The sequence below is a fragment of the Haliotis asinina genome, chromosome 15 (genome assembly GCF_037392515.1).
Source record: "Haliotis asinina isolate JCU_RB_2024 chromosome 15, JCU_Hal_asi_v2, whole genome shotgun sequence".
Classification (NCBI taxonomy): domain Eukaryota; kingdom Metazoa; phylum Mollusca; class Gastropoda; order Lepetellida; family Haliotidae; genus Haliotis; species Haliotis asinina.
The window spans coordinates 12048575-12336372 of record NC_090294.1 but is presented as its reverse complement, the minus strand read 5'-3'; the positions used below and the strand labels follow the sequence as shown (position 1 = coordinate 12336372).

At 40.8% G+C, this 287798-nt stretch overlaps 11 protein-coding genes across 19 annotated transcripts; 3 read left to right on the top strand and 8 right to left on the bottom strand.

The window, feature by feature from the left end:
* Positions 1 to 36851: 36851 nt before the first annotated feature.
* On the bottom strand, positions 36852 to 40868 carry LOC137265144 (tripartite motif-containing protein 2-like). The gene is made up of 2 exons (XM_067800463.1): positions 40486 to 40868; positions 36852 to 38799 (listed from the first exon to the last, which is right to left on the bottom strand). The coding sequence occupies exon 2, from the start codon at positions 38789 to 38791 to the stop codon at positions 36869 to 36871; it is 1923 nt and encodes a 640-aa protein (XP_067656564.1). The 5' UTR covers positions 38792 to 38799; positions 40486 to 40868; the 3' UTR covers positions 36852 to 36868.
* Positions 40869 to 52995: 12127 nt separating this feature from the next.
* LOC137266295 (cytochrome P450 26A1-like) lies at positions 52996 to 57409 on the top strand. The gene is made up of 5 exons (XM_067801781.1): positions 52996 to 53130; positions 53788 to 54282; positions 54849 to 55283; positions 56855 to 57161; positions 57372 to 57409. The coding sequence occupies exons 1-5, from the start codon at positions 52996 to 52998 to the stop codon at positions 57407 to 57409; spliced, it is 1410 nt and encodes a 469-aa protein (XP_067657882.1).
* Positions 57410 to 73744: 16335 nt separating this feature from the next.
* Positions 73745 to 94506, top strand: LOC137265898 (uncharacterized). The gene is made up of 4 exons (XM_067801362.1): positions 73745 to 74033; positions 88009 to 88220; positions 90650 to 92177; positions 93192 to 94506. The coding sequence occupies exons 1-4, from the start codon at positions 73805 to 73807 to the stop codon at positions 93443 to 93445; spliced, it is 2223 nt and encodes a 740-aa protein (XP_067657463.1). The 5' UTR covers positions 73745 to 73804; the 3' UTR covers positions 93446 to 94506.
* Positions 94507 to 98342: 3836 nt separating this feature from the next.
* On the bottom strand, positions 98343 to 129148 carry LOC137265140 (exocyst complex component 4-like). 5 transcript variants are annotated; one of them, XM_067800455.1, is made up of 30 exons: positions 129091 to 129133; positions 128747 to 128787; positions 126738 to 126826; positions 125782 to 125844; positions 124431 to 124569; positions 123874 to 123962; positions 123550 to 123626; positions 120679 to 120817; positions 120091 to 120239; positions 119118 to 119188; positions 118604 to 118733; positions 116914 to 116937; positions 113147 to 113218; positions 112851 to 112988; positions 112393 to 112473; positions 111418 to 111502; positions 110997 to 111066; positions 110243 to 110334; positions 108088 to 108150; positions 105298 to 105371; positions 104816 to 104954; positions 103847 to 103928; positions 103424 to 103634; positions 102709 to 102798; positions 102265 to 102296; positions 101578 to 101692; positions 101191 to 101309; positions 100457 to 100552; positions 100158 to 100269; positions 98343 to 100032 (listed from the first exon to the last, which is right to left on the bottom strand). In XM_067800455.1, exons 1-30 carry the CDS (start codon positions 129121 to 129123, stop codon positions 99856 to 99858), a joined length of 2892 nt encoding a protein of 963 aa, XP_067656556.1. In that variant the 5' UTR covers positions 129124 to 129133; the 3' UTR covers positions 98343 to 99855. The 5 variants fall into 5 exon arrangements, with proteins under 5 accessions (XP_067656556.1, XP_067656558.1, XP_067656559.1 ...); XM_067800457.1 differs by having other exon boundaries at positions 108088 to 108114; XM_067800458.1 differs by lacking the exon at positions 108088 to 108150.
* A 14782-nt stretch (positions 129149 to 143930) lies between these two features.
* On the bottom strand, positions 143931 to 145196 carry LOC137266294 (uncharacterized). Its single transcript, XM_067801780.1, has one exon. It carries the CDS (start codon positions 145194 to 145196, stop codon positions 143931 to 143933), a length of 1266 nt encoding a protein of 421 aa, XP_067657881.1.
* Positions 145197 to 150024: 4828 nt separating this feature from the next.
* On the bottom strand, positions 150025 to 162356 carry LOC137265145 (uncharacterized). The gene is made up of 9 exons (XM_067800464.1): positions 162234 to 162356; positions 161664 to 161851; positions 160655 to 160809; positions 157907 to 158031; positions 156883 to 156980; positions 155451 to 155612; positions 154067 to 154199; positions 153528 to 153572; positions 150025 to 151788 (listed from the first exon to the last, which is right to left on the bottom strand). The coding sequence occupies exons 1-9, from the start codon at positions 162307 to 162309 to the stop codon at positions 151241 to 151243; spliced, it is 1530 nt and encodes a 509-aa protein (XP_067656565.1). The 5' UTR covers positions 162310 to 162356; the 3' UTR covers positions 150025 to 151240.
* Positions 162357 to 168491: 6135 nt separating this feature from the next.
* LOC137265142 (uncharacterized) lies at positions 168492 to 183116 on the bottom strand. The gene is made up of 13 exons (XM_067800460.1): positions 183068 to 183116; positions 182133 to 182344; positions 181480 to 181621; positions 179510 to 180895; positions 178262 to 178380; positions 176457 to 176544; positions 174771 to 174856; positions 174078 to 174140; positions 173341 to 173432; positions 172097 to 172170; positions 171496 to 171730; positions 170629 to 170731; positions 168492 to 170251 (listed from the first exon to the last, which is right to left on the bottom strand). Exons 2-13 carry the CDS (start codon positions 182336 to 182338, stop codon positions 170047 to 170049), a joined length of 2799 nt encoding a protein of 932 aa, XP_067656561.1. The 5' UTR covers positions 182339 to 182344; positions 183068 to 183116; the 3' UTR covers positions 168492 to 170046.
* A 38-nt stretch (positions 183117 to 183154) lies between these two features.
* LOC137265154 (C-signal-like) lies at positions 183155 to 187341 on the top strand. 3 transcript variants are annotated; one of them, XM_067800477.1, is made up of 4 exons: positions 183155 to 183245; positions 184355 to 184706; positions 185424 to 185601; positions 186109 to 187341. In XM_067800477.1, the coding sequence occupies exons 2-4, from the start codon at positions 184383 to 184385 to the stop codon at positions 186387 to 186389; spliced, it is 783 nt and encodes a 260-aa protein (XP_067656578.1). In that variant the 5' UTR covers positions 183155 to 183245; positions 184355 to 184382; the 3' UTR covers positions 186390 to 187341. The 3 variants fall into 3 exon arrangements, with proteins under 3 accessions (XP_067656578.1, XP_067656579.1, XP_067656580.1); XM_067800478.1 differs by having other exon boundaries at positions 183165 to 183422; XM_067800479.1 differs by having other exon boundaries at positions 183166 to 183224.
* A 7811-nt stretch (positions 187342 to 195152) lies between these two features.
* On the bottom strand, positions 195153 to 212476 carry LOC137265150 (endoplasmic reticulum-Golgi intermediate compartment protein 1-like). The gene is made up of 9 exons (XM_067800473.1): positions 212333 to 212476; positions 204358 to 204492; positions 203877 to 203968; positions 202777 to 202904; positions 201631 to 201744; positions 200854 to 200908; positions 200357 to 200457; positions 198409 to 198531; positions 195153 to 196280 (listed from the first exon to the last, which is right to left on the bottom strand). The coding sequence occupies exons 1-9, from the start codon at positions 212350 to 212352 to the stop codon at positions 196173 to 196175; spliced, it is 876 nt and encodes a 291-aa protein (XP_067656574.1). The 5' UTR covers positions 212353 to 212476; the 3' UTR covers positions 195153 to 196172.
* A 2453-nt stretch (positions 212477 to 214929) lies between these two features.
* LOC137266293 (uncharacterized) lies at positions 214930 to 216176 on the bottom strand. The gene is made up of 2 exons (XM_067801779.1): positions 215982 to 216176; positions 214930 to 215354 (listed from the first exon to the last, which is right to left on the bottom strand). The coding sequence occupies exons 1-2, from the start codon at positions 216103 to 216105 to the stop codon at positions 215008 to 215010; spliced, it is 471 nt and encodes a 156-aa protein (XP_067657880.1). The 5' UTR covers positions 216106 to 216176; the 3' UTR covers positions 214930 to 215007.
* Positions 216177 to 219426: 3250 nt separating this feature from the next.
* On the bottom strand, positions 219427 to 285461 carry LOC137265448 (protein mono-ADP-ribosyltransferase PARP14-like). 3 transcript variants are annotated; one of them, XM_067800848.1, is made up of 22 exons: positions 285391 to 285461; positions 273406 to 274411; positions 268037 to 268222; positions 264506 to 264739; positions 262476 to 263753; positions 260995 to 261056; positions 260058 to 260279; positions 259150 to 259371; positions 256791 to 256842; positions 255172 to 255236; positions 254046 to 254279; positions 250932 to 251150; positions 249541 to 249775; positions 246650 to 246715; positions 236179 to 236352; positions 233330 to 233485; positions 231605 to 231759; positions 229959 to 230109; positions 229134 to 229796; positions 227908 to 228059; positions 226951 to 227116; positions 219427 to 224771 (listed from the first exon to the last, which is right to left on the bottom strand). In XM_067800848.1, the coding sequence occupies exons 2-22, from the start codon at positions 274379 to 274381 to the stop codon at positions 224497 to 224499; spliced, it is 5943 nt and encodes a 1980-aa protein (XP_067656949.1). In that variant the 5' UTR covers positions 274382 to 274411; positions 285391 to 285461; the 3' UTR covers positions 219427 to 224496. The 3 variants fall into 3 exon arrangements, with proteins under 3 accessions (XP_067656949.1, XP_067656948.1, XP_067656950.1); XM_067800847.1 differs by lacking the exon at positions 285391 to 285461 and adding an exon at positions 279817 to 279945; XM_067800849.1 differs by lacking the exon at positions 285391 to 285461 and adding an exon at positions 279817 to 279945 and having other exon boundaries at positions 227908 to 228047.
* Between the last annotated feature and the right edge of the window lie 2337 nt (positions 285462 to 287798).

Below are 287798 nucleotides of genomic sequence, written 5' to 3'. Positions count from 1 at the left end.
ACTGAAGGCATATCTGGTTTGTCACTACATTTTCACTCATAATCACTCAATTTCACCTTCAGGGCAGCTTTTTGCATTGACAGAGACTCGATGTGATGCATTAACGGTATACACATTTACAAATGCACATTAAGACCTTTCCAACATGGATTCTCTATACAGGAATATGAAATGTCAACACGAGACAACAATGTTGGTTTCGATTATCCGACGACACAAATTCCACGCGGCAAAATGGCAACGTAGCGGCGAAACCTATCTGAATGGAAACCCGTTTCCGTGAAGAAAAGGTAATGCACTACCGAGCGTGACATGTCCCGAGCGGTATCACCAGCCACTTACAGACAAAAAAAACCCTACATTTTCGATGTTGAAATATATATTTTTAAATTTTCTTTTACTTTAATATGCATACACGAAGAGCTGACTGGAAAGGCAAAATACACTTGTACGACCCACCTTTAGTATCATAAATAACTACTATCAGGGAAAAACCTCAGCTATCGAACCCCGTTTATCCGAACGTTTTGATTTCACTCGAAAATTGTCCGGATAGCGAGACGTCCGATTATCTAGATCAAACAAGAAAAACGTGAAAATTAAGTGAAAGCAAAAAAGTGACAAAAATGGTATGTACGTATAGCGTATATCAATACATCAACAATCAATAGTAATGACAATGAATCATGATAAGAAATAAGTGTACCGATTATACATGGAAGGCGGAACGCAGGTTATCGTCCAGATTTTCTCCAGAAAATGAAGAAAGTCAGTGGCCTCCTCTTTATTCATAATTATTTAATTATTTAATTATTAATTTAATTAATTTTAAAACCTTTATTTTCTGTAAAATATATCTATTTGAGGCTATCTGTTCGTCTATATAGACTCTTACATTAGTGTTTTTGATAAATAGGAACATATCTTTTGTCGTTTAAGAGACGAACGAATATACACAAAGACAATCCTCCGAACAGAGTGTACATTCAATTGTTCGTGGGGTGGTTTTGTCAGATATTGCCACAGCACTGTTCATTAGACCAATGTTCAGTTGTTCATAAGAAATGCAGATCATAAGGGACCCCCTATATGTGCTAGTATTACCGTGAACAATAGTTCGCCCAACCATTAACGCCAGCTCCACTCCTGTCGTTTAACAGCGGCTTTTGAATGTGCGTTGTTATTATTTATGCGATCTTTCTTTGACGATTCTGTGTGGAGAAATAAAGTTTAAGGTTGCATCAAGATTGTTACACTTCTAAGCACATGTATGCCTCTTTTAATGGATGAACACGTCTTCAAGGACATTACCAGGAAGTGCTTATGTAAGGTCAAGGTCAGCGTAAACTATATGCGTTTCGAAAATGACTTTCTTATGTCTTTATTCTAAGCATTAGTGAGAGAGTTTAGTTTTACGCCACACTCAGCAATATTCCAGCTAAAAGTCAACAAATAACCTACTCTAGACCAGCCAATCCACTGATCAACAGCATCAACATCGATCTGCGCTACTGGGATACAACGACATGTGTCAACCAAGTCACCGAACCTGACCACACGGTCCCGTTAGTCGCTTCTTACGACAAACATGGGTCACTTAAGATCAGTTCTAGTAACACGGGTCACCAGACATTAAAGGATATCACATCAAATGCATATCTCTTGTGGTAAAGACATACCTAGTTCTAAGGTTAAGGTCATTTTCGTTGTATAAGTCAAGGACGTCAGTGTCACTGTGAAAATCGTTAATATATTATGATGTGTTAGAGTTTAACTTTGCATTTAAATGCCGGAACAATGAGCCGCTATATGTGAAATAAATGGGCTAAAGTTATAAAATATTCACAGTAAACCTTATACATTTGATGTTGCCGTGTTCTTGTACCTTAGGTTAAACGTAGCATTAAGGTGGCTCAGACTCTCTACACTCCATTATTTGGCTAGTTTCAATTTGACAATTTAATGTTTAAAATCAGGCGTATTGTGTAGGCGAACAATAGATAACAAGTAATAAGAGTATGTGTGTCGTATTTGCTTATGTTGTATTTCTGTCATGTGACTGTGTTCTAACCGGTTTTATCATTTTCAAAATGTGTGGGGACGGTGGTTAAAGCGTTGGCTCGTCACGCCGAAGACCCGGGTTCGATTCCCCGTGGGTAGAATGTGTGAAGCACGTTATGGTGTCCCCGCCGTGATATTGCTGGAATAGAGTGCTAAAATGGCGTACAAACAAACTAACTCATTCAAATTGTGTACATAGTTCAGTGTTTCCTCTATACTACTAGTCATGATACAAAATACCGTTCTCTTTGTTCTATGGTCGTTTACAAACAGACGCAGAGTTCAAATATGAGGTCAAATTGCAAGTCAACAATTAGTGTGATAATGAAGGTAGCGACAAGTTTCAGATAGATCATGTTCGATAACAGCCACATCAGGCTATGTTAACGGGGCTGTCTTAATGGATAGAAGTGATCCCTACCTTCGATCACATAAATAACTGATGCTAATTCAGCCTGGAGCAAAACGTGACGGACCACCGGAATAAGGGTCAAACGTACAACTTATACATCTCTCAGGTGAGTGATTGAGTTTAGTTTTACGCCGCCTTTAGCAATATTCCAGCCATATCACGACGAGGGACACCAGAAAAGAAGTCTCGCGTATTGTAATCATATGTGGAATCAAACCCAGGTCTTCAGCGTGACGCGCGAACACCTTAACAACTAGACTCACCGCCCCACGCATCCGTCAGGAGGAGAATTGGGGTACCCTAGTGGATACAGCGTTCGTTCTTTACGTCCTGGGTTCAGTTCCCAATAGGTTTACAATGTGTGAAGCCTATTTCTGGCGTCTTCCACCTTTATATTGATGGAGTATTGCTAACAGTGGCGTAGAACCATACTCACTCACTCACTCACTGTATCGGGACTGAACTATTGGTGAACATTCTACTGACTGATTACGTCAACTGCAATGTTTATTACGGTTAGTAACTGGCTCTTCTTGATCAGATTGCATGGGTGATTTAGGTATTCCAGAGAGCAAACCGTGCGTTCATTATGCCGAAAGCCCGGTTCGATTCCACACATGCTTGCAGTGTATCAAGCACATTTTGTGTCACTGTGATACTGCTAAAACAATGTTAAATGTACAACCATATTCACTGACTTTTCTCATCTAATATGATTATCTCATCTTACGATATTCAAAGTTGGTGTTTGCATGCCAAACTATCACTTTTGTCAGGCCAGAAATGAGATAACACTGTTACTTGAAAATAAAAATATGATATCTCCAATTTAAGAAGTAAACGACAAGTTGGCGCGGTTTTAATAGTACAATAAATAACTGCAGGGGGTAAAACCCGATGAGGATATTGATAGCGGTGTAACCGTTCGCACAGACTGAGCTGCTTTACATAGTATTTATCTCGACATTAAATTGATGGTGTCAACGTGTTTTAGAATGCTATACAATTTTTATGATAACATGCGCGAAACAACAAGCTGACGTGAAAGAGATGATAGGGACACCTTACACGACTTGAAACAAACGTGAGTGACGTATATACGTTATCTTGCAGACAATTCGTGTGCTTATGCATGCCTAGGGCACCCTGGACAAGTCAGCTTTCATTTCGGGCAATCAAATAATGGTATTTCACTTGTCCGTGAACTACTAGATAATTTTGCTAACGGTTTCAAACTGCAAATAAACTTTCATTTCATATCTGCTCAAAATGTAGCTAATAAATTTTACAATAATGATAAAGCAGAGTTATCTTCCTTTGCTATTTCTTACTTCCCCATAAATAGTCCACTAAACATTAATATTAAATACCATGTTGATTTATTCTTTCATAATTACATCATCATGATTTTATTATAAAAATCAGGGTAAGTGGAAAATTAATCACGACAAGTTAATTTCTTAAAGTTATTTGCCCTATGGCGAGAGTCTTTGAAACAAATGAACCCCTGACAATACGTATCAAATATATGCATGTGTACGTATCAGACGTATGCATGCCTATGCATCAGTACAAGTCACACCCGGACGCAGGGCTGTTGGGTAGCCTAGTGGTTAAAGCGCCGCTCTTCACGGGTTCGATTGGTACAATGTGTGAAGCCCCTTTCTGATGTTCGACGCTGTTGTTGGAATATCGCTAAAACCGGCGTAAAACTATATTAACTTGCTCATATCCGGGCGCCCTCAAGCAGTGTAATATTATGTTTTCAATACCCAAAATAGGCCACCCCGAACTGTAATTATTCGTTTGCATGTAGCCCGTTTTAGATTTGAAATGATTTTTAATCCCAGCAGCGAACCCACCTTAATATGCACGGCGGGAGTGCAAACAACTGTATAGATCTTCCCTGAACATCTGTCTCACTTCACATCCTTCTGTATGCTGAGACAATAAATAGAATGAGTCACACCTTACATTAGGCCTTCAGCATCTACGAAGGACTGAGAGGTGCTACCGGTCGACTAGAAGGCCTTCTCCTATTTCGCGAACATCTGTGTTATAACTGCATGTTTACAATGAATCGCGAGTTTAGATGTTCGAATTTGTATCCCACACTGTTCATTGTTTTCGTGAGATTCGAGTTAAAATATCGTAGGCTTTTAATTTTTGTCGTTTCATCTTTTAACTAGAGGACACATCTTTGCCTTACACACAGTCGCCCCCCAGATGTTTAAGTCGCTGTTCATACGTAATAGATGTTGCGCCTCCTTGCTGTTACAGGTTTTGCTGATCAAAGTTCGAATCCACGTCTGACCCTTGTTATAAATAAGGTCCTGGCACTAAATCCCTGCTAGTATGTTTCGTCAAAATGGGAACAGCAGTCAACAACGTGGTGTAGCCCAGTGGCTAAAGCGTTAGCTCTTGACGTCGGGGTCGAATCCAACACGAGTAAAAAGTGTGAAGCTTTTCCCCCCGAGTCCATAGCTGTGAATTGTTGCTAAAATCATTCAGAATCGACTCTTTATGCTTTCAGTACACTGACGCTACGATTTATAACTGGAATACACTTATTCGTTGATGAGAGTTAGGGCGTGGGGTGGGGGGAGGTGATGTTGCCTGAGGCTCTCATCCTGCCAGTGCAACAATATTCTTCTCCACGCTCGTTCACTCGCACGCGGCGTTTGTTGGCAGAATTAAAACAGCCACCACCATTTGTACCCAATACAGCAGGCGTTCAATCCTAGTTACACGCTTTGTCCCTGGGGTCTGTCGGCTTAAGCTAATCGATCTTGTGTTAAGATCACACGTCTAGTTTGAATTTAAGAGTTACTATTGTTTGATGGTAAAATCGATTTTGGAACAGAAACAACCACTTCGAAAACATCGTGAATACAGCAGCACATAGCGATTATTGCCAGCCATGTAACGACCGTCTTGGAAACGTCCAATATATTGTGCTTGGCGTGGATTCAAATTTCAGATTCCACCCTACCCGGTCTAGCTATTTTTAAATTAAATATATTCTCGTCCTGTAAAGGGGTAAAGGACGACAATCACGTCATTTCTGGAATTCCTCCGACTCTTATTCGGGAACTTTAAAGTGAGGTGACATGAAATAGGTTTAATGTCGAATATTAAACGAAGTGCATGCTTGTGTATGCGTGGCTTTTCGTACTAGCCCGGACTTGAGCTGCTTGTTATAGTGCTAGCTCATGAGATAGCACACAATTAAGCATGAATACCAATTATATATACTCCGAGCCAACCGGTCTTTGTTGCACCCATTACTGTCGAGCGCCTGGCAAGGACAAACGATATATATGTTAACGTCTTTTGGTATGACATGGTCAGGGATCGCACCCCGACTATCCGCACTCCGGGAGGACGCTCTGACTACTGCACCACAAAGGCGGTCTCGGAAACGTTGAGATAAACTAGATAAATTATGATAATCAAATGCATGCAAATCCAGAAATACAATCATCCCAGATTTCCTGTATTCTGTCTTGAACACTAAGAACATCTTATAATGTTACATCTGACGGGTTCTGGTCTTCCGGGGGCTCCTTTTGAGTTTAAATGAGTGTGTTTGTTACTATCACAATAATATATAATAGAGACAAGGCGTTCGTCTTAGATCGTTGTTTTAGTGTAATTTTTACATCTTTTTACACGAATTTAACCTCAAATCGCACCCATTCATGACCAAGAGGCGTGTTTTATAGGTTTTCGTCTGTGAGTGACGTTCAGCCTTTGTAGCGAGAATTCCGACATGTGCTTTTGAGAATGGGGATTTGGGGTGAGCAAATGAGAAGTTAGTTGGCACCCTCTCACAACGCGACGGGCAACACGAAGAATGGCTTCGTAAATTGTATACGTCATGTACTTTGTGAAGGGAGTTATCGAGTAACAACAGAACACAATAACCTCTGGGAGATCTACCTCCCCTGTACAGTTTGTGAAACGGGCCTGGCAGAGACATGCAGTTAATTGACAAGTACATGTTGTCGGTATAGAAGTAGCAACATAATTGTCACGTTGAGGCAGCCAGAGCGTTAACGTTATAATATATCAGTGTTTTCGTAGTCCACGAAAGGAACAAACATCCATCATGGTAAACAGTCTTAGAAAATTGAAACATTGCTCTACGCAGCCTTCCACAGAACCCATTAAGTTTTGAATGACTCTAGGAATACTGAGTGAGTTTATTTTAACGTCTCTTTGAACAAAGTGTACGTTTGATGGAGGAGCATATCCTGAAGAGATGAGCGAGGGAGTGTTGTTTTATGCCGCTTTTAGCAATATTCCACGGGGGGGGGGGGGGGGGGGGGGAGGAGGGCACCAGAAATGGGCTTCACATATTGTGTCCGTGTGGGGAATCGAACCCAGGTCTTCGGCGTGACGACCGAACACTTTAACCACTAGGCTACTCCACCATCCTGATTACATGAAAAACCTCGGAGAAATCCTCTTCAACGGTGCTGACAAAAGTACAACTACAGCCGAACATGAGTTCGAATCCGCTATTATAGGTTTTTGACCTGCGCAAGGGACGCAACTCTGCACGGCGAACTGTGACGCATTAGACTCAATTAACCATAATTTCACCACATCTACAAGAACATAATCCGGGTTCTAATAGGTCTTCTGTAAACCATGCTTGTAAGAGGTGACCAATGGGATCGGGTGGTCAGACTTGCTAACTTGGTGGACACATTTCGTCGTATTCCAATTGTGTAGATCGATGCCCATGATGTCAGTCACTGGATTGTCTGGTCCAGACTCGATAAACTGGACGTTCTAACGTAGCTGAAACATTGCAGAGTTTAAGCGAAAAACAGCATATCAGAAACTAAGTAAATCTTAAGTCCATAGGTTCATCCACATCTTGATTCGATTTTCAACCAATTCTCCGTTAGCTTAAATTGTTAGCTCAAGGGAGATAACTTGATATACACGCTTGTTCGGCGCTGTGCTGTTCTCTCTCATGCTTGAATGGTTCGCTCTGCAAACGTAATGATATCGGAGACGTGATTCACGTAAGAAACCTGCTGGCAGGCTGGACGGGAATCTATAAACAGATGAACTTGACACCTTCTTTCTAATGCAACGTAGCTAAAAATACCCCCAGTTACAACGCGTTCACATAGTTCCTCATTATCAGGCAATCAGGTACTTTCAGGAATTTTTTTGAAGAGGTATCAGTTCACCCGTAGGGCGTGAATTCAACTCGGTGGATTTCTGACATGACATAAGACGGTTGAGCTGGCAATACTATAGATTTCAGAATGTACCTCCCGTGTCGAGTAACCATGTAACCAGTCCTGTAGCTTGAATTCTGTTGCTATGGTTGAGTGAGTGAGTTTGGTTTTGCGCCGTTTTCAAAGCCTCTCAGGGAGTGTCGAAAGGAAACGCGAAAATGGACGTCAGTGTTCAAATCACAGCTGGAATCGAACCCGACCCTTCGGCGTGAAGAGCCCTGTTTCCATTTTCATCCTTTACTGTCCACCGTTCATTAGAGCAGTGCACTGCTCGATGCTGATTTAGTGAACGTGTTAGCTTGGTCTTAGTTCGGTCTTAACTTTATTCCATTTATGTCACATAGGTGACAATCATGCTGGCCCATTGGATCCATGGGGCTTGAACATGAACCTCTGGCATGTATTAAGCACGAGATAACCCCCATTGTCGTTATAAACGGGAGAGGTTCCTGATCTTTGTCTATTTGTAACAGGAACGGCAAGACTCATGAACAATGTATGCTATTCAACTTTTCATAGGGATAATCAGTACATATACTAACGTGACCCCTTGAAAAAACTGACGATCTAAAGAAACGTTACCACTTTGAAATTGAAATTGCCCCAAATTCCAAATTCAGCTGCAATCACCATCACAAGAAAACATATAACCCAAACGTAACAATGAGTTTTCACCAAAAGAAAGACTCGGTTATGTTAGCGAACAACGAGAAGGGGTGATCGGAATGTTTGAGATGGGAGTCTCCAATACCCATGTTGCAAGAACGCTTGACCGTCATCGCGTCTCAGTCACCAGACATATTCAGAGATATCGTCAGACAGGTCTGACCTCAGACAGGCCGATACACACTAGCCAGACGACTGAAGTCATATGGAATCTGGGCTCGCATGCCTTCCGGGGACAGAAGTTTACAGACGAATATCGTCGAGGGAGACCTTGATGCTGACGGGCGGTCCCATAGTGGCGACCTGAGTGGCAGAGGGGGCTATTCTCGGATGAAAGTCGCTTCTCTCTGTTCATTTTGTTTTACGGATCTATCACATTTCGGATATTTCACAATAGAGTTTTAATTTATGGTAGCCTTTCTTTAGCACCTCGATATATGAAAATACGTTTTGTTCACCATTTGAGTATCGAAATACCCCCATCTAGTTTGGAATAGAATTTACAAGATAAACAAGAAGAGTTAAACGTTTTCAAGAAACGCCTTTATCCTTCATCACTTAAATGCAATAGTCGACGTTATCGACAGCCTTGGGGATGTGAATGTCATCAACTGATATACTGTCCAACACCAACCAACATATGTCAATCAATAGTTCGGTCAATCGTAGCGGCCCTTGTAATTATAGACTAAGATTCATAAAAGCCAGGCATTAGCGCCTTCGATATTCTACGGGTTCCTGAACTTCGACACATCCGGAGTGACTTGTTTGCCATTATGTTTCTCATACGTAGCGATCATGTTCCGACATCGATCAAATTCTTTTCTTCAAGGAACACAATATGCCGGCTTGTTAGAATGGTATGCGAGGCATTTATGAGCCTATTTCAAGTAACTCGTGTAATCCTATCTAGTCGTTGTTTTGGGAGGTAACCTTGGAATCGTAGGCAACACAGAACTGGTTATGCTGACACAAATATTCGTTGCTTTAAAACAAGTGCCCTTTTCCGTTTTATTTCACAAGTCCGTTTTCATATTGCAAGCACTGAGTCTCTTACATGGCACTCCCAGATTTGGTGTGGAAATATTTTCAAACAAATTGTGTTTTGTACCAAGAGCTGGTTTAAGTAGTACAGTGGTTGATATATCAACCTGAAAACCGGTTTCGATGCCCGGAAAGGATCAATGTGAATTATTGGTGACCCCTGTTAAGTTTATAATGGGATGTGGTGAAAGCGGCGTAAAACGCAACTCACTTGGCACAGGTATGTCAGTGTGTCCTGAAGGGGCATTAGGTTGATGTGAAAATGAGGATTGAAGTGTGGAATGAGATTAGTGATAACGGATGGCGTGTAATGTCACAGGATGTCTGTTTAACAGTGATTGTAGTGAAGGTTAGTGTAATCAACAGTGTCATGTTGATAAACATCTTGCACTGAATGTTTCTAGGCTGTTTAGGAAGCCAAATGGATACAACACTAGTTCTTCTCAAGGAAGACCTGATTACGGCGGTCCTCCACGTATCCATGGCTTGCGACCCTGTTCGTGATATCACTCAATGATTAACACAGTTTGCGATTGTGGCGGCGGTTTCAATCTCAGGTTCACCAAGAGGTTTGATCGTGCCGTGTCGGACGAGGAAGGCGGGTACCTGGTAACTACCTTTTCGTGGAGGGAAGTCTGCCCTGTGTTTGACGAGGACGAGTCCGTGTAGAGGTTGTTTAACTGTAAAGTTGACCAGGAGATGTTTGTGTAATTGAGTTTTTACCGTAAAACTGACCAGGACATGTGCGTGTAGAGGTTTTACTGTAAAGCTGAGCGGGATATGTTCTTGTAGAGGAGGTTTTACTGTAAAGGTGACCAGGGTATGTTCGTGTAGATGGAGTTTACTGTAAAGCTGCCCTCGACATGTTCGCGAAGGTGGGGTTTTACTGTAACGTACACCAGGATATGTTCTTGTAGGTGGGGTTTGACTGTAACGTTGATAAGAAAATGTTCGTTTTGGTGGGGTTTAAATGTAAAGTTTGACCAGGATATGTTCGTGTTGGTGAGGTTTTACTGTAAAGTACACCAGGACATGTTCGTGTTGATGGGGTTTGACTGTATGGCCGACCAGGATATGTTCGTGTAGGTGAGATTTCACTGTAAAGATGACCAGGATATGTCAGTGTAAGGAGGTTTTGCTGTAAAGGTGACTAGGAAATGTTAGTGTAGGTGTGTTTTCACTGTAAAGTTTACCAGGACATGTCCGTGTAGGTAAAATTTTACCGTAAAAGTGATCAGGACATTGTCGTGTGGAGGGGGTTTTACCTAAAGTTGGCCAGGACATGTTCGTATGGATGAGGTTTTACTGTCAAGTTGCCTAGAACATATTGGTGTAGGTGAGGTTTTATTGTAAAGTTGACCAGGACATGTACGTGTAGGTGAGGTTTACTCTAAAACTGTCTGGGACATGCAGGGGAGGTTTTACAAAGGGACTGACCAGGATATGTTCGTGTAGGTGAGTTTCAGTCCAAAGCTAATCCGAATGAGTGAGGTTCGGGTTTACTGTGAGGCATATCAGAACTTGTCACAATTTCTCGGCATGAACATTGGACAGTGACACCGTTCGACCTAGACACGATTTCACACAAATTAATGACAATATGCTATTCACAAATCTCCATCTGTACTGTTTACTCTTGCGGATGGTCCCCTGTGTTCAGTCATAGTCTACAGTCTGACTCTCTCTCCCTGGCTGCACTAATATTAGTGATAACACCGGTGGTGAAAAAGTCTGCTTACCTAGAGGCCTAGTCTGTAGTTCTGGTATCATGCACAGCGGCTGTCCAGGTGTTCTGAATACATTCCCGATTTGTCGGAAAAAGATAAATATATATAGATTTATTTCAGTGCTGAGGGCGTCGATGAAGTAGCTTAGTGACTGTCATGATGGCTCGTAACGCTTAAGACCCGGGTTCGATTCCCCAGATGGGTACAATATGTGAAGCCCATTTCTGGCGTCCCCCGCCGTGATACTGCTGGAATATCGCTGAGAGCGGCGTAAAACCATACTCACGCAACCACTACTACATAAATTGTAGTTTTGACAAAACTGTTCAGTTCGAACTGACTTTTTTGGGTTTTTTTCCTTGTCTTCATAACGTTGTGTTTGTCTTGATGATTTTCTACTTTCATTGATTTTGTGTTCGGACTGTGGTAAAAGCCGTCATATCAGGGAAACCGACGCTTATACGGAACAGGCATTACATGAATCAAAGTAAACATCAAGTTACTGCAGTGTGCGTCAAGCAGGATCCCGGTGCAACCGTTATCATAAACCACGTATGTGAAACAAGCGATGGTGTGACGGTGAAACAAACAAGCGAGTATGTCGTGTTGAAACAAACCGGTGTGGTGATGAATCAAGTAATAGTAATTGTGTGGTGCTAAATCAAGCCACAGTAGTGCTGAAACAAGCCAGAGTAGTGTTGATACCAGCCAGAGTAGTGTTGATACAAGCGGGAGTTTGGTGTTGGTTGATGTTGAAATAAACATGGATGTGGAGTGGAAACAAGAAGCAGAGAGAGCAGGGGTGTAATATTGAAACAAGCAGGGGATGCACGATCGAAACAAGTTGCGGTGTACGATTGAAACAAGCAGGCATGCAAGACTGTAGCAAGCAGGGGTGTAAGATAGAAACAAGCAAGGGTGTAAGATTGAAACTAGCAAGGGTGTAAGACTGATACAAGTAGGGGTGTAAGACTGATACAAGCAGGGGTGTAAGACTGATACAAGCAGGGGTGTAAGATTGAAACAGGCAGGGATGTAAGACCGAAACTAGCAAGGGTGTAAGACTGATACAAGCAGGGGAGTAAGACTGATACAAGCAGGGGTGTAAGACTGATACAAGCAGGGGTGTAAGATTGAAACAAGCAGGGATGTAAGATTGAAACTAGCAAGGGTGTAAGACAGATACAAGTAGGGGTGTAAGACTGATACAAGCAGGGGTGTAAGACTGATACAAGCAGGGGTGTAAGATTGAAACAAGCAGGGATGTAAGATTGAAACTAGCAAGGGTGTAAGACTGATACATGTAGGGGTGTAAGACTGATACAAGCAGGGGTGTAAGATTGAAACAAGCAGGGATGTAAGATTGAAACTAGCAAGGGTGTAAGACTGATACATGTAGGGGTGTAAGCATGAAACAAGCAGGGGTGTACGATGGAAACAGGGATCGATGTAAGATTGAAACAAGAAAGCGTGAATGGTAAAAATATTGAGTGGTCGAATGTAAAGGCTGGATATTTTGTCTCTGGCCCTTGCACTAGTAACCCAATATCCCTCTCTTTACCAAATATCTGATAAGGTTTGGGGGCTCAAGGCACTGGTGCCATGGGTCCCATAGCAACAGTTTTTTCAGCCAATCCCCAGGGGGTATGTTGTCGCGTGACAGGGGCGAGAGGGAGCGTGGGACCCCCAACCTCGAAATCTTCCTCTTTCTGCCTGTACTGTCTAGGTGACAACAAGCCCTCTGGATTGTGTTTTAGGTTTCACCTGGACTGTGCAGTCAGAATTTGCAGATCCGAGCCACGCCTTTTGTTTTAATACATGTTATTGCTGTCCTTTTGTGTTGTGTCATCTTTGACTGGAGGACTTAGCGCAGTAGGCACACTTGCCCATCCCTTTTCATCGTGAGACGTAATTGTTACGCAATCAGAGCAATTCACCATGTCTTACATTGGCGCCCAACGTGGGGCAAAGTGTCGCAAGCGCTCATAGTACTCCTCAGTGGTCAAAGATATACACTCACTGGCACATAGGACATCATTTTGTATCTATACTCCTACCCTTAGTTACCTCAGCCAACTAAGAATTCTCAATACCTCAACCTCATCTCCAGAGCTTCAGTCAACATGTCCTCACTCACAAACGCTGAGCTCGTGGAAACTATGTTGTCAATGAAAATTGACCCCAAGCGGTCAATTGGAATAATTGGGCTCCCGGAGGGAACCAAAGCGGAGTCGGTTGGGGATGAGTTGTCCCCTTGCTATGGGAAGGTGCGGGTTCTCCAGGTGCTTGATTCCATTTATCAGCTGCACCTAGTGGAGTTCACAAGCCCTCAAGTCCCTCTGAAGCTTGGGGACAGTATACTCATCAGAGAGGAGGAGTATCGTATTATGAAGGGTAACCTTGCTCAGGAAGAATCACCTCTAGAAGACGTTGTGGCCAGAGCAGTAGACCAGGCCCTGGACAAGAAGACAATCCTGATGATGGAGGTGATGAAGACTCAGATGCTGGAACAGTTCCAGCTATTACTTAAACAACTACCATCAGCTACAACCAGCATGGGGTCCAGACAACCGGACCCTTTAACTGCCTCACCTGTTCTGGCGGCAAACAAGGTTACTGCTACTCACTCAGAGCCCCCAGCCGCTAGCAACTCTAATGCTGCAAGCTCGGGTGCTGGGGTTGTGGGTAGCGGTAGCACTGTACGCCCAGACCCACAGCAGGTGCTGGTGAATTGGGACCGCCCCTCTTCAAGCTTCTTTAGACTAAAGACCTTCTCTGGTACAAGACCCATCAAAGCCGGAGAGGTATCCTTTGAAGAATGGGCCAAACAAGCCAAGATCATGACGGAAGATAATGCCCTCTCCGAGACTGGAAAGCGACAGAGACTCCTTGGCAGCCTCCAGTCTCCAGCCTTCGACATGGCTTTAGGAATAGGGGAGGACAAGACAGCAGTTGAACTTGTCACTTACTTAGGGAAGCTGTATCTAGGGTACAATGATGGAATGACAACACTGAAAGAGTTCTTTGCCATGACACCCAGGCCTGTAGAGAGACCATCGGAGTGTCTAATCCGCCTAGAGCTTGAGCTGCAGAAGGTTTTGGCCCATGGAGGGGTTAGAAGAGAGGATGCTAACAGCACACGCCTTCATCAGTTCCGCTCTACCAACAGGAACCAAAGCGTCTATGGCCTGCTGAACTTGAAGTTTCCGAAAGGATCATCCCCAGACCTCCCAGATCTCATCGATGCTGTCAAAGAGGTCGAGATGGATGATGCCATGTTCACGGCGAGTAAGGTTCGGAGTCATGTCCAGAATGCATCACCTGCTCTGGGCTCCTCAGAATATGAAAGCCTCAAAGGTGAACCCAAGGCATTACAATCCATGATGTCTAAGTCCTGCATGACATCTGACTCGAAGACTTCAAACGCTCCAACCTCAAATCCCAAGGACACACGTGCCAAGGGCGGTAGGAGAAATAAAGTCTGGCGTTTTTGCCATAATTGTGGGGACTACAATCATCAGAGACAGGAATGCCAAAATCCAGCGAACCCTGCTTTGGTTTGGGAACGAAAGAAGGTCAGGGACGAGGAGAGACACAAACGCTCATCCAGAAAGGGGGATTTAAACTCCACTGGGCCTCTGAAACAGTAAAGGGACCAGAGGCCCAAATGACACCAACTCGTCCCAAGACACCCAATGACCACAAGAGACTTGTTGGGCCTGTATGTCTGCGCCAGAATTGTAAGGTCGAGTTGCTGCCTGAGAAGACTATGGAGCTCAGGGGCAAAAATATTTCCCCATACCTAGGGGAAGTGGAGCTTCAAAAACCTGAACGCCATCAACTACCTGCAAAACTTGACATTATTTCAACAGGAGTGGACAATTCTGGCGGCGTAATTATCAAAATTCATAATCGTGGAAAGAAAATCATAACCATTGGATCAGATCAAGTACTAGCTAGGTGTTACACGCGGGTCAAATCCGACCTTCAGAGTGAAACATCGCATGACCTCATTGGCTCACTCGTTGGCCCCGCTTGTGAGTCAAGACTTAGGGTTGAACGAAAACCTTGTACTGGACTGCTGGACAGTGGGTCTCAAGTAACCACCATTTGCCGGTCCTTTTACAAGAAACATCTGTCCCATCTGCCAGTAGAAAGTTTAAAGGACATTCCACTGAAAGTAGATGGTGCCGGAGGCCAACCTGTTCCATATGATGGTTTTATTCGTCTTGCTATGTCACTGCCAAAGGAGGTCGCTGGTACGAATGAGGAGGTACATACCATCGCCTTGGTGTGTCCAGATACCCCCTTCTCCTCGGAAATCCCCATCGTGGTTGGCACCAACACGTTCCGGAGGATAGCGGAAAAATGCCAAAAGCGAAGAAATCAGCCCTATTTATGCACCCTGCCAATAAGGAGTGAAGTGGCACACATCTTCAGCAGTATTGTTTCTGATCCTTCCGGACGCCTAGGAACTGTCCGGCTAACTGGAAGGAAGATCATAAACATACCAGCAGGACAGACTATGGAGATTAATGGCATAGCAAGAAAGGTCAATATTCCAACTACTGCATAAACAGTTCTGATTCAGGAAGGCATCAATCATCAACAGCTGTATGGAGACAGTCTTCAAGTCATGAATGCGGTTGTGTCAGTCACAGGGAGTTCCCCAAGAATAAAAGTATTGGTTCACAATGTCTCACCCTGTGATGTATCCATCTCTCCTCGGAAAGCACTGGCTGACTTGTACCTCCCACATGATGTCACCCCCCTTGACTGGGTGTATAACAGCCTGAAGAAGGGAGACACAGCCACGTCGCCTGTTCACTGCAATGCTATCCAGATGTCCACAGAGAAGTCACCACCAGAACTGAACTTCGACTTTGGTGACTCACCTTTGCCAGAGGAAGACAAGCAAAGGATCATCAGGAGGCTACAGGCTATGAGAGATGTGTTTTCCACTCATGATTATGACATTGGGAAGACGGAGCAGGCTACTCATGCCATTAGACTGACGGACAACTCGCCGTTCAGGGAGAGAGCCCGCCCAATACGACCTCAGGACTTTGAAGATTGTCGCCGTCACATACAACAGTCAATAGATGCGGACATCATTCAGCCTTCATCAAGTCCCTTTGCGAGTCCGATAGTCCTCATTCGCAAGAAATCAGGAAAGCTAAGGCTATGTGTGGACTACCGGAAGTTGAATTCTAGGACAATTCGGGATTCATATCCTATTCCGAAAGTAGAAGATCTCTTCGCAGCTCTACATGGATCGGCATGGTTCACCCAGCTGGACGTTAAATCGGCCTTCTATGCTGTCCCGATGGATGAGGAATCAGCAAAGTACACTGCCTTTGTGTGCCCATTTGGTCTTTTTGAATACAAGAGAATGAGCATGGGTCTTGTGAACAGCCCCTTGACATTTCAACGCCTGATGGACCGGTGTGTAGGGGACATGAACCTAAAGGAGCTGGTTGTCTATATGGATGATCTCATTGTCTTCGCACAGGACATCCCCACTCATGAAGATCGACTGTTCCAGACTCTTGCTCGACTTCGTAAGTTTGGCCTCAAGCTGGACCCTGAAAAGTGCAAATTCTTCCAAACAACTGTCACCCACCTTGGCCATGTATGTTCCAAAGAAGGAATATCACCAGACCCTAACAAAATCAAAGCTGTAAGAGAATGGTCTGTCCCAACCAACATTGGTGAACTGAAAAGCTTCCTTGGATTCGCCGGGTACTACCGCCGCTTTGTTGAAGGATTCAGTCGTCTCTGCAAACCATTAAATGCACTGACAGCTGGCTACACTCCAAGGAAGACCATGCTCAAACTCGGAAGAATTCCTGGAAAAAACAACATCACCCTGAAGACTCCTTTCGGGGATAAGTGGACAGGGGAGTGCCAAACAGCTTTTGAGAAGATCAAGGAAAAACTAACCACTCCTCCTGTGTTGGGTTATGCTGACCTGTCTGCCCCTTTTGAACTCCACACTGATGCCAGTGGCACTGGACTTGGAGCTGTCCTCTACCAACAACAGGACGGGGGCCTGAAAGTCATTGCCTATGCAAGCCGAGGTCTTTCCAAAAGTGAGGCAAATTATCCAGCACACAAGCGTGAATTTCTAGCATTGAAGTGGGCCGTTACTGACAAGTTCCATGACTACCTCTATGGCACGGAATTCACAGTTGTAACAGACAATAATCCCCTTACATATGTCCTGAAGTCTGCCAAAGTAGATGCCATGGGATACCGATGGTTAGCATCCCTAGCAGCCTACAATTTTAACATCAAGTATCGGCCAGGAGCGCAGATGACTGATGCAGATGCTCTAAGCCGCATGCCACAGGAAGCTCAAGAAGAAGATCTGGAGTTTAAACAGGACACTGAAAGAATAGACTGGCTGATTGCTCGGAGCACACCCCTCGATGCTCCAGAACCTGGAGTGGTGGAGTGTTCCTCATGCTCAATCCGGGCCATTCTTCAGTGTCATGGCATTTACACCAATTCAGAGGGTAGGAAGCAAGGGAGTCTCAAGGAAATAACCAGGCAAGAAAAGAAGTGCATGGCATATTCTCAAAATGTTACTGTCTCCAGCACAGAAGAACCTGCTTTAGTGGAAGCACTGTCCTGTTGCAAGAAAGCAGTTCCTGACAGTTTGGCCGAGCCACCTACAGTCCTGGATCGTGCTCAGTCCACAGTGGATTGGAAAAAAGCACAAGGCCTGGATCCAGAAATCAGTCAAATCATATCAGTGATCAAATCAAAGCAGGTACCATGCAGAACAGAGACATCTAAAACCCATCCTGACATGCATGTCTACTTGCGAGAATTTGAGAAGCTCATCATTAAAGATAACATCCTCTATAGAATGGTCACTGATTCCAAAGGTATAGAACGACAACAACTGGTCATCCCCAAACAATATCGCAAAGAGGCAATTCATGGGGTTCATGATCAAGTTGGACATCCCTGCAGCAACAGCACCTTATCCCTTGCTCGCCAGAGGTTCTTCTGGCCATTCATGGCTACCTCCATTCAAACTTATTGTGCAAACTGTGAAAGATGCATCCGGAGGAAAGCCAGGAAGGAAACTGCACCACTGGAAGCCATCTTACCGTCTGTGCCGCTTGAACTAGTCTGCATTGACTACTTATCCATCGAACCAGACAAGGGTGGTTTTGAAAATGTACTGGTGATCACTGATCACTTCACAAAGTATGCGATGGCCATTCCAACAAAGGATCAGAAAGCTACTACTGTAGCCAAAGCTTTATGGGAAAACCTCATTTGTCACTATGGTTATCCCCAGCACTTGCTGTCTGATCAAGGAAGGGACTTTGAGTCGAGAGTCATCAAGAAGTTGTGTGATATGGCAGGCATCAAGAAAATAAGAACATCACCATATAACCCTCGCTGCAATGGTGTAACTGAGAGAATGAATCGTACTCTCGTGGATATGCTCGGCACCCTCAACCTCAGCCAAAAGAAAGACTGGAGAAAATATGTTGGACCTCTGGCCCATGCGTACAATTGCATTGTACACGACACAACAGGTTACTCACCATACTACCTCATGTTTGGCCGTCATGCACGCCTGCCAGTAGACATGGTGTTTGGAACAGATCCTGACAGAAGGACTTCAAAAGGACCTCAACAGTATGTCAAAGATCTGCGGGACCGACTCCAGTTCGCATTCCAAGTGGCCAGGGAAAATGCCCAAAAGTCAGCGATTCGTAACAAGGGCTACTACGATAGAAAGGCTCATGCAGCAGCATTGGAACCAGGTGACCGTGTGCTTGTCCGCAACATTGGGGTCAAAGGGAAACATAAGATTGCGGACAGATGGAAGTCAGGTGTCTTCATAGTGGAACGACAACAAAGTGAACTACCCGTCTATGTTGTTCGTCCAGAAAATGGAGATGGACCCTCAAAGACCTACCATCGGAACCTGTTACTTCCTGTTGGTTCATTGCCCCTAGACATGGATGAACCAGATAAAAACCAACGTCAGAGGCGGCCTGTCACCAGATCGAGAGCCCGAGATCAACCACCAGAGGATATCGTGGAATCCTCTGAAGATGAACTTCACGCAGTCAATGTATGGTATCCACAGTCTGAAACCATTAAAGCTGCACCCACAAGCAGCTTGAATCCTGAGGCTCAACCCTTCGAGCCACAAGAGCCGACTGTGCCATACACAAAGCCCATAGAGGACGAGGTCCCTGCTAGCCAAACGGTTCCTTGTGCGCAAAATGAGGTGACCACTGCAGAACCCCTACCCCGGGAAACGACTGCAGTGGAAGCTGAAGCTGCTCCATCACAGTCCATGGAAAGAGAGGGCTCCAGAGAACCACATCACAGAGAAGATGGACTGCCTGAAGATCCGGAAAATGAAGAGACGTCCTTCATCATTCCCTGTGATCTGGTAGAATCATCTGCTGGTGAGCCAAACTTACCTGTGACCTCCGTGAACACTGTGGAAGTAACTCCAACAAGCAGCCCAGTTGCCGCTGATGAGCCACTCCAGTCTCTCCCCAGTGAGGAGACTGTTACTACAACACAGGCAGAACCTCCTCGTCGATCCCAGCGCCAGCGACGAAGTACCAGGTTTTTCTCCTGGGATCCATGGGCGAAGAAATACAGTCAGGTCATACATGTGTAATCTAAACAGAAAAGTATCAATAAGTTTATGAATTAACTGTTTACATTAGTTGAGCATACCAAATCTTTCTCATTAATTATATGTGTTAATGCTTTGCCTCATGGGCCACCTGGTTGTTGTTGCTCTGGTTTCTCTCATTATGTGTTTTCAGTTATCATCATATCATCATGGAAGCCAGCCCATCTCTCCTTCAAGAACTTGAAATTGTACGGAGAGAAAGAGACCTCTTCCGCATGCAAAGAGACCAGGCCAGGGCAAGTCTCAAAATGACAGAGGACCTTCTCTCGGATGTCATGGCTTCCCTCAATCGGTCTAGTGCTCCAGACAGCAGCCGTTCACCCAGGGAGTTACCCTCCAATTCAGGCACCGTAGAAAGTGGCAGAATGACATCAGCACCTCGGGAAGACAAACCCCAAAACACAGGACCATTATCCTCAGGTCAACGTGTGGACCCGGAGATGGAACTGTTGTCCAAGGGACGTGTCAGACCCTCAAAGAGGATGCGGATTGTCTCCACAGCCCACCAAGACATAGGATCCCTGATGCAGCTGGGAAAAGAAGTGGGGCTGGATCCAGAACTCCTCATCATGGACCCAACTGATGAGCGTCCAAGAAGAGCGGACCAACGTGGCTGGTTAAATGTCCAGCTGCCCCAGACGTCACCACTTCTAATAGTATCCGACTCGGTATTGCGGATGATGGATCCTGATTTCCACCCAGGAATCAAGGCAGACATCAGGTGTTTTGGTGGGATGGCAACCCAAGACTTGATCCCGATCCTGTTCAAGGCAGCTGTGGAGGGCGTAAAGGTAGATAAGCTTGTCCTGTGTGTTGGCCTCAACAATATCCTGGGAGACCGCTCCAGTACAGAGGCCATCAGACAGGACGTCCAGAAAATTATTGCCCTTGCTCAGCGTCTTACGTCGTCGCTAATCATGACAACAGCCTATGAAGCGGGTTGGCGGCGACACTGTAAAGCCAAGCACAAGAAGTCGGCCATTGGCGAAAAGCGGCTCAAGTTCAACTGGGACCTCATGTGTCTTGCCACACAACACAAGTTCTCGGTGCTAGACATGACCAAGATCTTCTTGGACAGGAAGGGAGGAAAATCACCTGGCTGGTACTTGAAGGACACAGTGCATCCAACAGTGAACGGCATCATTGCAACTGAGATTTGCCTGTCTCAGCTGTTGTGTGGATACCCAGTCACACAGCCAGAGATATCTGATCCCAGGCTCTATCACCACAGATCAGATTCAGAAATGAACACTGAGATCAACCGCCGTAAGGAACTGTGTCAGCACCACCGTCCAGCAACACTAGGTCAGGGGACCGGTGCGTCCTTACGGATCACAGTGGACAATTCTGACTCTGAAAGAGAAGAGCCTGACACATGGGACGTAAAACGCAGACGCTTTTAACTGACTTGATAGGGTTTTTATATGCACAATACTTCATGGGTGCCCACTCGTATTCAGATTTTCTAAATTTCACTCCGGGTTACGAAATTTCCTTAAAGGGGGGGGGAGAGTGTAAAGGCTGGATATTTTGTCTCTGGCCCTTGCACTAGTAACCCAATATCCCTCTCTTTACCAAATATCTGATAAGGTTTGGGGGCTCAAGGCACTGGTGCCATGGGTCCCATAGCAACAGTTTTTTCAGCCAATCCCCAGGGGGTATGTTGTCGCGTGACAGGGGCGAGAGGGAGCGTGGGACCCCCAACCTCGAAATCTTCCTCTTTCTGCCTGTACTGTCTAGGTGACAACAAGCCCTCTGGATTGTGTTTTAGGTTTCACCTGGACTGTGCAGTCAGAATTTGCAGATCCGAGCCACGCCTTTTGTTTTAATACATGTTATTGCTGTCCTTTTGTGTTGTGTCATCTTTGACTGGAGGACTTAGCGCAGTAGGCACACTTGCCCATCCCTTTTCATCGTGAGACGTAATTGTTACGCAATCAGAGCAATTCACCAGGTCTTACACGAAGATCATAATCGAAGGTTATTCGAGCTTGATTAACAAATCCTAACAAGACTAAGGGATGCAACTCACGCAAATCGATGAAACGACTATTTGTCGCCCGTAATACGTGAACTACCCTTTGAAAGGCCAGCTATAGATTCCTTAGCTAAATGTTATTTACGTCACGTCCGAGGTAGTAGACTTTCTCTAAATAGACGTTGCGGTCGTATTTCGTCAGGACAGAATTCATTCTAAAATTCTTTTATCGCATTTCATGATTATTACCCACAGGAATAGTTATTTTCGGAACAGGTAACGGAAATACATTGCAGCCAAGTTTCAGATTTGGAGACAAGACGATAGAAATTGTAAACTGATAAGTCTTATCCCAGTATAAAATTACGTGGAAACAGGCGATTGATTGAAGACGATAATCAAGCTATGGTTGCCTTGTCTGCCAGGAAAGGAGAGAAGCGTTTATTTATTTATATAGAGGCTTGACGAGCGAGGTTTGAAGCAGTGATTATGAAGATATATAGTTCTTCGAGTTTGAGAACGTGAACCACTTGGGATTAAAGTCAGAGTTTCTCTGGGGGTTTCGGGGCAATAGATGGAGGAATCCTATCGCGGTCTTCATACTTTTTCTCCTGCAGGAATCGAATCAGACCGTATTATTCTTACAAATATTCAAACAGTAAGCAAAATTCGTTTTTCTAGGCAAACTAGAGTTTAAAACTGATAATTGTTTTAGAAATCTTCTATAGACCTCTTTGTAAAATGAACTATAAGTAATCTGTCTTGTACACAAATATTGACAAATATTTAAGAAGAATTAACTTTAGTGATCCTTATTCTGTACAGTAGATTGATGCTCATGCTCTTGATCACTGTATTGCCGGGTCCAGACTTCCTTGTTTTCTTGACTTTATTCCGCCATAAAGCTGGAATACTGCTCAGTGCGGAGTACAATTAAACTCACTCACTCACTCACCAACTGCTGGTCTCACCGACCAGTTCACTTTTACCTTCCAACCAATCCTATTACCTTCCAGCCAATCCTTTTACCTTCCGACCCATGCTTTTGCCTATCAGCCCTGTCTTCGATACAGAGTGCGGCCTTAAACAACAACCAAACCAAATCCGTTGACCAGATCTATGATAGTCATAGAACAAGACATACGTGGAGGTCATACGTGGTGTTGTGCTGGTTTTAGAGGCCACACCCTCAATTACCGAGCAATCGGGCTATCCCAAGTCCGTTAATTGCACTCGGAAACTTCAACAACAAAGATATATGTCGGGTCGAGTTTATCGGTTGAGCTACGTCCTTAGACCTTGTTGCAATTAGCGACGAAGAAAACAGTCCTTATTGACTGTTACTTACCTGGGAAATTTGTAACATACTTAATTAAGCAATTGCCTGTATTATTTACTTATAATAATAGGGCAGGGGGGAGAGGAATTAGAAATTTGTGATGCGCTCAAAGCCATCTGTGTGTCTCAATAAGTAATAATATACCAATCTGAGACAATCATGTTCAACAAAGTAGTCGATACCTCGTGATGACTGATTGTTTGGAAATATGAATAAAGTTTAAAATAGGATAAATAAGAAATCTGGAATAGATGGGATTTATTTACCATTATTATTATTATTATTGTTTGAGGCCGCTGTGAACAGTAGTTCAGTAACCTAGGTGATCAACTTCAACATAAATTCCCTGGAGACTCACAGACAATAATTACACTGTTGAAAACAATACGTCATGGGCTTCATACATTAAACAAAGATTCTTTATTATTATTCTTTTTTCATAAAAGAACCAACTGCCATATGTGTTTACATGTTTCATCGTGGAACCCTGACGAGCGATGCTGGCACAAACACAGTTGTTTAGAACTGTGTTTGGAATGCTCTTTGTTCCGAAGCTCACCAAAATATATGCACTTGATGTCACCCTGCGCGGAACAGGTTCAGTTCAGTTCATTTTACAGTGGAATCTAGTTAATTAACTTTCATTGCAGCTTTGTACGGTTCACTGGAATTCAGTTTAGTGGGGTCCAGCTGAACAAAATATTAGACTGTCCCTGACCTGATCTGATCATTGTGTGTCACTTCATGGTACTGTGTTTGTTATAGTGTGTGTTGAGTCATAGCGTAGGTGACATAGTGTATCTCACAGTGAGGAAATGCTATAAGTGACACTGTGTGGGCGTGTGTGTGTGTGTGTGTGGGGGGGGGGGGGGGGGGGGTAGAGGGGTTAGAGATTAGAGGATGGGTGTGTGGCAGTGTTTAGTGCCATGGGTCACTCTGAAAGTTATACTGTTGTGTGTATAAGTTTGTGGAGTATATTATACCAGGGTAGGTGTATGGTATTTTGTAGCTGTTCGTGTAGCCCTATGTGTACAAGTAGATGTGATATTGGGTTGATCTGCTTCTCCATGGCCAAAATGTTGGATGACACTTGGAAAACTAGTGGAGCCATTTTCCCCTTCCAACGTACCCTTAGTCTGTCTCACAGTCCCTGAACTACATTATTTCCCCTACAGCCTAGCCCTCCCTGTAATGCCCTAAATGAAGCAAGTCTAGATTTCCTCAGGTTCAGGATCGCTGGTCTCCTTTTCAATTCATAATAGGTTTGTTTGTTATTATCAAAATTATTTATTCAGAGACTAGGCATTTGTGTAGCGCACCCTCTTCCCTATCAAATCTTTTTTTCACTTCGATACAGGGTGGGACACCCATTTAGGGAGCAATGACTTCACAAACTGAATACAACAATCGGTGATACCTACGTGGGGTGTCAGCCAAGCAATGTGATGTCATTTACTATATCACATTGACCATGGTCGGTTTATTGATGAATATTAGCTGAAAACAGATGCGGGAGAACGGATGGGTGTCTCGTATCCCTTGTGATAAAATGTCAGCGAGTGAGTGTAGTTTAACACCGCCACCAGGAGCATTCCAGCAATATCATAGCGGGAGACACCCGAAATGGACTTCACATATTGTACCCATGTGGAAATTCGAACCCGGGTCTTCGGCATGACGAGTAAACGTCTCGACCACTTGACTACCCTAGTTGTTGAGGCATATGACTACAAGAACACTGCATTTGCAAGAGATTTGCTTTAGCAAGCTCTAAACTGAAACATATGTTATCCATATGAGCTGTCATCTGGTAATGAATTCCTTGAATGAAACTGACCTGTATCCTAAACTACTGGTATATGGTATCAGTCCACATGGACTGAAATGATGATTAAGGCCTAATTCGTTGAATTCGTCAGTCGACCCATGCTTGAGTGGTTCTATGCGAATCAAACGATTCTTGCTAACACACTGGGACAAGCTAATTACCAACAACTTCAACTTTATCACTCTGATCATGTCTATATGTACAGAAGTAGGATTTGACAAGGTAGGCAAAGTTCATTAGGCTATGCAGGCATTCATGGGGTTAGGGTGGATTATAGCTGGACAGGCCCGTTATTGACTACAAGAGGGTTGAATCATAAGAAACAATAAAACTTAAACATCTTGACTTATTCATTATGACGTTGACAATGAAATAGTGAAATTTACCAATGACCTACATTTTCAGAAACACCACATATGGACTCGCATTCGACCTTTTAAAATAAGTTAAAAATGCCAAAGGTGCGAGACCGAAATCACGAGATTTGGGCCAAAATCTTGCGTTCTCGCGATGTCGCATCCTCATGTTTTTTGGTACACTGCACTTTTTGTCAAGGTCGACAACGCCAGAAGGCGACATTTGTACATACTGTCAAATCTCACAATCTCGCAATCTCGACATGTCACATAAGGCCACAAAAACACGAAATCAGAAGGCATTATTATTTGACAAGTCGAGATTGCGACATTTGTACATGGTGTCAAATCTCGCATTCTCGCCTTATGGACTTTTTTTCGTTTGGTCTATTTTACAAGTCGTTTACAAATCACTAGTACACTGTCGGCAAGAACTGTATTCTCAATGCACGAATGGTCCAAGAAATCCTGTTGCTGTACGTAACGAGGAGCTGCACCAAACAACTTCCGGTTACACCGGAACAAGTGGGTGTCCGAGCGACAACCTTACTCCAGTTCTTTGCATGGGTGTTACATCAAGTCAAAGAAGGAGTTTTTAAGAGACATCGAAACGCAGAACCAGTCATAGGCAAGAACACATAATCCATCGTGGGTTTTCAACATTTTTTTTAACATATTACGCAATGACCAATGTTCTTTCATGTTGTAAGACAGAACCAAATGGCGCATGAGCGGTCACTTCTTAACCTGCAGTGTATGAAGTAGCTGAAAAGGCAGATGTGGCCTTTACAAACAAACACTGACACAAATGATTAAAAAAAACAAAAAGAGGGGAGCTTATCGAGAGTCACATCCGGGCCTTTGATATCGAACATGCTAAATGCCGAAGTGGCTCACAGTGTGTCTCGGCACCAGACCAGACCAAATATAACGAATTCTTCTGCTTATGTTTTTCATCCATGAAACTCGAACATTTCCTCATTAAATTTTCAAGATAAGACTACCTCAGCCCGCAGCGATACTGAAAATACCACTAGGTCTCACAAAGAAAAACATTTACCTCATGCGTGGGCACAGACACCAAGAGCTGTACAAAAATGGCTGGTAAGAATAACAAAAGAGTAATACATTAAGTATATATTGACCTCATGTCGCAACATCAAGCTTTTCTCGTCCATTTTCAATTGTCCCCTGTCTTGAGCCATACAAAGTCCCGTAGTAATTATCGTCTGCTTTGAGTGAAGAAGGCAAGATGAATCTTTTCATGGCTTTACATTTTTATGTACCAATGTATTGCAAAGTTACAAAAGAATTGATGTTGAGGCTGCCGTGGATACGCCATTATGCTCCGCCCGACGTCAACAAGGTGTAGACAATATATCAGCCCAGTGATGCTTAGTCGACGACTACGACAGCACAGTCGACATCAAAGGCGAACCGCTTTATCAACAACCGGAATTTGACTAATGAAAGTCGTAGGCACTACAGTTTGGTAACTGAATATATTCCTTAAAGGAATGCTTGTTGACTGATCTACTGTTCACATTTCATACCCGGAAATAAGGGTTTCGCTTTCTATACATCTATAACAAGCAGAAAAGCTGAAAGGTGTTTTATAACATGTAACCATGTCGATCGATACCAGATTCAGTAAAGGTCTCATGGATGGAAGAAAGTCGAAGATGGTACAGTGTTGGTAGTCAAGTCTAACTGCTTTCTTGACTGATGTTACTATGCCACCCTAGCTGATCCCTATGTCATCAATGAGACCACTGTACCATCTTCTGTATCATCACTGACAATACTATACCGTCCTTCCGTCTATATAATCACTGACACCTCTCTACCTTTCTCTACATCATCACTGACACAACTATATCATCCTTCCCTCTACATCATCACTGACACAACTATATCATCCTTATCTCTACATCATTACTGACACCTCTGTACCTTTCTCTACATCATCACTGACACAACTATATCATCCTTCCCTCTACATCATCACTGACACAACTATATCATCGTTCCCTCTACATCATCACTGACACAACTATATCATCCTTCCCTCTACATCATCACTGACAATACTATATCATCCTTCCCTCTATATCATTACTGACACCTCTGTACCTTTCTCTACATCATCACTGACACAACTATATCATCCTTCCCTCTACATCATCACTGACACAACTATGTCATCCTTCCCTCTATGTCATTACTTACACCTCTGTACCTTTCTCTACATCATCACTGACACAACTATATCATCCTTCCCTCTACATCATCACTGACACAACTATGTCATCCTTCCCTCTATATCATTACTGACACCTCTGTACCTTTCTCTACATCATCACTGACACAACTATATCATCTTTCCCTCTACATCATCACTGACACAACTATATCATCCTTCCCTCTACATCATCACTAACACAACTATATCATCGTTCCCTCTACATCATCACTGACACAACCATATCATCCTTCCCTCTACATCATCACTGACACAACTATGTCATCCTTCCCTCTATGTCATTACTTACACCTCTGTACCTTTCTCTACATCATCACTGACACAACTATGTCATCCTTCCCTCTATGTCATTACTTACACCTGTGTACCTTTCCCTATATCGTCACTGACACAACTATATCATCCTTCCCTCTACATCATCACTGACACAACTATGTCATCCTTCCCTCTATGTCATTACTTACACCTGTGTACCTTTCCCTATATCGTCACTGACACAACTATATCATCCTTCCCTCTACATCATCACTGACACAACTATGTCATCCTTCATTCTAAATCATCACCGACACCACCGTATCATCCTTCCCTCTATATCATCACTGGCACATCTGTTACATCCTTCCCTCTATATCATCACTGACGCCACTATATCATCCTTCCCTCTAGAACATCACTGACACCACTGTACTATCCTCTACATCATTACCGAATGATTCCATGGTCACAACTGTTCAGTTCCATATGTCTATATCGAATTGCATGCTACAGATCATTAACTTGCACGTTTGCCGTTTTACCCCTCTCTCCCTAGATGACAGAGACATTACTTGTGTGCAATATGAAATGCAAACATCTGTCAATGTTATGCCGGAGTGCTTTAGAACAAAACTGACCTTTTAAGCGTCGAACCTTCCATGGCGAGGAGCATGCGTCGTGCTGTATAGCGTCAAATGCTCTCTATATATGCCTTACACGAAAACTCATTCCCTTGTATTTCAAACAACTGAGACAGGACCAGAAATATATCAGTGAAAGCCAAACACGAATCCTGATAACAGGTAGTAGGTTTACTGTCGTTTGTTTGCTTGTTCCTAAGGTATTGTCAATAATCGCGTTTAGACCAGACAACCCTGAGATCAGCAGCATGAACATCAGTCTATACTATTCCACACGATGTCATGCAGAAACTACGGCCACCCGTGCCCATTAGGCAATACACACACACACCCTCCAACCCCAAACCCCCACCCCCAACCCCCCGACTCCCACGTCGAACGTGTATCTAACAACAAGGAGAAACCCTTCTATACCATGTCATTCTGATATGTCGAAGTTCAAATCCATACACCTCAACACGTAATTATATGACGGTCTCCCCAACCATTCCCGCCAATACAAGGCTAGGCGTCTGTTCTGAATGACCTGCTGATTTTTCCGGTGGACAGACGATGTAATTTAGGTACACTCCTTCAAATACATGTGTGTATCTTCTTACATATACAACTTTGGCATTTTCTAATACATAATACATACACTCTTGCTAGATTCATTTATTTCTTACCCCTATTTGTTTCGAGCATTTAGGGCAAAAAGGTAGAACCGGAAGCGACACCATTTTGCAGCAACGTGCGAAGAGCTGCGTTGATTGGCGAGTTTATTTATTTATCTGTTGCTGCTTTCATCAACAGGACGCAGAGGGCAGATGTCAGAATCTTCCTGGGACTCAGCTGGAATTAATGAAAACAAATACTACAGTGAATTTTTAATGTTTGTCGTGTACTTCCACTCCAATCCCCCATCGTCTTGTCGACAGGATTTAAAAGAAAACGATAAATCATTTTGAAGGATTCTGCAAGTCTATAGAAAAATCCGACTTGAAGAAAAATAAATAATTGAGACTGTGGTATTGATTAGAACAACACTACAAACAATATGATGTAAAATGTATGACAGTAGGTGTATCTCTTAGTTGCAATATTTCAGTGCTGACAAGTTTCTGTACATTGCAACATTGTTTCAAAAACTGGCCACGACTTCCCAACCCCTACAAACACACTTGTCCAGAGTATTTGGTGTAAATTTGCACACACTGAAAAGGAACCAATCTACATATTAAACACACGTCACAGCACGCTTTAAATGTCCACCGTTCTGTTCACGTGACCCTTCTGACGCTGTTCTCACTCTTTTCACCTCATGCATCAGTTCATACATCAACAGTCTCAAATAGATCTTCCTGTATTTATCTATCACCTCACACAGATCTTCCTGTACTTATCCATCACCTCACACAGATCTCCCAGTACTTTTCCATCACCTCACACAGATCTCCTATACTTATCCACCACTTCACACTGACCTCCCAGTACATATCCATCACCTCACACAGTTCTCCCTGTACTTTGCCATCACCTCACACAGATCTCCCAGTACTTATCCATCACCTCACACAGATCTCCCAGTACTTTCCCATCACCTCACACAGATCTCCTATACTTATAGACCACTTCACACTGACATGACATGACTCACTTCACACTGACATGACTCACACTTCAAAACAGTCTCAAATAGATCTTCCTGTACTTATCCATCACCTCACACAGATCTGTACTTTTCCATCACGTCACACAAATCTCCTGTGCTTATTCACATATCAACAATCTCAAATAGATCTCCCTGTACATATCTATCTATACTTCTAGACCACTTCACACTGACCTCCCATTACATATCCATCACCTCACACAGATCTCCCAGTACTTTTCCATCGCCTCTCACAGATCTCCTGTACTTATCCATCACTTCACACTGACCTCCCAGTACATATCCATCACCTCACACACATCTCCCTGTACTTATTCGTCACCTCACACAGATCTCCTATACTTATCCACCACTTCACACTGACCTCCCAGTACATGTCCATCACCTCACACAGATCTCCCAGTACTTTTCCATCGCCTCTCACAGATCTCCTGTACTTATCCATCACTTCACACTGATCTCCCAGTACGTATCCATCACCACATACAGATCTCATGTACTTTTCCATCACCTCACACAGATCTCCTGTATTTATACATCACCTCACACAGATCTCCTCAAATTGTTCCAACTGAAAGATTTTGCGATTGTATAGGTTATTCTATGTATGATTAGAGTTTCTACCAGCAGACACTGACTGAAATCTCAACAAGTAGGATCGGTGATTCTACCAGATCGCAATCTCTAGCCTGACATGTACATCAAACAAAGTGAGTGGGTGAGTTTAGTTTTACGCCACATTCAGCAATATTCCAGCCATATGCTAACAGTGTGTAAATAATAGAGTTGGGACCAGACAACCCAGTGATCAACAGCATCAGCATCGATCTGCGCAACTGGGAACAGACGACATGTGTCAACCAGGTCAGAGATCCTGACCACCCGATCCCGTTAGTCGCCTCTTATGACAAGCATGGGTTACTGAATGCCAATTCTCACACGGACCTTCGAGGTTAACGTCAAACTAACATAGTTTTCATGTGTACATGTAGCTGAACGAATCACTGCTTTAGATCAACTCACAGGTACAACACTAAGCGAAAAATATATCGTCAAACAAGATTTACCATCACATGTCACCTTTGTACTTTTTAAGAAACTATTTATGCCCCGTTTCATGGCATTCCCATGGTGACCAAACTCTCTGGTTCGTGATTAGTTCTGATATATTTCAAAGATCACAAGCAACTCGGGCTAACTTGCAGGGCCGTTTTTTTCAAAAGAACAGCATCTATTATAAAAGGTGTTCAAAGATCAATCCAGAACGTTCATATGTCGATATTTCTTATAAAAGATTGTCTGCTTAAGGAAAGCCAGGACGATGATTTTGATCCTATAACTTCACTTCATGAAAAACATTTTGTGTATGAAAAAGGTTGCTGTCTTACTAACTTATTATAACTCTGTAACGGTCATTTCCTGGAGAGCCGAGCTTCCATTTCTTCTTCGACAGGTAATGGTCCAGATCTAACCGGACGCCGGACGCCGGACGCCAGACACGTAACGCCCAGTGCTCGTCAGTGTGCATTGATTTCTGAACTTCACCGACATACCGCATGAAGAAGAATCCCACCCCACCTTATTCAATATCAGCGTTCGATGACAATCGATACGTGACCTGGGGCATGTATTTTTTCAGTAACGTTTTTGAATCAGATAGTTGAGGTATTAAACACAGATATTGTCAGAGAACGGGGCTTAAGTTTCAGCCAAGCACATACAGAGTAGACATACGAATACAGAAAGCAGGCCAAGAGTGAAAGAGTGTGTGAGCGAGTTAGTGTGGGTGAGTGAGTGTGTCTGTGTGAGTGAGTGGATTAGTTAGTGAGTATGACATATTGTGATTGAGCTTGTGTGTGAGCGAGTGAGCGTGTCTCAGTAAGTCGGTGAGTGGATGAGTGAACATGCGAGTGTGTGAGTGTGTGAGCGAGTGTGTGTGACTGGGCGAGTGGACTAGTGAATGAGTATGTGAGCGAGTGACTGTGTCTGTGTGAATGAGTGGATGAGTGAGTATATTAGTGTGTGAGCAAGTGTGTGTGTGAGTGGGTGACTGGATGGATGAGTTTGTGAGTGAGGGTATGAGTGTGAGCGAGTGAGTGAGACTGTGAGTGGGTGAGTATGTGTGTGTGAGAGTGAGTGTGAGTGGATGAATGAGTGAGTACATGAGAGCGTGGAAAGTGAGTGTGTCTGTGTGCTAGGTAGGTGGATGAGTGTGTATGTGAGTGAGCATGTCGATATATGGTGTCTGGTGTGACAGTGAATGTTAGAACGAGGGAGGGAGTGTGTGAGTGAGTATGCCGGTGTATGGTCTCTGGTGTGAGAGTGCATGTGTGAGCGAGGGAGGGAGTGTGTGAGTGAGTGTGTCGGTATATGGTGTCTGATGTGAGAGTGAATGTATGAACGAGGGAGGGAGTGTGTGAGTGAGTGAGTGAGTATGTCGGTATATGGTGTCTGGTGTGAGAGTGAATGTATGAACGAGGGAGGGAGTGTGTGAGTGAGTATGTCGGTGTATGGTCTCTGGTGTGAGAGTACATGTGTGAGCGAGGATAAGAGTGTGTGAGTGAGTGTGTCGGTATATTGTCTCTGGTGTGAGTGCATGTGTGAGCGAGGGAGGGAGTGCGTGAGTGAGTATGCCGGTATATGGTGTCTGGTGTGAGAGTACATGTCTGAGCGAGGGTGAGAGTGCTTGACGCCATGAGTAGCTAACGAAGTGTGGAGTCACGCATAGCGAAGCAAAGAAACGCTACAGCAATATCGAGACACTTATACAACTGGGCCTAGATTTTTCTAGATCTCTTACTTCTAAGATAGTCGTAAGTGTCATACACTAACAGTATCTTAATCTAAGAGCTAAAAGAGCTTCGAAAATCTAGGCCATGAACTGTAAGAACGTCTTTCACTCTTTGTGTCAATGTGTGGATTCGAACCCTGACTTCCAGTGAATGCTGTAACAAGTACGCTGCCCGACTGACTGAGGCCCGACTCAGTCACTGGTTTTGAATGTGCACTGATGTGTAAATATCTCGTTCAATAACGAGAGTGTAGTAACTGTGTCGCGTGCGACGACGAAGCACAACTAGATTCCACTGACACCTAGTTTACGGTTACAGGATTGATTTTATTATTCGTAGAGAGAATTCTTAATGCAATCATTGTTGATTAATCTATTATTAACCAATGTGCTGGACAGGGAATGAAGTGACAATACCTTTCAGCTGTCAAGCATAACATGAATAAAGACAATGAGGATGATGACAGCGACATCAAGAACGTTGTTGTCCCAACTTGTACTGCTACAGTAATATATAATTATTCTCCCACCCGTGAAGATTCCGGTCAGAATTCATAAACCCACGACTGTCGACTAACGGGATCGGGTGGTCAGGCTCGTTGACTTGGTTGGCACATGCCAGCGTATAACAGTTGCATGGACTGGTACTCACGCTGTTGATCACTGGATTGTCTGGCCCAGGTTCGATTATTTACAGATCGCCGTCATATAGATGGAATATTGCTGAGTGCGGCGTTAAACAAGTAATAGTTCTCCCACACGTATTGGCACTGGTCATATAATTATAACGCATCGGAATATGGTTTGGGGTTTTATTGGTCAAATTAGGGACATGAAGAATAGCTGGGAATTATTTGCAGGAATGATAATCATGAAGAAATGTTTCATGTTTATGTGTTCTAAAGTTTCTAAACCGGTACATAGTTTTCAGACCAACTCACTGACCAAGCAATCGTTCAAGGTTACAGAAGTTACCTCCCTTTGTGTACAAGACGGTCTAAAGAAGATAGGACTTGGGTTGAGGAGAGAGGGGAGGTTCTGTGTAATAGTTGGTTTGAACGACCTACTCAACAAGTTTACAAATATATGATAGTGATCTGTAAATAATCAAACATCAGCGTCAAGAGCTTCGATTTGTGCATTTGGGATGACATGTCAACCAAGACAGCGAGCCTGATCACCCGATCCCGTTAGTCGCCTCGTGCAAGCATGGTTGGAGAAGACTCATTCTAAGCCGATTTCAAAGGTCACAGAGCGAAGAAGAAAGACAGTTGGTGTTTTGTTAAAAAAATTTCGTATCTCGCCCAGGAACTTTACCCGAGTATAGTGTTGCATTTCTCACAAACCGGGATACCGTCACTTGCTAGAATTATTCTCGTTCCTGTCCTCTCTAGCGGAAGCCACTAGACCAAAGAGACCACAGTTCCCCATCTCACACGGGGGACCACCTTTCGCCTGTGAGAACACTGAGCTTCTGTAACACACGTCAGATCTATCTTCATCGTTATTACACACAGACAACTTCGCGTGAAACAATATGGACAATTTCACAGATGTGCAAGGAGCTCGTTCGTAACCAGTGCATTCAGTTGTTTCATAAACCAAAGTAGACATAAACATGAAAGTGACCTAACTACAAGACACTGCATGCACTCTCAGTCAGCGATATTATGCGACGACCGACACTTCCACTTCAGACACGTTATGCTTTTAGAAAACCCCATCTGGTTGTGAACAGAATCAGTAATACACGCTATACAAACAATTAGGCACAGGGATGTCTATACCGGAAGTAAGATCTGTCTCGTTCCGATTACTCCAGATCCAGCAACCGGTGTGTGGACATTTTGTTTGTAGTATTACCATGTCTAGATTCGATGTTGCGATGTCGACTAGGAACTGTTCAGAAAACTAAAATGATTTATGGTTTGGCTGTATTACACTCGTGGGTAACATAACACGGTAACGTGCAAAGGCGGGTACAATAACAGGTTGATCTGCTGTCAAGAATAAAGTGTACAAGCGCCGAATGAGTTCCCAACGTGGAAGCCCCCAGTAAGAAGACCCGTGATGATCCGGGTTAGAATCGGTGTTCAGTAACTCATGCTTGTCCTAAGAGGCGACTATGGGGATCTGTTGATTGGCTCACTGACTAGGATGACTCATCGGTTCCCAAATGTGTATAACGATGCTCATGTTGTTGATCACTGGGTTGTCTAGTCCAGACTCGAACATTTACAGACTAAGTGAGTGAATTTAGTTTTACACCGCAGTCAGCAATATTCCGGCTATATGGCGGCGGTCTGTAAATAATCGAGTCTGGACCAAACAATCCAGTAGTCAACAGTATGAGCATCGATCTGCACAACTGGAATCACGTTAGTCGCCTCTTACAACAAGCATACTCGCCTTTTATGGAAAGCATGATTTGCTGAAGACCTGTTCTACTTCGGTTCTTCACGGGTCCATTTACAGACTGTCGCCATATAGCTAGAACACTGTGCAGCGTTACACAACAAACCAACACGGTGAGAAGCGAGTCCAGCATCAGAGGCCTCATCGATGTGTTTAAGAAACCGACGTATCACATAGGCATCCCATCTCAGATAGACTCCAAGCAATCTTGATTGTATCCTGGACGCCGGACAGATGAGTGTATTTAATTATCTACGGCGCTTTAAAAAATATTCCAGGATAATATCACGGTAGGGAACACCTGAAATGGGCTTCATACATTGTTTACACGGGCGAGCGCGATAGCCATTACCACTAACAAAGAACGTTGCGCATCCTATCCAATACAACATTGCGTCTGAACCTTGAAACAACGTCTTGTACATATGTTGACAAAGTTCCACCGTTTAACTCTTCCTTATCAAGAACAAGACATTACAAAACTCCCCGTGTAGTACATCGAAATGAACACGTTTATTCAAACAGCTCTCATTGAAATCATATTCACAACTTCATAAAAAATAATTTTGAGAAAAATCCACGAACGTTGCATCCGTAAAATGTATTGCTGGTTGGGTTCTTCCTTATCTACTTTGTGCTGGGGCCATACATATTCAATACATTCTGTCCGGTCAGTCGTTTTTTAAGTTGACAGTCTTCATTCGCAATCAAATGGTTAGTATTAATGGCACCTGGCATAGTTGAAATACTAGACCATTACTATCCAGCGACTTACTCCTTTCGAGAGGAATGGGCTATTAAGTGTTCGACTCAGCTTTACAAAGTATCTCAGCTATAGCACGGTCTGCTAAATGAGGGATGAAAACCCGAAATGACGCCGGTCTCAGACGTTTACAGGTTGAGTAAATGTCACCAACAGGGATCGATAAGGTTCTGATACACCAAGGAACGTCAGGGCAACCTGAGATTGATCGTATGTTGTAACACACAAGGGGCGCAACTCTGCTCAGCCCTTGGACGACTGAGCCCCAGTGTACAATGTTAACCTTTTGTGTTTGTTGTTTATTTTTATATCATAAACAAGTGTAAAGCTGTCAGCCACGTAATATACATACACTGTCAGCCACATAATATATATGCAGCTTATTTAGTATGAATACACAATGCCATGTAGAAGGTGGTGATATGTAACATATGTTATATTTGGGGATAACATTACAGATTCCAGTAAATGTATGGGTTGAGTCGCATCTGGGATTCCTTTCGAACCCCACCATACAAACTCAGGTATCTAGCTGACTTTGCGTGCTGGCGATTAGGTGACTGACTCTGAGGGTGTGGGTTCGAATCCCGGATGGGACTTACCCACAAATAGTTATAGAATCTGTAATTTGCTAAGAAAGCGTTATCCAAAAAAACCATACATGTAATAGATTAATTAGTAATACGAGAGTTTTAATAACATTCAGTCATATTTTTCTGTGACGTTTATTAGACCCTGCCGATGTTGAAAACACAAATTTCATCTTGTTTGTGGGTGAGGTATATCGTCCCATCCACCCCACTGAACACACCCCGGGGAGTGTCCAACCCATCAGTCGACCTCAGGACCACTCCCTCATACTGCCCCCCGTCTAGCAAACTCAACACACCTCGACTCTCCGCGAACACAACCCGTCCCCGGGAGTCACAGTGCACTCCACCTGGGTTCTCGAGCTTCAGCGATCCCTGGGGGTGGAAGCACCACACTACCATCCCATCTCGTGACAAACATGTGAGCGTTCCCGCATCTCTGTCTGACACAAGAATATTGCCGCTGGGTGTGGAGCAGAGGTATGCTGGGTAAGTAAATAACGACCTCCCTGAAGAATCACGGCAAAAAGACTTCATCACCTCTCCGCTCACGTTGATGATGTCCACGGAAGGAGGAGTGCTGCCCCCACTGGCTACCAGAGTGTGGCGGTCTAAAGCGGCAAGAGCTGAGTATTTCTTCTCGGCTACGACAGATGACAGCAACATCATCGACGACCCTACTTTGAGAACACATATCTGCTGAGATAGGGGAATAGTCACTGCGACAGTTGTGTGCGACAGAGCTGCGATGGACCAGGGCTTCCCGCCAAGCAGAAGACGACTATCTCGATCACGTCTGCTGTAAAACGCCTTCACGCACTGGTTGTTCCAGTCTGTCACAATCACTATGTTGCTATGTGAACCTTCTCCTTGACTTAAAACAACGATGTCGTTAAGTTTGGGGGGCAGATCATCGTCTCTGAGTTTACCCGAAATGGTTCTCAACTTAGTTGGCTTGTTGGTTGGCTGTGATGTGACGGTGCCCGTGATAGTATGGGATCTACTCCTTCGGAACTGCGCAGTCCCACCCTGTTTTCGTCTCACATTTAGAGTAACTTCATTATCCAGGGACGGGCGGGGTGCCGTTATTGGCTTTTTTCTAAATGTTTCTTTCTTCCGTTGTTCCAGCACCACCTCGCCTATGTGGGATGCGTTGTGTCTCAGGTTCTTCAGATACGTCCCGGACACGAATCTGAGATCGACTCTTTGAAGTTGGCCACATAGGGAAGATATTGCCGACACATTAACAGGACCTACGTTTTTAAACCTGGAATGCTTGCTGAGGACTTCAGTGTCTGTCCCTTGAGCCACCAGCTCTGTCAACTGAACTAAAGCCTGGTGCGATGCCTTTTGTTCGTCACGGAATGTGTCTATCTTCAGGTCAACCGTTTCGCACAACGTATTATACTTCTCCTCCAAATCCTGCAAAAGTTCTGCTTCCCTGTTGCGTATCACAGCAACCATGGACTCTGTGAAGTTCTTTACATCACTCGCACACTCATCCTTCAAACCATGTATCCTCTCCAGTTGTTTCTTGACTGCAGCAACCTCATCTCGAGACGTAACGAGAGTCTCGTTCAGTTGTCTTCTTAACGTCTGAAGCTGTATCCGTCTGTCGTCTGCTGCTTCTTCTAACGTCACGACGAGGGAACAGCCACGATGTGCTATCCCGGCACACAAATGACATATCGCCTTAGCACACTGGACACAAAAGAGATCCAGCTCTTTCTGAGGATGTTCTGCACAAAATGGTCCTTCGACGGGTGGTGTTGATCCGGGTTTCTCTTCCAGGGTTTTCATCAGTTTGTTCAAATGAAAATTGGTCTTAAACAAGGTTGCCCATTCTTGAGGGCGTCGCTTTGGTTCTGGTGCATTGATAAACTCGCGGCACACAGGGCAGGAGAAGCCATTTTTCCTGGCGACCCCCTGAACTCCCTTGATATAATCGGCCAGACAGACCTCGCAGAAAGTATGGAGGCAGGGCAGGGTCTTGGGGGTCTTGTATGTGTCGTAGCATATTGTACATTGCAGTATCTCGTCTTGTATTCGGGACACCGCCATTGCACCACCTAGCGAAACATAAGACAAACAAGGGGTGTTAATATGTGTCCTTGATCATGAATTAACTTGGACTCTTTAAATCACAAGGCGTTTCGCTTTGATTTCATGCTCTACAGAACCGACGATGCAATTCGATAAAACAAATGTACACATTGCATGTATACATGTGTCCGATACGTCCTCCTACTTCATGAAAACAAACACTTCAAAACATATTTCTGTATAAATTATTAAATCAATTAATACTCTTTCATATAACCTACGAACTAAAATTGTTCATGTACCGTCGAGGACGGTACATGTTTCGTCCATAATTTAATTTGAATGAAACAAACAATTTGACGAAAGACGCGTGGCGCAATCGGGTCTCCAGCCCCGAAACCAGGCGTGAAGATCTGGACTAACCCATGCTTGTCGGAAGAGGCGACTAACAACATCAGGTGGTCAAGTGCTGACACATGTCATTGCATCCAACGTGTAGATCGATGCTCATGCTGTTGATCATTGGATTGTCTGGTTCAGACTCTATACATGTATTTAGATACCATCGCCATATAGCTGAAATATTGCTGCGTGCAGCGCTAAACAACAAACAGACCCACTATGAAAGATGTGAAGGATATCTTACAGATAATCGAATCAGTCAGAGACATGGTTGTGGTATTTCACCATCCTGTCACAATAAACGGCTTAGTATCTTTCGTGAAAGAAAGGCTTAAATAGGGGGAAAACAAAAACAATTTTGCTTGATCAACCAAGCTTCTGGTGAGAAGGCCAAATCTTCAGGGCAGAGTAATATTTCCTTGATCGGTAATCACACTTTCCACGAAGACAAACGTTTTAAGCTCGAGTTTCAAAAACACGAGACGCATATGCCAAAAGGTTCAAAGACTATATTTCACGTGCATAACGCTGGAGCGACTATCACAGTGCTCTCGCGCTGATAAAGACAGTCCTCGATGTTTTATATGTGCACGTGTATCCCAAGTAACGGTAAATAGTACATTAGAACAAGGCTACTGCAATTACAATGGCCATTTTCAGAGTAATATTATTGTATGTGCTCCTTCGTAGGACAAAGCCTTCGTTGACTTTATTAAGTCAAGGATATGGTTGAAATATTGTGACTTTTAACATATAATGTTGACAATAGTGTGTCCACATAACGCCCAAGTATACACATGGATACACCGTATGAAACCTGTCTCTGATTTTCAATGAGACCTTGCTGAAATAAGCACACGATTTGCGCTTACACTCAACTAACCTTTATCATCATATCTTGAACAACTCTCATTTGGTCATCGTTTTGTTAATATGAACTATTTATTTAATGTGAACAAAATTTGATACGATTTTCTATTATTTTTTTTAAATCTGCACGTTTCATCAAATCATCATTATGGCTTTTGTTAAACAGGTACACGTCTCGCCTTGAATATATCATATATGGTGAAATTTGGAGAATAAGACCAGGTTTGCGTTTTAGACTGATATATACGGTATATCTGGTCTGATTGACAACACGAACATTTGGCCTAATAGTTCACCTTGAATCGATGAAAATACGACAACAGCTTGCTTATCAAAGGACAGTCAACCGCAACGCAGCATCTCAATGCAATGCCAAAACACCGACAGGTCTGACATATTTATATACATGTAGCGTTTGTAAACATTATGTGACCCAATACCTTATATGCATGTCCATTCAGCACTTGGGGTTAATTGTACTGGGCAGTCTTGGCAGAGTGGTCAGTTGAAACAGTGTGTATGGACACCGGACCATCGTCCGAGGCACCGTTGTTGCCTATGATCGGTGTTACTGGCCAATGTCCAGCTGACGGTCAACTTGGCTGGTCGTGAACAGGAGGGCGTCATACCCGGAAGTGAACTTCGTCTTTCATCTGACGGCTGTTTCAAAGTATCATATTTCGCCAAAGTATCATATTTCTAGTTACGAGAGGTACCTGCAGTGTCAATTCCATTATATAACACCTGGTGACGATACACGTGATTCTAATTACGTTTGTGGGTGGTTTTGATGAAATATGATACACGAAGGGAGGTAACTTCTGTCGCCCTTTGGAAGTTGCGAAACAGCGAGAGTATACGATTTGAGGTATTGCAACGTGTGAGTTCAAATCTCATACAAACGGTTTTACGATGAAAACTTTAAAACTTTGTTTTGTTTCAAGGAGTGGGTTCCATTTTATGTTTGATGTGTTTCGGAGAAAATTAAATATGAAAATGTAATAGTTACATCTCTCAGACCGAAACATCCTCCACAAAGACCGTCAAACTCATTACCTAAGCGACCACTTTTCGAGAATTTTACGGTAGTTAGTTCATTAACTAACAAGTCAGGTAAATGCGGCCAGTCTAGATTACCACAGCTTGAGAAAAGTCTTAGGGCTCCTTGTCGTTATATTTATTTTTTTTCTTCAAAATATGTTTATTTCAGAGACTAGTTGTTATTCAACTACAATGCCACTTAGAACGTTTGGGTCTCGTGGAGTTATCTCCCTTGGATCTATGTAAGGACATTCGCCTCAGTCCTACTGTGACTGAAGGACGGGCTGATTTCCCCCGATCGATAATACGTTATTAATAACCCACTTTGTTGTATACATGGCCCAGCCTGCAATGGCCCAGCCTGCAGGGAGTGTCAGGGGCACTATTATCGTTCAACTCTCCTTCTGTTCCAAATATTTCACAAACGTCTGTCAACGAAAAGATTAATTGCAGAGCGGACATGACAGGACCTCTGTTTCGTATAGGTTTCGCTCAATTCGCGTGGGTCAAATTTTCGCGGTAGACGTTTTTATTTGCTGAAATCTATTGTAACCTGGATAAAACTGATGGTGCGTGTTTGAGTGTATACATGCTTTAGTCTCTCTCTCTCTCTCTCTCTCTCTCTCTCTCTCTGTCTGTCTCTCTTTCTCTCTCTCTCTCTCTATGAGATTCTACCAGTGGAGTCTCCGATCACAATCTCTACAGACCGCAATCCCAATCCTGACATTGACATATATGTGTTTATATATATAGGATGTCTTCCTATCACAAATGTATGTTGCAATAAATCTGCACAATCAGCACATCTTATCTCGGTATTCACCATCCCATTCCGATAATACAATGGCTGACGGTGGAGAGGGGTGTGGTACATGTACACAATAGATATACAGCCGTTAGTTGTTGAACTATCTTCTCCACGAGAAGTTCCAGAGACCGGGTATCCTTATTTACCATCAGGATAGCCCTTATCGGGATAAGTTGTCACAACACATAATATTGACACGGGAGGGTGTGGGTGGATACAGGCCCATAGGGGGTCGTGTGTGCGTCAGTGGAGGATATACAATAGCATCTGTTTAAGGTAACATGATCTCTATCAGCAATGTTTACCGACGTCGGAGCTGCTGTTTTAAAGGATAACATGAGTGGATCAACGTTGATGTGGCGACGTCCCCTTTTATTAATATCGCCACGGGTTGTATTATCATATATCCTTTACCCAACTTCGAACATTGATGTCTGTTTAAAACGACAGATCGATCATGCGTCATAGATGCATTATTTTAGCTTATTAAAGGGCTGATTATTTCTTAATTCAACTACATATTGAGGACGATTTATGCCAATTTATGCAGTATTCCAAGAATATCACGTCGGGGGTCACCTTAAATGGGATGACACAATATACCATATGAGGAATCGAACCCGGGCCTTAAGCGAGACGAGCGAACACTTTAACACACGGCTAAGACACCAACCCTATGGGGAAATAAACCCGTTAAATTACACATGACTCTGATTGTGCCTAATATCGCATAACCTATTGCATATGTTAAATGTAAGTTTTCCAAGTATTTTGAAATACTGGTTTTCGATGCCTGAGAGACAGTATACATTCTCTGTAATCAGTAGAATATAATTACGTGAATGCAAATACCCGTATAAACATTCAAAGAAACATATTGGTTGATATCATGAGCAAACAATGTGATGACACTGTGCCGTTAATAAAGTGAGATTAACTGACCTGAATGTTGATACTTGGGATTCATAGTGAAGGCAGGTTACCGAGAAAAAAACTAAAGTAAACAGAAAAACAGGTGATCATATCATTGGAATAGTCAGTACTGTTTGCATTATGGATAAAGATTACCACATCATACTGTGAAGTTTCAAACAAACCAAATAGTTTTTTGTGGAGAATATACTCCACATGCCAATACAATAAAACCACTGGCCATGGGAGGAATGTACAAAGAGGATATAAAACCAACAACGTGTGTGAAACCAACAATAAATATTAGAGATGCATCAGTTTATGGGATTTTTTGATTCATCTGTGAAAAGAGTTGTGTTAAAGTTTACCAAAACATTTTGTTGTGATTTTAGGAAACACTTATCCCCCGAAAACACGCATATTGTTCGTTTATTTGTTGTTGAATGCTCCACTCAGCATGTATGCCTGCTATATGGCGGTGGTCTGCAAACAGTCGTGTCTGGACCAAACAGTCCAGTGATCAACATGATGAACATCGATCTTCGCAACTGGGATGCGATGGCATGTGTCAACCAAGTGACCAAAGGGCCACCCGATACCGTTAGTCACCTCTTAATACTAACATGGGTTGCCGAAGATCAATTCTAATCCGGGCCTTCACAGGTACGCAACTTCTTGGCATGTCCCTTAATCAAGGACTAATGATAAGCTTAATTTTTCGAATTAAATTTTACGAGTGGACAATCCTATACAAACATTTCGACAATTTCTTTGTTTGGTAAAGGACTGCATTCATCACGAAGCCTCAAAGATTCGGTATTAAACTCTCTCAAGGCTTGTTTCCCTTAGGAGGCGTGGTTAGTTAGGGGCGGGGCTTGAGGGGGCGTGTCCCGAGACGTAATTTCATGCAATGTCACATCACAAAGCTGTAGAAGGGTCAAGCAGCGGGCAGTAGGTCGCTCACCTGGGTTCAACGATTCTCTCCACAATGATCTGATAATACCATGGCTAGAGGTACTACCGGTAGAAGGCATTAAACCCCTGTACTTGAGTCTGTCATGAAGCAGATCTATCACAGTGGTTTCAGTAATCACTCCTACGTTTAGCAGGAGTGAGTATAGTTTTACGCCGTTGTTATGGCAACATCCAAGCAATAACACGACGGGGACACCAGGAATATAGTCCACGTGTTATACATTTGTAGGAAATCAAATCTGGGTCTTTGGTGTGACGAGTGGACGCTTTAACCACTATACTACCAAGCGTCTACTACCTGTTGAATTTTCAGCGAAAAACATTAAAATACAATTACTAGAAAAATAAGAAATCCATATCGTGCCGTTGTCATCAGCACGTTGCTAGATAACTTTTATTTTGTTTTCCAGAACTCATATTCCTTTGCTCCTATCGATCCAAAAAAAGAATCAACCAAAACTTAAATTAATGTAGAAGTTATTATACCCAGTCAGAAAACAACAGCTAGATGTATGTACAGCTATGTGTAAAGTATTGTTCTTTCACTTTGCAAATTTGTGGAGTTGTGACCCATAGGAACTTATTGTTCACCTGCCTGATGCTCGGCATTGAGGGGATGAAACAAGGCTTGACCGGCTCGACCGGCTCGACGTCCGGGTGCTGTGCCTGAGAGTGGCAGCCATATTACACAACTGCTGGGTATCTCAGAGAGTTGGTACCATGTTCCGAAGAACACATGCGCAGACTGTTTAAACGCACTTTTTACAGTGTTTAATTTCCAAACACCCCCTGATCCACACATAGCCTGATTTCTATGAAAAACCAACAGGTGTGTCTAGCAAAACCTCATTCGAAAGACGACCCGTGGGTAGAATTGGTCTTCAGCAGCCCATGCTTGCCACAAAAGGCGACTACGCCTGTCGTAAGAGGCGACTAACGGGATCGGGTGGTCAGGATCGCTGACTTGGTTGACACCTGCCGTTTGCTCCCGATTGCGCAGATCGATGCTTATACTGTTGATCACTGGATTGTCTGGTCCAGTCGATTAATCGACTCGATTATTTGCAGACCGCCGCCATATAACTCTAATATTGCTGAGTGTGGCGTAAAACTAAACTCACTCTCTCATTCATTTGAAAGGTAACAGCGAACAACAATGCAAGTTAATGTGTAAAATGTAGGCGTCTAGCAAGGCTGCTACCTGACGGCGGGCCGCGCAAAGTAGTGATTGATATTGTGAGCAACACCCATGATTGCTGGACATGAAGAAAAATAATTCAACAAAGTCAATGATAGGATCATTCAAGGCATATCAATTTAAAATGTGATTTCTTTCAGTTCAATACAATCAACCCTACAGATGGAAAATACTGATATGAATATTATTCTCCTTCCTGTTTAGCCGAATCTCTAGTTCTTGTGCAACCGATTTTAAAGTTGAGTAAAAATTATTTTTGTAAGCTAAGAATATTTTTCTTTCATTCTGTGACGGGAATAGTCGAATTGGAAAAAAACTGCCTCACTCCTTTCAGTTGGATAAGTCATATAGAATCCTGGAATGGAAGCTAGCTAGATCGCTGAATCTAATCTTCAAAATTTTTTTTCTTATTTCCTTATCTTACACGGATGTCTTATCCCAGTTTGAGCTCCCTGCTACATATATGAAATAAAAAAATATAATTATAAACGAAATCGTTTGTACGCACATGCATGCTTCGGTGCGTGTGTGTGTGTGTTTACGTGTTTGCGCGCCTTTATGAGATGATAGGTGTGTACAGTAGTTTGATGGAGGATGGAATGTATTTGCGACTTTCCCACGTTCTCCATACACATCAGATAGGCATTAGACTTGTTAGGTCTTGGTTGGTTTAGTTCATTTAAGCCTGATAGTCATTGTATATCAGTTCATGTATATCATGTATATGAGATATACTCCCTGGTATAGTGGTAAAATCGCCTGCACAGAGAGTCGAAGATCACTGTTTCGTTCCTAAGGCCAAAATATGTTACTTGTTGTTACCTGGGGAATGACTTTAGGGGTATGAAACAAAGATCATAGTTCAGCGTAATGTGTCTTAGTCGTTAAGTACGATCATTATGATACTCTGGACGCATCGTTCAAACTCATCACACCTAACACCACTTCACATACCTCAATCTACCTCAAACTACCTTACCTCACCTTATCTCACACTACCTAAGTTCACCCTACCACACACTACTGCACCTCATCCCATCTCAAACAGCCTCACCGCACCCTATTTCACATTACCTTACTTCACACCACCTCACTTCGACCAATCTCATACTACCTTAATTCACATCACCTCACACCACCTCACTTCACTCCATATCACACTACCACTCTCCACCTTAAACTACCTCACCTCACTGTATCTCACACTACCTTACTTCATACCACTTCACCTCATCTCACACTACCCCACCCCTCCTCACACATCTCATCTCACTCCACCTTACACTACCTACATCACTCCATCTCACACTACCTCACCTCAGTCCACCTAACATTACCTTACTTCACCTCACCCAACACTACCTCATCCCACCTCACACCACCTCACCCCATCTCAAACAGCTTACTTAACCCACCTCACATGTACCTATTAAGTTCAACTGTTCTGACTACTGAATAAGACTCTGTACAGGTCAAGTTTGGAGGCTAAATGGGGTATTTACTACCGCGGCTAATTTCGTAATTTTCATGAATCAAACATATGATGAAGTCAGCTGCGGGGTAGAGTAATTCTGAAAGAAAATCTTGACTCTTGACATTCCTTCACTTGTGTTGTTAGTAATTAACATACCTTGTCATGCTGTTGATATCTGCATCAAGGTCACAATATAGTACAGTGACACTTAACTTAAGTACAGAATACTTATATTGCCAATGCACGTTCTATATACCTGTGTATACCTGAACATATTTGAACTGTACCCGACCCCTCATCGACCCCCGATCAGGTAGATACAACAACGACCTCGTCAACTCCCCGGTGTAGGTCGACACGACAACGACCGGTTACCTGAGGTTACCTGGTAGTAATTGACGCGTGCACGCAAGTCGGCGTAACGAGGGAAGCATTGTGTGGGGGTCAGGCGCCGGGCAGTAGCACAAGCCAGGGGTGGTGACCTAGGACCGCGGGGACATGTACTTGTACGTTTCGTTCAACACAAATGCTGGGTAGAACGTATGAGTACTTGACTACGCCATGACTTGACAGATTTTTCATGAAGGTACGGAGAAAGAAGGAACTGGGAGTAGCTGATTAATGGATTCATTTACATGAATGACTGTAGCAAGGAAGTCGCACTGAATGGATGTGTTAAATTCCTAGCTGTAAATATGCTTACGTCTTCAGCACAGAAACCAATAAAATGACAATAGTTTTATATCTAAACACAGTGACGGCTACAGGTCGAGAAAAAGTGATACAGCTTTTTAGGAAAGGGGATGGGATGGGATGGGGGTGCACAGTTCAGGGTATAGGAAGGTTTTTTGCGCACACAGTTCATTTTCACCTGTTTTCAAAAGAGATTCAATGGTCATTTAATAAACGTTCAGGACAACACGCACGCACGCACGCACGCACGCACGCACGCACGCACGCACGCACGCACGCACGCACGCACGCACGCACGCACGCACAGAGTAATCAGTCCTGCGTTTAACAGGAGTGAGTTTAGTGTCAAGCCGCTTTTAGCAATATGCCAGCAATATCCACGACGTGGTAACTGAACTGAACTTTATTTGCACTCAGGCCGCGATAGACGTCCAGCTTGATATACAGGTATCGGATGTGCATCAACATCGTCACCGAGCGTTCCTAGTTTTCGACAATTAAAAAGTAAATTCCTTTTACAGAAGTTTGCTTTAGTGAATATTAGTGAAATTAGCACTGTCAAACTATCAGTCCCTATTGTGAAAATGTCTGGAATCTGTATTCCTCTCAATATGTTGCTCTTTTTTAAGTGAAAATGTATATCTACTAGTAAACAATGAAATACATATGGAGCCCAGAATAATAATTTTTAATACAGACTTGCCATTCATTATTTTAGACTTGGAATAATTTGGAATAAATTTTAGCATTCTTTGAGTTAATTGAGACAGGTAATACTGAATAACCTGTTAACTAGATATTCAGCTTTCGTGTATATTAACAATATTTGACACATAACTATATATTATATATGACAGACATCTATATTTATAACCGTTTAATAATGGCATAGGTATAAAAAAAACTTCATATTTCTTTTGATGCTTCCGTGTACGGTATACAGTAATGTCAGCCATCTAAATATTTATTTATAAATGTCTAACAATGGCACTGATGTCAAAGCCTTCATATTTATTGGCCGCAATAAAACAGCGTAAACAATTTAAGGATCGTGAAATAGCTATTCCCCGACAGTTACAAATCAGTGGATAATCGGATTTGGTTTAGGTTTCTGAATCTTGATAAAACTGTAAATATCTCTTACTGGACGTCTCATGAAAAGTAAGCATCGTGTTCACCTCGTGTTACTCACATTACTTTATCTCCATGCTTTTTATTGTGAATTACACAGACGTGTGTTCGAAGACATGGCTGTACAAGTGAACCTACAGTCAGACGTAAGGTACAGCGATCAATAAAGTACACCCTTAAACATAGGGAGCACACTTCTGGCTATTAAGTGCGTAACAAATTCCTCAGTTAAGACTCACTTAAAACACTCACTGTATGTTATGTATGCATATTATGATTACATCGAAGATTTTTCCACTGACATGGGGGAACCACCTGCAAACTTCACACAGACTAAAGGCATGAGGATCAAGCATCAAATTCCTGATAAGCATGTGTAAATATCGTGCATGTGAATAGCTGCGTCTTAGTGTAAACTTTTGATAAGAATTCGCCATTTTTCAACGGGTTTCATAGTTTATTAAACGCATTACAATAATCTTTTCAACGTTACGAATCTGTTCCACGATTCATTAGTTCTTGTATAAACAATGCCTTTAAACAGAATGGATTACTTTGCATAATCTAGTTTAGAACACTTGGCTGAAGTAAACGTGTACAAGCACGCTAGTACAGTGAGACTAAACCTTTCATTGGCAGTATGTTACGACAATACATTATCATGCTGAGAGGGAGCATTTCACATATCACCATTTCTATTGATAACCCATTTCCGTGTCTCAGCATCTGCACTTAAAGTTTCCACCGCGCAAAGAGAGCCATAAACCAGTTTACATCCGCTTATATAAAGGCGGTAGCAAACCTTCCCCTGTTGTTCCTCTTCACGTCCCATTATTGTCTTTCATCAGTAGCCCATGTAGACTAATGCTTAGTTTCTAAATATATGTAATTTTGAGAGTAACAAACAAACCTATTTCAATTGAAAAGGAGCAGTAGGCAAAATAATGTGGTTCGCGGACTGTAAGGCAGACTAGACCTCATGCGGTATGGGTAGGGCCTGATAGTTAAGACTCTTCACACTGAAGACCCGGGTTCGATTCCGGTACAATATGAGAAACCTATTTCTGGTGTTCCCCAAAGTGATATTGCTAGAATATTACAAAAGGTGGCGTAAAAACTAAATTCGCACGCTGACATTTAACTGTTTGATACCTAATGGCACGAAATCCGATAACTGTTCCCGACGTTGTACACTTCGTCCGCATTTGCTCATTTAGGCAAAGTGTCGGTGTCAGAAGTGAAATTGCTTGCAAGGGCAGGAGTGACTGACTGAATGTGAGTGAGTGAGTGAATGAATATTGCTTTACGCTGCATCATCGATTTTGTAGCTATAACAGCCAAAGTAGCGTACCGTATAGATTAAATCAAATTTTGGAATTGTCCGAAGAACAAAGCGGTCAGTACAGCCAGACTGGTGTAACCCTTATTGAAGGGTTGCTTCAGTTAAAGCTTTAGCACTGTAGCGAAGCCTGGGCAGTAGACAAAATAATGTGGTTCAGGAACTATGAGACAGGCTATAAGTCCCTCTACCGACGCTAGTAACCACGTGTTAAGAAATATTTACTTTAGGTGAAATATTAGACTTAGAAGTGTGATCCATTTTGTATGTGGTTCATTGAACAGGAAGTGACGTCACATCAAATATTACAAAATACAATAAATCGAATTGTAACAAGGCCTTGCAGTTATTTGTTATTGTTACAAGATAGTTTGCTATTTTAAAGGGTGGCACGGGAATCTGTGTAAACGTTGTCGTTGATGAGCTGCTTCGATAGTGTAGCTTGGTGTTTCAGGTAGATTGGAGAATGGGTTTGCCCATATTCATCAAACTGTTCAACAATTACGATGGGCTATGTCCTGAAGGTACAGTCTCTGTAGTATATCTATTTTACATACATATCATACTGTTTTAATGTGTGTCTGATAATAGTTGCGAGAACTTAAGAAAGCACACGTCAGCAACAGTTTAATCTACCAACTTGCCATCAAGGCCTGCTGCTAATGTGCAGGCCCTGAATGAAATCTGCAGGCCCATTTGGTTAAACCGATAAAAGTAGTAGTCTACATTGTACACAGTTTTATACTGTTTCCACAAAATCAAGAAAAGTCTATGGCCCACAGGGGAAATTGTATATGTTAGACTGGTGTTCCTACTACAAAGCGCTGATCATGAAATACCAGGAGGTGAAACTGTAAGTTTTCGTAACACGATGGGTCGTGGTTGGATAAAAAAGGGGGGAAATCTATTTGAAAAAAAATTGACAGATAATTTACTGAAGGCCATAAGGGCCTGCTCATATTTGAAACTGCCGGCCTGATACAATAACAAGCAGCGCAGAGTCTCCGGATCAGCGGTTATTTTGAACGCTGCGTGAGCCCATCATACAATTTACCCTAGCCACGTCCCTTTTCTTGAGCCGTAGTTGCATATAGATGCTCGACCGGTATATTCTTTTGCAAGTAAAGTAAAAAAAAACAAAAAACGAACGGGAATAGTTTCTTAAAATGCAGTTCTTCAGAAATGTGCTTGGGCGGTGACGTTCATGTGTTGTGTCAATCGTTCACGCAGGAATATCACATGGGGTAAAACATTATTAATGTATTAAAGATACTCCAGTAGAGCACCTTAGAACGACCTCTCTCCTGCATTTGTTATCATACATCGAACATCAAAACAATTAATAAAGCATAATTACAAGACCGTTTGCATACAACAAATGCCTGATATATAATTATATATATATATATGTGTGTGTGTGTGTGTGTGTGCGTGTGTGCGTGTGTGTGACAAACAGACAAACAGATAGATAGATAGATAAACAGATAGATAGATGGGTAGGTAGGTAGGTGGGTTTGTGGGTGGGTGGGTAGATAGATAGAATAGAGCCAAGTTGAGCAATTGATCTGTCACAATAGGCTGTGCGGAGTTGCTTCCCTGAGTATGTTTCATGGCTCGTGGATTTCACATGCTGCAGTTATCACTATGGGCATCCTCGAATGCTCAGAAGCTCTGTGATATAAATGAAATATTTTTCAAAGCGGTCTTGCGTCAAAGACACTAGTCAACCATAAATTTACATCATTTAAGCCTTCGTGAGGATAGGAATTAGAAATCATCTTCAGCGAACATGTCTGTCGTAAGAGACAACGAAAGAGATCGAATGGTCAGACTTGCTTATTAGATTCATGCATTTCATCGTATCCCAGCTGCGGAGATCGACGCCGATATCATCAGTCACAGGAATGCCTGACCTCGGGTATCAAGAATTACAGACCGCGTCGTATAGCTTGAATAATACTGAATAATATCAAAAACATACAAATAAGCTTCCAATACTCAAAGATCTTATTCATGCATATGTATAAAAGTCAGGAACTCAGCACCGAACTGCACGAAGCCACAATCTTCATCTCTGAAAGAACTTCACTGCTGATTTCTTAAAACGTCACGTTCACCGTCGCATGATCATTTGCACTGTTTGAACCAACACATCACACAAAAACCTACGTCATAAAAATGGGTGGATCAAAAACCATGATAAAACTAGGTCAGAGTTACCTATTTAGTATTTACGTATATAAGCTTTGTTGTATCTAGGTCAGGGTGTCCTCTTCAGTTCAACGGACTTTCCACGTCCCTTCATCCCGATCTCTTGATATTAGTCGTGAATGTGGAAGGGAAATAGTACATTGCTTTAACTGGCACATCACAATGACTTGAGACGTTAATGTGTAATTTACTCTGAAAGACATGTCAACACATTCCCACCATCTAATGTGAATCACCAGCCTGACCGAATTATAGTTGGTGATCTCACCCTTTGAAACAAGCGGCATATAATTGTACTACTCGCCTAACCACAGTTCTTCATCATCAAACCATCTTCAAATGTAAATATACTTGGTAGATGCAGAATTTCATGACAAAATATAAAATCGAATGTGAAATAGCAGCGATTTTGTCTCATCCTCCAAATTGGAATTGAGCACTGGGACCCAATAGCATTTCATATCAGATTTTATTCAAATAATTATGATTTTAATATTTATTACACTACCAGCCGTTTATGTATTTTTCTGAAAAATAACCCTATTATGAACAAATTGCCAGTCGGATTTATTTCGTTTATTTAATTCTGAATACTTTTACCTACCAAAAGTTTTGCATATATTTGCTGCTAGTCTCATACTGGTCCATATTTTGACGAATTTCCCGATTCATTTATACGAGCATACTTGTACTAAGTATGACAGTGTTTCACTGATCTTTCATACAGCTTGTAAAACAGCTGTAAATAGAAATGTTCATAAATAAATCCCCAGTTTGTTTACAAATCAATAATCCATTATCAGTCGATATATCAACACGAAGTGGGAGGGGAAAGGCGGAGCTTATTTTAACTCCTCCCTTTTCTGACCGACTGAGGCTTTGGATGTACAAATCTGTAGGATTGCCATTGAAGAAGTGTATGACAGCTGGAACTATGTGTGGATAATGTATGCATATAGCACGTCGACGTGTGTAATGTCATGTGATTGATGACGGGAATACTGTCGGTATAAATATCGAGTATGAGCTAAAAAGTTTATAACACCTGTAACAGCATCAGTCGTTGTAAAAGTACTAGACTATGATGGAATCCGTGTTTCTTCGTGCCTGGTCAACCCATGTCGATGATGGTTTTGTGTCATTGTTCGTCACTTGTATTCTGTTTGTCATGTCTGTTTGCCTCCTGGCATACTGGCACCGAGGGTCTTTGACGTGTCACTCCCCACGGGATGGCAAATCTCTTCCCCCGGGGAATAGTGGCCTGCCGTTTCTTGGCGAGACCCATCTGCTTGCTTCACAGAAGGTTCGTCTGACTATTTTTATAGGTTTTGATGCGTTTAAATATTATATGGAACATATTGAATATTTTACTTCTATTTTACTTTACAATAATTGGTTAAGTTTAAATTAATGATACTTTCACTGCTTTGCGGAATTTGCATAGACTGACGAAAATTCCAAACTGGTTTCAGCTTTAATGCACTCCAAAAGACAACTCAAACCGATATCGGTCGCGGAGATGATATGGCGATTATCAGTCATGTATAGGGTATTGATAGCCTTGTGGAAAAGCCTACTTTCACTCAGTCCCAAAAGCGGGTTCGACTTTCTACGTGGATTCAATAGGGCCCGCAAGTAGGACCATAGAACTCCCAGTGACAAAACATGTACAAAACCATGTACACTTCGTCCGATCTAGTAAAATCATATTGGGCGGTCGTGCAATTTGGGACCAGAGCTGGTTCTTGAATATACCTTTGTCACCGGAAATCTGGTACCGGAACGAAGCTGAGAACCGTCTCAAGTCTCGCACACGCGCGCAAAGGGCAACGGGAGCCAGCTCAGTACCAGAAGTAGCGCCTCGCGAGATTTATATGCCCAGTGTGTTAAACCCGCTATATCTTTCTGGTTGGAATAATAACAATACTTTCAATAGAAAATTCACGTTCCATCTTTACAGGATGATTTCTTCCGGAAACGTCGCACGCAGTTTGGTGCCATTTTCCGCACGCACCTGTTCGGGTGTCCTGCTGTGCGAGTGACTGGTGAGGCAAACATCAAACAGCTGATACAGATGGAGGGTCGCCAGGTGAGGTCCTTCTACCCCGTGTCTGTCCGACGTCTCCTCGGTGACAGTGCCATTGCAACCACGTCTGGACCCCATCATCGTGAACGGAAGCGCCACCTCACTCAGTATCTGTCTCGCGACTTCTTCCAAAACTACGTACCACTATTCTCCAAGGTTGTCAGCCAGCACCTTCTGAAATGGGACAAACAGGAAGTGATCGATATCTACCCAGCGTGCAAAGCTCTCTCGGCGGAAGTTGCCTCACGCTTCCTGCTCGACATGGACTTATCACCGGATCAGCTCGACGAGATCCGAAGTCTGCTGTCGGAATTTACAGACAATTTGTTCTGTTTCCCTGTGTATTTCCCTGGCACAAGCTATTATAAGGTAACCCATCTTTATTCTGCAAAGATATGGGCATGAATGTTCTGATTGTCGCCCTTGTCCTTCAGTTGGTTTTGTTGTTTAACTCCGAACTCGGCAATATTCTCAATATTTGTCCCTAGAATAATCAACCAGTCAGTCCAATGATCAACAACATGAGCATCGATTAATTTTGATAAGATGATAGCACTGTGGCAAAGAGCCTGATCCCCCAATCGTTTCTTACGAAAAGAATGGGTTTTTGAAGATTAATGTTTAACCTGCACCATATTAATGCTTTATTTGCACACCAAATTGTCATTTTTATCATTGTGCATCAGCTTAATGTGAAACGAAGATCCCAGATGATCAGAATGATCTCCTGAATACCACGCAAAATCTACATTATACGGTTCCCAACCCAGTACTTCGAATAACGGCGCATTCGGGTTACAGTTTAAGTGCCCCCGCTCTATTATTGAAGTATATACGGTCTCATCAACAGTCGTTAAACATATGTCAAATATTAATGTTTTGTAGTCAATTTAAGTAGCAGCAATGTATTTGAGTTATTTTTCCTTTCTATTTAGGCCTACAACGCGAAGAGACGACTGTTGACAATTATGGAAAACATCTCCCAAACCGAGAACACATGCAATAAGCAGACATCCGTGCTGGCAGAGACGATGCAGCCCACATCAAACCTTCAGCGATCCCAGACCTCGGTGCAGATGCTGGAAACTCTCTTTGAACTGCTGTTTGTCGGAGCCGACAACAATGGCTCGGGGATGTTCGCCATCATCAACCTTCTTGCCAGGCACCCTGAGGTTGTCAACAAGATACACGTGGAACTTGAGGAGGCGGGACTGGTGGGAGGAACTGGTGGAGACCACGCCCCTGAAGATATCACTTTGGAGCAGGTGCGCGGTCTGCCCTACATCCGGGCAGTACTGAAGGAGTCTATGCGATTAATGCCCCCTGTTGGCGGCTTCTACAGAACTGTCACAGAAGCCTTTAGTATCAATGTGAGTGTTCCACTGTGTTACAATGATTCAAAAGCCCGAAATACCATAGCAAAATTACAGTTGCATAGGAAGTTTAAGTCACTAACACATATTCAAATAATATACACGGCGTTCCAGATAACTTAATTACTCAAACGGGGTTTCTTCTCCATTATATTGTAAACAGCTTTCTTATTAACTGTTAGGTAATCTTATGGTTAAAGCGTCCGCTCGTCAGACCCAGGTTTTGCCTCAACAGTCATCCGCATAGTCGCTGGCCGTGATATTGCTGGAATATTGCTAAGAGCGTCATAAAACTATATACTGACATATTAAAATCCCAGTTTTATGCTGACACATTAAGATCCTTTCAATATTCAAAATACGCTGGTAGTCTTCAAATCCCATATATATATATATATATATATATATATATATAGTGGTATCTCCTTAATCATGCTATTGTGTTTTCTTTAAAAAATAAATGAATAAACAAACAAAATCGCTTTTCTCTCAGATGAAATTGCATCTCAGATGAAATGGCGCGGCGTGAAAACAACTCACTCACTTTTCTGATGCGTTCCAATTGCAACGTGTTATACGATAGCCCTTAAAAACATTCGTGTTAAATATAGCTTTAAGGCAGTCACCCACCTTTATACGGTCACCATCACAAGTGACCCGAGGAGTGTCGACTTAACCCGATGTGCTCCAATATGACCCGAGGTGTTCCGACATGACCCGATATGACCTAGTGTGACCCCGTTACGACCTGACATAGCCTGATATCACCTGTCACCTCAACCTTTAGCCTCATGGGTGGTCTCGGCCAGAGCATCTTCTGCTTCGGATGATTCTGCACAGAGATCAGTATTTCTTCTCTGACATTATTCTCAGCGTAGCCTGACACCTTAACCTAGAGGGACGCGGTGGGGGGAAAATACAGCAACCAGTATGTAGAGCCCCATGTACTTTGCCGTAGCAGTAAAGTTGACTGACCAGTTTAAGAAAGGTGGTGGCCGGTGTAAGTCGACAGGACAAAGTGGGGATTTAGAATACGAGTGCATCTCAACTGGATGACTCTCTAGCTATAGTTATAAAGGATGTCATTCTGTGATTTTGAATTGCGTTTATTAACACGTGTAAACCAATAACTATTTTCCCTTGGGCGGTTTTTTTTCTGCACCACTTTCAGAACAGAGAAAGTAAGCTGTTCTGACTTGAATAGAACGTGCTTAAGCTGGTAGTTTTCTCACGCTTTGTGTCACGTGTCAGTGGACTGACATCTATTGTGATGCGCAAGTCTTCGTTTCGTTTCTTCTCTGTTGCTTATCTTAATGACATTTTCACTAACATTCTTTGTATTGTTTTTGTATTGTATTGTATTTATTGTATTGTATTTGATATCGTAAATGTAACTACACATCTGGCTGTTTTCCAGGCACGTAGAGACTGAGTGAATGAATATTATTTTACGCCGTCCCATTCTAGCTACATCAGGCACCATGTCCATATGAAAAAATACACAACTCGCACTCTATAATCTCTTACTATGATATATAATTTACTATCTCGAACCCCTCCTTTTTCAGAACTTCTACATACCTAAAGGTTGGCGAGTCATAGCCGGGATCAGAGAAACCCATGAGAATGACCCTGCTATCACAGACCCTCTGAGCTTCAACCCAGACCGGTGGCTCAGTAGAGATACCAAGCCTGCATTCCTCGCCTTCGGGGGTGGCTCCCGGGTCTGTCCGGGTAAAGAATACGCCGACATCTTGCTGCGCGTGTTCATCATTAATTTGATGAGGACGTGGAATGTTGAAATTGTGAAGGACTCTAGCATCACCATGTTTCCCAGTGTCAAACCCAAGGCTGAAATGATCGTTAGCATGACACGTAGGTAGCTGTTCCTTGGAGTCCCAACCGACCAGAGTACCGTAGGCGATCTTAGCGATAAGAGCGTCATAATCTTACGCAAATCATAAAGCTACGACTAATTGCAAAGCCTCGCTTATAGCCATTGTTTCAAGTTTAGCAAATATTTGTGTTCCGGCTATACAAAAGCTTATCTTAGCTCTGTCCAACTCTGTGAACCATTGTGTTCAGACCTGTACGCTACTCTACGCCTTGTGCTTCAGTCGTAGTAAATTAAGAAGTTTAGTGACACGTGTGTCGTAAAGATACGCCAATATCAACGTTACAATGTTTTTGATTGTCGTAAAGTTACGCAGATCAATACCCGGCGACAATGGTAAATCTACCACGTAGTGCTATGACTGTGCGAAACGGACGTACGAGTAGATGAATTTCTACCGCTGCATATAAATTAATATTTGTTCAGGCAGAGCTCTGTTGTATGCCCGACCCAGTGATCCACAACGGCAATATTAGTAGTAGTTCAATATTAGTAGTAGTTCATTGTAGATACCAATATACAAGGTCTGTTGGTTAAAGCTGTAGTTGACGATCGCAACCCTGCATGGTTGATGAGATACATAATGTAAGACCCACGTGCTATGGATGTGTTACACACTTACGGACATCTGTGTGATGTAATTTCTGTTTTTCTGTGATATCCGCGCAGCGGAAATGTGCCATATTTTTACCTTTTGTCTGATTGTTATTTAAGCCTTTGAAAACGTTATTGTATCGTCCCTGTGTGTTTTTTGTAAACGCGACAAACACCATGCGCTATTTCAATAAAAATACGTCTACTTAGCAGTTTTTATATTTGGTGTTTTGAGAGTGAATGAGTGTTATTTTTATCCGCAGACAGATAATACCAAATATCTCTGCGAGATGTTATGAAATGTAAACCAATGCAAAGGTTGAGCCAGAAAAACCAGAACGTGACGGCATGAGCAATGATCGGGGCGCAAAGGCTGGGCGCAGGGCGTACACGATCCAGCTAATTGCCGTGCCTTACAGCAGGATCCCCTTACAACCAGCTGGGTACTATGTGTTAAGCCTATTTCTGGTGTTCCCCATCGTGAATATAGGTCAGTCCATTTATTCTTGCAAACTTAAATTAAACAATATTGGTAATCTCATTCAGCAATTCCGATAGTTGCTACATGCGACCTTTTTCCCGCAACATAAAGTCCGATTGTGATCTTTATTCCGATTTCGTTTTAACGAGGAATATATATAAAACCCAACGTTTAGAAGTTCAGAAATAAGGTACCTTTAATCTTAGGGAAAACACACTATTAGACTGAGATACTCGTAATTAATCCGTAGAAGGTCGTGGAATCGCGTGTAAAATCCCCCTTACATACTTCCCAAGCACGAACACCACGCATTCAAAATGGATTAGCTGCCGACCATTCTTAATTTAGGAATATAGACATGATTAACATTTTTCAGCATTGCAAGAGGGGAAAGACCCCTTAGATAGGGCTCTGCTTCTCACAGCATATTTGAGCAATTTCATATTGTGACCACCATAGAGCAACCTAGGGCAAAGTGAGCGTGTAAGTGAGTGAGTCTGGTTTTAGGCCGCTTTTAGCAAGAACCCAGCAATATCACAGCGACGGACACCAGAAATGGGTTTCACACATTGTACTTGTACTCATACCTTTCCCCATGTAGGGAAGTGTGTTCGGGTCGACGAGCGAACGCTTTAATCACTATGCTAACTCACCGCATCCTATGGTAAACACTAAGTGAGTGAGTTAGTGGTTTTACACCACAACTCTACCAGTAATATAGTGGGGTAGCATGCCACAAGTGGTATCCACACACAATGCCCGTACCGGGACGAATCCGGACCTTCCTCCTGGCGAGCTAACGCTTTAACCACCGGGCTACACCATCGTGCCACTGTAGGAAGGATGAGGGAACGGGGTGTTCGACAAGCGTAAATGTACAATTATGTATCAAGAAATGAGAGCTCATGTGCGGATTCGAACCTGGCGAAGGTGATCACCTTTACCGCCAGGCCATCCAGCTACCTCCTTAGAATGTTTTTTTTCAAACACATGAGTCACAAGCACAGGCCAATGACCCAGACCAGTAATGACCCTCTCTCGTACTAACCGGTGCAGTCATATCTGTGTTTCCCCTGTAAACTACGATGTTGGGCGTTGCTGTGGACAACGTGTGTTTGAAGATGTAAATATTTTGGTGGTCTACATATTACAGCGGGTTCAACATAAATCCTTGACAGGTAACGGATCTAAAGTGTTAAGGTGTTTATAGCGTGATCAAGAGTGTTACGTCATCGCCTGCACGTGCTGCTGGGCTAGACTGTATGCAGTGCGGTGCACACTGCAGATGTTTCTGGGCATTAGTTGCACATACAGCCCGTGTCGTTCGACCGTCACTCAACTGACACGTATCCCACATGCTATGCCGGAGATTATGCTTGTAAATAATCGTCAGAAACAAGGAAAACAATGATTGAAAGTGTGAGCAATCCATGTATTCCGAATACACGAGTCCGGTAACTAGTCTGTGTCTTGTACCGCAGTCCATAATTATGATCACAAGGTGACATCACTACCCAGACTGCCGTAATACAGCACAACCCTAGTCCTCCGATTGTCATAAGCCTATGTAAAGATACCGTTCAAACTTAGGCAGGTATCGTGCAAGTCGGAAAACAAAACCATTATACCCATACAGTCTTAACGTTTGTTGTAAAAAACGATGACGAGGAATCGGCACATCACCATGGAAACCACATCAGTCATGGCAGACTGAAAGCTGATATTGTAGTGCCGTTCTAATGGAATCCATCGCTGCATCTCTGCCTACAATACAACGGATGTGGCCACGTCATTATAGAAACCATCATGACAGACAGAGATATGATGTTCTGGAAATATCCTACAGGAATCCATAGCTTCTTCTTCACCGGTTTGTGCATATCACATTCCTCCATGAATACACACAGCCGTTGTGCCTGCGGAGGAGTACACCAGAAATGGGTTTTACACATTGTACTCATGTGGCGAGTTCTTCGCCGGGCAGTGGTGAAGGAGTAGCAACGTCATTTCCTTGTTCACTCATCAAACTGACAAGCCGTTATATAACTGACATACTGTTCAGTGGGGCTTATGACAGTTATTTCCCCCAAGTTATCGCCACCAGCACTGATACAATTACAACAGACAAAAAACCAGGACTGTAAGTCAGAAGCCACACACAATAATTGCCTCAAGCATCCAGTTGTGAGGCGAATTGATGAGCTTTGATAACTGTTTAAAAACAAACACTTCCGATATCGCTGGCAGAAACACAAAGGAACCCACCGACGTCCAAATATACATCATACAACTCAGATTAAATGTCTAGACAAGGGCCTGTCAAGTAACGCATGCGTAGTTTCAAATACAATGACAGGTTTTGGCAGACATGTCTCTTTTGCCGTTAAACTTTCAAACAAGTAATCACATTTCTTTTGCTGCTCCGTTTTAACGTAGCCTACGTCTTCTGTGTATGTAATGTCAAGGTCGTTGGTTGTATAGCTGACGTTTTGACCTTATACATGCTATATTCATGATGAAGGATGAAATGCATGATCTTTTACAGGTGCGTGAAAACACCCCGTAAGATGCCATCTTACGACGATACAAAGTTCGCGGAAAATCAAGTACGCAGTCGTTTCCGCCCCCAGAGCATCGTAATGGGTACCTATAAACAACGCACCGGTCAGATGATAATTCGGTCCAATCTTTGTTTTGAGAACTTGATACACTACGGCGGGTTATTCAGTACAATGCGCAACAAATCTGAGCAATTTTACATTCCCTAGCTCCTATCTCATAGTCCCTGTACCTCATTATTTCCCTTGGCCCTGTGACCCATGAAGGTCCGGAGCAGAGTAGTTCCTCAACAACCCATGCTTGCCATAAAAGGCGACTATGCTTGTCGTAAGAAGCTACTAACGGGATCGGTTGGTCAGGCTCGCTGGCATGGTTGACACAAGTCATCGGTACCCAAATTGCGCAGATCGATGCTCATCAGAGCGTTTATCACTAGACTTTCTGGTCCAGATTGAATTATTTAAAGACCACAGTCATAAATCTGGAATACTGCTGAGTGTGGCGTAAACCTAACCCCACTCACTCACTCACTCACTCACTCACTCACTCACTCACTCACTCACCCTAGCACTAGTTGATTCTGTAAGTTAAACAACTACAGACTTCCCCAGGTTCAGGTTCATGAATCTCACATGTCGACGGGTCTCCTTTTCAGTTTACAGGAATTGTTGTGTCCTATCAAAACCACTCAGTATCAGTCTATATCGACCCCTAAACGTTTACTTTTTGGTAATTTCTAAAACAAAAACAAAGCGTTGGACAAACCCTGAAGAAATGGGTTGGAAGTTATCTTGAGTGAGTGAGTTAATATTTAACGTCACATCGGCAATATCTCAGTCATATGCCTGTTGTAAGAAGCGACTAACGGGATCGGATGGTCAAACTCGCTTACTTTATTTATGCAAGTAATCGCATTCAAATCGCGCAGATCAGTGCACAACCGTTCGAAACGTTCACTTTATCCAGTTACATTTTAAAGGGTTTTACAACACCCTAGAACCATTATATTAAGAAAAGAAATCAAGGCCGTTGCAAACGTTATCACTCAAAACTTCAAATTTTGTTGACGGACGAAAATGATAAACATACCATATAGTTATTTGTTTTAGATATGTGTTAGTTTAGAAAAGAATCACAATGACACTACCGGAAGCAAGACATGGAAAAAAAGAGGAATGGAAGAATGGGGTGGGGGTGTTAGCCTAGTTTTGTGCCCCCCGCCGTGATATTGATGTAATACTGCTGAGATCAGTGTAAACGCTCGTATGAGAGTGTGATCTACTTTGTTGTTAGATCGGTTCCAGCATTATCAAGGTTGGAGACAGTGCGAATACTGGTTAAAACTGCACACATGTAGAACTCAATATGTGTCTTTGGTGGGACGAGTAACCGCCTTAACCGCTGGGCTACTTTGCATTGCCCTTGTACAAACCCTGGGCTGAATCGTTTGTGTATCAACTCGTCGAATCTCGTGAGATCTCGCAAGAACACACAGAGGTCGTTCACTTGTTTTCCAGTCCAAGTCGTGATGTGTTTGCAATAACAGCACAGATAAAGGTCACTCAAGCACGCACGTTGAATAACATTACAGATTTGTTTTTGATAGCGCCGCTGATTGGTTACAGATGATCACGTGGTTTGTATTACGCCGTTGCACTGTGGACAATTCTTGGATGATCTGGGTGCATGTGAAGCATCGGAATAAACTTAAACGAAACATTAAACAGTAGTACCTAAGATATACCCTAGAGGCACTGAAATTATAAGTATAGATATCCAGTTACATTACTTATATTGTGTCCCGCGAGGTTTGTGTACTTTGTTCTAGTCTGCTGCTAAAACAGTTTGTTGGTTCTTGGCAGGTTGGTTTTTTGTTTAACGCAGCGCTTAGCAATATTCCAGCTATATGGCGGCGGTTAGAAAATAATCGAGTCGGGACCAGGCAATCCAGTGATCAACAGCATGAACATCAGTCTACGCATTACGCACCACTATGGCTGGTGTCAACCACGTCAGCGAGCCTGACCACCTGATCCTGTTAGTCTCCCCAAACGACAGATATCATGGGTTGTTGAAGATCAATTCTAACCCGGATCTTTGCTGAGACAGGCCTAACAGACTGGGGTTACGTATTTACGTTGAAAACGCGTTTTCTTGCATAAATGTGATAGTAAGCGTTTGTTATGGATGGTAGTACTTTTCAACTTTTACTTCACGTTTTGCAAACAAATTCGTGGGGAGTTGTATAGGCAGGCTGTTAAATTTTCACTGGCCACGCTGAAAATCCGGGTTTGATTCCCACCATCGGTAAACGTTTATACTGATGGAACGGTACTTAAAGCGGGCTAACACCTTACTCCCTCTCCCAACCCCATACGTAACTTGTATGGTGCAATGCGTGACTGAGGTGTATTGTCCTTGTCAAGTCTGGACCAGATAAACGGCAGTTTGATAGAATGTACAATGTTCATGCATTCCGGTTACGTTGAACATTCGACCATCTCTCAGTGGCGATATACCCTCATCACCGGTGACAGAACGGCGACATGGCATGCACACGCACCATCAACAACACCTACAAATACGGACACCAACATCAGCATCACCAAAACTTCCAAAACCAACACCAATATCAGCACCATTAACATCTAGAATATCAGCAGCAGCAACACGCGCGACATCGCCGACCCAGATCCTGGCATACTGGCTCGCTTGCCCTTGAACCCTGGAACTCATTACCTGTCTTCTCTGGGTACACTTGAGGTAAAACCAGGTGCACAGCAATATGTCATTACATGCACTACCGATGAAAAGCTTACACCCCTCGTGTTACAACGAACGGAAAAAAGCGAAGTAGCTCTTGACATTTAGAACCTGTTTTTCTCTCAGTAAACCGTCATGCAATATCCTATATGGTGAATATGATCTTTAATGCCACTCCACTGCTCACGTCGGCAGGAGTAATTAGAGCATAAATGTCAGTCACATGATCCTCACGCGAGATTGTACGTGACGTCATGTTACACGCCAGACATTTTACAATGAGGCTGCAAGTACTCTGCTCATGGCAGGTTATACCACAGAACACTTTATTCACCTTGGTCACTCTCGGTAATATATCCGATTGCTCTATCACAAGTTACCGTTCATGTGTCGTCAGTGACGTGGGTACACTATTAGCTGAGACGAACAGTCGTGTTTTTCAACACTAAAGGGAAAAAGACGTAAGTCATCAGTACAAGAAGCACCGAACTGGCATCCGTGAAACAAGACAGGAGTGGAACTGTTATTGTGTCTACTGAATTAATCTTTGTTGATGACGCACACAAAGGTTAATTACCACACACCAGACAACACAGGAAAACCTACGTGCCAAATGCATGCATTAGACGTGATTGCTACTTTTAAAAAATACACGGCACGACTGCATATGAAAAACATGTTCCCGTGTCTGGGATTAAAATTGAACTCACGTTCGTGCTAAACATATAAATTTAAGCTTTCATTCTCTAATGTGACCACCGAATCAAACAATAGCTCCTAACCCAACCTTCCGAGTGGGCGTGTAACTAACAGTTATTTAGACACATTTTATCAATATTGAAACATCTTAAAATGTTATTTCAAATAATACCAAAACTTCGCACTAGGTGGCGCTGTGGTGAGTAAGACCAGGTGAGAGAATGGTGGGCCGGTAAGTCAATGTTTGTTCATGCAGCAACCTTTATTGGACTGTAACACATTAGGCAATTGAAAATAAACTTGTTACATCGTGTGGTAATTCCCTGTCTGGGTCTATGTGCCATTAATCAGCACATGGGGTGGTGTCGGCACCGTGGTCTGAACTATCATCAACAAGGGTCGTATGTCAACAAATACAGTGGTTCAGATCCTGTCGCAAGGAAAGACAGGTGACAGGAAGAACTGTCCATGCTTTTCTCTTGTTTTCTTAATGGGAATAGTTTTTAAGGTGGAAATCTTGAAATAAACCATTGTTTGCAGCTTTGTAGTCAACCCAGTGCGGTCATGCAAAGGGAATGTTTTACTTCAGCTGGACTACTGAACCAGACACGTAACTAGGTTGCGGGAATCACATCCGGCGTTACGAGATGACGTTTTATCAGCTGAGCTACCCGATCACACCACAATTCAGATACAATTCAGACTTTCGCTATACCTGAGCTATTTCGCCTCTGAGAATAAAAAAAAACCCGACAAATTTGTTGGATGGTTTGTTATTTAATGCCGCACTCAGTGATATTCCAGTTATATATGGCGACTGGGATATTCTCCTAAGAAAATGATATTATTGTTTTCAGAATGGTTTTGACTTTGACATAATCATCAGTCTGTAAAGATATGGCTGTTGGACACAACTCGTTACGTCACTCGACAGTTTTATTATACATCAGTCATGGTCTGTTTGCAGTGGAAACTACAAACTTCAAACAAAAAAGCAAATAAAGAGGGGTAATTAAGATTGCGAATCCTCATGATTTTACCTTCCGTGCAACTGAACAGTTATGTCTTGGAATTTTATACAACTTAGGATAAAAGTTGTTTAACTAGCGATTATAGTAACTGTTTCAAATCGATGTAACTGGTTTGTATTACAAGGGCGTAAGCACAGTAGCTGGAACAGTGTAACAAATGCACGTGCGGTACGTGATGAGTGTTAGCTTAGACCAACCCCACTTGTTCTGGGTGTTTCATTTAATGCGTAAACACCCTCGCGACACGAAGTAATCATAGCGTACTTGTACTAATAATAGCCTCCATATTTTAGTACCTCCAAATAGGTCATACCGACCGCCCTGTTTCGTTGCGCGTGCGTACTTCTTGGCATATTCATGGTGTGTTTTTTGATGGGGTTACTGTATGCCTGGTCTGTCCAACATAGGTAGTCATACTAAAATCATATGCACATGCATATAGAACAACGTTTTTCACGATTCGGAAAACTCCTTTGTTTTCGGGAACATGTTGTGTTTGGCGAATGTTCTTTGCTTGGGTTCAAATCTTTTCGAGCGGTTTTGATTTTATACAATTACGTTAAAGGTAATAAACTTTGTCCGGCAGTGTACGTGGTAGCTGTTCTAGAACTATGGGTGGCCTCAAGACAGTGGCTGTGTTGAGAAAAAACCTTAGGTTGTATACGGATGTTTCTAAAGTCTCAAAGTGGAGAAAAATGTTTATGCCCAACATTATGGTATTGTCTAATAAATCATTAACCCTGGGTGCACAGTGCTTGAGTAACCCATGCATGTGGTAAGAGTGAGTGAGTGAATGATTTTAGTTTTACGCCGCTTTTAGCAATATCTTGACGGGGGATACCAGAAAATGGGTTTCACACATTGTACCCATATGGAGAATCGACCCAAGTCATCGACGTGCCGAGCAAACGCTTTAACCACTATTTTGGCTCTAAAATCGCTGAACCGGACCATGGTGACAGGTGTTTGCCATCTGATCCTCATTGCAGTTGGCTGTTACAGGGTACCGTTGTATTCTTCAAGTGTTGCTCCAGGGGCAAGACGCTGAATATAGACAGGTACTCAGTCTCAACATTTCACACCAGCATCTGGAAACGTGCACGTGAACGTGGTTCTTTTTTCAGTCAACAATAACAAATCTAAAAAGTAAGTGGTATTATTCTCCATGTAATATATATTTACTTTCTTTCAGAGGAAGCCATTTCTCGGTGACGTCATCAACTCCACCTCAAAGACCCTTTCAAAACCCCAGGTAGGAAAATAGACAAGTTACAACACATCCAGTGCGAAACCTTTCACTTGTTATCGAGAACTAAGAGGCAGATTTCAGGAAAAGGTTCCGTGATTGGCAAACACCATTGTCTACGTCGACTTGTTCTGTTTTTAGCGTTGTGTTTGTATACATAACGTCTTGGTTTATTGTGTTAGACTGAAGGGACACGACAGAGCCCTGTGTATGTCTGTTTTAGGAACACAGGTCTGGACCTATCCGCGAATGCGGAGCGACCGGGCGGTTATTTCCGGGTTTGTGTGGACGTAATGGGTGTAGCGGAGCACCACTTCCCTATCGAATCAAGCTCATTTCCGGTGAAACTATTCTAGAGCGCATGCCCCTGACCATATCAACATTTCCTCACGACTACGTCACACAGACAATGGCGATCGGCGTGACACAGTCACCTGATCGGTCGTCTTGGGTTATGTGTGTGTTACAGAGAGAGAAAGAATACTGAATACAATCTCATTTCAACACCTGTTGGTTCTCAATTACTTCCCTTGCCCGAAGGAAGGTCAGGGACAACAGGGATATGTCATCACCTGATCGTGTCAGTGTAGAGCCGATTTAGAATTGATATTCTTTATGAACAAAACCCGCCAAAAAACAAAACAAATTTATAGGTATCGTAACAGGAATCTGTGATCTGGGTCGGTGCGTTGGGCGTCATCGCACGGGAATTACGTGAATCGCTGCTTATGATACATCACTGGATTGTCTTGTCCAGACCTGAATATTTACTTTATTTATGACCACCGCCTTATTGCTGGAATATCGTTGAGTGCAGCGGTTAAACAACAAACAAACCTGGTCGTGTTTATTGCTGTTCCGCCTCGTGATCGCCAGACGTATACAGGTGTCTGACACTATTAGAAACAGTTGTCATCCAAGTAGCATGTGCACCAGAAGCATGTTATGTTCATTATGAGAATGTCTCATCGTCAGAATGTGCACAAAGAAAATATACAGTGAAGACGTGTTTTTGACAATTTACAATGACTTAAGTATGAGTCATGGAAGTCTGGTGTGAATTTGTCAACTTTGAGCTACCCACACACAGTTAATAAAGTTCTTCACCGGCGTCTGTTTTTGAAATTTTGAGTATCTGTCCTTGCTACTAACATTTGCTCGGACACCACGAAACCCGAATGTACTACTATAGCAGTAACCGTTTGTACAAAGACTCTTCATACAGAATGTCGGAGCGGGCACACGAGTTTCAAAGGTCATATAACATTTCTGGTTCCGCCTATACAAATACAGTGAAGCTTTGCTATTCGCAATCCCGATGGACACGTGAGGATCCGGGTTAGAATAAATGTTCAGTAAAGTTGCTTGTCGTACGAAGCCTTCAATGGGACCAGGTGGTCAGTCTCGTTGACCCTTTAACATGTCATCGTATCCCTTTGACGTAGATCGATGCTCATATTGTTGGTCATTGGATTGTCTGGTCCAGACTCTATTATTTCCAGAGCAGGAATATGGCTGAATGCGTCGTAAAACTAAACTCACTCACTCACTCACCCTATCCCGTTGGCCCCATGATGGTAATCCGGACCATGATAGTTTGAAAGTTTGAAAGTTTCAAGTCAAGGGCGCATTTGACTTAGTCGTCTGAGGCGCCGAATAATGTAGGTTCAGATGCGCGTCCCTTGGCCAAGCAGAAAACGGTAGAATCGTGTTTCCAGGTTTGTCAACAGTTTGCTGGGTTTCACCGACGCAGTGGTATAATTTGTGGTACTGACTTGATATAATGTTTATGATAATTAGTGTACAATGTAGTTAGTATATTGCTTTAATGTAAATGTCTTATTTTCCTTTTGTATATTCCTTTCTATCCCTGTACATATAGTTTGTTTCACTTTTGCATGTAAGAACTGTAAATAGAAGAGGGTTTCACTAAGTTGGAATAACTTGTACTGAAACCATTCCCATGAACAAATATGTTTAAATCAAAACCGATGTGGTGAACGTCTAACAACTACATCAATTACATACCAGGCCATGATGTAACACCTGTAACATCTGGAATGCTGTTGACGGCGTTGCGCCCATCACATTCACATCAGTTCGACAGCCTCGCGATGACATTGCCCCAAATCACTGTCGACGGTATCGTGACGAAGTTTCATTCTACGTCCTTTAACCAATTCCATTGACCTAAATAAAACTGAAAACTACATATTATAAGAGTGAGTGAGTGAGTGAGTGAGTGAGTGAGTGAGTATAGTTTTACTCAGCTTTGAGAAACATTGCAGCAATACACGGCAGGGGACACCAGAATTGGACTGCACACACTTTACTTATGTGGGAATCGAACCTAGATCTTCGGCGTAATATACGAACGTTTACTCACTAAGTTAGCCAACCGCCATCATTCTATTATAACCTGTTCTAACTCGTCAGTCAGTCAGATTCGTAAGGCTCACAACAGTAATTTAATCGTTTTACCCTCCATTTCGAAAACAATCCTGAGCGATGGAGCGATATATGCCATGAAGTCACTTCCGGAATTTGCTATGGCGTTTAATATGAAGGTGAAATGAGGTTTAAAGTCGTACTTGAGAATATTCCGCTCATATTACAACGTGCATGCGTGTGTATGTGTGGCTGCTTGTGCGAGCCCAGGTTGTTTTATAGCGCTAGCTCGCTGAGATACCATGCCGCAGCTAAATATAAATACTCCACTCGGACACACTGTAGTCACATCGAGTCGACCAGTTCTTGTTGTACCCATTAATGCCGAGTGGCAGGCAGGGACCAACAAGTACCATATTTTATCGTACTATATTGAGTAAAACAAGGACTGGTAATACTCCACTCGGACACACTGTAGTCACATCGAGTCGATCAGTTCTTGTTGTACCCATTAATGCCGAGTGGCAGGCAGGGACCAACAAGTACCATATTTTATCGTACTATATTGAGTAAAACAAGGACTGGTCGTCTCGGAGTCAGAATAATGTGTGTGGGGTATTCATGCTTAACTGCGACATGGTGTTTCAGTGAGCTAGCACTGTAAGACCTAAGACGTAAGTCTGGACTAGTACAATCAGCCACGCATATACATGCATGCACGTCGTTTTTGAACGAAATATAGTTCGACGCTAAACCCCATTTCACCTTACCTCACCTATTCATCGGATGACACGAAGGGTTCCTTTAGCTCCCTCCGACTTCGACGCAATGAAGTTTAACAGTATCTGTTTTCAAACACTGCTTAATGATACGCAACATTTTTCATCTTTGATAAAATCTCGGAGGAAAATATTTCGGAAAAGCAAATGGCCAATGTCATCAGCGACGTACACTAAGTTTGCTCTGACTGCTCGCTCACTCGACAAGAGTCCCCCTGTAAGAAGACAAACACAGGTATGACAAGCAATTGAAACAAAACAGGTGGATCTGGAAAGTTCACAATAGCGTACAAGCATACGTCCATCCTTTCGTCGGGAACGTGGAATTTGATAGCACTGCAAAAATATTGTTGAACATTGGCCAGAACATAGACAGGTTTTACCTGCGTTTCGGAAATGTATTGCTAACCAGCATTCTTTTGTGACCATACTTTTGTATTCACTTGGCAGGCATACAAGAAAATATTGATGTAAGGGAACAGTGGTTGATGAGGGGAGGGGCGGGGATTTTTCCACCATGAGTGTGCAAAAGTAGTGACCCTCCCACACTGTTATTTTTTCACGATCTTTCGCGAAATAGTGAAGGGCAGCATTTAACATAACATTTTCTGCCTTGGAAGCAATATATTGTATTGTTGGTATATTTGGACAATTTGATCAAATTATGTTGCATGAATGGTGATAGGAACTGCTGCATAGAAAACAAAATGTTTTGTGTTCTACATCTTGTTATTGAGGTAAACATCATTTGCGCGACCCTTTTATTGTTTACTATATAAGGACTGGCGCAATAAACTCCACCGATTGGACCAGTGGAAGCACATATGCACAATTAATTCTTTTGGTTTATTTTTGAGATCGAAAGCTGAGGTTTGGAAGTTGAACCTTATTTTACACCATGACGTTAGATTTGTGTCCACATTGTTAGCAAGCGATTGAGGTAGAGTTTGTTCAATGTAAGCAATGCGATTGTTAGTCGTACATATTCGCTACGCATGTCAATGGGTGCCTCTAATTCCGACGACAGTAAAGCAACGAGCTCCCCGCGCGTGGATGTTTTCTATGAAGCACACTTATCGTCATGAAACGAGCAAATATCGCGGCTTGTGCGGCACTCAGGAGGGTACACTTATGCTTGTAGAGACACTGGCGGTCTAGTGTTTTGTGTACAGAGCACGTCTAACGCTGCCCCAGTCTTTTGATGGCAGACACCATGGATATGACAATTCCCCCCGGGGGACACTGATGTTTGAACAAACTAATGTGTTGGGGGGTCAGGTCGTGGGGGTGAGATTTATCCGGGTATGCTGTTAATCGGGTACACTCGCAAAATTTCAAGACGTGCTATTTCGTTCATCGTTTCCTATAAACAACCCGATCTGCATTACAAGTACATGTGTTTTTGAAAACAGGTATCTGGAACACGAGGTTTAAGTAAATAATGAAATAATAATCAGACTCATTTGTGTGTTGAAGGCCAAAGTCAATCCCACACATTTTTTGTCTAATGATTGCTCTCGTTGCAGTATAATTTGCAATACTTCGTGATAAAAAGTCCACTATTGTCTCACACCCACGGAGAGATTAGCGTCTAAACCGGGGCAAGAAATGGTTCTCAGCAACATTTACTGGTCATCTAAGAGTGAGTGAATGAGTTTAGTTTTACACCACATCGCGGTGCCATTATAGATACCACTCCGGTGGAACTAGACAATGCTACGGTGGCACTACAAACAAACCTTCGGAGAAAGTGATTAGAAGACAACGTTACAGATGAACATTTGTTATAACACTACTGTTACATACGATGTCACAATGCTAGTACGACGGAATGAAATGAAAACCTTCTTCGCCGGTACACAAAGCATTTACTAGTATCAATAAAAGGTTCTTACAGTGAATGAGTTCAGTTTTACGCCGCACTCATCAATATTACAGCTATATGGCGGCGGTTTGTAAATCATCGAGTCTGGACCAGATAATCCAGTTGTCAACAGCATGAGCATCGATCTGTGCAATTGGGAACCGATCACATGTGTCAACCAAATCAGGGAGTCTGACCACCCGATCCCGTTAGTCGCCTCTTACGACAAGCATAGTCGCCTTTTACGGCAAACATGGGTTGCTGAAGGCCTATTCTACCCCGGGACCTTCAGGGGTGAGTGTAATGGGTGTGTGAGTGGGGATATTGTATTTCAGAAATGTCATGGCGTGAGACACCAGGAATTAACTTCACACATTGCACCCATGTGGGGAATCGAAACCCACTGTTTGCAATACATTAATTTGCCAGATGGCCATGAGGGCCTCCTGCCGTCTGAGGGCTTTAAAATCTGCAGACTCTGAATGAAATCTGCAGACCCATTTTGTTAAAGTCTAAGCGCAAACAAATAGAGTTCACTGTACATAGTCACACATTGTTTCTTCAAAATCGGCTCAAGAGACGTTTCGATTTGTTAAAGATTGGTGTTGTCATTCATATGTTCAAACCGCTGAAATACCAGGAAGAAAAAACAGCGGGAATGATTCCTGTAGAATAAAAAAACAAATAATGTACTCAAGGTCACAAGGGCAACCAGAAATTTGAAACTGCCGGCCTGATACAGTAACAACGTGTCTTCGGCGCGACGGGCGAACACTCAAACCACAACGCTACTACCGCCAGTGGGCAACTTAATTAATCGTGTGTTAGTGGCACTTTGTGGAAGCTGAGTGACCATAAGGACATGAATATTTTCTCATATCAAAAAGAGGCTGTCCACATTATCTATAGCGAACAGGCATAAATATATAATATTGCTTTTAGCGCCAATAACCAATAAACACAATCCCACAAATTTAATACTAATATTGCTATATGCACCTATCTGTGTCTGTCCCTTCTTGTACTTCCCTGGACAAATGCCGGACTTACAGCGCTAGCCAAACATCAGATCAACGCCCTAGTATGACATAGATGCCGGAAATCAGACACATGGACTCAGGGCCAACCAGTCTTTGTATCCCCATAAGGTCGAGTGCCAGGAAGTAACATATTTTAAGACGTTTGGGAAAGACGTGGTCGAGAACCTTGGACCGATGCCATTGGGACCAACATGACTTTGGGCCTCAGTCTTTGGCTTGAAACTCACACTTTGATTACTTATGGCATATTCTCGCGACAAAACTGATACATCTCTCGTCAAACATTGAACATAGACATTGTGATCACTTAAAATCACAATAAAATACGTCGGAAGATGAATTTGCAGTCATTCGTTGGCTTTAGGGGGCCCTTCCTCCTGGAATACCCCTCCAGGTACCACCCTGGACCCGGCCGGTGTCTGCCACCCCTGGTCCCCGACATCTCACCCACTTTGCTCTCTTGACTGGATTGTGTATTTAGTCTTATGCCGCTTTTTCCAGCAATATCATGGCGGTGGAGAACAGAAATATCTTCACACAATTTACCCATGAGAATCGAACCTGGGTTTTCGGTGTGACGAGCGAACGCTTTAACAACTAGGTTACCCCGCTGCCCTTTACATCAGTGTTTTGAAGCTCTGAGAATGCTACTCGAATACTGCCCAAAGTGTCCCAAACATCGTTCGCTGACTCTCTTCAGATATTGACTTGGTCGCCGTGCTCGAGGACGCTAGATGTTGCTGGAGATCCAGCGAAGGCAGCTGTCGACGATGCAGTTATACAGCGGTTCCACTGTATATGGTCATCGGGGTGCCTTTGCCTCAGCATCGAAAAACAACCAAATGCCCAAGCTGAGTCAAGACTCTCGTCTGCGCTAGAGCTGAGCAAGGTCAGGCTGACCACGTGATCAAAACACTCGGCACGAGATCACCTCTGCTTCCCGCGCTCGCTGGTCGTATCTACCTCATCACGTGACATTGATGTACCGTTTGTGAAAAATCAAACGCACACCTCCCGTGCAGCGAGTAAAAAACACGAAACTAGAACAGACCAATAGAATGGAGCCCGGCCGTTAAGTCCGCTCTATATAAACCACACGCCTGCAATTGTAGTCACATTGAACAGTGACCCAAGTGACGTAGTGTTACCTTATGGAGAAACCTGGAGAAAGTCACTGACGATGAAGTGTTCACTAGGTTTGGATTACTTGAAGACTCTAGTATGTGTGTGCGTGGTGTTGTCGGTAGTGGACTGTCGTCGAGGACGACGGGCGAAGCGCGGGAATGGCAAATGCAGTGGGGACTCCCTAGCCGAATACAACCTCTCCTTCTTCGGAGACTGGGCAAAAGAAGCGTTTCCCAGAATGTACCCAAAGTACAGACCCCACGCACAGTGGTCCAAACTGTATGGTAAGTCTTGTCAGTTTGATGTATTACGATATCCTTGAAACTAGGGTTGGCTGTCGATCTGTATCAATGAGACAGGTAATCGTTAACTAATATCGATGGATTATCGCTAAATAAGGGAGACGTAACTCTGAGCAAAAACATTTCACACCACTGGTGAATGGTGACGTGTGACATGAATTATTAACAAAACAGCGCCCTGATAATAATTTTAAGAAGACCGTGAATATAGTCTGTATATTGTGAGAGAAAATCAAATAAAAACTTTTTTTCGATCACAAAAGTTAATGTACGGTGTAATCGATAACAGAAATTTCATATCAATAATCATTGTCATATTTCCTATAGACGATATTTCCAATTATCAACCATTGTAGCCAGCCCTACTTGGAACATACCAAGTACAGTTTATGAATTATAAGTTCATTGTGATATCAAGATTATGGAATTTCACCAGAGTCAAATATGTTACTTATATCATTCCACATATACAACTTTCACAAAGTTGATACAGCTCCGAATTAATTGGTAATAAGTGTTTCAGCTTATAAATAAAAAGCTGGATCAAAGTTTGCTCCAACATACAATGCAAACCTTGCGATATGCACGTGCGCTTAAGGGATGTATACTTCCCAAGAAGCTGGGAATGCCGATCCAGCGTGCACAGATCCGATGCCTTAGGAAATAATGTAACACGTAACGCTTATGGGTTTGCTTGCATCGTGTGGATTTGGGGCATTTTAATAAGCAAAGTGCCAGTGGTAGTAGTAGTAGTAGCAGCAGCAGCAGTTGTGCAGATGTATTGCATCTCATAGTCTTCAAGATGCAGTCAGAACCGGGTTGAATTAATTTCGATTCATCTGAAGAAGGTTAACTAAAGATAATACAGAATCAGTGAAATTAATGTTGAGGTTGACTTGTTGCTCAGCTGAGACGCTGTGCCTGTGTAATAACTGGAATCATCAATTGTCACACTTCTTTAAATAAATCATTTAATAGTTTAATCCAAATTCAGGTCATGGTTTCTACAATACGCTTAAGTTGAAGCTACCAAATAGAAAATAGGTGGCCCATAAGATAAACCTAATAAAGCGACACCTTTGCTAATGGCATTCAAAACTGTACTCATCCATGAGTTGGCAGTGTTAAAGGGACCAGGCTCCGTCATTTGACGTTGGCAAAAGGAGAACATGTCACAGGACAACATGGTTCTGCTCAGTCGACGGTATTAAATTGGAATACAGTCCCTAGTCAGTCGGTGGTGTTAAAGGGGAATACAGACCCTAGTCAGTCGGCGGTTGTGTATGGGAATACGGACCCCAGTCAGTCGACGGTGGTAAACGGAGCCGAGTTCCAGACAATTGTCAGCGTTCAAAAGGAAACATGGATCTAAACAGTTGTCTGTGATAAGGGAGGATAGGGCTCCAATCACTCAGCAGTGTTAATGGGGGTCATGTGTGATGAGTACATCCAAGTACTTTGCGGTACCATGACACCAGATCATGGCCTCCATACTTGTGTAATCATGAACTGCATAAAACACTCGGAGGTACCTTCACCTCAGCTCCCGACAGACAGCTTCACCTCCTAGTGTTCACCTTCAGACATGTCGGCGGCAGATCTCGGCGTACCAATGATAATCGCTGCGGACTGTAAAGGACAGGAGGCGAAACTCGGTACAGAACCCAGTTGCACCAAACAGCGTTATTTCACACTTGGATCTCATTTGTCTGGGCCTGGTGACTGAGATGAGCAAAAACTGCAGTGTTGTCTGAGGACTACATGTCTCCTGGCGCTACCTGCATCATGTGATTGCATGTACCCACTATTCAACGTGAAATAACGCGTTTACCTTTAACAGCAACGCGTTATAAATTGAAAATGCACGGATTCAGTCTGCAGAGGACATCCTGCATACTTAAGAGGGGGGCCATGCATAGTGTACGTATTTGTGAAAAAAATGAATAACTAAACTTTCGTCCACGTTTTATTTATTTTTTTTTTGTTTTAGCTTTCATAAGAAAGCACCGTGTGTATACGTACTGAGTATTCATAAAATGCAGATTGTAAATACTTTTTTCTGATCGGTAGCGTTCCATCAACGCTGAGTGCACGTGACTGCTACACGTGATTCACAACATGACGGTAGTTTGACGATCAAGTGCGAACTCGGCACAGCATCATAGCGATTTTGAATAACACACCGTTGTACGCCCACTTATCTTGAAATCACAGAAAAAATGTTTAAATTTCAAGAATTCCATTTTTTATCGGATCCAGCCGCTTTTAGCGCTGTTTCAATTTCAACGTTTTTGCTGAAATGAAGGTGCACTGAAAACGTCACGTATGTTGATGCAGGTTTAGCAAATCAGCATAAGAATCAGACAATGAGAGGCTGTATTAGGCCGGTCTATGCACTCCATGTGAAGGGCAATGAACGCTCTGAGTGTTTGCAAACAGTCTGTTTTCATCCTCTGTGTGTGCATGTTAGTTACATGCGGTTGACCTATCACACCCAGACATCTGAGGGCTTCCCTCCTTGTCCTCTCAACTGAAGGTCGTTCCACCTTGCCGCGAAATTTGGTGTAGCTGAAACCATTGTAGTATTCACGTTGGGGTCAGTACGCCCGTTTCTCGCAGTTATCCCAGACGGATTTAGGTGTTTAGGACACCTCCCTCAAAATGCACTGTCGACATGACATGACCTTTAAAAGGCACTGTCGACATGACATGTCCTTTAAAATGCACTGTCGACATGAAATGTCCTTTAAAAGGCACTGTCGACATGGTATGTCCTGTAAAAGGCACTTTCGACAGTATGACAACGAGGCAGTGGAGTAGCTCTGTGATTAAAGCGTTCGATTCCTCACATGAATGCAATGTATGGTGTCTGGTGTCTCCGCCGTTGTATTGCTTGAATATTGCTAAAAGCGGCATAAAACCACATTCACCCACTCACTCATTATGACGTCTCTCTTGAAAGGTCAAGGTGCTTGCCATAAAAGGCGACTATGCTTGTCGTAAGAATCGACTAACGGGATCGGGTGGTCAGGCTCGCTAAATTAGTTGACACGTCATCGGTTCCCTTTTGCACAGATCGATGCCCATGCTGTTGATCACTGGATTGTCTGGTCCAGACTCTATTATTTACAGACCGACGTCATATTGCCTGAATATTGCTGAAACAACACAACCAACCAAAACTCGATTTGCTGGTTTTCCTGAGGTGACTCGATGTTTTGGTCGCCTTATCACACACTATTGTTAAATCCGACGTTTAACAAGTTTCAAATATTACAGGCACAACACATGAGACCACCATTACTTCGGGATCTCCGGAAGATCCGGATTAGAATCGATCATCCGTATTCCAGGTCTGTCGTAAGAGGTGACTGACGGGATAGACTGGTCAAGCTCGAAGACTTGGTTGACATATGTCATCGTGTCACTGGACTTCCTGGATCAGACTCGATTATTTACAGACCGCCGCCATATAGCTGGAATATTGCTGAGTGCGGCGTAAAACTAAATCCCACTCACCCGCTGTCGACTAGAAGCGCAGTAAACATTAAAGGTATTTCCGTAGTGCACTACAACAATAAGCATTTATACGTCAGTGTGTTCGCATACTCAAACGTGTTAATGCCTCAAGTCGAAACCTAACCTGATAGGGTGAAGATCCGTCACTTCACGCCAATCAATGTTTAAATACGCTGTTTACACAGCCCAGTTTACGGTATATAGAAATGTATGCACGAACACAATTTTAAAAGAAGTCAGTTTAACAATGTCTGTGTCGGCTATAAATGTCCGTACACCTGTAAATCACCTATAGCACACGTGCGAGATACGTGCCGTCGAGGACGCTTAGGGGATTATCCGATGCCTTTTCCCGCCCTGCCAACGTCATTGTCAACATTACTCGGCAGAGACCCACTGGCAACAGAAGTATTATAATAAGTGTTTAGGGGAATGCCATTCATAGGTGCACCACCTCGTGTTCATTCCAGGGCAGCCAATGACACTGCACGTTGCGAGACTACCTGGGCGAGGGGTTCGCGGTGCACCTGTATTCATTGTGCATAAAATGATGATAATAACAGCGCCAAAATGATCATGAAAGGGTTTATAAAATTCGTTTTTAAAGGCCGTCCTCAGTAACAACAAACGTGGAACTACTAACAGTATAGTTTTCGAATTAATATCTAGGGGCTCCGGGGTTATAAAAATCCCATCGTCCGACGCCCGGGACAAGTCAGTTTCATTTCGGGCAATCATATAATGGTATCTTACTTGTCCGTGAACTACTGGATAATTTCCACTTGTGGTTTCAAACTGCAAATAATCTTGGATATTTGTTTTATATCTGCTCATAATGAAGCTATTAAAGTTGGCAATAACAATAAAGTAGAGCTAGTAGAGAGTGAAATTATCACTCTTCGATAAACAGTCTAGTAACCATTAACATCACGCATTGTGTCATGAAATCAAGGCAAGTGGAAAATTAGTCAGAACAAGTAACTTTCTTGAAGTCACTTGCCCTGTGGCAAGTGGTTTTTCAACTTATTTTTAAATCCCTGGTGGCTGATAAAATCCAGTGGCAATACCGTGATTAAGCAAACACATTAATATCCATTAGGCTTTCCCATGCTCCCACCTAACGCAATAATGTATTTCCCCTATAGAATACTTTTGAAAAGAAGTTAAAGAACGCCCGATTCTTCATACTACTACAGACTGTACCCTTAATTTGTCAAGCCATGAAAAACGCGTGTGTTCGCTAACTTCCTTTGAGAAGGATATATGCTTGAGTAAGGTGCGAGTGAAGTTATTGGATAGTCAGACTTGCAGACTTGTTGGGCACATGCCATCTTATCCTAATTGCTTAGCTCGATATCCATGCCGTGTATATATCCGTAGCTTACCGCCCTTGTTAACAGATACATTTTCAAAAATGCGTGCACTTTATTCATAACCAAGCATGTCCTTCCTCAAATACGTTTAGCTTCATGTTTTCCACGCGATTTCCACGCGAGGACAAGCAATGTTTTCCACGTTAGGACTCGTTCACCCTAAGCCCATGATCGTCTCCGTAAAGTCCACCCAGTGAGTGTCCGAACGATAAACACGTTCACAGCCTCCAAATGGTAACCTTAGATTATACTGTCTGTTTTTAGGCTGACTTGAGGCTATTTCTGTTAAAGGTTGTAAAGGTATTAATCCGCGTGTAATCCGCATCGCGCCGAAGTACCTGCATGTAATCTTCCTCGTGTTGGCGTTAACCGCCTGGTCTGTTTGTCGCTCTCGTGTACGAGGCAGGTAGACACTGCCGCCCACTCAAATAAACTATAAGGTCTTCTTTCATAATTGTTTCATTTGGACAGTGTTTGAACTTTTTGTGAGTAGCCATGATGTCGCCTAGCAACATTGGTTTAGACAGTGAGTCATGAGACGATAGATTCGGGACTATTGTATCTCTCGTACATTGTCATGTCATCCTTGTTTGGGTAATGAATCATACAGAATCTCTAATACAAGACAGACATCGCTATGTTTTACCAAGACTGTTTGATCTGATTGTTAACTGCCCTTAGAAGGTACAGTGAATGAGTTGGCGTCACGTGTTGTACTCTCTGGGAAAGAAACGGACCTTAGTCGTGACAGGGGAACGACTTACCCCGTAGCCACCTTATTGCTGATAACGCTGTTCAATACCTGCGGCTTTTCACTAACCGGTGTGTTTGTTACGGATGTCGTTAGTCCACGACTGGTCCTTCATATGGTCGAATGCTAGCGCTAGGTCCATTGGTTTAACCCAGTTGGTGCGGCATCGGGCCTGTCTAAGGCGGCACCATTCCCTTGTTTATAATCAGGAACCGGTGATCGTGGATTCATATCAAATTCATATTGCATATCCTCTTTAGTCCGCACTGCACCGTGTTCACTGAATTATCTACGTGGTACGCGTCACTAAAGACCTTTCCTCTCGCTTGAATTTGACACATTTGATAACAATAAAAATTTCTTTAGAACGACGTAAAATCAAACTCACCAAAGGGGAAACGTTAACAACCTTTCCTGCCATCCTTATATTGTAACCCAGTTAAATGAAATGTTTTGTCAAAATGTCGTTAAACAAGATTCCATCGCCATTGCAACATCGATGGTGAAATAAGTGCGGCTTGTGTCGTATCGATCTCCTACAAGACAAACCTGTAAAACAAGCGTAATACACAATGGGTCACTGCTAATGATCCGTGTAAATGCTGCTTGGACCAAGTAAAATCAAACGATGGTAGTTCCGTTTGATAGACTTGAGTTGGACTTAAACTAAACTCACTTAGACGTAAACTAAACTCAGACATGCAGATTTGAAGACCTCATTTCTGAACCAGTCCTCGGGTTTTACATGTGGAAACTGTCAAACACTGATTAAAACTGAATACACGCGGTACACATGTCTATTTTGTTCATCAGGACTAGCCACAAACTAGTTAAATAAATCTTCCCCTATTCCAAAGGACTAGTCTTGAAAAAAAGTGTTGCTAAGGCCAAACAACTGATCTGAGAGCCCTCTCTTCACAAACTGGCTTACGTTATGGTGGAAATGTGTTTGTCATTGACGTCAGTCCAACGAATTATACTTTCTGATGAATTGAAAGAATAATACACATCAAATAAGTTCATTTACCTCTATCGAAGCCAGATAAGCAAACATTCTTGATTCGTGTATTTTCGTATTTGCTCAATCAGCGAAACCCAATTCCTCGTCGGCGGATGAGTGTACTGAAGGACACTTCAAGGTCACGGCCACACGTGTCGTCGCAAGCGTTAAAACCTGCTGAGGTCTGCAATGGGCTACAGCGACGTCATTATCTCCACGAGCCGCATTATTGAGAGCTCTTTAGAATTGTTGAAGAAACGGAGGCCATGTCCGGCATCGGGGAGATTAGTATTGTAATCCCCGTGGCATTCCTCAAGATCTCTGTTTTTTAGTAGTTTTGCAGTTTTCTCGAAACTCATAACGCCCTTTTAAAAACAAACATTTGGGCTCAGGATGGTGAAAATGATAGGTGCATATCAGCTGATTTGGCTTGATCTGGCCTATTTCCTTTTCGTGCATTATGACAGTTTATATTGTAATCACAGAAGCTTGTACAACAATACAACGCGACGGATGTCATCTGCGGTTGGGGCTATTTTTAGTCTCTCCTTTCCTGTCCGGAAACAAATCAAAACAGAAATATTGTTCTTCCACATGTAGCTCGTTTTTTGTGTTTGTGTCTGAACTAAGTATATGACCTTATTTCACCTCTGAGGTCAAACGGCGTCCTTTGTAACACGAGATGTAGGGTTTTGTTGCGCAGAGCCTTCTAACAATGAAACCAGTTTGCATCTATGATGAATCACTGGGGACTGAATGGTCGGATATTCTCGACAGCCGTACAGCTGCCCTCGCGGTTTTTACACTCACATGATTGTGGTTAAGAAAACGTGAATGTGTAATCATTTCTTACCGGTGTGAGTGTTCTGTTGGCGATTTGCTTATCTATAACAACATGCAACCACGTGCCAGAGTACATTTGTGTGCAGGACATTATATAACAAAATGATTATATGAACAATATGCTACATCACATTGTTCACGTTAAACCTTACTGGTTCACCCACTTAAAGGTAGGGGCCGTGGGGCAACCTAGTGGTTAAGGCGTTCGCTCGTCACGCTGAAGACCCGGGTTCGATTCCCCACATGGGTACAATGTGTGAGGCCCATTTGGGTTAAAAGCGGCGTAAAACCAAACTCACTCACTCACTCACGTAAAGGTAATGTACCACACCGAACTTCTCTAAAAACATAAATTATGCATTTCTCTTAATGATAAAAACTATCGCCCAACAGGGTAGCTACCACATTATTTATTTCTTTTTTAATACTTATTTTGTTACACTATTGAATTAAAAAGTTCGAATGAATTTAATGCCACGTTGCATTAAATCAGCTCTCGCTCCTCTACCGGTGGAACATAGTTTTCATCTCCCTAGAGTTATCTCCCATCTCCCTTTACGAATATCCTACATACAGTTTGTGATTGAAACCAGTTCGGCAAACACCGACAACCCCGCTTGCGACAGTTTTCGAAGTTTCAGTTATCCACTTCCGACAGGACGTAAAGGAAAAAAGTATATTATTGCATTGATAGGAAGCGAAATTGAATACATACGTCCCAACACACATGTATATATATTATAGACCAAAATATTGTCGAAAATGGGTGACATTGTGACGATGTATTAGATAATTGTCTTAAACTGTGGTGTGTTTGAATATTTACATTATGGTAGGTGTTGCAATAGTGTTTTATATTTGAAGGCAATGTTGGTATCAATGCGATACTGGTTTGTTTGTTGTCCAGTGCCTCACTTAGCAATATTACAGAACATTTACGCTTGTCCTTAAACCAAATCCGGACCAGACAATCCAGTGATTGATATCATAGGATACGATTACATGCATGAATTGTGTCACTGTGTCTGATCTTTCCCGTTAATGGCTTTTCGTGGCAAGTCGAAGGTTAACCGTGACGTAACTGGTATCATCTGTGGCGTTTATTGTGCGGGCCTAGATGTTACAGCTCACCTTACCTCGCGATAGAACATATTTAGATTTGTTTCGTTTAATACTGATTCATAGTTTTCACTGTGGTAGCACAATAGATAATGTTACGATGGCTTCGTATAACATTATGATGACACAGCGGTGGCAACATAGACAACGCTATCGTGACACTACAGATGTGGCAGTGCAGTCAACAACGATATGTCACTACACATAACGCTATGGCGGTACTACATGAACGCTTTTAGTAGCAGACAACACTGAAATGACACTACATATACCACTACGGTGGACAGACAACACCATCGATTGCCACATTTATGGTATAGCTGCGCATAACACTACAACGACACTACGATCGTACTATGTATAGCACTACGGTGCCATTATAGATACCACTCCGGTGGAACTAGATAATGTTACGGTAGCACTGCAAACAAACCTTCGGAGAAAGTGTTTAGAAGACAACGTTACGGATGAACATTTGTTATAACACTACTGTAACATAGGATGTCACAACGCTAGTACGACGGAATGAAATGAAAAGCTTCTTCGCTAGTACACAAAGCATTTATCAATAAAAGGTTCTTACAGTGAATGAGTTCAGTTTTACGCCGCACTCAGCAATATTACAGCTATATGGCGGCGGTTTGTAAATCATCGAGTCTGGACCAGACAATCCTGTGATCAACAGCATGAACATCGATCTGTGCAACTGAGAACCGAAGACACATGTCAGCCAAGTCATCGTGCCTGGCCACCCGATCCCGTTAGTCGCCTTTTACGACAAGCATAGGTTACTGAAGGCCAGTATTCCGACCCGGACCTTCAGGGGTATAAAGGTTCCTACAACATAAAACACTGTCAAGTTACAATAAACAACTGACCGCCTGCGCATATGTTCACAAACGACGATGTTGGGGAGATGTTTTACCGTGCCACGCGACCTCAGTCCGTCGGACTGTTGCCATCGTTCGACTGTTGTTGTTAATAAGATATTCGATTTCCCTCTGTATTTATCAGCAGCCCCATCAATCAGGTAACACTGACAGCTCCTATAATAGATGATACTGTTTGATGTTTTCACCTGGGGATGACCCCAACCTGTCCATTAGCCGCGTCTTGTCTGGTTTGTTCACTGAGCTGGTCAAGCAAAACGGTCGCCTGTTATCCGTGCGAAACCGAGTTTCTGACAAAGGGGGAAAAGCATGGATAAGAACGTATTTTTTTTAAATTTCAAAAACACAAAACCACTTGGCAGTTGTTAGAGAGTATGTTTTTTACTCAAAACTCTTTCTAAGTTTGCAGTTAATGAAAAGAACATGTGTTTTCAGGTGTCATGGTAAAAATCAACTCATGCCTTCTCATTCAGCGAAGATATAGCGTTAGTAGAATACCTCGGCTAAGGCTCACAAATGTCCCTGATTCAAAGCTCATGCATTTGTAATAGGGGTTCCAAATGTATGAACAGATATCATGAGGCGCAGTTAAACTACATTTAGCTCAATTCGGGTAAGTCAAAGCGTTGCTAAAATATCTCTCACACGGGCAATCATGTAGCAGAATGCCCCCAGTGTCAACTGAAGTAAAGAACGAATAGAAACCGGTATTTCATTTGCAGGATTTCTTTTCATCATATGCTTGTGAGTGAGAGAGTAGAGTTTTACGCCGCTTTTAGCAATACTCCAGCAATATCACGGCGGGGGACACCAGAAATGGGCTTCACACAAAGCACCCATGTTGGGAATCAAACCCGGTCTGCGGCGCGTGAGCGAACGCTTTAACCACGAGGCTATCCCACCGTTCTCATCATATAGTAAGGGTTGCATGATCTCAGTGGATATGTAAGTCGGAGTATAGGACTACTAGGTGTATATGTTGCCTGTGTGGACACCGAGGCCCATCAACTGTATTTACAGAAAAGGATAGGTATTGAATTATCTTCGTAAAATTTGTAAAAAAGATTCAAGATTCTCTCCATTTTTCCAAAACTACTAGTCCAGTCAACCATAAGAGTGGGTGAGTTTCAGTTTTAGCAATTTTGCAGCAACGTCATGGCTGTTGAGAAAAGAAATGGGCTCCACATATTGGAACCATGTGTAGAATCGAACCCGGTCCTTCGGCGTGACGAGCCGCGAATACTTTCAGAACGGTGCTACCGCACTGCCCCCATTGAATTCCAATGGTTGTATATAATTGTATGACAGACTGGGCTTCTGGGTGCATGAAGCCTCATTCTGAGTGGAATGAACTGGTGAGCTTGTCAAGATTTCTGTTTTAATTAATGAAATTGAGGGAACTTCAGACCTGTCTCCACGACGCTTTTACAAACTGCAATCTGGCGACATTTTACGGAGATACGATACCTTATTTCTAGGACATGTATTCAATGCGGAGAGCAGCTGGCTACCACCACCGATGATTCTGAGATGAACCAAGGTTCGCCTCGTGCCCGTGGTACTCTTTGAACACACATAAGGAAGATCTAGCGGTAACTCTGAACCAACAATCCAACAATGCAGCCCCACTAAGCTCGGTATCGGTCTTAAGTATGATATAAGAAGTTTCAAATCGCACCTGCTTTGATGTCTGCAGCCACGTGCAGCCAACAATGGCGGACCATGACAGCTGCCGAGATACCAAAGCAAGGACGAGCAGTTAATGTCGCAAGTCAACACCCGAGTAAACACACCCGGTTATGGGAAAAGTTCAGCGTTTGCAATGTCTTTGAATGCAAACGAGAATTGGATAGTTTTCTAAACAGCAAATACCGCTGGCTGCCCCGAGTGCAGGGAGACATGTAGTGTGGATGATCTGGCATGCATGACAAGGGGTTGTTTGGAAGAGTCCTTTGTGAGGAAGTCGCGTGAGGTATATTGCCACCTTATAACAGTATTTCAGAAACTCCTGGCTTGCATTTTTATGTCGGAAAAAGGAGACGTTTGTGCTGCAAGCTTTGCAAACTCCCAAGGCATAGTAAATGCTCCAGAGCCAAAGTTCAGAATCTGACATTAGATTTTACCACCTGAACTTAAGGCGAGTGTCCTCTTGCTTCAGATAACATGAAAGACACAATCACTGTTGTGTGGACCTATCCTTATGGCGTTTACGTAAAGTTCAAATATATGCGAGTCTGAATCTTAAAAAATCGGTTAACCAAACGCACCGGAATCTCTAACTGGGCATGGGGACTTAGATATTCTCTTTTTTTACTACTTAACAAAAGTGCCACGTATACAAGATGGTATTCGAAAAAGCCCCATATTGTAAAGTTACAAACTGCACTCCTGACTGGAGTCGAACCCTTGTCATGAGCACTTACGAGTGGATTCACCACCCTTTGGACCAATACCAAGAAAGTTAACATCCAAACCATCTGGATGAGATTGTCTCCTCTACATGGCCACCATATGTAGATTCATGAAAGTTCAGTTCCCCTCGATGTGAGTGAATCATACCCCAATGTCAAGGCCACGGTTACCAAATTAAGCCAATGCGTGATCGTGTCAGGGAAAGTAGGTACATCAAAAACAGACAGGTGGCGCAAACCCAGAAACTGATAATGTTTCCCCCACAACTGGTGCTCTGACATTTCCAAAAGATCGACTAGCGGACGCGAATGTTGCACAACACTTGTCCTAGACACCGTTTGCTCCCTGCTCTATATACCTGCATCCTGATCCTGTGTTCTCCAGCAGGCTCAATCTGCCTGATACATATCGTCTGTAGACAGCACCTGGGACAAGTTGTTGGGGAAATATCGCAGGAAGACTGATCTTTTACCAACGTCTGCTTGAAAGAGGTCATATCAACATGGCCGCCCCAGGTGCATGGCGGGACGTCTGGGTCGGCGTGTTCGTTACGATAAACCGGTATAGGGTTGTGTTGTTGAGTTTTCATCACAGTACACGATACATTGTTACATCTGGTCCAGAGACTGGGAGTCGAGATAATGGGAAAACATCCCCCAATTAACAATGTTTGTAAAGATTTCCACCACGTGCTCAGCCTCGTTTCTGTGTATGTAACACAACGCAGAACAGATTTACACCCAATCAGCTGCATTTCAGACGTGCCCAAAGAGCATCTGATTGTCATCTTACAACTGTTGATGGTGTTTTTCTTCTCTCTGTAACTGGCCCACCGAGATCTTCCCTTAGGTTGAAATACTGACCTAGTGAGAATAGAATGGAAGCAATGAGATAGCAGTGTTACAACAATACAGCAATGTCTCATCACTGTAGCTGACAACACTGAAGTAGCACATCAACCACGGACAAACAACACAGTATCAAATCACGTTAGCAACAACGCGACAATTACAATATGTCATCACTGTTTACAACACAGCAATATAGTATGAATCCAGGTGACATTCACGAAAGACCAACACAGTAATAGCTCATCACTTGAACAACACCTCGACAATAACAACACAGCAATATCTCATCACTTGAACAACACCTCGACAATAACAACACAGCAATATCTCATCACTTTAACAACAGCACGACAATAACAACACAGCAATAGCTCATCACTTTTACAACACCACGACATTAACAACACAGCAATATGTCATCACTTTAGCTTGAGACATAGCAATATCTCGTCAACCATTGGTCGGTGTTATTTAGTAGCAGTAATAGGAGACGCCGTGATTGGTATATGTAGAATAATCAACCAAGACAGGGGAGAAATTTGTATCATTTGTGCAGGATTTGCAATTTTACTCTAAATAAAAATGTAAGGCGAGCGGTGCTTCACGTGTTGCCTGGCCTAAAGTAAAGACATAGGATAGCGTATATTTGAACACTGGTGATATTAAGTAGTGTTGAAATATTTTATCACAAAAGGCCTGTGGTGGAGACTTGTTGATTTCGCTCTAAGCACTTTTCAAAAATACACTCCTCGTATAGGTAGTATCATGGCCCGTCTCTGGAAAACTAGGAGGTCATTGTTATATACAGTCTAAACATGAAAACCTGGAAATAATATCACGAGAGACATTTAAATGTGTACATTTCTCAATGTGTAAACAGGCGTTTACTGAGCATGACAACGCTGACGTGAGGCCCGCTGTTAATCATATTCTGTACTTTGTGCTAAATATGGGGGAATATATAGAATAACACATGCACGGCAGACATACATGAAGAACGGATGCACTTCTGATGCCGCGGGCGGTGGGTTCATTTTGTGGTTGAAGCGTTCGCTTGTCACGCCCAGTCGCAGGTTCGGATCCTCCAACATAAAAAAATAAACTCCCGTAGAATATACAGAATAAATACCGTTAAGTCCAGCTTGGTAGAAAGAAAATACCCTTTACATATTATACTAATTCATGGAACTTTTTTTCAGGTTTAACTCATGGGCGGACTTATACGATGTGGTCTGTGGGTGAACTGGCTTCTCATGCTGTTAAGAAATTTGTTGAAGAAAGAAGCACATTGTTACTAGACAGGCAGGCGCAAGGATACAACGACACATTTGATATATTCACCGCTGCCCCCCTCCGAGGTGGTGTTGGCCGTACGTCTTCGAGAATATTCGCTGATGGCAAACATTCAAAGGTATCACTATAATTATAAAAATAAGGTTATTCATTTGTAATGTGGCACATTCTTAGAAGCGTCGAACTATTACCGGATAACTCAAGCTAAGTGTGAGGCGATAGAAGGTTAATATTCATATGACTTATCCCACCAGGTACCCATTTCCTGTGGGATTTTTTAAATAACTCGCTTGCCAAAGGTGAGATCACATGTATCATATGTGCTTCGTTGTGGGGCGGCCTGAAGTGCTAGAAACTCTCAGGAGTCAAGCCGCCAAACACGGTCACCCATTGAATAGATTTCCAACTTTTCTTAACTTCAACTGATTCGTGATCTGGGGTCTATCCACAAGACCACGTGGCATCACTATGCTTCATGCCATCTTCTGTAACAAGCGATCATAGCGCTACATAATCTTAACTCTCATAATTTATCACAGACACGTGACAGCCTTCGTAATTCACGTTAGTCGGTTAGCAAGACTACTCTTAATGTGACTTCAGCGTTGACTTCAATCCTGCAGTGGGATCGTACAGGAAGCTGGAGCTGTAAGTCCCCATGATCCTCAGTAAGGTGGTTCAGCTTCAGTGACTAGTTGTCCATAGGTCGTGCTTCATTAGTATCAAATGTTCTATTGATCTCTCTGTTTAATAATGCATTTTGATAACGGAAATGGTTCGTTTACCTAAACCGTGCTTCTTACGTACTGTTTTACTATCCTCTGAGGCGATGTGAAACTTTAACTCCCTTATTTACTATTTCTTGCTAAAGACAAGTGAATATTCCGATGATGGTTCTCTTTGGGAAGACATTTTGAGGACTGTATATGATGCAAGTATTAATTTTGGTATAAAGGGTCCCAAGCCACAAAGCGTTCGTAAAGTTACGACCTGTCGTAACTCTGTATTTCATCATAGGCTTGCGAATGTCGCATGTCAAGGTAAAAAAATGTCCAAAGGTCACGTTTGACGTTTAATACAGTTAATAGCGTGTATGCCCCCCTTGGGCGTCAATCACAGCTTGGCATCTTCTGCCCATGGATGCAGTCAGATTACGAATTACATCCCGAGGAATTGTAGCCCACTCAGCAGTCAACGCGGCAGCCAGCTGTTGAAGTGTTTGTGGCTGTGCATGCGGCCGTCGCACACGTCTATCCAATTCATCCCAAAGATGTTCTATGGGGTTTAAATCCGGGGATCTTGAAGGCCATGGCAGAACATTAACATTATTGCTGGCAAGGTAAGCCATGGTGATGCGTGCCGTATGTGGACGGGCATTCTCTTGTTGAAAAACAGCGTTGGCGTTAGCGTTGGCCATGATAGGGACGACGTGGCGTAACGTCTTGCTGTTACGTTGCCCCTAACTTGCACTAAAGGTGTCTTAGCGTTGTGAGAAATGGCTGCCCACACCATCACACTTCCTACACCAAGTAAACAGTTCGCCATCGCATCTGAGGCCATGCTTTGTGAGCCTGACACTACTGGAGTCGTAGCTGACGATGATTTCGTGTCAAAATGACACCTCTAACTGGACGTCGTGGTCGCAATCCTGCTTCTCGGAGACGGTTGCGCACGATCTGGTCTGAGATTCTGCGGTGTCCTGGTATGGTGGATGCAGTAGAGGCAGCTGTAGTCGTTCTTTGGCGTAGATGTTGCAACAATATGTAACGGTCCTGGGCGGCAGTGGTTATGCGTGGTCTACCGGATCTGGGAAGGTCACGTGTTGATCCATGCTGCTGATAACGTGCCCAAAGTCTTGATATGGTGCTAGGGGGCACGTTGAAAAACCAGGCCACTTCTGATCTGGTCTCTTCTGCTTCCAGTCGGCCGATAGCGTTGTTCCTCTGAGCTTCATTGATGACAGTCGGGTTGACAGTTTCTTGCAAAGTGCAGCAAACTCAAGAACCCTGCATTTTTATAGTGATTGGCGTGCCTGATTCACGTGCACAACATGCATAGTGGCACAAATGCCAAGAGTTGCGTTTTGGTGATATTTCCCTTCAATGCGCATACTTTTAAAAAGATGCAATGAAGAAGGAAGCTTATGTCGAAAATGCATTCATTCATCTTTGTGACTAAAAATATATTGCAGAGTTTGTTACTAAACGTTTCCATTTACTTTTAGTCTTAAAATAAATTGCGTTTCTTTTTTTTTTTTTGAAGAGTTTACGTTTGTCTTCGACTATATGACGGCATTTTATAACTAAATTTGGTCCCTTTGGGTTCGATATAATCTTTATCAATAAGTTTTACGCATGTACGTATGTCGAGAAATATCGAGAAAGAAACGTACGTACGTAAAACGTATTGATAAGGTGACAAAAGTAGATTCACTCTGGGTGACAATAATCGGAGCTATTAAACATTTACCCCTCTATATCACTTATCAAAGTCATTAAAGATGTTTGAGTAACAACGACTGAACCGTATGCTCAATGCAATTTACAGGTGTCCTTCTTGGTGAAGATCATCCCGAGTCCTGACTGGTTTGTCGGCGTGGATGGACTGGACCTGTGCCGCAATGGCCGTTGGAGGAGGAAGGTGTACGCTCATCTCCGCCCAATGGACGCCGGAACTGACAAAGGCCTCACGTACACGTCTCCAAATTGGCCCTCACATCCGCCACAGAGGATATTCGAGATCACACCCAACTATCCCGACCACCCAGCTAGTTCTTTCTTCTACCCAGATAGAAATAGGCTTCCCCGGATTGCTCATGCCATTCTGGAGAAGGTCACGGAGTACCAGCAGCAAGGCCGAGTCACGGATGTTAAGTACAACTCCATGCCTAGTATGGTTGTTGAGAAACAACCACATGAACTGTCACACCAGTCCTGGGCCCCAAAAGAGGCGGACGCAGAGGAGATCGCCATCAACACTAAGATCGACCAGGCTCTGAGGGAGAGGTTAGAGAAGGATATCCAGAACAGACTGAAGACATCACCAAGACGTACCTTCTTCCTTCAGAGGATGGTGAGAAAGGGGGGACATGTCCTTGCTGACCAAAGCTCGGAGGAACTTAACGAAGAGGCTGATGACGCGGGTCCTCACGTCGGAACAAGGCATGGACCTACTGAAGTGAAGGCTGAGGAGTCTTATCTCGCAGGGATGGATCCATATGTCGATGTCTCAACGACGACGGAAACTCCACCAACACCAGCTGAAACAACTACTCAGACGTACCGCCTGGTTGGTAATGTTAATTCACTGACAAGGGAGCATGGGCTTGAGACTGTAAGAAACACAATGGAAGAGGAAGACGACAACGACTCTCAAGAAGCTGCCAAGTCGAGACTGATGCTGCAGCCGACGTATCTGATGTCGAAAGAGCCAGACGAAGGAGGAGAAGATGTCAGCGTTGAACAGGACAATCAGAAAATGGACAGTGAAGAATCTGAAGAATCCAATAGTGATATACACGACCCCAGACTCCAGATCCATGAGAGTAGACATCAGTATAATACCGGAAGTCCGATAGGGGAAAGTTCAGATAGGGGTAATTCCTACGGCAATGACAACACTGGACAAGATACTGATGTAAGGTCGACGGCGAGACCCACTCATTATGATCATACCATCGATAGGCAGATAGAAGAAGACGTTGACAAAGACGAGGACGTTGTCCCGGACTACGCTGCTGCATACTCGGTCGGAAGGGTTAAGACGGGCGCCACACAGGGGTACCGGGACGACAAAAACATCGCAGACATTGACGTCATCCAGAGCAGTCGAACTGAACAACCCTACAGACGCCAACGTCCATACACACAGACACCACTAGTTAACAGACAGGTGGACAACGACGTCGACAACAACGCTCCCACTTATGTCCGTGGCGGTGCCAATGACGTTGAGGAAGATACATGGGGTGAAGATCATGGTGACAATGTCGAGAAAGAGACGGACCAGAGCAAGGCTTTAGAAACACTGGGCATCTTCCGACCAAACTCTCCACTGCGGGGCAGAAAAACAGATGGTGAGTCATATTCCATGTATAATTTCTTTACAAGGTAATGTATGTTGGGATATCATGGGATAATATCAATATAATCAAAGTAGATGTTTTACTTCAATACAAGTGAATGCACTTCGGGTTAAAACAGCCTTCAACCCATGCTTATCGTTAGAGGTGACAAACGGGATAGGCTCGCTGACTTAAAACATCTCATCGTATCCACATTGCATGAATCGATGCTCGTGCTCTTGATCACTGGATTGTCTGGTCCAGACGCTATTTCACTTACAGACTGGGATATTGCTGAGTGCGATATTAAACAACAAACAATTTTGAAATATACACGGAGGAACATCCTAGTAGGGTGCTGCAAACCGTGCGGAGTAGCATTCCTTATGGGACCTTATACAATAAACAAAAATATTCAAAATCAATGCCTATCCAAATCTATGGATATGTTGCGTAGCCAAGGTAATTCAACAAGAACGACAACTGCATTCATATTCGTATCTCTGTCAGGACGGCTCCAAATTAAAAGATATAATATGAAAGCTAAAAACTCATCACATATCCAGGTTGCTGTTGCGAAGCTCCTCTATAGCCAATCACACAAGCAACAGACCAAAATATTTGCAACTCAAACACACTAAATCACAACACCAACAACGAGTGAGATGATTTCATACTGCAAAAGCCAACATTTTTCGTGAAAGCGCGATAGGTTGAAAAGCTTTATATTTACATAGTATTGAGCACTTGCCCAGCTTTCGTTTTCAAAATCATGCGTAGGCACGGACCTTTTAATATAAAGGTAACTAGTCGGTTCCATATTGTAATATCATATTGTAATATCAAGATATTCTTATAAGACTAAGAGGGTGTACACAGCCTAAAAGTATAATGTGTGCATTCGTAACGTCGAAGATCCGAGTTCGATTCCAAATATTTGTACAGTGAATGTTTTAACCCTGTATTTTTATCTTTCCAAACAATTAGACTGAATGAATGTTGTAATCCTGTATTTTTATTTTTCAGAACAATTAGACTGTTTGGTCTCTGAGTGGTCACCTTGGAGCTCGTGCAGCTTAACCTGTGGGTTTGGTGTTAGTACGAGGACGCGGCAGGTGACACAGCACGCCCGTAATGGCGGCCTGAACTGTCCAAGGCTTTCCGTTGAAAAAATATGCGGCAGCATGAGAACGTGTAAGTGGAACTATTTCAACAGTTTGTTCAACAGGAACCGGGGCCTACGTCGACGACGGAGAAGAAGGAGACACCATCGTGGCTGAAGATATGTAAGCGAGATCTGAACGAGAGCTGGTTATGATTACCATGGAAACCGTAGTTTCCATGTTTGGTGTGCGCGACGTCGTGTTCAGCGTTGTTGATGTAACGAAAGTGTCAAAGTTCACACGGAACGATGAGCCATCTGAAGGGGCGAGGAAGCTGATGCGATGCCAGAGCGACATCCGCATGTAGAATAGAAGCATTCTGTTTCACATCACCATAAGACAAATCATCTTCATTTTCACCGGAAGACGAGGACGTTCACTTCCGGTTGGTTTACTTCAGTTGCTTCTTGGAAACACGTGTCATCCCTGCTGAAGCGATGCAGAATTTTGAAGCACCAGTGAAAGTCAGAAAAACGTATCCAGGTTCCTTTGAACGATATTTGAACTATATACACAAAGTAAAAACAGAGGCAACTTAAAGACAGAAGTTTGTGTACTTTCTAAACAGACATGAAGCTCTTTCTAAAGAAAGGTCATATGATACACCAAACGCCACATTATCGTTGATATCCTTAAGGAATATTAGATCACGTTGTACATAGTTTCAACTATACATGTTACCGACAATATGTGTATTTTAATCTAGACCGATTCGGTGGTTCAGACAATGTTGATATCAATTCAGAAATAGAAATTCACAACCTTGGCAGTGCACTGATTATCGGGTTTCAATGAGTTAACACCACAGCCTGCGTTTATCGACCCGTGTAAAAAATAAACAATTATAAAGCACCGTAAATGCAAAATGTGTCATGGAAGGTCCGTCCAACGTTATCCTCTGTGAGGATTTAATAGTACATCTGTCGCTTGCTACAAGAAAGTACTGTGACAGTCACCTTGAAGCGTTTAACGCTATTCCTATCCCTAGCCATCACATCATGGACCTAGCGGTAGAGACGTGTGAGCCACCGAGCGATAGCTGTAGATTATATAGTATGTATATATGGCATAGAACATAGAGAAACAACACTTTGTTTTGTACATATTGGGTGAATCTATCTTTTGCATAATTTTTGTACAATTTTCATACTTGAATAAAAAGATTTGTTGTTACCGCTTACACGACTGGTGTGTTTGACTGGAATGGTGGGATTTCAGTTATATCAGTGCGGAAGTTGGCATGCCTACGGATGAGTGTCTGAATTTAGTTTTTCGCTTACTCAGCAATATTCCAGCTATATGGCTGCGGTCTGTAAATAATCGAGTTTGAACCAGTTAATCCACTGATGAACAGCATGAGCATCGACCTATGCATTTAAGAACCGATGACGTGTCACCCAAATCAGCGATCCTGACCATCGATCCCTTTAGTCGCCTCTTACGACAAGCATGGGTTGCTGAAAATCATGTCTAGCCCTGATCTTCACGGGTCTGCAGGTTGAAGTAGGGAGAGTTTCAAAACAGGTTACAGGGATGTTGTGGCACATGGTTCAGAGACAGTTGTTGGACGTGATGCAGAATTTGTTGTTCTGTACGCAACTAGAATGCAATAAAATGTTTCAACCGAGTCCGCGAGTCTTACCAGTCGATCCTTCAGTCACCTGTTACAAGTATGGGTTGCTGAAGAGTGAGTGAGTGAGTGAGTGAGTGAGTTTGGTTTTACGCCGCTTTTAGCAGTATTCCAGCGATATCACGGCGGGGGACACCAGAAAATGGGCCTCACACATTGTACCCATGTGGGGAATCGAACCCGGGTCTTCGGCGTGACGAGCGAACACTTTAACCACTAGGCTACCCCACCGCCCTGTTGCTGAAGAGCAGTTATAACCCGGACTTTCTGGAGCATATGAGATGGTACATAACCTGGTGTAGTATATTGAACACTGCCCTTTATGGTATATGCTACAAGGTCAAGTACAGAACATGGTTCAAGGTTTGTTGTACAATGTTGAACAGTGCGTCTTATAGCTCAAAGTACAGGATCAGTTGGACATGGCAAATGGTAAGATATGGGGTCATGTTTCCCATAAAATATGGTAAAGTGTGTGTTGGAATATGACCCTGGGCCTGTTCCAGGACAGGATACAAAAACAGACGTAGTATATGGTACAAACATTGTAGTAGGATGTGGCAAAGAAACTGTCATAGACTTCAAATCACATGGCACATGCCGCATTAGTGACAAGGTACAGAGATTATTGTATTGGTACAGGGTCTGCTGTGCTGTTATTGGTCTTGTGTGGCTTGCCAATATTCCAGCTGTATGACTGCTGTCTGAAGATGTCGAGTTTTGACTACACAATCCGGTCACTGACATCATGAGCATCCTTCTCCGCAGTTGAGACACGATGACACGCATCAATTTGCATCATACCTCAATATGTCTTTGATTTGTGGTCTGATATTAACATTTTGATATAATCAGAATGATCCGATTATGCTGAAGATAAAGGCCAACAATCAAAACAAATAATTCCAGAGGAGACATAGAATCTTTGCCGTTTTCACACCTGATGGGAGAGGCAATGTGTCATGTTGCCATGAGGCTAAATCTACCATCTGGATGTATAAAATCTTCTAACTGCTTCCACCCAAACCCAGACCACAGTAGGGAAAATTCACGCAAGACACGAATTGTTCACAGGTCATTCACAATGGACCCAGAATAGAAACTTTACAAATCCACTTAGTGTATGTAAATATTACAGGTAGGAAATAGCGTTTTAAAAGCTTTTCGGCTGCTACAAGGGCGAGTACTTGTCACAGGTAGGTATAGCTGAAATGTTAACTATTCTCGACCCTCCAGACCTGCCGTTGTGGGTGTCGTTGCTTTTCGTGTAGACAACGTGTTGTTGTGGAGGTAGTTGCACATGTAACATTTCACAGACGTCAGGGGCGTTTAGTATAAAACTATTTTCCACACAGCTGCTTCACAGCAAGATGAGTCCGCTACCCTCCCACCTCATGGCCACAACCCCGTGCTTAGTTGTGCGCAGTCACTGGAAGATGGCTCCAGATGTGTTTGTGGACCTCACTACATAAAGGGCACAAAGTGACCTTTCGAAACAGCGTTTGGGTCCCCGTTTAATCGCCGGCTTGAAAGTGACGACCACGCGTATTGTGCCGACAGACAAGCATGAACAGGATACATCCTATAACCTGTCGGCACGTTCGAACAACGGGGCAATTATTTCTATGACGTGTTATTACTTATTTTACCCTCAGAGAATAGCATCCGTGTTGTGGAGCTTTGATATCGGAGCATTTGAGAACAACTGAAGTGTCAGATGCTTGGGGTAATCAGAGACAGCGAGTTAAGTTTTACTCGACTTTTAACAATATTTCGACAAAGTCACGGCGGGGGACACCAGATATGGGCTTTTGTATCCATTTGACGAATTCGAACCTAGGTCTTCGGCGTAACGATCAAAACGATTTAACCACTAGGCTACCTCTATCCCCCTTAGTCACAGGTTTCTGGCGTGCCTGTGGAAGACATGGGCATGTGAGGCAGGAACTATCAGTTCAGTGGCAGTTTAGTTGGTACTTTCGTGGGTTCTAACATTCACTGGTTGTCTTTTTTGTCGAAAAGATCGGTTTACTTTGAACGTAATATACATTCAAGACTGTTCCATCAGATACGGATGTTATCGGTGTGGTCGATTCCTACTTGACACAAATGCACTACTTCCAAGACTTGTGGAGTGAAATATCCATATATCACTATATGGGACTGACAAAGGACCATCACCAGTGTGACCTTTGATTCGATCCATGATCAGCAGGTGCTTGATCGGCCAAGGGACACCACTCTGCATCGCACGGTTTGCAGAGCCGGAGATGAAGTAACTATAAAATAGCGCATGGGAGGCGACTTTCATAAGTACTTTAGTATATCAGTGCATGTCAAGAAACAAGAAGACTTAATGTGGGTTAGTCACTTCAGAAGAACGACTCTGACATAACTCTCAAGTCACACGATATGCGACACGTTGAATCTGATATCGTACTTGCAACGTGTAAACATTTATCTTACCACACCCATAAATGTCGCCTTCTGATTGGCTGGCCGCTCTTTTGTTATTTTCAATGTACCCCACTTACAAGCGAGTAACATTCTTTATGTACTCCTCTGGGAATGCCGAATACCTTTCATACTTCGTGGTCGTAATCCTTTATCTCGAATAATATCGAATCACGTACGATGTTGGGAAATTACCGATATCTTGCGAATGCAAATGGATAGAAAGGAGATAACCCTAAATCAGTTTTTCTGAAAATCTAACGATGGCTGCAAAAGTTTTGCACCTGTGCTTCAAACAAGTATAAATTAACATTGAGGTGTTCGGTAAGATAAATATGTTGTTCACCGGTCCTTAGGGGCCCATGGGTTGACGTACCCACGATGTTTGTTTGTTCTCTGAACCCGTAAAACGAGGGGAACAGAAACAAACATCGAGGATACATCAACCAGTGTTCCCCTCGTGACTAGTAAACAACTTATAATATTGTTCCTATTCGAAGCACGTCTAATTCATTAGGTCTCTAATTCTGTCTTGGAAATATGCCGCAAGACACCATTCCTCATTTTATCATGGACATATGTTCGGACCCTCTCATGCCAATACACGCTAAAGGAAAGTTCTCCCAAACCTAAACTTATCAAAACAGGCAGTTACAGTGGTGTTCCCTGCTATACATTGGTGGAATATTGCTAAAGTCTGCTTAAAGGTAATCTCACTTACTTGCAAGAAGCAACTGGATTTGTGCAGATTTGTGTCATTGTATCCCATTCATACTGATCAATACCCATGATGTTAAACCCTGGTTATCTACTTCAGACTTGATTATTTACAGACCAATATCATATAGATGGGGCATCACTGTGTGAAGTGTTAAAAACAATAAATACACTCCACGCCCCAACACACACAAACAAACAAAAAACACATGCTGACGTTCTTGTTTTTACATATATTGTGACATCATGTGTATGTGCTGAAAGCATTATACATTACATATGTAATATACAAAATAATATATAGCATTTATATACAGAAGTTATTTCTGTAAAAGATATGCTTTTACAGAAGCATATTTACAAGGTTCATCACAACATGCTCAACTCTTCTGACAAAAGGTAGCATGAATATTATTTGATCATGTAGCATCTGTACCAGCAATGTCTGGCTCTGACCAGCAATATCTGGTTCTGACCAGACCATCACAACGAAAGACTGACCATGACCTAATTGTGGCAGTGTTAACTAGAGAAGTGCTTGAGGATTCCAGAGGAAACAGATACAGCTAGTGGTACTGCAAAGCTTTGGTCACTAGACCACTTGAAGCACTGGTCAAAATAAGGGTTACTTTATTGTCACAGCCAGTACTTCAAAGCATTTGTCACATTTAGTGCCACGTAAGCACATTTAGTGCCACTTAAGCACATTCAGTGCCACTTAAGCACATTCAGTGTTACTCCAGCACAGATCACAATCAGTGCCACTTAATCCATTATCACACTGGGTGCTACTTGACTTCTCTGTACAAACAGTGATTTAGTGCTGATCACTATCATTGCAACTCTGAGCACCACACTGATCACAAGGACTGTGCTTCCAAACATGAACTTACATTCTCTAGAAAAGAAATAGAATGACTAGACAGAATATGTGTATTACTCCATTAACGCAGCTATGAAATAATGAAACAAAATGCTTCACATATATTGCACTTTTCCCTCACATACTGTGTATACATACTAAAGTTAGAAATTCTAGCATTTATGATCTATAATGTCTCCAGCTGACATTGTCTCACAAAATTCTCAATAAAATATTTTGGAAAGGTTTGAATGAAAACTGTATTTTTGACAAAGTATATCATTCTGATTGTTTACATGTTCTTAACATTGTAACAAAGTACATCAGCTTGCATGAAAAACAGCTGCAACATTGTACACCAACCTGATTGTTCAGCTTCTAAAAACTGTACCACTGTAAATGTGATTGATTTATCGTCTGGTTTATTCAGCTGCAACACAGCACACAAACCGGGATTGTTCAGCTTCTAAAACACCCAAACACTGTGCATGTGCTTGATTCATCCGTCTGTGTTAAACAGCTGCAACATTGTACACCAACCTGATTGTTCAGCTGCTCTAAACACTGTCACATTGTCCATGTGCTTGTTTCATCAGTTGGTGTCAAACAGCTGCAAAACCACCAGGCAGTTCATCTGCACTGTAACAGTGACCATCCATCTGCTCCATCACCACTTGCTCCATCAATGGTGTAATACAGCAACAACCTTGTACATTACTTGTATGGTGTGACAGTGATTGCGGACTGTACACTGTTGATCAACACTTTCAGTGGCTCATAACATGTAAAGGTGTGCAACATAGTTCATGCAGTATATTTGGTAGCATTGCCTGTTACGAAACACTGACATAACCCTGTGTCAGTCTAGGTGCTGATTGTCTCATTCTGTCCCTTCTCAATGATCTGCAACAGCCTCTGCATATGGCCATCTTGCACTGCCACCTTGATGCCGGGGTGACTACGGTGATACAACTGGATCAACTGGGTGTACTCCGTACCGGTGAAATGTGGTCCTTTCTCCGCTATTGAGTTTAAGATGTCCTAAAACAGAAATAAACTTATCAACAAGGGCATATTTTTTATCCTTGGAAATTCAAATGTTAGGGACAGCCAATAATGGAATCAATTCTGCCTAGCAACAGTAGTTAGGGTGTTTTTCTACTTACATCAGGGGTAAGGTAGAGCAGCTCGTAGAACAGCCGGGCCCGGTCCAAGTCCGACTCACGGGTTAATGTGATGTTGGTAAGGTTCTGTTGGATGGCCAGGATGTTTCGGCACCTAAAGCCAGAACACAAAGCCAGTTATTTCATTCTCACATGCAGAACTTTCAAACTACTTATTAATCACTGGTCATTACTTCAGGATAATCATAATCTGAGTTTACTGAATTAATAAGACTGAGTTAATCTTAATGACTCTGTTGGCATTAGTACGACTCATACAACTGCATCACACCATCACTCACATTTTCTTGATGCCATTCTCGTTGATCTTCTTCAGGAACTGGACGCTGTTGATGAGGATGGAAGATACCAGGTAGCCAAGACTCTCAAAGATGTACCTGTCAGGAGTAGTCAGTAGGTTATTTCTCCTTAGAACTTAATAACTCACTCAGTTATCTCGAATTAGAACTTAAATCATGGCTAATACATACACATACAAATCACACAAATTTGTTGAATGAGTGAGTTTAGTTATACATCACACTCAGCAATATTCCAGCTATATGGCAGTGGTCTGTACATAATCGGGTCTGGATCAGTGGTTAACTGCATGAGTATCGAACTGCGCATTCAGGAACCAATGACATGTGTCAAATAAGTCAGCAAGCCTGACCACCCAATCCCGCTTGTTGCCTCTTATGACAAGCACGGGTAAATGAAGATCAATATTTTAACCTGGACCTTCATGAGTAACTCTCTATTGAACAAGGCAGGTTGTGTCACAAAGTGAGAGAATAAGTGTAAAATAAACTTGTTCTTAGTCTGTGACATGTCTTTACAACTGTTCATAAGATAATCAAGAAAGCAATGGATGTTCTTAAGCATCAGAAAGCCAATAACAAGAATGTAGGCAAACAGTTGAAGAAAAATACAAAGAGTTTTTTCCCTTTTCAATGCAACAACTAAAATCAAATATCAGTATGTGTTACGTGTATTGGCCTGACCTCTAGGGTGTCACAGTGTTTGGTCTACTCACTTGAATTTTTTGGGCTGTAGGCTGTGTGCCAAGACCTCCTCCATACTTGTCAGATCCTTATTCAGCTTCAAGACATTTGAGTCAGGGTCAAGGTCATCTATTGGCCCTGCATAGTTGGACTAAAAGTCGAAGTAGAACACATGCATCAGTCTGATTGTGAAATATGCATGTCATACTCAAAAATATCCATAACACACAATAGATCAAATTTTTGCTGAATCATTCACACTTGAAATGCATTATTAATTGGTAGATGATATTTTGTAATACAAGAGGCTGTTTCTTTAAGTCATAACATGATACACCTCTTCCCAGGAACTAACAAGACAACTGGGTAGCCATTACTTTCAGTGTTTAACCTCAACAATTAAACAGCTAAGTATTTACCTGTTTAGCTACTGGCAACAGGTAGTAGAAGCAGTGAACTCTGACCTCCAGATGTAACAGCAACATACATATCTCCGCCAGGTCACGGAAGTCCTGGACAAGTGTGTTCATGGCACTACAAAACATAATTGCATAGACAGATCAGACAAAATAACTACATGCCACAGTGCATAAACACATTAGAGACTGATCATGATTTATAGCAATGGAGGGGATGGTGATTTTAAGGGAGTGGTCACCCACTTTCTTCTATAGAGGTAGTTGGGGGGGGGGTCATATATTTTATACCCATGGACAAGGGGACGTGTGCTGGGGGTTGGGGGCAGGGGGTTGGTTGTAGTTGTTACCACATTGAACCTGTTTCTCTATAAAAACCATAATGAACCTACAAGAATATAAGTGCATTGTGGGTACTTCTCATTCTGAGTCATCATGTTGATATCTGAGTTATAACTTGTCTCCTGTATCAAATACGATTGAGACAACTAAATTGCTCTAATGGTCAGGCTAGGTGACATGGCTGACAGTATGCCATAATACCTTGACATGATCATAGCTAATATAATTTCCATGCCTGATTCTAGAATAGCTAGAATGGAAAAATAAATGGTATATTCATAATAGGTCCCTTTATGTTGTCTATAAGTAAAGTTCACAGTATGTTTACTTCCTGACTGCAGTACTCACGCTAATGTTTTCTCAGATACAGGTGGAATGTCCTACAAAGAGAGGTAGAGACGCTATAGTGAATGCATGTACACTCAAGAGTCTGAAGCATGAAAACAATAATGCAGAAAATAATGAGACACAAATAATGAGCCCACCCTGTAGAAATACATAACAAAAATGTCATTCTATATTTATGAAAATAGTCAAAATAGTGTAAGCACTTGTGCTGACCTTATCATGAGCAGCTCATAGCTATATTCCTGAAATAATGCTGATGGCACATAAAAACTAAACTCACTCACTCACTCACTCACTCACTCAAGTGTTTGCACAAACATAAAATAGCACTGGGTCACATTTTAATTAATGCTAAGATGCTGGTATTCACATTTAGACAAAGATCAACAAACCAAAAATACATTGATTAGTGTCTGCAAGATATAGTGCTATAATGTCACTTACAGCTGGGCTAGTTGCGGGAGGTCCGAGATTGCTGGTGGATCGACCAGACAAGCTATCCGTGAACTGCTGAAGACGACCAGCAAACCATTCCTGATACACAAAGTGCACTAATAACAAACAAGGCAAACCACAGATGGCCACAAGTCAATTTGGTCCATGATATAATACTACTACTTCTGATTAAATATATTTCCCATCAAAAGTTAAGACTCACCAGTGTAAATATAACCACGCACTTCAGACGACTGTTCAACACTAAATTTTGTAAAATATTCCATACTGTTAAAAGGTTCTGTTTACACATGAACTGATGTATTGTAAAACAAATTTGTAACAACGAAAAGATTGCTGTCATGAGTTCAGTAAATGATAAAAATCAGTGAAAAGTGGCAAATTCTTAACAAAACTTTACACCAAAATGCAAATGTTCACATGCATGGTATTTGCACATGCGTTTCAGCAATTTGATGCATGATCCTCGCACAGTTCATCTGCATAAAGTTTGCAACTGGTTCCCCCAAGTTAGTGGAGAAATCAATATTTGATGTAAACACACATATATATAGTGAGTGTTTTAAGTGAGTCAAATAGTTTGATGGATAGTATACACAGTTTTTAGTTTCCTCAGTGAACAATGATTGATGAGCAGCATCCCAAATACACATCAATTAGTCTCCTTCAGTTGTGTATCACCTCACGTATCACCCCAACTCACCAGACTCTCATGTACATTGGCCACAGTCCTCATCTGAGTGACATCAGTAATGATCTCCTGCTGAGGAATCAAGGTCTCGTCTGAGGATAAGTTCCGTATCAAGATGACCGCTTCCTTTGAGTTGAGAGCTCGCATCTCCTCCTCGGAGCACATCGTCCGGTCCAGCTCCTGACCCTCCCCAGGCTGAAGAGTCCTCCAACTTGGCAAAGACCTGGTGTGGAGGGAGTAAGTGTCTGATGTATTGCACAGTAATATGTGTAATATCGCCCATAACATTACAGTCAACATTCCCGATATATCACAATATACCTTTAAATAATGTCAGACAAGCCAGTGCAATATCAGGTGTTCACAAGTCACAGAGGACAAACCTTGGATGCAGAGAACGTATTCCAGGGCCCCTTGCACAAAAAGATATCTTACCTAAGGAACCTACTGATGTCTTCATCCTTTGCCCATTGAGCACTGATCACACGTTTCTCATCAGATCCATGCTGAACAATATCTGCAGTGAATACAATAAAATCAGGACAATATAATAAATAGATGACATTATATGAGAGCCATGAGTGTCAAAATGTTAGTATTTCCCGAGCTAAAGCGAGAGATAAACAGAAATTCAGGCATGAGTATGGTAAACACACTGTGATATTGGGCATGAATATAAATAACATTCTGTTTTAAAACCTAAGTTGTAAAACTGAGGAAATTAAGCCCAAATGTACTTTCAAACATTGGCTGCCAACACGCAAGTAGAAAGTAACATCATTGAAGAAATGTGCTGTCACAGCATTGTAGCATTTTGCCCTTGTGCACAGTACGAAAAATGTGAACCTGATAATTTTGCCCTAATAGGAAATAAACTCACAAGTAGCTCACCAAAATTTACACCATATAATCAGTTACAGTACACTATCAACAAAGTTGCCAAAGATAAGTGGATAAATGAAAAATATAATAAGTGAGTCTGGAACAGACAATTCAGTGATGAACACCATGAGGAACAATCTGCAAATTTGGAATGCAACGACATGCATCAACTAATTCAACGAATCTGGTCACCAAAAGTTGCTAGTTGCCTCTTACAACGAGTGTGGGTTTTTGAGGACCAATCTAAACATGGATCTACAAGGGTTCAATGCACATAAGTACAGTGTATTGTTATGTCAGCGACATAAGAGTAGATAAACCATCCACTCGTCACGCTAAAGACCCAGGTTCGATTCTCTACATGGGTACAATGTGAGAAGCACATTTTTGGTGTCCCCTGTCGTGCTACTGCTGGAATATTGCTAAAAGCAGCGTAAAAATGTAACTCACTCACTCACACACACTCACTCAGAGCAGTGAACCTGTAACACTTGTTTAAAAGTAGCCAGCATTTAGGTTTACCTCTGTATGCAGAGTGGCACTTATCGCGGTAGTCACGGAGGACATTGCAGATCATGTTGAGGAACTGGTCTGCATAGTCGGGCAGGTCATGCATCAGCTCCTGCAGATCTTGAATGTTACGGTCGACTGTCACAGTGCTCTGGAATGGAGAAGAACAATCACATAAAATACTTTTACAACTGTTTGTCATCATTATAAAAAGCAATTTAGGAAGTGGTCAAATGTAATATATGTTATATCTGGGACCACACTTTCTTAGTGGAAGTCGGGAAGTTGTGGCAGCTGAGCGGGTTAGACCGCTGACTTTGTGTTTGTATTGCGATTTATTACCTATGAAGGTGAATATATCGGGGTTCATTGTCATGGTGACGTGACGTCATGAACAATGACACACTGACATGATCACTTATAAATAGATATTCATTACAACATCAGCATGGAGATAGCAGGAATCACAAACACCATCTGTAGCAACGTCGTACCTGTAAAAGTGGGCGTGGCACACCAAGTTCCCTTCGGACCTTATCATCAATGACATTCCGCAGGGCATCAAAACCTGGAAGTAAAAAATCCATTCTCATTGCTTAACACATATCACCTCTGAGCATCATGCAGGTGGGAGCATAACAATCAAACTATTAATCAATCTATTAGTAACTATCTTCTTTCTGTTATTTGAACATGTCTGCATGCACTGAACCTATACCATTAAGCACAAGTCACAGTAGTACTGAGTGAGCAAGGACCTCTTCCACATGGCCATCTGACAACACTTAGGTGACCGTTAGTCTCATACAATCATATGGCTTACAACAACTGGAGCACTATGATCAACTAACACAAGTTACAATGTGGTGCTATTTTGTCTCAAACCATCATCACTAGTAATTGCATAGTGAACAGACTTTTGGTTTTACTAAAGTGTGGCAGTGAGACGTGGGAAGAGAGCTTAAAGGTCTTAGCTGAAAACATTCAGGTGAACCTCTCAAGGATGGGTGTTTGACGTTAACAAACCTTGAAACAGAAGCCTTGCTTCAAACTAATGAGTACCAGTATCTGCCTTGGCTATCCTGCAGGGGACATAACTCTGCATAGCAATTTGTATCCTTGACAACTGAACATTTGTGAATATTTATATTGATATTTTCTCTTCTGAATAAACATGCCCGCACTGGCAATTACAATTCAAAACATGTACATTACCAAATAATGTTTTGGGATGTATAATAACAAATCCAGAGCCACTTCCTGGGAACAAACTCATGTCACAATGGTGAATGTACTTTGTTTCTTGTTTAATGCTGCTGTTAGCAATATTCCAGCTACATGAAGGCAGTCTATAAATAACTACGTCAGGACCACACAATCCAGTGACTGATAGTGGTGAACAGCATTCCTCTCAGTCTGAATGCAAAGCCACATTATCAACCAAGTCATCGATTCTGACTTCAAGATCCACTGGTCGCCTCTTACAACAACTCTTGTGACTCTTGGATTTCCCAGAAGGGGTGCTGAAGAACACATTCCGTGCTACTGAACATTGTGCAAAAAACATGGCCACGAACAAGAATGTGACAAAGTGTAATGCTGTACAAGCAATCGATAGCTTAAACTGTACGTAAAATCTGCAAAACAGATTGCATTCATATCATGGATTTGGCAAGCTTTTGAAAGACATGGTCAACAAGCTGAGATAAAGCCAGGCGTTGAAGAATAATCAGTCCTAATTATTGGGTAATATGTTCAAACATGTAAATGCTTTAGAAAGAGGTAAAATAGAACATGTAAAATTTGGGATTACACTTTCACAGATTACTGATTCTATAACTTTTGGGGTGCTTGAATCACATCTGGGATTCGAACCACAGTGTCAGAGTCAGGTACAAAGTTGATACTACTCAGTCAATGGCCATCTGCTTTGTGTACAATACTTTAGATCACGTTTGCAGACAAGGACTCAAGCAGACAACACCCACTGACCATCTCCCTACCACTCACACCAAAAAGCTAGAATCTGTACTTTACTGAGAAAGTAACATCCCAAATATCTTATATGTTCTACGTTCAAGCATCAATAGAACTCTGAAGGAGTTGGCAAACAGAACATGCACTGACAGTTATATCTGGCCTGAAAATATGGATTGTGCTTCCAACTATAATCATGGTGAGGGCTTAGGGTGAAAAAAAACACTGAAACACTATCGTTACTAGACTACACAACTCAATAATTTATAATCACAAACTAAATCACGTTCAACGTTTCATGACAGCTTGTGAATTTGATCCTTTTTCATGCTATGTGAAAGTGGTCTGTAAACTGGATAAGCGTATGAGTGAGTATAATTTTAAAATGCTTTTTGCAATATTCCAGCAATATCACGACATGGGGCACCAGAAAGGGGCTTCACACATTACGTAAACGTGGGAATTGAACAAGTGTCCTCGGCATGATGACCTAACCCTTTGACCACCAGGCTATCCCAGTGGCCCTAACAGGAACGGGCTAAGCAGTGACTGATGCTGTGAGGACTATCAACATATGATGACATGCCAGTGTGACTTCACATTTTGGGTTTAAATCTCAAGAAATATTACTTCAGAATTTGGAATCTAACATGTGTGAAGTTAACTCATTCCATGCTGTGCCCCTAAAGTCGCCAAGTGTCACGTTTAAATATTTGAGTAAACATTCAATGCAATGAAATGTTAAAGCTAATTTCCCGGATCTCAAGATTTCAATATCTAAGAAACACTATTACTGAAGAGTATCAACTGTGTCTAAAATAACACAATCAACTTGGTATTACCTCACATGAACTTAATGAGCTACCACTGACATATTATATGGCATGCATAGAAAATGGAGTTCCTATTCTGACACAGAAAAAATTTAGCATATAACAAAAACAATACTTAGAAACTTGTGTACAAGCAAAATATAAAACACAAAGGAGATATAACAAGTAAAATTCATAAACCATGACAACAGCAATCTAAAGACATCCAGCATATCTTTCAGGCTCCTGAAGCATGGACATCGTCATAAACAAAGAAGTGGACAACATATCACATCCATTGCATGGGAACTATGATGGAAAATGGGATATGACGAAGTATAGAAATAAAGAGACATCAAGGGCAAGTTAAAGACATCACATTACAGGCCGTCAATACATGACATCATACAAACAGGGCTGGTGGTAAAGGTGATGTGCCAGTTACTGGTTACTATAGCAACCAGGTGGTCTGGTTTCCATGACAACCACACTTACACTTGTGACCATCCTCCTCCTCAATGACTGAGTGTAATGAGAAAGTCGGCAACACGATCAGACCTTGGATGATGATGATGATGCTGGTAGCTTAGTCATGATATGGTGCATACATGTATTCCTAATAATCACAATATTTCTCTTGGGTCACCGTTTATCAAAGCACACAGTATCTAAACTAATGCATTATTGCTGTTCATTTGTCATTTAACACCACACTAAGCAATATTCCAGCCTTAGGATGGTTGTTTGTAAACAATAATATCTGGACCAGACAATCCAGTGTCACGGAGTACTGACTTACAAAGGTGATATACAATGACCAGAACGAAGTCAGCGAGTCTAACCACCGATTCTGTTAGTCGATGCTTATGACAAGCATGGGTTACTAAAGCTCAGTTCTAACCCGGATCTGGATGGGTCACAAAATACACTGATGTACACAAGATGTTTCAACACATATTCCTGGAATGCATTGTACAACAGGACCTAGGAATGTAGCTCTAATCTTTCTTATACAGTTGCATTACCAGGCTTCCCAGTGGGTAACATACAGCAATAAAGTGGGAGGTAGGATACGACCCTGTCTCACCCCAACATAACTGAGTTATTATTGATGTGATGTGAGTCGAGGTGAAAAGGGTCTTAATTATGTGTTCCAGTCAATGTATAGTGACCTGCAGGGCCTACCAATTCTAAAAACGAGATACAGTTATGTTAAAAACAAAGATTCATAAATCTTGGGTTTCCCCTGTGACCTCTACAGCACCTGACCAGTGGGAAACCTGGTAAATCATTCTCTACAATAATGCCTGGATTTGTAGGGATATGGAAAAAATCAATGCTCAGATAGGTTCTTGTCACATGAGATCGCTGGACAAACAAAATCTATCAGCTTTAGTTGCCTCAAACATGGCTGACCTTTGGCATGTTTATAACACATTTCTAAGTATTAGATATGGTTTTGAAAAAAGGTATGATAAATACAAATGATAGAGCATTGTTTTGTTCCTGGTTTGTCAATTACACTTCTGGCATGCTCCCCAATTGGACAATGCTATACCATGTAGCCACATGTGCAAAATACAGTAGGAACTTGTCGTTAGTGACCCTTGCTGTTCGTTAGTGACCCTTGCTGTTCGAAATGTGTATGTAATTACATCAAAATTGTCTAAAAATCATAGGAGAGGTTTTGGACATGCTGGAGGTAAGAAAAACAATTTACCTACAATAAAAAATAAATAAATTGCAAGCATTACAAGATCCATTTTTGGAAATAAACACTCTTTTCATTTCTTTGAGTGGCATTATTTAGAGATTAATATACTGACAAGTTTTGTTCATCCATAAAGCTTGTCCATACAGTCTTTTCATTAATATGTGCAAGTAGACTATGAACATTTAAACGTTAACAGTTCGCATGTCAACAAGTGAACAAGTTGACCTTGTTGATATTTCCACACCCCTGTAGTAGAACTACATAGAACTTTGCATGTTTCCCTTGAAACAAACAAAATTCTTGACAGAACAGAGGTCCTACCAATGTTTCGTAAAACTGAAAATTGCCATTCTGCAAGTTGACATCATTTACTAAGATAAAAGCATAGATATGCGAGGTAGGACAATAACATAGTAAGTCAATGGACAGATCTGGAAAGTGTAAAAAGCCAATGAAAGAATAATTATGATAATTCACAGCTCACAGTGCTGCAGCTCTTGGGAATAGCTTTGACAGATCACTGATCACAATCTGGGGAAGCTAGACCTACAGGGGACAAGATAGCCTTGTAGCCACAGGACATAACTCTGTCAACATCTCCAACAAATGAGACCATTGTCATCTGTGAGGCACAGCAGATGAAGGCTGAGTTTCTTGGGGCTAAAAATCCATAAAGAAAAAAATCTCTGCTCCGACTGGAAACATATAATAATCCTTACACTTTAGTCGGTGAAATGAGGCGTGCAAAACCACATGCCCCTCACCAAAAGCCTAATTAATCTCCCTACACTATCACCTCTGATGGTGACAACAAAAAGCTTGGGGAAATTTTCCCTATAATTTCCAGACTCTCTTTCAGAATGTTTCACTACAGCAGTGGCTGTTTACAGTATATTGGGGATATCTCTTGTAGTTAGCTTTAAACCATAGACATACCTCGTGTGGCTGCGTCGATGCTCTGAGAAACCTTCTGATGAACCTGGCCAAGGAATGCATTCTGTACGAAGTCAGTCACAAACTCCTGGAGACTGCAAACATAAAAATTACAAACTCATATATATATATTGAATGCAAACAGCAAAGGGGGTTTCACTGGCCCTCATTCAAGATTTTTTCACTTTTGCATATGTCTGTCCATCACTGTCCTCATTCAAGATTTTTTCACTTTTGCATATGTCTGTCCATCACTGTCCTCATTCAAGATTTGTTCACTTTTGCATCTGTCTGTCCATCACTGTTTGAGACATATGCCTGTACTATAGTGTTTGTAAAACATGCTCTCATGCCATCACCATGGTTAGCTCACTTACTACCTGGTACCCCTTAATGGTGATCAGTGGTCAGGGGAAAGGTCAGTGGTTTCAGTGTTCCATTCCAGTCAACACAGTAAGGGTAGCCCTGTGGTTAAAGCGTCTGATCACGATGAGATCCAGATTTCATTCCCTACATGAGCATAACACGTGAAGCCCATTTCTGGTGTTTCCCACTGTGATATTGGTGGAATACTGCTAAATGCTACACTCACTCACTCACTCACTCACTCTCACTCACTCACTCACGTTTTCAGCAAAAAAACCCTGAATGCACTAGAAACCTTTATGTCAAATAATCAATAATGATTAAGTCCAACCCGATGATGTTCTGTCTTGTACTGTGATTTCAGATACAACAGGTTGCCATGGCTCCCTACCTCGATGTGCTCTCCATCTCCATGGCCTTCTCGATCTCCTGGATGAAGCTTCGAAGTGGCTTGTATATGGCTGGAACAGATGATCATGGGATCAGCATACAACAACGGCTGTGGTAAAACCAACAATTAGTAAGGATCTGACAAATCATGAATCATCATCTGGGATTCAAACCCATCACCATGGGATTTTAGATGCCCACCAAAGGCCACATTGTTCATTTCATTAAAACAGCATAATGCTTACTTCTTTGGGAAGACATATCAGATGCTTCTTGGCTGCCTCTCTTAAACACAGACTATGCATTTCTAACATGACCTTAATCTAAATACGAACACACGATACAATCTTATCCAGCAGCACCAGCAGAGTGGCCTCCCTTGTATAGCATGGCAGCTTAACAGGATATGCTGCACAACTCACCTGTCACATTATTGGCAGCAGGTTTACACACTAGCTGATGCTTGCTTAGTCCAGCCATCAGACCCTGGTCGCCTAGGTAACCAGCCTGGATAAGGGGAGATAAACACAAGTCAAAACAACATGAAAAATTAAGTTTGTTAAGTGTTGGGCGCATAACACTATTTTGATTTGCATAGCGAGCCTTTGTCTACATGGCTCCACATGCTGTCACTGAAGCCTCATGGAGAGCAAACGATGCAGCCGGTTTGAAATATAAGTATGCATTGTCATAAACCTAACTGTCAAAGTTGTAGAAGAATATTTAGGGAACAGTGTAAAGCAATGTGAATACTGCATCAAATTGCTTGTGTTATGCCAGTCTTTGCTTATTTATGAATGTGTGCGTTTGTTTACAAACAAGAGAAAAGTCTGGTCATGTGATATGCAAATTAGCCTGTGGCAGTGATGTTATGCTGAGTCATTGCTGCGCTGGAGAGTTTGCTACAGTGATACACTACACCAAACTACTTGGTGTCAAGATCACGCTAATATGCAACAGAGGCAATTTAGCAGGAACAGCTTACTAAGCTCAATGCCTTCATACTCAAGTAGCTACATTTGCACTGAACACACACAGCCATTTAGAAAGTGTAGCATGCTATATTTGAGACAACACTTTCCCAGTAACGTACAGACTCTAGTACTTTTGTTGGGTTGAGTCCCATCTGGGATTCATGCCCACACCCTCAGAGTCAGGCACCTAATCGCCAGCACAGTCGGAGTGGCTGAGCGCGTTACAGGCATCTGACTTTGAGTGCTGACAACTAGGCACCAGTTTATGCCGCTATTAACAATATTCTAGCAAAATCACTGCAGCAAAAAGCAAAAATGGGCATCACACGTAGAGAATCGAACCAGGGTCTTCAGCATGATGAGTCACCTTAATCGCTAGGCTACCTCATTGACCCTCTGTATCAATGATTAGGTGATACTCACTGCATCAAACTGTCGACTGTCCTCGATGTAACTATTAGTACTGAGGGCATGAAGTGACGCATCAAACCGGAACAAGCTTATCTGAAACAGTGAGATTTACCCAGTTCAAAGCCAGTAAGGACAACACTCGAAACAATTCCTATCTGCATAACATAATCAACATCTGTAAATCTTAAACACTTAAATTTATACTGAACCTCAGCCCTGAAAACAAGGGGGCATTCTCTTTTTGCCTGCAGGTATCCTTCAAGGATTAAAATCAGTGGACAGTTCTAATCCTTAGACCAATGAGGATTAGGGCTTTAAGACTAAAACAAGACCAACAAACCAACAAGAATCTTCAGATAATCTAACACTTCATGGAACTGTGATAATACTCCCACACATAAACACTAGTTTGAGACAGTCAAAGCTTGAATTCCAGTTTTGTGGAATAAGGACAAGGCTCCAAAACTAACTTTCTTTGGCTTTGCCTGTCGCTTTTTGCTGAAGTACTGGCTGATATCCATGCTGGGTTCATCGAAGCCGCTCGGCGCCTGCTGTCTGTTTGACAGGGAGTTCCGCACGTCCAGATACTGGCTCAGCAACACTTGCAGCTGAAACACAACAACTGTCATATATATCAATTCATTCTGAAGAAGACTGATACTGAATTTTGTTTTAGGAAAATGCTAAGTCAGGACAATTTGGATTCTAATGCCCCGAAATGAGCGGGATCTTCTACAGTATCTCACTGTCACTTATGGACACCTACCACAGCTTGTATTTCTGACCAAACATCCTTCATGTCGTACATCAGGTCTGATCTCATTGGCATCCCTGACACCTGGAACAGACAGTACTCACAGTCTTCATATTGTTCAATATTCACAAACAGCTAAAAGCCAATTCCAACCTTCCAACCATTGGTTGCAGAGAATGTAAGAAGAATCTCTATTTGTTCTCACTCACCAAAAATGTTCCAGAAACTATTTTCATAAACACTGATATCACATTTATTTGCTTGTTCCAGTAGTTACATGTTCTTTCAGTACAAACACTTGACAAATGTTTCACATCATTAGGAATGCATATCAATATTCTTAGCCATGATAGCAAATAAAAGAAGCAACTTATTAATTAATCCCAGAATCTGCATTCCAAGATCAGGCTCCATAATATAACAGTGATTAGTACTATACAAAAATAATGATGTGGTTCCGATTATCCGACAACCAAAAATTTCAGTCCAAAACCCAAAATTTCAATTACTGATTCTCACTTATGGTACAAAGGATCAACCATAAAAATGGCTGACTTTACAATTATTATTAAAAAAAACCAACAAAAAACAAAGACAGAGGGAAGAAAAGAAAAGAAATATCCTCCAATGAAATTAACTAGAACCGCAGCATTATTTTGGGGTCCTATTTATCAATGAACCAATAGAATATTTAGAAACAACAGACAAACCTGCATAACATGCACTCACTGTTAAGTTTTCAATGTGGTTAAGACTAATATCTTTAGATCTCCAGCAAGGATTTAACAGGACAGGTTTGGCAAACATCTGGGTAAATACTGGTTACATATCATTAGGGAACTGAGATGAATAGTCTTTTATTCTATTACACAGGGAACATTCTTGCGACAGAGTCAACATGAGATCACATCATCCGAATCTACATCCACTTTACGACAGCAGGCCAAGCAAAGTACAGGCTTCACCTCCTAGGTATCATCTGGGGAAAACTTGGACCCACAATCCCATTGTTATCTCATGACACAAATACCCAGAGGACCACCTAACGAAGCAGTAATAAAGTAGACGAAACATTCACACATTACATTACACTGTACACCCCAACACCCAAGTTATTATGAAGTTGATACCTTAGAATGTTACTAAGTAGGAACTGTGATTCCCAAACTAATGATGTGTTCATCTCATTCTCTAACAATGCTTGTCCTGTTGTATTTTTCAATATATTATATACAACCCAATAGATGTTAAGGACTACCTGATTCTTCCAAAAGACTACAGGTTAACTGCCATGGTATTATTCATTCATAATACTACTATGAATCTGGCTTGACAGAATAATGTTACTAGTATGTACAACTCAAGTGATCTCTATCTTCTATCAAATAGTACTAATCAACATGAGTTGATAAAAAGATTAAAACCTATGAGCCTCACCCTGGCGATATTACAAACGGAAGCAGTATGTGACGATAATACAAAGTGTCTCATGCTAAGCTAGTCCCAACAAATTATCTCACTCATAATAAAGAGAAACAGTGGTAGAGGTAAAACAACACAACCACCCCCAAATCATCAACACACAGAAACTGGTCCATCGTAAACCATGCTGTCTTTCTCAGGTGACGACATCAACATCATAGATCAGAGGGGCTGAAGGCTCCCTTTAGGTTAAGTTCACAGATCAGAACAGTCAGAATTGTACTAAGTCACTTATAACTATCTTAGTGCTAAGAGAGCTTTGAAAATCAAGGCCCAGGTCTTACGTCTGACGAACAAATGCTTTAAACACAAACCTACTGTCCCTACTGTCCCCGATCAGAATAGGCCCTCAGTACCCAGTTATCACAGTTAAATGATAGAGATCTGGTGGGTTACTTTGCATTACTTGGGCCTCGTTCCACAAAACAATTTTAGAGTTAAGATCATTGCAATCCCATACTTTAACATAGACAAATGACTGTCAAAGACTGATGAGGAACAGAGCCCTGGTGAATTGTGTGTCATCTTCGTTTAGCAGCATTTCTAAGTGTGTTCATGCTGTCAATCACTGGTTTCTTGAGTTCAGATTCAAACCAGGCATCACTTTCATAGATGGAATATTCAACTCATGACTGTCAACACCAGTGATGTAGGTACAGATTACATAGATTATTTTCTAATTATTGTCATCTATCACAGTCTCAGTTAGAATTAGTCTTGAGCAACCCATGCTTGTTGTGAATAGCCACACTTCGAGTGATCATTCTCTGTCAATTGATTAATGGTATGTCACCACACACTAAAAACACGGATCAAGCTCATGGCATTGATACCTGGATTGTCTGGCTCAAGTGAGTCATTTATGCCATTACATAGCAGGAATATTACTGAATGTGGCATCAAACCACAAATCAAATATCAGGGACCACATGGACATAATCTAAAGATGTCAAGAGAAACAAGACCAGCTGCTTGAACTATAGCACGTACTCTACATCAACACTTCTCCAGTACTACTCTAAGCAGCATGAGATCCAAACTAACGAACCTACTAGCACTAAATGCTATTCACATAACATAACAATGTGGCGTTTCTATTTGCATATCAACATAACACATTCACCATGCAGAAACAACAGATATCATGACTAAAATACAATATAAACATCAGAAGAAAAATAAACAGAACCATGAAAGAACATAATCCATTAAAACAGAGAAGTCAAACCATGCAGGGTGGAAACATGGCAGACAGACACAACAGAAGACCATCGTCAGGGCTTCAAAGCTTTGTGTACATGCATCGCAATCACCTGTGAATACATACAGTCACTAACCCTTACCATTCCAACCAGTGAAGATCTAGGTTAAAAATTGCCTTCAAAAACCTATGCTTGTAAGAAGCGACTAATGGGATCTGGTGGTCAGGCTTGCTAACTCGGTTGTCACATGTCAATTGCATAGAAAGATGCTCGTGTTGCTGATCACTGGATTGTCTGGTCCAGACGTGATTATTTACTGGAAAGGTTGGAATATTGCTGAATGTGGTGTTAAACAGCAACCAACCAATCTTTATCACCAAATAGTGGACTGCTGTTTAGTGGCGATGTTAATGCCATATGAATCAAAGGCTTATCCAGCAGTGTTTTGTGATGCATCTATTTCAAGAAAGCTGTTCACAATAGGAGGTTTATACATCAGAGATATTCAAACGGAACCTACACTGTATGTACTGTGTTGCCATTTCAGCAATGTCTAGTGTAGGTAGGTAGTTCTTGTATTGTCAAGTGAGAAACACCAACTTTGTTCAACACAAGCATTTGTCTGATCAAACTATTGCCACTCTTTTCTGGAGTGAGTCAGAGAGTAAGGTGCAACACAATATTCCTGCAGTATCAGCAGTGAACACCAGAAATGGGTTTCACACAGTGTATAGATGTAGGGAAACAAACTCTGGCCTTTAGCTTGACGAGTGAACGCTTTAACCAGAACGCAAGCCTACCTCTCCCTGTTTACTAGAAACAGGGCTTATCTTAAAATAATACTTCAACTGTGACTACACCTCAGTCATGACCACACTTCAATCATGAATACACTTCAAATATGAATGCACTTCAATCGTGATGACACTTCAATTGTCACTATGCCTTAATTGTCACTACACTTTCGATTCTATGTATGAAATGGTGGTACAGGCTGTACACAAAGCCGTGAAGGGATGATGATGACAGAAGACAGGCATCAAGACAACTATGTCCGTGTGAACTACACATAAAACTATCAGATGCTCATAATACCTCGGACTGAGATTCTCCAGATTGCTTGAAATGAAAGTTGACATTCTCCATATTTAATCAACGTTCACTCCATTTGGTTTCTGTTACTTGGTTCACAGACAAAGACAACCAAAACAAATTTACTTACATACTACTCAAAACAAGTCAAGGATCAACAAATTCTTTCCTCCTATTGAAGATATTACATATTAACAATAGAAACAGGATAGGTTAGGGAGATCCTTGACCTATTTTCAGCACTACGTATGTATTAATATATAAGAAAAATAAGTACATAATCTTCACACTGAGCATTTTAAGGCTATTAAATGTGAAATCAAACATGACATTTATAAAAGGACTTGTTATCAAAGGAAACGTTCTCCTAATTTACATTTTTTTTCATCCTATCTTGTTTGCTTCTTACATGATTGAGAGATCCTAAAATATAAAATATCCTATTCTAAAGCAGCTAGAAACACATCATTCTTCCATTCTACTATATGAATCAGTCATAGCATGATTCATTAACACTAATCATATGCAAGAATCAAGGGCTCTTTAATGTCTGGAGAGTAGCATATTCTAGTTATTTAACTATCAGTTTTATCGCTTGACACTAAATTCATTAAAGCAAATCTGCAAACCAAGTATCAGTACAGTGAATATGTTCTTTCGATTTTTTAATACAATCTTTCAAAATTGCAGGTGAATTCCTACAAAGCATATCATGTGACATATTGATGAAAATTAACCAAACTATGTCTAAGAAAAAAAATATTAAAATATGTGATCATGTGAATGTGAAAAACATGCAGTAATGTTTCATGTGTTTCCATGGAAACCTGTGTCTCTAACATCAAGTCAGTATAAAATGACAGTGGTACCTACAAAAACTGGCAATGCTTTTAAGGTGGCTTTTTATTCCATGCTGTGCAAACTCACAGCATTCATTTCAAAACAAACTTGATGTTAAGGATAAACACGCCTTAAAGGTCAAAATTCACACAGGCTGACAACATGGTATGCAAAACAGTTGGGGTAAATCATACATTCAGAGATATCAACATATCATTATCATGGATGGAAGGAATTTTTGTAAAATAACAAATATAGGTTTTATGGTTTCTTTCAATCATACATGAATTTTGTGATGTGTACAAATGTATGAACTGATTGTCATTATACATGAAGGGGGATAAAGTCACAGTGAAATCTTGCCATTCAGTGTATTCTTACACAGAATTATAGATCTGTGCCCAAAGAAATATGACCTAGGCAAAAGAGGTGAGATGTTGTTGTGTCGGCTGGAATGTCTTTTTTCTTTGATACTTTAACATGTTAAGAAGGACCATTTATTGGGCCTAAATTGACAAAAAATAAGAGAGCTACGGTCATTTAAAATCTCTCTAAAAAATGTGATACCTTGGTAGTTTTTATCCCAAAAAGTTTAGTCTGAAGATATCAGACAGACATTTGAAACATTGTCATCATTCAAAATCTAGAATGACTGAATGTCAAGGTGGCACGATGGACATTAGCATGGACGAGTCTTGCTTAAACTAAATATTGCCAGAAAAGAGTCAACTGAATAAAACACTAATAAAAGCATGTGTCATATTAACCACAAAATTTCAATATTAGTCTCTATATTGCTGACAAGAGTTTGCGACTAAGCTGAATTGAAGGTCTGGAAAGGGAGACAACTCACCATACTCCGGTGGACATTTTTTAGGACAAGTTCATGCATCTGTGCCACGCCTCGGAACTGCTGGAAGATGGTCTCCAACAGATCCAGGAGGTATCGTGGCTGGTTCTGGCTTGCCAGGCTGTCTCCTCCGCTGGACAAACAAGAACTCAGTTCTTAATTACTTGGTTTACAGATTTTCGTGGAAAAAAGGTTGGGTCAGTAAGAACAACAAACTATTCATAATTTTACTCAAGTTGATATATAAGGAAAAATGATGACAAATGTGAACCATTGCCAAACAGCAATTTACCAAAAAGGAAAAAAAAAACGGAAAATAATTCATCACACAGGAATCTAGCGAAATAACGGACTCTTTCCTGATGGGTTCATGAAGTAAAATTGTCTGTTTGCGGATCATAAATAAGAAATACATTTGTAGAAAAAATATCAATGTCTCAAATGTATCATATTTGAACTCTAAGAGAATGGGATGTCCGGGACCTTCTATTTTCACCAATGAACATGCTGCACTCACCTCTCCAGCACCTGTTGTGAAGCCCTCGCCACCAGGGTCAGCAAGCCTGGCTGAATCCTCATCTTGATGCCCTGAAACCATGGAAACAGAATCTCCTCACTCTCTGACAATGAGGAAGTGTTCAAAGAAACTATTCTGTGGCACTTTATAAGCAAGTCATGAAGGATGCACTTCACAAAGTTACTGCAAAAGCTGTGAACTGGAACATGCTAGTATAATAGTCTTGGAAATGGTAATTAGTAATTAGTAAATTGGATTTGAGCTAGAACCTGGCATCAAAGGGCCACAACTCTAGATATAACATCCCAACCCCTGCAGAGACAGATGCGTCATCTTACACAAAGGATACACTTTGTTATTTAATTTGCTTGTAGCTTTATTCTTTCAAGAAGCATGCAGCAGCAATGCTCAGATACTATGACATCTATCAAACAGTCAGTGATCCAGGCTACCCAATGCATTTAGTGATATTTTATGACAACTATCGGCAGCTGACGAGCAATTATTACCCAAATAAAAAAGAGTGAGTGAGTGAGAGATATTACACTGCTTTTAGCAACATTCCAGCTATATCCCTGCGGGACATGAGAAATGGGTTTCACACATTGTACCCATGTGGGGAATTGAACCTGGGCCTTCAACAGACCTCTACACTACCCCTACACCCTATTTACTCAGAAGGCAATGCAAAAGATTTGTCTTTCGTTTAAAAGACAATCTGGCATGACCTGTCTTCAATAACAAATGCGACAAAACAAAAATCATTTTAGAAACTATCTGAGAGTGAGTATGGCAAGCAAACACACAGTTAACATCATAGATTGGGCTCACATGAAAGGGAGATAATTCAGTATATCATGTTTTTGGAGGGCATTTAGAAGTGGAAAGCATAAGAAAACACACAAAATAGAAGTTGACATCCATAGATCTGGCTTTTCTTAGTATATCATGGTATCATGGTATATGTCCTTACCTCAACTGCTTCTGGGAGTTTCTTGAGGACTGCCAGAGACTCAATGAGGATGGAGATGAACCTCGGCAGGTTCTCCTCAGGGCTGGAGCTGAGATCTTCCTTCACTTCACACAGGAGACGACCATCTTCAGATACCATTTCCCCATCTCCTATACATCAACAGTTCAAGTACTGATGTGGTCATCAGATGTATTAAAAACTTTCAAATTTGACCTTTCACACACAATTCAGTAACAATATTGTAGTTTATTGCCATGCACTGTTGCTACTGAACTAAAGATTGAACTTATATGCATAACATGTAATTTGTCAAAACAAATAACATTTTCAAGTGTAACAGTTTTATTATACAATTATGTCAAAATCCTTATCAAGTTACCATAGTTTTAAGCAGAGAACAAAGTAGTGAAATTCTACTATTTACTACTAATTCTGTTGTGTTAATAGTTGTGGGCTTGCTCCATTGGAAGAATTTGCAATCGATATCATCATTTTCATTAATTTACTGATATCAACAAATTCTTATGACCATAAATCACTTTCTCGTTGAGTACAGAATATTAACTGTGACTGATTGCGACAACATACTTGAAAACATCGAGGACTTGAGAAACAGTAAATCTTTCTGTCCCCGCCTCCAAGAACCACGTCTTCCCAGGCTTCTGGAAACAGCGGACTTCTCATATATCTGCCTGTTCAGCTCCTCTATCAACACCTCATGTAGACGCTGAATAAAACACATGCCATGAAGATACAGTGGATCCTGGCACTGCTAAGGTGCTGTACTGCCTATTGTGGAGACTCAAAACTACTGAGCTTCCAATGGCAGACTGGTGGAAAAGAAGGGAGATAACTAACATCAACCATTGCTTCACACTACAGCTTCACCAGTAATAGTGGCTGGTAGAGATGGTCATTGACCTGACTTTCATACTGCAGAAAGCGGCAATAACGGTTCTTGGAGACACATTCAACAATAAATTACTTGCATTCTTTCACAGGTAATTTGAGTATCTGATGATGGTATCAAAAACAGGCCCTTTCCCTCCCATCACTATGATTTTAGGTAACTCAATAGTATATGCAGGTAGATCATATATGTGCGATGAGTGCTAATGAAGACTAAAGTTGAAAAGGGCCCTGTTACTTTCACAAAGTTTTCTTAAACCTAGGATCTCCAACTTCTGCATTCGTACTTCCTATCTTAAAGTATCCTACAAGAATAGTTACAAGATCTTCGGCTTACAAGATCTTTGGTTTACGAGAGCTTTGGCTTACGAGAGTTTTGTGAAATGGGGCCGAGGTATGCAAGCTGAAAAATGTAATTTTCTCCATAAAATTGATATTTTATACTTACCCTGACTCATGCTTATTATGCTTACCTTCTCCCTCTGTGTGAAGATAGTGGAAGACTTGAAACCCCTTGAAGTTCTCTTCTATTTGAAGTGGGCGTACAATACACTCACCCACTGGAAGCCTCCCTTTCATGCCAATACAGTAACATGCTCAGCAATGCTTGTCACTCTCTCCCAAATCTCATAAGCTTGACACAAGAATTACTGTGAATTCAGCGTGCCTGAGAGGGTGGCTGGAGGGCTTGACGCCATGAGTCAGGATAAGGATAAAATGTCAGTTTTATTAAGTTTTATTGAGAAAATTACATATTTTCCGTTATCCTGACTCATGCTTATCATGCTTACAGAATCCGACAGAAAAGGCAGTGGGTCAGGCCACACTGGATTCTGTTGACTGCTGTTCAGTGCTTCCCCCTTTGGGAAGTATAACCGCAGAAGTTCAGTCCTGTTCTTCAAATCAAAATTGTCATCTCGTGAAGCATTCGTTCAAACCAACTCCATTTTTAAGGTGCAGGTAGATCTATGTAGAGCTAAGGTGACTGACTTCACAGCTCTAGGAGAATATCCTCGATGTTTAGAGCAGGCTTTGATATGATCCAGATGTGAAGCTGGATGATGTTTGATTGCCATCTGGTTGTTTGGTGTGCGGATGGATGAGTAGGTTCTTTGTCTCTGGTAATTGTACTGTTGGTTGTCCTAGTTACTGGATGAGTACTGGGATCCAGTAACTTGCTGGCCAAGAAGACGTGACCAAAATCAGTTGTATCAGCATCGTCTGTTCTATCTTTCTGATGACTTTCGGGTGGTACTGGAGTGGGGAGCTTGTAAGTGTTCAGTCCTCCACATGAGATGCTAGGAACATTTGTTGCCCACACAAAAGGATCCACACTAATGGAATGTCTGACTGATGAGTCGAAAAGCCTCTTGATGTAGCATCCATTCCATTGGAGATGGTTGTACAGGGCAGGACAGTGCGTCGGCCGTGAAACTGCGTGCACCTGGAATGTGACAATCCCTCACATGGAGGTCGTCTGATGATGTCAAAAAGTTGAAAGGTCAGCGGTAGCAGTGCATAAGATCACATCAATCCTGGCTTGGTAATGTAGGATGATACTGTGAAGTTGTTGGTGTGAACCATCAGCAGTTTTGTTCCTCAATGCTGTCGACCTATGACATACTGCATTGATTACAGCTTTGATCATCTGGTCAAATCCTGCACTGAAGTGAGCAGACCGAGTAGACACTGCCACTGTCATAGTGATAATGGAGAGAGTAGAGCTTGTTCTATCATGGCTTGAATTTTGACCCACCTATTCTCTGGGACAACGATGCAGTTCAACAGAGTGAGGAATTGAATCCGAGGAATTGAAGATCTTGCTGCAAGTCCAACTTCTGTAGATTCAAAAGCCATCCGAGTTGAGATGCCGCAGTTATGGTAGATGAATCATTCTGAGCCATTCTGGATTTAGTAGACAATCCTTGTTGAACTCCTTCCTGTTGTAGATGAGCCGAAACTTTTCTTTGGAGTTATTCTTAGGTACAAGAAAAATTGGTGAGTAGAATCCTGGTGTTAGTCGATTCATATGTAGTTCTCCTACTGCACTTGATGGCATCATCAAGCTTGTCTCCCAGATCCTTGGCATACATGGACCTCTTGTGAGAGGAGGTGCTGCCAGTAGCAGGATCTTGTAGCCATCTCGTAGGATGCTCATGACGTAAACGTCATTGACAAGTTGCCAATTCCTCCTGTCGGACGATGAAGGAGAGAGTGATATGCATGGCTGGTCATATGACCGTAACGGCGGGAAAGGGAGACTTCCAGTGGGTGAGTGTATCGTAAGTCCGCTTAAATTAGAAGGGTCATCAAGGGATGTCAAGTGTTCCATCATCTCCGCATAGAGAGAGGAGATAAGCATAATAAGCATGAGCCAGGGGAAGGAAAAATGGATACATTGGATAACTGATGCCGCATGCTGTTATAGTATCATAGTTCATCTTATTTTTCCATTCATAGTTGTACCTAATAACCCAAAATGTATTTGGTAACAGTGACATATTTTTATGCTTTTTCACATATGGTATCAAGAACTCTACAATGACACACCTCCTTCCTGGCTGTGAGTTCTGATCTCAAGTCCCGTAATGCCTCCACTGTTGACAGGCTGGTCTCCAACTTGGCCACTGACAAATACAACAGCACAACAGCAGTGAAAATGTCCAGACTGGGTATTTTTACGTACTTAACGCTTCATATTATTTAATTACGGATTCAACACTGCCATAGTCTGCACTGCAACTTCCTGCGCCTTAGTAGACCTGGTCATTCGAGAAGAATCCACAGGGCCCCGGTACTGCTCAGCATATTCTGGCACTTTAGCCACTTGTTTGTATTTAAGCATCAACACCTATGAAGGATATTTGTTTCTACCTGATTGAACGATAAGGTCCGTGGCATGCAGGTAATGTTTCCCTGAGAGGTAGTTGTCCATCTTGTCTGGAACCTCCTTCATCTGCTCACTGTAAAAAGTCAACAACATAATTTGCTTTTGTACCAGTGGAAGAAGACCAGACAGATTCTGATTGATCAAAGAAGGAGAGAAATGCACAGTGTGTGTGAGACAGCACAAGTTTATTAAATTTCTAGTTCAATAATGTCTTTCTTAATAGCTACTGTTTTATGCCATGAATACTTGTCATATTTTCATGAGGAGTGGTACCGTTTTCTGCAAAGGATCTAATTTAATAAGATCTGATGGCCATTATTTCCTTCCATTTAGAGTTCAAGAAATCTATTCATACCAATGACTATCACTGTTAAATTATAAATTGTCACCAGCACCATTTAATACTAATAATAGTCTCAGGTAGCTGAGTAGCATCTATTTCAAACAGCTTGAACCATGCCTAGTTAGCCACTAGTCATACCCTGCATATGTTGTTTCACAATGAGTACTGCTACTATAGTTACACAACACATCTGCTTACATTTGGTCTAGCATGGCCAGAACAGCTTTGTGTTCGACGCCATCTCGCCACAGTTTCCGTAGCTCGTCCCGTTTGAAGTGGAGCAGAGTTTTACAAGAGTTGAGGTCATCTTTGATCTTATGGATCTTCTCTCGAGACTCTGGAAGTTGAAGCTAGTACTTCTGAACATGAACGAAATATTCATTTCTGGAAGAATTATTTCAGTATGAACCTTCCATTCATCCATGACTATTGCAATCACTGCTAGTAAGTGTCTGGACCAGTAAATTCAGAGTTGTGATGGTCAGTCTAGTCAATAGAATTACATGTGAGACATATTTTGTTGAATGCATGACTTGAGGTAGTGAGTGGATTAATGCCACTATCAGAAATAACCCAGCCATTACAAGGCAGCATGTAAGTAATCAAGTATGTACCTAGGATACCCATAAATAAATACCACAACAAGCATTCAAGCCATCTGTTTGCAACGATATCTAGTTGTCCAAATCAAACAGTTCTTTCACCCAGTGTTTCAACAAACTCGGAGATTACCCTAATGATATTCCTTGTTAGGGATTCTGTAAGGGATCTGGTGGTCAAGCTTGCTGACTTGGCCAAGAATGTCATCGTACCCACGTGACATGGATTGTGGGTCACTATGTTAAATCACTCGATTATATGGTCTAACTCAAATATCTACACACAATATTCACACACCAGAGTGTGGCATCCCTCAACAACAATCAACAAATATGGATCAAAGTTTGGGGGTCTTGTGATACATTAATAGAAATCCCAGTCATTTCATGTAATTTATGCAGCCTGAATAAAATAAAGGCTGGAATGGGTACAAAAGTGGTTAACAGAATCATCAAGAAGTCACACACATAAACCACCTGATACTCCTTTCAGCCAGCTGTTGAGAGTTGTTTGTTTGTGACCCGTGAAGGTCCGGTGGAATAGGCCTTCAGCAACCCATGCTTGCCATGAAAGGCCACTATGCTAGTCATAACAGGTGAATAACGGGATCTGGTGGTCAGTTTCGCTGACTTGGTTGACACATGTCATAGGTTCCCAATTGCACAGATCGATGCTCATGCTGTTGATCACTGGATTGAGACAATCCAGTGACTGACATCATGAGCATTTATCTACAAAAATATGATGTGACAACATGTGTCAAGCAAGGCAGCAACCCTAACCATACTGACAACCAGATCCTCTTTGACACCTCATACAACAAGCATGGGTTGCTGACAATCAATTCCAACGCAGACCTTCTTGGGTAGTCAGCTAGTGAGACAATGATTAGATGCGAGGTGACTGTTCTGCCACTTAATCCCCCTGGAATGTGTGTTTATGGACATACCATTGATGCTTTTTGTCATAGCACTGAAAGCAGTCATGACCTTGATGATATCATCGTAATGATCTGAAAAGAAAACATGTAAAATACCCAATCACACTTTTAACATTTTCTAAAACAAACAACAATTACTGATCAGAAGAGTTCAACATACAGCTGACATGTACATCATATAACTATTACACAGATGTGAATGTCCAGTGAAAGCTGTCTAAATTGGCACTTGCCTGACCTGAAGAAATAATCTGGTTTAGACAACATGCTGGATTGTAGAGCTGACATGCCTACCTATGACTGGAACTGAGCTCAAATTCACTTTTATTCACCATACTTAACTATGATTAAATTGTCCTTGTTGGCAACCATGTAGCTACTTAGCATGTGATGGCTGCTGCACATTCAGTATCCTTGTTCTTTATTAGTGACAATGCATCTGGTCAAGTCCTTGCCACACGCCAGACTAAACACATATACGGGTGGCTTATTTCATGCAGTGATCAGGAAATGACAGCTAGCTGCCAAATTGCAGAGCTTTAATGCTAGTGTAGACAGCTACCGGAATTGACAGCTTCCACTGTACTCTTTTGTCAGGACCTAAATGAGCAGGCTGGCTTCACTGAAAGCGGTCTCTTTCCATCAAAATTAACCTCAATCAACTGGTATATGTTTAAAAGGGCATTAATCAAAACTCCTTCATTCACTTCTTTTGGTATTGATTCTTATACCTTCACTATATCAGCATAATAATCATCATATTACCAACATGAGTGCAATTCTTCAGAAAAATGAATATTGTGTTAACAGGATAAAGATGTAAGCAAGCAAATTATTGTGTTCTTAAGAATGAAACATTTAAATGCAACGCCACAATTATATCTGATAAACAGGTGTGGCATTAAGTCGATTAACTTAAGATTGGGAGTTCAAGTAAGATTATCTGTTCTGTTGCTAAATCTTACTTGTCACATGTTCAGAGAGCCTCTTGTCACTTTCTCGATAGGCTTTCTCAATTCGAGTTTTCTCTTTCTCTCGTTGTTCAAAGTCTGCACTGTAAGCATAATTATGTACATAACTTATTAACTGTTTCTACTCAACATGTGGACAAATCTTGAAGGATTAATTTCAAATATTGACAAACAGACAAAGACCTATCTCCACCCAAGATGAATGTCATTAAATGAAAACAGACCCTTAGGTGTATCATGCATGCAAGGATTATTGCTACAGTTGAAGTTGGAGAACAAGAGATGTATCTAATGACTTCAAGTACCTTGGGTCTGCAATAATATACTCATGGAAAAATTTAAGAAAATGCATGAAATAGCTGTGACTTTTAATCTTTGAATCACTAAGAGAAAAGTTCATACAGATGAAAAGGCTTATGTCAAGGGATGCAAATCAATATCGGGTGTGTCCCCCATGTCTCTGGAGAACTGCTTGGCATCGTCGTGGCATGATGCGAATGAGTGTACGGATGGTACCAATCGGAATTCTATGCCATTCTTCCTGGAGAGCCACGAAAAGTTCATACAAATTGTTGGGTTGAACAGGTCTGTCCCGAACATTGCAGCCAAGAACATTGAAAGATGTTTGATGGGGTTAAGGTCAGGACTTCTAGCCCGCCATTGCAACACCCGGACACCTGCATCCCTCAGTCTGACCTGACAAACATGAGCAATGTGAGGGCGAGCACTGTCATGCTGGAACTCGAACATTCAACATGCTGTACACGCAAAGGGGATCACAATCAGTTTCAAGATCTCGTAACGATATCGTACACCTGTTGTACTGCCATCAACACACACAAAATCTGTTGTGTGGTTAAAGGTAAGCCCGCCCCACAGCATAACAGAGCCCCCTCCATAACGATCATGCTGTTTTATGGTGCAGGCACTGTGACGTTCCCCAACGTGTCTCCAAACTCGAATTCGACTGTCATTATGGTCTAGTGTGTACCTGCAACCTGTTGTAATGAGCTTCCACCATTAACCATGCCAATTGCCTCCCATTTCTGTGCCAAAGTTAAGTACTGTCTCGCCATGTTAACAATGTTTTTAACCATTGTGTTTGACAGTGCACATACATGTAACGTGTAAATCTAAGTGCACTTAACTTCAGGAGCATGCAGTGCACATGCATGGAAAGCATTATGGTGAGTTTGCGTGAACTGCTCTTCACGAAAATGATAATACACGGCGCTGAAGTTAGTAAACAGAAATTTTGAATTGCCCTAAGAAACATGCATTCCCTTAAATTTTTCCATGGGTATAAACATACAATGTTCCCATACATGCACATTTGCAAACCAAGTTTTCAAGAAAGTATAGCATTAGAAATACTATTTTCATTGCTAAACATTGCTCTGCTTGAAAACTGAAATGTTTAAATACCCACCCGCTTACATTCAGTCTCCCAGGTGCTTTGTTTCAAGGGAAGTAAATCCAAGTACAAAATATTGCACTTTTCATTTGCAGTTGTATGCTTATATTTTTGTTTATTTGTTTTCTCAGAACTGGTAATGTATACTATATGTCATGAATAAGTGATAATTGTGTTTTAATTATGTTTGGTTGATTGGTTGCATGTGACCTTTTATCAGTACTCTTCATTATGACACATACAAATCAAATCATCTGTTACATGAATATGACTGTCTTGTCTTATACATGCATATTGTTTCCAAAATTAAAAATTAAATAATTCCATTCAAATTGTACTTTAAGTGAACAGTGGCCACCCAACACTATCGTAAAAACTAGATTGAGGAATTGTTAGCCATTGGAAAATGCATATTTACATCTGTGTTAGGGTTCAGGTAAGTTACCCACAACCCTGGCCTTACACCTTGGATGCTGAAATGAAAAAAAATTATTCAAAGTACACATAGCTCTTGGTAGACCAAATGCATGTACATGATGCAGTTGTCTACCTGAGCTCTGTACATCTCGTTGACAATTATTGTACATACCTTGATGATAAAGTCCTGACAATGGACATCAAAAAGCCAGACTGAAAGAAAAATGTTCATTCCATTAGCCTCCACAGTTCCCAATACCACTGCACATTTTGTGAAATAAATGTTATTATGCCATGTCATAATTTTATGGGAAGGGAGAAATCATGTTTTGCAGCTAACAGGTGCGTGTTACTTCGTGATAAAGATAGTTAGAAGTTGAATGATTGCACATGCTCAGCAATATGTAATACACATACAATTACTCATACTTTCAAATTTTAGTAAAAGCATCAAACTCGACACAGTATCGTTCCTTAATGTAATGCGAAACACAAATATGAGATTGGCCGTCCAACCTTATTAGAAGGAGGCGTCCTGTCATCCGCCATCTTGCTTCCGTGTAATATTACCCTAACGGCTATTCCAGAATTGCGGCTAAGTACTACTTGCCACAACAAAACATTATTGTACATTAATAATACCATTTATAACCACATACATACTTGAATGTCTGATAGTTTTAATTCGGTATTCATTTCACTAAACAGATTCATTTCATGTCAATGAAACAGTTAGTAGCTCACCTATGGATATACTAATACTGTAATTTGTTGGGTTGGATTGGAGCAGTTGCCCCACTCGAATATTTTCACTGATTGACTCCGTGCATCAAACTGTTGGTTTTAACGTGGATGATGTCCCCTTAATTAGAAAAGTTATCTAGGATCCTGCTTGGTCATCGTGTCTACATTATCACTCCAAAACCACATATTCGTTAGCGACCAGTTATCGTCGCGTAACAGTTATCGCCACTTCCCCGATATAGTGCGCGCAGATCTGACTTTGTCAATTTCATTGTTATTCCAAGAGGAATTTTCAGATAGATGTTGGATACCCTAAAACTTGCCCATGGTATGTAAACAAATATTCAAACCAATAGATAGATGTTTGTTTTTCTCTAAAATTGTAATAGCGGGTCGGGGGATGTCATGTGATCGACAGGGTGGGTTGTCACTTTTGAAAAAATCTGAAAAAGTTACATCGACATATAACTTGTGTTTCTAGTTGCAAAGCAACATTTTCATATATGGTTTTGTATAAAATTTCACATAAAAGATAGTAGTATAGGGAATGGGGGTTCTGGCTCACTTTCACAAAATGTCTCTACAAAGCCTTATTTACTAAATAAGGCTTTGGTTGGGCCATTAGCTCTTGCTACTATTACCCCTACTATAAAAAAGTTGGCGGTAATTACTGTGCCTTGGTAGGAGGTAACACTGTGCCGTACGGTACGATCAATAATTCTTCTCTTACAAATCCCCTACCCGGCCCATCCCTCAAGTAGTACAAGTTAGGTTCGTCGGCTTTCATATCCACTTTATCTATGTTGTAAGTTTTGACTGACCATATAGGATCGGTGGCTCGCTTACGGTTATCGCCCCCTATGTTATGTTTATATCGATGAAACAGTTTAACGTGAACCGCCTATGATCTCTTTGGTGTTCGTAATAAAGGCTTGTTGGGCTTTTTGTATCCCCTGTTCTATGTACTTTTTTTTCTCATCCTCGCTGATAGCAGACTTACGAGACTTGGACCGAATATCTTGTTTCATTCCGTTATATTTTGTGAGTTCAGATAGGATTGAACGAAACTCCTCTTCTGAGATCTTACTGTCAGAGAGTGCCGTGGAAATTCGCTCACTCACTGTGTTCAGCTTTGCTTCGGCCAGAACCCTGATCTCGTCGTGTTTCAATGCCTTACGATTAAGTCTGCGTGATACTAACTTAAGAGCCAACCCTACCAACCCTGTCACCCCAGCCGTTATTTCAATACCTAGCACTATAGGTGCAGCCACGATGGTGGTTAACAACCCAACGCCTGCCGCCCCTAGTCCCATGCTGGTTGCCATAAGGGTAGTGTCAGCCCCATCCACGATATTGAAAGCTCTATTATATTTTTTACATAGTGCTTTCCGCGTGTCACGGTCTTGTTCTAGTTGACGTTTCACATCACATAACTGCCTCAAGCGGAACCCATCTACGGTTTCCAACGTCTTCGCTACTTCCTCTACGACTGGGTACAGACCCATCCTATAATGTATATTTTGAAAGATATTTTAATTGGGGTTCAGTTAATATTCTATCAATGTATTTGAAGTCTACAAGTTCTAGACTATTAGTCAGGGTAATAGGTGAGAGGCTAATAGAATTTCCTGTTGCAATAAAAACCCTACTGAGGCTTGTTAAGTGGTTTATAGGACCCGTGGTATCCTGTTGTATAACAATACGGCAATATTTATCTTGGTGTTCTCTAATCCAGCTTATATACACCTCGGGTAAAATTTGGTGTATTATTGGGTCTCCATCGGATAAACTCGTAAAGAAGACTTCTATGATGAGGGTGAAAGGGGAGGATATTCTATCAAGATTACTGCTAAATGTTAATTTATTGTTTGGATAAGCACTTAACCCTTTTTTACCGTAACCAGTAGATGGTATGTGTAATAATACCCTCTCCGGAATGAAATCCCCGGCCCAGATACCGTTGTTCTTAATCTTAGAGACAACCCCATTATTTAATGTGATATAAGGTGAGGTGAGTGTTAAGTTGATCAGCCATTTGGGCTCTTTTAAATCTGGTAACGGCACCCGTCTGTACACGTTGTTTTTGAAGTGCAGGATGTATAATTCATCTTCCTCACCAGGCTGATCGAATCCCTCTGTATCTCCCAGGTCGTTAAGTGTAGTGTTGGGATGATGACTGGTCATTATTATAATATTATTATATAATTTCCAACTGGTTTTCTGTTAATAATTCAGGGATTAAATTCATACCAATAAAGTGTATGTTGTTAGGTAGGAAGATCTTGGTTAGTGATATCTTGTTTTCCACGATCACGTTGACACCCTGCAGACTGGTGTTGGAGCCGACACCCACCCGCACGTAAACGTTGCAAACTTGATCCTTGTGTCGTTTCTCCCACCCTAGTTTGACTCCCTTCACGATCTCGACGTTATCCCCCGATGATTCCCCTAGGTAGACTTTGATGACCAGTGTTATGTTTGATGGTATACCATCTAGTATTTTGTCCACGCCTTCGAATTCAGACACCAACTGTAATGTCACGTTTTGTATGCCTGTTTTACTCGATAGCATGTGGAGTGGTGAATTGCTGATTGGGCTGACGACTACGCTACGTCTCTGAGTTGGGACGTAAGCCACGAGCAGGAATCCATCGTTCACGACTTTGTTTAGGTAGTGGTCTTTGTTATCAGTGAACACGTAGGGGGAGAAGAGCTTAATATTGAGCAACCAGTTGTCGTAATCGAGTAACAACACCCACTTGTCATCTTCGGTGAAGACGAGCCTATATGGCCGGTTCTTTTTGATGGTAGTTCTCTCAACATCGTCTAAGTCGAACAGTTTACCCCCGAACGATGGGTATATTCTCCAGTTGTTATCTCCGGTGTTGACGAGGGCGTACTTAGTGTTGACTGTTGCTCCTGTGGTATCTACTACATCGCTTAGGGCTCCACCGGAGGAGACTTCAACGCGTTTGTAAATGTTGTTTTTCAGTTGCAAGGCGTACGTTTTACCATCTACTCCGGGAGCGTCGAAACCGCGTGTGTCTCCGAGGTCGGAGATCCCGATATTGACGCATTTTTTCACTCCGGGTCCTTGTGCGCTGGTCATGTTACGTGAAGCGTTAAGCTGAGGTATCCTATATTTACAGGATTATGATTTATATCTAACACCGATATTGTCAGCTCAGGTATGTTGCCCTGGGTTAATCTCTTATACTGCAGTGGTGAAAATGACTCGGTTCTACCGTCGTTGAATTTCTCAGTTTTCACCGGCACTGCTCTCAATATAGTGGAAGGGTGACCTCCTTGAATGTTATACGTTGTGCTCACCTGATCGAGATGAATGTACAGCTCTCGGTACGGTACTAGGTCGGGTAACTTCGTGCCTGTGACGGTTGTTGTTGGTTTTATCTCGTCAGGAGACATACCGAGCATCCTTGCTAATGGTCGGCCGAGCCTCAAAGGGTTTATTCCATTGTTGATTAACACCACTGTACCGTTTGAGTCGTTCATCTTGAGTTCGGCTCCCAGGGGTTTGAAGACCTCATCGTTTAGAGAGCACACGCTGTAGTAGCCGTCAGTTATCTGGCTGCGAGTTCCACTGACGAACAGCTTATTGTTGCTGATATTAATGTTAGTCCATTGCGGTAGGTAGGTGATATCGCAGAGTGCGACTTCGAGTTGGCCTGACGTGTTATCGATCGCGTGCGTCAGCTGAACGGCCTCACCGCTCGTTATTCCTGGAAGTGTTATGTACATATTATAATATATGAATTATAAATTATAATATGGATTTAGCACACTTGAAAATCGTGGTGAATGCAGATGGTACGGGGTTTAAAACAACCTTTATTGATATCTTTGAAAAGTATGTCGTGTCCGTTAATAACGCGCAGGCGGTGGTAAACTGGAATCAAAACCCAATGCAGTTTTGGCAGAACCAACTCAACTTTGCTGTGTGGTGTGCGACGACAGGGTCGGGTGTGAAACCAGACTACGGTATAGACGAACTGAGTAAGGCGGTTATTTTGTTTCATATTTATTATCAAACGAGACGAATATTGGAGGAAATAAGTGCTCCTCTTCCCCAAGATAAAGCGTGGAGTATGACGAATAACCCCTATGATAGACGCGCTTATGAACGTATTTGTGGGGAGTTTGAGATTCCAACGAATAAAGACTTTCGCCTTCCTGGTGTGAACCATGGTCTCGGTATAGTTCTCGTGTACTTCTACAGGTCCGGAACATATTATGCCGGTTCTAAAGATGGTTCATACAACCCAAACCGTCATACATTTACAGGCCCCACAACGAATGAAAAGATCCATGTCAGCTGTATAAAGCAAACCAGTCCTGATGCAGCCACAGCCTGGACTAAAATGATCTCAAAAACATCGAAAGGATTCACTCGTGCTGGTACAATACGCTTGAACGACTCGATTCGAACGTACGTGTGGGCGCTGTTGGGTGCGCAGTCGATGACGCGTTCTAACATCCTCGGTAAGGGAACTGCTTACGACGCTCAGACACAATTCGTTTCCAACGTTGAGGATGCTATCAATTCTCCAGTTGATCTCCCGAGGGCTATCGACCGTTACCAAAACGTGTTAGAATACGCCAGATCGAAAGTCAATTACGTGTTCGGCGTGGGGTTGTACATGGCCCCGAGTGATATGCAACTGAGAATAAAAAAAGTGGTGGGTTATAACAACAAAATAGTTATAGCCACGAAGGATCAAAAGTTGGGTATCAACCCCGATATTAACACCGCCTATATCCCACACATCCCACCACGTGAAAAGGGTATAGTGGCGCCACCTCCGGGGCCTAAAGTTCATGTGCCCCCAACACACCCCCATATGCATGTGGGATTACCCACCTATCAGCAGCATATTGATAATAAAACGGCCCTGGTGGTTGGTGGGGTAACTTTGGGACTTATTTGGTTAAAGATTTCTTAGCCGCTACGTACACCAGACCCGCCACGGCGACGATGGCTGCCCACAGGTTTTGACTGAGCCACATGGCAGTTTTAGACAGAGCGCTCAACAACCACGAGACGATGCTACCCAGTATGCCGGGAAGGGCTTCAGCGGCTTTACCAGCCAGTTTAGCTAGGCCTTCCCCGAGTTTTTTAATCCAGTCTTTAACACCCCCACCGCCACTTGGAGTTCCGCCGCCTCCTGTAGACCCAACAGGGGTACCTCCTGTTAGTGACACCACCAGGGTTGATATGATAAAACCCAATGCAGTCAGAATGCTGGCGATGGTGATCCCTTGCTCCCGGAACAATATCCGAATCCTGTCTGCTAACGTGGTGTCTCGGTGGAGGACTTGATTGATGGTTTCCCATATACGGCTGACCTGGGATCTAAGCTTTTCTTTGTAGCCGGACGCTGTCTCCAACCAGGTCTGCCTTTCATCTTCCAAATTACGTATTCGTTCCTCAATGGTGGCTTTCATAGACTCGTCCTCAGTTTCACCGAGTTTTTTCTTTTCATAGGCGATGTGGTCGTCTATCTCACTCATTTTGGCTGTGCTTTTCCAGAGCTGACCACGAATGGTTTGCATCAACAGATCCAACCCCCTCAGTTCCCGAACGGTAAATTCGAGCCCCGGGAAGGGTTCGTTCTCGTAGTCGGCCAACATCTTTTTAATATCATAAGTCATGTTTTGATCTGATGTGGCGTCCCTGATGCCTTCCAGACCTTGAACTAACTTCGGAGGATACTGCTTAGGTCGCGCGCCACCGTAATCTATGAAACCTAGTTCATCTTGGACCAACTGACTTCCATGTTTACCGGCTAATGTTGATAAAGCAAGCGGTTCTCTAGTGCGTTTATTCATGAGATCGATCTCCGGGCGAGACTTCAAACGCAGCGTGCCATTGCTGAGGGTAAAATCAGAATAGTTCCTTCCCAACGGCTTGAGTTTGGATTTATTTTCAACTGCGTTGTAATAATCATCGACGGCGTCCTTAAGGAGCTCGTCACCTTGCGAGAATGAGGTCTCCTGGTCATCATTGAATGCCTGGGCACTATCGTCCCACATATCATCCATAGGTATGTCTTCATCCATTAGTATTAAAAATATATTTCTTTTATATAACAATGTACGGTAGAAAATTAGATCCTTTCAGAAAATTGAGAGAGCCATTAGGTGCCAGAGCCGTGCGCCAGTCGGTGACCATCACCAACAATCCCAGCAAGATAGACCAGAATCAAACTCTGCTGGTTAGATTTCCAAACCTTGGTGAGAATGACCTCATTGTACCAGGCACTGTTCGACTGGCGTTCAATATCACGTTGACCTCCGACAACGACAAACGCGAGCTAGTGCGGAACGTGGGTCGAGCTATCATCAAGAAAACGACCGTCAAGATAAGCGGTAACGAGGTACTGAGCATCGACGACAGCGACGTGTTTCACTGCTACAAGGATCTCTGGAAAAGCGAGAGAGAACGAGTCAATGATGTGACTGCTCAAGATAGCCACTTAAGAGTTACCTCCCCTTACTGTGAACCAATTAGACATTAGTTCTCTTAGGTGTAAACACGATGTCTACTGTAAGCGAGCTCAAGAGGGTCGCAAAACAGAGAGGTGTTATCGGGTATTCTAGAATGCGGAAGTCAGCATTGTTGAGATTACTAGGTTTAGAAGCCCCTCCTACGGTAAAACAATTAAAAGCTCAAGCGAAACAGCTTGGGCACACGGGTTATTCAAACCTGGGGAGAGCCGGGTTAACCGCATTGTTATCACATGCCCCCGTAGCAAAACCTCCCACTGTAAAACAACTGAAAGCCGAGGCACACGATTTGGGTTTAGGCGGGTATTCCCGTATGAGAAAACCACAGCTTGTAGAATTATTACGACAGAATAGAGCTATTGACCTACAGTTCGTGCGCACTGAGCGCGCTGTAGGTAACTATTTGAGAGGTTGGCGCATGCACGTTGATAGAAACATAGACATTACAGATATCAAGCCTCTGATAGCTGATAAGGTCAACCAGGAACTAAATAACCTAGGAAGTATCAAGTTTCAGATCACAGTGAAAATGTCGCTCGATAAGCAGGTTGGGAGTACCACTGAGTATGTTCAGCCTTACTTCCGAGGTCAACAAGAGGTCGTCACACATGCAGAGACCATTGGCGCATCAATCGATACAAGTTTTCAGCAGATACGAGAATACCTAGAACGCTACACACACTTGGGGTCCGGGTGGGCTGTAGATAAAATCGATAATGTCTATCTAGACATAGCTAACTACGTGCCGTTCAGAGGCGGGTCATACCTAGCCTTGCCTCCCTACTATAGGAACAAACATGCTATAGTAAACGTTAAGAATAGAGGAAACGATTGCCTGAGGTTAGCTATCAGGTCAGCCTTATTTCCAGCTGGCAAGAATTCAGATAGGCTTTCTAGCTATCCCCAAGATGATGGGCTTAATTGGGATGGTATAGATGAACCCACCCCCATATCCCAGATCACTAAAGTAGAAAAACAGAATAATATGGCTATAAATGTCTTTGGGCACGAAGGTAACAAAACAATAGTACACAGGGTCAGCCCGGTGAAGGATCGCCAAGTTATCAATATATTCATGATCCAGCGAGGTGAAAAGTATCACTACACATGGATAAAACATCTCAGCCGGTTGTTGCACGACCAATCGGCACACAGAGAAAAGACCCACTTCTGTGAACGATGCCTACACGGTTTCAGTCGAGCTGATTTATTAGAATCCCACCGGGATGATTGTCAAGGTGTGGGGCAGACGGCCATACGAGTCGACATGCCTAAGGAAGGTGAAAATATCCTAAAATTCAGTAACCACAAGAACCAAATGTCTGTACCTTATATTATATACGCCGACTTCGAAGCCTTAGTTGTGGGTGGGGATTCCCCTAGTGGGGGTAGCTTCACCCACAAGACACAAGAGCATAAAGCCTGTTCGTTTGGATACATTGTCGTCCGTTGTGACGGGGAAACGAAAGCTCCGGTAGTGTATAGGGGCCCTGACGCGGCTGAAAGGTTTCTAACGTGTTTACAGGAGGAAGAAAAAATTATTAGGAATGCATTGTATAGAATCGCTCCCATGCGTATGACCCGAGCCGACAGGCTAGCTCACGCTAGTAACACTAACTGTCACGTGTGCGACTCACCACTTAACGGTGATTCGGTGAGAGATCACTGTCACATAACTGGTAAGTATAGAGGCGCCGCTCACAACGCGTGCAACCTCAAGCTTAAAATCAACCCTAAGACAATAAACATCCCCGTTGTCTTTCACAACTTGAGAGGGTACGACTCACACTTGATCATGCAGGCCATCGCGAAAATCGATGGTAATATAACGTGCATCCCCAACAACATGGAGAGATACATCTCCTTCAGCTTAAACGGACTTAGGTTCATTGACTCGTTTCAGTTCCTCCTGTCGTCACTCGACAGTCTGGTCAAGGCCAACAATACCTTCCCTATCACCGATCGATACACAGACGCCGAGACTAGACCCCTGCTTATGAGGAAGGGTGTGTACCCCTATGAGTACATGGATAGTTGGGCCAAGTTCACCGAGACCAGACTACCCCCTATTGACTGCTTTTATAGCAAGCTGAATGAGGCGTCCGTCTCACGAGATGATTACTCGCACGCGACTAACGTATGGAATAAACTGGGTTGTAAGAACCTGGGTGATTATCACGACCTGTACTTGAGGACAGATGTACTGCTGTTAGCCGACGTGTTTGAAACGTTTCGGCGGACCTGTTTAAAGCAGTATAAACTCGACCCCGCATGGTATTACACCAGCCCAGGTCTGTCGTGGGACGCCTTGCTTAAAAAGACCGGAGTTAATTTGGAATTGCTCACAGATTACGACATGCACCTATTCATTGAGAAAGGCTTGCGAGGTGGGATTTCCATGGCATCCAAACGATACGCGAAAGCAAATAATCAATACGTGAAAGGTTACGATCCTAACAAACCAACCAATCACATTCTATACCTCGACGCAAACAACCTGTACGGCTGGGCCATGAGTCAGTATCTACCTACAGGGGGATTCGAATGGGTACCCCACGTTGATGTTATGGGGGTTGCACCAGATTCGAACAAAGGGTATATCCTCGAAGTTGACTTAGAGTATCCCAAGGAATTACACACATCGCACAACAGCTATCCCCTTGCACCCGAACGTATGAGGGTTAACACAGACTGGATGTCTGAGTACCAACATAACTTGTCAGGTGGGCGTGTGACAGACGTTGAAAAACTCGTGCCTAACTTAATGAATAAGACCAAGTACATCGTTCACTATCGCAACCTACAGCTGTACCTGTCGTTGGGTATGAGGCTGACCAAAATACACAGGGTGCTCATGTTCGACCAGAGCCCATGGATGGAGCCCTACATCAGAATGAACACAGACCTACGAAAAAAAGCCACCAGTGATTTTGAGAAAAATCTCTACAAGCTCATGAACAACTCGGTGTTTGGTAAGACTATGGAGAACCTGAGGAAACGCGTGACCGTGAAGCTGGTTAGATCTAGTGAGGAAGACAAGCTCAGGAAATTGATAGCCAATCCGGCATTCAACCGTAGTAAGATATTCACAGACAACCTGGTTGCCCTACACATGAAGAAAAGCCACATAAAATTCAACCGGCCTGTTTACGTGGGGATGAGCATCCTCGATTTATCCAAACACCTGATGTACGACTTTTACTACAACGAGCTCAAGAAACAGTACGGCGACAGGTGTGAAGTGCTGTACACTGACACGGATTCCCTGCTGATGGAGATTCGAACCGAGGACGTGTACGAGGACATGAAGAAACACCTCGATTTATACGACACCAGCGACTACCCTAAGACCCATACCCTACACAGTACGGTAAATAAAAAGGTCCTAGGTAAGATGAAGGACGAGTGTGCTGGCACGCCCATAGCCGAGTACATAGGTTTGAGACCTAAGATGTACTCCATACTGAAAGCCGACAATAGTGAGATCCGGAAGGCTAAGGGGGTTAAGAAGTATGTGGTGAAACAACACATCAAACACGCCAGATTCAAGGAAGCCCTGTTCAAGACCCGTACCTTTAGACATAAAATGAACACACTTAGAAGTGATGGGCATAAGATATACGGACTGACTATAAACAAGACGTCCCTGTCGCCTATGGACACGAAACGTTGGATAGCTATTGATGGTATAAACACATACGCGTATGGACATGAAAAAATTTGAGGCTATTTACTACAGCCCGCGTGGGTACTGGAAAGGAGCTAGCGCAGTAGATAAGCTAGCTAAACTAGCGCGAGTACCCCCGGAGGAAGCCAAAGCGTGGCTTGAAAAACAAGCCCTGTGGCAGATCTATTTGCCGGCACCACGCTACGTGCCTAGAAGGAGGTTCGGTATTAACATACCTAATAGCATTCACCAGGCAGACCTACTGTTCCTACCCCACGACAAGAGGTACAAGTATGCCTTAACCGTAGTGGACGTAGCCAGTCGTTACAAGGAAGCCGAACCCTTGACCACGAAAGATTCGGCCCAGGTAGCCAGAGGATTCGAACGTATATACAAACGCAGTCCGCTGACGTGGCCAACAGAGCTGCAAGTTGACCCCGGACGGGAGTTCATGGGTGCCGTGTCACAACTGCTAGCCAAACACGATACAAAGGTCAGGCGTGGCACGGCCGGAGCCCATCGCAGTCAAGCCATAGTTGAGAGATTTAATAGGACTTTGGCTGAGCGCTTGTTCGGCTATCAGTATGCTAGGGAGATGGCCACCCCTGGAAAACGATCGACTGAATGGGTCACGAGGTTACCCAAGGTGGTGTCGGCAATCAACCATGAAGTCACCCGTCTCACCGGTAAGAAACCGGCAGACGCTATCAAACTAAAATCAATAGTTGCAGAGTCGGCCGCTCCATTGCGTGGGAAGGAGAAACAGATACCAGATAGGGCCCTAGTGAGGTATCTATACCAGCCGGGGGAACACGAGGGCGATAGCCGTAAGCGAGCCACCGATCCTATATGGTCAGTCAAAACTTACAACATAGATAAAGTGGATATGAAAGCCGACGAACCTAACTTGTACTACTTGAGGGATGGGCCGGGTAGGGGATTTGTAAGAGAAGAATTATTGATCGTACCGCACGGCACAGTGTTACCTCCTACCAAGGCACAGTAATTACCGCCAACTTTTTTATAGTAGGGGTAATAGTAGCAAGAGCTAATGGCCCAACCAAAGCCTTATTTAGTAAATAAGGCTTTGTAGAGACATTTTGTGAAAGTGAGCCAGAACCCCCATTCCCTATACTACTAAGATAAATATAGCTCCACTTGAACATCTCCACGTTCTTTTCTTACTGACATCCAACATCTGCTAATCTGCGCAGATTTCAATCCTTGTAAGTTGAATTTGTGATGTACTTGCATTGTGTGAACTTTAGTAAATAAATACTTACCAGATTTGCATATTGTTTCAAAGGACTGGATAGATCTGAATATCAGCTAAGTTGCATGTTTAAAACTTAAATAATCTGGTGTGATTTACAGGTTTCCTTTCACTAACACATATCCACAAATAAAATTTCAGTTCGATCTGACAATTAGAAACAATTCAATGAGGTGAATAAAACGTTCACAAAATCAGCTCTTATCAGCATTCGTCCACATTCAAAATGAGAGTAGGGTGTGCTCTTTCAGATTTCATTTTTAAAATAAAATACCATTTATGAAATGTGCTCAGTATGTCAAGATTAGAAAGACAATCATTTATTTACGAATTTTGTGTAATATTTACTTGAATAACGTGAACTATTCGAAAGTGGCGATAACTGTTCCTGTCAGTTGTTTGGAAAACACAATATGCACTACCGCGCTTCCAGTTGGCCGCGTAATAGAAAAACACGATCGGCAACTGTAAACAAGCAGGATACATCGGTGAATAGCTAATCTATCATCATGAAAACTTTTATTTCATTTGGTTGAGACAAAGGCAAAATATAGCGCAAATTGGGTTGCGCCAGAGACCATATAATAGATTATATGGTCTCTGGTTGCGCAGCATGGAGAATATGACGAGTCTTATATGTGAGCGAAGCGAGCAGAGGTTGGCAACGTACTTCCCTCGCTTCGAATCGAAAACTATTTTTCATGTCAAAATAAAATATGGCCACCATCAATGGTACACTCACATTTCCTCACTTGGTTGTGCCCTCAGATTTCCTACCCCATGTTTAATAATTACTCACGTACGTGACATATGTTTTATTCAACATTTTAGGCGCCAATCGTGGTATTAAGATCATTCTTCGCCTCCATTACTCCTGCCAGATTCCTGCTGAACGGAGTGACGGAACAGGAATATGCAGAAATTGAAAAGAAATACCATATTACCTAATTAAATCATGAACCTTTTGGATTTTATTTGCCTTATCTATCGTCGTTTTTTGTTAGATTTTTTGTAATATTTATTCCACATAAAAACATTCTACATTCCACTTGTGGCGTAATGGGCGAATGAAGCAGGGCAGGTAACTGTAAGTATTCCATATGGAATAATACCCTCCTGTTCCTTCACTCCGTTGAACCGGAAGCTGGAAGGAGGAATGGAGGCGAAGAACGGTCTGATATTCCGCGAGTTGTTCATAAAATGTTGAATAAAACATATTTCACGTGAGCAATTGTTCAACATGGGTTTGGGAATGTGAGAGAACAACCCGGTGAAGAAATTAGTGTATATACCTTTGATGGTGGCAATATTTTATTTTGACATGAAAAATATTTTTCGAACAGCTCGCATATATGAAGACTGTTCATTTTCTCTTTGCTGCGCAACCCTACAGTTTGCCTGTGGTTGAGGAACTACTGGGGAAATCGCGAAAGGCCGCTAAAATATGGCGATAACTGGTCGCTAACCAGTACCGTCAAGTACTGCCAAATGTGATCGTTTGCAAAACGTTTCCGCTTGCGATAAAAATAAACACATTATGCGTGGTAAAGTTACTAAAGACTACAGGAACTGTTACAGTTAAGTGTTAAGTTTTTTTACAGGTTAAGATTATTTGTGAAGGCTACTCTAAAACGGACCTTTCTTCACAGGCCTGTGAGATCCCCGGTTTGTCATCTTAACAAGACAGGTGATCATGAATAATTCTTTACACGAAGTCCCAGTGCGATAACCTTATGAGCTTAATCCGCTCAGCTGTTCTTGTGTTCACTGTGGGCGATGTTAGTGGTCATATTGCTCATATCTTATCGTCTCACATGCCGTTTGATTTCCAAATGCACCTTTACAACTGATATACACTTGAACTATGGCAATTAATTGTACCGATACTACTTATTTTACAACAATGACTGCGTTTATATGCAGAGCTGGTAAATGCTGAGCTAGGCGTTAGACAACAAACAATTCCAACATACTTTTGTCGCGCTACGCAACCCATTTGTATTTCCCTTTGCATATCACCCTGTTTTCGAACTGCCATTTTCAGAACCGAACAAGAATCCATAGTGAGTGAAAGAAACATTCACGAAGAGTTTCAGATTCATTGCTTTGGCCTTAGTTAAGCCCGGGTTAGAACAGATATTTAGTAACACGTACTTGTTGTAAGAAGGATTACAAGAGAGCGGTGCTCATGATGTGAATCATGGGACTGTTTGGTCCAGACCAAATTATGAACAGAGATCCCCACATCTCTAAAACATTGCCGAGAGTAGCGTTAAACAATAAACAAACGAGGCATCGCTGGAGCACGTCAGGATATAGATGTCAGTTCAGATGACCTTTAAAAGTTGTTTTCTTTGTTTGCTTTAGGGGGCTTTTTTCTGTGACTCTCCGTATTCTTTTAAAAGGAGGAATGTATTCATTGAATGGCATCACTCTTTATCACTCCCAACGCCATCCATAAAAAACGGGAAATGCGCGATTATTTCTTCCACAGTGTTGTAACAAATTTACCAAACAGGAAAAATAACCAAAATAAAAATAATATCAAAATAATTTTATAGTTGATCGGGTGATACAGTACTACATGCACGTGAATAATACCAATACTATTGCGGAACAGTCCAAGCGTCACTTTGGCAAACCTCAAATCTATGGTTGCCTGTTTGAATCCCAGTTCGCCACAGACCATTTTCCTGGTTTGATAGTATCATACCCATGCTTTTGGGTTTATTTCTGTGGTTTAGTAGAAGTGATAAAGGCCCTAAAATCTGCTCAACTTCTGACTGTTAGACGTTTATTCCCTTGATGAAACCATTAAATAGAGCCAACAGTAAGTCTCTCAGAGTCTATATAAGGGCGTAAATACTCGTTTGTAAGATCAGGTTTAGAACTGGTCTCAACCAACCCATGCTTATAAGAGGCGACCAACGGGATCGGAGGGTCAGTCTCGCTGATTTGGATGACACATGTCATCGAATCCAAATGCGGTGGTTCAGTGCTCATTGTGTTGATGACTAAATTGTCGATTATTAACAAACCACGGCCGTATAGCTTGTATATACAGAGAGTTTATAGAGTATAGAGTTTATCAACAAACAAACAAACACTTGGAAAATGTAGGTCCAGTACTGTCTACATGCCATGATTCTAATGCACTGGGTTTTCGTCAACGTCCATAAAAGAAACAATGGACGGCAAAGAGTGTTTGTATTTGTCAAGCAGGCCAACAGCCTTCGCCAAGGCGTCATCTGCATCAACGGCAAGTACGGTATTCTCGAGATCTCGCGTCCAAGTCTCGTAGTAACTTGACAACTTCCGGTACGGAGTGTCAATCAGTACGTGGGGTATGTTCATCAAAACACAGAATATATGCCCATGAAGTCTATCTGTTATTACAACTCGTCCTCTCTGTAAGAACATCATCCCATTTGTCTGCATGAGAAATGAATCTTCCATCGTCGTCTTTCCCTTGGGTGTTTCCCAATTCACCCACGCTTCAACTCTTACAGTTATGCCTTTCGGCCATTTTGTCACGTTCTGTCTCGGTGCCTCTGGATCAACCCTTTGCAACCACATGATATCAAACATTGGAGAAATAAATCTTGGGATAGACCCTATCTGGAACGCAATGTCAGGCATAAGATAGAAAGTAGGCATTCCACTGAAATGTTTCTGAGCTAGACTCAGTGATTGACGGTCTCTCAACATCATGGTGAAATTCGTCTGTCTGTATAGTTTCTCACAGAAAGCAACATGTTTTGAAAGACCTTCCCTCATGAACACCGTCTGAGGAAACAGTATGATCTTGTACCGTGAGAATGTGTTGAAAATTGTTTGTCGGAGGTAGTCGTGAAACTTGTATCCTACGACGTTTCCACCACCTTGGAGTAGAACCACGACCTCACTGTCGCTGTAGTTGCTTGCAACGTCGCGGATGTAGTTGAGGTTGCGGGATTTACAAGCGTTGTAGTTGCAGTAGTAAAGCAGCTTTATCCCAAGGCGCCGTATCAGATACACTTCACCAACAGTTATAGCCGGGTCGCCTTTGTTAGCAAAAGCTGCAATGTCAATCAAAATAGCATATTTGTATGGGGCCAGCAGCTCCGAGAACACGTTGAAGTGAATTCTCTGGGCTTCTAGAATAACGTCATATGATGACCGAAGGCGAGGGGAAATGATGTCAGTCAATGTGGGTGTTTGCGACAGGTTTGTCGCAAGGAACTGCCGAAACGTTTCGTTCCTACTCACGTCCAAGCTTTCATACCGAATTGGGGTTGTTAGATACGGTGGTTTGTGGAATCCAGGTCCATTGAATGAACTTCCAACAATGGTTGCTGATGAGGCTTGTCTGGTCGTGTCCATCAGCTGTTGACGCATGACCATTCCGTCTCTTTGCTGTGAGTATTGTCCCATCGTTGCCAGGCAACAAAACACTGCCACCAGGCCAACAGTTTTTCGGGCTCCTTTCCAAATTGGTTTGGATCCGATCACTGCAAGAACGAATAACAGATGTATGTCGCATGATAGCATTGCCTCTTTGTTGTTGTAGATTGAAATATTTTACCGTTTATTTCTGTCTTAATTATATGTTTATATTAGATCATCAGTTAACATATTTTAAACTTCGATCGGGACACAAGATGTATGTATGTTTGATTGTTTATTGTTTAACGTGGGACTTCATCTAAATGTATAATACGTTAACAGATCTGGTTTAGACATCTCTTGGAGAGGTCGTTGGTGAGCTTGTTGGAGATCTTGTGGGTGAGACGTATAGATATAAGGTGTCAATTCTATACTATTTATAGTGGTTGTCCAGGTGGGAAATATTTACTCAGAGTTATGGTACTTACCAACCGTCTTCAGTTCCGGAAGTTTTGAGTGCCTTGTCGCTTTATTGTTTCCATAGGTGTATAGGGCTAACCCAAATATACAGACTGCAAGGCCAGCAAACTGTCTGAGAGTTGCCTCCCTTTGTCCAAGGGCGTATAGGAAGAGTACAATCACTGATCTCTTCACAATGTTAGCAATGGAATGACTGAGAACCGACATATAGGACAGGACATGTGCGGTAGAAATGTAGGAATACGCCACGTGAAATAGTCCTGACAGTGAACAGGTTAGGAACATGTAAAAAGCCGCACTGGAAACAAGTCCAAGATATGTTCCAGTATAGAGGACGTTAGCTATGGTTAGTACAGTCACAAGGACGTAAACGACGTTTTCGTCTCGGAGACGTATTGGAGCAGACGATAATGTGTCACGTTCCAGTTTGATTGCAGCGTTCCGAATACCAAGTACTACGTTTGATAAAAACGCCACGGATATGCCCAGTGAGAGTGACGACTGTGTTTGAGTGTTGTTCGCGAAGACCAGAGCCCCAGACGACACCAAAGGAAGCGTCAGAAGTGTCCATTTCGAGAGAGGATTACCCAGGACCAATCTCTGAACACACGCGCTAGTCAATGGTTCCAGAAGTTTAACGGTGAAAGTGGAAGACGCTGGAATTAACGCCATACTCAAATTAGTCGCAGTTGTAGCAAGGGTGTGACAGATCACCTTTATCCAGAACAAGAACTGTTCTTTACTTTGTTGATGTTTTTTGACGTTGATGTTGGTCAGTAGCATGCAAAATGACAGCTTACACACGGTCAGGTAGAGAGGTCGGGTGAGGTCATTCTCGCCAGGGTCAAGGTCAAACAACAGAAACGTTCGAGCAAACTGATGACACAGTACTGATGTCAGAGTCCAAGAGCAAAACACAGCCACCAGCTTGCACAACTTTACCTGGAAATACAAACAGCGATATTCAGCCTGGCCTTGCCATTTAAGCTGCTGATGCGGCGCAAAACAATATTCAGTCATGCATTTATTCCTTGTCGTTTGAGGCGCCGAAACACACCTCACAGAGATGCAATAAAAAGGCATACCAGAAATTCTGATCGTGGTTTAAGACCAAACTGCACTTCACATTATGATTCCACGGTTTGTTTACACTATACCAGTGCCGGTATCTTTCACCGAAGTGGTATATGTCAAAGACCGGTATCACCTCTTGCCTTCTTTAAGTATCAGCGGGTAGTGGGATAGCCCAGTGGTTAAAGCGTTCGCTCGTCACGCCGAAGACCCGGGTTCGATTCCGCTCAATCGAACAATGTATGACGCCCATTTGTGGAGTCCCCGCCGCGATATTGCGGAAATATTGTTGAGAGCAGCATAAAACCATAGTCACTCCCTCACACATCACGCTAACATTGTTTGATATAATCTTTACAAAGCGGCTTGAAACCTAAATCATTCACATTAACAGAGATCACAGTATTTTGACGCCTGTTTTTTTATCAACCCATTCCTGATAATGCGATGTTTGTTCCCTATCTATGTTGTCGGCGATTAACTCATACTGTATATTGCGGTCGTTGCTCGTACTCTTGTCGTTCTGAGCAAGATTCACGTTATTCCACGATAATTCCTAATCCCTGTCACAAAACGATCTTAGTGCTGTAGTGATCATACCATACTTTAACAATGGATTGTTGGTGGCTTTAATATCTGTGATGGTACATTTGATAATGATGGAATAAACTGCAAGGCTAAAAACAAATTACCTTGTGCCGACCCGTGCTGTCGTGAATGTAATCATCACAACAATTTATCAATCAAAGTCCCAGTAAGCGCAAATACCAATGTCTTTCATAATTATGCAATCGTAAAATGAACCAAAAATGACATTTAGAAGAAGGTAATTTAAAGGATTCAGGCCACATTCAAAACATAGGTACACATACAGTCCGTGTAATATAATACTGCAATAATGTAATATGGCATGGAGTTCGAGATGACAATGTTTGAAGAAAATTAATATTTCATACCTTCATCCCAAATGAACTGGATGAACAGATCAGTCTATCGTGATTCTGCTGCTGCGAGTTTCTCATGACTTTGGAAAGTGTCAAAGATAACTGATCATGATTCCGTTAGGCACGCTGCAGTATACACGCAGGTCGTCACATGGCACGGTCTGCTGATTCGCAGTGGCGTCTGCTTGACGTGGCGAGAAAGGGCACCATTCACAGTCTAAACCCCTGTCACTTGAATGACTAATCGGTACCAGTTATTTACCATCAGAACTAGATTATCATAATCCATGCAATCAAATGCAACAACAGCTGTTATGGTATTTTGTTATTCTGGTTTTTCGATGTATTTATATGTTTGTGATATATTCTCGTGTCGACTTGTGATCGTGAATTGGTACACCCGTCTGTTCTGTTTACGTGTACGTTGGGGGTTAAGACTGTTCTGCGTTGTTGTTCAAGATGTCAAACTAAATTTTGCCAGTCTTATTTAGAGACTGAAGTCTTATATGTGCAACATTTCAAGAGCGGCGTAAAGCCAGTCTCAGTAAACTTATCCTCAGTACTTTTCGTTACACTCCACTATTGAGTCTCAGTGGAGGAGTGTAACGAAATACACTGAGACTAAGTGTTCTTAGACTGGGCGTAAAGCAACAAATATTTTGTACCATTGCATGGTTCATTAGTCTTCATTCCAGCTGCCTTTTATACACCTATCGTTTATACACATTATAAAGTCTGTGCCCTTTTCAGAGATGTAAACGAAGAAAATAATAAAAATTATTTTTTGCCACATTTTCATCAAATTTATATAGAGAGAGGCAAAAGAATGCATACATTCATATTTATGAGATCTGATCATGAAAATTATGATGTGATTATTTAGTGGGGAAGAATTCGACGCGGATATCACAGAAATATTTTTGACACGAAGTCTGCAGTGTGTTGGCGATTTTTTTGAGCATTGTACAGTGTCGAAAATGCTTGTAAAGTTTTCAGTCTGACCTAGTTTTCGAAAGTAGGTCTTTATTTGCCAGGAAAATTATAACACCGTTAACAGTCCTAATTTATATAGAGGCGTGAAGTGTCCAAGTACCGATTCCTGATGATGGCGGAGATGTGTGTTCTGGGGTTCGAATTCAAGAAGACCGGGGATGGAAATGGTTTTCAGCTACCCATGCTTCAGGAACTGATACAGGTTTCATGATATAACTAGATTACAGTTTAAAACAGTCTCGCATTAACGTCACCCGTTCACCAGAACGTATCCGTCACTTCAACCTTCATGAAGATCTGGTTATAGCTTGGCCTCATCAACCTATGCCTATCGGAAGAAACGACTCACTGGATGGTCATGTATTTGCTGACTTGGGCCTAGATTTTCGAAGTTCTCTTTGCGCTAAGATAGTCATAAGTCAATGTTAATTTATGACACTTACGACTATCCTAACGCTAAGAGAGCTTCGAAAATCTAGGCCCTGGTTCACACATGCCATCGTATCTCAGTTTTGTAGATCGATGCTGATGATGTCAGTTATTGAATTTTCTGCTTCAGACTCAATGTTTTACAAACCGACGTCTTAACGTTGGAAAATTGCTGAGTGTGGCGTTCCACAATAAAGAAACAGACGGTATGGACCAATTCATCAGAACGTTTCCGTCATTTCGACCTTCGTGAAGATCTGGTTATAGCTTTCAACAACCTATGCTTGTCGGAAGAAACGGTTCACTGGATGGTCATATATTTGCTGACTTGGGCTTAGATTTTCGAAGCTCCCTTAGCGCTAAGATAGTCGTAACCTCCATCCATTAACATTAACGTACGATTATCTTAGCCCTAAGAGAGCTCCGAATATCTAGGCCTAGACATTAACCTGCCTGCCTCTGTGTCGCCATATTTCGTAAGTGTTCCTCTTTATTTGAAGCATGGTTATTCTTTGACATTGACGTTATCTCCACATGCCTTTCTTTTTAAACCAAACTGACACTGATATCAATAAGCTCTTTGCAACACACCCCGTCCTTTATTATTGGAATTCTCTTCCTAACCCAGATATTTACTGAATGAAGTACGGTTCATTGGTTTCCGACCCCGCTCTGGACGCTGTCACTCAAACGTTTTTCATTTGATGTCAACCAATTAATTGTGGCTCCTCTTCTGGGGTTACTTGCATAAAGCGATCCATGCGCTTCTAACATCTTAAGTCTATGTTATAGCGTGGACGTCCTAGCCCTATTGTAGCTTTGTGTGAGTGGACTTCGGACAAGAGTGACGTCTTCAAACTAGATCGTTGCCCTATCCGTCCCGGTGTTTAGGAAATAGGAATACAAAAACACCATTATATATATGATCGGAGTCATTTCGTCCATACAAAAGAATAATATATCCAGTAATCGTTTAATGTGTTAACGTCGTACAGTAGTCAGTGGGACAAATGAGGTCACACCATACAAAGGCAAGGATCCGGGTGAAACTACTCGTGGGACTATTCAGGTCAGTGGTAACCCGCAAGTCTCCGTGACTATTAACAACCAATCCTTGCATCTGCATGGTTCGGAGATCTTGGCTTTCTTCGTGGACATTGCGGGGATTATTAGGTCAAATACTTAAGACATGACAAATAAGACAACATGCAAGAGGCAGAACATAATATACGGCAGCAAATCAAACACAACACACAAGTGATCAAGAGTCAAACAACACAATTTCGGATCAAACAACAAAACAGATTAATCAAAACACATCATCAAATCGACAACAACCGAACAAACAATACACACAAACAGACTAAGCAACTCCCAACACCTCAAACAACATTCACAGATCGACTGCAACAACGATCAAACACACACCAACAGATCAAACAACACACACAACACACACAAACAGATCAAACAACACACCAAATCGACAACAACGTTAACCGATCAAACAAGACATGCACCAACAGATCAAACAACAAATATATACAAGCAACACATGAAATATAAGGCAGCACACACAACAACTGATCATATACAATAAACACTAGCACTGATGTGTCTTAGTCTGTTTTGTTTTATTTTAAGTTGCTAATATCCATATTGTTTTATATTTCACCGCTAAACCGGCTTACGTGTTCTTAGCTAGTCAAGAAGATAACGCTCTGGAATGTTTAATTTGCATTAGTCCATACAGGTTTCTATGGCAACTGGTCATGGGCGTGGCAGGAACGCACGTCATGTAACATCATTAAAACTGTATCTGAAACAACTGTGTACATGGATGCAATTTTTTAAACTTTAAAATTGAGATAAACGCACTGATGATCTGTATATCTTTGAAAATCTCTCAGTTCGCCCGAGCACAAATTTACGACGTAGTAGCGTCATATTCAGTTCCAGATATGTCTTCTTTGAACCAGTTTATTAAAACAGAAACATTTTTATAAACTTTTCAAACAACAGTTAAATTTCAGTCATGTGAAAATCATACACGGCATAATTTCTTTAGCTCCATAGTTTCTATAACCATCGAAAAAGCAGTGAAATAAAGTCGACACAGAAGACCTATATCTGTTTTGAAAAGGTGACAGAAAAGGTCGAGCATTGCCGGGTGAGTCACTCTGATATCTTCGTTAATATCGCAGATGCTTTCTTTTTGCTGATTGCATTCTTCACGCTTTTCTTGAAGGCTGACTTTTTACTTCCAGTTTTTCCTGATTTCAATTTCATGCTGGAGGTTTTCGACGATAATTTTGTCGGCTGCGCTATGTTTTTGGCAGTTGCTCCTGACCCAGATCCTTCAATGATGTCAACCTTCACTTGTTTCACGTCAACCTTGCGTGGCGTTGCCTTCTGTTTACCCGTACGTGACCCCGCCTTACTTCTATACATGTATTGCAAATGGCGAAGAAACTGCTTAAAATCCCCGAAATTTCTCTTCATGAAGCGCACCTGCCTGGACAGTGTTGACAGGTCGAGAAGGACGATGCCCAAGATGATAAGGAGAAATATGAGGATGCCCGCAACGCCGAACACGACAACGGATCCTCTATTGTCGACGGCGCTGGTGAACTTACTCTTGTACTGCGCTGTATCCGTTTTGTCGACTGACAGCTCTTCCTGAATCTCATCCAAAGCATCTTTCAGGGGATCTTCTTCATCATCTGTCAAACAGAAACAGCTAGCATCTCACAATGAGTGTGTGAGCACAAACGCTTATGACGTTAAAAAAAGCCATGAAGGTATAAACTGTTACTAACGGGGTCTTAGCGCTATCGAAACGGAATATAGTGCTAATATAGTATCACTAACGGGGTCTTGGCACTGTATTCCTTTCAAATAGTGCTGCGACTCCTAGTGACAGTTCATACCGTCATGGCAATTTTTAGCCTCACTAGCCCCTATGTGTGTGGGTGAGGTCTAGAGCACCGCTTTAACCAGTATTACATTAATTTTATATCACAAGGAAGGAAAGCCCGGGATGAAAGGCCTAAGGCGTTTACAAGTTCTGTGTTCTATAATCACCAGCTGTCAGATCAAGCTGCCATCAAGACTCGTAAAGGGATACAACCCTACTGACCGAATCTCACGACAAGACAACTATTGTAGCCGAAGATAACTGAATTCCGTTCGAAGCTGCCGTTATATACGTATATTCACAAAATTTCTTCATATGTGGGCACACACTTCATCAAAGCACGATGGCACTATCAATATCCATCCGATCCCCAGATTGGTCGTCTCTTACGAGAAGAGACAGGCACAGAGAAAATAAGCTGCTCTGAGGGTATATGTTATTCAATATGCTAACAATATTATGATATATAGATTTGGAACATACTAGTTCATATTTCTTTTTGAAAATCTTCAAATATCTTCTTTTTCATGTTTCAGGCGTATCTTTCAATTAATGGGTGGTGCTCATACAACCAGAGTACTTTTACGTGAATTAATGTCGTGTAATGCCGCACCTAAGGTTCCGGCAGTACCACCATAATAATCTCATAAACGACTAACACAAACCAAAACCTAACGACCCAAGTCGTCGAGAGATGGTGGCACGACGTCAGTGAAAGTACTGCCTCTAACCGCAGATCCTGACTGGTATGATAGTTAAACGCAGGAGGGAATGTTTATATTGTTAGCACATGCACGTGGTAGCATCTACACTGAAACATCCCACATATTGCAATGAAAAAGTTGTCTGTCCAGAAAACAATTGTTCCTATTCATCTTACCAGTTTCTATATGCCGCTGATAGAAGAAGCAACACTTGGTGAGGCCATGCAGTTTCTGACGTGACATGTGTTTTTAAAATAAGGAATGTTGGCCGGACAAAGTGCACTAACACGTGACCACTCGTCTACAGGTGACCTATAATATTCTGACATATATTAATATTGTCCAGTTTTCATCAACGGCTTTGAACTGCGTAGTGGCAATGAAAACTGGAAAATAATAAAGGGACGCTTGAATTTTCCTGTGATCCTTCAGTTAATTCTCTCAGTATATGTAACGACCCCTTTTTGAATCAGTGTTTCTGTGATTGTTGTCATCATTCCTATTTTACATTGATATAATTCATTTTAAATTCACGACACAGGTATCTATCTGTCTTGTCTTACTAACCCGTGAAGGTCCCGGGGTAGAAAAGGCCTTCAGCAACCCATGCTTGCCACTATGCTTGTCGTAAGAGGCGACTAACGGGACCGGGTGGTCAGACTCGCCGAGTTGGTTGACACATGTCATCGGTTCCCAAATGCGCTGATCGATGCTCATGTTGATGGTCACTGGATTGTCTGGTCCAGACTCGATTATTTACAGACCGCCGCCACATAGCTGGAATATTGCTGAGTGCGGCGTAAAACTAAACTTACTCACTCCCTCTTGTCTTACTACATACCTCTTCCCCATTGTATCCCGAACATTGCACCTTCCACATAGGCCTCTGAAACAAAGAAATACCCATTTAACGGCATATTTCACCCACATTATTAGCTAGCTCGGAATACATTGTCTACAATGAACGTGTTATCAGTTCATAACACTCTGGGCGGCGGCTTGTAAACAGGTAATAACGAATCTTGACATCCATCAACAGTACGTAAAAATACACAACAGCAAATGCTAAAAATGTCCTTAATTTACTTCTCTTACATTCCGAACACCGATTTTGCAGTGTTTGTGTCTACAGGATGACCTAATAAAGTCAAAAACTTTAAAGGTGGGTTATATGGAAACAGTTCAGCGTTCAAAAACTAGACTAACAACTGGTCTCTGAAATGAACATATTTTACTGAAAAAAGTTCTTTCTGGGACTTTCTTCATTTTCCTGACTTGCCACATTTTCTTGACTTGCATGTGCTTTCTTGGATATATTTGCTGGAAAACAACTCTGGGCGCAAGCTGCTGCTTCACTATGACCCCACCCACCCCACTCACCTTTCGATGTGTATATCGGAAATATAATTGCGGGTTGGCCAATTCCACTATTTTTTAAGATATGTATACATTTGGCATAGAAGGTGACGGTGGGGAACTCGGCTACGTCACCGATGTAGACGGGGACGAACACCTGAAAAACCGCAAAACTGAATGCGTGAGTGAGTGCACGTGAGCAGATGTCGCTATCATTATTACATCGATGCTTCATATGGACTTTAATAACTTGTTGATTCGATTAAAGATTAAAAGTAACAATTATAGATTGAAAGTTTCTATTTAGAAATGTATACAGTCTATGTATTGTTCCGTGTTTCGAAGAAAAAGTGTTCGGGGAAATGTCTCGTGAGACTTTGATTCTGCATGCGCTTTCAAATCTTTGTTTGTTTAAGTTTATGACGTCATATGTATTATCCTATGGTTTTACTTTTCAACGAGCCCTCCAAACTGCAATCTTTGCTTCGTAAGCAGCTGATTTCCGACTAGTCAGATTTATTAAATATATTCAACTGTCACTATGGACAAAGTTTCACACCACCGTTGTCTTGTTCAGTCACGTACAGTCCCACGGAGAACCGTTCGTTAATTCTATAATGGATGGAAACGGCTGAAATATCTCGAATGATTTTTCTCGGAATTACCTCCCGTGATAATCCCGTTGAACCAAAACTATCCCTCAACCAAAGACAAAGATATAGTTTCGTTATATTTCGACAAGCGAACAGAGAGAGACATCATATGTGTACTTCAGAGGAGGCTATAAGTTCATTTCATGCAGAAGTTAAAGAAGAACCCGTGAAAAGATCATGGTGTAGGTATGTCTTGGTTTAGTTTGGTTTAATATGGTACTAAAGTTTATAAAATCGTAATATATAACTGCACAACTCGTCTTGGTGTATTTCAGACAAATCCCCGTCATTGGATTGGGTGTTAAGGCTTCCAGTGGTCATACTCGAAGAAAGCATATGTCACACACGAACTGTGTTGTTTTGAGTTGTTGTAACAATAAGAGTTGTAACAATAAGAAAAATGATATAAATTCGAGAAAAAAAATGATAAATCAATTCGAGAATAACCAACTTTGACTGTGTGCATTGTTTCGTGAATATTTGTGTGACACCTGGTTGCAGAACGATACTTGTTGGACGTGTTATGCGAATTAAGTGACTGAGTTCAAAAGTGAAACCTAAAAGTAGGCCATTTATTCAAATTACTTGTCACTTGTCCCCATACATATTCAAAGTCCCAAGTTCTATCTCCAATGGGAATGATGGGATTACGTCACTCGAAGCAGTAGGCCTTCACCGAAGTGTGGACATTCACGATACTCAAAAACTTGTAGAAAAAACTTGCATACCTCAGCATTTCAAACAAGACGTATTACCTTCTCTGTCCCATTGCTGTCCTTGTAGAAAGTGTATGCATCTGGGTACTTGGAGAAACACCCGTCCACGGCGCTGTAGGCGAGTTTGAAGGCCGTCAGGTGACCAGAGGATGTCCTTTGGAGTGAAATCCCTACTACGTAGCTAGCAAAGGACCAGGCCACCTGAAAATATATTTTGTTTGTTGTTTAACGAAACCAGCGGTTTGTACGCCCGTTTTCATTACTGAGGTGCAATTAATGTCGTCAGCCATTTGTTCAAAATCAAACAAATATTGTGCCCAGTACTTGCATTAATCACAAAGTCATATATTCGCCCTACCCATTAAACACTGTTTCAGGTCTTCTGTCCTTATATTGGCAGTGCAGAAAATGTCAAAGTTGGCAAAACGGTGTGTACGTTACTGTCATGTCGGAGACGATTCACTTAAATTAACACGGTCATTCTGATATTGCAGTTTGGGTTCCAGTTTTTAAAGAACAATGTACTTATTTCGCAGCATTCAAGTGAGAATAAGAAGCCAAACCATCAAAATCGGAATAGTTCTAGAATGCTGAAAAGTTGTCGCCAAACTTGTAGATGACAGTGTCGCAACGTAGCTTCTTGGTTTCAGTAAGTACAAAATCAATGATTTATACTCAGAACATTTACCATCTGAATTACGACGGGTTTGCAATATAACTGTAGTTCAAGACTGGAAAAAATACTTTTAAAGGTCATAAACAAGATGCGTAGAAATCAGTTAATACATACGTTCTAATGCCAATAATTCCTTCATTTTTTATACCACATACATGCAAAACATTCAGTCTAAGTAAACTTAGTCTCAGTGTATTTCGTTACACTCCACCACTGAGACTCAGTAGTGGATTGTAACGAAAAATACTGGGGAAAAAGTTTACTTAGACTGGCAAAACATTAAAACAGCTCTTATCACGATCAGTAGTGTACACAGATTTGCAAAAGTGAAAATGAAAACCACTGAAAATACTGATTAGAAGTCTGTTGACATACACGATGTTAAAGTTTTGAGCAGACATGTATGTTACTAAACTAGCCTTGCGGAATATTTAATGAATTTAATGAATTACTCAAATAATTCATCATATTGCCTCTTGATTCTTTAGTCAGAAAAACAAAAAACAAGTCACGTATGTATCAGGTGATAATATCTTATAACTCAAGGTGATATATTTAAATAACAGCTGTGTGGTTTTGGGGTGGGGTGGGGTTAAAGTGATAACAGACCAAATGCCAAACTTTCTATATAAAACGTTTTTACTCAAATTTTGTGTCGTTGATTTTTGACTTACGACGATTACCCAGTTGCACCTTATTAATGAGAATGGGCGTACTCTAGAGAACTGATGCACAGTGTATGATCTATCGCCACGGCAATCTTGCGGAGTTTGCTGTAATCAACATGAAACTTACCCCCCAAGAAACGGAGTTCCCGGTAGCAAACGTGAAGTTAAACGCAGGTCTGTCTCTGTACTCAACAACTTGGTCAGCGTTGCTCTTTTTCATGAAGTCTGTGAGAACCAAAACAGAAAAATACTTTATTTGGCACTGATTTTATATAATGATTTTGTCAGGCCTCAATCTCTCTTAGTGATGTTTTGAAACTACGGCTCATAAGTGCGTATGTATGCTGCCTCGGGTTAGCGCCCTCGTAAACTCCTTGCAGAATTCCTTAACAGAACCACAGCGTCTTTGGACATGGTCGAATTTTTATAAGGCAATAACATCATCTTTATTTAACCTGACATTTCTGTCATTTTAAGTGCTGGTTAGAAGGCCATAAATCGATTTGAGAAAAAAAGAAAACTTTAGATATTTGTGTTTCAGTAGTAGATCTATCGCGGAGACATCAAATATGTTCCACATACAATGTGTTCCGCATACAATGTGTTCCGCATACATTGTGTTCCGAATGGTCTGTTCGCAAACAGATAACAAGAACAACACAAGAACAAGACAGTTCATGCCAGAGCGGGATGACATAAACATATACTGCTCAAAACAAGTTACGATATTGAACATCCGACTCTTTTCAATAATACAGTTGTTAAATGAACACATATATATTTCTTTAGCTTCTTTCATTTAGAAGATAAAGCTGCTCTGTTTTCAATTTTGCGGTCCTATTTCGTTGATATAAGACTCCTAAATGTAATTTAAGAACCAAACGCAATAGCCAATCAGAATATATTCTCACAAAATGTCGTGCGAGAATAGTATGTATTTTCGCTGGCATGTTGGTAGATAAAGTCATATCTGATCGAGACATTTCAGAGTTATTGTATCATCACTCAAGCTTTAACCTTCTTCCTTAGGACTTTTTAACAGTCATCCACATTTCATATCAAATGATGACGTTTAGGGAAACAGTATGTAAATCAAATGTTTTCATTTTTCATTATACTCGTATTCTAAATTCAGGATGATAAAGTGTTACTTGTTGGGTAGTCTCTCGGGCCTGTGTTTGCGATGACAATCCGCTGGGTACCACTCATCATCTCCACCCACAGCCATCCCATGTTGTCGTCAGGTCGGTTCACAAACACCCCAGACGCATTAAACCTAGGGGCAGACACGTGCGTTTGTTATGTAGAAACAATACGGTAGAGTACTTCCTGATTTGGATGGCTGTAAGATTGCCATGTGCTCTTCTCTCGCTTATAACACATAGCATGAGATGAACACTGTGTGCGAAATAGATTCCAAATTAACCATCCAGTAGGGCCTGCTATGCTTTAAAGTTGTGCTAGCCCACAACACAATTCACTAGCCCGAAATGTGAATGTAGACACTAAGCAAAATATTACAAATATCAGGCCATATTTCAGGAAGTGGGGTGTAGGTGGAGAGAGAGAGTGTAGGCGGTGTATGTGTAAGGTAAGCTTTGGTGTCGGATAATACTTACTTTACTTTATCCTGCCATGAATCAAGAGGGTGTTACTTGGAAGAGCTTTGTAAATGACACCTGTCTAATTCTTCACGTGGGTCATCATGTCTGAGACATCCAACTCTTTGCTTTTCGACATATTCACTGACAGCATATTCAGCTGAGTTTCAAAGGAGGCACTATCGATGTCTAATCTATAGAATTTGGAAACAAAGTCAAATTCGCTTGTGTAGTCTTTTCCTGCAGCACCATTAAAGAGTAGAGTCTCCGAGTTCCGGTAGAGGATATAGCCAGGTTGATTAAACCCGTCTCTGATGCAGCTGGTGACCAAGTGTAGAGCAATGACATACACTTGCCTGTAATACTCCTCTGTTGTCTGAGGAACACGGGGAGGTGTTCCATCATTTATTCTTTTGGGTTGCCTTTTCGTCCTTGGTAGAACTGGCTCAGGCACATCGAGTTGTATGGTTTTGATTTTCTGGTTTTGCCAGAGGCGAGAAGTTTCAGCATTCCTGAGGCTTTCAAACACAGCTAAGGTTGCTGAAGCCATCTGCTGTCCACGCACAGCTGATATGTTTCCATGGAGAGATTTGCTGACTCTTTCTAAAAATGCAGATCCCTAAGTTTGCAGTGAGGAAGTGAAATGTTCTCATGTATGAAGACACTAATTTGACCAGAATCTTTGTAATAATCAGATGTGATAACATCACATTGTCCGGGTGCTTCAAGCAAGCATGGTGCGCGTGATAGATGGAGCATTATTATGTTTTACAGAATAGGAGGAATATGTTGAGGAGAGGGTTCGGGTGATCCAGGCATAGTCAGATTGGAAAGGTTCATCATCAGCTAAGGGCCACTGCAACCTCCACTCTCCTTCTCCAGGAAACGCTGCCTAGTCGAGGGCCGTGCTTCCGGTGGAAAACCCAGGTACTATTTCGATCTGTGCATCATGAACAATGGGGAGTCTGACGACAGTGTACTTGGCATGCAAGCAGACATTTCAAGGAAGATGCTCTGCATATTTAGAGTGCTTTTGTTGAATCTTACAAGTCACGTTGCTGTCAAAAGGGACAGAAAATTGAATGATATATATGAATTCAATGGCTTTATCAAAAAGGACAAGATCAGGTTTGTTGGTTGGAATTCTTCAGAAGCTTTATATGAGCCTATTCCATAGAAGTTTCCAACCATCATTTTCCATGACGCCCTTGACATGTTCAGTGTCGTACCATGGATGGATCTCGGAATCAAAGCCACAGGCAACGAGCCATGTCATCATGTCTCTTAAGATATGTTGTTTGTGCCAAGGTGTTGAAGAGTCTCTGTAAATTCACAGCACAAAAGACATTTCATGCATGTATCTTTTAGAATAGCATTTAGGCGGTTGCGAGTGGGAGGTGGGAAGTCCCCAGTTTCACATTTGAGACCAGCTGATTTCATCCAGGTGAAGGAGTCGGTTGGAATACAGTTCTGGTCCACACACTGCAAGTACACACGATGCAGTGGTTTCTTAGAAAGCTTCGCCACAAATGACCGAATCTGGGCAGACGTGGTGAAGGACTCCTCTCGTTTGCTCCCATCGCTGTTCCATCCAGTATATCGCCATCAATAAAATCCACCTCGAATTTCAGATGCTGTCCAACAAACCTGGCGCGTTTAAAATAGTTGTGGAATTGATTGCCTTCATCCTGTGTCTTTACATACATCACCGGAGGATCATCCGATAAAGTACACAATACAATTCTATCTTGAAAAACCTCCACATTAATCATACCCCGGCCTCCAAAACTGATTGGCATATATAAACCATTGAGAGAGGAACGAGGGAGGTGCGCGCTCAGATATGATCCTTCTAGTCAGGCAATCATGACTCTGTTTGGAGTCAACTACTCCAAAAGGATACTAAAGGATCGGCACAGCAAATGTGTTGGTGGCTTTAACCGTGTTTAACTCCTGAAACCATTCAGGTGTGTGTGTGTGCGTGCGTGCGTGCGTGCGTGCGTGTGTTTGGGGTAAAAATTTCAATGACTGTGGAGATATATTAGCAGAACTGGATTTTTACTAGCCAGGGGCTAGCGGACTAGTGGTTTTTTCGCACACTACACAGTTGGGTGGCAAAACAGATTAGACAAATTATATGTCTGAAACCTATCGAGTCCCAATCGATTTAACTGGTTCTGTTCCTGGTTATTATTATTTAATCAGTGACACAATGACAGACAGGGTCCATGTATAGTTTGAATCATGGAGCATCCGGGTACCTGGTTTCCCCGATGAACAAACTCCTGAAAATCTCACGTGATCTGCAAGCGGTCCTTATTTTCCGCCATGTTTCTGTCGGAACTGCCCTCGAATCGGGTTGCTCTGTTCCAGTTGAGGAGATTGCTTCCGAGGCCGTCCAGGTCGGTGTACCACACAACGTCGCCGTGCAGGTTGAAGACGGACAGTCTTACCTGGGCAAACAATACCAAATCATCACAATGACTGATGAGGGAGTAAGTGGAGGAGTTCGGTTTAACGGTACTCATTTACGTTAACAGGTTGAAGTGAGAGTCAAGTGTGAGGTGATTTAGGACTTCGTGTTTAATTAATTGCAGAAATAAAAACAGAATCAGATGATTAGCATCAGACATGCCGAAAGGGACGCACCTCTCCACAGCGAATTACCGTGCCTAACGTGCCACTCACTGGACGGTGATTCCCATCCAAATACCTTATGCATATTTTTGTTTTCAACCGGAGCGGAAAAATGCGGCTTTACGACTTTTCGTAATGACATCTGAAGTAAAGTGACACTGTTCTGAATAAACAAAACCTTGAGTGAGTGAGTGAGTGAGTGGGTGGGTGGGTGGGTGAGTGAGTGAGTGAGTGAGTATTGCTTAACGCAGTATTCCAGCAAGGACACCAGAAATAGGCTTCGCACATTGTACCTATGTAGGTAATCGAACACGGATTCGGGGTGACGAGCCAGAGCTTTTACCACTAGGCTACCCTATAGCCCCCGCAGGACGTGGAAATTTACCTGCAGCTGCTATACTGTTTTCCTGACAGATTCCCATATTGGACAAACAGTACTATACCATAATGGACAGGAGGAGTGGTTCGAGAAAACAGTAACATTATATTCGCCATCTATAGTAGCTGTTACTTTTATCACAGACCATATAATAATATAAAATCTGTTATATGGTCTCTGCTTTTATCAAATTTAGTCCATACATTGAAAATTATGCTTCTCTCGATCCTTTCGTACACTTCCTTTCCACGTGTTAATCATCATCAGAAGAAAACTCCTTTGTCAACGTACCACGGTTTTGTTTTCGATCTCCCAGTTATCGATCACGTCGCTTCTGAAATTATCACCGGCCGCTGAGAGGTCAAATACAGAAGAGGAACTTGTGAGGGGCGTGGACGGCGGGAATCCACCCTGCTGTTCGAACAGCTGAGTCGGCGTGTTGGTGCTGTTGGTCGTCATGAGGAATACTGTCCTCCACACTTGAAAAAATGATGTACTGAAGGTTAAAAAACCGTAACTACGGCAACCAATGCCACAAAGACAAATATACCCAAGAAAACCCATCTTGAATATGTCGCGTGATTACCGCAATTTCTTCCTCTGAAGCGAAAGTCTCTGGTTCCCCTTACATCATATTTTATGTTTTTATTTTAAGAACGCATTCTCTTGAAGTGATAGTGGAAACGAAACTGGAAGAGATATTCATTTCTAGAAATATAAGTGTGAATTGTGAAAGCACTGCAACCAGCATAGTTGGGGCATCCTCAGAGTCGCCTCTCACGACAAGAATAGTTTACTGATGATTAATACTCTAACCAGGAGATTCGCTGGTGATCAAATTAAAGATGTAAGTTGACATACCTATGGCGGATCCGACAGCTTCTATTGTCATGGCAACAAACAGTACAGATAACCTCTTCGGTGACATCCTCAACATTGCTACTGGATCAACTCTGCATATATACAAAGCAGGATATCTTAGTGCAATGTACCATGCATGTGAGTGAATGAGTGAGTGAGTTTAGTTTTACGCCACACTCTGCAATATTCCAGCAATATAGTGGCGGTCTGTAAATAATCGAGTCTGGACCAGACAATCCAGTGATCAACAGCGTAAGCATCGATCTGCGCAAGTGGGAAACGACGCATTACAAGTAGAGTCGCCTTCTGTGGCAAGCATGGGTTGCTGAAGGCCTGTTCTAACTGGACCTTCACGGGTCTCAACCAACCTAAAAGGCGTTGTGTATAGTTACAATTGTGGCCATGGGAGCCGTACTAACTTACACTTAACGCACGGAGGCACCACCCTGCCTCTGTGACTGAATGGATTAGATTGCTGACTAAGTGTCACTCTGAAGGGTACGTTCAAATTGAAACTGGTCTTTAACCCCACTGAATTACACAAATTTATATTTCCTTCGTAGAATTTCTTGATGAAATGGCTAACGACAGATACATGAGCTGTGTTATAAGATGATATGAAATACTCGAAACAAAATAGCACCTCGGTCTGTTTTCATGAGATTAGAGAAAACATTTAAAAGTTCTTCGTGTATTTTGAAAAGATTCAGGAAAATAATACATATTTATTTTTGTGTATACATTTTCACCTGAAAATTAATTAAGCTGCAACTCTCTCATTATTCCAAAGAGAGTGGAACCTTAGCGATTGTGAAACATACGATCTATTGGCTAATGAAAAACAAGAAAAAGATTCCATCAATGGCAGACTATTACAAGAAATTATGCGTAAGCAATGTCACATATTAACATCTGATAGGTCTGGCATCAGTATCGGGTGTATCCCCCATGTGCTTGTATGACAGCTTGAATCATCCTCCTCATGCTCCCGGTAAACCTTCTGATAAGATCATGTGGCAATTGTCGCCATTCTTCATGCAAACCAGCTTCCAGCTGTGTAACATTCTGGAGAGGGGGTTCTTTTTATCTCACACGGCGTCCAAGAAAGTCCCCGATGTGCTCCAAAGGATTCAAATCGGGGCCAAGGTAATGTCACGATAGCCTCATTCTGGATGAGGCGGTCACAGCACGTGAACGATGCGGTCTGGCGTTGTCGTCCATGAATATCGGGTGAGTAGCCAACGGGTGATTGTCAAAGTGAGGCACGACAAATGGATGGAGAATATCCCAGATGTACTGCGGACCATAAGGATGTCCTCGGACAGTCACAATTTGCAATTTATAGTCGTGTGAAAGACAACCCCAGAGCATAACCGATCCTCCACGATAAAGAACAGTAGGGTGGATATTCCTGGGCAGGTAAGCACACTCTCATTCGACCATCTGTAACATGGAGGAGGGAGCTGTTCTCATCTGACCAGTGGACCCTCCTTCATGTTCTCAGGTTCCACTGCCGACTGGCCATACACCACTCAAGATGTCGTCTCTTGTGGAGATCAGACACAGCAGGACGTTTGATGGCTCTTCTGGACCTCATGCCAAGTGCTGTTCTGTTGGATAATTGTCTCGAGGGTAACCACAGGCGCTTCAAGACCGAACTTGTGGCAGAAGGACACGCCTGTTGCATGCATGTCAACAATTTGCCACCTCAGTGCTTCAGAAAGTCTTCTCCTTGCCATTTCAGTATTCATTTGTTTGCTTTTATATCCATTAATTGCATGTCAGAGAAACTGAATTTTGGGAAAAGTGTTGGTTGTATGCTTCACGTGCACAGGGGATCTGAAACACCCTGTTATCATTCATGTTTAACGATTGTTAACAGTGACTCTACTATCATGAAATATATCAGAGGGTGCTTAATTAATTTCCAGGTGTATATACTGTATATACTAGTGTTCTGCCAGTAAAAGCAGACAACAAAGGCGCCACATTACGGTTCAGCTCTAGCGCGGTATGCAGTTTTCAAGGTCTGGGAGCCGTGTTGAAATCATTTCCTAAATTCTGTATATCCATATTAACTTTTATATCCAATATTAACTTTGAATACACACGCAAAGACAAGATGACTCAAACTATGTTGTTGTTGGGATAACTGCCTCTAGATATCTAACGTCATTATATTTAGCTTAAAATAAAATAAATTATTCGATGGCAACTATATTTTAGTAACACCGTGTAGAAATATTAGTCTTTCTTCATCACAAAGTAGATATTTTAGCAATTTAATTGGTCGTCGTTTATAAAGAAGCCTATGTATGTCTGTCACCTCAATCCGAGCTTACCTGCGTGTACTGGGACATCTCATCAAGGCACCTTGCCGGCTGTCTTCTCATAGTCGCGAGCACCGCATGTGAATAACGTCCTACTATATAGCTCGAGTTGGACTCCGTCATTTCCTGACAGGTATTATGATTGCTACAAATCTCTATAATCAATGGCATCACAATGCGGCAGCAATCAGGCATCCACATTTCCTCGCAGAAATTTGCATTCGGTTCCAGCCAGTGCTCTAACGTTAGAAGGAGGCCTGTCAAGCTGATGAAGGAACCATTAGAATCTTTTGAGAGCTGCGAGTTGTAGGAGAGCGAACATACATAGAGGATATTATATGGGTGCCTATGTCATACAATGTTTACAAGAGTGCCTAAATTTGGGTATTTCCAGAGCGAGAGACGGGGGTATACCGATGTTTACGTACGAAAGCGTCAAATTGAGGAAAATGAACCCAAATCTACTTTCAAACTACGGCTGACTACCCGCCGTCGCTGCATGTATAACACGTCACGGAAGAAACGTGACTTAATAGCATGGCTATGATGTCACGTCACCATGACAATGTGATATTTTGCCCTAGGGAAAAGCCCGATATGTTCACCCTCGTAGGTAATAAATTAATATCCAAGCCTGAGTATGTATTATGAATATACGTAAAGAGAATATCACTGGCTTTAACGTCAACTGGCTTTGTTTCGGACAAACAAAGTATCTGAGTGAATAAGTCAGCTGTTACGTCGATTTTAGCAATATTCCAGCAACATCACAGCAGGAAACAACAGGAATGGGCTTCACACATTGTACCCGTGTGGTCAAAGCATCCGAAAAAGAAAGCGGTTTTGTGTCGCCGAACCAAATCGCTCTACCAGAAACGTGTTCAACAGTAGCGGTACAGATTTCGCCCCATGATCAGCATATATTGCACGTACTTAGTAGCCACTTAGCTGTGGCAACCAAGTATACTCGCCCAGATTACTTGCCCCGCCTGCTCGTCACAAACGCGTTCACTGCGCTGGCACATCTAATACCTGTCAAGCAGTAGGTTCTCATCGCTTCATTGAAAACAGCATGGACCCATATTTTCAGATTTTTATATTGTTTTAAGCTGAATACATCATGCCACTTAGTGAGTGAATGAGCCTAGTTTTAAGCCGCACTCAGCAATATTCCTGTTCTGTGGCGGCGGTCAGTAAATAATCGAGTCTGGAAAAGACAACCCAGTTATCAATAGCATGGGTATCAATCTGCGCACTTGGAAACCACGTGTCAACCAAGTCAGCGAGTCTGACCACCCGATCCCGTTGAAAATTGGCCAAATGGAAAACGTGTTAGGTTTGGGATTACTTTTTCTCAGTACAGTACAGGTTCTAGTACTTTTGGGGACTGCGTCCCATGACGCATTCCAACCCACGATCACAGAGCGGGATAACGGTTTTACTTCCATGACATTCGAAATGTTCCCTGTACTTTGTCATACAATTATAGCCTACAAATCGATGAACTATAGACTATAACATATCGTCCGCTGCGGCTGTTTTTACTTCATAAGGGGGCGTTGGGATATCTTAGTGGTGAAACGTTTACTCGTCACGTCGATAATGGGGTTCGATACCGCACATGGGTGCAATGTATCAAAACCATTTCCCCGCCGTGATATTGCTGGAATCAGGCTCAACGTGGCGTAAAACTAAACTCACTCACTCACTACTCCCATAATTGCACACCTGACCTGAGACACAGACACCCTAAGTTTATGAGTATCTACCAATGAACAAGGCGTGTTAAACCTAGGTCGATCACAAAGACAATTTGGTCAAACGACGCTTGGCATACCAAGAACTACTGACTGATTATTGAAGACAGACATCGTTTTGACACGTCTAGTTTCTTTCAAAGATCAAAAGGTTCATATTTGTGATTATTTTTCTCCCCTTTTTTCTAATTTGTGCTACGATTCATTTTGCAATATTCTACTACTATTTCAACAGGGACACCTGGCACGGGCTTCGGGAATATTTACATTACTGTAGATACAAGACGTCAATGACACAGAATAACAAGTCTCGATTATCCGTCAAAAACAGATTTAACTAGCGTAAAACGCAAAATATCGGTAAAGTGATTCAAACGGGTCTGTGATATTCATTGATGACACCAAGAGTACGCGCAAGGTGTTTACTATTTATTAAAAGCTTTGCTAGAGAGAATTTCTGGATCATCTTAGTCCTTTGGGTCAGCTGGTACTCGTCTCCATCATATTCCCATCTGTCTGGTCAGCGAACTGGGTTGTCGAGAGCTGTGACCGGGCAAGGATTTCCGGCTTACAGTTACGCATACATCTCGCGTTCGGAGTAAATGGATCACTCTCCGCATCAAATAACACCAATAGGTTACTCATATTCGCGAAAATAAATCCATAACTATGATATTTGTTTCTAAGAAAAATGCTTTGAAATTTTATAAGGTAAGACAAGCTCGAAAAAACGTCACATGCTACCTTTCGGCAAAGTTACGGTCTAAGAATACCACCATTAAATGCACTTCTGATTGAATAAATGTGTTTCCCCGGGTCGATACAGAGACTATTTACTTCTACTGAAAAGTCCAGTCACATAATCACGTATGGATTGCTAACGGCAATACACCCATGGACTTGTTTTTTTTTGTTTCCGTCTTAACAATCAGATAACTGCGGTTGGCGAGGGAATTCGCCTTGACACGCAATGAGAAGAAAGAATGTTGAATACGAAGAATACAAAACAAAAATTAAAAAGTTGCTGTGCAAGCAAATCGATAATGAGGTTATTTGATCAGGATTACAAAGAATGGGTGTATTTGGCATAGGTTGTTATTCAGTTTGCATGCTAAAAGTCAATAAGTAAGGTATTGAGAGAAAACATGTTGAAAACGAAGACTAAATTCTTTCCTCTTGGTACATACTAAACAAAAATAATTTAGTTTCTTGAAAGTAAAATCAAAGGTAAAGACGGTCTGAAATATTTAAGTCTTGCCCAGACAATCCATTGATTGACATCATGATTACGAAAATCAGCGAGTGATATTAGTTTTACAACGCAAGCAGCAATATTGTATCTATATGGTGCCAGTCTGTAAATAATCGAGACCAGACAATCAAGTGATCAACAGCATGAGCATCAATCTACGCTATTTGGGATATAATGACCTGTCAACCTATTCGTCTCCTACAAGTATGAGTTAGTGAAGACCGCTTGTAACCCAGATAGTCACTGAGTATTCTGGAAGGTAAACAGGATACAACAACCATGTTGGCCCTATAATGATACAGACTGTGACCCAGATAGTCACTGAGTATTCTGGAAGGTAAACAGGATACAACAACCCTGTGGGCCCTATAATGATACAGACTGTGACCCAGATAGTCACTGAGTATTCTGGAAGGTAAACAGGATACAACAACCATGTGGGCCCTATGATACAGACTGTGACCCAGTGAGTTATCCAAGATACTCAACTTCTCAGGTGATTACTACAATCATTGTATTTATTGCTGAATCATGACTTTTGTTTTTTACTTCCTTCGACTTTTGCACTATGAATGTAAAACCATTGTATAACTTACTTAAGTTAAACTTAGAAGATTTTAGAAGACAAATATTAATCATATCATATTTCTTTGTTGGTTTCCAGCAAGTCCATTTACAGGTAAATGATACAATATGAAAGCACTAACCCCAAACGCAACAAGCTGGAAATTCATTAAATTATGATTAGGACCAAACAATGGCTTAGAAAGAAAATGTTCAAATCAACAAATGTTTACATTTACGAGTGCAAACATACATTTTGAGGCTGCAATAAATAATAGAGCCATGGTAAATCTAGGAAAAACAAGCCCGACTCTTTGTAATTGCAAAGACAACTAAAAAACAAACAACAACTTCATTCAGATATACACTTTATTACAAATTTACAGTTATGCAACAAAAAGGAAGCTTTCCAGAGAATGCCTGTCAATACTGAGAGGTGTATTCAGTACACAGCAGTAGTAGAGCTGGTTATTATCACTGAAATCCCTATCAATGTTACTGTCCTACCTTGCAATAAAGGATGCTGGGATCAATGTTCATGTGATCTGTTACAAAGAACTGACAAGGACATGTAGTTCTGCAAACAGCAGTACTGTGCTAAATGGGTTCCAGTAATCCTTGGCTAATACTGGACATTAACACTGACTGGGAAGCCACAATGTGTGCGTTCAACAGATAACAGGGACAATTCCTGAATCAGTATCCATATCTGCATTAAGATCCAAGGACAATAGGAAGCATCTGGTAAGCCCTGAATGAACTTTTCACCCACACTCAATGAGAAGCCTCAGGTGATAGCTTCCTAAAGAATTCAGCTTCTTTTTACTTTGGTTTTGAAATATTTATGCTTTCAAATGAGTAAGCAAGTGAGTGGATTTAGTTTTATGCCATTTTCAGCACTATTCCAGCAATATCTTGGCAGGGAAAATCAACCTTCACACATTGTATCCATGTGGGGAATTGAACCTTTGGCGTTATGAGTTAACTCTTTAACCACTAGGCTACTCCACTGTGAAAGTACAGTCCACAAATAGTCCTCTGGTGATGACCCTTTTCAAAGAAGACACAACAAACTATGTTCTGAGAAACAACAGGAAATATTACATGTGTACAATATGCTGGCATCTGTCATTCCAGTTCCAGACATCAACTCATTTCAACACTTCATTCCCTCATGCCAAGAATTAGAACCATCCATGCCAATTGGCAGTTGAGGTTTACCTGACCTCTAACTGAGGTTTCCTCAGACTTACAGAGGTATGATAGCAAAGCACTGAACATTAAGAAGATGATGTCAATACCATAAATAATATCACAACAACCATGTGGCAAATTTTCACCATAATTACTTAAAGCACTTATTCCAAATAAAAAAGCAGACCTGTATATAGTAAGATATCTATAATGTTGACCCTTTTTAACAGCACACTCTAATCACTCATCCCACCACCAATATAGCCCTTGCCCTCTTTTTCTGAGACTATATCCTAATGAGCCCTTTTTTGTCTTGCACTGCTGACAGCACTATTACAGCTATATGAAGACAGACTTGACCAGCCAATCCAGTGATTTACATCATGCATATCAACCTGTCCAACTGATGACATGGGTACACCAAGTCTGACGAGTAAGCACCGTCTTAATACACCTTGGGAATGAATCTGCTAAGACAACCCCCAGAGCACCTGTCTTCATCAGCCAAGAGATCATCTTGCATGTGGTGATGTTCTGAGGGCATGTGTCTGGAATCTGGAGCCAGTTCATCTACCAGCCATAGCTGTGAAGAATGGACCCTTTCTGTATCCATTATTCAGGTCAATCCTGCTGACTGTTGAGTTCAGGCCCCTCTGCATTTTCATACTATTGGTGCTTGTGAACCTTTCTTCAGGACTTTCTCCCATTTTTCATGTTCATGTCTGGAACAAGTGGCTCTCCAATACAAGATGTTTTGAGCTTGTGTACTGAAGAGCCTCGGCCTGGATCTGCCGCAAGTACCGCATTGCTTCCCGATCTTCCCGATTGTTACGCTTGTATCTTTTTTGTTTAAGGAGTTTGTCAACCAAGTAGTGGAGCCAAAGGATGTTGGAGTGAGGGTTGAATGGTTCCCACTCATTCCTGGAAGGATAGAGGATTGAAAAATGTGTCATTGGAGAAAGTTTGTATTGAGAACACAGCCACAAGGTATAATTTCCATGAACAAATATCACTACAGGAATTGTCATTATCTAAAAATATGGGAAAGTTTGAATAAAAAAAAATAAAAAAAGAGAATGCAACTGAGGTTATGAGAGTGAGTGCGTGAGAAAGAATGACCAAGAATCAGAGTGAAGAGAGAAAGTGTGAGATTGAAAGCGGGAGAGAGTAACAGAGAGTATGAGGGACAGACTATGACTGTAAGCCATCAATTCAACTGCTGTAGATGAATATATTAGTATATTATCAGTACTGTAGTTACATGTGTGTGACTTCAGCTACAATGTAGACTGCCTTACTTGTTTTCTTCCTTCATGTTCCGGTAGATATCAAACTGGTAATCCCCTGTGCCTTCGAACAAGCTGTCATCCTTCGATAAGTCACAGAACACAGTACAGCCGTCTGAAAGAGACAGTCATGATGAGATCATTCAATGTACATGTGTTCAGTATGGAAAATAGTTTCCAAATTTTGCAAATCAGTAGGGCTAGCAATGAAGGAAAGTTACTAGCCTACAAAATAATTCACTAACCTGACATTTGAATGCAGAAACTAAGAGACAGATTACAATCTAGAAGAGAGTAAAATCTGAGGTTTCATAATTAAAATGGTAATAGGATGAACATAATATAATCTAATGGGATATAAACTTGCATGGTTTACAAGTGTATTATAACTTAACAAGTCAGGGAAAGTGATATATGTTCAAAATGATCCCATGAAAATTCACTTGTCAGTCGGGCTAGTGACTAGACATTTACCGGCCTAAATGGACTGTTATTAGCCATAGGCTAGGGCCAGTGGCTATTTCACACACTGCTTGTATTCTTATTTCTGGAGTCTTGTTACAGATCGGTGAATCTGAAAGCTTGCAGGTGAAACAGGGAAAAGATTAAGGATGGGTAATTGTTGCTTTGCTGGATTTGATGCCTGTTTGTGTAGGTAGCGTAGTTCTGAGAATAGGTGGTGGGGTAGTACAGTGGTTAAAGCATTCACTTGTCACACCAAAGACCTGAGTTCGATTCCCCACATGGGTACAATGTGTGGAGCTTGTTCTGGTGTCACCCGCTATGATATTGCTGGAATATTGCTAAACTCACTCATGCACTAGTTCTGAGATGAGACAGACATACTTGAAATTCATCCAGTTTGAAACCAGAACTCACCCTTCCTGAGTCGAGACAACGTGAAGTCAATGATGCTGACCATGACACCATGGCTTTCAGTCTCAACGACGCCATCAGCAAGACGGTAAGCAATGTTGTTATCACCGCTGTAGTTTCGTACGAGGACATTGCCGATGTGAAGATCACGATGCTCAAATTCTAACTGTTCCTCTGCCACGGCCAGAGATACACAGACCTGCTGGAGAACGCTCTTGGCTTGCCATGGGTTGGCAAACTGGAACATATTCAACAGCACTGGTATCATGATCATCCGTAACATCTATGTACATACCGCTTGGGTTTAATGAGAATGATGAATGATTAAATAACTCGAAATAGGGACAAGTGCACAAGGCATGAATAAGACATATCATCCTGAAAGCTCTCTTGCCAACAGGATCTGACATATGACATAAAAGACGGAAATAGTTTTTCAAGAAACTATTCCTACTAGTCAGGATGCTGCCGGCACTGTTCCACCAACCGTTTGTGATCTCTCGATGTGAAGACTGACAGCAGAACATTGTTACATGTTTCCTTATACCACATAACTCTGGAAACACAAAGTAAGAATAAATCAATACTCGTCATGAGACATTACCTGAAAAGACTCAAGGTCAGAGCCCCCATCAGCAAACTCAAACAAGATAAACAGCTGATTTTCATCAAATATATCTGGAAAAAAAGAAGAAATACTGAAATAAAGCACAACTTAGCATGAAATAGTTCAAGAAGAACAAAAACAAGCTACAAGGATTTAAGGATTACTTGAAAATAAAGAGTGAATACCTGTTAAAACTGCTGAGCCAATGGGAAGGTTTCTACAGCTTTTACCCAATTTTACCAAAATTTGAATTGATAATGTTACTGGAAATTTACAAGAGTGAGTGAGTGAGTTGGGTTTTACACAACTTTCAGCAATATTCCAGCAACATCATGGCAGGGGACAGCAGAATTGAGCTTCACATATTGTACCAATGTGAGCAATCAAACCCAGGTATTTGGTATGACAAGCAAACGTTTTAACCACTGGGCCACACCACTGCCCGAGAATTTACAAGAGAAAATGAACAAATGCCAGGCACCACTTGTTCAAATGAAGTCATGTAATCAATTTTTATTGTCATGAATAAGATGACATACAGGCTTCTACTCATCCATGAAGAAATGTGACATATTGTAACTTCAATTGACAATTTAGCTTTGAGACTCTCTAAAATGCACATGTGCAAATGTTGTAAAAGTTTTAAACATGATCACTCTACCACAAACCCATAACATACTCATGGAAAAATAATAAAGGAATATATGAAAGGACGTATTCCATTATGCTTTTCCGGATTTTCACCCACACTGCAATATACAGCATGTGAAGAAACATGGAAAAGAACATAGGAACACTTTTACTTTCATGTGTTCCATTACTTGTATCTATGAGTACATGTATACGAGAAATACTATAAAATTCAGAATTTTTCTCACTTAAAGTAGCACCTTCAGGACTGAGTGAGATGGAATTAGCGCTGTTAGCTATTGGTAGTTCCAGTTCTAACATGGAGTTATAACTTAATATGTGTAGATCAGTCTAAGACACTGATTGCCTTGTTGAAGCCCTCAACCTCAAGAACACAAAGGATGTGATGCTAGAAAACCAAGGCTGGAGACTATGCATTCATGTACATGTAACAACTGTTGATGTAACTATGAGAAAAGTGAAAAAGCCAAGTTATACAAACTGTTACCTTAAAAAATTATTCATATAATCTTATAGAAAATCAGGTGACAAATCAAGTGACAAAATGAAGATAAGGATCGCATATATATGAGCACATGAAAGTCTCTCACCTGGTCGATCATTTTCTGATTTCCTTTTCTTGTTGTAGATATCCCACTGGGCTAGCAGCTGCTCAGGGTAGCAGCCTTGTACACACGCCACACTACCAACATGGAATAATACATGCAACACGGAAAACAATGTTTAAACACAGTTCCACAATGCAACAGCAACAGTCTGCTTATGTGGTGCTCACATCCAGGCACATTGCCAGCTCACGGAGCTATGTACATTACTATCTCCAGTAACAGGGCACTATCATACTTTCTGATACTTTTTCAACTCAATGGGGATCATACCAATACAATGAAGTAAACACTCACATTGCCAGCACATGCTAACGGGTACCCATTTTACAGCTGGGTGAAATATCTTGTCCAAGGATACTATGCAAATACTATGCCCACCTTGGGACCCAAACTGTCCCCATCACCGGGGATCGAATCTGGCCCTTTGCATGATATTGATAAGCAGACACCGTACCATTGCACCGTTGCGTTCTGCGGTGCGCTCCAATACCAAATATGACTAGTGCTATCCCTGTTGGGTCAGATTTTCAATTTCAGATTTTAAACTGAGATTTGCTATCTGTGGATTAATACAAGCACGGTGGCAAATGTAAGGCATATAATATTAAGACCCTGTCAGTATATGATGCTAGCTTCTGTGTTATAAGCCTCCATGTCTACAACCATCAACTGTCAGTGCAATGAGTGTACTGTGTCTGTATAACTATCTTGGCACTGACCTGTTGACCCGACAGAAGTTGGGTGTGGTATTCCTGCCCTGGATATGGAGGCCGCTAAGTTCTCTGTGGATTACAAGCAGTGAGTTAGTGACCTTTTTGAACATCCCTTGATGCCACATTTCTGACACATGGTCAATCTTTTGTCCAATATGATGGGCATATTCACCCCAAGGAAGCCGAAGGTACCTTCATGACTCCTTTGAGAGTATTCCTGATGTATTTCAAAGCTCAAGGGACATAACTCTGCAAGACAAGGCCAGTCCTGCCAATAACCTTTGACTCTATGTTATCACAATAACCTGACAGAACCAAGGGTCATGATCAGGTCAATTATATTGTGACACTTAGGAGCACAGATATGCTCTTGTCAGATCACAACAGTCATCAGGTCAAATATTAACATGATATCACTATCACAATATTTCCTGTGCATTCCCCACTCCCACACACCCACACCCACACACACCTAGACCCACACCCATCCCCCCCCCCCCCCACAAATGTTATCATTTCCACAGGCAATAATTTATGCACTTTTTCCTGATACAAATCCTTTATTTCCACAAACTTTTTGACCCAGAAACATTCATCTTATTCACTGACAGACTAAGAATCATTAATCATTATCGGGTCAAATATTTCATGAAGCATATGAGCACAAACATGCTGGTGAGAGACAAGAGTTATACATACGTCGAGATAACAACTTCCGGCAGAATCTCTGAGAATGTTTTCTGTGGTTCGTCATTCACCTCAAAGTCGCCTTCTATTGGAATAATCTAAAAAGGAAATGTAATGGAGGTCAAAAGTGATATAAAGAACAGATACTAGTTTATCTGATGAGCTACTACAGTTATGTGAGCTAAAAACTCATGTCTTGTTTATCTGATGAGCTACTACAGTTATGTGAGCTAAAAACTCATGTCTTGTTTATCTGATGAGCTACTACAGTTATGTGAGCTAAAACCTCATGTCTTGTTTATCTGATAAGCTACTACAGTTATGTGAGCTAAAACCTCATGTCTTGTTTATCTGATGAGCTACTACAGTTATGTGAGCTAAAACCTCATGTCTTGTTTATCTGATGAGCTACTACAGTTATGTGAGCTAAAACCTCATGTCTTGTTTATCTGATGAGCTACTACAGTTATGTGAGCTAAAACCTCATGTCTTGTTTATCTGATGAGCTACTACAGTTATGTGAGCTAAAACCTCATGTCTTGTTTATCTGATGAGCTACTACAGTTATGTGAGCTAAAACCTCATGTCTTGTTTATCTGATGAGCTACTACAGTTATGTGAGCTAAAAACTCATGTCTTGTTTATCTGATGAGCTACTACAGTTATGTGAGCTAAAACCTCATGTCTTGTTTATCTGATGAGCTACTACAGTTATGTGAGCTAAAACCTCATGTCTTGTTTATCTGATGAGCTACTACAGTTATGTGAGCTAAAACCTCATGTCTTGTTTATCTGATGAGCTACTACAGTTATGTGAGCTAAAACCTCATGTCTTGTTTATCTGATGAGCTACTACAGTTATGTGAGCTAAAACCTCATGTCTTGTTTATCTGATGAGCTACTACAGTTATGTGAGCTAAAAACTCATGTCTTGTTTATCTGATGAGCTACTACAGTTATGTGAGCTAAAAACTCATGTCTTGTTTATCTGATGAGCTACTACAGTTATGTGAGCTAAAACCTCATGTCTTGTTTATCTGATGAGCTACTACAGTTATGTGAGCTAAAAACTCATGTCTTGTTTATCTGATGAGCTACTACAGTTATGTGAGCTAAAACCTCATGTCTTGTTTATCTGATGAGCTACTACAGTTATGTGAGCTAAAAACTCATGTCTTGTTTATCTGCTGCTGCTTTGACCAGCAATTACTTGACAGCAGGTTAAAGTTGGAAACTTCATTTGCTCAAGAACAGTAGTAAAACAACCATGCAACACACATGATACATTCTTAGGAAGATCTCCAAATGATGTTTTAGTCACTGGTCTGAGTTTAGTACACTTCTGTCTAGTCTGAGAAAATAAGCTAACAGTCTCAAAACAACTCCAAATTTACCAAAAAATTGTTCTTACTATGTTCTGGCAATAGACTAAAACAGTTTTGGTACAGACTGAACATGGAATGAAGAAGGAAGAACATGTACGACAGCTGGACAAACAAATAATCAAACCGTCTTCATAAAAAATTGTCCATTTAAGAAGAAAACAAATGCAAACATTATCTAACTTTAACAACCTGATGCAGAAAATCCATTTCTGAGAAGGGTGTGATTACAACAGTAACCATGGTAAAAACTTACGTTACTTCGTTCAACATTTCATTTTTCAAACACATCTAGAACATTAAGACATAAACCTGCCTTGATGGCGACTGAGTTCCCACAGCGGTGAGCTCGGAAGACTTCACCATACACCCCCTCACCAATCTTCACCATCTTCTTCATCATGCTGAAAGAAGTTATACATCTTTAGTATGGATAATATAGTCATTCCCATCCTTTGGGCCCAAGCTTTGGCTATTGATTCACAACATGTCAGGCACTCAGGAAGATGGGTTCCTTCAGCATGATAAGTCACTGGTTACCACACAGAGGGCAGCATTAGCATTAGTGAGTGAGTCAGTGAGTTTAGTTTTACACCGCACTCAGCAATATTACAGCTATATGGCGGCGGTCTGTAAATAATCGAGTCTGGACCAGACAATCCTGTGATCAACAACATGAGCATCGATCTGCGCAACTGGGAACCGATGACATGTGTCAACCAAGTCAGCGAGCCTGACCATCCGATCCCGTTAGTCGCCTCTTACGACAAGCATGGGTTACTGAAGGCCTATTCTACCCCGGGACCTTATTAGTATTAGGTGCCATCTTCATATCATTCTCAAGTATAGTCTGACTCTAATGCCAAGTTTAGCAACATTCCAGCAATATCATGGCAGAGGGGACACCAGGAATTACATTCACACATTGTACCCAGCAAATCCACCCAGGTCTTTGGCATGTCAAGCGGACACTTCAACCATTAGGCTACCCTCAAATATCGATGACCTGTCATTAAACTAACAGCTTGTGACATCCATGCTGCTCTGATGTCTGAGACCAATAAACTGTAATGAGTATAGGTAAGATTCCAATGATGGTCTTCCTCACTGACTGGTCCTTTTTGACAGATTAATTCTGAATTCATGCTTCATTCTTTTAACAAAGTGTAACTGAATAAGCATGAAAAATAAATGACAGAAAAAGTAAATATCATAACAGATACTTTATGCTCAAGCAGGACTAGCTTCTGATGAATAACCATTCTTCACAAAGTCCATGCACTTAGATTGGCAATCCCAGACAGACCACTGCTTTTCAAAGTTCACAAACACATGAACCACACACTGTTTCCTCAGAGCAGTGAGACAACAACATATATATGTTAACAACACTGATTTGGGAAAATGGCTGATGTCTGGTTGTTAGTTTTGATGTCTTTTCAATCATTCTAGTAATACTAACACAAGTGATGAAGTTACAACTAACAATACACAGAATAGTGCAAAGTGAAATTATCAGACGGAAAACAGTATATTTCATTATTTTTTGCTACCACCACCCAGGGACTGGGAAAGGCAGGGGCTGTGGGACATTTTGCACATATAAATAAAAAATGGCCCAAAAGAATTTTGAAGTTGACTATTGATACAAGGGCAATGGCACATTCCAAATTCAGGAAATGACTAATATTAAATTATCGTGACAATGGCCCATTGTCAAAGTTCTCTATCCCAATCCCTGCTGCACCAGGTGCAAACAACTGTGTTTTAATATTTATTCAATTTCATGATGCACTTTGAGCATATGTTCTTATGGAATCTAGTGCTCTACAAAACTACATTACCATTTATTAATATTATCATTAATGAACTATTTACTATTTACCAGTTTGCAACATCAAAATTAATTAAATCCCCTGATACACACAATAGAAGATTCAATACTGGATGACTAAAAATCCTGCTCATTTAATAGTGGAAATTTATACCACACTGTAAATTGGACTGAGTCCTAACTGGTAGGAAAAGTTACCCAGCCTTCCCTGGACATTGCTAAACTGATCCCTATCTGAGTTTGAAACCAAAATCTTATACTTTGTGTTCTTTTGTCACTATGCTTACTTGTCAGGGATGACATCCTGGAATGTTACAGGCCCCTTCTGTTCACACATCTGGAAGAGTTTTCGTCTTGGCGACAGTGGAGGGGATGATCGTGACTTCTTGTTGGGCGTCAGCATCTCCTGAACAGTGACATCAGACATTGAACAAGATTGAGTCAGAAAATCATGAAGGAATGTCTACTTGTTTTGCACATCTGGGACTTACACTGGACAAAATAAGTTAAGGACATTAGAATTTTTATGATGGATATGTTCTCAGTATGTCAATGAATAAATAAATCATTATTCAAAAATTTGAATATATCCCTACCTATTTTGTCAAGTATATTTAACAAAGTGACCACTACAATACGACAATCCAAAGTCTATGCTATTGAGGGGGAAACAATTATTGTGAAGTCATTTCTATAAAGAATGCATAGTTTACATGAAATAAACACTAGCTGAAATAGTTTCACTCTCTTCTAATGACTGACAAAAAACATAAAACGGAGGTCACGGAAGCAGTTAACAGGTAACAGGGTCAGTTAATTCTGAATAAGTCAAAGTGAAGGAATCTGGTACTTCCTGTATTCTGCACAGATCATATATCAACAGAAGTCAATTAATAAACTACTGATAGTTACACACATTATCAAATTAATCAATGCATCAATAGTTTTCAGTTCTACCATTGATTAATTGATATCACACACGCAATCCATCAATAGTTTGATGAAAATTACAGCCTTAATACTAAACAAAAGGATTTTCTCTAATTCTGAACAGAATCACTTTGAGGAACTGGGCCCAGATTAGTAGATCACTGTAGGGTCAGACCTTACGGTAAATACTAATATACCAAAGAGAATTAAAGTGGATCATGTAAATACTACTGGAGAGAGATGCTTGCTCAGATCTTGATTATATCAAACACTATCTACACGATCCAGTGACTAATTTTACTGGGATACCTTTCACATGTACATGAAAAACATCTGCATACAGACAAATAAAACCCAAATCATATGCACTATTCAACAGACACAACATACTGTCAAATCTTGATGATTTTAATGCTGGCGTCTTAATTATTATGGATAATTAGAAACACATGTCGGTCCTGACCAATTTTTCTAGCATCATATACATACCTATGTCTTAAATAAATCGATAAGTCAAATTTGTTGTTTGGTCCCCAGCATTTTGACTTATCAGGATTTGTCTATACTTGTAGTTAGATCAATAAATCCTGAAACAAACAACTCACCACAAACGACCTTGACATGTTTCCATCATCAAATGTCTTCTCTAGATGCTTGTTCTTCATCTTGTCGTTTAATGGCCTGTCTTGTTGCACAGCACTCGATCCCTCTGCAGTTCTGTAGAAAGAGCCATCTGACTCAGCAGAATAATACACTGACTTCTGTAATCCTTGCTGAGATCCCACAGACAGCTCCATCTCCTTTACCTCTGACAAGTTCCCTGACACCATCTCTCCCGTCCAAACACCGCTTACTACATTATCCGTAAGAGAATATTTTGTCTCATCAATCCCGTCATCATCTGAACTGACATCATCTTCATCTTCTTCATCCTCATAAATATCACTGAGATCCTCCTCCCCCTCTTCCTCTCCTGTAGAGTACTCAATACTAACTTCCTCCTCTTCTTCTTCCTCAACCAAGTCAAAATCCTCCTTAGAGCAGGAATTTTCACTTGGTAAATCCACATCTTGTGACCTTAACCTTCTACCACTAAACACAACTCCAGGTTCTTTTGATGATGAACGTGTGTTGTGTACATTTGTTCTTAATGGTGATAAACTGCTGTCACCTAGCTGTGACCGTAGCAGGCTATCTCGCATTTTTTGCAGCCGCACCACGCAACTGTAGGGACTAATCTGTCGACTAGAGTCTGACACGTTTCTTGAGAGATGCGACGACCATGACTCCATGGGGCTGTCAAACAGACTCTGCGACTGCTGGAATGAGACCTGAGTCGAGGTCGTGCTAACATCGTCCTGGTCAACATGGCGCCGTGAACGCTCGCAAATGTGCATGTTCTGAATACTATCCTGCAGCAGTTTCACCCCATCATCCTTCAACTTCTTCATGTTTTTATCAACAGAAAGATTATCTGTCACTGTCCTCTTGGCACCATTCCCAGACACAGCCAAAGATGGGCTGGCACCATAGCTGGAAGTTACACCCGTCATATCAGACATTGAATGTGGCGAGCCTTGATAACTGTGATGATCAGACACAAAAGGACTGTCTTCGACAAGGTCAATAAGAGATATATCAGCATCCTTTATCTCCTTCTCTATGTGACTGTTCTTCTTGGCATCTCGGAAAGGAGTGCTTGTCTCAATGCCAGAAGTCAAGGCTTTGTTAGGGTGCTTCTTATTCGCACTTTGTGGTGTTCCAGACATAACAACAAGACTGTAATCATCAAACTCGCTGAAGTTGTAAGAAAGATCATCTTTCTTATTCTTTGTTGTGTTTTGCCTGTGTTTCCGAGTTTGTTGTCTGACAGCAGGACTAGCTGTGGACATGGAAGAATCTGTGAGACCATTCCTGTCCCTCAGAACCCTGTGATTCACAGCCTTGGCTGAAAACACTAAACTTTCTCCTCCTGTGCTTGAACAACTGTCCTGAAAATCCATAAAAATGAGTTAGTGCTGGGACAGACAGTGTAGTGTAATAATGATGCTATTTTTTAATCATTAATGCTGCACTCAGCATTTTCCAGCTGTATGACAGCAATATGTACCGGGCTGGCAATTCAGTAATTGACATGATGGACTGCACTTTACTGGTCCTTGGAAGTTTTGATTAGCATTAGGTTACTTTTTAGGATAGGATTTAGGGATTAGGGATTAGGGTTAAAGTTGATTGCCGAGGGCAGTGACATTTAAAGTGCAGGTGTCCCGACATGATGGGCGCACAACTGGGATATGAGGACATGAATCAACCAGGGCACTTTGCCTGACCACTAATCCATTTGGTTCCCAGATTTTATTCAACTGAGTTGTCATACAGCCGTTTTGAACAGCATTGTTGCAGTGCACAGCACATTTTTCTTTATGACAACAATGTTAAGGCACAAGACCTAATAGTATGACAAAACGATTTTAACTGTGCACATTGGCAATATAATGCAAATACATTTTGAATGCTGAATAGGCAGTTTATGCTGCATATAGAGTTTAGGAAAGTATTAACATCATTAATGTACCTTTTCTGTTTCTGAGAAAACAGCAAATTTTTTCCCCTTTTTATTTCCACCATTTTTCTTGTAACGGTTCTCTTTATTTATCCCCTTTGTTTTGGAGGTGATGGAGTTCTTGGTGTTCTTGGTGTTCTTGGTATTCTTGGCTCTGTTTAAGAATCACACACACACATACAGAGAATATATACAGTCACTTCACATAAATAAACTTACATGTACAGGGTTTACAGTGTGATGGACAAATGTCAGTATACATTATTCATGAACAGCATTTAGGTTTTAGTGAGACTGATCTGAATATTAACATTTCTTTCCATTTTCCTGTAATTTGATTCAAAAGAAAAATAAGACCATGCATATCTAACATAACAAATCGTTTCCATCTTTACGAAATAGTCACACACTAGTAATAACTGGATAACAAAGAGGTAAATACATGTACATAAAAAGGTGACTTTGACGTAATTAAACAAATATTAAAACATGAAAAAGAAAAGTATAACTATTTTCCTCCAAAACTTAGCCAAAGATCTTAACACGACTAATGCTTAATGAATACTGATTTACACAAAAAATATTTTGGAATATTAACAACCTGTACAAAATCATAAGGATTATTAAGCCTGCTAACCACGTCTAAAATGAAAAATAACACTTACGAGATTTTCTTTTTGGTCACTGGTTCTTTCTTTGACAAATCAAATATGGACACATCACTGTCAGCAGAGGACAGATTGAGGGAACCCCCTGAGCTGAAACTAAACACATGCTTCCTCTTGTCTTCATCAGAGCTCCAGACATCTGTGGCTACAACACGGTTCCTGTGACGGCCATATGTCACTACTGACTTGTCCTTCCGTCCCATATTTCACTAGTAAACAAAAAACAACTGACGTCACGATTACTGATTGTAAGACATTTTGGTTAAAACAGTGATTCAACAGACAAACGAAGATCAGTTATCTTTCGGTTAGTTCTTTAATCCTTGGTAATGTAGGGCAGCGGCCACTTGCACAACATGCACAAAGTGATCTTAACAATACCTCAGGTGAGTTTGCTTTGTGCTCCATGGTTTCCAGAGTTATAATTTCAATCAGGTCATTCTCCTATGTTCAATAGTCTCAGTTCACAATTAATTGAATTTATATTTTCAACAGAGTACAGATCACCTGGCGCTGAGGACCCTAGTTGATAGACAAATATTTTCCATATAGTAATCATGGTAATGTTCTGTTTGCAGTCATGATTTTTATTTTACCATGTTTACATGGTGTTTATGTTCAAGGAGATGAATGCAGGCCATGATTTTTATATCGCTATTATTTCTAAACAGGTAAGGAGATTTTGCAGAAATGTGTTGTTTTAAAAAATCCTGGGTGAACACTGAACGTGTGACTGTGAGTTCAATAACAAGAAAGAATATGCCATCTGTACTAGTTGTACAGAGATCACTCATGAAAAACAACTCAGACAAAACACGATCCTCTTGATGTTGTGGGTCATTTGGGGCTTAGTAGCCCCAAAATGCAAGAGATCGCGTTAGTGAGTTGACGGCATCGTAAACAACATGAACAGTTAAGAAAGTAATATTTACCGTAGTCAAAAATCAGCGCCATGTTCAAACAAATCTAACAAGTGTTCTCATTGGTCTATTTTGTTAGCTCCCTATTAATTGGTCGATCTCTACGAACGTCACTTCCGTCAACAATGCCATGCCTTGCTTACATAAACCAGACCCAAGACGAATACACGTATTTGACCAGATAAATAAGGTCATTTTGGCAGTGTGTTTCAGAATCTCTCAGACATGTCAGGAATTAAAAGTGGATACAGCTGGACATACAGTACCGCTCAAAGTGTTGTGAAAACAACGAATTATTTCACTTGTTTGACTACTGTGGAAGATGATACTCTTACGTTTAGGTTTTAGTTACAATCCTATGATCAGGGTCAGTTCTTTTGTTGGTGCTACATTGAATGAATTACTTATTGCGTGTAATGACAAAAAGTTTCCGCGGATACATGAGTTGGCCTTCAACAATGAAATATGCAGGCCTAGCCGAGAGCCGCGATGCGGTCCTATACAGCCAAGAGCTAATGCAGGCCTAAATATATGTCGCCCCATTGGTGTTTGTAGCCGTAGGCGCTAGACTCTGATATATTTAGTACAGAGACGATATGATATTATATGGTCTCTGATTTATAAGTTTGAGCTAAATATCTAAGATCTATATCTACTCCAGCGCCTATGTTTGTAGGGGACACTTGAACAGTGTTGAAGCTGTCAGTCAGAAGAATCAAAGCGTTTTGTATTTCAAATTCTGCTTCAGGAAAACTGATCCTAACAACCAGATTACTTGTGTTTACATTCATTTATCATTGGCTGAATATGTTACAGGGCACACTGTATTGTCATTATGAAGGTAGTATCTATGATGTGGTCTCTGCTTTAAAAGGAATTGGGAATCTAGCAATACCACATTCTCCCTGCGGCTTCTTGTCTAAGTGCAGAAAATCAAAGTTTTCCATTTAGTTATTATTTTTATCAAACCTTCTACATAACTTACCAACCTAGGGTATACTACCTAAAAGAGGTAGGGTTCATGTGATTCTTTCATGTTGCTGTAGTTTTCCTTACCTTCTTTAGAGCAGGGGGAGTGTGGTAGCCTAGCAGTTACAGCATACACTCATCATGCTGAAGACTGGTTTTAGATTCCCCACTGAGGTACAATGTGTGAATCCCATTTCAGGTGTCCTGTCATGATATTGCTGCAATATTACTAAAAGCGGTGTACAATTACACTCACTCACTGTAGAGTAGTCCAGTTTCAGGGACTAAATATCACATACAGATGATAATTTAGTTTCTCTTTGTCCTTAGATTCATCAAGCTGGATGCGTAGTAAACCATGGCAGCTGTATCACTAGTCCAAGGTGCTAGTCGTGGAATCGGACTGCAGTTCTGTCGTACCTTGCTTGCACGTGGTCCAGACTCTGTTGTCATAGCAACATGTCGCCAACCAGAATCTGCACCAGATCTTCAAAAACTTTCCCAACAATATCCGAAGCAGCTCTGCATCCACCAGCTAGACATTACACGTGAAGGTGATATAGAGAAAACATCACACATGATTGCTGAAGAAACAGACAGACTGGATCTTCTCATCAACTCCGCAGGTATGCTGCATCCGTCTGGACGTGGAGAAACAAGTCTCAAGGATGTATCCTCAGAGGTAAAAGTGGCATTCAGAATAGTCTGTAAAAATTAGTTTCTTTTTGTATTCTGTCTTTTTTATATTTTGTTGCATTTCATAGTTGCTGAACACTTTGACAAATTTATTTTATATTTTGAATGGCTTTGATGGTAATTGTGTGTTTAAAGTCAATACTGATGGATTTCACATTAAACCAAAGAGTGTATCAACTAAAGTAAAATTACGATTCCAAATCCTTCTAATTTTACCTTGTCATTTGAACATTTGAATCTCAGAATTAAACAAAACAGCGAGAAGAAGCAGGGTTGGTGTATGTTAATGTACCGCATATGCATTTGTTTAACTTTTCCATCTACAGAGCGTAACCCTTGTAATACAAGCCAGTAATAGAAGTTGAATAAAATTCTGAGATGTAAATGTTAAACTGGCAAGGTAAAACGATGAGGATTCACAATCTAATTTTCAGTTTGCTTGCTTTATGTTTTGGTTGAAAGTGAAATTCATCATCAATGTTTTCACTGCAAACAGACTATAACATTGTGTAAGTTCAGATTCTATGTTTTATGACTGCTTCATGTAAGTTCTCCTAGCTTCACGTAACTGAACTGCACTTTCTCTGAAATAACATCTATGTCAAATATGAAAGTTCTGAGTACGTGTTGACACAGGTTACGTTTTACTGTCTAACAAACACATTGTCGATTCACCAATATTTACCATAAGAATTCCTGCTAGGGGCTGTCAGTAACAATGATGACTAATGCTTTGGGTCCAACCCTGATGGCCAAGTACTTCAGTCCGCTCCTTGCCAAGGGGGCTGGTGTGTTTGGGGTGCAAGCAGCAGAGCCTAAAGCCAGACACTCAGCCGTCCTGGTCAACATGTCAGCCAAGGTGGGATCCATAACCGATAATGGTGGGTAGTGACATTCTTCGTCATTTGCTTTCACTTGAAATCTGCTTGTCTGGCAGATTTGGTCACTATCATTTACACAGGAATATTCCTCTGTGTGTGTGTGCATGTACATAAAAATGGTCTGTATATAATTATGTTGTGTTCACCCAAATGCAGAATTTATATTTTTCCTTATCCTGACTGATGCTTATTGCTTACCTTCTTTTTCCTTCGATGGTAAAGTGGAGAGTGATCAGGTCATGTGGACTGTCTTGGCAGGAGAGGGAACGCGAGTGATATTATGTCCGCTTTAGGGAAAGAGGGATTCCTCCTCACCATCAAAGGAGCAGGGAGATAAGTAATAAACATGAGTCAGGATAAGTATAAACTATCAGTTTTATCTATCAGTTTTATCATAAAAATTACATGTTTTCAGCAAGCCAAATGACACAATTCCAAACAGCTTTCTGATGACATTGTGCTTATGTCCTTGCTTGCTTGCTTAGGGATTTTTGTTTCTACCTTCAGGACTCGGAGGCTGGTACAGCTATCGGATGTCTAAAGCTGCCCTCAACATGGCCACCAAGAATCTCAGCATTGAACTTGGCAGAGGTCGCAAGAAAGTTATCTGTGTGGCGTTGCACCCAGGGACAGTGGATACAGACTTGTCCCGTCCGTACCACAAGGGTGTCCCGAACTTGTTCACCGTGGAATACTCAGTGAACTGCCTCATGAATGTCATAACTAGTCTCACACTGAAGGACTCAGGGAAATACCTCACTTATGATCATACAGAGTTGCCGTTTTGATGATGGAGGGACACATGGCAGTGTGTTGACTTGAGTGTGACAACATGAGAGATTATCCAGGGATGATGTGTTTAGGATAGCATTGAAAAACATCATAAAGTTCCAGAGACAGTATGTTGTGTTGCAGACATTCTACCTCATCTGTGGTCTTACATAGGGACCAGTTCAAAGTTCAATGTAGGATGAAAAACTGAAAACTTTTGCCACACACCCTCTCCCACCCAAAACTTATTCTGGAAATGATAAGTCCTACTCACAAAAATGCTGTCATGGAGAATGACAAATATGTTATTGTGTGTTTTCATATATTTTGATATTAACTTAAATTCTGGAATGTGTAGAAAAGGAAATGACAAGTATTGCAAAGTTCACAGTTTGAATGATGATCTTTTGTTGTATAAATATGATGGGAGATATTTTTCAGTTCCAGTGTGAAACACTAAGAAATAAGTTGTTGATTTTTAAAGGTCCATTGTTATCCCAACCTTAAACTAAGAAGTTAATATGATTATTGTCCAACAGCAAAGTTTCTGAACTGGTCCCAGCTGGGTGTGGCTATTTACCATTTATGTTTTCCTATTTCCATATTGCAGCATAGATTTCTGTCTGAGTTGTGTTATGCTGGGCACTGATGAATCAGTAGATATACAGTAGTAGATATTATTTTGCCTGGTCAGTGGTCTTCATTTTTTTTCCTCATGGTTACAAGGGAGATTATAACCGTAAAAAAATCACTTTTGCGATACATGTGTTTTGTCAGTCAAATCCAGTGGGTGCCATTTGCGAATTAATAATGACACTTTATCATTTTGAACCCAGTATTCCACAACTCATACTGCAGTATATGTATCAGAAAAAAGTACTGGAAATATGTGTGTTATTGTGTACACTGAGGTTTTCATTAACTTGTACAAGGACTCAGCCTTAGTAAAGTATTTGTTGTGTTAAATCATATTTTTGTTGTTATTAATTCAATCTGTAATTAACCTACACAGTATTTAGCTTTATCATTCATATTCAAAACTGGCTAAAGCTCCACACAAAGAGTGCAGGTTTTTTTCACCCTGCTTTCAGCATGACAGGTGAATGCAGAGTTTTATCACTAGGCTACCTTACCATGACTTCCCATGATGGTCCAGGTTAGAATATTGGCCTTCAGTAACCCATGCTTGTCACAAGAGTAGAGTTACAGGGATTTGGTGGTCAGGCTCGCTGACTTGGTTGACTCATCATCAGTTCCCTAAGACAGGAACCTTTTTCATTGATACCGGTCAAGAACTAGTCTTATCTCACAGACCAGACTGGTGTTGACTATCAGTAATAATGATGCATATCTTACATGACTATGCTCTAAGTATTTTAATCAAAGAAAACAACTTACCTCTAGAACTGAGGATACAAGTCAAAGAACCCAAACCTCTTTCTTATTACAGAAAAAGGTCTTCTATTACTTCCCTTGAGTATAGTATACACTAGAAAAAGCAACATAACAAAACTACACACACTTCAACAAAAAACTTTGTTTATTCATGAAAATATCTTTAGAAAATATTGACATTTTAAAACAATGATAGAAACAGCAGCAGTGTTCAGTCATGCCTCTCTTCAGTAATATAGGTCACTGAAACCTTCCTGGAACACATGCAAAGAGTTACTGAAAAATTTAGAACTTTTTCCCCAAAATAAATTGTGAAAAAGACAAAACTCTGGCATTGATTTGACATGATTATCAGGTTTCTATATTCTTGAAAGTAGTATTGACAAACAACAAGTACTGAACACTTCATCATGAACACAAACATCTCCAAATATACAGACAGTTCCATGCTTAGCAATGGAAAACCTACACATTTCAAATTACACTGGCATTTTACATAAATACTGACATATAACTTAATTGTTAAAATGAAATAAAATACATTTTGAAAGGCGTCAAAACAGCACTGAAAAGAATGTATTCTTGAAGAAAGAAAATTATTTTTCAGTTTGCCTTGACATTGTCAGACTTATGATGTTTTGGAATGTGAGGATATAATCCTATCTATCATTATGTGTTCATAGTACAGTCATATAACTGAATAAGGAACACAGAAATAATCTTTTTATGATCTGAGTGCAGGAAATTTCTTTTATAATTCACAAACAGCAGGGAAAATGTATATCAGGTCTCTCTTCTGATTTTAATTCTGTGATCCCTTATAAAAACAACAGACAAGGCTTAGCTGCTGTATCTTCGGTATGTTTACTTCGGTATGTAAACGTAATGCCAAATACAGAAACAATTCTCCTACTTGCCCAATTTGGCAATCCAATCACATCCCAACAATGTCTTATAAACTTGTTTTTTCCAATTTTCTTCACCTTTGTGAGGCCCAGTTTTCATATTTCCCTTCTTATAAACATATGTACAAACATAAACCTTAAGCATGACTGCTACAAAAATTTAAAAAAACCCACAACACTAGAGACAAACAAGTGTTTCCATGGCAAGGTGCAGCATTGATCAATTTCATCATGTTCATATAAAAGAGGGTTCAGACTCGAAAATATAGGTAGCCCTGGGGAAATAGATTGTACCTGATCGAGCACCAGTCTTCTGAGTTAGCTCCCCAATGAAGGTAATTGATACATACCTATGAAAATGAAATAAAAACATTTATCTTATGACATACTTCACTGCTGGACTGAAGTGATGATACAACTTACTACGCAAAGCTTCGTCTGCCATCCTGTACTTGGTACATGAATGTAAGAATCCAAAACAAGTACTGCTAGACTTCATATCAGGACCCCCTAAGAAACTGAAGGAATTACGGCCAATTTGAAGGAATTGCATTTCAAATGTAAACAAACGCAGTCCACTTGTGAAAAACTTGCAGTGATATTGGTAGTTTAGCGGTAATAACATAAACACAACGGCCCTATCGGAAGCAATGTCGGTAAAACTTGAAACACTCCCGGCCATCTTCAGAGATTTCACGACTCCGTTCCGTGATTTGTCAGTTGCGTCCTGAAACTCACACAAGCTTATTTCAAGCATTACCAATAGGGCCGTTGTGTTTATGTTATTACCACGAAGTTACCGATATCGCTGCAATTGTTTCGCGAGTGGGCTGTGTTTGTTTACATTTGAGATGCAATTGGTTCAAAATGGCCGTAATTCCTTCAATTACTTAGGGCGGCCTGCATATTAAACATAAAATACATTGTTGAAAATATACATCATTTGTTATATCAGTATGTTTGTGATCATGGTAGTCTTGGTTCACTTGAATTCCAAACTCAAAGCCCTTGCCAGGGAAAGATGAAGAATATATATCTTATTGAATTAAAGTAAATTTTGGGAAGATCGTGGTATTTTCAAAGTGAAAATTAACATTGCCTACAATGTAAAACTGTAAATAATCAAAACATCCAACATAAAAATGGTCCTGTTGCAAGAGTGATGCAAATCACCTTCTATGGTCTCTAGTCTAACCAGGTCGAGATATATCCCTGCATTACATCTACGTGCAATAGCTGCACTTGTGAGCTATTCATGATTTATGTGAGATAATACCACAGACACAGGAACCTATCAGTAGGGATGTCATGATACAGCTGCCTCACCATACGATACGCATCTTGATACCGACATCGCGATATGATACATATCACAATATGGCATTTTCGGCATTTGGTATATAAGAGCAGGCATTACCCTTATGGGAGCTTGTCTGATGTTGAAACCATAGTTCACTTAAGACCCCTTTAACAAATAACAAAGGTCATTTCTGTCATAGGTAGAGATTAATAGGTAAAGGACAGCTACCGATCAGCCAAGTACCCATCACTCCCTCACAAGCCATGTTTGCTGTTTGGTGAAAAAATACAAGAGACAAATGTATTAAGGTTCAAAATAGCAATCAATATGTGTATAAAACCCAAATCCAAATAAAAACACATGACTCATGTATCATATCGTGCAAATATTGCCATTTGTGACATCCTTACTTTTCAGTAACATTTAATAAATCCAAATAAACAAACATTCAGTTTAGCCAAACAGAACAATATCAGTACAAAGTATCTAAAGTGCAATCATTGTGAACAACCATCAATGAACATGTTTATGATTTTAAATACATGTATGGTCAAATAATTAGATTTCTTTAGAGACAGGCATACCTTTCTTTTGCAAACGAACAAACCTGATCACCTGAGATAAGGACCAGGTAGTCCACAAATTAAACTAATAATTAATTAATATCCAGTCCCCAGGATCAGGTGGATGTAATCAACATGCAACTGTGCATGGACATACCAACCTGATTAATTTTATAGTTATTGTTTCCAAAAACTACTGTAACAGACATTGCTAGTTCCCAGTGTATCATTCACAGTGACAGAGTGAATTTAGCTGTAATCTCATTTAAGCAATGTCACAAATGGGACAGCAGAAATGGGCCACTCCCCTGCTCATTTTGGTAGACAGATGAACAATTGTTCGCAAATATGTCACTTTGCTTCACAATGGTATAAGGATGTATATGATGTGAAATGTCACATCATATATAATATAGAAGTTATTGTTCGTAAAGTATCTTACTTTCTTATTACCCACCAATTACTGAAAAGCTAATCAAACAGATCATTTTCCCACCCATCCTACAACTCGTACTGTATGTTTACTTCAATACTGACGAGTCTTATCATCAAAAACATAAATTATGTTGATCTGGAAGACTGATTTTTAGCAACGACAGATTTCGCAGGTTTCTGTACTACACTTCTCAACGTCTGATAAGCATCATGCCTTTGACTGCAGAAGACTATTACCTGTATGCTCCTTACAAAATGTTGAGTAACATTCTTTAGCACTGAATCACAATTAGTGAATGTACAGGGTTGTAGGATGGAGGTAGTTGGGAGATCTGCAAGCTACATCTATTATAGCATTGGTGGAAAGAAACAATAAAAATTTCAATAAAACATCTGATTAAACTTACAACTGCCAACAAGTTGGCTATTGACAGATAACAATGTACTCATCTCAACAATACCATTGTTCACTTGACATCAACATAAACACCCCTTACGATGTAGACCATTTGTTTGCCTGGAATTTTATCAAGATAAGCTCCTGAAAAACAGAAACTGTCTGCCTCAAAAAATAAACTTGTGCAGGATTTTTATTTTTCAAAAATTTTGGGGGCTCAAAGAACTTAATACAAATATATCGTGTTTTGTGGTTTTAGCTGACAAAATATCTTGATAGAAACATCTTGCAAAATGTAAGGCCCACCCTATTTCTAACAGCTGATACCTTATTTCTGACATTGAGGCTGTAAATGTACTTTCTTCAAATAATTGAAAGAAAACTCACTTTGTTTCTCACATTGATTGTCAAATCACAGTGGGTTGATTAATAATATTGTTTATTTTAAAACTGTGAACACATGTGCATAGTCTCCAGCTTCAGACATATATTGTGAAGACAATGTGAATAAATTGAAAACACTTTATAATGTGTTGCAATTAGACTAGCCAGAAAACATGAAAGTGAATTTAACACCTCAATATATACAGTATGGTTCAAAATTATTGAGAATAGCTAAAGCATTTCATATTATTAAACGAGAACAAATCAGATAAAATTGAATGTATTGTGAAAGTGAACTGACCTTTTCATGTTGTGTAGGTAACAATTAAATATTTTATCAAGTGTCCTTGAGCTTCACGGCACAGTCTAAGACGGGTAGGCATACTTCCTATCAGAGAGGTTAGTGTTTCGTGAGTTATGCTGTCACAGTATCGGACCACTTCTCTCTTCATGTCTTCAATTTCTGTCAACCCCTTTTGATTCACACATTCCTTCATCATCCCCCAAATGTTCTCAATGGGATTAAGTCAGGACTATATGCAGGAAATGGTAATGCAGTCACATTTTTCTCCTGAAACCACTGCTTGGCATGTTTTGCGATGTGTTTAGGATCATTATCTTGCTGCAAAATCCAGTCATTTCCATAAAACACATGTGCACTTGGAAGGAGAAAATTATCTAATATGTTAGTGTAGCGTTGACTTGTCAGATTTCCCTCAAACACACACAGCGGGGTCGTTCCTAATAAGGATATCCCTCCCCATACATGGAACTTTGGGCTGTATTTAGGTCGTTGATACAACGGTGCTGATGCAGACTTTGTCCATATTTTCACATTATTGGGATATGCCCATATTGAGCTTTCATCAGTAAAAATCACATTTTCCCAGTCAAAGTTTTCATGTGCCAAACACCACTCAACACGCCTGTCTTTTTGTTCTTGTTTCATGAGAGGAGAAGGAATTCCAGTCTTTTTCTCCCATCCAAGATCAATCAAATTTCTTCTAACTGTAGATTTTGATACAACTGTTGATCCCCTTTCTATCATTTCATACCTGATGTTGGAGATGCTTGCCCTTTGCTTTTTAGACGCTAAAATTCCCAGCCGGACGCGATCTGAGAAGTCCAATTTTCTGGGTCTCCCTGCTCCTTTCTGGTGCCCCAAATCCTTTCCCTCTTTAAAATTCTTCCTAATCCCATACACAGTAGAAAGAGGAGTTCCTGTTCTCTCTGCCAATGTATTTACATCATCAATTCCTTGATTACACAACTCAAAAATCAACCTTCTTTTATCTTCAGCAGACATTGTTGACAGTGCTGAGGAAAATGACGTCTGCTACAAATTCAGGGGAGGTAACTCTAATTGTACTATACTCAGTAGGCCAAGATGAGTTACCTCCCTTATACCATTACTTAGTTTTAAGTATCAGTGAATCAGTTGAGGTGTTAGGATAGCTCAAAGTAAGAAGAAAAATTCTCAATAATTATGAACCAGACTATATATGTTATATAAATACAAATATATTTGCTCATGTACACCATCAAATATAAGTACATTTATCATACATATTAACATGTAATATTAATACGTGATCCATTACAACCCACACAACCTTGCAACATTGTAGCAGTTACAACCTCTCAGCCTTAAACTGGATTTTAATTTAGCTTCATGTCATGTGACCAGGTCATGTGACAGAATAGGTCAATGTCACGTGAAATATGTTTTTTTTCAAAAGTTAAAGAAACAGCTTCAAGCAAGATGGTAATAAATCACATGTGATCTTTCACAGAAATGCACATGTGCATTTTAACAAATTCCATTATTGTAAGAAAGAAAACAATGTTTTTTCAGATAACTTGTCTCATCTTCATGGAAATAAAAAGTGTGAACTACAACTTTGAAGTTTTCTTCCACTATGATTCTATGCTGGTTTTCTGTTGTCTGACCAAGTCTAACCAGATTGAGTGAGTGAGTTTAGTGTTACACCATGGTTAGCAACATTCCAGCTATATGGTGGCGGTCTGTAAATAAGAGTCGGGACCAGACAATCCAGTGATCAACAGTATGAGCATAGATCTGCGCAATTGGGAACCGATGACATGTGTCAACCAAGTCAGCAAGGGTAACCACCTGATCCCGTTAGTCGCCTTTTATGAAAAGCATAGACGCTACTTATGGCAAAAGTCTGACCAGATGTTGAGATATACTGTTTGAATCAACCAAAACAACACATCATGACAACAATTATTATCAAGTCACAAATCATGATCCTCCTAACATTTTATGTCACCTTTAGCAATATTCCACCAATATCATGGAGGGGGAACATCAGAAATGGTCTTCACACACTCTACCCATTTGGGGAATTCAAACCCGGATCTTCAACGTGACCAGCAAAAGCTTCATCCATCAGGCTACCCCACATAGTAAACTATAATAATCATGATGAATGTAAACACCAGCTCAGTTCATGGTGTTGTTAGGTCATTTTGAACTATTTAAGTAAAATGGCCATTGATGACAGAAATATTCCTCACCCAAAACTCAAGTTGGCAAAGATGTAAGGAAACAAAGAAAGCTGGACTCAAGCTGAGCCAAAGATTAAAGAGCACATGACCTCTCGTGTCAACATGTACTTTCTCTCACATAATTACCTGAATATTCACCACAGAAGGCAATTAGTTGTTCTAGTGTTAAAACACAACATATGATGCAAGAAATATATGATCATGCAACCTCAATGAATATTTTTTAAACGACGTGCAACAGTGGTGGTGCGATCAGTTGAAATAATCAAAGACTGGTCACAGTGACTAAACAACAAGCAATCGATCATGTTTTCTTGTATTTTGTAAGGCTGCGTTTGTCTGTTGCATTCATAAGCACTGCAAGCTCGTTCCAAGTCATTATTGAAAGTGTCTTAAAGACTCCAGGTATTTCATGTTCCGAGCATATTAGTCATGCTTTAAATATCTCACTGATAGTACTGCTGCTCTCACTGATATTGTTGCACAGCATGTTTGCTAAATGTGTTGGTCTTCATAATTCTGGTTGGGGAAAAAATGACCTCATAAGAATCAAGATCTCATCGATAGTACTGCAACCAGCTAAAGCACATCATACTGTTCAATACTTCACATGTGATTATACTGCCAGCAGACCAGCCTTATACCCCACAGTGTTACCAGAGTAAACATCCAGCACTGGCAACCACTTCCACCATTACTATACTCAGTACTTAATATATATATTGAACAGCAAAAGAAATGCAACTTTTTGTCTATATATGCCAGACATGAACATGATGGCTTTCTTTTACTTTGTTCAGTACAGCTACCAAGCTGTTCTAAGCCATTTTGCCATTCCAAAATGAATAAGCAAATACACATCATAAATCTTTTGTAGCTAATTTTATGTTGACTAAATAAATATGTTGCTTTCCTAATGAGTAACTGTGAAAACACATGCAGCAAAAACAATAATATTTCTGAGTGTACAATACATTTTTTCCAACAGCAGACAAAGATGCACAGTATTCTCATATGTTAGACAACAAAACTACCGTAATTTGTATTAAATATAGCTTTGATTCGAAAATATCCTGATGTATTTCTCAACATCCCACTCCACACAGTTCATAGTATCATCATTTATGTCTAAACCATACACATTCTCTCAAAACAACTTGAGTAAAAGCTTGAAACTAATATAAACTATTCACATAAGATTAAGATTATTACCCAAGAAGTTAACAAAAAAAGCAATATTTTGATCTGAAACATACAAAGTTACCACTGAGAGAAACAATTTTAAAAATGACCCTAATTATCTAAAAAAAAGTCCCTTTTCAGTCTTCACCATTTCTAACATAATCTAATCCCAGCAGAACATTTATAAGTAACTGTTAACTTTGACAAAGAACAATGACTTTGAGTCTCTGCAATAAAATTCTCCTAATCATACATATGAATACATGTGTAAAAGAAGTAGTTAAAAGACATTTGGTTACTACAAATATTGTCCAAATTATAACATAACAAAATTCCAAAGTAAATATTTTAAAACACACTGTTGATTAACACAATCAAGTTTAAAGATCAATCAATCATAGAACTTCTTGTCACTTCTTGGACAATTGATGACTCAGATCGTATTTTCCAGTCTTACACAGCTCAAAACACAAAACAAAGGTACGGCTGCAATGCTCAGAAACTATAATAGACACATATTTTCCCTAATAAACAACCCAAGAAATACAAGCTATTTTGAGGGATCCAGCTATATCCTGGACAGCCTTGACCTCCACTATAGCCTTGACCTTCACTACTAATCGTGTTCCTCCACCAACTGTACAGACAATGGAATGTTGCGACGTGGCGACATGATGATGATGACAATGATTCACACAACCATCCAATCAGCTCAGTTTGCCAAGCTCAGCCTTTCGGAAAATTTCATAAGCAGTAAAAATTAATGAGTCTATAATTCCAGCAACTGTAAATGTTCCTCCAACAATGGCACATACCTGAAACATAAACACATACAATGGGTTTCTTTCCCATAACTATTGCAGCATTAAAAGCCACACTCAGCAATACTCCATCTATAGAGTGGCATTTGTGAAATAATCAAGATAGATAATATTTAATTGATATTGAGATCAATGATCTGTATGTTTAACATGACACTGGATTAAACACCCAATACATTTCATTCTTTTGAACAATAAGCCCAGGCTGCTTGAAACCAGTCTTCTTCAAAATCCCAGCAAGATCCTTTATCATGCTACCCGGCAAACCCTTGTACATGAAAAGGGACCATTCTTAATTATGGTTTAGGGGTGATAATGATTTTTGTGCAGAAGCACATCCAATCTCAATGACACTCCTCTCCCAGCTTAAAATTTCTGATCTAAGTCAGTGACTCCCATCCACCCCCCCCACACACACCCTACACATCTACACATACCCTTTGTGCCATGTACAAAATTGCTGACCCACCCCCTTGTAAGAATCTTGAGAGTCATTTAGAAGTTGGTAAGTATAATAAGACGAGTATATGGATGACAACTTGCGCTAGACAATATTCATCTATATATAGTATTCCCAGAAATTATTGAGAATCATGTTGCGTCATGTAACTCATTACGTTTATTAACTTCTGGCGTTTTACTTACATAAACATGTCAAAACATCATCCTTTTACAATCTCAGTCTTGTTTTAGTACTTTGTTAGACCTCCTCGCTCAGCAATGCATGCCTGAATACGCCTAGGCACACTACCCATCAAAGTTTGTAGGTAATCGTGTGACAGGGTATCCCAATATTGGACCACCTCGGCCTTCATATCTTCAATATTTCTGAGTCCCTTTTGGTTTATTCTGTCCTTCATGACTCCCCACACATTCTCAATTGGGTTAAGGTCTGGGCTGTAACTGGGCCAGTCTAAAACTTGAACATTTTCGCCCGACAACCGCTGTTTTGTGTAGCGCGCAGTGTGTTTTGGGTCATTATCATGCTGGAAAATCCAATCATCTTGATACAATGTTTGTGATATCGGAAGAAGGTGACCATTTAGAATGTCAACGTATCTTTCTTTTGTCAAGTTTCCCGTGAAAACACACAATGGCGTCACTCCGCGAGCCGATATGCCACCCCACATGTGAAACTTTGGGCTATGTTTTGGTCGCTGGTAGATAGGTTTGGCAGTATCTTTGGTCCAAATTTTCACATAATTAGGGAAAAGCCAAACAGAACTTTCATCCGAAAAGAAAACATTATCCCAATCTTGATTTTCATGAGCCCAACACCAGTTTAAACGTTTTTCCTTTTGTGCATCTTTCATCAACGGCGAGGGAATTCCACGTTTTTTCACCCAATTAAGTCTCTGTAATTCCTGCCTAACTGTTTCATTGCATACCTGAGGACTTCCTCTGCTAATCATTTCATTTCTGATGTTCTCAACACTTTTCAATTTGCCCCTAGTCACAATCTGCCCAAGTCTTCGGCGATCCACAACACTGAATTTCCTAGGCCGACCTGCCCCTGCTTTGTGCTCTATCCCGGTTCCTGTTTGAATATTCTTCAAAGTTCTGTATACTGTAGACAGAGGAATACCATGTCTACAAGCTAACACTTTAGCATCAGCCTCACCCCTTTCAAAATCATCTAGAATGAGCTTTCTTTTCTCTCTTGCTGTAAATTCTACCATGTCAACACAGGAAGCCGTCTGCTCAGACAAGGGAGATAACTCTTGACGTAATGACCTGCCTTCTAAGCCTTCAAGAGTTGTCTCCCTTATTTAGCATGCTTAGTGCATAGTGAAAGCCCTTTTTCCAATCTTAGCATCATTAGAAAAAAAACAAAGATTTTCTCAATAATTTCTGGGAACACTGTACTTGTCTTATTACACCCCCTTGTACATGTGTCCAAAATTGTTGACCCACCGCTTTGTACACGTTTACAAGACATCCTCAGATAAACGGGGTGACCACTTCTTAAAATCATCATCACCACAAAACAACCTGAGCACTGAAACTACATTAAGCCAAAGTTATGGTATAAGAGTAGCAGTCAAGCCAGCACTAAGCTGCTTTGTTCAACGGCACTCTGACCTATCCCTGCCTTAACAAAATCAAAAGACTTCCCACTCACTGTTGTCAGGAAGGTATAGAAAGGCTTGCGCTTCTCCTTGTATCGGACAGTGATGGGGCTAAGGTCGTACCGGAACCAGATGGCTGGAACTGCTGCTCCACCATGATGATACTGTACTATATCCTGCAGGGACAACACAGTGCTAGTTAGTATCAGCTTGTATCACCACCATGATACTGTAGTATATCCTGCAGGGAATACACAGTGCTAGTTAGTATCAGCTTGTATCACCACCATGATACTGTACTATATCCTGCAGGGACAACACAGTGCTAGTTAGTATCAGCTTGTATCACCACCATGATACTGTACTATATCCTGCAGGGAATACACAGTGCTAGTTAGTATCAGCTTGTATCACCACCATGATACTGTACTATATCCTGCAGGGAATACACAGTGCTAGTTAGTATCAGCTTGTATCACCACCATGATACTGTACTATATCCTGCAGGGACAACACAGTGCTAGTTAGTATCAGCTTGTATCACCACCATGATACTGTACTATATCCTGCAGGGACAACACAGTGCTAGTTAGTATCAGCTTGTATCACTACCATGATACTGTACTATATCCTGCAGGGAATACACAGTGCTAGTTAGTATCAGCTTGCATCACCACCATGATACTGTACTATATCCTGCAGGGACAACACAGTGCTAGTTAGTATCAGCTTGTATCACCACCATGATACTGTACTATATCCTGCAGGGAATACACAGTGCTAGTTAGTATCAGCTTGTATCACCACCATGATACTGTACTATATCCTGCAGGGACAACACAGCGCTAGTTAGTATCAGCTTGTATCACTACCATGATACTATACTATATCCTGCAGGGACAACACAGTGCTAGTTAGTATCAGCTTGTATCACTACCATGATACTATACTATATCCTGCAGGGACAACACAGTGCTAGTTAGTATCAGCTTGTATCACCACCATGATACTATACTATATCCTGCAGGGACAACACAGTGCTAGTTAGTATCAGCTTGTATCACTACCATGATGATACTGTACTATATCCTGCAGGGACAACACAGTGCTAGTTAGTATCAGCTTGTATCACTACCATGATACTATACTATATCCTGCAGGGACAACACAGTGCTAGTTAGTATCAGCTTGTATCACCACCATGATACTATACTATATCCTGCAGGGACAACACAGTGCTAGTTAGTATCAGCTTGTATCACTACCATGATGATACTGTACTATATCCTGCAGGGACAACACAGTGCTAGTTAGTATCAGCTTGTATCACCACCATGATGATACTGTACTATATCCTGCAGGGACAACACAGTGCTAGTTAGTATCAGCTTGTATCACCACCATGATACTGTTACAGTTCACTCTTGCATTTGGTGAACTGAGCTGCACTTTATCATGAATTCAATTCAACATTCATGGTCACCAGAATCAAACATTGTTTATAACAATATTTTTCACTTGGAACTTCTGTTAAAGTGGAATATACACACAATGCACTGTAGTATTTTGCCAAGGATCTTAATGGTACTTTAATAAATACTAATAGTGCTAATAGTAGTTTAAGTGACACTGTCACAATGTATCACTTTTTAGTCTTCCTTGATATTAAACAAAGTATTCACGAATAAACATTAGTATTCATTACCTTGTGTGAGTGAGTGACTTGGGTTTAATGTCATTTTTAGCAATATTCCAGCAATATCAAGAAAAACAACACAAAGGGGCATCACACATGGTAACCAGGTGGGAAAACGAACTTGAGCCCTTGTTGTGTCGAGGGAACCCGCTAACCACTAGACTACCATTGCTCCCATCTGTGAAACATACTGTATTCACGTCATAGTATATTCATTGCATCCCTGCAACATTTAACTAACACATGGCACTTCCAACATTCACTGCTTGGCCAAGTCCTGTGCATAATAATGATCTGTGACCTACCCTATAGGAAAAAGTATATTGGTAAGGGTATCTGGGAGTGCCTCCTATATCTTCATAAACAGTGGGCACCACTCTCAAGATGTAATCGTGGGTTGATAAAGCTGGAACAGAAACAACATGGTATAAGATACAAGGAACTACCCATTAGCCCTGACCCTGACCCTGACCCTGACCCTGACCCTGATACACACAGCTTCACTGTTCCACAATAGTGTTTGATTGTTATTGTTAAAGGATTTCACTACTGACAGGAACGAGTCAAAACTACATGAACAATCAGACTGTACTTGTAATTTTGGGGTTAGAACTGAATGTTTACAATTTCTCAATTTCAAAATAAGGCCACTGCTTGAAACAAAATTCTTGTTATAAAACATGACGTCAACTTGTGGGAGTAAGAAGTGATGCAGGCATTTCACGTTTTAATGGTTTACCACCTTGGTGAAACTTTCAAACTGATGACAAGAGCGTGCTACCACATACATCAAGAAACTTACGATTAGCTTTAGTCTTGTCAACTTCTTCCAATGAGTTGAAAGAGCCCTTTACTGTCTGAAATTAACATGTAACAAATTAGTACTAAAAATCTGTCACACAAACTTTACTTGCATTCAGAGAACATGCTAAATTTTCACATTTTGGTGAGAAAAATCTGAAATAGCATACTGATAGTTTAATAGCAGAGTATATAAATGTGTTTCTATGTGGAACTTTATATAAATTACAACAGAGTAAAATATTTCATCCCAGAGGACCTACAAGAATGTGGACTGTACCAAATTCCTTACCAGAAACATACAAATGTTAAAATCTTACAGTACACAATGCTTCACAATTTCATACTTTAGATAACCATCATATTTCCAGTGCTGCCCTTGAAATTAGCAACTGAAGGTCCCCTGGACCTGCAAGTCAAGCTAAAGCCCTACTATAACCCACAGTGTATGAGTTTAGTTTTACGCCACACTCTGCAATATTCCAGCCATACGGCGGCACTATTAACTATTATATACATCCCACTCTACAGAAACATAATACTGTTATCAAGTCTGTTGTCAACACTGAACATGCTTGACATTTAGCTATGTTAATATTTTATACAATGCAATCAAGAAACAATAGCACTAATGTGCCCTTCAAAGCCTGCAACGTCCTGCAATGTAACCTCTGGCAAGGTGTTTGATTCGATGACCTGCATCCACACTAACTACAGACATGATAAGATGACGAGACAATGGAGGTGGTTCCCCTCCCCCAACAGTGCTGTGACCCACCTTGCCTTCCTCCATCTCCATCCCGAACCGGAGTTTGTGCACCCGGTGGTTCATGTCTGGGTTCTGGGGCTGGGCAGCTGAAGAGTGGGTGGAGACATGGAAGTTGCCTGGGATCTGGACAGCAAGGAAATGGTGTCACAGTATTAGTACTCTTGAAGAAAAACATTGGTCAGTGCACAACAATCCACACTTACGCTACACTCAGCAATACTCCATCTATATGGCGGCAGCCTGTGTATAAGGGGGTCTGGGCCAGACAATCCAGTGATTAAAAGTAGGTGTAACTATTGAGGGGACACAACTTGGTGATGGCAATAGTCTACTGCAACATGCTATAGCAACAGTCTACTGCAACATGCTATAGCAACAGTCTACTGCAACATGCTATAGCGACAGTCTACTGCAACATGCTATCGCGATAGTCTACCGCAACATGCTATAGCGACAGTCTACTGCAACATGCTATAGCGATAGTCTATTGCAACATGCTATCACGATAGTCTACTGCAACATGCTATAGCAACAGTCTACTGCAACATGCTATAGCGATAGTCTATTGCAACATGCTATCATGATAGTCTATTGCAACATGCTATAGCTATAGTCTATTTCAACATGCTATAGCAATAGTCTCTTTCAACATCCTACTGCGATAGGAATAGACTACTGCAGCAAACTATGGCAATAGTTTTTGTTTTGTCTCATTTGAAGTCATTTCCTAAAATAATGTATAGTTTACATGAAAAAAACACAAGTTGAAGTAGTTTCAGTCTCTTTTAGGAACTAACAAGAAACTTGAACCCTGGATCAAGGAAACAGTCAAAACAAACTTGATGAACTCAAGTCTGCACCCAGACAGCATGTATTTCGTGCTGCGCATGGTTTTTTGTTTCTACCATTAATTAATTGCTATTGCTGACTCAACAAATCAATGCATTGATTGTTTGACGCATCATTGTGGCCCTAATCAACAGCATGAGAATATATCTACTCAGATGTGATAAGATGAAATGTGTCGTCAAAGTTTGATCACCCGATCCCATATCCCATTAGTCCCCTCTCTTGACAAGCATGGGTTACTGAAGATCCGTTCTAACCTTCAAGTTCAACACCATAATAAACATATAGACAAGTGTTTTACAATACCTTATTGATGAGGAAGAAGGACTCGAACCTGCAGCCCTCACCATTAGCACCTAAGGGAAATTTTTGTGTGTTGTCCTTGAAGCCAACCTCATGACGCCCCATGTCATCTTGAATGTCCAACCCAATATCTGCAATTACATCAACATGGAATTGGTCAAACCAGTAGGACACTTCACTACGGCACATAAAAAATGAAATTAAATGGAGCCAATGATGTCTTTACTCATTACAGTATGTAAATGCACTGAACAGCGAAAGAAACAACTGTTTGTCAAGTTTTCGAACATAACACCTAAACATGAACGCTTACTTAAAAGATTTCATTTCTTCAAAACTTGGGTTTCTTTTGCCATTCAGCATATATTTAAGTGACACTCTACATACATGTAGAGTCTAACCTATTTTTGTGTTTACAGTGAGTGAGTTTTTATGCCACTATTAGCAATATTCCATCAACATCACTGCAGGAGACACCAGAAATGGGCTTCACGCATTGTACCCATGTGGGGAATCAAACCTGGGACTTTGACAAGTGATCACATTAACCCCTCGGCCACCCCAAAGCCCTTTATGTGTTATGGATATATTTATACACATCTGAGTTTAAATGGAGATAGATACTGTTGCCACTTCAGCAGGTAAAAACAGGAACAATTATCTAAAAAGATCCTCTGTGATAGCTAGCAGGAGGAAATTGTTGGGGGTTATCTATGAATTTGTAAAACCTATTGCATCTAACATTGGTATCAATACAGAGAGGATATAATATGAGTGCCCATATCATATCACACTATGTTTACAACACAAGTGCCTAAATGTTGATACTTCCCGAGCAAGAGCGAGGGATATAATCACATTTAGGCATGAGTGTCATAAGTCATGGGCACAAATATATAATACTCTGTTTATTACCGAAGTCGTTAAATTGATGAAAATAAACCCACATCTACTTTCAAACATGGGTTGACTACCCGCTGTCACCGCATGTAGAATGCAACATCATAGAAGAACCGTGATGTCAATTTTGAACACTGCACCTACCACCCTCCCTACCATCCCCCTGTGTTGAAGACAAGCACTGTTGATGATGATGTACTCACACTGGCACTCCATCTTATAGAGGGAAATGTTGATGAATACTGGGATCTTCTCAGAGTGCTGGACAGGGTCCTCAACACTCAGCTCGCTGATACTGCAACACAAAGTAATGGCCACTGAAACTTGGGGTGTCAAGCTTAGTCAATATATATGCATCAGCATTTTTTACAGTGTTAATAAATTTAAATATATAGATATCAATTTCAATATATTTATATGTTTAATCTGCATTTGTTTTTACTCTCTAAACATTGATGTTGACAAATACCATATGTACATGCAAAACCAGAGGGAGGGAAGGTGAGAGCGAGCGAAGTTTAGTTTTATTACAGTGAATGACACCAGAATATCGCACGTGAAAAATTCTTAACTGACAGTTAATTTAAAAAATTCATCTACTTCTAACATACAGTCACTTCACTGCTGATGCTTTGTGAAAACATTCCCACGACCAATAAATACACATTCACTGTAAGTACTTACACCTCTGTGTTGATGAAGAGCAGCAGCTCGGAGCAGAACAGGAAGGATATGAAGAGGACGGAACACACAGAGATGAGAGCACCTGTCGAGGTGGGCTGGGTCAGGTCCTTCGGAATCTTCCGATACAGGTCCAACCTGCAGAAAAGTAATTGTCTTTCATTAACAAAGCTTTTGATTACACAATGCCATGTAGAAATTGGTCAAACGTAACATATACTGAACATCATTGAAAACCCACCACCTGTATTAGTTTGGATTTCCAAGAACATAAATGAGGAATCAGTGTAAATTTTACATACTTTTGTAGTCCAACGATTGGTAAGAAAAGAAGCAAGAACCAATCTAACAAAACAGTGAAGTTTTAATTCAGTTGACCATGAAAACAGAGATGGAGTCAAAAGGGAAATTCAGTTATGTGTATGACCACCGTTTGCAGCAACACAAGCTGTGCAACGTCTCCTCATTGAACTGATAAGTCTCTGAATAATGTTTTGAGGTAATTCATTGCGTTCCACTCTTGTTGCAGGGCACTCTCAAGTTCCCCAAGGTTGTTGATCTGTGGGCGACGTGAGAGGTGATGTAGATGTAATCCCACAAGTGTTCAATGGGAGAAAAATCTGGTGTCAATGCAGGCCACTGAAGTAGAGGAATGCTGTTGTTTGCCAGAAACTGTGTTGCAACTCATGCAGTGTGTGCTCCAACATTGTCCTGCTGGATGTGGGCAGATCTTGATGTGGATAAAGAGGGGAACGACATTTATCAGAAGAATGGGGTAACAGTAGTAAAGAGCATTCAGTCTGCCACGACAAACTACCATAGCTGTTTTGTGATGAATACTGATTTCTCTGGGCCCCACACCTCATTGCAGTCTTTGCCCCACTGACCTGTTTGCTCAACACAGTCCTGATGGTAATGTTCTCCCAGACAACACCATACTCGTAGACGAATGTCACCATTTCGCAAGAGAAAACATGACTCAGTGGAGTCACCACAAGCGATGCTGTTCAGCCCATCGTCAGCATTCAGGATAGGTCCTATATAAGGGCATCAACACTGCAATCCTGCTGCACAGAGACGTCGTCCGATGGTGGAAGCACTGACCAACCATGTCAGTCTTGGACAACATTGGCGTTTTTTTGTGTGATGTGTTCCGTGATGTGTTCAGACAATCTGTTCTTTACTGTACAGCATCATATATTGTCGTTTGTTATTAGCAACATTTCCAACATTCATTTTCACTCTCAAAACAATCCTTTTACAACACTTCAAAATTTACAGACGGTGTGTTTTCAGAGATGTTCAGTATATTACATATTTAGTTAAGTACAAATTCTAGTACATTTTTTAGAGTTATCAGTCAATTACTTTAGAGATTCGAGCCCATACCCTCCGAGTCGGAGCCTAATTGCAGGCACATAAAGCCAGGTGTCTAACCCACTCAGCCACTGTGACTTCCAGAGGGTGGGCGAGTATAGTTTTACTTTAAGCAATGTTCCAGCAATATCATGGCAGGTGACACCCGAAATGAGTCGCAGGTTTTGTACAAGCCTGGCCACTTAATTCTGTTGGTCATCTCTTTCAACAAGCATGGAATGCTGAAGACCCATTTTAACACAAATCAGTTTCACAATGCCAATTCCATACCTAAATAACTGTATACACAAAAGTACTTTACAACATGACCATCTATTGGAAAAAGATACTAGCCCAAAATCTAAGCATCCTTGTTAAATTTTATCCTTTTTCAAAACATAGCACATGTAAGCAGTCAGTAAAAGATCTTCAAGCAGTTTTCAGTTACATGATTTTAATCAAAGTGAATCTCATCTAATCATTCATGTTAGTGTGTCAAAACCTGTTTTGTAAAAGTAAAACACAACTGAGTGACACAATGTGCTAACATGAATGGAGTTAATTCAATTCAGTTGTAATAAATATGACACAAGTTGAGGCCCACCATTTGAGAATACCTGAATTTATGGTACAAAAACAAGCAAACAATACTCAATTTCCAAACTTTATACTCAATTACACATACATCTTCCATTTCAGACAATCATGAGCATCTGTCAGAGTAAGTGTTTCAATCATGTATAGATTTTTTTGAACTGATATTCTTCATATATGCCCTGTACATACTACAGGTGTTTTCAATCAATAGACACCATGTGTATGTAAGTGTCTGTACAAAAACCTAAAAACGTCTGTAAGAGATCAATTCAAACAAGCTGTCACAAATACTCACAATTCATACACTAAATGTCTGATGAATATTAGATCAAACAAAGAAAAACTGGTCTACAGACAGATAACACACTTTAGAAGCCTTGTAGTCTACACACATTTTTACATCCACCCACGCACATTTACACCCACCCACACTCTCCATGACACGCATACATGTACACTTGCACAAACAGGTGCATGTACACACTATCACTTAAGTATTAAACAGAACAAACTATAACATGTTGACTGGAAAGAAACCACTCAACCAATTTCAGGAAAAATCAGTTTCTAAAATCAAAGAATACAGACGAATCACAACCAACATGGCTGCCACCTGATATAGAGGCTACCTTATCGAACTTCTTGATAGCCAGGTGTTTTCCTTCTACAGTGAAGGCACTTTTAGCATATCTATGAAAATATTTTGATGAATTCAATCTTCTGGATGATTTTCAAGCATTCAGAGTATTTGACTATGTATGTTGCCATAAATATATACTTGCTGCCCAGGGCAGAATGATCAGCATATACCTTCTGCATTAACAAGATGGTGAATTTTCTTTGTCCACAGGTGAAACTGTTCCATCAGTCTAAGCAAACTTAACCACAGTACTTTTCGTTACACTCCACTACCGAGTCTAACAAAACCATATGGGAGGTCGCGCCAGGCAACCGTTGAGACTGACCTATCAGGACACAGCTTACCAGATCGTGAAAGTGCACATTCGTGCATACCTTTTGAACTTTTTATCTCGAAAAGGTTCGTACCCGAACGATTCCGAATGCTATTTAGCGTATGCTTGCTTCCTTGTAATGCACACGGCCTACGTACAACCATGACAACAGTGAGTAAACAGTCACTGAAAATAGTGTTTTTGGCAATATTCAAGGATGTTATCTTATGGGAATATTAGCTAATGGTAACAATGTCAACAGAAACCCCAAAGTGTATATACTGCAGATCAAGTAACTGTGTTATGTTATGTTATATTTGTTTGTGGAGAGATCTGTGTCAGCGAGCTTTATATTTTGAAAAAACCTCAGATCCCTAAATAGTAGCTGTTGTCTGACTGGTTAAATCTATTTAACCCTCTCGCGTTTGTTTGGACTGTCAAAGGTTACCTGACGCGACCTTCTAATAGGTTTTGTTAGACTTAGTGGTGGAGTGTAATGAAATACACTGAGACTAAGTTTACTTAGATTGTGTATTCCATCAGCTTACTCTTGGCATTACAAAATATAATTTTTTACCTATTTTATTGTTTATTTCATACATTCGTGTGCATTTTCTGGTCATTCTGGGAGCTTATGGTTTGTATGTTGATGAAGCATAAGGATCTGCTTCTTGAGCTAAACTATCTACTAGTACTAAGTACTTCCTCATGAGAGCTCATTCAACAAGATTTGAACACAGGAAGATCTGAACACGGACAGTAGTAGATTTGAATCCATACCACATTACAGCCATGTTGCAGCGATTGTCGATGAAGTGTATGAAAGTGTCAGTTAGTTACACCTGCTGGTGTAGCACACTGTAGATAAAGGGATATGTTAACAAGGTGAATACTGTATTAAGAATTCATCTCAGTCAACACTGTAATGTCTGTAGACATCAGTACAACATGCAAATCGTTGTTCATGGCTTATACTGTCACTGGCATTGATAGATATAGGACATTTGTATAGCACACATATCCACGTGCTAGTGCATGCTCAAGACGCTGGTAATTTTCCCTCGATCACTGGATGTCAATCTCCACAGCACATCATATTTCAATCTCAACTCCCTTGGGAGTACACAACTCTTGCTGCAACTTGGCGCACCAAGTTTATTGAGGCTCTCTCTCATCCTAACAAGGTACCCATTCACAGCTGGGTGGACTGGGACACATACAGTACTTTGTCCAAGGTCACTGCATGTTACTGTACCCACAACTGGGTGTTTGCATGTATTCATGTGGCCAGCATCTGGTCCTATTCCAACGGATTCATGGGTTCTTTTAAGTGCACAGGGTTGTGTATCGTACACTAGGGGCTGTGACAACACTGAAAGAGTCTGTACACAAAGCTGACTCCAAGGATTTCACACCCGGTCACTGGTGGACTCGATTCTCAACCTCGCTGGATCACTAGCCTGGCGCCTTAGTCAGCTTGCCCACCACGCCCCTAGAAGAGTACCTGTTAGAAGAGTGTCTGAGACTGCATTTACTTGTTTGTTTGACGCTTAACACCCCATTCAGCAATACCGCAGTGTTCTGTAAATAACCCAAGTCTCAACTAGACAATCCAGTGATCAACATCATGAGCATCAATCCATGCAAATGTGATACAGTGACATGTCTGCGAGTCTGACTGCCCGATCCTATTAGTCACCATTAGTGGATTGTTAACTAACAATTGTATCCCAGATTTTCACATTTATAAGACTACAAATTGTGTTGAGGAAAAGTAAATTACACAACTGGTAGTTGTCAGTAATTCTGAACCTGTTCTCATTATTTTAGAATTGCTTCATACTGGTACTGAAATAGAAAATTTTAACACAGTAAACAATTTATCTCTCGTGTGCAGAATAGCTACAAATGCAAAACTGGTGAACTTGTGATAAACTACATGTATTACTAAAATATTGTGACTCTGGTACTGAGTACCCTGGGGCTGGCTTTGAAGCTGTTAGCCTTTTGCAGGATTTGCCCATGAAAGGTTCTTGCTATTTCCAACACCCATCTGTAAAAATTAAACTGCATGTTTTCAGGTCAGTGACAAAAGAATGAAAATGGTGAGCTTGTCGTGATTACACGATGCCATGATTACACGATGCCATTTAAGAAGTGGTCAAATTCACTTCCTCCGTAAAGTGCATATGAATGAAAGTCGGACAACTGGTAGTGTAGACAGTGGAAGTCGCGGTGGCTGAGCGGGTTAGGCGGCTGACTTTGTGTGCTGGCGATTAGGTGCCTGACTCTGAGGGTGTGGGTTTGAATCCCGAATGGGACTCAACCAAAAACAAAAAAGTACCAGAATTTGCACTTTACTGAGGAAGTGAAATCCCAAATATGACATATGTTGTGTGAGCTTGTCATTTTGAAAATAACAGGTGGAACACAATATTTGTATTTAGGGCTGTAATGGTCTATAACACTGTATTCAGACAGCAGTATTTTGTTTTCAGTTTGGTACACTGAAATTCACTGTGAAAATAAGGTACATTCAATTTTTGTACCAACAATATCTTCTTACTTAACTTATGCACATTACTTTTGGAATGTCAAAACAAATATTCCATGTCATTTAATTCTAGATGACATCTTCACGTAGCTAATATTTCTACAACTTCTGTGCTACTATTGTCACCAACTCATGCTAATTCAATTGGATGAACATGAAGTCAGCTTGCTGACGGGGTTAACCTCTTTGGTCATGTGGACAAGGCGTCCAACTTCAGCACAGAAGGTCAGTATGGCATACTGTGCTGTTTTCATGGTGATGAGTCTTTGTAAACAGAATCAATACTGAGCATGATAAAAGAAAAATTCCTCCACAAATGAAAGGACTTCCATCCTTAGTCTTGTCACATAATACAATAACCTTGTGTTCTAACAGCATTATTATGTCTGCAGCTATATAATATAATGGCACTTTTAAATTGGGTTGACACTGAGATCTATGTCATTAGTAAAACCACCGATAACCAATAAAACGAAATGCCCCAGCTGGCGAAACTGTGATCCTGATACAAGCATTATCCACATCACTAAACAGCTTCCTGTAAATGTCACCAGTACAACCCGCTGTCAAAATTACCACCACCAGCTTAAGTAAATGTACATAAATTGCCAATAAAACCAATGAAGCATGACTACTTTGTAGTATCGGCTCTCCATTACGCAGTGTTATCACACATCTGTATATCACACTCATGCCCCCGGGCTCACTGTGGAAGTTGATGCAAGATTGCTGACAGATAATTTACAAGAGGGCATTATTGCTTCCACATCAATCCTACACAAGTTACAGACTGACCTTCAGTTTGCATTTCCAGCAAAAATGGCAACATAAACTCTAGGACAATATGCAGATACTCTTGCTATGAAAACTTTATGTCTGCACTGAAAATCACAGATACAGTTTCCAACTGAAGTGTACTACCAATGATCATATCTACTAAAACAATATGAACTGCAATACTGTTTGGGCATAAAAATTATAGACGATAGATCAGCTCCTATATTCCTATAGTCCTATAGTTTGATACCTACCCCTACCCTCAAACTTCCTGGATCCGCCCATGTGTTTATCATAATCTTATATGTCCTGATGTAATCACATTGTGTCAGTAATGTGTCAAGACTCAATGAATACATCATGAGGACTCCATATTCAACGTTACCATGGTTATACATCCTCTGTCACCAGGTTGAAACATAACTCCTGAGCAAAACCCATTTAGGTCAGATCACATGGCAACACTTTGAAACCATGCCTTGTCTCGAGCTATCTAATTGTTACCTTGGTTTGGAGGTGTCAAAAGGTAAGCGACGTGTTAGTGTAAAAAATATGAGACACGCCAACATATATCAGAAACCTGATGCATTATTTAATTAACTTCAAATTTATATGAAAAATCTGTGTAAAATAGCAAGGTTTGATCTACAACATACCTGATATCTAAGAATATGTATAGGTAATGTAACTTATACCGGTTACACATATATGCCTGGATCACATTTGCCATGGGCGACTTATGATGAGTAGTCCACAGTCTGTATGCTTTTTTAGTCATCGACGACTGCAGGTTACGATGTTTGTGTTAACACTGTCTAAAGGCATTGTGCAATTTTCCTGAGGACAGGCCGAGGCAAATCTGCATGGAGGCTACACAGAAATCATACAGAGATTGTACAGGGATCTTACAGAGACTGCATTGTGAACATGCAGATGCTGTGCAAATATAAAATCTCTTGGTTTATAAATATCTTGTGTTAAATGAAAGAGTGGCCTAAGTGCAGTGCCCATGCAATGCCACCTATGAACTTACATTTTTTTTCAAATTTGTGAAAAAAGTTTCCCCGACATCAGAATTGAAACATTTGGCCTACAAGTTTACGACAAAAGCAGGTATTGTACACTTTCTGCCTAATGTGCATGAGTGGATTTAAAATTTCATAACTGGTATGCTGTTGACTAGCCTAAACAAGTCTTATATTTGCATGACATGCAGAGTTGAAGTATTCACCTGACGAAGAGACGTAGTATGTGCCACCCATATTGTCGTTTGAAATATTTGAATAAAGCATGTGAATAGGAGTTCAGCGTCGTCAACATGACTTTTATCGTATCATAAGGCAAACGAGGTGGTGTGTTTATACCTCGCCTACATGTGGAATATAGTCCGCTATTACACGCCATCATGTCGTTATCCCCAACCAATATTGCTTCTGTTTACAGTATCAAGCTGCAAGCGTCAAGACACTGTTCGGTAGGTTATGTTCAAAAGACAACACCAATGTTTGTCACAATGCACTCCAACAATAAAAGCATTGCCCGGCAAATTCTGACATTGCAGTGATAAAAATCTGGGCTTCCACAATCGGTCAATGCGTCATTGTGCTGTGGTATAACGGTATGTCCACGTGCACTGTTTTGACAGCTGGCCAACCTCGTATTATTTTCCAGCTGCGAGGATTGATTTGCTTGCCACGCGGCATCAATAATTGGATAGCAGCTGATAAGAGCCCACACTCACCGCCTGATGTCGAACTGCATGCTTGTGATGAGATGTCGTGAATGACTTGTAACTGTTATGCTTGTCTTTTCCACCTGTGGCGGAGGATAGTTCCGTTACCGGCTGCAGAACTTGTCTGACATGCGCTGGAACGTGCGTGGCAGTGATTGGTTTAAAACACAGCAAAGGGACCTCACTCTAATCGCAGCCGAACAGATTCTAAACTTAGCAAGGCTTTATGACTTATTAATAATCTTTAACTTGCATTTCCAAGATGCATTTCCACATGTATTTCCGTATGGTTTTTAGTACGAGGCGGCATAGCGACTTTCGCTATTGTGTTTGATTGTGTCTCCTATGTATATTTAATGTATTTCAATCACTTCCATGACTCCCCGGATCCTTACAATAGTTACTGGACATTTACATCGTTGGATTAAGGATCGAAGAGTTTACTTTTTACTGATATCTTTGTATGTTTACATGTCTACAAAAATTTAAACAAGAGCATGTGGACGTGGTTTTCCAGAACGCCATCGCTCTCTATGGCTGCTTGTAGACTTACGTCTAGCTTACATCAGTTTCTTTTTTGAATGTAATGAAAAAGAGCACAGATAGGGACTTCATTTTCAGAACTGCAGTAGTCCATACGTGCGACATATTATAGACCTGCACGGGCCGCATTAGATATTTATTTTCGTATTTGCATGACTGATAGACACCCGGGGTAATCCATAGATAGACCCCTGAAGATCTGGGATTGAATCAACATACTGGGTATAGAGTTTCGAAGCTCTCTTAACGCTACGCTAGTCGCACGTTCATTTTAGTGTATAGCACTTACGACTGTCTTAGCGCTAAGAGAGCTTCGAAAATCTAGGCCCTGGTCTTCAGTAAACCTTGCTTGGCATAAGCGGCTACTAACGGGATCAGGTGGTGAGGCTCGATGACATCTTTGATCTATGCTCATGTTGTTGACCACTGGATTGTCTTGTCTAGACTCGATTATTTACAGACCGACACCACATAGTCGGATAGCTTGAACCATGCCGAATGAGACATTAAACAGGGATCAGTCAAAATTATAGATGCCGTATATACCAAACTTGCATGGGCTGTATTGGACAGATCTACTTTGGGATTTATATGACAGACTCGGGTACGTCTGGCGAATTAGAACATACCCTCATGCGAACTCTGGGTTGTGTATGGCAAGGCAAATTGACTTCAACAAATACATTTGTCGACTCGCAATGCCTCCCACATAACCACCAAGCCGAGGAATATAAAGCTATGTTTGTCTTTATGTATGGTGTAATGAAGAAATGTAAGAGCTGATGTTTCTGGATTTTTTATTTTGAAATAATAATTTCACACATACATACATAAACAATAAATTCAAAGAGATAATTGTGTTCTAGGACGCATATATAATACACATAGCATTCCTGTAAGTTCAACGTTTTCAGCCGATATACAACCGTCATGAGTCTAGGCTTAGTCTGTGCTATTTGAAAACAAAATTTGTATGTACAAATTCAGTAGTCGTTCATGAATAGTCTTGATGTTTGTATGTTAGGTGTCCATGGACCACAGTAAACACGTGGAACTGCACGATTCACAACAAAACAGATGTATTATTTTCCAACATAATAATCAAGAGATATACATATACACATGAACTTAGGACTGAAAACGTGAAGTGAAGTTCTGATGAGTGATGCTTGTTGTCCGGACTGAGGCCTGGCTGAGTAAGTGAGTGAACAAGGTTTTATGTCGTTTGTAAAAATATTCCAGCAATATCACGACGGGAGACACGAGAAATGGTCTTCACACGTTGTAACCATGTGGGGAATGGAACCCTGGTTTTCGCCGTGGCGAGCGAACGCTATAACCTCTCGGCTTCCCCACCGCCCTAAAACAGGGATCCGAGTCATCGAGGAAGGATTGAAAGACAATCATATTATTATTATTTAACTTTCAAAGCTTTCAAGGCCTATTAATGTTTCGCGAGGCTCTTCATCTTACTGGGGAGATCACATCGACCTGGGTGCCTTTGTACACAGCGATCTTAACGCTAAGGTGACCGTAACTCCAGTACCCTAAGATAGACTTTCACGAAGCAGACTTCACTAAGGCAAACCTTTCTCCCATTCTTTAACATGGCACACAGGTTATAGTGCTTCGTGAAAGGTAGTCTTAGCGCTAAGGTTGTTTTGTCCAAGAGCACCCAACATACCCGCTTTAACAAGGGTAACTGAATGTTTTCATGTCTCTTAACTGGCGTGGCCTAAATAATTTCACGCCACTGTGCATTGTAGATTTATAGTTTGATTAAGGTTGACCTTCTGTGCAAGGCATCTGAGGATATGGCACATGTACGATGCCTCCGGGATGATGGTGCGGCGGTAGTTTGTCACAGAAACATGGCAACGGTGGAACTGGCGGATACCCACTGTGTGGATAAACTCTCCATGGTTGTAGCACTGAAGGGTTAGGCGTCATAGGTTGTGTAGTGTGTTGCATTTGGCTCGTAACAACTCGTTGAGGATCCGAGTCTTCCATTGACGCTCCTTGCTGTCCATCATGAATAGGGTATTCAGTTTTTGGCTCACTGTCTTCAGGGGGCCTGTTCGGATGTGACATTAGTGCCATACCAGCAGGATGTGGATGTGGTGGTATACTGCAACAGTAAGTTAAAGGTGGAAATGGCTGATATACGCAGGGAGAACAGCCACTCCATGGTTGTGGCAACAGAGGATTCGGCTGCATTGGTTGTATAGTGTGTTGTATTTCCATTTTGCCACCGGCTTGGTGTCCTTTGTCCTCAGTGGATACTGGATGTTGTCCACAATGATTAGGGTGGGAATCTGACTGACTGACCGTGGTAGGCATGTCGGGAGGCCTGGCGGGATATGACACATACACGCTACCATCGGGATGGTGATGTGGCGGTAGATTCTCACAGAAACATGGTAACGGTGGAACTGGCAGATACCCACTGTGAGGATAGGCTCTCCATGGTTGTGGCACTGGAGGGTTAGGCGTCATAGGTTGCGTAGTGTGATGTGTTTGTCCTTGACGTTCCTTCTCTTCTACTGATACTGCATGCTGTCCACCGTGGGTAGTGTGGTCAGGCCTCGACCGACTGTATGCAAGAGGTATGTTGGGATATGGCATATATACTATACCACCAGGGTGATGATGTGGTATATTGCCACAGTAACATATAGGTAATGGAAGATATCCAAAATGAGGATAGCCATGAAGTGGGTGTTGCTCAGGAGGGTTTGGCTTCATCTGTGGCAATATGTTTTGGATTTCGACTTCATCAGCTCCGTGGTGCCCCGTGTCTTCCGTTGGTACTGCATGTTGTTCACTCTGTGTAGGATTGTCAGGCGTTAATCGATTGTCTGCAGGAGTTATGTCTGGATATGGCAGATACACGCTACCATAAGGATGAAAGTGTGGTGGTAGTTTGCAACAGTAACAGAGCGGTGGTAATGGCGGATATCCGCTGTGGTGATTTTCACTCCATCTCGGTGGTGCTAGAGGAATAGGATCATTTTGTTGTGTGGTGGATTGTACGGGGCCTTTACCAGCTCTGTGCTGTCCACTGTCCTCTACTGATGGACGTTGTGCATCACGTATAGGGTACTCAGTTAAGTGCTGTATATCTGCAGGAGACTTGTTGGGATATGACATATATACCATACCATTCGGATGACGGTGTGGTGGTATATTGCCACAGTAACAGAACAGTGGCAATGGCTGATATCCGCTGATATAAGCATAGCCACACTCTGGTTGTGGCACTGGGGGGTTAGGCTGCGTATGTTGTAGAGTGTGTTGCATTTCTACTTTACCAGCTCCCTTATGTCCATTGTCTTCAGTTGATGCTGCATGTTGTTCACCATGTGTTGGGTGGTCAGGGTTTGATCGATTGTCTGCAGGAGGTATGCCCGGATATGGTAGATGCACGCTACTATGAGGGTGATGGTGTGGTGGTAGGTGGCCACAGTAACAGAGGGGTGGCACTGGTAGACACCCACTCTGATTATAGCCACACCATGGTTGAGGCATTGGAGGATTAGTCTGAACTGGTTGTAAGACGTGTTTCATATCGACTCTGCCAACTCCTTGATGCCCTGTGTCTTCTGTTGATGCTCGTTGTCCACCATGAGCAGGGTGATCAGGGTGACTGTCTATTGTAGGAACGATATGGTGTGCACACACACGATACCACTGGGTTGGGAGGGTGGCGGAACGCTGCCACAAGGACACCACTGATGCTCACTTGGAGGAGGAGAGACAGGGTCTACAAGTGGACGATAAGGTTCCAACACTTCTTGCTGGTTAGGCTGTGTTTCACGACTACCGTCTCCGTGAGCTTTGTCTTCTACTGCTTCGTTATAACTCATTGGATATCAGGTGTATGAAACCTAAAAGAAACATAGTTTGTTTAGAGGAAAGAAACCGACGCTGAATTGTATATGAGTATGTATAGCGTATTAGTTATATCGTCACAATAGGAATCAAGTACAAGAATATGAACAGTGATTTAATTTACAACTCGCGAAAACAGCAGCACATCCTCCCATCAACGCCATTTCTTGAAGGTCCCTGAACTCTTATGTACCAGTACGAGTTCGAACTCGTACCTTTTGCATGACGAACAAACGCTCTACCTACTAGGCTACCCCAATGCTCCACGTACCATCATGCTTCCTAAAAAGTGTTCTGGCAAAGCGTGCCTGCTACTACGTCAAAGTACATTGCCTCTATATAAGTGATCGTCTCTGACATAACACTCGTACTTTTGTTATGACGACATTTGAAGTCCAGTGACATCTTTGTTTGAGAAAACTAATTTTTGAGAGGCAGCTTATAAAACAGAAAGTCCTAACCCGAATCTGTGTTACAATAACATTTCATTAATATCTTGCTTAATTTGATAATTCCAGTTTCATAAAACACATGACTAATGCAAGCTTTTAGATTTTCTTAGTCTCAAAAGAAAATGTTCTAAATCACGTTGATCCTACCTAAATATCACCGCGGACGTCACCAGAAACGGGCTTCACACAATGTACCCATGAGGGGAATCGAACCCGGTCTTCGACGTGAAGAGCGTACGCTTTAACCTCTTGACTACTCCCACCGTCCCAAACACACTGACCTGACTTATCGAGGTAGGAATGAATAGAAATTACATTATAATTTTAACGCTCAAAACTAAAAAAGAAAAACGTGTTCACATTTCGCAAGGCTCCTCATCGTAACCATGTGGGTACCGGGCCACTGCCCCAAGTGGTTAGTGGCGTGAGTGTAATATTTTCAGGGGCTGTATACAAACCCTCATCCATAAACACAGGGTCTGGCTGGACTGAAACTGCTGGCATATCTGAGACCACGAAATTACCTGTATCTATAGTTCACAGTGCCACATCATTTCCGACTGATGTTGATTAAAATATATACCCAAGAGTATCATACACACAACCCTTACCACGGTATTATCCTGACATGTTGCACAACCACCGTTTATTTTCCTTGTGCTGGTCGTCAACTCCTATTCTCAGAAATCTTAATTTCGCTTTCGGTTTTGTAGCTATCGTAGAAAGTTCGCTACTGTATGGCCTCGAGCAACCACCCTTTACGTTTGTGTCTGAGGTCACACGTATGTCGTCATGCATATCTTCAGTGTTATGATGTTAATGCTGGTGTAATTAGAGGTTGATTGATAAGTTCTGAGCCCCTGCACCGCAAACACCCCACACACCCATTATTGCGTGAAATTAAAAAAAAATCTGTAAAAAGATTTGGAAGGGGCAGCAGCCCCTTCCCCCTTGCGCTGCCTATGGCCTTGGGGTAAAGATCAAAAGATGTGAGCTGGTGCAAATACCCAGCACAGAAATGTTATGTTTGTAAGTAATGTTGAATATTGGAAAGTCGCAGCATGGTCTCTGGGTGTAGTCATCCTTCCTGTAGAAGTGTTATGTATGATGAACATATCCTGTGGTCAAATTTATACAATGCCTAGGTGGCAACATCTGTTATTGCAGATGGTTTTACATTGTCTACCAAAACCGAGGAGAAGTGTTTTGTCTAACATATATACCGTCAGTGATGGGTAATTACAATGTAGATGATCATTTAATGAAGCTACATAACAATAACTGAAGCGCGCGTAAAATCAATTTAGTGACAGTATAGTCACCTCCGTCGGCCGGTGGCGGTGTGGTAGAGCGTCTGCCTACTGGTGAGAGAATTGCGGTTCCAGTCCTGCTGTGGGAAAAGCTTTGTACTCTGAGTTTAATCTTGAACAATATTTTTCAGTTGAATTCATGTATCATTTGAATGTTGATGTTCATATAAAGTTAGGAAAAGTAAACCCTGGGAAGCGGTCTCACTAACGAAAAGTACAACCTGGGAAGCAATATTACTAAACGAAAAGTAAAACCTAGCTGTTCCTCCAAATCAAAAAAACTTCAAATGATGACCTAATATGTAGTGAGAAGCACACATAAGGTTTTTATGGGGCGTAGAATGTGTTCAGTCTGGTTTATTTAGAAGACACAAGCAATGAATGAATATTTGTTTCATTATATGGCAATGCAATAGGAGAAAGTAATTTTGATTTAGGCTACTACAGTATTGTGACTTTCTTATACAAACTGAATGTACAAAATGAAGTGTAAGTAGTTTTTATTTATGTCCATTTATTTAAAATGTGTTAATACATAATTTATGTTTGCTGTTTAACGATTTACAGTGCACCTATATGGCAACAGTCTGGAAGTAATCAAGTCAGGACAACACAATCCAGTGATCAACGGCATGGGCATCAGTGTCGGTCAAGTCAGCCAGTCTGTCACCTCCTGATCCAGTACGTCACCTCTTACATCAAGCATGGACTACTGAGGACCGATTGTGCCCCAGATCTTCCCAGGTTTTGATATTATGATTCATGACCTAACCTACTCACTGTAATATCATGTTAACAAGCTAAATCTACTGTGATGAAATACTGAGTTTATTCAACAGTTGTATTTTTCATAACCTCAAGCTCTTATGAAACTGGTTAGTGACAAATATATTGACAAACAAAGGAAGACTGGTTTATATATTTATTGTCTTGATAATTAAGTAAGGAAAGCATAACAAGTATTAAGAACAAGAGCTACAAAAGCTTATGCTGAGTGGATTACACTTCGGCTGAGTCTTATCTCAATGTTCTTGAGTATCGATTTTCATAAGCTGAATTTCATGTATATCTACTGTTAGCAGTTATAGAGAAAAGTACATACACTTTGTCATAGTTTTAGCACTATATCACTTACAGCTTTGAGACCTATCTATAACCTTTACAAAAATGGAAGAACTCATTTACCAGTGAAGGTATGCTGATGAGTTTATAGAAGGGTAGTTAATGTAATTTCACAGATCCAGAGAGTGTAGGGTGGGAGTGTGGGGAGGGGGCAGAGGAGCGCACACTTCCCTTTGTCCAGAAATTTTGTTATATGACAACTGAAACTCATTGAATTGTGCACCCCCATTTTCTCAATAGTGTGCTATCCCCTTCCTCCTCATAACACACACCACTCCCCCTCCTCTCAAAAAAGCTGTATCCACGCCTGTGATATTGGTGATTATGAATGGCAAGATAATGTCTCAAAGCTGTGGTTGGTCGTTATAATCCAGTAAAGATATATGAAGACACATATACAATGAGTCTGCTCAGTGAATCAAACTCCTGATAAATTAGAATGGGAACCAAAAGCACCCATCACACAATGGCAAATGTTGACTGTGTTCAGCACTTCACAACCAGGAGGATTGCCACTGTGAAACATGTTTTATTTCAGAGAATATATTAATATATCTAATATGTGTAATATGAACTACAAACTATCCTTTTGTCTAATGTTCAAAGAGTAGTATACCTCAACCTCTAGAATAAGGACAAAGTGTAGTTTACCCATAATCTATTTCAATAAACACTGACCATATGGCAAAGTCCTCTATGAAAGAATCAGATTCTCCATGGCAGAGATCCACAGGAGGAGAGCATAGAGGAAAGGATAAGACGAAAGCATGGAAGGAGAGCACAGAGGGCAAGGATAGAAAGAAAGAATGGAAGAAAATAGAGGGGAAAGCATTGAAAAGAAGGACTGGAGGAAAGCAAAGTTCAACAATATGCAAAGATCAACAAGTCATTTAGCAATATCATAACATTCTCTAGGAACTAAAACAATTTTTGAATGTGTATCTAATCCAGAAGTATCAGATGTTTAACACATCTATTTATTTCAGTTGGAAATATTCATAGTAATTCCTGAAATACTGCTTGTTCACTTAACAAGCTAAAACAAGGCAATAAACAAGCATTGTCACTAACTGACATACGGAACCAGCACAAATTATCAAAGCAAACATACAAAAAACAAATAAAACAAAAATTGAAGCTTGTAGTTCAAGATGAAGTTAATTGTCAACAACAGTTTGACCAGTGAACCTGCACCTTCCCATGATGATGCTTTGTGTCAAATGTGAAGAAAATACAGTGAATCATTTGTGAGATGTCTCGTTGACAAGCTGGACATGTACATTAACAATCTGAAAATGTCGACATGATCTTGAAATATATGTGAAGGTAACCAAAATCAACTGGACCCTGCACCATTCTTACATGAAGTTGGGTGTCCAATATGGAGAAAATTCAAAGAATGATTCTTGAGAAATCTCATTTGACAAGCTTAATTTTAACATACAAGTTAACATGACAAAATCATCAAAGTAACACCATAACCTTGAAAATTACATGAAGGTCACCCAAATTGACTGGGCTCTGCGTCTTCCCTAGATAAAGCTCAGTGTCAACCATGAAAATCCAGTTAATGGTTCTTGAAATATCTTGCTGACAAAGCTAAAATGCTTAAGTTCCCTTGAGACTCTGAAATTAAGGTCAAGGTTCCCAGACCTGACTGTGACCTTTTCATTATCAAACCTGATGGATGGAGCTTATACAGGATACTAAACGACTTTCCGTGTAATATCATTTTTATTAAACGAGTTAATGATTTGGTATCAAATGAGTGAAAACGAGTTTAATAAAAATGGTATCGCATGGAAGCCAGTTTAGTATACAGTTCACTGCTTGCAAACATAAATTGACAGTAACTGCATCAAAATTGCCTACAGTGTGATGACTCTCAGCTTTCTGCGATTCAAGCAAGGTCTAATAAAATTGCGACAGCAACATTAGCATTGTGACAACACATTTTTTAACCATTTTGATGTCATACTAGTGTAATACTTTATCCCACACCGCTTGTTTAATGAAATCCATAGATGTATTAATTCAAATGTTAATTTAAACACGATGTATGTAAACAACAATTACCACATAAATTACCAGTTCATGTTATTATTCATTCGACTGACAGATCATCTATGCTTTATCACTACAAAATAATCAGAAAATTTTGTTCAAGCAAAATAATCAGTTGTCCTTAATTTTGTGGTGACTTTCTTTTTCCTCAATCATAAGAAGGAAAGATTAATAGTTATATGAATAGAATATGATTACCATGTTAAACAAAAACAACTCAAAGCAAACACAACAGAAATGTTTTTCAATAATTTGTAATGCAGATACTGCCAGTAAGTTTCTTTTATGATGTAGAACATATCTGTACTGTTCTTTCAGCAAACAAATATCAAGTATACTTGCCACAATACATCTGCACTGAATATCCTGGTTGCATCGTCTGGATTATTGTATGAATTTCTCTGGAATACCTAATTTATTACATGTAACGACATAAGTTCTAGGACTTGATTTGAGAGATCTTTACCTACTTGCACCAGGTGCAAGCAAAGATAAAAACCTAGTTGCATCAGACAAATTACACTTGCACTGCTTTCAGTATGTAATGAATGAAATACGCTGCTGAATTATTTAGATTTCTATTCTGAAGTTTACCCACTCAAAAAACTGATTTGCAACTGGTTCATATTAAACTAACAACTATGTTGCATGTTGTAATATGGAGTTGTACCAGCGCAAGTAACAATGTACTAAATCAAGCCCTTTAACTCAACTGATAAACAATCACACATTCAGTATTGTTCCATGTCTAATATATATAGGTGAGCCCAAACCAGCAACTGTCAACACTATGAAGGAAAAATTATTAGAAGCCATTAATAATTCATGGCTACGGGTGGGTGGCGGCTGAGTTGCACTGGCATCCCCCTTGCCACAAATTATGAACAGTCTCTTAGTACAATATATATTGCTTTAAACATAATCAATATTTCAAAGAAATAACTTGACAGGTGTACAAATATCACTGGATAACTGACAAGTCACATAAAACCTAATGAAAAGCAATATTTACTGCACAATAGCAAACAGGTAAAATGGCTGTATATGCAATCCAAATATTTTGGCTGCAGTCCAAAACCAAAAGTAACACAACAACTCCACAATTTACAAAACATCTGCCACTGAATATTCATCTGCAAAGAATCATATGATAGGCAGAAACAAATCTTAGCTAAATTGTTCCACTAACTGATCATACTGCAGAAAGAATATGTTCTGAATGGTACAGTTGATGATTCTATTCATTAAAGGTCACATGCAACAAAAAATCAAACACAATTATCACTTGTTCATGATATATACAAAGCATTCTTGACTGTGAAAAACAACAAACAAAATTGTAGTACATGTATATAATCGCAAATCAAAACTGCAATATTTTACCTACTCCGAAATGAAGCAGCTGCGATACCGAACCCAGTCAGGGCTGGTGGATGTGCACTCATGTGTAACAGCGCCTTGTCATTGGCCACTAAAGACACCCTCTACTGCATGTGCTCAAAGTTGATGATTCCCCCTTCTCTCCTCAGAACAAAATGAGTGGGAAGCCATTAAAATCATCATCATCATCACCCCTTGCCAGATATTATTAATGGTTCCTAATTCAGACTTGGTAAACAAACATCTTTTACCTGTATTACTTGGATTTTCCTCCCACAAACCATGATACAGCCATGATATTGTTCAATCCAGCATGAAACTCACTCTCTAAACCTAGGCAAAATCTTATTACTATGAGAACATGAAAATATGAACTACAAGTGATCTTATCTTACTCAACAACTGTACAAGTAGAATAACATCAGTAGTGTCACTCTAGTGAATCCACACTGGCACAATGTACAGTGGACCCTGTATTATTTGACACTCACGTGAAAACACGGTTGGATTATACAGTGTGTCGGAAAATACAAGTCTCCTTGCTTGAACACTTTTCAAACTGTACCATACATTGTAACTTGCTTACATCATGAAACTAATGCTTAATAGCATTTTCTCGGTAAATAAAGGGAAAAAGCATTTCCTGTATTTACATTTGTAATGCACTTTGTAATTATACAAACATGTTATGTATTTATATATGTTGTTGTTGACATGCTCCCATTGCAAACATCCATCTTTTCCATGTTGTAGGAAGACTCCTTGATCACTGTATAGTCATCAAAAACAGTTTCCTTATCTAAAAATTCAGCTAAGGCCAGACCTGTTTCATTTCTTGTTTTACAGATTTTTGTCCTCTGAAAACCTAAAGGCAGGCAGGAAAAAAAATAAAAATAAAATTTCCAGTCAAAGCAATAGTCCTTCTAAATACTCAAATATTTTACTTTTGGTAATTTATGAAGTGAATATGGGTAAAAAAACAACCTAGAAAGTATTTTCTTGTCAGTTTACATTTTTAGCCAATAAAAACATTAGGATTATATTTTTTGAGCGGGAAAAATTATTTTTCTTATATATTTTTATTCTTGAAAACGTATGACAGGTGGATCTATAAAACAAGAAATAAAATTGGTCTGGCCTACGTACAATACATAATTTCCTAAACGACTAACTGAGGCATTGCACACTTGAACTGAACTCGCTCACTTTTCAAGTTTTGCACATCCACGTACATTTCTAAGCATTAACTGAAACAAAGTTTAACTTTCAAATTTTGAAAACCACAGCAAATATACAGTGCACATTATGTACAGACAACAATTCTTGAATAATACAGTTGTGGTCATGGCATGAGTTCACGAGCTTGACTGATTTGCCTACTCAAGTGTACGTAGATGTAGGCACACCGTTCCTATTCCTTGTTGATTTTGTAGGTGACAAGATATTCAGGGTATACCTGGGCATCACTGAAGATCACGTATGTTGACGGATTTTCAACACTATCAACCACTGAGTCATAAAAGGAACTGTTATCAGGTGGTCGCGATGGTGGATCTCGAAGACTGAGTCTTCCTTTGGCAGGGACACCAACCAACACATGGCACAGAAAGGCATACTGAGAACCATGTGTGTTTGTTGTGGCATTTTGGTCAAAGTCCGACAAGTAAATTCCTTCACCAAAAGGCTCTGAAAGTATAAGTTGACCACATGAGCAACTGATAATTTTTTTTTGTGTGTGTAAGTTGACCATAAACTTAAGAAAAGTACAACAAAATCTGTGGAGGATCAGAAAGAATCCCACTTTGCTGTAACAAATACCACAAACTATTTTCATGCATGTCTAGACATAAGAACTATACTCACAATCCCAGCATTAAGTAATTGCTAAAAGTTATCTAACACTATTGTAACTAACTATAAAAAACATGATGATGTCACAAACGCAATCTTACTGTCACCATGACATAATAATGTTTTATGTCATCCGCTAATATCACTATCTGTAATGTCATACGTAACATTGACAGTGCGTTTGTGTGTTGCCTAAACAACCCGAAATCTAACTGTATCAAACTGTAATGAAATTAACACAAGAGCACATGACCAAGTTTTAAAGAACATAACTTAGTATTGAATCACGAGAGACATCATGCAACCATTTCTTTCATTTTTGCTTTCAATAATTGCCATTAAAAGTGAAATAAACAACATGACTGAGTTTCAGTGCTATGACAATCTGGTCCATCAGTGCCCAGTGGTTGTCCTTTAGGTCCAGGTGTTGGTGTTTATTGAGATGGGGAAAGCACTGCAACAATGCTACCATGCAAGACAGTCAGCTCGTCAAGCAGAAAGTGAATTCAAGCATGCTACAACACCAGTGGTGACATGTTTTGGGGGTTTTCCCAGTTTCTTCTGATGATTTTCGAGAAACTGTGTTGCTATTGTCGACTTTGCAAAGAAGGCCTCAAGTTTGCACGCGTGCATTAGCATGCTTTCAATGCTAGGTACCTTGAACCCATCATTATGGATATTGGGATAGCCAGCCGTTTTTGCTGCAAATGACACATTTGATGCATTGTGCATTGACAAATTCCTGCCGAGTTGATTTCAGATTCGTGGCAATGATTTCACCGGTGTAGCTCTCCTCTACACATCGTGTTGCAAGGATGCATGACTTCAAATACCTATAGGTATTGGGTAGTGATTCAATGATTCACGGAAAGCTCTGAGACCCTCCCTTGTTACAAGGCATTATGGTTGCATATTTTTATGACACACAAACATTGGTTTCTGCGTAATACCTTAATACCATTTCTTGTCAACAGAAGTGTAAATTTTGTTTAACAAATTTCCAAACCGTCCCTGAGTCGCTTGCAGGGTTGGTTTTCTGTCTGGTGCTTACAGGACAAATGCTTGCTCCTTGAACTTGTTGTACTACCTGCCTAACTAAGGGAAATAGTTACAAAGACAACATTTCACTTTTTTGGCCACTAAATCAAGATCAAAATGCGTCCACACGTACTTTTTTCTCACAATCATCCATCTTGATTGCATGAGATGTTTAGTGTTATCTCCCCTACGAGTCCAGTCAGTAGGTCCTGCTTTACCTGACTTAGTCCTGAGTACCCAGGTGCTCGTGAGAGCCCTTCAACACAGTATGGCCACAACTGCATTGGAGAAGAGTGTGGTTCAGTAATAAATATCGCTTCCTACTCTATCATTCAGATGGAAGAACTGAAGTTTACAGATGTCAGGGACGTTTTGCCTGATGCTGAATTCAAGAAGTTGAAAGATTCAGTAGTGGAGTTCTATATGGGCAGTCTTCTCACACACTGGAAAAATAGATAGTGTCTGTGTGCAGGGCAAACTCACATCTCAGAGGTATAGAGACGACATCCTGAGACCTCACTTCCTACCCATCACCCAGAATGTTAATGTCATTTTCCAGGAAGACAATGCCCAGTCACATTCTGCTCAACACACAACAGCTTACTAAGCTTCAGGCAAAGCTGGACTTGAATCCTACTGAGCATCTATGAGATGAGTTGGACCGATGTATACATCAATGTCAAAAACAGCTGCAGACACTAGAACAACTGGCTCAAGCATTTCAGGAGGTGTGGTCCAGAATTTCCTAACATTTCATTCAGACCCTTGTTGGGTCCAGGCTGTTCTTGATGCCAAAGGTGGACATAACGTCCTCGACTTCAACATGCTGCACATTTCCTCCTTTGTAACATTATTTCTTAACATATTAAGCGTTCCTTAACCAAAATCTTCTTTCGTGCTTCTCTTTGGGGTCAGTATGTAGTATACAAGCTAAGGGAAAATCTTATGATTAACTTTACATATATTATCTACCAACCATGTTTTTTCCTGCAGAAGTTGAGGTTGACACCATATTTGCTGATGGGGTCGATGGAGTCAGTCAGGTTACAGTGATACCACAAACTCTTTTCATCAGGAGATGCTAAGCTATTCTTCTTTGCCAGGTATCTTCCGTGTAATTCTTCATTCTGTACTCTCTCAACCTGATAATGTACACAAAAATATATTGCCTCTAGTCTTAGTGCTTGAAAGAAACATCTTATTCCTTTTGCTTTTGTTTACTGTTGCACTAGGAAAGATTCAAACCACACGATGGCAGTTTTATTTAAATAATCATATCTGGACCAGACAATCTTGTGACTGATACGAAAAGCATCATTCAATGCAGTTTTGACACAATGATATGAGAAGTAAACCTGCCCGAACACCTGATCCTATCTCTTTCAAAAACATGGCTTCCACAAGACTAGGAATAGAAGGACGGATGGTAAGACAGTTAGTCTTGACTTGATCAAAATGATGATTGGATAAAAAATTAGACAGTCTTGTCACATATTAGATTATTTTACTGATGTCAAAACCATCTAAATTAAACCTTGGTTGATTTTCATCTGAAAGAAATTGATATCAAGTCCATTAAGTTGTCACACATTTGTCCTCCAAAGTTATTAATCACTATTATCATACATCAATATACCACTCTTCATATTCACATACTCATATCTCCTAAAATGTAAAATTTCTCCCTGAGCCAATGGATGCTTTCCAGCTGGGGAGAATACAACCCAGTCTGCCTACATCCTACAACATGTGGGTGAGAGACTTAGGTTTAGCAATACTCGAGAAAACATCACTGAAACAGACACTAGGAATGGGCTTCACACACTGTACCCATGTGGAGAATCAAACCCGGGTCTTCAGCATGATGAACAGACACTTTAACCACAAGGCTACCACATGTCACATGTATCAAAAGAGAAATGTCAAAAGTTACCTTGAGAACTGACACATCAAGATGTCTACACGACTGTTTAATGTTATTCTTCACCAATTCATACGCTGGATCTGCAGGTTTGAGGCACACAACCTCTACTCTTTTCTTCATAGGACACCAGGTGCTTGGAAGACATCCTCCTGACACAGTATCTAAATACCAAAACACATGTAAATGTACACATTTTTGGCAGTTCACAGACATATTCTGAAAACATCATAGATTTGAAATGATCCACCCAAAATCAGTCAGAGTAGACTTTTACGGTAACATGTTGTTAAGATTATGCTATTACAAAAATCTTGCAAAAGAATCCTAGAAGATCATAGAAGATAAAATGTACATGGTGAACTGTCAATGAATGCTTGAACTGTGTCTCACAGCTACAAATATGACCTTGACCTCAGATAGATGAGGACACCAACAACTCTTGTGATAAATGAAAAACCACATGCAAATATAAAATTGCAAACCAAATTTTCATAAAATGCCTTGAATAAAAAAAATATACTGTTGTCAGCTTCAGAGTTTCATTATACAGGCGAAGAAAATACATTTAACCTACAATAAGATTTGAACAATGGGGCAACATTTATGTACCAAATCACAGTTCTGTGGTCCAGGGTCTCAGTGAAACATGACTATATTGATTGCAACAAGCTAAAAATGTTCTCTGCATATAAAGGACTTACACTGAAACATACTGCTTTATCAAAACTCTCTTGTGACCCTTTCTACCATATAAAAACTCATAAATGAAATTTTGACACTAAATCTTCATAATGCATAGATACGCCTAGAGATTCAGAAACTATAAAGATTTAATCAATCTGGATGTAAAGGCAGGAGATGTTCTAAACTGCAAGTGTCTACCACAAAGATGCATCAAATGCTAACAATTAGCATGAAAAGTTGTTTGTGTCTGCACATAATTCCAAAGGGACATGTTTAAACATCTCAAATGTTACAATACACCTTACAGATGTGACCCTGACCTTTGACATACATTAAGTTGACATCTAGTGGTAGAATTTGTTCCACAGCATATCAACATGAAGTCCCATCATACTAAAGATAAGCAAAAGGTTTTTCTCCCCATCCGTCTTGTTGTAGTTCCTCCCTACCTATGCTGGGAATACAAGTGAGGGTGGAAAGGCACCTGAATGCCAATCTCATAAAATCTGGGTTTCTGAGACATATATCTACTATCATCCCAAGTAACTCACCTGTGTCAATTACCTCCCTTCTCAGGACTTCTACTTTGTCACTAAGGTCATTTTCAGGATACTCCTCCATAGTTTTGAAGTTGATGGTAAATTCAGTATCTGACTGCTCATCAAAAGGAAGTCCGTGATGATTACACCCACGGAGATAGGACTGCTCTATGTCTTCATTTATTCTATCATCATAAGCTACAAGCTCTTCTAAAGAAGGATCCAGAAAGTACCATTTCATTTTGTTTGCAGACTGAACACATGTCTTGAGACTTCTGGAGGTACAATCATCATGTCTCTTTTCAAGATATGAGTCATGGTCATGTCTATCGTCTTCTGTTTGTGAATTCCCGGTTGCTCCTTCTAGTGGTGTAGGCTTTGTGTTCCATGATGCTGGATCTGTTTTATGCATTTCTGGTCTCCACTGATGCACTGTTGTCCTTTCCATAGCTGACCCAGGTGTATTTTCCCAGGTCTCATGTCCAGAGATGGTTGAAGGGTGAGAATACTGTTGGTTTGGAAACAGGTTTTTGGTGTAAGAAACAGTTTCTTTTGAGTTGCAAGGCAGATTGGATAAATTGTTGTCGTAACTGTTTGTGGCAGAGTGTATTCCTGGTGGATTTGCTTGAAATTGTAACTTTGTCTCTACTTCCTCATTCACATGATGCTGCCACTCTAGTGGAACAAAGAATAAAATTATATGAGTTATTTTGTCACATTAAACACAGTTTAAAACACACATACATTTGCCTCATATCTTTGAAGAAGATCAACATTTTTATGGACAGATCACATTATGTTTTGTTTAAATTCCAAGTACAATTCTTTTACACTGACCATCACATTTTCTCTGGAATTGTTTGTGAAAGGCATCCAGAGCATCGAGCAGCATCTTTGGTTTTCCTTTCAGTTCTATCTCATTTCCATCTGGGCTGACGCAGACTTTAACATCTGGATATTCTCTTCCAACAGTGGAAATATCATCTTTCTGTAAGAAAATTCAAACAATGTCTCCATGTAGTGAATGCTCACCTACTGCATATCTTTTGAATGTGTGGGAGCACTTTGCTTAAATTGTTTTAACCATGCTGTATCTCTCACTGTTGTAAAAAGAAGGGTTCGGGTGATCCTGACACAGTCAGACCAGTAAGGCTCATCATCAGCTCAGGGCCCTCGCCCCCTCTACACGCAGCCCAGACAGCGAATGGGACTTCTCCCAGGAAACACTGCCTAGTCGAACCCACCAAGAACTTTCCGGAGGATGCGAAGGTTCCTCAATAATGCAGCCTTCTGCATTACCCAGAGTGCCACTCTCCTGATCTGCGCCAAGAGATCAGGAGGTACCAAACCACAGAGAACAATGGGGAGCCTTATGACAGTGTATTTAGGATGCAAGCGGGACATTTCAAAGGCGAGGTCCGCATATTTATCATGCTTTTCCTAAATCTTGCCAATCACACTGCTGTTAAAAGGGACAGAAAATCCAATGATATAAATAATTTCACTGGCTTTATAAAAAAGGACAAGATCAGCCTTGTTGGCTGGAATTTGTCTCAGGCTGTATATTGGCCTATTCCAGAGAAGCTTAAAGGCATTATTTTCCATTATGCCCTTGACATGTTCAGGGTTGTACCATGGATGGACCTCGGAGTCAAAGCCATAGGCATGGCAGAGATGGTTGTAAAAGCAGAAAGCTATGCCATCATGTTGTTTAAGATACGCTGTTTGTGCCAAGGAAGGGTATCCACTGACAAGGTATTGGAAAGTCTTGGCAAATTCATCACATAATCAACATTTCATATTTACATTTGGATTAAGAATCACATTTTGGCAATTGAGAGTGGGAAGTGACTTGTCCAGAGTAGCATAAAGGAAGCCCTAACTTTCACATTTGAGACCAGCTGACTTCATCCTGGCGAAGGAGTCGGTTGGACTGCTGTTCTGTTCCAGTTTGAAGAAATCCATCTTGACAGGATTGTTAAACTGAATTAAATGTGTTGTTAGTTGCCTCCCCAGAATGAAAAGCCTACCATGACAGTGCCTAAAGACTTGCATGTGTTGTTGAAACATATAGCTCTATGAACATTTTGGAATTTTTAGGAACCATCCCCAAAATCTGTCCTTTCAACTGACGAGAAGTGATATTTATGAACTTTCTGAAAAAATGTGTTACAAGTGAGTCTGAAGACTGATATGTTTTTTTGTATTATAGTGCTTTAACATTTAAAACTATTACTTTTAGTTTGTGTGTTTTTGGTTTGATGGGGAGCAGTTGTCCGGGGGGCTATTAATCCAGGGATCAGTTGTCCTGCGGGCACAATGGACTTGGGGCACATAGCCAGGGGGCAGTTGTGCGGGGGCAGTTAGCCTAGACCCAACCCAGGAAGTGTTCACCCAAACAAACACAGTACCTACTTGCCGGCAACTTATTGTGCAAATACACTGAAAGGAATATCTTCCAATGCACAACATTAAGTACTTACACTAATGCTTTCTGGGACTTTCATGTAAGTTTTCATGTCTTCCTTGATACAAAATTGCTTCAGCTTTCTTTTCGCATTCTCGAAACATTCCCTCTTGTCTGACCAAAGAGTGAAAGTGACTTGCTGATGACTGTCTTGTTTCTCTGTTCCTTGATCTTGAACACGAACATGCATGAATGACACAGACATATCACCATTATCTTCTTATTTGTTAGTTATATTTACAAAAACAAAATTACAAAATTCTGAATGAGTAGCCCTTAATAGTCCTAGGTTCCTGTGGTATATTATGTAACAGCATGCAGAACAAGAGTCATCTGAAGATCAAATATTGCCTAGTTCCAACACATTTGAAAGAACAAATTATCTGACAGTTATGTAAGTCCAGCTTGATGTTTTTTAAAGACTAATTCCAAATTTTTTCAATTGAAATCATGAAAAATATAAATGTCAAAATTCTGTACATAGCAAAAGGCACCACTTAAAGATCTGCCTCATAACTCTGCCAAGCTCTGTTGAAAGATGTTGAACGGTTTTCAAGTTCTGCTCTGGAAACTATTCCCCCTGCCCCTCTCCTCCCTAAGACTAAGTCTGAATGTTTCCATGGAAACCAGGAAAATACAAATGCCCAAATGGCAAAAGGCACCACTTGAAGATCTGCCTCACATATCTGACAAGATTTGCTGAAGGACATTAGTTTTCCAGTAGTGTTCAGGAAATGACACCCACCCCTCAGTTTGAGACTAAGTTTGAAATGTTTCCAAGCAAAGTAAAAATGAGAAATATCTGAAAATATCAAAAGGCATCACTTAAAGTTTTGTTTCATATACCTACCAAGTTTTTTTTAAATATATTGAACGGCTTTTGAGTTATGCCCTGGAAACGGCGTTCACCCCTCTCTTTTGAGAATAAGTTCCATGAAAACTAAGAAACATAAACATCCCCAAATTCTGCAAATAGCAAAAGCCTCCACTTTAGGTTCTGTCTGATATACCGCTCAAATTTTGTTGAAAGATATTGAACGGTTTTTGAGTTATGCTCCGGAAACAAAACCCATTCCTCCTTTTTGAGATTTAAAGACTGAATTGTTTCCACTGAGTAAAGTAAAAGAGACAAAAATCTGTAAATACAACTTTAACTTATGTTTGATGTGTCTACCAAGTCTTAAATAAAGATATTGATTCGAGTTTTGCTCCAGACATGAAGATCACTCCTTCCCTTTAGACTATGTTCAAATTGTTTCCATGGAAACCAAAACAAATAAAATAAAATCTGTAAATAGCAAAGGCACCACTTTAGGTCCTGTTTGATATATCTACCCCATTTGGGTTGAATGAATGATATTGAACGTTTTGGGGGTTATGCTCCAGAAACAAAATGATTACTGATGGATGGATGGACAGTCAGATGGACAAGGTGACGACTATATATCCCAGCATTACATGCTAAGAGGAAAATAAATTACTCAATGTACTGTGGAGATATTGTAAAGGAAAGAGTGTAATCATATAGTCATAACAGATTAGGGCGTAAAATGGGTGTAAAATGGAACAAAATGACACCAGTATTGTTCATATTATTTCACACAAGCCTGTTGTTGAGATCTGCACATATGAACATTGAATATTCATGCATGAATGAACAGTTCAACAGCATTTTCTCATTCATGATAAAACACATTTTCAATGGCCTATCCATATATTAAGTTTAGAAATGAAAATTTACCTTCACATAGTTTTCCAAACGTTTTTGAGAACTTGTCAAAGTACCTAGGATCATGTATCACTACATGCACTTCTTTCATCTTTGTATTTTGGGATGGTTTGAGAAATCGACGAAGAGCTTTGTGTAAGTCTTGAGCCATTTCCTCTGACACATCACCTGTAATGATATAAGAAGTGACATTTAATCCTTAATTCACAGAGAATACTGAACACTTAGTACTAGTGGGGGCAAAATGTCACATAGCCTGGTACACAAACCCAGTCACTAATACTCACTTTATATGTTAATTTTGATTTGGAACTTTTTCTCATACTCAACAAGTGTTAGTGGACATCACACTGAAATTCTGTGAGGATCAATGGTACCAATGGTGTTAATGTACTGCAGAAAACTGGTATTTCTTAAACTCTGGAAAGTCACATGGCTGTCAACAGATTCAATTTTAAACTAGAATACTTAAATCTGAAGAGTTTTGAAACTGTCTAAAGCAAAAATGGCAGCATTTGAACACCTGGTTCATATGTGTGTAATATTACACAAAAGAATACCTGTAAGTTTTTGAGATACCATCTGAACAACTCCTCACTGTGAACAGAGCCTCGTTGGCACAGAAATGAAGAAAATACAAATTTTGGAAATCAGTAAATGATCCGGAGGACAAAATGTTTTAAATCCAGGAGGAACAAAACTGAAACATTGCTTTCACATCAAATTTTAATTTAGAGTAACATTTTTCAGGGCGATATCATATGTTAAAGCCAGAGGCCTGACATTAATGACTTGATTATTGGGGCAGGTTGAACAAATTGAGTGGCTCTGCAAATGACAATGCCATCCGAAATAACATGAACATTTTAAAATAGAAAACTTTCACAGCTAATCCTGCCAATAAAACATTGAACAGAACTGTTAGTTTCTGTCTGTATTAAAGATTTTGTAACAGAGGCCACTGATTTGAAACAGCAACATCACAGAACAACATATGTCACAAACAGGAAACATGGCACCAGTGAGTGGGTGAGTCAACCAATGACATCACATGACAATAGAACAGATAGAAACCTGAAATACAGCAGTGCATGAAACAGCGTCTGCCTGGTGGCCCGCCACTTGCTATAGCTACATGGTGGGCTTACAACTTTATCTTATACCCCACCCTGTGGGCCAATACATTTTCTAGGGGTTTTTATCTGACCATGTGATTGACTATGGGAAATATTTTTAAAATAATTCACAATTGTGGTAGCTAGACAATGTCTAACTTCCACTACCCACTTATCTAACACTAAATGTGATTGGTCAAGAGAATGCTTTGTTAATTTTTTTACATTTGCTGTTGCACATGTTTACTTTCCACAAGACGAGTTACAAATTCCCTGTGCTCATTGCATGAAGAACATGTAGAAAACATTTTTGCGAAAGATACTGAAATTGATTGTGACACAGCTTGTTTTCTGATGCAGATGGCATTGACACTAAATGAATCAAATGTGATCACCAAGTTATATTTTATTAATTTGCTTTTGCACTTGTTTAAGTTTACCTCACTACAAGCAATTGATTAATTACGTTATTTTAACATCTTACCTGAGTTTCCTATTTTAAATACAGGGCGGGCTACATGCTAACAGGGCTAGCAACAGTTTTTAGTTATCAGCCATGTGGGCTTCCTGTCTTTTTTAGGGGTTTCATACACTGAATACAGCTGCTAACAGAGAAGATCAAGTATTTATCACAAATATGGCAATGTCCCCTGCCACTATAGACAAAATGAAATATTGAGAACATTGACGATGAAAATAAGGTCGAGGTCACCATAACTGTCTGGTGTCTGCATAATTCCGCAATGTAGGCTGTCACCAAATTTGAAGATATTGGGTAAAACAGTTCATGAGATATCGAATTAACAAGAATCTGAAAAGTGGTCCAAGTGTCGTGGTGATACTTGACTGAAAATACAGTCAATAAATGATATAACAATTGGTGGATTGAATATTACCTTAACTAACCTGTATGGCCCAAATAAGTATGAACCAAACTTTTATACTAAATTATTCGATAACATTGTGGAATTTGGAAATGAGTCCATTATTATCTGTGGGGACTGGAAGATAGATCTTGAAAACTACAAGAACATAAACAACCCCAAAGCAAGAAATATTGCTCTGGAAAAAAATGAAGAATTAGATCTCTTAAATATTTGGAGAGAACATAATAGTGGATGTAAAAAATATGCATGGTGGAAAAGATACTGCAAGCAAAACTTGATGTTTTGTTAGTTTCTCAAGATCTGTTTAATATATTCTCATGAATATATATATTCTCAGCACACATCATCCTTCTGGCCATCCTTCTGGCCATCCTTCTGGCCAAACTATCCATTGATTGTTTTGTTAATATTGTTAAGAATGCTTACAAAGCAGAAAGAATTATTGCTTGTAATAACACTGTTTTGTCTGAACATAATTCCAGATGGAAACCTTTGAACCCTGTATTATAGGTAGATAAACCTGTTTTCAATCATTAACCTGATATGTCCATCACTTTATGAGTGCTTCATTGTATATGATCTACATTGACATGTGTAACCAATGTACACCCGCCGAAGTGAAATAAATAGAAAGAATTAGAAAAACAAGCAAACTATGATGTCATTGGTGGGAACAAGTGTGTTTAGTTTCATCTTTACAGGTCCAATATATTCTGAGCAGGTGTTAATTGTCCATGAGCCCAGATATTGCTGGACATGTAATAAGGGACATGTTTACTAGATGTCCAGTCAACAGAGCTTAAAACTATGCCCAGATGCAAACTAACATAAAGATGGACACAAGTCCAAAAATACCTACCTGTTTGGAGAATGGGGAAAGCGACTATTTCATCATTCATCGTCTCTGAATTTTTAAGGCAGGTGAGAATGGCTTGTAACTGATTTTGTCTGACAATCTCTCGATCCACATGGCATACCCTGACACCAGTATTCATCAAAACATTAGATACTCTCTTCACTTGCAGTCTATTTCCTGTAAAAAGATGAAAACATGTGATCATCAAAATGGTTTCAAATTTCTCAACAAGTACCTCATCACAACTGGGCAAGCTACTTGAAAACCTTACCAATCCTTCCTAAATGCTGCCAATTTCAATGTTCACAGTATTTTTACTGAAGATGCATATTTTTCTGAGGCAAAAAAGAAACTTCACAAAATGTAATTTTTAAAAATAATAAATAATTCTTCTCTGATGATACATTTATGTATCTGGAATGGGATCCCTGTCCCACTCATTGGCTTCATCACTACTGCTCATTGTTGTTTTAGCTCCCTACTGGCCTCCTCCTATTATGTACCACTTGTTTACTCTATCACATGCTGTTGTTAATGTTAATCCGCTGTTTGTCACAACATACCATGTATATAAAGCTTCTCACTATTTGGTTGTATTCACATTTAGCTTGAAAACGATGTAAGAATCTACATCAAAACATTGTTCAACGTAATAAACAAGAAGTTGTAATCCATAAAGCTGTATGTTTCATTTTTGACTCATGACTTCTAGAATGCCCATTAAAGAAGAAGGGGGTAATACCGCGTCGTGAGGAACAATCGTCAAATCCTCTCATCCATCTTTTAAAGGGGCACTGATGCGGAGCAATTTCCGTGGACTGGTGTAAACTTTTGTTATTGTTTTTCTCCCGTGAGTACCCGGATGATATCCCAGAATTCGTGACTGGTTCGAGACCTCTGCTGCGCAGTCCGTGTGCGCAATTGATAGTTTAATTATAGACAGATCAACTGAGGTGAAGTCATTTTTACTTCATTACAAATGTATTATGAAAACAAATGAAACACTTTGAAGGTTAATCATCTGCCAGTGGTAGAAATGGTAAAAAACTATTAGGACGGGAAAATAACGAAGCCAATGTACCTCTCTATATTTTGTCTCATAACCCTAGTTAGTTTATTGTCATACTTGTATGATTCTGAAAATTGATAAAAGAACACACGATCTGCTTATACTCATAGTAAATTTCTAACATAACAGCAACATTTAAACATTGTATAGAATGCCAATGTGGATCCTATTTCACACAGATACGCGATCTAGTGTGTTTTTTCTGTTATACAGATTCTGCTGAATGCTACAACAAATAGATTAAAACAAAATGCAAATAATGAATGTAAATCAGACTAATTTTATGGCAACGATGTCAGGCTACTACCATGTTCAGGAATGTATCCATCAATATCCACGTAAAAGAAATCGTATTCCATTCATCTGCAGCTGGTAAATAATCCTGCTCTGTGTTGCGTGTCTTACAACTGTCTCATTTGCAAAAAAGTAACACATCGTTTCACGTCTTTCGTTGGTGAAAACCAGATAAACCTCTCATTGGTCTCCCAAGATAGCACACCTGGCAACTAATTGTATGATGTCCACTATTCTAAGTAATTTAGTTAACCAATAATGAGCAATCAATCAATCAACGCAAGGGTGGTTAATTCTTTGAAGGGAGGATGTTGTTTTTGCACTTACACTTTACGACAGGGTGTAGTCATCTACACACACTGCCTTTTGACAAATCCGCTAGAAGATAAAAGTAATTAATCAATCAGTGTGTTATCGGTTAATCCTTTGATCGATGTTTGTTTTTGTAACTCAGCTGATAAACCCTCTTGCATCACTTACATGCACATATTACATAACATACAATACATTTGCCATTACAGGCCTTAATTTATAATGTTGACTATTTACTCCAGACAGGAGAAATGCCAAATGGGAACCTTTGTTGAGTAACCGAAGTGGTGTTACTACTAATTATACCTGTTGAAGATGTAATCTCTGTGTTGCATGCAGCCTGAAAACACTTATGAGCCGAAACTGTTTTGAGGATACCAAGAGAATTTCGTTACATAAGGAATACACACGGGCATTTGCTGTGTAGTTGGGTAAATAGGTGAAATAAGGGTTTTTTACGTAAGAAAATTTTCAGATTTCTCTACCAAAGGCAAAGTCATCGTTTTTTGTTTACGAATTCAAATAAATCAACTGTGTGTTTTTATTATCATAGATAATAAACCATTGTAGCTACCATAGCTACCAAAATGTACGTATGATATTTGCTATCACTGCTGAACCAACACTCAAAACTACCTAAATATAAAGCTTTGCAATCTTCCGTACTGAAACAAATGGCTACGTGCCTGTAGACATCATATTTTCATGTAACATGATTAAATATTGAGGTTAAAAACACTGAAATAGGATCAAATTGGATCAGTAACTATACCATCCAAACATCCGAAAAGAACTACACAGCTGGGATATTTGGTTACAATCAGACAAGGAATACCATGGATATTTTTAAACAAATGGCATATGATGGGCATCCGGCCTCCCAACTGTTTAGCTGAAGAAATTCTGCTAATATGGACAAGAGCCCAGTTCCTTTGCCCGTCACGGTCGAAGGAGCGGGCGCTGACCAATTTGCGGTTTGGTTTCATAATTAGACCGTTGGCGAGAAGCATTATTCGCTCCGCATCAGTGCCCCTTTAAGCACTAACATTTGGTCCAAAGTCTTTGATATCCACTCGGTTGGTGTGGTACATTTTCAGAGACCATACAGGTTCTGTGACACGACGTTTACCCTTCCTTCAAGTTCACTGGGCTGGTACAGATACCTTACCATGTCCCAGGCTGGCAGTTTTTTCTCTTAGTCATGATGCGATGGTGCAGATGATTTGGCCATCATGGATTTCATTCGAATGGCTTCGACAGGTCTTTTATTGAGGAGTCGAGTGACTTCGTTGTTGATCACAGACACCACTCGCGGTAAGCATGCCACCCATTCTGTCGATCATTTTTTGGGGTTGACCATCTCTTGGGCATATTGATGTCCAAACAAACACTCAACTAAAGACCTGTGTTCACTTCCCATCCAGAGCTCATGTGTGTATATATTTCCAATGATGCTTGTATGTTTTTAAATGAGGTATCAATGGTTGAAGGGATAGAGTTGGATTAGGTGATGACTTCCTGCTTGCTGCTGAAATTAGGTTCAGTGTACTCGGTACTGCCATTCGACAGAGGTTTGGGGAGCAACGTTTTGATGGTGAGCTGATATTTGATGCTTCTTAAATTGTCCAACTCCTCGTTGTTCTTGCTGGTGATCAAGGGCTTAACATCATTGATGTTGATGTTAGACTGAACAGTCATCTGCCAGTCTCTCACATACTTTTCCATGGCATGGTCTGTAGGTTTGAAACGCACATGAATCTGCTTGGTGTCTTCCAGCAAGGTGAGCAGTTGGGCTTTCCTCATGCGAGAAAACCCCCTCAACCCCCATTCTTTCAGTCGAATTTTGTGCTCTTTGACAGTGGGCATGGCCAGCAATTCTGTTTTCCTCATGTAAGAATTACAAGTCAGTTCATTCACTTCCCATGTTGTATACCTTATGCAAAGTCAGATGTCTAATAGTTTTCTGAGGAGTTGGTTACATTCGTTATGTTTTTCTCCTCATAAATAAGTTGGTTTCAGACTATTTTGCTTTGTACAAATGATTATGGCCTTTTGACCCCTATGCTGCAGACTTGACAGGAATAACTGACATGACCCTTCCTCACACACTGAAGATGCATGTGACAATAGTCAGTCATACAGAGCTTTCATCAGGTCATGGGCTCGCCCATACCCACTTACGGTAATATGTTCCCAAGGTCCACATGTTGCATACCATATGTTATGTCAAATATCTAACAGGTTGTTTACCACATGCATATAAATATATTTCAGTTTAATTGTTTTGTGATGGACACTGTTGTGGGTAGCCCAAGCTGGTGAGGCGTGGTCAACATCCTTAAATGTTGGTTTTCGCTTTAGAGTTGATCATTGATGAAACTGATTCTCTGCATGCATTTTATTGCGTGCTCAGCTAGGGCAGTCTTTAGTCGCTCCATGGCCAAATTGTGATGCTGCCATTCTGTTTCGACTTCAGTGGCATTGTTTGATCATAATTGGGAAAAGAGGTAACTGCTCCCCGAAAAGGTCAACGTGATCGTAGCCATGGGTGATCTATCTTATCGTAACGCCCTTACTTAAATATGTTTTCCAGAATGATCCATTGCTTTACTAGCATCATTTTGCTCAATCGAGCATAGTCTATGACTAATCTGCAGACCAAGATACATGTCTTTGATGAAAGTATTTTCGTCGGGGATGGACATTATTATAACATCACGTGGAGGTTTACCTCTAATTGAGGTTTTGGTGGGTCCACTGCCAGTGGTGTCATCGTCTCTCACTGACACAGTCATGTCAATGCAGTGACCTTTACAACAGTGGCTACCATGACGTACAGCATCCATGATTAACAACAAAGCTTTGCTAACCGCCTTTTTTCACCAGCAGCTACTTTTTTCAAATTCTTGGGTTTCTTGGTGAGGGATGGTCTCCTTCACCTCCGTGGGCGTCATTTCGGTGTTGTTTGGCTACATCATCTTGTCTATCTTTGATCGGACATTTATGTTTAAATTGACAGTGCCTAACCATGATGATCACTGCAGTGGCGGGAGCTAAGAAAACACCAAACCATTAATGAAAGGATTCACATCAAGATCCTCACACAAATACAGTCGATGATACAGAGGAATGAGAAGGCAGGATGATGCGATTGCAGTGTAACACGGTGTGATGGTGGTCCCGATGGTTTTCGTCATTTCATCGCTGAATCAGGCTTTGTACCTCATGTACAGTTTCTCGATCTGTCTACCCAGACATGTTAGAGAGTTTATCCGTGATGATGTTTTCACCAAAGTATTGTTTCCCCTTCCCACACTTGACATGGGCCATGAGTCTTCATCGCTTAACCCTGATGTGACCCTGTTCACTCTCTTCCTCCTCAATCATGTGTTCGAGCAAACTGTCCAACTCCATCTTGTAAGTACTACATCACTGTTTTTTAATCTACTACAACACCATCCGATGATAACCCACACAGAATGAGATGAACATCAGGCAAAACACCTTGAGAATTTCCCATGTCGTCATGAGTTTTTTTAATACACACACAGGTGCATTTGCTTAGCAAGTTGTGTGGTTCTGGCATAAGCCATGGGTTGGTCAGCTTTTAGCACAAGTTTGGCATGTATTGTTTTGGCAAGCTGCTTTTTTCAAGCGGTTGTGTTCTTGTTTGGTGGGGACGACATAGTTTTCTTTCAAACTTTCCTGAACGAATCCCTGTCCTTACAGTGAAACAAGGTGACCCATCATGTCTGTTTGCGGAGGTCTTTCAGGACTGAGTTGAAATTTTGTATGAGGACCCAAATGCTGTGTTTCATGTGATGTCCCGAAAACACTAAATACGATAACACATCTCTCTTTTTGATGGTTTCCTTGTTGGCACTACAATCGTCCAGGATGAACAGTGTCATTTCTGCCTCGAACTTCTTCTTCTTCGTAAATGTATTCATAGGTCGATCTTATACAAATCCACATCTTTCATCACCCACGCTCTCTGTATGTTTGATGGATGTGTATCATGGGGCAAAAAATCATGATGCAATCGAACACCTCCCAATAATACCCTTCCAGTATGTCCAACACAAACATGGTCTTCCTGCATCCTTGCGCACATGATGACACAATGTGGATCATGAGATAGCTTGATATCCAAATATCCATTCAGAATTTCTTAAAAGATGGCTTGCATGAATCGTTCATTGTCTATGTTAAGCTGCACATCCATGAAAGGTTTAATGTACTGGCGGTTTGATCCTTCTTGGTGATCTGGATGGTGATCTCCTTGCTGCCGTTGACACCCACTGCCGCGCAACTGATCGCATACTTGGGACGTCAGGTACTCCCCTAGTGTCACATGCCTTGGCTGAACAGCTGATTAGACACCCCCTCGAAGGTGACCTTGACTTTGCTAATCTCAGTGCTCCAATAATTTTCGCTGACCCTTTGAAACGAAAATTCTCCCACTGGCAGGATCAAAATGCCCTTCATTGATTGAGCAGGCACGTTCATATTGATATTCCACAATGTGTCACTTTTGTTCACAATGATGTTCTGATGCCACAGTATGTGATCATACAAGATGGCTAAAATGCCCGAATACTGGTTGTGAATCTGACGGGCCAAATCCGGGTTTGTGACCTTGGTGAATTCCAACAAATATATGTATTTTATATAGGGATTTCAAAAAAGAGAAGAGGTGTAGCTGCATTTGAGACACTCTGTGTATGCAGATTCTTTTCGACTCAGCCCCAAGACTGGGTATACAGAAAAACAAAAATAGAATCCAGTACAATTAGAGACAAACAGGTACACAGGAATAGAACAATGCCGTGAACCAAGCTATCTTGGAAAGCCTATGCCGAGATCCGATAGGGTCGTTTGTCCCTTCAAGAAGCAAAGATATCGCAAATCCGTTAAACGTGAAACTGTGTCGAGCCTCACACTGTCGAAGTCTTTAATACGATGCTGGAGAAGTGTTCCTGCATCTTGCTCTCTGAAAGAGAGAAACAAATCCTGGAGCGATCGAGCCACACCTTCTACGAGCGCTACCAGATGCCTCGCCAGTTTCTGATACTGTATTTGCTGTGCTTTTGCAAGTTCACAGAAATTGTTAATTTCCTCTACATCTACCTGCCCAACCAATTTTGATCCACAGAGGGCAAAATCCAAATCATTCTCGCCAATGACTGCTGTCCTGAAACCCAAGGACAGACACAACAGCTGCATGGACTGCCTCACCGCCATATCGGGACTCCCCACCATCCTCAAAATGGACACCTCAACTTGCAAGTGTGATGCCATCGATCACTGCATTGACAGCAAGAAATGCTTTCTTTGGCAAAACAAGGTGATGGACTACACACCCCTGGAATGCCTCAGTGGATTCCTTGCAAACTTTCGTTGAGAGAGGTGGTGTTTCAGTGTAAGGAATCAGGATATCAGTTGGGTCTCTGAAAAGGGCCTTTATGAGCAGGGCTCTCTCATGGCAAGAGAAAGGCAGCTGGCACAATCCCTTATGAAAAAGTTGTGCAAACCATCATCCTTTGAGATTTAACCATTGGTGATTGTGTCTGCCAGGGATGATTTTGCTACACTTTTTAACCTTTCTATATTTCTGTCTTTGGTGGCACACTGAAGGATGTCTCGGCTCAACCCTTGTTGTTTTCACTGGTGCTGGGAGGCCTCATTCCTTTGTTAACTAAGTCTTAGAAGAGGGATGTAACAGAACCATCATTGTATAACTGCGAAACATGCTTTACATGTTGGCCAAATAAGCACAAGAAACAAACTTCTGTTGTTCTTTGTTACCCATGAGAAAAAGACATTGCTGTCAACTGAGTTAGAATCATACACAGGAAAAATAATAATTCGATAAATACCTTAAAGGTCACATGCAATGTAAAACACAACTTTGCAGATTCTGATACCTTTCGGTATGCACTTACCGAAACAAATCATCAAAAATGCCAATTCACCCTATTAAGATGAAAAAAATGCCCGCGAAATCGGAGTTCAAACAATTCACTAAATTTCCCCCAGCATTAAGGGAAAAGGTGGTTCCAACACCTGTGCTGCACTGCACCCATAACACATGTGCAGTAAATAGGTTCGCAGAGCTTGAAACAGTATGCATGCCCGGAGTATGAGGTCGTGAACAGTAGTCTAATCTAGGTTGTGTACACAAACAAGTAAATATTCTACTTGTTGCATAAAAAAATTGGTTGATTGTGGTAAGCAGCCTCTATCACAGAGAAAGCTCAATGTCTGGTTTATTGACACCTATATGTCTGCCTGCCTGTCTGCTAAAGACAACATGCAATACACAGCTTCAATCCTTGACCACATGCAATTTGAACTTAACACCTATCAGGTTACATGCCATAAACAAAATCACTGATTTATGAGTCCGTCTCTGACACATTATGTAATTAGGCAGGAGTGATACTTGTACACATGACATGTTCTTATGTCTGTGGGTTGCATTTAACAAACTACATCCATTTTTCTCAGATGACTGGATCTGATGGAAACTGGTGCAAACTCTTGTCAGATTACAAAACCCATCATCTCCACATACATAATTTATGGACAACAACTTCTTCCAGTGTATATGATTTTGTTTCACAACAGTATATGAATCCATACTGAAACCACGCATCAAGTACAATAAAAGAAGGTGTTATCCATAAAGAATCTTACTTTCTTTTGACTAGCCATACTTCTAAAATGCCCATCAAGCAGATCATCTTTCTGTACACACAATGAGCCCTCAGTGTATCAGCAGATGAACCAGCCAAGTCGTCGTTATACTTAAAGGGGCACTGATGCGGAGTGAATAATGTTTCTCGCCAACGGTCTAATTACGAAACCAAACTGCAAATTGGTCAGCGCCCGCTCCCTCGACCATGACGGACAAAGGGACTGGGCTCCTGTCCATATTAGCAGAATTTCTTCACCTTAACAGTCAGGAGGCCGGATGCCCATCATATGCCATTATTTAAAAATATCCATGGTATTCCTTGTCTGATCGTAACAAAGTATCCCAGCAGTGTAGTTTTTTTTCGGATGCTTGAATGGTATAGTGACTGATCCAATTTGATCCTATTTCTGTGTTTTCAACCTCGATATTTAATCATGTTATGTGAAAATATCATGTCTACAGGCACGTAGCAAGCCATTTGTTTCAGTCCGAAAGATTGCAAAGCTTTATATTTAGGTATTTTTGAGTGTTGGTTCAGCTGTGATAGCAAATATCATACGTACATTTTGGTAGCTATGGTAGCTACCCTGGTATATTATTTATGATAATAAAAACACACATATAATTTATTTGAATTCGTAAACTAAAAACGATGACTTTGCCTTTGGTAGAGAAATCTGAAAATTTTCTTATGTAAAAAACTGATTACACCTATGTTCCCAAGTACACGGCAAATGCCTATATGTATTCCTTATGTAACGAAGTTCCGTTGGTATCCTCAAAACAGTTTCCCATAAGTGTTTTCAGGCTGCATGCGACACAGAGATTACATCTTCCTTGCTGTAACTCGTGTTTGATGGTGTAAACCTACACGTGTTATTTGTCGTCATTCTCTTGATGGTCAGTTAATGAATTTATAACAGGTGTAATCGGTTACTCAACAAAGGTTCCCATTTGACATTTCTCCTGTCTGGAGTAAATAGTCAACATTATAAATTAAGGTCTGTAATGGCAAATGTATTGTATGTTATGTAATATGTGCATGTAAGTGATGCAAGAGAGTTTATCAGCTGAGTTACAAAAACAAACATCGATCAAAGGATTAACCGATAACACTCTGATTGATTAATTACATTTATATTCTAGCGGATTTGTCAAAAGGCAGTGTGTGATTAGTACACACTGTGTGTGTACTAATTTATACTGACTACACCCTGTTGTAAAGCGCGAGTGTAAAAACAACATCCTTCCTTCAAAGGATTAACCACCCTTGCATGGATTGATTGATTGCTCATTATTGGTTAACTAAATTACTTAGAATGGCGGACATCATACAATCAGTTGCCAGGTGTGACCAATGAGAGGTTTATCAGGTTTTCACCAATGTGAGAAACGTGAAACGATGTGTTACTTTTTCGCAAATTAGACTGTTGTAAGACACACGACACAGAGCAGGATTATTTACCAGCTGCAGATGAATGGAATACGATTTCTGTATCTGTGTGAAATAGGATCTGCACTGGCAATCTATACAATGTATAAATGTTGCTTTCATGTTAGAAATTTACTATAAGTATAAGCAGACCGTGTGTTCTTTTATAAATTTTCTAAGTCATACAAATATGACAATAAACTAATTAGGGTTATGAGACAAAATATAGAGACGTACACTGGCTTCGTTATTTTTTTGTCCTGATAGGTTTTTACCATTTCTACCGCTGGCAGATGATTAACCTTCAAAGTGTTTCATTTGTTTTCATAATACATTTGTAATGAAGTAAAAATGACTTCTCCTCAGTTGATCTGTCTATAATTAAACAATGAATTGCGCACACGGACTGCGCAGCAGTACACACACATTGTACACTTATATTTTGGTTTATTTGTTTTTTCACAAGCAGCAATGTATATTAATATGTCATGAATAAGTAATAATGGTGTTTTAATTATGTTTGATTTTTCGGTTGCATTTGACCTTTAATGTATACAACCTGATCAATATGTGCATAAAGTTTTGTGGATGAGTTCTTATTTACAGAGAGATGTAGTCTGGACAAGCAATTATAGATGGACAGACAGATAAAGCTGACATTTCTTACTTGTATCTTTGGTTTTCTCCTCAAATTCTGATCCACCCACTTGGCGTAGAGCTCTCGAAACACTTCCTAGAATTGAAACATGCATACATTATAATCTATGCCAACCCAACTGATTAACCCAGTCTATGGAGAATATAATGCTATAATCAGAAGACAAACAGTTATGTTAGTGTTATGTTTAATGTTAAAATGTTTAAATAAATGTTTAATAATCCAGGGAAAAGGGTACTTTATTAAACTATTTATGGAGGTAGAGTGGACTGTCTTTCTTTTCTAAGATGTCAAATTTAATACGCACTGAAATTATTCCAGGCAGAAAACAAAAAGGCAACAATCTTGACCTAAACTAACAATCCTCAATCAGGGCTACCTAGCAGGCTCTTACTTCTGTGATTATCATAAACCAGATGGGGCAATATGTCTGTCGCATTTCTATTAGCAATGCAGCTTTAGGACAGTAAATCCAGATAAGTTGACTAGTCATGTGACATTCCACAGATGCATTGTGGGACTATGGCCAAAACCTCAGTCATCTGAGCTGACACATTTATCTGTCAAAAAAAAAGTTAAATGTAATGTTTCTACCAGTGATGTTAGCCAAGTGAAGCATCTGTAAACCATGAAATGAAATAGTCTCCTGTTGACAACTAACATTCATTGTGAGGTCGCATACCTTGGGTATGTTTAATTATGAGGTATCAAACAAGAATGGTCTAGCGATGTCAATACAGTGTGATGTAATGCAAAACTGTGTACTTTATCACCTGATAAATACTGTCAGCATCTTTGATCTTTTCGTGAAGCTTCTTAGAGTGATTACTATTATTCAAAGTTGGTAATAAGGAATGCAGGGAATCCTAATCTGTTGAATGAGATGTTTTCCTATGTAGTATATTTGTTCAGCAGCTGAAGGAGACCATGTGTCATGTGAACATCATATGATTCTGTCAGTATTACATACTGATGGCTATTTACCAACATCAGAATATGACAAATCCCCAGGCAGAGCCTGCACAAAATTGAAAGAAAAATTTGTCTGTCAGTTACTTAAGTCCAGCTTGATTCATTAGTCTCAGTCAAACCCATTTCCATGGGAAAAAAAAGCCAAAATATGAAAATAGCAAAGGGCACTACATGAGGTTCTGTTACATCTACCAATATCAAGGTTTTCAGGCATGCTCTGAAAACAAAATGATCACAGTTGGACGGACAGCCAGATGAGACACTGACTATATCCACTTGCATTATAAAAGTAGGGTAATTAAATTAAAGGTATTTAGACAGTATATGTAAATAACAGAGGATATTGTTCATGCTCAGGTATCCAACTTTGAGATTTTATGGTAAAGTCAGGTATCATCCAATCAAAGCCTCAACATCATTATCATTTCATTACTATTTTTTTTCTCTTCAGAAGATAAAACTGTCAGATGGATCATGTTCAGGCAGCTGATAAGAAATATGTGGCTTGGCAACCAATAAAATGAAAGGTGCCATAACTTAAGGGGAGAAATAACGACTTATATGATCAGGGTTCCATAATGGTTTATGTCAAAGATTCATTAAAACCTAAGTTCTACTCAGTCATCACATTGAGTGCTCTGTGAGATAGCACTGCACATGTGCGGAGTGATGTCACTTCGGTGGGTTCGTATGAGAGGGATGAGATGGACTTGTTTCATTATCGCTCTTGTTGAAACATGTTGTGTTGAGTGGGCTTGTTAAGGTACAGGGTCGATGTTGAAGATGAATGTTGTAGACATTTTTGCGTGGTGTTATATAGCCTACACGGTGGGTCTAAATGTCATTTACTGATAATTAACAGTGTCGTTTTGTGAAATATGGCACAAGCAGAAGTGTCCTAGATGTCAGACAGAAATCATGTTGACATACACAGTTCAAAATCATGAACCGATAGGAGTTTGAAGAAAGATTCATTAAAACTCAAGTTTTCCTATTGAAAAGGTCCATTGGTTTGTGGGTTTTGGGGGAGATTTTTAAGCAACACATCTGACAAAAGACAAAACAGACTATGTACAGTCATGCCCCGTATATCCGAACCTCCGATGTCTGGAAAACTCGCCTTCTGAATGATAATTCCTTAAAACGAATTCATAATGTTGTAGAATTACTCACCTATTTGGAAATCCGGTTTGCGTAAAGGTACGGCCGTACCTCTATGTTTACACACACAATTAACGATGGCCTCGCATGCCGTAACAGGAAAGAAGTCGGGAGTCTTTGAAGCGTGAGAAGATTAACTACCTCTGAGTAGCAAGGTGACATTGAGTTAGTTTTGAGGCATGTCAATTTGTGGGTCACTATAATTAATTAATCCGGATGATCACAAGCAAGTCTGGACAGCTGTGAGCGAAAAGACAACTGCTAACTGCTTTCATCATGTGGATATTATCCAATCAAATGAGGACCCACAAGAAGACATGGCCTTGTCAGATCTTCCCGTTGCACTACCATCCTATGGACAAGTTGCAACTGTGACTGTTACTGCCGATGATCATGTGAATGTCGACAGTGATGAACTGACCGGCGAAAGTAATCTCGCTTTTCTACACAGACAGTGCAAAAAGCTATGACTGATTTCTTCAAGTGAGCACAACTGCATGCACATGTATGAGACATTTTATGTATGCACTGATATTTGTTTATGTGTAATCAATAAAGATTATGTCTGATACCTACTATGTTCGTTTCTTTGTACGTTTCTTTGTATATATGGCCCGTAGTTTAGATATCTGAAAATTCCCTTCTCCGGACAATTTCAATAAAAACACAAGTGTTTGGATAAACGGGGCACGACTGTGTCTGTTTACCTGACTTTCAATGTGTTAAAATTAGGCAGAGCATGATGGATTTCATAGCACCAAATTTACCCTTATTCAGGTTCATATCTGAGCTGATTGGGTTGATGATGGCATCTGCCTTTTCTTCAGCAATGTTGCCCTGTTTCACAACAACTTTGACAGGAGCCATATGAAACACCACTGGCTGATGAGTTGGGGCTTTTTTTCCACCACTGTTTTTGGTCAAATGGGCTGGTTTACTGGACCTGGGTGGCACTAATGGTGGGTCCAGTGATCCCCTTAACTTTTCTTCATCTTGAAATGCCTGGGGAAATACTGATTGAATTATTCACAAGAATGTCAACACATGCAGACACTTCCTCAATACACTTGCTACAGCCACGTCATGATTTATCATTTTACACATCACCTGTTTGAATTTTGTCTCCATCCTAAATTATCAGGAGCCATCGGAGCCATTGAAGCCCCATAGAACTTCATACAGTTTTATAACTGTTAAGGTTCAGGCTAGAATATGTGCCTTCAGTAACCAATGCTTGCCATAGAGGCGACTAACGGGAGTGGTCAGGCTTGGTAACTTGGTTGAGACATGTACCCAGTTATGCAGATCTACGATCATGCAGTTCATTGTATGGTCCAGACGCAATTATTTACAAACTGCCACCATAGAGCTGAGTGCACCGTAAAACTAAATTCACTCAATCATAGAGTTTTAATATGATGGCCCTTACATGGTGTATGAATTACTTAATGTTTTTCCAAACTAGAAGTATGTGCATAGAAATGTACAAGACAAATATTACACCTCCACAATACTGCTCACCACGATATGTAGTCGAATGTCTAAAATGTTCAAAAAGCCAAAAATGTTTCTACCAGCATTTACATTCAAGTGTTATCAGCAAAAATGTTAAACTTTGAGTGATGGATACTGTCGCAGAAGCAGGACATACCTTTTCACAAATACTTCTGAACTCTTACAATTTTCACTTTGCTATTTCACTTGAAATCTGTTTAGTCAATGACAAACTACTTGCAAACAAGGACAAGTTGAGCACTGACCTGATAATTGACCTGTATTAGCAGGTATGAGTGCCACCCACTGTCACTTGCCATTGTGAACAAAGGGGTCCCAAGTTGTCCACTATCAAGTGTAGTGCAAAGGGTGAAATGGTGGGCAGAATCAATTTCATCATCATGCACTGCACATGCACTAGCCTACATCTCCTCTCCCTTTCACAAATGAAATGGGTTTGCTCTCTGCCATGAACCGCTTAGTTCTCGTACACTCGTTATCTGCATCGGTCCAACTTAGCCTTGTTTGCCAGTAGTTTCTGCTGTTTAAAGTATGAACCAGATAGTCTGAACAAAATATGATAAGATAAAGTTCTTATTGTTGACCTATATATTCATTAGGATTGGCATCAATATATTTGTGGTAATGCCTTCAAAAAGCTCACCTTGATAGTTTTTTCATCACCTTTGTGTAGGACAAAACGAACATCCTCTAGTCTTGTTCTGGGATACCTCTTCCAAAAGTCAGCAACTGTAGAGAACATGATCTTTGCAACTTCTTCCCTTGGGTAGCCAAGATTACCAGTACCTAAGGCAGGGAATGCTATGCTGGTGTTTTTGTATTTATCTGCAGATTCCAACATGGTCATAATCATGTCTTTCATCTGGAATGAGACACAAGTCATTCACTGAGCTCCATAAGAACAAAATGAAGACACATGAAGACCATTGCTTAATGCATCAGTAGTAATGTCTTTGTCATAACGTTTAACCATTAACTGGGAGACATACTAGAAGGCAGTCTGACACATCTACCTTTAACCTTCAATTCTGCTGACTTTTCACACCCTGCATGTCTTTAGACTGGTCTAATATCAGGGATACAGAGGTGAGCTGGTTGTAGCACCAGGCTAGTGATCCAGCGAGGTTGAGATGTTGGGATCAAGCCCACCTTTGACAGGGTGTAAAAATCTTGGGGTCAGCTCTGTCTGAAGAGAGCCAGAATTGTATACTCTCCAGGAATGAGAATGATAATGTGATGTGATGTTGAGATTGACATCCAAGGATTGAGGGAAACAAATACCAGCACCTTCAGCCAGCATTAGTGGCATGGATATGTGCTCTATATTTAATCAACCCTATAATAATATCGGGTAAAATTATCAAAATAGTTCAGGGGAGTGTACCTGCAATCATCATGAAACTAAAGTTTTTGCCTAGCATCTATGCAAAGTCACTGAACAGATCTAGATATGTTGAGATTTAACATACATGTATGTTATATCTGGGAGTCCACTTTCTTAGTAAAGTACAAACTACAGTACTTTTTGTGAGTTGAAATAAAAAGAATAGAGTACTAAATGTGATGCCAGAAATGCTTGCAAATACTTTTTGGCAAATACTTGATGAAAGTTGATATATTCATATTCAAATCTCATATGCAATCATTCATACCACTTCAACCTAATATGACTTGAGTAATCACAAAATCACAATATAAAATTTCCTTATTATAATGATTACTCATTAAATATGTAACGACGTTGAAAATATTCCATGGTAGAAACACTTCTAAGGAACAAACTATACTGTGACCAAGCTGGCCGGCAGACAGGGTCAGTATCACTGCTGGATGGGTGGAATTACAACAGGTGCAACTCAGCTGACATTAACACTGTCCGGCAGACGGTGTTTGTCCTCTATTTTGTGAACATGGTCTTCAGCCTTTTGCTACACTTCTGGAATAATTCCCCCAGAAGAAGAAGTATACACAAGCTCTTTAACATCTGAAAGCTTGAATATGGCATTATTGTGAGCAATAAAATTGATACAGTTACCATTGATCAGCTCAGTGGGAATGAGCTCACAGTGCCTTACTAGTGGCTAGAACTATGTGGCCTAGTTTTGCAACTAGGTTTGTCAGTGTTGTACTGGACTGCATTGATCCAAAATTCCCTGCCCATTCATTTCGCTATGGTAATCACTGACAGATTTTTTGGCCTCAAAAGCAAAGTCACAACCCCCAGTCAGTCCCTTGCTACTGGTACCAGCATGCAAGATGGTCAGCTGTCTACACTTGCCTGATGGTAACACTAGCTTTAGAACAATCTGAAGGAAGCCACAGCCAACTGGTTCAGTGATTTTTATTAAACCAGGCTTTATCAAGGTGTATAATTTGAAACCTTTCAACTGTTCTGAGATAAGCTGATTGCACAGATTGGACTGATCACTTTATACAGCTGTTCATCTACCCTTTTGGTGTACCTAAACCCCATTTCTACCAGATCTACAATAAGTGTTGTTTTCAAGATACTTAATGCACCTTTGGTATCGTCTTGTATTTTAGCACACACTGGGGGGAATTTGTGTTCATACAGTTTATTAACTGTGCTGGGTATGACACCCTTACCAAAGCTATCCAGTTTGCGTTTCCTATCTGGTTTTGATTTTGACATGACCCCTGAAGTAACTGATTTGTTTACAACTTTATAAACCTGACTAAATGTCCAATTAATGGCTTTGCACATTCTATAGTAAACCCTGTCATGCCTGAGGAGAGGTTACCGCCTTTGTTTCTCCAGTATGGAATACTGGTATAAATTTGAAATATATTGTTCTGCAGATATTTCAAGTTGCATGTTGCCAGTTCAGCGCTCATATCTGAAGTGAAAGTTCTATGAGCGAACAAGATTATATTGCGTGAACATTTTGACGTAATTATTTTGAATATAACTTGTACTAGAGTTCCATCTTTTTCACATATTGATGTTTACAAAAAAAACCCCTCAAATCTTTTTACAATCATTTATGTTATTTAATTAGTTGAGGCTACATAAATAATTATAATCTGTATTTCAAAACTACATTTGCACCAAGTATGCTTATGAAGGTTGTTATAATGTTAAAATTCCCACCTGTGAAGCCACCATGGTCACCCCTCAAGTGTTTTTTTTCATCTGAACTTTAATATCCAACTAAGGAGAGTTATACATGTATCACAAGTGTGCTTTTATCTTTAGTCAAATTCATCAATACTAATATTGAAGCCAAAAGGCATTTTCCAAGCAAATTCAGCATTAATTTAGAAGTTGTACATTGCTTTAAAAAAGTACTCCCAAATATAACATATTACATTTCACCACATTATTGGGTGGTCAAGCTCTCTGACTTGGCTGACATATGTCCTTGTGTCCAATTTGTGTAGATTGATGGTCATGCTATTGATCACAGGATGGTTTGACCCAGGCTTGATTATTTACAGACTGATGCTATATAGTTGGTGCATTGCTGAGTGTGAGCTTAAACAAGGAACAAACCAACCAACCATATCTCACTAAAATAATGAAATGACTTTTGAGACACCTTCAAAATCCTTCATGACTCTGCCTTTTCCTCCCTTTGAAATGGAATGATATTCCCTAGAAAATATTTCAAATGTTAAGCTGACCTCATGATGAAAATGTACCTTTTGCCTTTGTGCATATTAAACAATTGACAGTGGGAAGTATTCTGACTGATTCTGGCTGATTCACATATAATCCCAATATGGACATACTTACAAGCCATTTCCCATATGGTGTATAACTTGGCAAATTACAGTGGTAGATTCTGTTGCAAGAAAGATGCCCTCCTGTCGTAACGGCAAAATCTCGCTCAAGAAGTAGCATCTTCCTTGCAATATATGCATTGCACTCCTTCTGAATTGAAGCACCTCCATATTGAACAAGTGACTTAGATACAGCTCCACGACTGAGATCCAGGTACCTGTTTGAAGTATTAACTATGATGTCCACCTGAAACATATGCCATTATGTAGTATATGATACTAGAAAATCGCAAAAACCTAAGACATATTCTCATCAAGCTTGATGATGTATAGGGATCACAAAGCAGTGAGTCTGGTTTAATCTTTCCCACAATCCCTGAAATATGTATACAAAAGCCCATGCATGTCTAGAATATGTGGCAAGTCTAGAGTTGCACAGTTTCAGAAAATGAAGAAAGTCTCTGAGGTCCTTTTCATTATATTAGGATTATTATAAACACTTTTTCTGTTAACTATCTGAAGGGTCAAAACCAACACAGAGGTATTGTTTGAAAAAGTAAGTACACAACAAGGGGAGAGCAGATAACATTTTCTGTTAATGTTGATAAGATAAAAAGGAGGTGGCAGAAGCAGTCTAATACCAACGGACCCTGTGATAGTAGTATCTAGTGATGTTTTCATTTATTTTCATTGCTTACATTTAAAGGCTTCTGATTCCGAAAAACAGAAGGCTAAAAACAGGCCTACATGCAGTCACTCGTCTGTGAGAAGTATCCAAATGGATTGGGTGGTCACACTCAGTGACTCGGCTGATGGTATGTCATTGTAAACAGAGGCCCTGGATTCATGCCTGAGTTACTTACAGACCACTATCAATCTGTTGATTATGACATCAAAAAATAACAAGAGTCATCAAATGATGACAAATTGCTCCCCTACACTGTCCTCACATATATGAAAGAACGAATCATCTAATGATCTTATATTTACTCAAAGTCCAACTCCTGAGTTTTGTAGACTAAGTCCAAAACATTTCAGTGGAAACTGAGAAAAATATAAATGACAAAAATCTGAAAATAGCAAGTACTCAAAAATTTCATTTCAACCATTTTGAATTTAGGTTTCAATTCAATTCTGACCTTCTGTTGAGCAATTTCTGCAATACATATCATAGGGAAATGTCCAGGCCGCTTTGGTGATCTTCCTGGAAACAAATAGACAGCACTTCAAGAAAATACACTTGAGACACTGGAAGTGAGTGAAAACAAGAAGACAAAATCACCAATATTCCCACAATGGCAAAATAATCTTCATGAATATGTCTGCTAGTTATGATTATGTCAAATGTCTTAATGTGCATATAGCAAAGTGGAAGGAGTCTCTTATTGAAAGGTTTCTAAGTTCTGCTCCAGAAAGGAGCACTACCACCAAATTCAATCAAAGCCAAACCTGTTGGTATGGAAACAAAAAAAACCCAAATATTTTATACATAAATCCAAAACTACCCAAAAGGCACCAATACATTACCAGATCTATCTATTGGCCAAGTTTGATGAAGAAATAGTGAACAGTTATGAAGTTCTGATCAGGAAAAGATGAAAGAGTACAGATGGACCGACATATGCACACATGGACAGAGCGCATTTTAAAACCCTGCACAAAATCCATACATGACCAGGAATGGTACATTCACTGAACACAAAAATACCGGTACACAAGTTTTGAAAAATTGAAATCTTATACATGTAAGCATTCATGTTTATGTCTTCTACTTATAAACTTGACACAAAAATGTTGCATTTCTTTTGCTGTTCAGTATTTATTTCAATGACAAATAACAAAAGGTCAAATTACATTTAACACTGGCCTTGAAAAAGGCATTCAAAATATATTTTCACTGACTCCTAAATTTCTCTGGCAACTGTAATGTGTTTCTTATGTACATGCATGTGACTGAAAAGTTCCCAATCACACGTAGTCAGTGTCTCAATGTCACAGGGATAGTTAGGTAGGTCAGTGGTTACAGTGTGAGCTCATTACGAAAACACTCAGTGTTCACTTTGGTAAATTGTATGAGCCAATTTCTGATGTTCCCTTCCATCATATTGCTGGAATACAGATACTGTAGTCTGTCTCAAAGTCCCTGAACCACATTATATTTTCTAATGCTTAGTCTAAGCTGCAATGCTAAAGACCTAAATGAAGCAAGTCTAGATATCTCCAGGATCTACCAACTCACCAGGGCTCCTATTCAGTTTAGATGGGCTTATTTGTTACTATCAAACTTCAATATATTCAAAGCGTTAGTCTAGAATACTGCCAAAAGTCATATGAACCACACCCACTCAGTTTCATAAAAAGGAATCAGCTGCATGAGTGTTTGGAAATGGCTTCCAACTATTTGGCAATACAAGAATTACCAAAAATTTGAGAAGAATTTGTGTTTATGTATTCAATAGTGTTAATTACCCAATAAGGATAAGAACCCCTGTGTAAAAGTACTCAATTCTTTACACAAGTGGGAGTATACAAAATGCTAGCTACTCCTCAAAAAGTGCAATTACTCATACATAAACAGACATGGGAGTAAACACCCAATCGCTTGAAAATTATCTGGAACTCTGTAGATCTATTTGGAAAATGGGGAATAGACTGGAACCTGAATGTTGAAATACATGCTGAGAATTCACAGGCAGACCTCAGCCCCAAACAAGTTATATTCCCATCCTAGATACAAAAGATAATCCATGATCCGTACCAGGCTGTGCTGCATTTGATGACTTGATTTGCTTGTCAACAAATTCAAATGCCTGTAATCAAACAAAAAGTTATTCAACACGAGAGCATATTCCATCAGGAAACATGTTACCATATTTCCTTACATACAGTGTACACCCACTCCTGGGGCATTCAGCATTTTTTCTGGGAAAATATTCCAAGTATTATGAGCTATAAATAGCAACATCATATCTTTTCAGCTGGTTCAGGTATACACAAACATGCACTAGTGAGTGAGTGGCAACGGTCTGTAAATAATCGAGTCTGGACCAGACAATCCAGTGATCAACAACATGAGCATCAACCAGCGCAATTGGGAACTGATGACATGTGTCAACCAAGTCAGCGAGCCTGACCACATCATCCTGTTAGTCGCCACTTACGACAAGCATAGTCGTCTTTCATGTCAAGCATGGGTTACTGAAGGCCTATTCTACCCAGGACCTTCACAGGTCCAAACATGCATTAACATTCATGTCCAACATAACTTGAAATTAGAATTTAAAAATCACAAGACACAATAATTTATCTTCTAAATTTCTGATTTCTAGGTTCTGATTACTGTATCTCTAGCAAAACTAAACAAGTAGTGGTATTCAGCTATGCACACATTGTTTCCCACATACTGGAGCATGAGATAAAACATACTCCATAGAAAGTTTGGATATTTTGGATTCAAGAATTATGATATCTGAAACTATTATATTGTATGCTTTTTTCAAGTACTGTGTTATTCAAAATATACATTTAAAACAAGCATTGTCACTAAGGTGACATTATCCCCTACAAATGATCAAATCAAACTCAAAAAGTGAAGGACGTTCTTTAAGATGAAGTTAAATTTCAACAAAGCATAACCAGTCAACCTCTCTTGATCTTTTTTATTTTGATTAATAAGAAAAATCTGATAATATATGGGTAACAACTTCTTTATTTATTATGAAGTGACATTTCGGTATAGCCTCTTACTTAAGGTGGTAAGTAAGGTAATTCAGCATATATCTGACTAGTATACATGTAACAGGGATTAAGTAAGACAATGTATGGAATATATCAAAGGGATTAACAACAACAATGGAATAGACAATGATGCAGTAAGAACAGGAGGAAGCAAATTGTTGAGGAGGCGGAACAAGATAAACATAGCAGATGAGATTAACTGGGAGATAAACATCATGTGTTGACCAATTTCCACGTGTTATTGAGTATTTGAAGCATGGGGATACATTTGGAACTGACAGCATCAGCTGAAGGTTTCAAATCAAATTTTCCTGTGCTTCAAATACTCAATAACAGTCGGAAATGGGCCAACACATGATGTTTATCGATACTGTAAACAAAAAAGAATACCAAAGGGTTTTAATCTCTGCACTTGTTTACATCGAGTACAGTTACAGCAGTGAAGTGTAATCAGCTGGCCGTTTAAGCTGGTTCCCATGGTAGCATCTGGAGCTGCTTATTTGTGACGCCACTCTAACTTTACCTCATAATATGATTTGAATGACATCACAACTGTTGATGACACAACAAAACAGGAGCTCATCAAATGTGTATGTCAATGTATGGAACAGACATGTGCTCATCTGGCACTTCACAGGAAGGACTGATGTACAATTCCATTGGACAGAATCTGCAGATAGTGTACAAAAAGTACTGATCAGAATATCATGACAGGGAAATCAGTAATACCACTACATCTAGACAACATGTGAACCTCCACATGCTGAGTTTTATCCTTGTATCAGTCAGTTTTCATAAAATATATACATTTCATTGAACACTGTGAAACTTTTCAAAGTTGTCTAAACACTTCTTTTTTAAGAGTTTATATCCTAGGATGGATATAAATTGCAAGAATAAATCCTTAAACCAGCCCCAAACCATGAAGAAAACAGACTGCAGATGGATTTCTGAGAGAGATAATAAATCTTGAAGTGAAGTGAAAAGCTGCCAATGAGCTACAAGACAGGGTAAGTCACATGACACATATCGTGTTAACCTCAGTCCGATCCAACAGGTGTATTCTGTCAATTATCACTTTTTTTCTGTAACTGTGTTAAAAGCATAAATACTCATGATATTCCTGTAACTTAAAATTTAGCCAATTACACAAACAATTATTAACATAAATAAACATCACTGCACTTGAAACAACAGAAAAAGATGTGTGACAATCCAGTGATCAACAGCATGAGCATCAATCTACACACCTGGGATACGATGACATGTGTCAACCAAGTCAGCAAGCCTAACTACCCAAACCCATTAGTTGCTCTTACAACAAGCATGTTTTACTGAAGATCAATTCAAACTCAGACCTTCATGTGTCAAATACATACCTTAAAAATATCCATCTTGGATGGGAATATGACAAATCTGACTTCTTGTATACTTGAGCTTGGTACAGCTTTTCCATATTCTTGAACAGTTTTGTACATTGAATTGGCAACAACAGCAGGCTGGTAGCCAAGACCTCCTGTTCCAAGGGCAGGGAATGACACTGAACTGGCTTTCAGGACATTTGCATACTTCAACATTGAGATAATAAGATCTTCAAGTCTCTGAAAGTGGAACAAAAAGAATGGTTCTAACATGTACCATACGTATACCTAAATGTTATTTATTACTTAAATTCTAAAACTGATATGAGATTAAAGACATCCGTATTATGTGCCTTGTTATTTTTTTTAGATTAAATCATATTGTTGCTGATAATCATCAGTTCAGGACCCATATTACAATGCTCCATGCTAACCCTTATCTTCACTTGTAAAATCATCCATGTAATTGTGGAGTCATATAGGTGAGTAAAGGCAGTGATAATTCGAGCGACAAGGTACACTGGAGATTTCATATAGAAGAAACAGGAACTAACACTTGAGAGTATCTACTACAAACCTCCAGAAACTGATACCACCTTGTATGGGAGTATGCAGGCATACATCGCTTGAAAATCGTAAACGTTTATAGCATGAGGACAGCACCACATGGGAATAATGGCTATGATATAATATCTGAAGAATGTTTCATTGAGTTTTACGCTGATTTCAGCAAGATTCCTGCCATACCATGGAAGGGAATGAAACCTGGCTCTTATGTATGACGAGCAAATGCTTTAACCACTAGGCTACTCACCATTTGAATTAAGTTCAATCAGTTCAGTGGATCATAATACAATTTCTCATGTGGATACTGAAGCAATTATTACTTTGACCAATTTGATCTAAACATAAACAAAATGATTTACCTGTCCAGCAGTCACATCACTGGCAGGAGGTAGACAGCAGTGGAAAACATGTTTACATAACAGTTTACCACCACTTGTCACTGTATAGTCTCCCTCTTTTAAATCCTTTCTTTTCTCACATTCTTCCAGCAACTTCTTTCCTCCAGCTTCAACAACAGATTTTGATAAGGCCCCAGACTTCCATGCCATACCTTTTCCTACAGTGTTGATGAGTACATCAACCTGGAGAAAGATTGAGAGTGAATGTACCCCTGTCACGTTATGTCCCCATTCCTGATGTTCATCTGAATGTGCTACTTTTGAGTGAGTGAGTGAGTTTAGTTTTACGCCGCACTCAGCAATATTCCAGCCACATGGCGGCAGTCTGTAAATAATCGAGTCTGGACAAGACAATCCAGTGATCAACAGCATGAGCATCAATCTGCTCAATTGGGAACCGATGACATGTCAACCAAGTCAGCGAGCCTGACCTTCCAATCCTGTTAGTTGCCTCTTACGACAAGCAGGGTCACCTTTAATGGCAAGCATGGGTTGCTGAGGGCCTATTCTACCCCGTGACCTTCACAGGTTGTTACTTTTGAGATTTAGATATTTGGCAATACTTATGATCCATTAGTGCCCCACCCAATTAAGAAAATAACTCCTACCTATAATAACTCACCAGTCCTTTCAGGTGTTGAATTATCAAATTTAGAGAAAAAAAAGAAAAACTGTGTTATTTCTGTCATGGCCCATTCTGTCATGACCCATATATATGTAGTTGTGATAAATGTGTTACCTCCTCCTCCTTCCTCCTCCATTCCCCCTCCCCACACACACACACCCTGTATGTCAAGCAACCCACACAATTACAAATGAAAAATCCCTCAGCACCCTTTACAGTCAGCAAATCATAAGTCTATTGAGAGATAACTATTTATTTCTTTGACAGAATTACCTTTTCTTTAGCAAGTTCTCCTGTCTTTAGGATGATGCGTAATCTTGAACTTGTCACAAATTCTGTAACACACAATCAACATAACATTTGTAACGTAATGTTAATTATGATCTGAGGATGTCTGGAACAACTGTGTCCAACCACAGCCACCTAATGTATATTTCTAGGTAGAGATGCAGGTAGAAAGATCATGATTGAGTGATTGTTGTTTTACACCGCACTCAGCAATATTCCAGCTACATAGTGGCAGTCTATAAATAATCGAGTCTGGGCCGGACAATCCAGTGATCAAAAGCAAGCAATGTTCCAGCTACATAGTGGCGGTCTGTAAATAATCGAGTCTGGGCCGGACAATCCAGTGATCAAAAGCAAGCAATGTTCCAGCTACATAGTGGCGGTTTGTAAATAATTGAGTCTGGGCCAGACAATCCAGTGATCAAAAGCATGAACCTCATACTACACAACTGGGATACGATGGTAAGAGTGAACTAAGTCAGTCTGACCACCCAATCCTGTTAGTCACTTCTTATGAGAAGCATGGGCTGCTGATGACCAATTCTAACCCGGATCTTCTCATGTCAAACAAGATCATGAGAAAAGAGAGTATGGGTACATCAATCTGATTTGGCTCATAGGGTGAGGAGAAGTGCTGGTTTTCAAAAATAATGTTTTTACACACAAACCATACAATTCAAAACAGCTATAAATGTTCACTGAGCACTATGAAAAAAGTCTGCTGTACATGTATCACAATTTACACACAACATTGAAATTCTGTTTGTTTTCCACAAAAATAATTACTAAGTATTTTTTGACGACTGCCAACAGATGACTCAATTTAGGCATAATTTGTAAGAAGGTGTTTGTCAAAAACTCCCCGCACAAACCCTATCAAGAGATTGAGACTGAAATCAGGGTGTGCCACAAGTATAGATGATTGTCCAATGTTCATTGCTACCAGGCTACACATCACATTCAACAAATCACCACAGAGAGAGTGAGCATTAACTAGCTTCAGCAAGTTTTCATGAGTGAGAGTGGGACTATGACTTTATGCTTCTCTTAACAATATCACATCAAAATGAAGAATGGTAGAGACACCAAAAATTTGCTTCACACATTTTACCCATGTAGGGAATCGAACCTGGGTCTTTGGAGTGACACTAAAATCACCACCCTGACTATCTTTTGGACCAATCCAGAAACAGAAACCACCATTTTTCTCACCACCTTAAATATTGTGTTTTCTATTTGAAAGTAACATCTAATATGTCAAAATGTTGAAACAGTATAATTTCATGAAAGGAAAAGATATTGTTGTATCTTGTTAATGCTCTAGAAAATGGGTATATTTCTGATTGACTGTTCACTACCACTATTTAAATCTAAACAATGTTTAGATTTCAGTACCACAAGAATATTAAAAGCAACACTTGTTGATGAGAATGGTCAGGACTTAAGTAAAAGCCAAACATACTCACTGCGGTCAGCTCTTTTACTTTTCTTCTTGGCATGCTCCCAATTTCCTCCATTTGCCCCATTGTTGTCTTGCATATCAGGGCTTGGAAGATAGAAGCTGGAATTTGAACTTTGAGGTTCTTGATCATGTGCATGCCTTTGAGCTATATGGTTCCCATAATCCTCTCTGTCTCCTGGTTCCCTGTAACCTCCTGCTGCACCAGACGCTTCCATGACAGCATGCATATCCTTGCTGTGAATACCACCTGTTACCTTGTCTGAGATGGTGCACCTTTCTGTCCTTTCAACATAAGCTTCCAAACACTGAAGATGACCTGATTTGAGAAGATCTTCTGATTCTGCTGGCCCAAGTGCAAGAATTTCATTTCTCAAACCACTTTCATCGAAAAAAGCCTTTGCTTTTTGAAGCATTTCCCCTTCCCCCTTGATCTCAAGCTGACACTCTGTTTCTTTGAATTCCAAATGGACCCTGTATTCAGACATCATCTGCAGTACTTTGTCCTTCATGTGTTTCTGTATGAATCTGAATTTATCCTTTGGAAATGTCAGATGTGTATTTTTATCTGGAACTGGTTTAGGAAACCAATCTGCAACTGCTTCAAATACACGATATGAGTACTCATGCTGCGCCACAACATCTATACACCTGGTGTTACCACAGACGTCAAATGTGTATGATCCAGGTGGGTACTCATCATCCAAGTTTTGTCGCAAAGATTTGATCTTTTCATCAAACTCAGGGCTAGTCATATGTGGAACAGTGAACTGCTGCTCTTTGATGTGTTTCCTGATCCACAACTCTGTCGTTTTCAAATCCCTATCAGACAATGCAAAGATATCCACTGAGTTCTTGTCACAACTCCAGGCACTCTTAATATCCTTCTGAACGAGTGCCTTTGGTATATAACTCTTGACACACTCACTCTCAAGGTATTTTCTCTTAGCAGCAGAACAACTAATGTTCATCCTCTTTATCTCCTGTTGGAACTGACGGATCTTCACTTTTGTTGTGCTAACATCTGATACAGTCCCCTTCAATTTCACGGTGGTGTCTCCCTCAACTGACACCTCTTGAAGGTGTCGGTGGTCAGTCTTCAAAGAGTCAAGGAATCCAGTTACTTTCATCAGTTTTACTTCACCTAACAGCATATCTGAAATCCATTCTGTATTAACCATCTTGGATCTTTCTTGGACACATCCAATGTCAGAGTAGAAAATGCCTACTTGCCATGTTTTTCCTGAGAAGCGGTGTACTGGCTGAGAAAGGACAGCATCTACCGCTGGAAATACAAAACATTTCCATTTTTCAGATTTTTACTGCATGAATTTACCTGAATGAATCTATTCATGTGTCTTGGTAATAGAAAAAACTGGGACTGGACTTCAAATTTCATGGTTGTTGAAAGAGCAAGTGAGTGAGTTTAGGTTTCAGCTGCACTCAGCAATATTGCAGCTATATGGCAGCACTCTGAAAGTAATCGTGTCTGGACGAGAAAATCAACAACATAAGCATTGATCTGTCCAGACTCAATTATTTACAGAGAACTGCCATATAGCTGGAACATTGGTGTGTGTGGCGTAAAACTAAAGTCATTCACTCACTCACTACAAGGAGCAGGTCAGGTAGTCCTACGTCAGCACTGACAGTCTGTCTGTCTTGGTAGAAGTAACAAGTTTTCAACTGTTCAACTGTTACTTTCAGACTCTACTCAGACAGAAGAAATAGTGCTGATGTTGTTCAACAACACACAAAAACATTCACATCTAACATTTTATCATTACCAACAGATCTTTATTGTTCCCTGTAACACATGCCATACTTGGGATTACGCTTCCACAGTAGGGTACAGATTCATAGTAATTTCATTAGGATGAATCCCATTCAGGATTCGAAGTCACACCGTCAGTGTCTGGTACCTAATTTCCAGCTCACAAAGTCAGTTGTAGTTAACCCACATGTAAAATTTGTATAATGTACATGCTTGTATAATGATCTGTCTGGCTCAGATTCTGGGAACACAACTTTGCCTACCTTCTGAACACTCAAATGTGACAACCACAAGATTGTCCCGGATTTCAGTGTTGGTCACTTTCCATCCTTTGTTTCCACTCTTCTTGTTCTCAAAATAATTAACAAATAAGTCCTCCTCATTCCTGCTGCAGATTCCATGCACACAAATGCTTTGTGTAAGAGCAATTTTATGTATTTCCACCATTTCTTTCTCAAGTCTTCTTTTTTTCACCTTCTTCGCCAGTGAATCCCAATCTACAAACATAGTTCCAGATCACTGTAGCTCATAAGCATATGTAGATAGGAATCAACACTGATTTAAATCTCAAGGGAGAACAAAATTACTGCTGAGTTTCAACAACTTTTGATTGAGATGTTTAAGAAAAAAAAAATAATAGTTTTTACGAAATCACCTATATCTACAACAGCCTTCTCTGATGCCTTACATCTTCATAAAGAAAGATGTACAGTGTTCAAGGTCATGTACTTTATGGGATTACTGTTCTAGAGTTTCGAAAAAACAATTATTTTACAATATTTGTACAAAAATCAAAATCTTTATTATGAACACAATATACAGTAAAATGTGATAGAAAGTATATGCAAAAATATACTTACATGCACTGTAGCACCAAAACATGATAATTACGTATATATTTCAAGATAGCACTGAATTCAAGTTAATGTGTAACAGACCTACCTTTCACAGACAGAATACTATTACTTTAAAGCAAATATTACAGTAACTTTTTTGCTATCATACTAAATACACATATTTTCAACAGACATCCTCTTTACTGACAGTAATGCCAAATAGTTGATAGGCTAGCTCTCCATATTGCCAACACTGTAGCACTGCCCTTATGAGTCCTGAATTCTTTCCTGATACGTCCATGTGAAGATGTGGAAACCATGTGGGGTTTGTTAGAGGAATTGTCAGAGAAATGCCATCATGAGACTCAGACAGCCTGTCCACAAGTCAACTTGACCAACCAAGAGGAGAGGATCGTACCAAGTCATCACCGTCAAGGGATCTCATCAAATTCAACCGAGTGGGCGAAGGCCATACCAAGGCACCAACAACAAGGGATCTCGTCAAGTTCAACCAAGTGGGTGAAGGTCATACAAAGAAATCAGCATCAAGGGACCTAATCATATTCAATGAGGTTTGAAGCTGGAGGGGGTGATGTCAACCTCTGCATGTGATGTCAGAATCCCAAGACATGACAATTAATGACAAGATTTTCGACGTAACTGGAACCAGGCTCCAGTGTATACTATACCTTGTTGAGGAAAAACTGGCTGTAGGAACAAGAAACCCTGAGGATGGTAGCAGCTGGACCAAGAAGCTATATTCCACTTCTTCATGTCCAAATGCTCATCTTGACTGAGAGGCCATTTGATGACACATAGATTACAGTTGATTGATGGGATTTAAGCAAGTGGAGAATTTTGGGCAGTATGGGTTTTGATGGCATCAGAACATGATGTCTATCTAGAAGTGAATAAAATGGTCATTTGTTTACATTTGACCTTGTTTGCAAAGGAAAACTGCTACAAAATATTTTAAGTAGGTGCTGCTGGTGAGATGTCTTAAAACAGATGGTTGTGTCATCGTCAGTGAAACTGGTGGTTGAAGACTTCGCATTTCCATAAGCTCCAATAAATGTTGATTGGAATAAAGCAGCATGAATAACATTTTCCTATCCACTTTACAGTGATATCATATCCCTGCTTGTATCCTCCTGCTGTTTGTATCTTGTCAGCTGGGAGAGGTCCCAATGTTTCTGTGTCATATGTGGTGGAAAGGTCAGTCTGACTGGGGTCTGTGCTCACTTTGTATGTAACATCAGCTTTGAGGTGAGCAGTGCTTGGTGATAATGTGAGCTCGTGCAACTTTCTTCAAAGACAACTTTGAGTTGCAGACCTATTTGGGATGTCAGTATGAAAGGTGATTATGACCTGAGTGCAGGTGAGATATAAGGATTGGGAAAGAGAACTTTGACAATGGGCCATTTGCAGGATTATTAGCCTTTTTCAGAATTTAGAATGGGCCACTAGTAAACTGAACAATTTTAATGGGCCATGACCCTGCCTTTCCCAGTCCCTGGATATCTTCCACAGATGGGTATGTAAAACGTCCTGTACATAAACAAACATCTTTGGGAAAATAAAACAACCTAAAAAAAACCAACCCCCCAAAAATAGTTTCAAAGCTGAACTGGAATGAGACAACGGGTGGTTAGCAATCGAGAACATTGCACTGCTATGGAACAATTATTATGTAATGAACATCCAACGCATGATGTCTGATGTTTTATGTTTAAAACAAGAGTCCTCAGAATATGACATATCCCCCCGGGCCCCACATACTTCAAAGGATAAATCATCTGACATATACTTGATGTTTTTTCAGACTTATTTTGAATCGTTTCCATGGAAATCATGAAAAATATAAATGCCATATATCTGTAAACAGCAAAAGGCACCACTTCAAGATCTGTCTGATATATATGCCAAGATCTGTTGAAAGATATGAAATGGTTTTCAAGTTGTGCTAAGGAAATGAAGCCCATCCCTCCATTTTGAGACTAAGTCTGAAATGTTTCCATGGAAACTGAGAAAATAATAAATCAACAAAACCTTTTAATACCAAAAGGCACCACTTAAGGGTCTGATATACATATCTACCAAATTTTGCAGAAAAATATTGAACGTTTTTTTAGTTATGCTCCGTAAACGAAGCCCATCCCTCCATTTTTGAGAGTAAGTCCAAAACGTTTCCATGGAAACCAAGAAAATGATAAATCACAAAAACCTGTAAATACCAAAAGGCACCACTTAACGTTCTGATGGATATATCTACCAAGTTTTCAGAAAAATTTTGAATGGTTTTTGAGTTCTGCTACAGAAATGAAGCCCACCCCACCATTAGACTAACCTCAAAACATTCCATGGAAAAACCAAAGAAAATAAAAATGCCAAAACTCTGTAAATAGCAAAAGACACAACCATAGGTTCAGATTATTATATCTATCAATTTTGGTCTATCAATTTTGGTCTAAAATGTTGAATGGTTTTTGAGTTATGCCCCGGAAACAAAATGATTACGGATGGACGGACAGACGGACTGACAGACAAATTAGGAGTAGACGATATCCCCCGGCATGTAATGCCGGGGGTATGAAAAAAGCATGGTCTGGTATTGCAATGTAGCAACTGAATTGAATCTGATCAGCAATCATCATAGTCGCAAAGGTTAATCAAAGATACAGCTAGTTACTGAGGATTGCATGGATTTAGAAGACATGATGTCTTTCAGGTGTCACAGCTTGCATAAACAGACAGATGTTCTTCCATCATTTCCAAGGCCTGTTGCCCAAGATATGCTTCGCCTAATAACTCAATGAAATGGCTAACAGTAAAGAAGATGTCTGCTGAAAATCTCAAGGATTTGATCAGAGAGATGTAAGTCAAAATACAAAAATACTGAAAATGATTTAATAGAGGCAAGTACTTGAAAAACTTAACCAAACACACCAAATGTATTACCTGGATTCTGATCAACAGTGACAACTGCACATGTTCCGTCAAGTGTATACTCAACACTTTTGACACCACATTCACTAATGACTTCTACATAGTCCCATAAAGTCTCTTCCAAGATACTGGTTTTGAGTCCAGATAGCAGGAATCTATCAAGATAATACTCTGTGGTAACACGCCTGGTTCCTGCTCCTAAAATGAGAGAACAACAAAGCATGAACATGTTACAACATTATCATTTTGACATTTAAGTAAGGTTAATTCAAATTAACCATATATTATAGTTGAACATTCTTCAAACACACAAGACTCGATTTAAGACATGTAAACCTACTTGCACTAGGTACAACCTAAGATGAAAATCTAGTTGCATCAGTAATATTAGAGTTGCAATGATTTTAATGCAATATGTAATGAAAGAAATACGCTCTTGAATTTTTAAGATGTATTTAATCTCATTTTTTCCCATTCCTTTCTAAATTTGGAAGTCTTAATTTTTGTTAGCATTACATCTGGATGAATTTGTCTCTAATTTAGGTTTCAGTTCATCATTTAAAGTTTCATCACCCGGCCTCGAAATGCTACATGCATCAGTGTCAAATTGTCAGTGGAATCCTGCATGTTCATAATAACACATTTCACACTTTCTGAGGTTTTTTTATCACTTTTGTCAGCTACTTCACTTGATTTCCACAGGAAAAAATGTTTTAATTTCTTGTGTGTTGTTTACTTTTGCTATCCATAGTTTTTGTAATTCAATCTTAAATCTGCTTAAATCTTTCTGCTATCACTTAAAATGCAGGGGTTCAATTGGTTTTTTTTAGAAATCCACATACCAGAAAGTAACTTGTCCTGACTAATTTTTTCACTTGCACTGATTTCATGACATAGTCAAGAATGATAAATAGCAAAGTCAGATAACTCTACTATATTATTATTATTATGTTTTACAGATTAAGATTGATATGCAGCAGAGAGGGTTCGGGTGATCCTGGCACAGTCAGGCCGGTAAGGCTCATCATCGGCTCAGGGCCCTTGCCCCCTCTACACGCAGCCCAGACAGTGAATGGGACGTCTCCCAGGAAACACTGCCTAGACGAACCCTACAAGTACTTTTCAGAGAATATGGAGACTCCCAAACACTGCAGCCTTTTGCATTACCCAGATTGTCAGAAGGGCTGTGCTCCCGGTGGAGAACCCGGGCACTCTCCTGATCTGCGCCAAGAGATCAGGAGGTACCAAACCAAGGGCACAGAGAACAATGGGGAACCTGACGACAGTGTATTTGGGATGCAGGCAAGACATTTCAAAGGTGAGCTCCGCATATTTATCATGCTTTTCCTGAATCTTGCCAATCACATTGCTGTCAAAAGGGACAGAAAATTCTATGATATAAATAATTTCATTGGTTTTATCAAAAAGGACGAGATCAGGTTTGTTAGCTGAAATTTGTCTCAGGCTGTATATTGGCCTATTCCAGAGAAGTTTAAAAGCATCATTTTCCAGGACGCCCTGGACATGTTCAGGGTCGTACCATGGATGAACCTCAGAGTCAAAGCCACAGCCATGGCGGAGATGGTTGTAAAAGCAGCGAGCCATGCCATCATGTCTTTTAAGATATGCTGTTTGTGCCGAGGAAGGGCATCCACCGACAAGGTGTTGGACAGTCTGTGTAAATTCATTGCAAAGTCGACATTTCATATTGATGTTTTCTTTAAGAATAACATTCTGGCGATTGCGAGTGGGAAGTGACAGGTCCTGAGCAGCAAAAAGGAAGCCCTCAGTTTCACATTTGAGACCAGCGGACTCCATCCAGGCGAGGAGTCGGTTGGATTGCTGTTCTGTTCCACACACTGCATGTACACACGATGCAATGGCTTCTCAGACAGCTTCTCCACAAAGGACTGACTCTGAGCAGACTTGGTGAAGGACTTCACCTGGTTTACTCCCATCGCCGTACTGTCCAGCAGTACATCACCATGAGCAAAATGAACTTCAAATTTCAGATTGTGTCCAACAACCTTGGCACGCTTAAAATAGCTGTGGAATTCCTTGCTTTCATCGTGAGTCTTGACGTGCATCACCAGAGGATCATCCGATAAATAAATATGTGCAAAAGTGCACAATAGAATTCTATCATGAAGAGCTTCCACATTAATCAAACCCCGACCTCCAGAATTGATTGGCATGTATAAACCATTAAGAGAGGAAAGAGGGTGGTGTGCTCTGTTATCAGACATGATTCTTCTGGTCAGGTGGTCAAGACCCTGGATGTCTTGTTTTGTCCAATCAACTACTCCAAAGGAATAGGAGAGGACTGGCACAGCAAAAGTATGGGTGGCTTTGACCTTGTTTTGAGCATTTAGCTCTGAGCTCCAGATTTTCTTTAAACGAGATTTATACTCGGCCCGAAGTTTATGTTGAATTTGGGCATTCTGGAGCTTGTCTCAAACTTGCATTCCAAGATAGGTGTAGGCCTGATGCCCAGTAACTCCTCCCCCTTGTAACTTGACCGATCCATCATAAGTTACCTTGCTACGTTTCAAATGAAGAGTATTACATTTGTCAAGTCCAAATGTCATGCCAATATCATTAGAGAAGGACTCGGCAAGGAGAACCTGTTCTTTCAAATTGGCATATCTTTGGCAAGGAGCTCGATGTCATCCATGTAGAGGAGATGAGTAAGAGGTGTTGGGTATCTGTGCTGAGAGGGTCCGGGATGGTACCCTTCCTCCCTGTTGAGCAGAGAACTCAAAGGATTTAGAGACAGACAAAAAAACAAAGGACTGAAGGATTCCCCCTGAAATATTCCCCTTCTGATTGGAATAGATTCCGAAGTCTGCACCTGCCCTTGCGAGTACATCTCAAGTTGAGTCGACCAGCAACTCATTAACGACTTGAGTAAATCAAGTAGTCGCTCAGGGAGGTCAATACACTGAAGAGACCTCAGAATCCATTCATGAGGGACAGAGTCATATGCCTTTTTGTAGTCTATCCAGCACATGGAGAGGTTGCAATGGTATGTTTTAGCCTCTTCCAAAATCATTTTCTGTACAAGAAGTTGATCCTTGCACCCCCAACATCCCTTTCTCGCCCCCTTCTGCTCTCTGTAAATTATCTCATTGGAAGAACAGTGAGATGACACGAGGTTTGACAAACACCCTGTGAATAATTTGTATTGAGTATTTAGACATGTGATAGGGCAGAAGTTTTTGGGATCAGTCAAGTCTCCTTTTTTGGGGAAGGAGTATTATTATTATTGTGAAATTTATTAGCTACATTTTGAGCAGATATGAAATGAAATGTAAGGTTATTTGCACTTTGAAACCATAAGTGGAAATTATCTAGTAGCCCCTGGACAAGAAAGATATCATTATGTGATTGCCCGAAATGAAAACTGACACGTCTCGGGCGTTGGGTGATGGGATTGCATAGTTTGTAAAAAAAAACAGAGGTTTTTCAGTGCATGTGAACACATTTCTGAGACAGTCTCTATGCACTACTGACTGGTTACAATGTGATTATGTTGTTGTTACGGTCACAAGGGTTATACAGGACACAGAAACGACTAATAGGCATTAGTCGACCAGTGGTCGTGCATTTGCCATGACGGTAATGATAGCTGAAATATATGTCATGCTGCCTTATATGTGTGACATGATTGGATTAACTAGTGGCATTGATTGAGTGAGTGAGTTTAGTTTTACATAGCACTCAGCAATATTCAAGCCATATGGTGGTGGCTTGTAAATAATCGAGTCTGGATAAGACAATCCAGTGACCAACAACATGAGCATCGATCTGCACCACTGGGAACCGATGACATGTGTCAACCAAGTCAGCGAACCTGACCACCCAATCCCATTAGTCGCCTCCTACGACTAGCATAGTCACCTTTTATGGCAAGCATGGGTTGCTGAAGGCCAATTCTACCCAGGGACCTTCACAGATCGGCATTGATTGAACCCACTAAATAACCTATGCTTATGACAAGAGGCGACTAATGGGATCGGGTGGTCAGACTTGCTGAGTAGGGCGACACATCATCGTACCCCAACTCTGTAGGATTGATGCTCATGATGTTGACTACTGGATTGCATAGTCCAGGTTTGATTATTTACAGACTGCTGTCATGAAGCTGGAATACTGCTGGGCGGAGTGTTAAACAACAACCAATTTACAAAGCTGGTTTAAAAGCCACATGCAGCAGGGAAAGAGACATTAAAAAAGTAACTTGTCCTGACTAATTTTCCACTTACCCTGATCTTTATGATATAATCATGATGATGTTTTTTGGAAGAATAGATCGGCTTGGGATTTACCATGTTAATATTCATTAGACTATTTATGGAAAAGTGATACAAGGCAAAGAAATATAATTCTACTTTATTATCATTGAGGAATTTAATAGGTACATTTTGAGCAGATATGAAATGAAATCCAAGCTTATTTGCAGTTTGAAAGCATAAGTGGAAATTATCTAGTTGAGCACAGGCGGTAAGATACCATTATCTGATTGCCCAAAATGAAAACTGACATGTCTTAGCCATAAGTAGATGGGATTTTCGAACTCCTGGTACAACCTGGTTGGCCATAATGTCCCCAAGCTACTGTAAAATAACCTTGATGAAAATGATGTCATTTCCAGTTCCTAAATCATCATAAAATATAGTGAAAAGAAGCTGAGAGACTTTTATCATTTCAGACCTTGGGGCCATGGGAATCTAGGCTTGCCACATATTCCAGACTGGCATGGGCTTTTTTGGATAAATTTGTTTCAGGGTCTGTATGACAGACTTAAACTTTATATGCAGACTTTGCTAACCATTATGGAAAATCTTTGGTGCCCTTATTTACTTAAGGTACAAAAGAAAAACATGCCTCTTGCAAACCAGCTATAAAACTGATGATCCCAAGTTAATAGACGCATTAATAAGGGACTTACTTTAATTTCTATTAAAATCACAACCTGCCATTTTCAGAAAAACATGTCTAATACTACAACTTCAAAGCAGACAGTCTCATGCCATTAGTTACCTCTAAAAGAAAGAAACATGCAATCCACAATTTTCAATCAAGCATTTGCTTTTCAAAACCACTGGTATAAGCTGATACAGTGACCATTACAGTACGTTGACTTCACCTTACCCTTGACCATTAAAAGACATCTACTAAACTTTTTTTCCAACTATCATGATAGGCTTTGAAGATTTTGCTACAAATGCACTTTATGAAAATAACAAAATGTACTGACAAAATGTAAACTTCCATTTAAACACCTTATTCCCGACATTCAAGCTGGGATGAATAATGGGGTTTTAGGTTCCTTGAAAGAGACTCGAAACATATTCATTCTGGTGCCATGTGCATTTTACCTTCAAAAATGCTGAGCTTGCGAGGGTCTTCCGAACGATTAGTGCCATTGGTTGTCATGTTCCTTCCAACTCTCATATCATCATTGACATTCAGCTTCTCAAGGCCTTCTGTTAGATCATTGACACTATCTCTAGCACTACTGTCGGTTTCATCCTCACTTCTTTGTTTAACAGCTGGGTTTGGACTGCTAGAAGAATGTGGTTTCAGGCCCAGCTGTGGAACAGGATTTGACTGCTGTATCCAAGGAGGCCCAGATGCTATTGGGGGAGTCTCTCCTTGAGAAGCTGTTGATAAGTGTCCTGATCTTGCATTACTAGAAGGTTGTTGGTTCGAAGTCTCTGGATCTATACTGGGGTGATACTCTGGATGTCTAGGGGATTGGTTTCCCATATCTTGCCATGTATTTGAAATACCAGGACCACCTTCAGCTTGTGCTTGTGGATGTTGATATGACTGAGCATTGTGGGTACCACTGTGGGTCTGCTGAGTCTGCCCATCATACTGAGCTGAAAAAGTGCCACCCATGGCATTTGGAACTGTAGCAATACCTGGAGGTGTCCTGTAGTATAAGCCAGCTCCCCCTTGCCCATAATCCTTGTCAGTTGACACAGGATGTGGCTGAGTAGACTGTTGGTTGTATGCTGTATGTGGCATGGGAGGATATGGCACATACACTCTATAATCAGGATGATGGTGTTCTGGTATATTGCCACAGTAACAAAACGGTTGCAGTGGCGGATATCTGCCATGAGGATAGCCATACTCTGGTTGTGGCATTTGATAGCTAAACTGCATCTGTTGTGTTGTGTGATGCATTTGACCTGTACCAGCTCCTTGATATTCCTTTCCTTCCATCATAGCTGTGCATGTTCCACTGTAAGGATAGTCTGCCGGTGGGTGTGGCATTGGCAAATCAGTCCTGTTTGGTTGCATTTGGCTTCCACGGTATCCTGGGTGGTTGCCTGATGATTCCATTTGATCACCACTACAGGATGATTCAGTTATCTGATCAGAAAAGAAAACAAATAAATCATTACCTCCTAATGAATACAAAAGTAAGTACAACAACATGGACGAAATGCCACCCATGAAACAAAAGAACTAAAATTAATTGTGTTTCTAATTTCTAGTTGACAAAACCTTCTACTGAGGTTTCTTAGACTCAGTATGGCAGTGTTGTGAATAATACAGAGACTATATTTACTAGATCTGGTGATTACTGAAGCTGGGGTGAATATCTGGGGAGTAAAAGTATTGAGGTCTTTGGCATGAAAGTATTTAGACTATTTTCTGATGTATGTGTAATACAATATGTCTATCATACACCCATGGACACAGATGTATTTAAAACTAGTTCAAATTCAGACATCAGAAAGATGAAATTTGAAACAGACATGTACATTCATGTTAGACTCACATATCTCAGCTAAACATAATGCAAACACACATACGAGGGGATGTCAATAAGTTTTGAGCCTTGCATAGAAAAACATAAAATATTGGTATGAACCACATCTATTTTACAACATAGTCCCTTTGTGAGTCAAGACACTTATTCCATCTTTTCTGCCAGGCGCTGATGCCATCTCTGTAGAAGGCGCCATTTTGGTCCTCAAACCAAGCCTCAGTAGCAGCAATAAGCTCATTATCATCCTGAAATCTATGACCACGCAAATGTTTCTTGAGATTTGGGAAAAGATGGTGATCACTTGGTGCCAGGTCTGGAGAGTAGGGGGGATGTGTCAAGATTTCGTACCCGCATTCCTGGACAGCAGCGGCTGCAATGCGAGAGGTGTGTACTGGAGCATTGTCTTGATGTAGAAGAATACCACGTCTGATCTTGCCCCGGCGCTTCTCCTTGATTGACTGTCGCACTTTCCTCAACAAGTTAGCGTAATATTCCCATTCATTGTTCTTCATTTTGGTAAGTAATCTATGTGGATGACGCCTTTGCTATCCCAGAAGACTGTCGCCATTACCTTCTGCACTGATCTGGAGGCTTTGAATTTTGGTCCTGGGAGAAGTGACATGTTTCCATTCCATGGATTCTTGTTTGCTCTCAGGATCATAGTGGCGGATCCAGGTTTCATCACAGGTTACTAGCCTAAAGTGAAAATCATCTGGATTCTTGTTGTATCTGGTTAGCATGGAGTTCCTTATGGTGACCTTTGTTTGCTTCATTTCATCTGTAAGCATTCTTGGCACCCATCTTGCGCACTTCTCAAACATGACGAGATGTTCATGAAGAATTGTCTCGATGGATCCGTGTGAAATGCCTGTTGTCTCCTCTAACTCATCGAGTGTGATTCGATGATTTTCCAGCACAAGTCTATGCACTCAATGTTTTCCTGACTAGTGCTTGTTGCTGGGCGACCTGGATGGGGGTCATCTTCAAGACTCTCTCTACCATGCTTAAATTCATTGACCCATTGTTTGATGGTAGCAGATGAAGGGGAAGACTTCCCATAAACTGCTGAAAGCCTTTCTACAATGTTCTTCGCCAAGTTTCCTTCAAGAACTAAAAACTTAATTACTGCTCTATACTCAATTTTATTCATTTTCACTGCCGTGATGGCGGTCTCTTTCTGTCAATGTGAGCTCTTCTAACTCCTGAGAGTAAGATACCAAAACTTATACATCACATCAGCTACACCCCAATGTTCAATGTTGTACCATAGGCTGTGACACCTGGATATGAAAAATGCTCAAGGCTCAAAACTTATTGACATCCCCTCGTATATGTATGCATACGTGCACATACACATCTCAAATGAACCACATAGTCACACTGAAACTAAACTTCCTTCAGTGGCAAGTAGCAGCTGCTGTATCAGTTAAACCCGATTGACATTAATATCGGTTTACTTTCTGTGTGATATTTTACTTTATTTATACAACCCGTGAAGGTCCCAGGGTAGAATAGGCCTTCAGCAACCCATGCTTGCCATAAAAGGCAACTATGCTTGTCGTAAGAGGCGACTAACGGGATCGGGTGGTCAGGTTCGCTGACTTGGTTGACACATGTCATCAGTTCCCAATTGCACAGATCGATGCTCGTGTCGTTGGTCACTGGATTGTCTGGTTCAGACTCGATTATTTACAAGCCGCCACCATATAGACGGAATATTGCTGAGTGCAGCATAAAATTAAACTCACTCACTCGCTTTTTTAATACACAAAACATCAACAGAAAACAAGGAAAGTTCATTCCAAAATTTTCAAAACTCTACCAAAAGCATCCTGCAAATGTCCCTCGAAAATATGAGATTTCAGGGAGGTTATCACATGACAGGTTTCATATCATGCTCCATTTCAAGCCATCACCCCCACCACCCCCATCACCCCTAGTGCTGAAGGCAGTTGATATGGGTGTTGAAGGTTGATATGGGTGTTGAAGGTTGATATGGGCATTAAAGGATGATATGGGTGTTGAAGGTTGACATGGGCATTGAAGGATGATATGGGTGTTGAAGGTTGATATGGGTGTTGAAGGTTGATATAAATGTTGAAAGTCGATATGGGTGTTGAAGGTTGATATAAATGTTGAAGGTCGATATGGGTGTTGAAAGTTGATATGGGTGTTGAAGGTTGATATCGGCATTGAAGGATGATATGGGCATTGAAGGATGATGTGGGCACTGAAGGAGGATACTGGCGCTGAAGGTTGATATAAGTGTTGAAGGAGGATATTGGTGCTGAAGGTTGATATAAGTGTTGAAAGTTGATATGGGTGTTGAAGGTTGATATAAATGTTGAAGGTCGATATGGGTGTTGAAAGTTGATATGGGTGTTGAAGGCTGATATGGGCGTTGAAGGTTGATATGGGCGTTGAAGGATGATGTGGGCACTGAAGGATGATATAAGTGTTGAAGGTTGATATGGGTGTTGAAGGTTGATATAAATGTTGAAGGTCGATATGGGTGTTGAAAGTTGATATGGGTGTTGAAGGCTGATATGGGCATTGAAGGTTGATATGGGCGTTGAAGGATGATGTGGGCACTGAAGGATGATATAAGTGTTGAAGGTTGATATAGGTGTTGAAGGTTGATATGGGCACTGAAGGATGATATAGGTATTGAAGGTCAATATGGGTGTTGAAGGTTGGTATGGGCATTGAAGGATGATATAAGTGTTGAAGGTTGATATGGGTGTTGAAGGTTGATATGGGCGTTGAAGGTTGATATGGGCGTTGAAGGATGATGTGGGCACTGAAGGATGATATAAGTGTTGAAGGATGATGTGGGCACTGAAGGATGATATAAGTGTGTGTTGAAGGTTGATATGGGTGTTGAAGGATGATGTGGGCACTGAAGGATGATATATGTGTTGAAGGTCGATATTGGTGTTGAAGGTTGGTATGGGCATTGAAGGTTGGTATGAGTGTTGAAGGTTAATGTAAGTGTTGAAGGATGATGTGGGCACTGAAGGATGATATAAGTGTTGAAGGTTGATATGGGTGTTGAAGGTTGGTATGGGCACTGAAGGCTGATATGGGTGTTGAAGGTTGGTATGGGTGTTGAAGGTTGATATGGGTGTTGAAGGATGATGTGGGCACTGAAGGATGATATAAGTATTGAAGGTTGATATGGGTGTTGAAGGTTGATATGGGCGTTGAAGGTTGATATGGGCGTTGAAGGATGATGTGGGCACTGAAGGATGATATAAGTGTTGAAGGATGATGTGGGCACTGAAGGATGATATAAGTGTGTGTTGAAGGTTGATATGGGTGTTGAAGGATGATGTGGGCACTGAAGGATGATATATGTGTTGAAGGTCGATATTGGTGTTGAAGGTTGGTATGGGCATTGAAGGTTGGTATGAGTGTTGAAGGTTAATGTAAGTGTTGAAGGATGATGTGGGCACTGAAGGATGATATAAGTGTTGAAGGTTGATATGGGTGTTGAAGGTTGGTATGGGCACTGAAGGCTGATATGGGTGTTGAAGGTTGGTATGGGTGTTGAAGGTTGATATGGGTGTTGAAGGATGATGTGGGCACTGAAGGATGATATAAGTATTGAAGGTTGATATGGGTGTTGAAGGTTGGTATGGGCATTGAAGGTTGATATGGGTGTTGAAGGTTGATATGGGTGTTGAAGGTTGATATATGCGTTGAAGGTTGATATGGGCGGTGAAGGATGATGTGGGCACTGAAGGATGATATAAGTGTTGAAGAATGATGTGGGTGTTGAAGGTAGATATGGGCAGTGTATGAAACAGCGTCTGCCTGGCGGCCTGTTGCTAGTTAGATACATGGCTCGCTTATAACTTCATTTTATAGCCAGCCCTGTGCACCAGTACATTTTCCAAGGGTATATATTTGACCATGTCATTGACTACAGGAAATATTTTGAAAATAATTTACAGTTGTGGTAACTAGATGATGTCGGTATAGTTCATGATCAATCAAACTGTAACTTCCACAGATCAACCTACCCATTTATCTAACACTAAATGTGACTGGTCTAGAGAATGCTTTCAGTCAATGAATAATGTCCTGTTCTGAGGGCCGTGACACTAAATGAATTAACAATGACCACCAAATCACAGTTTTATCAAATTTGCTTTTGCACATGTTCAAGTTTACCTCACTACAAGTACATGTAATTCATTAATTACTTTCTTCTAACACCTTATCTCAATTTCCTGTATTTAACACAGGGCTGGTTACATGTAAACAGGACCTGCAACATTTTTTAGTTATCAGCCCTGTGGACTTCATGTCTTTTTATAGGAGTTACATAAACTGATATGGTTGTTGGCAGTAACTGTTACTTTTTTCCCCACAAGGTTTGATGTCCACATTTGCAAAATATATAATTCACATCACCTGGGAAAGAATACTGGCTAGGTCATTAAATAAGATCAATTCAGTGTAAATTCTATGGCACATACTAATGAGTGCCATATCAGTATGACATATATGACACATGATATTAGGGACCGTTCATAATTTATTACTAGTGGGCGTGATGAGGATTTTTATATTTTTTTCTGTACAAATCTGGTAGCCCCCCCTTCAATACTTGGGACAAAACAAATAGCCCCCCCCCCCCCCCCCCCCCGAAAATCCTCAACGACCCCCCTGGTGATAAATTATGAACAGTCCCTTAGAGGCCGTTTATAATTTATGGGTAGTGTGATGATATCACAGACACACAGACACAAACGCACACACAGACACACGCGTACGTTTATTCATGAACGTTCCCTTACCAGTTCTTTTGCTTGTGATTTGGCGAACTGATCTCTTTGACTTTTTGGGTCCTGGCGACTTGCACTGTTGTTGGGCGCCTTAACTCATACAGAGATTAGAGAGAACTTAGCTGTAGTCTTTGTAAAACAGATAGACGGTACTATGTTCAACCTTCAAACTATCAAAATATGAGATCTTGTTGGGTCATTATACTTACCACAACTGTGTTGTGAGGTCTCACATAACTAGATATAATTTCTGGGTTTGGCCCATTCTCAGAAACTATTTTCCCTTTTCATATGATATAACCTCACATGACGTGCCAAACCGAAAGCGAAAGTAGGATGTGTAGCGATTACGGAAAGAGGCGAACGTTGACGAAAGTTCGGTAGAGAGAGAGATACCGAGACAAAAGGCATTGTTTTTGGATATATATGTTATTACATGTGTTTTAGAAAAGTCAATGCAATACGGATGTTTCAAAAGCTAAGGTCCTGGTGGTGACATATCGTACACGTATCTGAGTTACCTCCCTTCCACCATGTGGCATGAAAGACTTCATCGGAACAAATTCATCTTCAGCGGTATACTTGCAGAAGCTACTCGTTTTATACGGAAAATGAGTAAAAGATATTTCTAAAGAGTGAGTTCATATCAATGTATGTTCATTTCATTTAAGTCATAATTATCATTTGTCAAAAGGTCGTTTGCACTGACATGCCATGCATGACTCTCAGTGAGGAGACTAAAAGTGTGTCTGAAGCATTTTTTAAAACTCGACCACTGTTTTTGAGAGGGTTTGTTGTTGTTGTTGTTTTAAAATGGTTTTATTTACCGGTATGTGTTTTAAAAGCATGTTATCTACTTTTAAGGAGTAACATTGCCTGTCATTTAACATACTGTGAACACAAGACTGAAGGAAAAGCGAGAGTTTTTTTTGTATATTGGGTTGGGTGTGTAAATGTGTTGGGGTGTGTGGGTGGGGGGTGGGGTGGGGATTGGACGTTAGGTGTATGTCGTATTAATTACTAGGTATTTACCATAACACCAATTTCAGATGCATAGGTTGGGTATTCACATAAATCTGCTCTTCAGTTTTGTGTCCCCTGAAGGTGTCTGGTTTGCTGATTTGCGTGACACATGTCTTCGTATCCCATCAGTGTAGATCGATGCCCATGCTGTTAATCACTGGATTGTCTGGTCTAGACTTGATTATTTACAGACCTCTGCAATTCAACTGTAATGCGGCGTAAAACTAAACTCTCTCACATACTCTGATGAAACATTCCAGCACAGTGTCAGAGACGTGAGACGTATCTTCGCTCATGTAGTCCCTGACCTGGTTGACACGTGTCATCGTATCCCAATTGTCTGGTATGCATCACCACTTTCGTCATCCAGATATAAATTTAATTACTATTCACAATATAATTTCTAACGTCGAACTATATTTAACCAAATCGAGTGAACTGCTACCAAAGTAAGTTCGGTAAGATCATTACTCGGTTTAGGTGCTGTAGCATCAGACTCGCAGTGGAATGTGGTCGTCATACAAACACCCTGTATAACGAACGTCTCTGCCTCTTCTGTCTTGCTGTTGGCCTTGACCATATCGAAGGTGGACATATTTTATTAATATGTCCCAAATATTTCCAACAAAATTAGATTGTTTTTCAATACATCTGACTCAACCACCGACAGTGGAAACCCTCATGAGATTGTTGTCATCGGACGATATACATATTTTAAAATCATTGAGTAAATAGCTTTCACAAGTTCGCCGTAGAAGGAATGAACAAATGTAACATGAGTCATTACTAAACTATACTTAGCTTTACTCAGTATGAATTTACTTTTGCCAAATGTATGTATTATGGGTCTAAATTACCGATTGAACCTGCCTGCCTGTCTGTCTGTACACCAACTGCGTAGATCGATGCCCATGCTGTTAATCACTGGATTGTCTGGCCCAGGCTCGATTATTTACAGACCTCCGCCATATAGCTGGAATATTGCTGAGTACGGCGTAAAACTAAACTCACTCATTACAATGCCCAAAGCACCGTGGGTAAGTAGAATGTCACTAAAATGTATATAAATGATAATGACAGCTAGAGTAACGAATAAGGGTGCACTAGCTTAGTTTGTCAAGATAGTTGGTGATACTGTCAATTTGCAGATAGAATACACTACCGGACCTATATAGATTTGATGGACTGGAATCTTGAGAGTTCCATTAAGGTGTTCGGTTATCTGGGATATTTGTCTTAATTCTATAATGGTAAATACTTATTCAGTACAAGTGCTTCTTTTTAGCCGAAATTAAACTAAGTATAGATTTTCAATCCTGTAACACTCATGATCGAGATGATAATAGTAATAGATGAACTGAGAAGGTGACGTTACATTCGAAGGGAATGGGTGTAGGGTATTTAATTATAACACTAGCGACATTATACCCTGGATGACCGAGGATGGCACTAAATGTCTATGGCTGCAAAACGGTTTGACAGCATAACTGAGTATGCCTGTCGAGGATTTATAACACAATATTGAACAAGCACAATATGCTACATAATTAGATTGTTATTTTGTTTCTTAAGCCAAATGTTATATATATATATATATATATATATATATATGTGTGTGTGTGTGTGTGTGTGTGTGTGTGTGTGTGTGTGTGTGTGTGTGTGTCTGTGTCTCTGTGTGTCTCTGTGTGTGCGTTGAAGGATGACATGGGCATTGAAGAATGATATGGGTGTTGAAGGTTGATATGGGCATTGAAGGACGATATGGGTCTTGAAGGTTGATATGGGTGTTGAAGGATGATATGGGTGTTGAAGGTTGATGTGGGCATTGAAGGATGATATGGGTGGTGAAGGTTGATATGGGTGTTGAAGGACGATATGGGTCTTGAAGGACGATATGGGTGTTGAAGGTTGATATGGGTGGTGAAGGTTGATGTGGGCATTGAAGGATGATATGGGTGGTGGAGGTTGATATGGGTGTTGAAGGACGATATGGGTCTTGAGGGACGATATGGGTGTTGAAGGTTGATGTGGGCATTGAAGGTTGATATGGGTGGTGAAGGTTGATATGGGCATTGAAGGACGATATGGGTCTTGAAGGACGATATGGGCGGTGAAGGATGATATGGGTGTTGAAGGTTGATGTGGGCATTGAAGGATGATATGGGTGGTGAAGGTTGATATGGGTGTTGAAGGATGATATAGGCATTGAAGGTTGATGTGGGTGTTGAAGGTTGATATGGACATTGAAGGATGATATAGGTGTTGAAGGTTGATATGGGTGTTGAAGGTTGATGTGGGTGTTGAAGGTTGATGTGGGCATTGAAGGATGATATGGGTGGTGAAGGTTGATATGGGTGTTGAAGGATGATATAGGCATTGAAGGTTGATATGGGTGTTGAAGGTTGATATGGACATTGAAGGATGATATAGGTGTTGAAGGTTGATATGGGTGTTGAAGGTTGATGTGGGCATTGAAGGTTGATATGGGTGTTGAAGGTTGATGTGGGTGTTGAAGGTTGATGTGGGCATTGAAGGATGATATGGGTGGTGAAGGTTGATATGGGTGTTGAAGGATGATATAGGCATTGAAGGTTGATATGGGTGTTGAAGGTTGATATGGACATTGAAGGATGATATAGGTGTTGAAGGTTGATATGGGTGTTGAAGGTTGATGTGGGCATTGAAGGATGATATGGGTGGTGAAGGTTGATATGGGTGTTGAAGGTTGATATGGGTGTTGAAGGATGATATAGGCATTGAAGGTTGATATGGGTGTTGAAGGTTGATATGGGCGGTGAAGGATGATATGGGTGTTGAAGGTTGATATCGGCATTGAAGGATGATATGGGTGTTGAAAGTTGATATGGGTGTTGAAGGTTGATGTGGGTGTTGAAGGATGATATGGGTGTTGAAAGTTGATATGGGTGTTGAAGGTTGATGTGGGTGTTGAAGGATGATATAGGCATTGAAGGTTGATATGGGCGCTGAAGGATGATATGGGTGTTGAAAGTTGATATGGGTGTTGAAGGTTGATGTGGGCGTTGAAGGATGATATGGGTGTTGAAGGTTGATATAGGTGTTGAAGGTTGATGTGGGCATTGAAGGATGATATGGGTGGTGAAGGTTGATATGGGTGTTGAAGGTTGATGTGGGTGTTGAAGGATGATATAGGCATTGAAGGTTGATATGGGCATTGAAGATTGATATGGGTGTTGAAGGCTGATATGGGCGTTAAAGGAATATATTGGCGCTGAAGTTTGATAATGGCATTGAAGGATGATATAGGTGTTGAAGGTTGATGTGGGTGTTGAAGGTTGATATGGGCATTAAAGGATGATATGGGTGTTGAAGGATGATATAGGTGTTGAAGGTTGATATGGGTGTTGAAGGATGATATAGGCATTGAAGGTTGATATGGGTGTTGAAGGTTGATGTGGGCGTTGAAGGATGATATGGGTGTTGAAGGATGATATGGGCATTGAAGGTTGACATGGGTGTTGAAGGAATTTTTAAGCACTGAAGGTTGATATGAGCATGAAAGGATGATATGAGCGTTGAAGAATGATGTGGGTGTTCAAGGTAGATATGGACAGTGTATGAAATAGCGTCTGCCTGGCGGCCTGCTGCCAGCTAGATACATGGCTCGCTTACAACTTCATTTTATAGCCAGCCCTGTGCACCAGTACATTTTCCAAGGGTATATATTTGACCATGTTATTGACTACAGGAAATATTTCGAAGATAATTTACAGTTGTGGTAACTAGATGGTGTCCGTATAGTTCATGATCAATCAAACCGTAACTTCCACAGATCAACCTACTCATTTATCTAACACTAAATGTGACTGGTCTAGAGAATGCTTTCAGCCAGTGAATAATGTCCTTCTATTCTGAGGGCCGTGACACTAAATGAATTAACAATGACCACCAAATCAAGGTTTTAACAAATATGCTTTTGCACATGTTCAAGTTTACCTCACATCTCAATTTCCTATATTTAACACAGGGCTGGTTACATGGACCTGCAACATTTTTTAGTTATCAGCCCTGTGGACTTCCTGTCTTTTTGTAGGGAGTTACATACACTGATATGGTTGTTGAAGACTGATAAGAGCACTGGAGGGTGATATGAGCAATGAAAGTTGATATGATATGTATCTATTTGCAGCTGACGACAATACATTTTAACCTTGTTTTAGAGACACTGAAAAGCTAGTTTGTCAGGTGATAAAAGGGCAGTAACTTTTTTCCCACAAGGTCTGATGTCCACATTTGCAAAACATATAATTCACATCAACTGGGGAAGAATACTGCATAGGTCATTAAATAAGATCAGTTCAGTGTAAATTCTATGGCACATACTAATGAGTGTCATTTCAGTATGACATATATGATACATGATATTAGAGGCCGTCTATAATTTATGGGTAGTGTGATGATATCACAGTCACAGACAGACACACAGACACAGACACAGACACACACACACACACACACACACACACACACACACACACACACACACACACACACACACACCTACGTTTATTCTTGAATGTTCCCTTACCAGTTCTTTTGCTTATGATTTGGCGAACTAATCTCTTTGACTGCTTGGGTCCTGGCGACTTACACTGTTGTTGGGCGCCTTAGCTCATTAGCTCATGCACAGATTAGAGAGAACTTAGCTGTAGACTATGTAAAATAGATAGACGGTACTGTGTTCATGAAAATATGAGATTTTGTTGGGTCATTATACTTACCACAGCTGTCTTGTGAGGTCTCACATAACTAGATGTAATTTCTGGGTTTGGCCCATTCTCACCTGATGTGACAAACCGAAAGCGAAAGTAGGATGTGTAGTGATTACGGAAAGAGGCTAGAGTTGACGAGAGTTCGATAAAGAGAGATACCTAGACAAAAGGCATTGTTCTTGGATATATATGTTATTACATGTGTTTTAGAAAAGTCAATGCAATACGGATGTTTCAAAAGCTAACGTCCTGGTGGTCACATATCGGTAGGTAGGTAGGTAGGTAGGTAGGTAGGTAGGTAGGTAGGTAGGTAGGTAGGTAGGTAGGTAGGTAGGTAGGTAGGTAGGTCCCATATGCGCCCATCACTTAACAAACAGTTATATTTTTTTCCGTTTTAACGAGGAAGTCTAAAGCTTTGGATGCAACCATACATTAAATTATGGCCAAGTATGGTGTTCAGTGTAAAAATAGTTTTGGTTTTATTAAGCACAATGTCTCTAAGAGCCTTACGTGGGTTTTCATGAGCAGGACATTCAATGAGGTAGTGCTGAACTGTTACTGGGCAGTGTAAGGTACAGCTTTCACACATAGGGGAAATGTCTTTATCTAAAATGCTTTTATGACGGTCAATTCTGCTGCAAACACAGACAGATGATCAGTCAATCTAAATCTTCTAGATAAACCAAGATTGGGAATATAAAAGGCCCCACCAACATGACCGGTTCTGGGATCCTTTGAAGCATCAGTGTAAATATGAGTAAAATTACTATGTTTGGTCTGAATGTAGTCTTGGGTTAGGATGTTAATAACACTTGGTGACATTTGTTTGTTTACAAGTTCCGTTAAATCATGAGAAATCGAGGGTTGTGTTAAAGTTCATGGAACTGTTTTAGGTAGAGATTGCGCAGCATTCAGCTGAAGATTGTTGAACAAGTAATCCAAATGGTGGTTTTCCATGATTCCAGTCACACATGACATCTTCCACACAATCACACGAAATATCAGTTCCTGGTTGATACCTAGAGGAAGCTCTTAAAGATAAGTAGTACTTAAGGGCCACTTTAAGACGATGATATTGCAAAGGAGGTTCTGAGCATTCCACCTGCAAGGCAGAAACCGGTGTAGTAGGACAGGCACCAATGCATATCCGAAGAGCTTTAGCTTGAACACGATCAAGCTTAGTCAAATGACATTTTGCAGCATTCATGAAAACCATATTCTAACCTAGACATAACGAGTGCTTTGTATAAAAGAAGTAAGGACGATTTTAGTCTGTCGTACAGACCCGGAAGTATATATATCCAAGAAAACCCACGCAAGTCTAGAAAATGTGGCAAGTCTAGATTTCCTTAGCTTCTGAAAATGAAGAAAGTCTCAGGGCTCCTTTCATTATATTATTTTTGTTTTCACTATGAACGTTTTTTCAGTAAAATATGTTCATTTCAGAGACTAGCTGTTAGTCTAGGACGATGTATCAGCACCCCACTTTGTGGCAGACACGCTCTTCAGTAAACTGAGAGCTTTAGTGCATTTTGATGCAATGTAGTTGATGTGGCTGGACCGTGTGAGTTTTTGATCAAAGATTACACCCAAGAATTTAAATTCAGAAACAAATTTTATGTCCTGACCACCAATGTGTAGCTTCAGAATTGAGGGAAGTTTACGTCTTGTGAAGAACATAGCAACTGATTTAGAAGTTGATACCTTGAACCCCCACTTTGAACACCAAAGATCGATAGAATTTAGAGCCAAATGAATAGATTTGTGAACAAACTTAATGTTTCCAAAACGTCTCCAACAAGCACCATCATCTGCAAATTGTGACATATCGTACACGTATCTGAGTTACCTCCCTTCTACCATATGGAATTATAGACTTCATCGGAACAAATTATTCTTCAGCGGTATACTTGCAGAAGTTACTCGTTTTATACGGTAAGTTATAACATTTGAGTTGTAATTATAATTTGTGAAAAGGTCGTTTGCACTGACATGCCATGCATGACTTTCTGTGAGGAGACAAAAGTGTGTCTGAAGCATTTTTTAAAACACGATCACTGTTTTTGGGAGGTTCTTTTGTTGTTGTTCTTTATTTAAATGCTTTTATTTACCATCTTTTTACACCCTGTGCATTTTTACATATAGGTAAAAATGCATGGGTATGTAAATGTCTACTTTGTTATGCGTTCATGCACCACAGAAAATCTACTTTAGGTGAGCATTTAAAGGACACACTAGCCAAAATTGTCATTTAACAATTAGCACTGAACATGGAAACACTGCATGATATTCAGATAAGAAGAGGATATTATACATGTTTGCAGTTGGATTAACTGTAGGCCAAGGCAAGGAAAGATTGGTATAGACTTGAAAAAAGCAGGGCTTGGTGGGGGGATATTGTGGAGGGCACATTTGAT

Coding starts and splice junctions, on each gene's coding strand:
- LOC137265144 (XM_067800463.1), bottom strand. CDS start 38,791: ATGGCGGTGTCCCGAATACAAGACGAGATACTGCAATGTACAATATGC.
- LOC137266295 (XM_067801781.1), top strand. CDS start 52,996: ATGTCTGTTTGCCTCCTGGCATACTGGCACCGAGGGTCTTTGACGTGT. Junction 53,131..53,787: donor ATCTGCTTGCTTCACAGAAG/GTTCGTCTGACT, acceptor CCATCTTTACAG/GATGATTTCTTCCGGAAACG. Junction 55,284..56,854: donor CAGAAGCCTTTAGTATCAAT/GTGAGTGTTCCA, acceptor CTCCTTTTTCAG/AACTTCTACATACCTAAAGG.
- LOC137265898 (XM_067801362.1), top strand. CDS start 73,805: ATGAAGTGTTCACTAGGTTTGGATTACTTGAAGACTCTAGTATGTGTG. Junction 74,034..88,008: donor ACAGTGGTCCAAACTGTATG/GTAAGTCTTGTC, acceptor ACTTTTTTTCAG/GTTTAACTCATGGGCGGACT. Junction 88,221..90,649: donor CTGATGGCAAACATTCAAAG/GTATCACTATAA, acceptor TGCAATTTACAG/GTGTCCTTCTTGGTGAAGAT.
- LOC137265140 (XM_067800455.1), bottom strand. CDS start 129,123: ATGGCGGATGACAGGACGCCTCCTTCTAATAAG. Junction 110,335..110,996: donor GAGATGGAGAGCACATCGAG/GTAGGGAGCCAT, acceptor TTATGTTTGCAG/TCTCCAGGAGTTTGTGACTG. Junction 101,310..101,577: donor TGTTGCCAGTAGCTAAACAG/GTAAATACTTAG, acceptor TTCGACTTTTAG/TCCAACTATGCAGGGCCAAT.
- LOC137266294 (XM_067801780.1), bottom strand. CDS start 145,196: ATGGGACAATACTCACAGCAAAGAGACGGAATGGTCATGCGTCAACAG.
- LOC137265145 (XM_067800464.1), bottom strand. CDS start 162,309: ATGTTGAGGATGTCACCGAAGAGGTTATCTGTACTGTTTGTTGCCATG. Junction 161,852..162,233: donor AGCTGTCGGATCCGCCATAG/GTATGTCAACTT, acceptor CATTTTTTCAAG/TGTGGAGGACAGTATTCCTC. Junction 155,613..156,882: donor GGAACTCCGTTTCTTGGGGG/GTAAGTTTCATG, acceptor ATATATTTTCAG/GTGGCCTGGTCCTTTGCTAG.
- LOC137265142 (XM_067800460.1), bottom strand. CDS start 182,338: ATGGGACGGAAGGACAAGTCAGTAGTGACATATGGCCGTCACAGGAAC. Junction 176,545..178,261: donor CAGGATGTCATCCCTGACAA/GTAAGCATAGTG, acceptor AACTTCTTTCAG/CATGATGAAGAAGATGGTGA. Junction 173,433..174,077: donor AACTTCTGTCGGGTCAACAG/GTCAGTGCCAAG, acceptor CCATGTTGGTAG/TGTGGCGTGTGTACAAGGCT.
- LOC137265154 (XM_067800477.1), top strand. CDS start 184,383: ATGGCAGCTGTATCACTAGTCCAAGGTGCTAGTCGTGGAATCGGACTG. Junction 184,707..185,423: donor TCAAGGATGTATCCTCAGAG/GTAAAAGTGGCA, acceptor AATTCCTGCTAG/GGGCTGTCAGTAACAATGAT. Junction 185,602..186,108: donor GGGATCCATAACCGATAATG/GTGGGTAGTGAC, acceptor TTCTACCTTCAG/GACTCGGAGGCTGGTACAGC.
- LOC137265150 (XM_067800473.1), bottom strand. CDS start 212,352: ATGCAGTTCGACATCAGGCG. Junction 200,909..201,630: donor TGGAGATGGAGGAAGGCAAG/GTGGGTCACAGC, acceptor TGTTAATTTCAG/ACAGTAAAGGGCTCTTTCAA. Junction 198,532..200,356: donor AATATACTTTTTCCTATAGG/GTAGGTCACAGA, acceptor TTGTCCCTGCAG/GATATAGTACAGTATCATCA.
- LOC137266293 (XM_067801779.1), bottom strand. CDS start 216,105: ATGCTTATATCAGCGGATATCAGCCATTGCCACTGTTCTGTTACTGTG. Junction 215,355..215,981: donor AAGTCTCCTGCAGATATACA/GCACTTAACTGA, acceptor ACCTATGACGCC/TAACCCTCCAGTGCCACAAC.
- LOC137265448 (XM_067800848.1), bottom strand. CDS start 274,381: ATGGAATCATCAGGCAACCACCCAGGATACCGTGGAAGCCAAATGCAA. Junction 249,776..250,931: donor GTGATGAAAAAACTATCAAG/GTGAGCTTTTTG, acceptor GTATTTCCCCAG/GCATTTCAAGATGAAGAAAA. Junction 236,353..246,649: donor GGAGAAAACCAAAGATACAA/GTAAGAAATGTC, acceptor ATCTTTTTACAG/GAAATAGACTGCAAGTGAAG.